General features: G+C 55.9%; 1 protein-coding gene across 4 annotated transcripts; it reads right to left on the bottom strand.

Annotated features, from left to right (window-relative positions):
• Nucleotides 1-35454: 35454 nt before the first annotated feature.
• Nucleotides 35455-240178, bottom strand: CMIP (c-Maf inducing protein). 4 transcript variants are annotated; one of them, XM_060397870.1, is made up of 22 exons: nucleotides 214546-222698; nucleotides 196701-214453; nucleotides 109823-109948; nucleotides 103256-103306; nucleotides 80062-80223; nucleotides 75599-75640; nucleotides 71156-71218; nucleotides 69691-69771; nucleotides 65295-65398; nucleotides 63715-63819; nucleotides 57915-58268; nucleotides 50272-50337; nucleotides 49058-49084; nucleotides 48718-48766; nucleotides 45925-46032; nucleotides 43162-43278; nucleotides 41945-42085; nucleotides 41582-41629; nucleotides 40457-40603; nucleotides 39630-39735; nucleotides 39035-39105; nucleotides 35455-37415 (listed from the first exon to the last, which is right to left on the bottom strand). In XM_060397870.1, the coding sequence occupies exons 2-22, from the start codon at nucleotides 196827-196829 to the stop codon at nucleotides 37362-37364; spliced, it is 2151 nt and encodes a 716-aa protein (XP_060253853.1). In that variant the 5' UTR covers nucleotides 196830-214453; nucleotides 214546-222698; the 3' UTR covers nucleotides 35455-37361. The 4 variants fall into 4 exon arrangements, with proteins under 4 accessions (XP_060253853.1, XP_027833459.1, XP_060253854.1 ...); XM_027977658.2 differs by lacking the exons at nucleotides 196701-214453; nucleotides 214546-222698 and adding an exon at nucleotides 239515-240178; XM_060397871.1 differs by lacking the exons at nucleotides 196701-214453; nucleotides 214546-222698 and adding an exon at nucleotides 228575-239567.
• Between the last annotated feature and the right edge of the window lie 30161 nt (nucleotides 240179-270339).

The raw sequence follows: 270339 nt of genomic DNA, 5'->3' as shown, positions 1-270339 counted from the left end.
GGAAAATAAACAATCATATTTTTAACTTCTTGAGAGAGTCCCTTGGACAGCAAGATTAAACCAGTCAGTCCTAAAGGAAACCAACCCTAAATATTAACTGCAAGGACTGATGCTGATGCTCCAATACTTTGACCACCTGATGCGAAGATCCAACTCACTGGAAAAAATCCTGATGCTGGGAAAGATTGAAGGCAGGAGGAAAAGGGAGTGACAGAGGACGAGATGGTTGGATGGCATCACTGACTCAATGGACATGAGTTTGAGGAAACTCCAGGAGACGGTGAAAGACAGGGCAGCCTGGTGTGCTGCAGTTCCTGGGGTTGCAGAGAATTGGACGCGACTTAGCGACTGAACAACAGCAACAATTATTAATACAGGCCATGTTTGTTTTATCTTTTTTTTTCTGAGCTATCCAAGAGTTAGTATTTCAGTCCTAAATATTTCATCGGGCATCTCCTAAGGAGAAAGATATTCTCCTCCATAACCACATTACGATGATCACATTCAGGAAACACGGTATCGGTACAATGCTGCCATGTGCTATACTGCCTATAATCACACTGCCCCAGGTATCTAATTTAAAAAACCTTTTCAAATACTCAGGTTTCAATGAAGGATTTCCCATTGCATTTATGGTCATCTCGCCAAATCTAGAACAGTCCCAGCTTCTCCAGTCTTTTAGAACACTGACATTTTTAAGTATCCAGGCCAGTTTTGCAAACTATCCCTCAATTTGGATTTCCCCAAATCCTTCAGGACATTTTTCTTTTTTTTTTGCAAAAATAGTACCTGGCTGACATTACACCTCATTATTTTTTATGACAACAGAGTACCCAGTGTATACAATAGCTAGTCCTCTATCCAAAGATGTCTAGATGATTTCCAATAATTTGTTTTATACAAAATGACACAATGAACATTTTTAAAACTGTCATTTTGAAAGTTTCTGAGTATAGAGTAGGTCTATAGGATATACACCTAGAAGATAAAATCACTGTACTTACATATATTTGCATTTGTAATCCTGAACGTTATTGCTAAATAGCCCTTTACTGAGGATCTATTTATTAATACTTCCACTTACACTGTGAGGATGCTTGCCCCTGAAGCTTGTCATACTTTCAAACTTTCTCCCTGTGTCCTGGCTACTAGGCCACGCAGCCTTGCTGAGCCACTGTCTGACAAGATTTCCTTACATTTTCCCCTGTGAGTTTGGGCTACATGCCAAAGAAAATCCCATCTTCCAAAGAAAAAGCCCAAAGAATTCTCCTGGAGCACAATTCTCGATCTTTGTTACAAAACACATCTGTTTGTTAAGTAAGCTGCTATGATTCAAAAAGAGGGGTTTGTTAAGCAATGCCTGATGTATGCCTGTGAAGTGTGCACTCTTAACACGCTCATTTTACAGATATACAAACAGGCTCAGGAGGTCAGGCAGCCTGGCCACTACCGTCTGTGTGCTCAGTTGCTCAGCTGCGTCTGACTCTTTGTGACGCTATGAACTGTGGCCTGTCAGGCCCCTCTGTCCATGGGATTCTCCAGGCAAGAATACTGGAGTGGCTGCCATGCCCTCCGCCAGGGCATCTTCCTGACCCAGGGAGAAAACCTGCATCTATCTAGACTACAGTTTGAGCGAGGATTAACCAACCCAGACCAGTTTGAGCGAGGATTAACCAACCCAGACCAGTTTGACATCCCAGAAGTGAAAATAGCCTCCTTGGATGTTGGGAGAGTTGGACAGATACAAAAAAAACAAAACCCTACAAAGTAACTCCAAATCCAAAAATTGCCAATCTCTGGCCGAAGCTTTCTGCTCAGATGATGTCGTCTTGGTTTTCACCTTCCCGTTCTCAAGCTACCTGAAAACTATCTTCCCCAGAACGCATCACTCTACAGAGTCTCTAGAGGCTCTTTGGACCTCTGTAGACTACACTTCCCAGAATACAGTGCTGCCACATCCGCCGGTAAGCTTCCGCTTCCGGCCTAGGGTTTTCTGGGAGTTGTGGTCTCAAACAGTACTGGGGTTGAAGAGGTAGGAAAGAGTCCTGGTGGTAAGCCCACGTGGCACAAAGACTCGGGGTGGGAATAGATACTGTCCTTATAAACCGGAGGCAGAAAACAGGCCTAAGATCACTTTCCACTTCCCTTTATCCAGCAGACTGGCTCTGTGACCGCACCACTCTGGGAATCTATCGGTTGCGACTACCTCTGACGGACTTCAGGATCAGCAGAGGTTCATTTAGGAGGATCACGGTATTCACTTCACTGCTGAGTCTTCTAAAGGCCCTGAAGTTCGGTCCTTTGGTTCCTATGGCATATTTCCTCAGAAGCGCACCCTGTTTCTTCCTCCCTGAGACACCCGCACCTTCTAAGCCGCGAAGAAAAAAGAAAAAAAGGAAGCCCCTTTTAAAAGTTATCTGGTTCCTTCAGATAGTCAAATAGTTGTATTACAGGCAGGAAGTTCAAGAACAAAGTCTGGCGACTGAAGTCTGCTTCTGACTCAATAGCTGAAAGCAGAGTTCTCAACCTCCTCTTTGTTAAAACCCACATGCCCATGCCAACGGAGATCTGCTGAATCAGTCAGGACTAAGCTGAATCCGTTTGGAGAAAGCTCCTCACAATGAGCTGCAGCCAAGGTCAAAGCCTCAAGTTTACAGGGGAAATACTAGATGCTTATATTCTAGGTTTACCTACGTTTTCTTAAAGAAGCTACCAGACTGGCTGAGGTGAGAGCAATAAATGTACATGCTTTATCACTGCACAACCAGGACCCAGCCCATGCTGTCCTTGGGGTTGATATGCAGCTGGCATTTACCAGATAGTCAGTTGTCTGTGTCCAGTGGCCATTCATACTTCAGTGCTCGAGTCTTCCTGGATATTGAATATTTTGAATACAGTCCCTAAAAGTTATAGTCATTGTTTCAAAAGGGTGTGTGTGTGTGTGTGTGTGCACAAACACACTTCAGGGGGTGTAGGTGGAATTCAAGAAAATTGAAGCTGGGAGAGACAGAGAATAGTCAGAGGCAGAAATATTTGATGGCAACATTCAGAGAATGCCGGAACTCAAGAAAACAAATATCTATGCGGCCACAGGTCATCATGGAAGGCTTCTGGAAACCCTACCTACTTCTGGTAGGTCAGGACCAAGGAGGTGATCAGCTCATGTGACTAAGAGCACATGTGCCATCAGTGGGAAGAGGAGGAGGAATGTCATTTTGGCTTAGACCAGCCAAGATTCAATCTCTGCGGCTGGACACCCTGGCATGGGGTCGCAACAGAAGTAAGGGAACCTCTGACACCAAGTGTAACTGAATACAGCCCCTTCTCTGGGGTTCATTTACAAGTATTTAATGATTCCTATATTCTTCACCGAATGTTTATGGAAGGATGAAAAGTCCTACTGCACAATTCTTTTTAAAATCCACAGTAGTGTTGGGGTTAAGATTAGACCTTTTTGTTCTACAAAAAGCAGAACTTTTTTTATCTCCCCTTCCTTCCCTTTCCAGCTCTCCACATTTCTCTCAAAATTTAAAATTCCTTTTCCCGTCACCATTCAGAGCAATTAAGGTCTTTCGCAGCTCCTTTCTCACACCTGCCTCATCACCCCCACCACTACTACAGGTGACGCTTAAACAATGAGAAGCTTCTGGTGCTGACCCCCTCGAAGTAAAAAATCTGCCTATAACCTCACAGTCAGTTGCACCTCACCCCACAATCCCAGGTTCTGCATCCAGGGATCCAACCGTAAGTTGCGCGGTAAGTACGTATTGACCAAAGTCAAACCCATGTTGTTCGAGGGTCAATTGCAGCACTTATGGGGACTACTGCTGTGCAACTGGAATCTTCTGCTTGCAAGTGAGAGAAAAGTCAACTAAACTGGCTTGAACAAGAAGGGAGGTGATCAGCTCATGTAACTAAGAGCCCAGGCCTGTGGTCACAGCTGGACCCAGGAGGTCAGACGATGTCATAATAAGCAGCCTCTCTCCATCTCATCCTGTCATTTCCCTTGACGGGGACTTTGCCCTCAGGCAGGTTGTCTCCCACAGTAGCCTTGGGAACTCCAAGTTTCCCTTCTCCCAGCTTCCCATCCACAAGGAAGGAGAGCTCCTGACCCACCAGGTCAGCTGAAAGCCCTGAGCCCAAGTTCTCATCAGCTCCCAACGTGGACGAAGTGCCCCTGCCTGAGTCGCCGTCTGAATGGAGATGGAACACAGGGACTAGCTTAGGTGGGAGTGGATGATCACACCTGTGATCATCAGGTCAGGGACAGTCCGCACCATCAACCCACGGACCTGGAGTGTGTGCGAGCTTGTTCCCCTAAGGCAGGCGGGAGACGGACCACAGGCCGGAAGGTGGATGTTGCGTTAGACCGTGCCTGTCTGCTAGGATGCCACTTCACACAGATGAGCCAGTTAATCACCCGTGAACACGACCTCCCTGGTGGTCCACTGGCTAAAATTTTGTGCTCCCAGTGCAGGGGGTGGAGGTTCAATCCCCAGACAGGGGATTAGATTCCACATACCACATCTAAAAGACACCATATGCTCCAATGATGATCGAAGATTCCATGTACCTCAACACACAGCTGGCACAACCAACCAACCAAACAAACAAAAATACTCACCAGAGGGATTATTACCCCATCGAATTGACGAGTAAACTGAGGCTAGTAGGGAGACCATGAGGTTTACACCCAGGCAGTCCTAACTCCAGAGCCAGGTGCATTTGGGTGCTCAGTAAAGGGAAGGGTCTTCTAGTCAACAGGACACCATCCCCCAGCAGGCAGTTGAGTGGTCGCTGCCACTTGAACATAACTTCAGGGGTCCACCTTCCACCCTAAGCAGCTCAAGAAAGTATTTCTAATAAACACACAGGCCCTTTTCACTAGAACAGTTTATTTTGAGGATTGTGGTTAAAGGGGTATATGAATTTGGATGCTATTTCTGATGAAAGTCTGTGTGCCCCTGATATCCTCCACATGCTGATACTTAAAGCTGGGGGTGGGGGTGGGAGATGATTATAGTTAAAGGTCAAGAGGGTAAGACCCTCTATCATGGGATTAGTGCTATGTCGGGACACAGTGATAAAGCAGCTGTTTGACAGCCAGGAAGTGGGTTCTTACCAGGAACTAAATTGGCCAGCATCTTGATCTCAGGCTTCCAGCCTCCAGGGCTATGAGAAATAAATATCTGGCATTGAAGCCATTCAGTTCAATTAGATCAGTCACTCATCCTGTCTGACTCTTTGCGACTCCATGGAGTGCAGCACACCAGGCTTCCCTGTCCATCACTAACTCCCATAGCTTGCTCAAACTCATATCCATCAAGTCAGTGATGCCATCCAACCATCTCATCCTCTGTGGTCCCCTTCTCCCCCTGCCTTCAATCTTTCTCAGCATCAGGGTCTTTTCTGATGAGTCAGTTCTTAGCATCAGGTGGCCAAAATACTGGAGCTTCAGCTTCAGCATCAGTCGTTCCAATGAATATGCAGGACTGATTTCCTTTAGAATTGACTGGTTTGATCTCCTTGCAGTCAAAAGGACTCTCAAGAGTCTTCTCCAAAACTGCAGTTCAAAAGCATCAATTCTTCGGCGCTCAGCTTTCTTCACAGTCCAACTCTCACATCCATACATGACCACTGGGAAAACCACAGCTTTGACTAGACGGACCTTTGTCGGCAATGTAATGTCTCTGCTTTTTTTATATGCTGTCTAGCTTGTTGGTCATAGGTTTTCTTCCAAGGAGCAAGTGTCTTTTAATTTCATAGCTGCAGTCACCATTTGCAGTGATTTTGGAGCCCAAGAAAATAAAGTCTGTCACTGTTTCCATTGTTTCCCCATGTATTTGCCTTGAAGTGATGGGACCAGATGCCATGATCTTTGTGTTCTGAATGCTGAGTTTTAAGCCAGCTTTTTCACTCTCCTCTTTCACTTTCATCAAGAGGCTCTTTAGCTCCTCTTTGCTTTCTGACATAGGGTGCTGTCATCTGCGTATCTGAGGCTATTGATACTGAAGCCACTCAGTCTACGGTATTTTATTATGGCAGCCAGGGCTGACTAATACAGATGTGGGGGAAAATGACACCTTCATGTACGCTGACCTTTAACTGAAATTTCACATTTCCTTCCATGACGACTGTAGGCAAAGGACACAGGAGTATCAGCAAGGCCTGTGACTTCCTCACTCTCAGAAACTGCAGATGTCTTCACATCACACATAGTTGTTGCCGACATCTGAAAATATCATCGATGCTCATCACTTCTTGGAAAGTCTAACATTATTAGACTGCTTGCTAGAGCTGGTTATTAAATATGTCACTAACAAGCATAGGAATTATATCACAAATTTGGATGCTTTTTATCTTAACTGTATTCAATATAACCGGCCTCTTCAAGGCTCCTTGAACTTTATTTTATACACTTAAAAATACTATTTGAAGAGCTTCCCTGATGGTACAGTCGTTAAGACTCTGCCTGCTAATGCAGGCGACATCATGGGTTCAATCCCTGGTCCCGGAAGATCCAACATGCTGCAGGGCAACTAAGCCCATGTGCTTATCCTAACTACTGAGCCCTCATGCCTAAAGCCTGTGCACCGCTAACAGAGAAGTCACTACAACGAACCCCCACTTGCCACAACCAGAGAAGTCCACACCCAGCAATGAAGACCCAGTGCAGCCAAAAATAAATACACAAATAAATTTTAAAAAAATTTTTTTTAATTATTTGCAGGACACAGGTGTGGGCCTAGAAGAAGCCTGGGGAGTAACTGTTCTCTTCCTTGTTATGACATCTCATGGAAAGAACCACTGATGGACTCACAAGGTTCTGCCCAAAGCAGATAAGCCCTGGGGACATCCGGGCCGCCAGCAAATCCCCAGGGATATTTGCAGTTAGGAGCGAGGGCCGAAGATGCGGGTTACAAGAACACAAGCCTGGGGTTCCCACAGGCAGACTGCTCCTCACCACCGGAGAGACCCCACCCTGGAATGGACCTACTCCCACCCCTGCCCCCTCCAGTGAGGTAGGCTCCTCTAATAAGGGAGGCTCACTGTTCCAAGGCAATCCTTTGGAAAATAAATCGGATCATGTCACTTAGTCACTTGACACTTCCGTGGCTCCACAGTGCCCTCGGGATCTCATCAAGGCTCTGTTCCACAGCCCACGAGGGCCGATCCGTGCAGCCTCACCTTGCCCTGTCACCCCGTCACTCCTCCAGTGCCCTCGGCTTTGGAACGTGGCTTGCTCTCTCCAGCCTCACGGCTTCCAGCCCTGCGGGCACCTCTGCCTGCACCATCTTCAGCTCCTTGCCCAGCTGACGCCCTTTCCTCCAGCGTCACCGAGACTCCCTCCAGGACACCGAAAGCACCCTGCTTCTTTGCTCAGAGACACTGTGATGGGATTGCCGGCCAGGGGTTGCGAACCCAAAAGACAACACGGGGACGATGAGGTACTGTGGGCTAACGTGACCCAGGGCGGCCACCATCCCTGGGGCTGGAGGAACACGGGAAGCAGGTGATGATGACAATGTGGAGGCTTAGAGGGGGTCTCAGAGCTGGGCCCAGGCCTCTGAGGAGGGGCCGGCCAGCTTGGGAGCCGCAGCTGGAACATCAGCACCCTGGAGAGGGGCCCTGACGGTGGCGGCGTCCCTGCCCTTGAGGATGCTGTCACAGGCGGTAACCTGGTGTACCCACAAGCTCAGTCTCCCCTCCAGACCCCCAGTGATTCGGCCGTGTTGTGCCAAGTGGCCCCCACCCTGGAAACCTTGCCAACAATCATTCCTCAGGGACAGTGTGTCGGAAGCTCCTTTCCTGGCTGGACTGGGTGTCTGCCAGGTTATCTAAACTCTCCTTGATCTTTTTCGGGGGGGCAGGGGTGCTTGTGGGACTTTAGTGCCCTGACCAGGTATCAAATACCCATGGCCCCTGCAGCAGAAGTGCAGTCTGATGTGGAACCTGGGCTGGGATGACAGTGTCCAAGCTAGACTGCTGGCGCAGGATTTGGGGTGGGGTCACCTTGGGGTGGGGGGCTGTGCAGGGTCAACCCTGAGAAGGAGCATCACCTTAAACTCTTCACCTGAGTCCTCTCATGGCTTTATCTTGAACGCTGGGCCCTGCCTTGGACCCCGCCAGACACCTAGTAGGGGCCCCATAACATGTTACATGAATGAGCCCAGGCCTCCATTCTCCAGGGGCAGCAGCCCACTGGGAGCAGTGAATTCTCTACATCATCTTTTGGTATATCTGCCTTGCAAAATCCCCTCTCTTAGATGGTGAATTTTATATTATACATTTTTTAATGGGAAAAAAATTGCCCCCACCAATAGTAAGCTGCTGGGTGCTGTGAGAAGTACCCCTGCTTTGGAGTCAGACTGCCTGGGTTCAAATGGAAGGGATTCTACTTCCTTACTATGTGGCCACGGGCAAGTCACTGCACCTCTCTGAGTCACAGCCGCCTCAGCTGTAGATACAACAAAAGCCCCAGCACCATATCTAAGGCCTGGTAGGTACTCTACACAAGTCTGTTTCCTTTTGTTGTGAGCCCTGATTGCAGCTCAGACACAGAAGACCTGCCTCTCTGAGTGAGTAAGAGTGATCCAGTGTGGGGCTGGATGAAAACCAAGACTGGGGACCCTAGCCCACGGGAGAAGGGGACTGTCCTGCAGAAACCTTTCACGTCCTATGGAGCAAAGAAGGGATATGGATCAGAACTCTATTCAAACTTGTTTAAACAAAATAAGAGCATTATAGTCTTACATGTTGGGAATCCCAGGGAGTACATGGGCTTCAGGTTAGGCTAGATCCAGGGACTGAACTAGACCTTCATCAGGCTGGTCTTACTCATTAACCCAGCAACTTCCCGGGGCAACAGGGTACAGTGATTGGTCTTGCCTGAGTCAATATACCCCTTAGAGGAGGGTTGTGACTGACAGCCCCACTGAATCAGCTCCCTGAGGGATGGAGGCTTGATATCACAAGAAGGGGTGAAAGTTGATAAATAGTAAATCTTCCTATCTGCCACATACTGTCTTAAGCACTCATAATTGTTAAGCCACTGAATCCTTAGAACAGCCCTACAAAGTGGGTACCATTTTCATCACTCCCATATTACAGATGAAGAAACTGAGGCCCTGGGTGCCTCAGGTCACAGTCAGGGAGAGACAGAGTCAGTCTCCAGCCCCAGACCATCTGGCTCTGAACCCATGTCCATCTCCACTTCCCCAAGTCACTTCTCCCCATCAGACGGTAACAAGAGCTGGTCATCACAGGGACAGCCCCAGAAGGAGGCCCAGGGCTCCCCTGGAGCAGAATGAGGGGGCAGCTGAGGACCGCAGGGGGCCCAGCTTCGGCGTGAAGCCCGTGTTGAGTGCCTCTCGCTGTGTCTGAAGATGCCGGGAGCTCCTAGAGAACTTACCAGGAACCGAGGACACTCCCAGGCTCCACCCGGGGGCAGGAGTCCTGGCCTGAAGGCCTAGACCCTAGCTTGGCACCACCACGACCTGGCTGTGTGACTTGGGGCCACTCACTGCCTCTCTCTGGCCTGGTTCCTTCCTCTTGCAAGTGAGTAAGCTGGGCCTGAACCTCCGTCACTGAGGGCCTGGCTCCCCCTGGGGAGGAGCTGGGGGGTGCGCTGCTCTGATCTGTGGTCGGCCACAAGCTGCCCTGCCCTCAACAGCCCCCAGTGTGGGAAGCAGGGTGGCCCCTCCCAGCCCGGCCCTTAGTGTGTCACTGAGAAGGCCCAACCATGAACCCAGCTTCCGCCTCGACAGGGGCCCCTAGTCCTGGGCTGACCATTGCTGGGTGCGCCCCCAGACGGCACCCATGGTGGTCTCAACCCAGTTCCACCCAGATGCAACCTCCCCATCTGGCATCTGAGCCTCCTAAACAGTTATCAACAGCTCGCCAGGACGGGGGCTCTCAAATGAGTGATTCTGTCCCCAGGTAGGGTTTCCTGACTTAAATAAAAATGCAGTCTTTGCAAAATGATTCCACTAAAAAGTTATGAGCTTTTTATCTGCGATGCAAATGTAACTGGGTAAGTTGTATTTTATCTGGCAGCCTTGTACTCGGGGGACATGTGTCCACATTGGGAGACATTTTTGAGGATCACAATGGAGGGCTTCTATTGGCAGCTGGTGGGCGAAAGCCCAGCTCAACACCCCACCACGCCCAGGGAACGACCCAGCCCCCAGTGCCCGAGGTGGACACACCAGCCCTGGGTCCTTCCGGAGGCTGACACACATACCCACCGGCGATCTTAGGGACTCGTCAGAGGAGTGGTGGTGGTTATCCTCACGTGAAAGCCTGGGAAACCGAGGCACAGTTCAAATGACTTGTTAAGTTCACACAAAGTGGAGTCTTCTGCCTGTCTGTGTCCTCTCCTCTCTAACAACCTCCTCTGTCCCTCTAGACATGGAGCCACGCAAGGCCAGCAAGGAAGTACAGTGGGGGCTCGGGGACAGGTCGAGCTCTGCAGGGTCCCCAGACCCCCAGGCAGGGTGGGCACTGTGGGCTCCCAATGGGTGGGCAAGCGTGTCCTGGAGAGCGGGGCTCCCAGGAATGCTGTCAGTTGTGCCACCAGGGGGCAGCAGAGACTTGGAAATGAGCCCATGTGCCTGCGCCGTCTATCCCTGGAAGGAAGCGGGCCTTCATCCAGACTCCGGGGGTTCACCTTCAGAGGCGGTGCCACTGAGGCAGGTCTGTCTGCACGGGCACCAGCATCGGGCTTGTGGGAGTTTTTCTGTCTGTGCTTTACAGCTCCCAGGTAATTCTAATGGGCAGCCGGGATTGAGAACGAAGGCCTTGGTTTTCATGCCTACTTTCACATCAGAATCGCTTTGGAGCTTTTAAAAAATATCAATACCAATATGGAAACGACCCAGATGCCCATCGACAGAGGAAGGGATAAACAAAATGTGGCATATACAGCGGATATTACTCTCTCATGAGAGGAGTGACATCTGACACCTGCTACCTGCATGGAGCTGGAACACGCTGTGCTTCCCTGTATTAATAGCCGGACACAAAAGGACAGATATATGACCCCATTTATATAAGTTTCCCAGAGCAGTCAAATTCCCAGAGACAGAGAGGAGAACAGAGATTATCAGGGACTGGGTAAAATGCAGCCCACATTATTCACTGCGGCAGCTCACAACAGTCAAGGCAGGGAAGCGGCCTAAATGTCCATCAGCAGAGGAGTGGATAAAGATGCGGGGCGTGTGTCAGAGAGAGCGGTGGCGGTTACCCTCCACCACTGTGTGTGTGTGTGAGCCGAGTCATTGGAAAAGACTGATACCGGGAGAGATGGAAGGCAAAAGACGGGGGTGACAAAGGATGAGATGAGTAGATAGCATCACTGACTCAGTGGACATGAAACTGAGCAAACTCTGGGAGACAGCGAAGGACAGGAAAGCCTGGCATGCTCCAGTCCATGGGCTCGCAGAAGCTGGACACGACTGAGCAACTGAACAATGACAACATAATATATATAATATGGAAGATACATAATATGTAGTATATATAATGCAATGTTACTCAGCCACGAAAAAGAAGGAAGTGGTGTCATTCGCAGCTACGTGGATCAACCTGAAGATTATCATACTAAGTGAAGTCAGTTCAGTTCAGTTCAATCATGTCCGACTCTTTGCAACCCCGTGGACTGCAGCACACCAGGCCTCCCTGTCCATCACCAGCTCTCGGAGTTTACTCAAACTTAAGTCCATTGAGTCGGTGATGCCATCCAACCATCTCATCCTCTGTCGTCCCCTTCTTCTCCCGCCTTCAATCTTTCCCAACACCAGGGTCTTTTCAAATGAGTCAGCCCTTCGCATCAGTGGTCAAAGTATTGGAGTTTCAGCTTCAACATCAGTCTTTCCAATGAATAGTCAGGACTGATTTCCTTTAGGATTGACTGGTTGGATCTCCTTGCTGTCCAAGGGACTCTCAAGAGTCTTCTCCAACATTGTAGTTCAAAAGCATCAACTCTTCAGCACTCAGCTTTCTTTATAATCCAACTCTCACATCCATACATGACTATTGGAAAAACCATAGCTTTGACTAGATGGACCTTTGTTGACAAAGTAATGTCTCTGCTTTTTAATATGCTGTCTAGGTTTGTCACAGCTTTTCCTCCAAGGAGCAAATGTCTTTTAATTTCATGGCTGTAATCACCATCTGCAGTGATTTTGGAGCCCCCCAAAATAAAGTTTCTCACTGTTTCTATTGTTTTCCCATGTATTTGCCATGAAGTGATGGGACTGGATGCCATGATCTTTGTTTTCTGAATGTTGAGTTTTAAGCCAACTTTTTCACTCTCCTCTTTCACTTTCATCAAGAGGTTCTTTAGTTCCTCTTCACTTTCTGCCATAAGGGTGGTATCATCTGCATATCTGAGGTTATTGATATTTCTCTCAGCAATCTTGACTCCAGTTTGTGCTTCCTCCAGCCCAACATTTCTCATGATGTACTCTGCATGTAAGTTAAATAAGCAGGGTGACAATATACAGCCTTGACGTACTCCTTTCCCAATTTGGAACCAGTCTGTTGTTCTATGTCCAGTTCTAACTGTTGCTTCTTGACCTGCATACAGATTTCTCAAGAGGCAGGTCAGGTGGTCTGGTATTCCCATCTATTGAGGAATTTTCCACAGTTTATTGTGATCCACATAGTCAAAGGCCTTGGCATAGTCAATAAAGCAGAAGTAGATGTTTTTCCGGAACTCTCTTGCTTTTTTGATCATACAACGGATCTTGGCAATTTGATCTCTGGTTCTTCTGCCTTTTCTAAATCCAGCTTGAACATCTGAAAGTTCACAGTTCACGTACTGTTGAAGCCTGGCTTGGAGAATTTTGAGCGTTACTTTGCTAGCATGTGAGATGAGTGCAGTTGTGCAGTTTTTAAAGTATTCTTTGGCATTGCCTTTCTTTGGGATTGGAATGAAAACTGTCCTTTTCCAGTCCTGTGACCACTGCTGAGTTTTCCAAATTTGCTGGCATATTGAGTGCAGCACTTTCATAGCATCATCTTTTAGAGTTTGAAATAGCTCAACTGGAATTCCATCCCCTCCACGAGCTTTGTTGGTAGTGATGCTTCCTAAGGCCCACTTGACTTCACATTCCACGACCCCATGGACTATAGCCACCAAGCTCCTCTGTCCATGGGATTCTCCAGGCAAGAATACTGGAGTGGGGGGGGGGGTGCTGTAAAGATGGCGGAGGAATACGACGGGAAGACCACTTTCTCCCTCACAAATTCCTCAAAAGAACGTTTCAACGCTGAGCAAACGCCACAAAACAACTTCTGTAGGCTGGCAGAGGACATCAGGCAACCAGAAAAGCAGACCATTATCTTCAAAAACAGAGAGAAGAAACCCAGCTCCACCCACCAGAACTCCAACACAAGCCTCCCTAACCAGGAAACCTTGACAAGCCACTGATAGAACCCCACCCACAGTGAGGAAGCTCCATAATAAAAGAGAACCCCACAAATTACCAGAATATAAAAAGGCCACCCCAAACGCAGCAATATAACCAAGATGAAGAGACAGAGGAATACTCAGCAGGTAAAGGAACAGGAGAGTTGCCCACCAAACCAAACAAAAGAGGAAGAAGTAGGGAATCTACCTGAGAAGGAATTCCGAATATTGATAGTGAAAATGATCCAAAATCTTGAAATCAAAATGGAATCACAGATAAATAGCCTAGAGACAAGGATTGAGAAGATGCAAGAAAGGTTTAACAAGGACCTAGAAGAAATAAAAAAGAGTCAAAATGTAATGAATAACGCAATAAATGAGATCAGAAACACTCTGGAGGCAACAAATAGTATAATAACGGAGGTGGAAGATAGGATTAGTGAAATAGAAGATAGAATGGTAGAAATAAATGAATCAGAGAGGAAACAAGAAAAACGAATTAAAAGAAATGAGGACAATCTCAGACCTCCAGGACAATATGAAACGCTCCAACATTCGAATTATAGGAGTCCCAGAAGAAGAAGACAAAAAGAAAGACCATGAGAAAATCCTTGAGGAGATAATAGTTGAAAACTTCCCTAAAATGGGGAAGGAAATAATCACCCAAGTCCAAGAAACACAGAGAGTTCCAAATAGGATAAACCCAAGGCGAAACACCCCAAGACACATATTAATCAAATTAACAAATATCAAAAACAAAGAACAAATATTAAAAGCAGCAAGGGAAAAACAACAAATAACACACAAGGGGATTCCCATAAGGATAACAGCTGATCTTTCAATAGAAACTCTTCAGGCCAGGAGGGAATGGCAAGACATACTTAAAGTGATGAAAGAAAATAACCTACAGCCCAGATTACTGTACCCAGCAAGGATCTCATTCAAATATGAAGGAGAAATCAAAAGCTTTACAGACAAGCAAAAGCTGAGAGAATTCAGCACCACCAAACCAGCTCTCCAACAAATTCTAAAGGATATTCTCTAGACAGGAAACACAAAAGGGTGTATAAACCCGAACCCAAAACAATAAAGAAAATGGTAACAGGATCATACTTATCAATAATTACCTTAAACGTAAATGGGTTGAACGCCCCAACCAAAAGGCAAAGACTGGCCGAATGGATACAAAAACAAGACCCCTCTATATGCTGCTTACAAGAGACCCACCTCAAAACAAGGGACACATACAGACTGAAAGTGAAGGGCTGGAAAAAGATATACCACGCAAATAGAGACCAAAAGAAAGCAGGAGTGGCAATACTCATATCTGATAAAATAGACTTTAAAACAAAGGCTGTGAAAAGAGACAAAGAAGGCCACTACATAATGATCAAAGGATCAATCCAAGAAGAAGATATAACAATTATAAATATATATGCACCCAATATAGGAGCACCACAATATGTAAGACAAATGCTAACAAGTATGAAAGGGGAAATCAACAATAACACAATAATAGCGGGAGACTTTAATACCCCACTCACACCTATGGACAGATCAACTAAACAGAAAATTAACAAAGAAACGCAAACTTTAAATGATACATTAGATCAGTTAGACCTAATTGATATCTATAGGACATTTCACCCCAAAACAATGAATTTCACCTTTTTTCAAGTGCTCATGGAACCTTCTCCAGGATAGATCACATCCTGGGCCATAAATCTAAACTTGATAAATTCAAAAATCGAAATCATTCCAAGCATCTTTTCTGACCATAATGCATTAAGATTAGATCTCAATTACAGGAGAAAAACTATTAAAAATTCCAACATATGGAGGTTGAACAACACACTTCTGAATAACCAACAAATCACAGAAGAAATCCAAAAAGAAATCAAAATATGCATAGAAACTAATGAAAATGAAAACACAACAACCCAAAACCTGTGGGACACTATAAAAGCAGTGCTAAGAGGAAAGTTCATAGCAATACAGGCATACCTCAAGAAACAAGAAAAAAGCCAAATAAATAACCTAACTCTACAACTAAAGCAACTAGAAAAGGAAGAGTTGGAGAACCCCAGAGTGAGTAGAAGGAAAGAAATCTTAAAAATTAGGGCAGAAATAAATGCAAAAGAAACAAAAGAGACCATAGCAAAAATCAACAAAGCCAAAAGCTGGTTCTTTGAAAGGATAAATAAAATTGACAAACCATTAGCCAGACTCATCAAGAAGCAAACAGAGAAAAATCAAATCAATAAAATTAGAAATGAAAATGGAGAGATCACAACAGACAACACAGAAATACAAAGGATCATAAGAGACTACTATCAGCAGTTGTATGCCAATAAAATGGACAACGTGGAAGAAATGGACAAATTCTTAGAAAAGTACACTTTTCCAAAACTGAACCGGGAAGAAATAGAAAATCTTAACAGACCCATCACAAGCACGGAAATTGATACTGTAATCAGAAATCTTCCAGCAAACAAAAGCCCAGGTCCAGACGGCTTCACAGCTGAATTCTACCAAAAATTTTGAGAAGAGCTAACACCTATCCTACTCAAACTCTTCCAGAAATTGCAGAGGAAGGTAAACTTCCAAACTCATTCTATGAGGCCACCATCACCCTAATACCAAAACCTGACAAAGATGTCACAAAAAAAGAAAACTACAGGCCAATATCACTGATGAACATAGATGCAAATATCCTCAACAAAATTCTTGCAATCAGAATCCAACAACACATTAAAAAGATCATACACCATGACCAAGTGGGCTTTATCCCAGGGATGCAAGGATTCTTCAATATCCGCAAATCAATCAATGTAATTCACCACATTAACAAATTGAAAAATAAAAACCATATGATTATCTCAATAGATGCAGAGAAGGCCTTTGACAAAATTCAACATCCATTTATGATAAAAACTCTCCAGAAAGCAGGAATAGAAGGAACATACCTCAACATAATAAAAGCTATATATGACAAACCCACAGCAAACATTATCCTCAATGGTGAAAAATTGAAAGCATTTCCCCTAAAGTCAGGAACAAGACAAGGGTGCCCACTTTCACCGCTACTATTCAACATAGTTCTGGAAGTTTTGGCCACAGCAATCAGAGCAGAAAAAGAAATAAAAGGAATCCAAATTGGAAAAGAAGAAGTAAAACTCTCACTGTTTGCAGATGACATGATCCTCTACATAGAAAACCCTAAAGACTCCACCAGAAAATTACTAGAGCTAATCAATGAATATAGTAAAGTTGCAGGATATAAAATCAACACACAGAAATCCCTTGCATTCCTATACACTAATAATGAGAAAGTAGAAAAGAAATTAAGGAAACAATTCCATTCGCCATTGCAATGAAAAGAATAAAATACTTAGGAATATATCTACCTAAAGAAACTAAAGACCTATATATAGAAAACTATAAAACACTGATGAAAGAAATCAAAGAGGACACTAATAGATGGAGAAATATACCATGTTCATGGATCGGAAGAATCAATAGAGTGAAAATGAGTATACTACCCAAAGCAATTTACAAATTCAATGCAATCCCTATAAAGCTACCAGCCATATTTTTCACAGAACTAGAACAAATAATTTCAAGATTTGTATGGAAATACAAAAAACCTCGAATTGCCAAAGCAATCTTGAGAAATAAGAATGGAACTAGAGGAATGAACTTGCCTGACTTCAGGCTCTACTACAAAGCCACAGTCATCAAGACAGTATGGTACTGGCACAAAGACAGACACATAGATCAATGGAACAAAATAGAAAGCCCAGAGATAAATCCACACACATATGGACACCTTATCTTTGACAAAGGAGGCAAGAATATACAATGGAGTAAAGACAATCTCTTTAACAAGTGGTGCTGGGAAAACTGGTCAACCACTTGTAAAAGAATGAAACTAGATCACTTTCTAACACCGCACACAAAAATAAACTCAAAATGGATTAAAGATCTAAATGTAAGACCAGAAACTATAAAACTCCTAGAGGAGAACATAGGCAAAACACTCTCCGACATAAATCACAGCAGGATCCTCTATGATCCACCTCCCAGAATTCTGGAAATAAAAGCAAAAATAAACAAATGGGATCTAATTAAAATTAAAAGCTTCTGCACAACAAAGGAAAATATAAGCAAGGTGAAAAGACAGCCTTCTGAATGGGAGAAAATAATAGCAAATGAAGCAACTGACAAACAACTAATCTCAAAAATATACAAGCAACTTATGCAGCTCAACTCCAGAAAAATAAACGACCCAATCAAAAAATGGGCCAAAGAACTAAATAGACATTTCTCCAAAGAAGACATACAGATGGCTAACAAACACATGAAAGATGCTCAACATCACTCATTATTAGAGAAATGCAAATCAAAACCACAATGAGGTACCACTTCACACCAGTCAGAATGGCTGCGATCCAAAAATCTGCAAGCAATAAATGCTGGAGAGGGTGTGGAGAAAAGGGAACCCTCCTACACTGTTGGTGGGAATGCAAACTAGTACAGCCACTATGGAGAACAGTGTGGAGATTCCTTAAAAAATTGCAAATAGAACTGCCTTATGACCCAGCAATCCCACTTCTGGGCATACACACCGAGGAAACCAGAATTGAAAGAGACACATGTACCCCAATGTTCATCGCAGCACTGTTTATAATAGCCAGGACATGGAAACAACCTAGATGTCCATCAGCAGATGAATGGATAAGAAAGCTGTGGTACATATACACAATGGAGTATTACTCAGCCATTAAAAAGAATTCATTTGAATCAGTTCTGATGAGATGGATGAAACTGGAGCCAATTATACAGAGTGAAGTAAGCCAGAAAGAAAAACACCAATACAGTATACTAACACATATATATGGAATTTAGAAGATGGCAATGACGACCCTGTATGCAAGACAGGAAAAGAGACACAGACGTGTATAACGGACTTTTGGACTCAGAGGGAGAGGGAGAGGGTGGGATGATTTGGGAGAATGGCATTCTAACATGTATACTATCATGTAAGAACAGAATCGCCAGTCTATGTCTGACGCAGGATGCAGCATGCTTGGGGCTGGTGCATGGGGATGACCCAGAGAGATGTTATGGGGAGGGAGGTGGGAGGGGGGTTCATGTTTGGGAACGCATGTAAGAATTAAAGATTTTAAAATTAAAAAAAAAAAAAAAGAATACTGGAGTGGGTTGCCATGCCCTTCTCCAGGGGATCTTCCTGACCCAGGGATCGAGCCTGTGTCTCCTGCATTGCAGGCAGATTCTTTATACCGCTGAGCCACAGGGGAAGACTTGAAGTCAGACAGAGAAAGACAAATATCATATGATATCACTTATATGTGAAACCTAAAAAAAGTGATACAAATGAACTCAATTTACAAGACAGAAACAGACTCACAGGCTTTGAAAACAACTGTATGGCTACCAAAGGGGAAAGGTCAGGGGAGGGAAAAACTAGGAGTCGGGGACTGACATACACACGCTACAACATATAGAACAGATAATCGACAAGGACCTACTGCATAGCACAAGGAACCCTCCTCAGTCCTCGGGAATGGCATCTATGGGAAAGAATCTGAAAGAGAGCTAGTATATGCATATGTGTAACTGAATTACTTTGCTGTAGGCTGGAAACTAACACAGCATCGTAAATCAACGACAATATAAAATAAAAATTAAATTTAAAAATGGTTTCGATGGCAAGTTTTGTGCTGTGTATATTTTACCGCAATAAAAAACCCTACCACAATTAAAGAAAAAAAAACGAACCCCCATGTGGTGGGAACATAAATGCTGGGTTTCATGATTAAAGTTTGCTGTTGTTCAGTCACTCAGTCATGTCCAGCTCTTTGCAACCCCGTGGACTGCAGCACACCAGGCTTTCCTGTCCTTCACTACCTCTCTGAGTTTGCTCAAACTCATGTCTATTGAGTCGGTGATGCCATCCAACCATCTCATCCTCTGTCACCCCATTCTCCTGCACTCAATCTTTCCCAGCATCAGGTTACAAAACAAAACATAAACGTCCACAGGTTTCATCAGACTAATAAGATGGTCTGGGGGTTGAGCCCTGAACACTGATACGTTCTAAGTGTCCCAGATGAATTTAACATACAGTCATGATTCGGGGTGGCGGGGAGGGGGGCGGTCCCTGGTCTAAGATTATTCGAAGACTCCAGCATCCAGGAAGAAGAGTGGGCATGCCAATCCCTCTATCTGTTGGGATGGTTTTACAATCTGTCCCCAAATTCTCTGATGCCCTTCCTTCAAAAGATGGAGCCTAATTCCCCTCCCCGAGTGTGAAGGACTTAGTGACTTGCTTCTAACAAAGAGGAAAAATAAATAGGAGGAGTGATGGTGATGGAGAAATAGGCTGTCCACCAACAACCCCAAGAGGGAGCCCTCACAGAAGCGGAAACTGGGGCCTCCCTGGTGGCCCAGTGGCTAAGAATCCACCTACCAACACAGGGCAAGCAGGCTTGATCCCCGGTCAAAGAAGGCGATGGCACCCCACTCCAGTCCTCCTGCCTGGAAACTCCCATAGACAGAGGAGCCTGGTGGGCTGCAGTCCATGGGGTCGCTGAGAGCTGGACACGACTGAGCAACTTCACTTTCACTTTTCACTTTCACGCATTGGAGAAGGAAATGGCCACCCACTCCAGTGTTCTTGCCTGGAGAATCCCAGGGACGGGGGAGCCTGGTGGGCTGCCGTCTATGGGGTCGCACAGAGTCAGACACAACTGAGCGACTTCACTTTCACTTTCAGGGAACTAAGATCCCACGCGCTGTGGGGGAACTAAGCCCTGTGCTGCAGCTAGAGAGTCCATGCCACAAGTCCTGAGCCTGGGTGCTCCAGAGCTTGTTCACCACAACAAGAGACACCCACGCCCCGCAACGAAGACCCAGCACGGCCAAAAACAGACAAAAGAAAATAAATAAGCGGATGCTGCAGTCCCAGTCAAGTCCCATCTGACACTCTGGTTGCAACCACAGGAGCGATCCTGAGTCAGAACCACGCAGTTAAGTTATTTCCGAATTCCGATCCCACAAAAGTGGTATGACAGTGTCTGTTTTAAGCCAGTAAACTTTGGGATAATTTGTTGCACGACAGATAGTAAACACATGCATTCAGGAGTCACTAAACCACATAAGAGCACTAAACCGTGCTCTTACGCGCAGCTTCCATTTACCGACCCATCCACTCCCCCCGTCCACTCATTTTTGCATCTGTCCATCCGTTGATCTACCAGCTATTCATTCATTTATTCACGTACACACCAACCCACCCACCCACCATCCTGGAGCACAGGCCCTAGCACATAGGAGACTCACGTCCAGTGAATGAATTAACGATTTCTAAATGCGTCCTCTGCGTTAAGGCCTGAGACGGGCCAGAGGACTCACCAAGAAACACGACTCTCAGATCATGCGTGACTAGTACCTGGTCCTGCCGGACAAGCCTGCACCGCCCGGCAACATACGCTGGCTCCCAGAGAGTGGGGAGGGTCCTGCCCGGCTGAGCCCACCAGCCCCATTTCCTGAGAACTACCCCCTCCCTCCCCACAAGAGAAGAGAGCTGGCAAGAGGTGCCAGGACGTAGGAGGTCACCACAACAGGTCAGGGGCGTATGAGCTTCTGAGAGTCCCGCGGGCACCAGGAAGCCAGCAGGGCCCGAGCATCATTCCACAAGGAGACCTCTCTCTGCCCCCAGCCCCGGGAGGGAGTGGAAGGTGGGAGACAGGCCGCAGGAAGAGGGGGCCGCAGGGGAGGAGCCCTGTGGGCTCCCTCACCTCTGCCCACACCCACACACGTCCCCCAGAAGCACACATTTGGGCTACCCCGGTGACAGAAACAGGGTATTTGCCATTTCAGTAAACAGACAATGTGCCTGCCATTCTGAGAGACAGGGAATGTTGCCAGTCATCAGGCCATGAGCCACTGCAGCCAACCAATGGTACACCCCGAGGGGATTCAGGATGGGAAAGCACGGGATACTGGCCCTGGCTAGCTAAGCGCGTGTGAAGTCCATTCGGTGGTGTTTGACTCTGCGACCCTATGGACTGTCGCCCGCCAGGCTCCTCTGTCCATGGGGAGTCTCCAGGCAAGATGGAGTGGGTTGCCACACCCTCCTCCAGCGGATCTTCCCGAGCCAGGGATCGAACCCATGTCCCTCACAGCTCCTGCACTGGCGGGTGGCCTCTTTCCTACTACTGCCATCTGGGGGCCCCAAGACAGCTAAGACGCCTATCAAAGGAATTATTATCAATTATTCCATTGAGCCTAGACTCTCGCACTTTCCCATACATAGAAAGACACGAAAATCATTAACTTGAGATGTTTGCCTAGGTGGTTGGCAATAACCTTCTGTAGCCTTTCTACTTTTCCCAGCTAAAATGCCTGTAAGTCCTGGCTCCGCCCTCATTTCTCTGGATCAGTCCCTCAGAACAACCTGAGAGGCTGCCTGTGTGGGCTCTAGTTGGCAGTAATGTCCTCAAATCAAACTAATTCTCAGCTTTTAGGTGGTGTCTTTTGCTTTTCACTCGACAGCCCTGTGGCCACTCAGAGAAACAGCAATGACCAGACAGGGACAATGGCCCCTCTTCACCTTCCCCCCACCCTGGGGAGGAGGCAGGGACTCAGAAACCAGGAGAGGTGTGAAATGAACACGGAGTTGAATGGGAGGCTGAAGTTCTCAGCTAGCCTGGGCATTTTGCCACTGAAGGTGTCTTTTGGAAACTGCAAAGATTTCAGAGAACAAGGTTTAAAGACAAAGAAAACACCATTTCATAGGTGCGCTTGCCTGTGAGCAGCAGGCCAGCATCCCTCGCTGGGATCAGAGGCGCTCACAGAGCATCTGACACGTGGAGGGCTCAGGAAATGATTGAATGAGGAGGCATCTGAAACACAACAAGGGAGCTGGGAGTGAGGGGGTGGGAGGGGTCAGTAGGGGGAGCACACCCCACTCCCCCTCTTCCTTGGCTGCTACAGTGGGGAAAGGGCACAGCCCGAGCTGTTTCATACCAAGGCATCTCTCAGACTGCAGCAAAGGAGCATGTCAGGGGGCCTGGCAGCCGGCCGGATGAAGAGCTGGAGGGTCCCCTCCAGGACTGGCACCCCTGCCCTCTCCGGGACCCTGCTCAGGGACAGGGCTGCAGGCCTGCAGGGTCCTGCTCTTTTCTGCTTCCCTCCACCCCGCCGAGCCTTCCCTGCCCGGGGGTCTCCTACAGCTGCAACACGTGCTGATGGAAGCAGGGGTCTCCATGGCAACACTGACGTCAAGGGCCTGGAGTCCGGGAACGCTGCCTCCCGCCCCCAGCGCCCGGTTCTGCAGCAGCCCGGGCCCCAGGGGCGTCGGAGCGGCCGCCCTGCCCTCGCTCGTCCTGGCCACCAGAGGCACACGGGTGTGAACTGGGCCGGCCAGGCCTCACCTGCGGCTGCCTGCCCGACCCCCGCTTCCTCGGGCCCCTCCATCCTCAGTCTGCTGCCAGCCGGCTGCTAGCTAAACAGACCTTACTTCCTGTTTCACGAACAGGAAGCCCCCCTCCCTGGGAGAAAGCACATCTTAATACAATGTGGGAGGTGAGGTGCCGGGCCTTCCGGCCTCCACCTCGTCTGGGGCCCTCGGTCCATTGCACAATAAAACCCGGGGATTCTGTCCTCCAAAAGGATCACATACCCCGCTTGCCCCCACTGCCCAGCTGCAGCCCCCAGCACTTCCCACGCAGGAGGACAAAGACCTCAGGGGCCTAGCCAGTCTCTCCTGGCCCCATACTTCCTCCTCCTCAGTCTTTCCTTCCAAGCGCCAGGCGCTGCCTCGGGGCCTCTGCCCTCGCCCTTCCCTCTGTCTGGAAGGCTGTTCCCACCTCCCTATCTCCCCAAAGGGCTGGTCATTTCCAGCTCCTCCGGGTCAGCTCTGTGCTGCCCGGTCCTGGAAGGTGCTCCCTTCAGCTTGCACGTCCATTTAGCTCTATACACTGCCCTTGTGAAAAAGATGTGTGGGATGAGTTGTCTAGTGGCTGGCTCCTCCGTCAGACTGTTATGTGGTGGAGGACTGTGTTAACTTTTATCCACTCCTGAGCCCCTAGTTTACCTGGCACACAGTAGGTACTCTCTCTCTATACATATATATACATACATATATACATACATATATATTTTTTAAGTAGGCTATTGAGATAGAATTCACATACAATACAATCCATCCAAGTAATTTGTACAATTCCATGGTTTTTAGCATATTTACACAGCTGTGCAGACTTTACCAGAGTCAATTTTAGAACATGTTCCTCACAAAAAAAAAAAAAAAAAACCTCTCAGGACTTCGCTGGTGGTCCAGTGGCTCAGACTCCACGCTTCCAATGCAGGGGCCCAAGTTCAATCCCTGGTCAGGAAACGCAATCCCACATGCCACAGACCTGGTACAGCCAAATAAATAAGTAATTTTTTTTTTAAAGAAACCTCTTCCCTTCAGCTCTCACCTTCCTGTCTCCCATCCCGTCCTCCCTACCCCCATCCCTCAGCCCTAAGCAGCCATCAGTCAACTTTCTGCCTCCCTAGATTCCCCTGCACTGGACGCTCAGACGGCTGGACTTTGGCTTTTTTCACTGGGCAGTGCTTCCAGGGTTCAGTGTATATAAATTTTTGCTCAAGGAATGAATGAATGAAAGGCCATGGAGAGCAAAGGTAAGCTGCTCTTCTGGGTGGACTAATGGGCAGTGGGAGGAAGAACCTGGGACTGTCGTGGGAGCCACAGCTAAGGGACAGACTCTGAATGCGCCTGCAGCCTGGCCACCCGCACACACACTCCTCGTCTCAACGTGGAGACTCCAGTCTCGCTGCCCAGCCCCTGAAGTTAGATGTAGGTCTGATGCCCACTGCCCCTCATCGGCACAGGTGCTTTCTGGTCTTCATATTGAAGTTTCTCACTCATTCATTCATTCATGCCACAAAAATGCATAGGAACCGCTGACAAAAACTGCCTGCCCTTGGCAGACAGGATAGTCACCGCTTGTATGAGTTGTCCTACAACAGGAGGTCCTGGTAAGGAATGCGGAACTAACAAGCTACCACCACCCGGAGGAATTCAGGAAAGGTCAAAAGGGGAGAGGAGACACCAGCCCATGTGTCCTGCCAATCTCCCAGAATCCTTGCTGGGTTCCATCTGGGCTGTGTGCCCCACCAGGAAGGACCTTGAGTCAGAATGACTGGCCAGAGACAGCCCGGCACTGACCCCATCACCATAGACCCCAAGACCACGAGCCACAGGCAGGGCGGTTCTGGGCCTTCTTGCCCAGCTGCTCTCCATGGGCAGCTCTTCCCGGCAGAGGCTCTTGCTTTGTGAGCACGTGTGTCTCCTCGGACAACTCATTTCTGAGAGTTAGACAAGAGCCCACTCTGGGGCCCTGGAATGGGGTCCCCCTTCCTTTAAGTTATCATCTATAAATTTTTTTCCTGTAAGTGAATATATTTCTTTTTTAAAAAATCAATTGAAATAGATGCTTGCTTTCCAGGGGGGCTTAAGATCAGACCCACGAACCTGGCAGCTCTGGACATCAGTCTATAGGACTATTCCCACAGGGGCCTTGGAACTGAGTGGGACCCTGTGGGGTCCTCCCCCCTCCTTCTCGAGTGTAGAAAATGGGCTTCATTCAGCCTCCTTGACTTTCCCTGAGACTGAGTTGAGGGCAGGTCCAAACAGTTGCTAATCGGGGAAGGGAGGGGACATAGAAACAAGGGAGGAGCCGTCAAGAAACAATGGCCCAGCCTTGGGGCAGGCTCCTGGTTCCTCCTCAAGAACCGTATAGAACAATACCTTTGAGATCTTCTGCAGAAACTAAGCCCCCACCCAGGTGGAGGATGGTAACTTCAGCTGGGGGCAAGATTCCTGGAGCAAGCCAATCAAATGAAAGTCACATACCCTACAGCTCCCATCTCACATTTAGCCTATAAAAGTTTCTCCCCCCACCCAAACCCCAAACCATCGGGAATTTAGGGTTTCTGAGTGCAAGGCACCCATTCTCCTTGCTGGGCCCCGCAGCAAACATTTCTCTGCTAGTTTCTCCTCACTGTGCATTGGGCACACAGACTTGTGTCCTGTAACAGCTTCTCAACTCACACCACCTCAGTAAAAGCCACTTACGGGTGTGTAAGTGCTGGCTCAAGTCCTGTCTCCCTGCTGCTCTCTCCCCACTTTCCATCAGGGTGCCACTGCCCCACTCCTGGTTTATGGAAATTCTGGAAACATGCTGTCCACACAGGAGCCACTGGCTGCTTATGGCTGCTGCCAGGCACTTGAACATGACTGGACCTGACACACCAGGTTTTGAAGACTTTGTATATTGGGGAAAAGAATGTAAAATATCTCATTAATAATTTTTATATTGATTGTATGTTGAAATGATAATGTTTGAGATCCCCCGGAGAAGGAAATGGCAACCCACTGCAGTATTCTTGCCTGGAAAATTCCATGGACAGAGGAGCCTGGTGGTACTGTCCATGGGGGTCACAAAAAGTTGGACATGACTGAGTGACTGAGCATTGATTGATTTCATTGAGTATGTTAGGGTAAAAAAAAAAAAAAATACGCTATTAAAATGAATGTGGCCTGTTTTCCTTTAACTTTTTAAAATGTGGCTATGAGACCACTCCACCTGTATGGCTTGCAGTCTGTTCTCTAGGACAGCCGTAGTCTTGAAGAGATACCCACCAGGGAAGACAGCCCCTCATCTCATAGTTGTGGTGGGCACCACTAGAACTCTGGGGGCAGTGAGGGGCTTAAGATGCATTGCTGATGTCCACAAAACACTCACCTCCCACCCCAGCAAATCCCCTGCAGCCAGTGGGGGTGGGTCATGGGAGAGCCCCAGGCAAGAGCTGTTAGGACCCAGTGGGACGGATGAACCTTGTGGGACTCCTGGGCAAAGAAGTCTTTCTGGGTGTGTGTGTGTGTGTGTGTGTGTGTGCGTGCGTGTGTGTGCTCAATCACTCAGTCGTGTCCAGCTCTTTGTGACCCCATGAACTGTAGCCACCAGGCTCTTCTGTCCTTGGGATTCTCCAGGCAACAGTACTGGAGAGGGCTGCCATGCCCTCCTCCAGGGGATCTTCCCCACCCAGGGGTCAGACCTGCATCTCCTGCATTGGCAGGCGGGTTCTTTACCACTGAGCCGCCTGGGAAGCCCCAGGTCCAGGGATATGCATCACATTGTTGGGCTAAATCTTTACAGAACTGAAACCCCCAACAAATGGGAGATGTGAGTATTCTTTATTCCAGAGAACCTCAGTTTGATGGCCCGGAGAAACTCATCAAGAAGTCACCTGAGGCCAGATCAAGGGAACCAGAAAAGCCCATCAGGGGACTGGTCACCTGAGACCCTGATCCTCATCAGCAACCCAGCCCTTGAACCACTGCAGTAAAAACCTCCCCACCAAATCCTCCCAAGTTGGACACAGTTTTTCAGGGCACAGACCCGCTGTGGCCCCCTTTGCCTGGCAAAGCAATAAAGCTATTCCTTTCTACTTCGCCCAAAACTCTGTCTCTGAAATCGGATTTTGCACCGGCTTCACAGAGGCTGAATTTCTGGCATCAATGTGAGGGGTAAGGTGTGCCCAGCACAGAGTCCTCTTGGCCGAACCTCCATCCCACTGGATCCCACAGCCCTTTCCCCTCCCTGGCAAATCCTGACAAGTGAGAGATGAGACACAGCCCAGTGCTTTAGGCATGTTTTAGGCTCGTTGTCCCTACAACAGAGAAAAAACAGCCAAGGTGCCCATGGCTAGGAGCTTGGCGGAGCCTGAACGTTTCCTGTCAGTGATTTGCAGCCCCAACAGAGGCAGGTAAGCCTGAGGGAACTTGGGAAGGAAAAGAATACCTGAGATCCAGCAGACAGCAGCCACTCCCTACAGTGAGCCCGGAGGAAACTGTGAAGGCAGGATGCTGGCCCCAGAGAGGTGAGGGGCCTGTCAAAGGAAGGCCTTCCCCGTGGCTCAGCAGTAAAGAACCTGCCTGCAATGTGGGAGCTACAGGAGACACAGGTTTTGTCCCTGGGTCAGGAAGATCCCCTGGAGAAGCACGTGGCAACCCACTCCAGTATTCTTGCCTGGAGAACCCCATGGACAGAGGAGCTTGGCGGGCTTCAGTCCATGGGGTCGTAGAATCAGACAGGACTGAGCGAGTAGAGAAATGGGAACAGTCGGAAGCGACTTAGCACGCACATATCAGAGGAATGACTTCAGTGCGTCCCGAGTTTTCCCACGCACAGAAAAGCACTAACTTCCTTAACTGGGAATATCTGCCTGTTTGGTTTTTTCTTTGATGTTCAGACTACCTGCCCTTTGTTACAAAAATCTATATAACCTGCCTCCTCCCCTCACCTCCTTGGAGCAGGTCTCTCAGTGTTACTGGAGATGCGGTCTTCTTGAAGTCCTAAAAATTCCCACCGAATAAAACAGAACTCTCAGCTTTGAGGCTGTGAATACTTTTAAGTCCACAAGACCTTCTAGCCCATCCTCAACCTCCTGCCTCTGTGATAACCAGAAGTGCCCTGGGGAACGTTTCATTTCTGGAGGTGGTTCTGAAAGGCAGGTTTCAATGTACTGATGAGTGAACTAGGGACCATGTGGATTTCATCTCCCTGACAAACCTGGAAGAGGCTAGCCTAGGCTAGACTTACTGGGCATTAGTGTGGAACAGAGGGAGGTCATCCTTGAGGTGCTCGAGGGCCCATTCACATCTGGATAGAGTACCCTGAGAAACAGCCCAGCCACCTGTCCGCCATGTACAGCTGTGCAGAAGAGCACCACGTTGAGAAGTAGGCACGTTTATTATACAAACTTGTGTGTTTGCTATGACAATTTCCAGCAGATGGCAGTAGAGAGCTTTTTGAGGCAGGGACACAACCAGTCACCAAGAGGCTTCATAAGGATGGACAAGTATGGCTTCAACAGACAATGTCATGGTGGCATTGGTGGCATCCTGCTGCAGCAAAAATACAAAAGAAGTTTCCCCTCTCTTGAGAACAAGGAAAGTAAAAGAAAGAGTGAGCAGGCTAGGGAAGAGACGGGAGTTAATCAGTTAATTGCTCCTAGTTCAGCTGTTACTAATCTACAGCGTCTGTAAACTACAATTGTCCTTCACAAAGGAAACGTATCACCCCCGATACCATGTACAGTACACCCTACATTCTCTTGTAGCAAATCACCCCTTAGAATGGTTTGCGTTTCAGAAAGAAGGTCGCAGGCCAATAACGCAGAGACAAACGGACAAAGCTGCCTGATGCCAGCTGTTACTGCTTTGAAGTAATGTGGGAAGAAGAAAGATGCAAGACGCTCATTACTTGGCACCTTATCATTTACTCTAAGCCTGAAATCCAGGCTACATAAAGTCTCTCGGTTCTCCTAGGGAGGGGGCACAGTCCTCGAGGCGCTGGTCTGCTCTGTCCTCCCCTTGCCCGGCAGAGGACTAAAGCCATCTTTCTATTTCCTCCAAACTCCATCTCCATATTTTTATTTGGCGTCGGTGGACAGGGAGCCAAGTTTTTGGCAATGCACCCCTCACCCTCCCCAGAACAGACACAGCAGAGATGAGCAGCAGCTACCTTTCCATTTAAAAAGTTCTGTTTTGATGCTGCTTTTAAAAAACTGGCACCAACCAAAGTAAAATTCGAGATATCACTTTAACACGGCAATTCGAACACTCACCATGTTCGCCCATCACCACCGCCTATCTAGTTCGCCAAATTTTTCCTCAACGTTGGGCTGCACCCCACAGGCCTAAAAGGTTCTGCAAGGCCCCACACCCCACAGGCCCATAAGACCTGTAAGAACTGCACTTGAACAAAAACAACCCTGCACTTGCCCAGCTTTAAAACAGGACGAAAGAGCCTGGAGTCAGCAACAGAGACGTGAAAATTTAGTGGATGCGGGAGCTTACCTGTCTGAAGTAACGGTCCTGGAGCGACAACCACCAAGTGCAGAGGTTGGAGGGGGGCAAAGAATGGCGGCAGGCTTTGCTTCCGGGGTCAGGGCATGGCCCCTTTGAGAAGCATAATCACCAGCTGGGGCCTGGGGCAAGCATGTAGGAAGGCAAGTTGTGTGTGCGAGCTAACGGTGAAGCAGGCCCAGGTCGGGCAGGGCAGGTAGGGAGAGCGAGAAAGCCGCCCTCTTGGCTGGCCTGACCATATGACTGCCCCCACATAAAACCCCACACCCATTAAGTGGTCACGCCCCTGCTGCTGCTGCTGCTAAGTCGCTTCAGTCATGTCCAACTCTGTGAGACGCCATAGACGGCAGCCCACCAGGCTCCCCCATCCCTGGGATTCTCCAGGCAAGAACCCTGGAGTGGGTTGCCATTTCCTTCTCCAATGCATGAAAGTGAAAAGTGAAAGGGAAGTCGCTCAGTCGTGTCCTACTCAGCGACCCCATGGACTGCAGCCCACCAGGCTCCTCCGTCCATGGGATTTTCCAGGCAAGAGTACTGGAGTGGGGTGCCATTGCCTTCTCTGGTCACACCCCAGGTGCTGGTAAACCCTAATCTGCTTTCTGTCTATATAGACGTTCCTGTTCTGGGTATTTCAGATAAACGAAACCACACAGTAGGTGGTCTTTTGTGTCTGGCTTATTCAACATGCTGAGCTCAAGTTTCCCCCATGTTGGAGCAGGCAGCGGTGCTTTATTCCTTCTTATGCGTGGCTAAGAGTCCACTGTGAGTATGCATCCCGGTTACTTATCTGTTCATCTATGAATGGGCTTGTGGACTATTTCTACCTGCTGCTCCTTTTTCAAAGCTGATGCTGAGGAACTTCCCTCGTAGTCCGGTGGTTAAGACTTCACCTTCCAATGCACCTCATGCCGGTTGGACTCCTGATAGGGGAGCCAAGATCCCACATGCCTCAAGGCCAAAACCCCAAACAGAAAACAGAAATAATGTAAAACAAATTCAATAAAGACTTCAAAAATGGTCCACATCAAAAAAAAAAAAAAATCTTGGAAAAAAAAAAGTTGATGTTGGGATTTGCTAGTGGGCCAGTGGCTAAGATACCATGCTTTCACTGCAGGGGGCATAAGTTTGATCCCTGGTTGAGCAACTAAAATCCCGCTAGTTACACGGCATAGCCAAAAACAAAAAAAAAGCTGACGTGTACATACGCAGTAAACTACACAAGTCTTAAGTGTAGAACTCCATGTGTACAAATATTTGTGTATCAAGATGCAGCGAATTTTCATCACCTGCAGAAGATTCCCTCCTGTCTTCCTGATCAGCGATGATCCCCACCCTTGCAGAGATACCCACTCCTGTGACCTCTATAATTACTGAGGATCTGTGGCTGTTCGTGAACTTTATATAAGTGGAATCACACGCAAACCCTCATTTGTGTCTGCCTCCTTTTGCACAACATAACGCCCACCCAGTGCATTTACCCAATTGTGTGTGTCTGTCGGGTCACTTTTGCTGCAGAACCCCATCATAGGGATGTGCCACGGTGTATTCACTCTCCCTCCCGTCGACAGAGGCATCTGCGTCATCCGCTGTGTATCTGTTCCACGGCTAGCTTATTCATTCTCCTGTGAGCAGACATTAGGGTGTTTCCACTCTGGGCTATTATGAATACTCTGCTATAAACATTCTTGTTTGTGTCTCTGGTGGACACGTGAGCTCGGCCCTCTTGGCTGTCTCCCCAGGAGCAGAGCTCTGGGGTCATGGTGTTGACAGATGTTTAGCTTTAGTATTGATTAGATACACTTCCCAAAGCAGTCAAACTGATTTCTAGTTCCACCAGCAATGTCTGGGAGCTCCCATCAGCTGCCACCCCCACCTCTGAAAATGGGTGCAAGTTGGCTCTGGGGACCCTAGCTGCAGAGCCCTTCTGGCAAAGCTCAGCAGTGCCTGTGTCACCAAGGACGGGGCAGGAATACCGGGTGCCCTGGTCCCCTTGGGAGGGATTTCCCAGTCTGTCATGGAGGCGCTCCCCTCCATCCTGGCCCTCTATCCCCTGGCACGGTCAGGCAATCTTAGTTTGGGGCTTCCTCAGAAGTTGGCTCTAAAACAATGATATCCTCCAGCCCAGGTAAGCTTATGTGGGAAGTGACCCCAGAACCAGAAATGGAACCATGGGAAAGTGAGAGGAGAAGGGTAGGAAGCCTTAAGCTAGAGAACCCTGGGGGCAGCTGGAGATGAACCCCAGGGAAGGACTCCAGGGAAGGACAGGAGCCTTGGAGCTCTCCGCCCCCACCAGGACCAGAGCCAGGGTTCACACACCAGCCCTGCCTGCCACGAGGGCTGCTGCCCGGCAGAGGTAAAATTCTGGAGCTCACAGAGCTTCCGGAAGGAAACAAGGCAAGAAATTGAACTTCTTCCTTCACTTCTCGCTGGCCCTCGCTCATACCAATCCCCACGTTCTGCAGTTTTACTCCTAAGCTTCTCGTTAATTTGTTTCTCCGTGTAGTCCAAGCTCCAGCCTCAGCCCTATCCATTCAGCAACCAGCGGTGGATAGATCTTCCAATAATGCCTGGGTCATAAGCTTGCCTTGGTCCCCTGCTCCCTGCATGACCTTGACTGAAGGATGCCGCATCTCCTGACCTCCATTTCCCCAGTGGTCAAGAGGGATCATGTTAGCACCTGCCTCAAAGGTTTGGCAGGAGGAGTGAATGGGTTCAGAGTTACAAAACTCTGTTGCTGCGCCTGGCATGTAGGAGGGGCTATATACATGCTTTGTCAGAAAATGAGTAACATAATTGCAATGTCCTAACAGTCTCTCAGAGCCCTCGGGGTAAATCCCAGGCTTCTAAATACGACTAAGGAGAGGATGGCTAGTCTCGCCCCCACTGTGAAGCATGTGGAATAATGGCCCCAGAAGGTGCCTTCACCTGGAACCAGTGACTGGGACCTTGTATGGTAAAAGAAAAACTTCTTTGCAGATCAGGTGATGTGTTAAGGCTCTGGCCTTGAGATCACTCTGGATTATCCAGGATGTGACCCTGTGGACTGCAGCCCGCCAGGCTCCTCTGTGCATGGGATTTCTCAGACAAGAATACTGGAATGGGTTGCCATTTCCTACTCCAGGGGATTTTCTCAATCCAGAAATCTCCTGCATTGCAGGCTGATCCTTTACCGTCTGAGCTATGAGGGAAGCCCTGGATTATCCAAGTGGGCGCTGAATCCAACGTCAAACGTCCTTGAAGGAGAAAGGCAGAGGGAGGGGTGCGGTGGAGAAGAGGCAGGGAGGGCCACATGGGGCAGAGGCAGAGATGGACACGACGCTGCAGCCAGCCAGGGGCCGGAAGAGAAGGGAAGGAAAGCCCCTTTCCGACATCTTGAGTTTGGACTTCTGGTCTCCAGAAACAAGAGAATACATCTCTGGGTTTTCAGCCATGGGGTTTGGGGCACTCTGCGTGGTGGCCCAGGGAAATGGATGTACTCTGTCTCAGGGCTGCTGTGAGAAAGCAGCATGGATTAGGGGTGGGGGGGGGCACTTAAAATAACAGAGGCGTGTTCTCTCACAGAACTCCGAACTCAAGGTGGCGGTAGGGTCTGCGAGGCAGGGTCTGCTGCAGGCCTCTCCCCCCAGCTTCTGGGGGCTTGCTGTGGAGAAGGCCTCACTCCCGTCTCTGCCTCATCCTCACATGGCCCTCTCCATGTGCCGGTCTCATCCGGTAGATGTCCCGCTGTGCATGTCTACTTCTGGGTCCAAACTTCCCCTTTCTACAGGGACACCAGTCATATTGGAATACCTTGTTTCCAAATACAGTCCTACTCTTAGGTACTGGGGGCAGGGGTTGGTTAGGACTTCAACATCTCTTTTTTTTTTGTCCCCTTCCCCCTCAATATCTCTTTTTTAAGGGACACAATTCAGCCCCAACACTAACAGTCCCTCCTGTGTCCCCCCTCACTCCGCCACACTCTCCATCTGCAGTTCCCAACACAGATCCCACTCCAGTCTTTGCACACTCCCCTTTCCTCTCTGATGACTTGACATATGTCCTCATTCTTCACTGCCAACAATGCCACCTCCTCCAGGAAGCCCTCCCGGCTTCCAAAGCTTGGGTTAGCTGTCACCTTCTGTGCCTGCCATAGCTTCCTGTCACTGCCATTGCCACACGATATCAACGCAATCTGACTCCTCGCCAGCATGCTCCAGGTCATGGGGCCCCAAAGGGCAAGGGCCACGTTTCTTGCTCCTTCTAGCATGTTGTCTGGAACCTGCTAGCACCTCCTAGAAGCAGGTGCTCAACAAAGAATGGTTGAATGCCTGAGTGAATGAATGAAGCCAGGCCCTTTTCCAAGGCTCTCTGATCCCCTTCCCTGCGGGCCTTCAGAGAAACTTCTAGCACAGCTTAACTTTAAAGCAGTCTGGCAGGCACAAATACCAACCAGGTTCCCACTTGGCACGACTCCAGGGTGTACCATTCACACTGTAGCCTAAGTGACTGGAAGACAGCGCACTCTGGAGCAGTCACTGTGAGCGGGGCATCAAGCTGACCTGTGGACCACAGAGTTCAGCTCCCACTAATCCAACAGCCACTCTTTGGAGTGTTTCTCCCGGTCCCTAATTCAGGATTTGCCCTGAAATCTCCTGATGAACGTCCCTCCCCATCTCAAGGGCCCAGCGCTCCACTGGGCTCTTAGTTGGGGCACTCACATCAGCTGCGGGGGTTGCCTGTGTGTTGGTGGAGGAAAGCAGGGTCTTGGCGTGAAACAGAAGGCCCACTCTGGCGGGCTGTGCGAAGTGTGAGGAAGGGCCAACTCCTGGGGTGGGGGTGCGGGGCAGGGCTACAGTTGGAGACCTGACAAGGGATACTGAGGTCCGGGGACTTGCAGCAGGGGCTGCCTCCACGTGCAGGCCAGCGGGACAAGGGGAAGACACCGTGTAACTCAGTTTCCGCAAGCGGAGGGCCTTCCAGTTCAGGGGGTGTGAGGCATGTGGGTGGGCGGAGTTAAGAGCTGAGAGTCACGTGGGCGGGCGGGGTCCAGCGCTCTCAGGCACGTGGACGGGTGGGGTTGAAGCAAGTGAGGCTCCTGGGACCCCCGCAGATCCTGCCAGGCCAAGGTGGAAGGTGGGGTTTGTGCTGGGAGCTGGAATCAAAGCTCAGGGAAGAGGATGCTCCTGACAGAACAGCAGCGGGGAGGAAACACCCTCTCCCCGGCCCTGCCTCCGCCTGGTAGTCTGCACGCTCCCCGCTCAGCCAGAGGAGCCGAGGTGATAGCAGAGGGCTGAGGCCGGTCGCCGGCAGGGTCCTCCCTTTCGTCTGCCAGGTGATGAGTGCCTGCTGAGCCAGGGCCTCTGCTGGGCGGGAAGGCGGCGGGTTGCGGTGCCTCGCGGCCCTGCGTCCCTGCCTGCAGCTGGCCTTCGTGACAACCGGCCCATCTGGCCTGAGGACCGGAGCTCCCGAAGCCCGCCCGCCGGCCCCACCCGTCCGGGGCTGTCGTGAGCTTCCCGCAGGGCACCCGCTTTCCCTGATCTGCTGGAGGGTGTCCTGCGGGTCAGCTGAGTGGGGTCAGCTGCAGCGGCCTTGGGAAGTGAGAGCAAGTGTGCGGCAAGGCAGTGTCCTCGGGGCTTGGACGATGGTGTAGGGGGTTAGGGGACAGAGGAGGGTGGGTGGAAGCATCCATGTCGCCCAGAGCTCCTCAAAAATGCAGAGCCCGGGGCCCAGCCCAGGCCCTGCATTTTCCCAGGCACCTCGCTGGGCTGGAGCTTCCCCAGGGGTCCTGCGGCACAAGTGGACAGCCAGGCTCTCTGCTGGGGTGACTGTCCCCCAGGGGCGCTAGGCACCCTCTGGAGACATTTTCGGTTGCTGGGGTGGGGGTGGGTGCTCCTAGAATCCATTGGGTAGCGGTTGGGGGTCTGGGTTTGATGCCCAGGGTGGCCCCACTGGCTCCCAAGTGTGCCAGGGTGAGGAGCCCTGGACACAGGGTATAGAGGCTCTGCTGTGAGCCCCCCAACTCTTGGCCTAGGTCTTGGCCCTTCCTGTCCCCACGCCAGGCCCCCTCCAAGCCACACAGAAAGGCCAGATGTCAATGAGTCACTTACAGTTTATTTTTGCCTGAAAGTTTTTCACATCTCTGAACACAGCTACGTGACAGTAGTATTAACCATCAGGAAAAGCAACAGTGCGAAGGGTAAAGGTGGCATGTCTCGGCTCTTCTTCTTTTTTTTTTTCTTTTTAGATTTTTTATTTTTTTGCTTCTGCTTCTTCCTGCACCAGAGTGCTGTAAGTATGGGACCAGAGGGGAGCAAATAAAACCAAACAACAGAAAACAACAACAACAAAAACAAAACACGGAACGGAACACATTCACACGCACGCACGAAATCAAACCTGGCACAGAAAAGGAATTAAGACTGAAACCCAGTTTCTTTTTTTTTTCCTTTTTTAAAAAAATGAGGGCATAGTTGGGGGGGGGGTAATAAAGTCTACCTAGCAAAGTATAAAACGACAAAAGCATGGTTTCCATTGAATAAGATTAAATATATATAAAACAATTACATTGACTGGGGGTTAGGTCTGGAGGTGCTGAGAGAGAGGGGTATTTGTGCTAAACCAACAGAAGATGGGGCTCGGGGGAGAGGGGACCCCAAGTAAACCATGAGGGCTGTTCTGTACAGTGAGGGCTTGCTTATAAAAGAAATGGAGGTGGGTGTGTCTTTGGGGCAGGTCGGGGGACAGAGAAGGGCAGGAGGGAGTCTGCGTTGCAGTGGTCACACTCGTGGGGTGGGGTGGGCAGTCAGGCCGGTGGAGGAGACGTCTCTCTTCTCCCGAGAGACCATGCAGAGAGGCGGGCATGCATGAGGGACCACAGGAGGCACAGGACGGCGGGGAGGCCACGGGTGGCAGAGTCTCAGTCGGGAGGGGGACAGCAGAGGCCACCAGAGACGGGCGTGCTCCAGGGGAGGGGGTGGGGGCAGCTCTCTTATGGGACGACGGGAGAACAGGTTAGCACCCCACCCCTCTAGATGTGTAAAAGGGGGCCAAGAGGAAACTGGGGCCTTAGAGGAGCGAGACGACAATGTGGGGACCCCACTTCTCCTCCCCCAGTCTGACCCCAACCCCGTGAGGAAACTGGAGACTTCTGGAATCGAAATGCACGGTGGCGTGGCAGGCAGAGGGATGGACGGACAAGAGAGCATTAGCGGACAGAATCCATTACAAAAAAAGCAATTAATTTTCCAAGGAGGTTCTTTTTTTTTTTTTTTCTTTTCCGTCTGTTTCCTTTAAAAAAATAACAAGAATACTACCACTACCAGCTGACTGGTTTGTACAGTACTACACGCCAGGGGCGGCCGGCGGGCAGGCGGGCGGGCGGGCGGGTCAAAGACTTCATAAATAACAGGCAGGTCCCAGACCTGCAATTTGTCAACGTTTCTTAAATAGGCGCGTTATTTAAATCTTATGTACAACAAGAATCACTTTGCATAGCAATGGCGAGGACACAGGACGGTGGGGTGACGGGACAGGGTCTTGTCCGATGGCGATGGCGGGGCGAGTTCTCGGCGGGCCTCGGAGGAGGACAGGTCCTTCCTCGGCCTCTGGGCCCAGCGGGGTCACGTGATGTGGGGTCGGACTTGACTGTTCCCACGCGGCATTGAACACAAAGGCAAAGAAAATCCACAGAGGGTCCCCCTTCCCCAAGCCCCCCACCCCCACCCTCTCCCCGACCCACTGCTACTCCTCCGGTTGCTACGAAGTCCGTTTTAGATCAGGTCAAGGTTTCCGATTATGAAGCTAAAAGAATCAGGCGGGGGCTGGGCGTGCTTACGGACCCCCCCCCCCCCCCCCCCCCCTCCGCCCTCTGCCCCCAGAAAGACTCCCCCATCTATCTCACAGCCAGGACGGGGGTGGGACCCCAAGACCCGCTGCTCTACGGCTATTAGTCAGGAGTTGTGAGTTGCGGTTGCAAACTGCTTCCTGCCGACGGGAGCTTCACCAGGCTTCCGTGTAGCGGACGTCCACCTCCTTCAGGTTGGGCAGCTTAGCCTGGGGGAGCAAGAAGGATCCGGTCTGTTCCAGAACCTGGTGGTGCGGAGCTCCACCTGTACCAGTGACTACCGTTCCCACTGAGCTCTCCCCACTTTGCCACTGTTGTGGGCTCTGAAGCCCAGAGCTGGGAGACCTTGGGGAGAACCCAGCGGGGGGGATGTGGCCAGCCCCAGAGAAAGCAGGTGACAGCTGCCGGGGAGTCCACGTCCACACCCCAGAGGGGCTTCAAACCACTAGCTCTGGGGCTGGGAAGCCTGGGGTGTGTGCCCTCCGCTGCCACTTGCAGGCTACGTGCCAGTGGGCAGAGTCTGGGCCTCTAGAGCAGAATTCCTCCTCTGTGGAGGGACTCCAGGTGCAGCTGTGTCCAGGTGGGGTGAGGGACTAAACGCAGCGTGCCCTGTGTGTGGCCATACTGCCTGCTCAGCACACAGACTGTTATCACTTGCCTGTGGACTGTGTGTCCTCAGGGCTGTTGGGAGTTGGGCGGGGAGAATGGAGGCGGGTCCCTAAGTTACAGGCTCCTGGGGGTGGGCAGAGAGCCTTCGCACTCAGGCTCCCCTACGGGATGCGTCCCTGGACTACATAGTCGCGCCTGCAGCTCCTCTGAGCGGCTTCCTGCTCCCCACACCTACCACCCAGACGCGGTCCTGCTCTGCCTTCTTGTATAAACAAACAGCTGACTTTTTTTTTTTTTTTTGCAAGCCTTCGCTGTACAGAGAGGCTGCTGTCTCCTGCCTTTACATCCTGTCTCCCCAGCTTCCCGCACATTGGCCTGCCTGGCAGGCTCACCTCTAACCCCTCCTTTCTGTGTAGGCTCCTTCGGCCCAGTGAACAGAGCAGGTGGGTCCCCTCCCTGCTGGCTCCCGAGCACTGACCTCCCTCAGTTTGCTGTGCGTGTCTGTCCGCTGGGTCTGAGCTCTCTCCTGGATAGAGGTAAACTGGCCGCACCTCCTTGCCCCCGTTCTCAGCATGGGCCTGGCACACAGTGGGTGCTCCAAGGCCATCTGGAGGCTTTGCCAGTGACTGAGCCCTGGGCTGCGGGTCTGACTGAGCTGGGGGGCAGGGGGCCACATTGGAGGTGGGCTTCCGGGATGCCCAGGGGCTGGTGCACTCATGGCACTGTGTCTCCTGGCCCAGCCCTTCCTCCCCAGGGCGCTAGGCCTGGGAGCCTCCAGTCCTGATGAGACATGCTTTCTTTAACAAACAAATGTGTCTGCCTTCTACCACTCAGATTCTGTCTTTCCCCAGCTTTAAGCTGCCAGCCTAGCCCGGCGGGCTGGTCCCAGCTCTCGCCCGTGTGACAGCCCCAGTCCTGCAAACCTTCTCCATGGTGCTACCCTCGCTTGTACTCTCTCTCAGAATCCTCCTTTTCCACTAACAGCCAGAAACAAGCTTTTAGCACAATGCACTGCCCTTCTCGGAGCCTCTGCAAGCTTCCTACTGAACTCAGATGAAATCTAGGGTCCTGCCACAACATGTAAGGGCTGATGCAGTCTGGCCCCAAGCTGTTCTCTCGCTTCTAGTCACGTCTACTGCAGAGCCGGTTCATGCTGACCCTCTCCACCTCAGGACCTTTGCACGTGCAAAGGCAGGAAGAAAGAGCAAGAAGGGATTACCTTCAGGTCTTCATAGGTGTCCGCAGAGAGCTTGGTGCTGTTCATGTTTAAGCTGCAGAGACTCTTCATGGCTATATGGGAATGGACAGAGAGACAGTCGTCAGGTCAGTGAGACCCTGCCAGGGGTAGCTGGAGGTACGGGATGGAAAAGCTGGGGGCTGAGCTGCCGAGGCTTCTGTTTAGGAGATGGAGTTGGGGAGTGGGGATTCAGGGGAGCATCTGGGGGCCGCGAGGTACAGAGGTCTGTTTCAGGCAGGAGCTGATCTGAATCGGGCCCGCATTCCCTCCCAGCTCTTGGGGCCTGCCCTGCTGCCGTCACTGCCGCGGCCCTCCACTGCCTGTGCCCCAGTGTCCACAGAGGTTGCTGCCCACTGTGGACCGGCCCAAAGGGACCCCGCGGTGACCCCGCTCCTCGGGCTGGGACCACGCGAGGGGACGGGCAGGGCCTCGCACACGTTTCCTGTCCTCAACGACATCAGCTCCACGGGGGCAGGGAGAGCCCCCTGCTGTGCTCCTGGCCTGGAGGTGCTCAGCGAGGTGCCCCGTGTGCCATGGGGACAGAGAAGGGCCTGAGGGGATGGGCATATGGACTCACAGCTGAGGGCCAGCAGGCCAGCGTCGGTGACGGGCGTCTCGCACAGGTTCAGCACCTGGAGCATCGTGAGGTGTTCCGACAGGAGCCGCAGGCCGGCGTCTCCGAACTGCGAGAGAGACACCCTCAGAAGGGGGCCTGCCTCAGGTCACTCCCAGGCACCTCGGGCTGGGGCAGCGGTCGAGGAAGCGGCCGGGACCCAGCCCAGGCCTGAGGCTGCTCTCATTCGTTTCGGAGACCCCACCTCCCTGACCTGGGTTCACATCAGGCCGGGTCTGCTGGTGCCGTGGCCCCAACAAAGGCCCCACTCCCCCACCAGAGTCGGTGTTGCTGTCTGTCAAGGGGGGCTGTGAACCCAGCAACTTGTGGCTACCATTGGGATGGGGGAGCCCTGCACCTCACGGGGGCGTGGTGAGCACACGTGCTGGTGAGTAAGTGCTTAAGAGCCGGATTGGTGCAGGCAGGACAGAGCGCGCTGCATGCCGCATGTTCACATCACCCGGAGGAGACCCACGGGCTGCCTGCAGCCCCCCCGGGCAGGGGCCTGAGACCTGCGTCAGCTCTCCCAGGCTCTGCCCGGCACGTCCCTGCTCTGGGCCTCGGCAGCTCCGACTGTGAGATGGGCCACTGGGCTTCACGGGGCCTAGCCCTCCTCTGGCCTGGGACCCTGGGGGGGCATGGGTGCTGGGCTGCAGAGGGGGGTGGGGATCAAGCGGCTGGACCCATGGGTCCTGGGCAGAAGGCTGGCCATGGAGGATGGTGCGGGGCAGGCCTGGGGCAGGGGTGCAGGGCAGGCACGGAGGAGGGCGCAGTGGACAGGCCGTGCGTACCTGAGTGGACCACAGGTTTAGCTGCTTGAGAGAAGGCAGTTTGATGAGGTGCTCAGCGCAGGCACTGGTTACGTTGGTGAAGGCCAAACTGAGGTTCTCCAGGTTTCCGAAGGAGCCAGAGCTCAGCAAACGAGCCAAGTCGGCGTCCTGCAGGTGGGTGAATGGGCAGGCGGGGTCTCACGAAGGGCTCAACTGGGGGGACAGCATGGGCCAGTGGGTGGGGACAAAGTGGGGCGTCCGGGAGCGGGGGACTGCCTCCACATCTCTGTGGGTGGCAGCTGCCTGGCTGGAGAAAGCCTTAGGAGCGCTGAGTCACACCCTGAGTCACCACTGGGGGTTCCGAGGCCATGTCCCTCCCACAGAGTGTGTGTGTGTGTGTGTCTGACCCTCTCTCTTTCCCAGGCTTGTGCCCATTCCCCACCTGCAAACACTGAGGTCCCCTCAACACTAAGGCCTGTGGGAATCAGCGAGTATGTGAGCACTAGATGCTGAGGTTGCTGAGGGTCCCTTCCATCTTTGCGATAGAATCCTTGAGTGCTAGATGCCAACTGGTTGTCCTGAATTAAGGCTCACGTCCTAGCTAGGTGGGGCCATGTGCTAAACCCAGACAATGGTATATAAGCAGGTGTGTCCATTGGAACGTCCAGGAAGGTCCATAAAGGGAAGGGGCGTGTTCTTCTTTGCCTCTTCCTCCTGGCTTGAATGGAGATTAGATGGCTGGAGCTTGAGCAGCTCCTTTGGACTGTGAAGTGGAAGCTATGTGCCAAGGACAGGGGAGCAGCAGGACAGGAAGAACCAAGATCCCTGAAGACCTTGTAAAATGGGGAAGGAAGAGGCACTGACCTGACAGGCTTAGTGTCAAGATAAAATGAACTATTAGTGCAGAATCTGACACATGAGCGCACAACCTATGCGAGCTATCAGCTGTGCTATTATGCATAACTGGTAACATAGTAACAATAATCTTTATCACGTTTGGTTTCCTGCAGCAGTTGTAGCCGCGAAAAGCTGGCTTGTGAAGCACCACTGAGTCCCTGTTCACCTCTACCCATCAAGAGAGGCTGCCTGCTGTGACCCCCTACCCCTTCTTCCCTCCACCCAGCCCCCAGGAGGAGACCAACTCACTGTGGACTTGGAGGGCAGTGTTAGCCTGGTGGGCCCGCCTTTCCTTTGCTGCAAACAGAAGGCAGCTGGTTACAACCCACTTTTCCCTGAGCGTTCACCCTGGACCCCCGCCCCCCTCCCTCCAGCTAACACCTCTCAGGGCAGCAGTGGCTGACAACACGATGGTCTTGATCTCAGGGAGGACCCCGAGGCCAGGCCCGAGTGCAGGCGGTTTATCAGAGGGCTGATTCCAAGAAACACAGGGAACTGAGATGGTGAGAGCCCCTGAAGGAAGAGGGGCGGCCAGCCCAGCCGCCGCTGGGCGCTGGGACATTAGCGGGTCGGCGGCAGAGGCCGCGGCGGGCGGGCCCGGGGCGCGCTCACCAGCTCCTTCAGCTCCCGCTGCCGGTCGCACAGCTGCTCGTACATGCGCTTCCCCGCGCCCGTGCTCTCCAGGGTCGAGATGATCTGCAGCTGCGTGTCGTTGTTGTCGATGATGTTGTACTCCAGCATCAGGCACAGGATCTGCCGAGACCGGGAGGCGCGTCACCGCCGGCCGGGACCCCGGGCAGGGCTGCCCTGCAAAGGCTGCGCGGCCCAACCCTCGCCTGTCCTGAGCGCCGCGAGAGCCTCGCGCACGTGCGCAGGGCCGGGGTAGGGGCGCCCTGCGATCGGAGGTCGTCCTCCCCCCCGCCCTCTGCGTGATGCTGGGGCATCGCCTGCCCCGGCACCCACTCCGTGTCACGGGCGTGCCGGCAGCACCTGGCCAACACGGCATGCACGATGCGGCTGGGCTCAGGGGCTGGGGGAGCCAAGAGACAGACCAGGCTCTCTCCCCTCGGTCTGATTGCTTGATGCCCTCCCGGCCAACAGGTGAAGTCTAACTCCTGTCCTTGCCCCTGGGTCCGGCCTTGCTGACTCCCTTCCAGTGGCTAGAAGGTGACGCCGCCTGACTCTGAGGCGGAGGCCGGAGAGACGTGGCTTCTGCCTGGTCTCCCTGGACAGTAGCTCAGGAGCCCCAGGCTGCTGGGGGCTCTGGGGGACAGAGAGGTGACCGAGGGCCGGGGCTGGTGAGTGGGCAGGTTAAGGCCAGGGCTACGGTGCCGACAGTGGCCTGGGAGCTCTAGCTGCTGTGTCTCTGTGGACTGAGTCCCCTCAGGACGACACTGGGCATGCAGAGGGGACAGTCTCGGGAAGACTCAGCCCGCCCGCCCCCATCCACCGCCACCCCATGAGAGACCACAGTGAGAAGCAGTTGGCGGAGCCCAACTGTCTGAAGACCCAGGAGCAAAACAGATGAGCATCACTGTTTGGAGCCCCTGCTTGGAGGTGGTCTGTTCTGCAGCAAAAGGCAGGACAGAACAGAAACCTGCTCCATCCCTGAGACAGACAGACGGTCACGCGTTAATGAGCATGGGATGAGGAGACAGCTTGATGGAGGCCTCCTGCCCCGCCAAGCTCGGGAGGGCTGCCTCGCCTGCTGCTGTGGCCCAGCTCCTGCAGTAGCTCTGGGCGCCTGGAAGCTCCTGGAAGGTGCTCCGTCAGCAAGGAGGGCCCGGGAGAGTCAACCACCTGGCCAGGGCATGGGGCCGGCTCCTCACCTCCACCATGGTCTGGTTCCCCCTCAGCGCCAGGAGCATGCACGGTCCCAGCTTGTTCTCCGCCAGGGAGAGCAGGAATTTTTTGGTCTTGTAACAGGAGCCCATGAGGATGTGCACCTGTGAGGAGACACAGGCCAGGTGAGGGGCCGTGACCGCCACAGGCTGTGCCCCGCAGTGCCTGCCTGTGGCCCAAAGACTGTGAGGCCGGAAGATAATGACCAGACGCACCCCACATCCTGTCTGGACACCAGACCTGAAACCATCACCAGACCCTCCCCAGGGGCTCAGAGGATCTCTCTCTGACACAGGCTCCCACCGGGATGAACCTTGCGGTCACTGCGCTGCCTGAGGTCAGCCAGTCCCAGAAGGACACACCCTGCAGGGTCCACTCCTAGGAGGGACGCAGAGTCAGACCACAGATGCAGAAGGGAGTGGGCTGGGGGCCAGCGGGGAGTGAGCAATTACAGAGACATCTGGGCCCCTGAGTTCTAGGCAGTCAAGCCTGGCAGGAACTTTTGGAGGCCCGTGCTCAGGGTGCACAGGGCCCGGCTGCACACGTGGGGCAGGGGACAGGTGGAGCCCTGTCTCCTCGTCCCCAGTGCCCTGTGAGGCCCCGAAGGCCCCTGCCCCAGAAATCCAGGAACAGGTAAATTCTGCTCCATCTGGGTTATGTGCGGGACAGCTGTTAAGAAAACTGTGTTTCTTGGATGGACCTAGAGATTGTCATACTGAGTGAAGTAAGTCAGGTGAAGAAAGACAAACATCCTGTGATATCGCGTATATGTAGACTCTAATAAGCAGGAGGGGTACAAATGAACTTACATACGAAACAGGAGTTACCGATGTAGAAAACAAACCGTTACTGGCAGGAAAGGGTCGGGGCGGGGGGTAAACTGGGATATTGGGACTGACACTGCTGTACATGAAACAGCTAACGAGTAAGGACCTGCTGTGTAGCACAGGGAACTCTATGCTCAGTACTCTGTAATGGCCTAGTTGAGAAAAGACTCTTAAGAAGAGTGGATCTGTGTACACGTGTGACTGACTCACTCCGCTGTGTACCTGCAGGTATCATGACGCTGTAAACCCACTGCCCTCCAGCACAGAGATCGGTTTCTGTCCAGTGCACCTGCGGGCGGGGCTCGGGGCCGAGGGTCCCCAGCCACCTGGTTTGCTCATCCCGACTTCACAGGGGAGCAGGTGCCCTTCCACGGCTGGAAGCGGCAGCTGCATCCAGGGGATGGCGTCTGTGCCACGTGTCTCCATGGCAACGCTGCACCGCCATCCAGGGGCCGGCTGCTTCCTTCCCCACACAGACCCTTTTCCGCGCCATCATTAACAATTCTGGCTCACAAATGCGATCTCTCAGGCTGGGGAGCTGCCAGCTCCCGGCTTCTCTCGTTCACAGTCACTGCACTGAGGTGGGGGGTGGCACACCATGAAACGTTGCCATGGTGACACTGTGACATCAGAGGAGCCCAGGAGAAGTGAGAGAGAGGTGGTGCAGGCAAGCAAGGCCGGCAATTTCCAGGATGCACAGGACACTCTGAAGGGGGCCTCCAGGCAGCAGGTGATGGGGAGTGGTGAGTGAGCGCGTAAGAAAAGGAACCTAAAAATAAGCCCCTTTCCAAGCAAGGACCCAGAGGCAGCGCTGGGGTCTGTTGTCACAGCGCAAACACCACCCTAAGTTCACTGCAGAGGGCATGACAAGCTGCTCACCCCGCTGAACCGGCTACCCAGCAGAGACGAGAGGAACCACAGCCGTCACTTGTGCGTGCTGACGGAGCGCCAGGCGCCTTGCATCTAGTGTCACCATAACCACAGTAACCCCAAGACGCCGGGACTACGACCCCCATTTCACAGACGAGGACACTGAAGGCTGGAAAGGGAAGATACTGGTCCAAGGTCATCAGGCTAGCGTGGGGCAGGGCAGTGACCTTAGCCACAGCTGGCCTAGGCTTGTGCCTTCTCACGCTCTGGGACAGGTGTGATGGTGGAACAGAGCTAGCTGTGTCAGGAAGCAGGCTCGGCGAGAGCACCGACTGCCTGGAGGGCGTCTGCCCTGGGGAAGGGGCATCTGAGCTCCCTCCGCTATGGAAGGAGGGCGGCTCCGGACAGCGTGGGCCCAGCGCAGGGAGGGTCATGGAGGCCAGAGGCCTGTGCGACCTCGGCACGCCCCTGCACCTCTCTGTGCTTGTCAGCATAGAAGCAGTTAAGGGAATGGGTTGCCCTGAAGATGAAGAAAGACAGTGCGTGGTCAGGTGAGGTGCTGGCCCCTGTGTGGGGGAAAGGGGAAGCCGCCAAAGGGTGTGCTTGCTGGTTTGGTGGCCTCTAGAGCCGTCATCTCCAAGCTGGGCTGCTCATCTGACCTTGACTTCTCAGTGGAAGGATGAGATGAGCGGGTGGACCTGCTTCTGGGGCCCCTGCACCAGCCAAGTGCTTGGTCCCCTCAACCTACACAGTGCTGGAGTGCAGAGTGAACCCACTAGCTTGAGCAGTTAATGCCTCGACTCTAAAATGGGGAGACAGGAAGTGTCCCTCCTCACGTTTCTGGGGGGGCCTCTGGCTCAGTGCCCACTCGGGTGAGACATGGGAAGGTGACACTCGGGGCTGGTGTCACCATCACCACCTTCATCACCAGCATCCTTTTGGCCTGGAAATTTCAGGGCAGGCCCCAGCGGGCACGGGGCAGCTCTCTCACTGCTTAGAAGGGGTGAACCCAGCGCCCACACAGAGCTCTGGTGCCCTCTGCACCCCACATACCATGCTGGCGAACAGCTCCCCGTCATCGTCGCAGGCCACCCCTCCAGGGCTGTAGAGCTGAAACCAGCCGTCCTTGCCGGCTCGCACGCTCAGCAGGCACGAGTGGACCTGTGGCAGAGGAGACACGCTTGGTCAGTCCTGAGCACCCACGGCAACGGGGGCCCACGATCCACACATGCCAACACCCAAGGCCTGGACGAGCCCCACGCTCATGCTTAAGGAACCTGCTCAACCTGGTTTAGCCCGGACACGCCCAGCCTTCTCCTAAATTCCAGGAAAGGCCTTTAAGGAAAAACTGATGACCACACACAGGGGGAACTCCAGCCATCTGCCACCAGCTCCTAGAGATGGACGGCCAGGCCCAGGCTTGTCTAGTCGCCCAGAATGAAGCCAGTCTTCATTGAATAAAGCCGGACTCGCCCAGTCTGAAGCCCCACTGAAGCTGGGGCAGAGGGGAGAAGGGACCTCCACAGCGTTCTCCTGTGCCTCTGATGGGGAAGCTGCTTTTCCTTCCTGTCTGGGCCTTGGTCCCCCGCCCGTGTCTCCAGGTTCCCCCTCTTGCACTCTGCTCTCCTTTCTCTCGGAACCTCCAGCCCGCCCCTCACTACTGTGGTGTCCGCTCCCCGCATCCCTCACCCTCATTTGTGGGGCATCTGTCCCTCCAACCCTGGGGGTCAGCCTCTCCCCTGCTCCACCCTCATGGGCGCCATCCTCTGGCGTCAGCTCTGCCCCACTGACCCCCCCCCCCCGGGACCCTGACACCCTCTTTTAGGAAACATGGTCTGTGCAGAGCATAGGCAATCTCAATGCCCCCAGCTCTCTCCACGGCTGTCAGCTCCCTTCCCAGAGTGCCGTGTGTCCGCCTGTGGGCGCGTGCGTGTGTGCAAACACGTGTGCGTATGTGGGAGGAACCCCACATCCACCCTGGCCCCAGTGTAACTGCAGAGAGAGAGACAGACAAAGGCCTGTGCTCTTCCTCCTCCTCCCTGTCCTCAGCAGAGAGCGAGGCGACAGCCCCATCACTTCCCTCAGGAGTGAAGGCCGACCTGCTGCCAAGAGCCACTTGCTCACAGACAGTCCACTGATTACAACCCCCGCACAAGTAAACAGCATGCAGGGGCGGCCAGGCTTTGATTTCCCCTCCGAACGTCAACTGAGCTACTTCAAAGAAACGAGAGATCCAGAGTACGGAACTCTGTGCAGCAGATCCAGCCAATGATTTATAAGAAAACAGCCACTGGCTCCATCTGAGATGGAGAAGGTGGGAGGAGAGGGGAGAGAGGGCGAGCACAAGGAGGGCGGAGGGGCGTGGGGGAGAGAGGCGGTGAGGAGGGGAGAGGGGAGGAGAGCCGGGGGAGGCGACAGCAGTGGGAGGTGAGGCGGGGTGGGGGCCTGCTGCAGGCCGTGTCCTCGCGGGGCAACCCCGCCTGGGAGATGCCGCTCCCGGCACTTGGGCCGCGGCTCCGCTCTGGGAAGCAGCTGGCACCACTTTCATTCATCAACATCAAAGTCGGTCTGAAATAAAGCCTCCCTTTCCGGGAGAACTCAGACTCTGCCTCCAGCAGGGAATGGCTCAGGTTTAAGAGCGGTGGACGACATCTCTGGGACCCGGACTCTCAGAAGCTCCATCTATTGCTTTGTGCCTAAGGACTGTTTTTGGAGAAGGCAATGGCAGCCCACTCCAGTATTCTTGCCTGGAGAATCCCATGGACAGAGGAGCCTGGCAGGCTACAGCCCATGGGGTCACACAGAGTCGGACGCGACTGAGAGACTACCACACACAGTGGTGCTTTAGAACTAGATCTTTCCGGATCCTTCCAGAACAAGGCTTTAAAGCGTGGCCTTGGCCCCACTGAGAATAACCCCCTCCTCCTCTGCCTTTCTTACCCTCCGGCTCTGCTGGGGGTGCCTGGGTCCCCCTTTGTCCCTGCCCGGGAGCCAGCCCCTTCATGTCCCCGACTCCACGTGCAGAGAAGGGGCCTGAGCTCCCCGGGGCGGCCCCCTGCAGCCCCTCTCCCCCTCGCCTAGCGTGCGCGACGCAGGGCTGGGTCCTCCGCAGGCTCCGGAGCCCGACTCCCGCGGTGCGGTTCCTGTCCCAGCCAGGGCACCCGTCTTGTGACCCTGGGCAGGCAGCCCCAGTTTTCTCAGCTCTGACAGGAGGGTGATTCTGGTGCAAAATTGCAGTGATAAAAGCACCTACTCGTAGGGCTGCCGTGAGGATTGAACAAGAAAGCGTGTGCGCGACGCAGGGCGAGCCCCTCACGACGGCTGGCTGTTGCCCTTACGCTGGTGTGACGGGAACATGGGCGCCCAGCCCGCTCCGAGTCCCGTTCACACACAGGGGCCCTGGGCTGCAAGGCTTCGCCCCCCTTGAAGGCTACCTGCTGCAGGCAGGGAGCGGCCCCTTGGGGCGGCCCTCAGCCACTGTGCCCGGGAAGATCCCAGCGCAGTGTCGTCCCTGGCCCGCTGATCCTCAGCACGGCAGAGAGGATGTGCTGTGATCTCAGACGCGGTTAGGAGCCCTGGTGCCAGCCTGGCTCTAAAGCGAGGCCTGTACTCCAAGGAGAAACCGCCGCTGGGAAATACCTCTCATGAGCCCGCGTTTACCGTAGAACGCTGGCATCATGGGCCGGGCTCAGACACGCGGGGCAGGGGCTGTGTCTGAGCAGCGGCAGGGGAGGGGGCCCATGTGAACTGTCGGGATGCCTGAGGGGGCCAGGGAGGCGCCAGCAGAGCCACGGGCGCCGTGCTGCAGCTGGGACAGCATGCCTGCCAGGGGTAGAGCGGCCTCACCTCTTGTCGAGGGTCTTCAGCGAACCTCTGAATCACGTACTTCAGTTCCCTGAAAGAGACGGGGTGGGGACAGGGTCGTGCCCGGGGTCCTGGCTGGGGCGGACCGGGACGGGGGCCTGAGGATGGGGTGGGGTGCCAGCTCAGCTGGCAGCACCAGGAGACGCCCGGGCAGGCCTGGAGGGACACGTGTCTCAGGAGAACTTCCAGGGGGCGCCATCCTCGCCTCCCCGGACGCACGTGTGGGGGACTGGCCGCAAGGACAGCTGGTCGCTAGGGGACGCTCGCAGGATAGGGGACGGGCGTCCCGGAAGAGGGTAACGGGTTTTGCCCGGATACTTACTTGGTGAACTTCTCGTGTGCGAGAGCTCTGGAACAGAAACAAAGGGAAGACTGCAGTGAGCGGGGCGATCACGAGGACAGCACGGTGGCCTGCAGGCCTGCCTCTGGGGACGGTAGGCCTGGTCCCAGGCACGGACATCGTGTCCTGACTCAACAGGACGTGGTCACAATGGGAACAGGCTGAGCGCCCGGGGCCCGCCCCAGTGAACAGGAGCAGTGCTCAGCGTGGTGCACGTGAGCGTGTCTGCACGTGGGCACCAGGGACCCAGGTGTGTTTGTTAATCGCTCCACCATCAAGGCACGGCGGCGCTAATTACCGGCTCGCATCACAGCGGCGGCCGGGGACCGCTCCCAGGCAGAGTTGCATCATGGCTCACTGTTGGGTGCGTCCCCTGGGCCGCGGGGCCAGGGCTGCAGCCCATGACGCCACTGCCCTCGGGAGTCGGATTTCTCCGGTCGCACATCCTGGGGGCTCCAGGGACCAGCCAGGCCGACAAATGGGGCGATTATGGAGGGTAATGTCCCCTTGGAGGGCCGCATTTCATAAACAGGGCCTTGTTAATAGGCTCAGCAGAGGGCTCGTGGCGGCCTCCTGGGGCCCGCTGCTTCGCCTCTATCAAAACAGAGGCCTGCAGGCATTTTAGGCCCTGGTTATGGAGACAGAGCCTTCTCCTCAGGCCATTATCCATCAGACAGCTTTCTCCCTCTTCCCCCAGATAAATTCAATATCGGGATGAGTACCATCCAGAGAGACCAAAGGGTCCATTTCTGGCCCAGCTCACTGTGGAGAGAGATCACCGTCTTGGGGATAACAAGGGAGCGTTCAGCATCTGGCTGTACCCCAGACAGGGCGGTCCTACCCGCGTTATCTTCACTCTGGTCCTCAGAGACAGGAGGGGCAGGCGCCCAGCTCCACCTGATGCTCCGTAAGCATCACTAACTTGACAGCCTGAAGGCCAGTGCAGAGAGCTTTGTATTCGTGGCCCAGTGAAGCCATCCAACCATGCAGTGAGGCGGTGTTCCCATTTCTCGGGGTGGGGGTATGAACATTCCCTGGGTCCCACGGCTGAGGACCAACACTTCCGCCTCCCTCTGTCATCTGAGGTGTCCCCAGGTGCATCGCACGACCTGATCAGTTGCCCCCACTAAGGCCAAGGTGGATGCTGGAGGTGGTTCTCTTAGGCCAAAGGTTCCCGGGGTGTGTGGGGGACTCACTCTTTGGGGAATGGAATGGGTTGGAGCAGGCTGGCCAGGGACGGTCTCCAGTCATCGTAGTCTGACCTGGAAAGAGAAGGGGTGACGGTCAGGCCTGGTCTGAACCCGGGGAGGTTAATGGTGTGTGATCACTGAGGGTGGGAGACGGGGTGAGAGTTGGGCAGGGACCACATGGCCCTGACTCTTCTCAGTCACCTCGGCTCCCAGGGACCCTGAGGGACAAGCACACGCTATCTGCAACGTGGCGGCGGGGCCTGTCAAGCCTGTCCAGAGACTTGGCCGCGGCCACCGAAGGGGCTGGCCCCCCAGCTCCCGGACTCCATTCAGCTGTACCCAGCTCCCAGACCACCATTCAGCTGCGGGCTGGAACATGCCCCTGCATTCACACATTGAAGGCCTAACCCCAAGGCCCCGGACGGTAGCTTTACGGAGGTGGGGCCTTCAAAGATGAGAGCAAAGTAAAACTGGGGTCACTGGGGCGGGCCCTGATTCAACCCGACCAATGTCCCCATAAGCAGAGCTCAGGACACATAACACACAGAGGGGAGACCTCCCAGCCGAGCAGAGAGGCCTCAGACAAAACCAACAGCCCCCACACCTTGATTCCAGACTGCCAGCCCCCCCGGAAATGAGAGAAAATGCACTTTCCTTGTTTATCAGCCCCTGGGTCTCTGTGAGAGCCTGGCCTAGGCAGAGGGTGGCCCCAGACCCCAGACCTAATTCTTGGTCCTATGGCCCCAGGACTCCGTTGTGTATAGAATTCAATGGTTTTTTTTTTTTTTTTTTGCTGCACACCACAGCCTGTGGGATCTTACTTCCCCAACCAGGGGTTGAACCTGGGCCTCTGGCAGAGGTAGCGCAGATCCTACCCCTGGGAATTCCCAGAATTCAGTTTCTCAATCCTCTTTCCCGGAGTTGGGCCTTCCTGTTCCCCACCCCAAGGGGCTTTCTCAACATTTCCCCTAACTGTGCTCTCGGCACACAGTTTATCTGTTTATATGCCATGTGCTGCCTGTACTTTATTCCCAAAAAAGGAGGAAGATCTTTCCACCCAGCATGGTTTAGATAACCCCTGGGTCGGGAGTGCTCCCAGCCCTCCTTCCTCCACATAAAGAGGCGATGATGGGGCAGCCTTTGGTGCCCGGCACACACGCTGGAGTATGCCAAGGAGAAACGCAAGCCCCGGATGCACGGGAAAGGATTCCCAAAAAGGCTTGTGGGCCTGAGATAAGTCTTCGGGGTGGGCCCAGCTGAGGCTTACTGAGCCCTTTACCAGGCCATGAGCTTGGCCTGGCTCTCCGAGTCCCCAGGACAGGTTCCTGAGGACAGGAGGATCACACCTGCCCTCCAGGTGAGGAAGTGAGGCCTGGAATGCCTCCTGGCTCGGCCGAGTTCAGGCAGCTGGGAGGCTGGGAGCAAGGACACCCAGCCAGGCCCTCAGACTCCAGTGGCAAGACTGGGTGTCCGCTGCCTGGGATGGGGGGTGCTGGCCTCAGGGAGCCCCCGTCAGGACATGGAAACCCCTCTGACCTCAGACCTGCCGTCGCCGATTTTGGTAGGCGCCTCATCTCCCTCTGAACCCACCCCCCGCCCCCACATGTCTCTGACTCACTCACGGTTTCCAGACAAATTTAAGAATAATCGGTGCAAATGCTGTCGACAGCGCCCGTCACAAGCCAGAGGCTATTCCAGGCACATGTGCGGATCAGACCTGCATTTCTCCAGGGTACCCGGTGAGCTCCCCATCCTACAGCCAAGAAGACTGAGCCTCGGTGAGCACAGGCCCAAGGCCACATGGCTCCTGAGTCTGCGCTCCGGCTGTTTCCATCTGCAGAGGCAGGCCCATTCCCGTTCTTAAAAAGGGGCACGGACTAGTTTTTCTTGTGCTTTGAGAAAGATGATAAAAAATGCTCAGTGTTGAAAGGTTGCTAAATACACAAAATTCTAAGCAATGTTTAAATCCTCCATAATCAGAGTGGACATGGACTTGGGCAAGCTCCAAGAGATAGTGAGGGACAGGGAGGCTGGGCGTGCTGCAGTCCATGGGGTCGCAAAGAGTCGGACACGACGGGGCAGCTGAACAACAACCACAAACCAGAGTGGGTGTCAGAGGCCCAGAACCGGGGTTGGGCCAGGGCCATGGGTGCCTGCCGGGCTCCTGGGTGGGGTCTGCCTGGCCCGGGGCTCACTCCTGAACCGAAGGGGACGTCCACAGCACTGCTCGGTGAACAGCGTGCGTTGCCTGGCACCCAGTGGGCAGCTGGGCTGGGGTCTGGGTGGAAGTGGGTGCCCAGTCCAGCATGGCAGCTCAGGCAGGACCAGGAGGAGAACCAGGGGCGAAGGACAGGGTGGTGGGCAGACAGACTTCCTTCCTGGCCACGGCCCTGCCCAGCTCCGAGTCTGTGGCTGGCTCCTGGACCTGCTCCAAACACCCAGCAGCACCAGTCTGGAGGCTCCAGTGGCAGTGTCGGGCCACGGCCGGGTCGCGGAGCTGGGGTCTGGCCAGGCCCACGGGATGGGTGCTGTCGCCAGCACCCTGAGAGCCGGGCCAGCCGGCCTCAAGGCTGACAGGCCAGGCCGGCCTGCCGGGGGGCAGGGAGAGCTGCCTGCCAGGCTGGGAGGACTGAGCCCAGCCCGGGAAGCACAGGACAGCCAGGCCTCCCCGGGCTCAGGGAGGAGGCGAGGGCAGACCAGGGGCCCTTGGGCATCCTCAAGGCCTCTGGTGCGCCCTGCGGCCAAACAGCACGCATGGACTCCCCTAAGCCCTGCTTACGGAGGCGGGACAGGCCCAGAGAGGCCAGGATGCCTGCTGCAGGTCGCGGAGCTGACGAGGGAGAAGCTGCACTTGAATGAGGCCCTCTGAGCAGGAGACCCGGGCCTCCAGCCCCGCGCTGCTCCACGAGGGGCTCAGCACCGACGTGACCAAGGACTTCCTTTCACGGGCGCGGCGCGGTGGCGGGTGGGTAGCGCCAGGGTCAAGCTGGGCCGGGGAGGCGGGGTTGCAGGACGTGAGGGTGGGGTGCCTCTGAGGGCGCGGGTGATCGCCCTGACCTGGCAGGAGAGATCTGTGGCCCAGCTCACCTGGTGCCGCGAAACTGGGGCTCTGCACCACCCCCGGACGAGGGGCCTGGGGAGACATCCCAGCCAGAGGCGCTGGGGCCACATGAGCCTCTCAGAAGCCGGTCCCCGGCACACAGGTCTGGGTCAGGCAGGCCCAGCCCTGGTGGCAGCCTGTACGCGGCGTCCGACTCAAACCCCGGTCTCTTGAAGCCACACCCTGGAGGGTGGCTCCCTGGGCTGGGGGTGGGGTCCTCACAGGGCCTCTGGGGTGGCGGGGGCAAACGAGGGCAGAGCGAGGCCTGAGGGATCGGCGGGAGATCCAGGGCCTTCCTGGAGGACCGTGAGCAGGGCGCCTGGGGTGAGGCAGGCCAGGGTGCCAGGAGGCTGCATCGAGGGTGCGCCCTGCCCTGCTTCTGCCGTCACCCGCACAACTATCTGCTCCCGCAACAGGCCAGCCGGCTGGACGGGGATTAAACTCCACGGTGAGAAGCAAGCGGCCGCTGTCTCTGCGGCCGGTGGCCTGGCAGAGCCCTGCCCTCGGCCCCATCACCCCTTCCCGGGCTGCGGGCGGATCCACGGCTCTTGAGCGCGGCAGGGAGCGTCTGGACTCTGCCGAGCGGCCAGGAGCCCCAGGGACTTGTATCTGCAAGGTTCCCAACAGATGGGTCCACCTACTCGAACACGTACACTGCGCACACACAGAACCCTCGCCAGAGGCCCACGCACAGAGATGCTGACTGTGGGGACCGGGTACCCGTCCTTGCCACAAGGCTGCAGGTGCCAGGTGCTGTGGCGAACACGAGGCACGCAGGAATTCACTGAATGCTCAAGGCAGCCCTGGGGGCCGGAACGCACTGCCCAGGAGGACCATCCTTAGTTCACAACTGGGAAACCAAGGCCCAGAGAGGCAGACTCACAGCCCTAAAGCATCTCATCAGTTAGATGTGGACTGATGTGCAACCAAGGAGGTGATCCTTCCACCCCCGCCCTCCCAGGGAACCCAGCTCGCAATCCTGAGTCCCACTGGGAGGACAGTGGCTGGTGGAGAGTGAGCTGGTAGTGGTCTCATCTGGGGCACGGGACCCTCATGAAGACAGAGGATGCTGGCTGGGCTCCAGTCCACTGCACCCCAGAGCCTCATCAGACTGGCTTCATCCTGGAGCCTCGCCTGTTACAGCCCCCCTCTCCATCTCTCAGCCTGCCAGAGGCCATTTCAGCCATTCCTATCTGCCAGGGTCTCCAGTCTCCCCGCTTCCTTGCACCAGACCCTTGCTGCTTCCCCTCTGCAGAGCTGTGCCGTCCGACACGTCTGGCCGAGCAAGTCCTTCACCGAGCAGGGCTGCCCTGGGCCGTGTCCCCCACGCCTGCCTTCTACATTCTGATCACTGTTTCTCGGTCACTAGAACCACCCCAAGCCCATCTGCATTTCCCCTAGGGGCCCCAGGGGGTGAGGCATCTTCCAACTGACCCCCAGCCCATTGAGGCCTCTTTCAAAATCCAGGTGTTTGCAAAAGTAACAAGGAGGCAGGCAGATTCGAGCTGATGAGAAAATGGGCAACGTGCCCATCTAGTGCTCGCGACAGAAGCTTTTCTCTTCCTGGACAGAAGGGCATCCCTCGGCCTGCCGTCGCACTTGTGCCTAGAGGTTCCCACGCTCCACCCCACCGGGCGGGGGACGCCGCTGCTTCCAGCACTTGGCACTACTGGGACTCAGAGGCTTCGAGCAAAGGGGCCCTGGCATTTAGCACAGAACCTGGCCCCTCTGGGTGTGCACTCAGTGTTTGATGGAAGAATGCATAGAGATGGACACATAAATGTGTGAACTGCACACACGTGCCCAGCAGCTTAAGAGCTGGACTCCAGATGACTAGAAGCCAAAGCTGGTCTGTCTGACTCCCAAGGGCACGTTCTTCCCATCGTCCCACCCAGCCTGGCCCTCACACCATGATGATTTCAGCGTCAGCCCTGACCTGTGCTGGGCTCCTCCTTTGCACGAGTCTCCAGGGAGCTGATTGTGGCCTATGTTCCTTTCTGAAGGTGTCAGACTCTAACGGTTTGCAGGCCCTCTGGCAGGCAGACCACTAAATAGGACCCTCGCCCATTCTCTCAGGATGGAGAGGTGCCTGCTCCTTGTGGATGTGGTCTGCCAGGCTGACCCCTGGCTCTGGGCAGAGCTTCTCTGGACCCCACAATGTGCTGGAAAGACCCCTCAATTTCACACGAGAGCCTCTGTTCTTTCATTGTCGACACACGACTCTCATCTAGCGAGCCATCCTATTGATCACAGCAGTCCACTCTCACCAAGTCCAAGATTCCTCCCTCTGAGGAAAACACCCACTTTACAGATGAGAAAACCAAGGCTCTGAGAACACATCAGACTAAGTCCTATGGGCGCACTTCCTCAATTCTCAGATGCACGTTTCTTGCAAACTGAGTCTGCACTGAATCCCATAAATTTTTTTCCCCCTCCCAAAGTGATGATGTGTCTCAGTCCCAACAGTACCTTAAAATAGAGGAAATACAGTTGTTGTTGTTACTGAAAGTATAGTAACCCCCACCTGCCCACTATTCACGCCTGGGGGGTACTTGCTCTGTGCTGTACCCGCGCCTTCTCTGCTTGGAGGCAGCTATGACTCAGAGAGGGCGGGTAACCAGCCCACAGTCACAGCCCCTGAGCCCCACCGCTTGGCTCTGAATGAGTGCTTCTCCAATGGATTGTACTTTGGAGTGCTCTGAGCTGCTGGGGTTTTGCGGATTTGACAGACGTGAGGCCCTCTGGTGGGCCAGTGATTCAAGCAGGCAGCAGAGTTAGCGGAGGACAGTGGCCAGGAGAAGTAATCAGGCCCAAACTGTGCTCTGAGCACCCCCATGGTGAAAAGGGCTTCAGGAAGTGTGCACCCTGCTTCGTGGAGAACCCCGAACTCGGCGGGAGGGGCTGCTCCAAGCAGCGGTCAGGAACACCGCCCGGTGGGCCCCCCGACCCCCACCCACGACCTGGCATCTGGGCAGCACGGGCAGGCAGGAGGTCTGGAAGCAGATTAGGAAGAACAGAGTCTTCATTCATGCATGTGTTTACGAAGAAGGGAAAAAAATATGAGTGTCAACTGCATGATGAAACTCAAGCCCTTAGCGCTTAATGAGAAATACGAGTCAGGGCCCAGGCCACCCCAAGGCCCAGGAGCTCTAGGTGTCTGCAGAGAACAGTCGGACTCAGGGGCCCGGGGAGGAGACCAGGGCCCGGCCAGAGGAGAGGACGGGACCGTGGCTGGTCTGTCCCTCAGAAAGCTGACTGCCACCCCGGGAGGACTGGGCAGTTCTTCAGCCTCAAACTGAGATGAGTTCTGAGGGATGCTCTCTGGGCGGAATCTGGGATTTGCTTTGGGTGGGGGCATTGCTAAATGCACGTGCACTCTGGGCTGGCCTTGGCTGCCAGAACCATGAGCCAGGCTGGGCTGAGCCCTGGGAGACCCCGGCCTCCTCTCCGGGGAGAAAGCAAGGACTGAGGAAGAGTCTGAGGGGGCCGCATCCAGTCGCCTCCAAACATGAGAAGCTACTGCTTAACACGCGTGCGTATGTGCATACCCGTGTGCACAGGCGTGTATCTGTGTGCACTGGGGTGTGTGTGTGTGCCTGTGCATACGTGCACGTGCTCACCCTCACAGACACCACAGGCTCCTCAGAGTCCCACAGCTGAGGCGCAGGAAGGGGCATGCACAGGCCCGGAGCGCCCAGCTCAGAAGCACCACCCAGAGCAGACCGTGTCTCCTGGCTCCCGCCCAGAGCTCCTCCCACCAGCCAGGCACGCAGCCCCTCATCTGCACGGCACGCTCCTCCCTGCCCACCGGATGAGGCCACGGGACATAACACCATGTACATACCATGCACACGGGCATGCATAGATCACGCAACATACTCACGTGCCGGTTCATGCGCACCTCTGCACACATACACAGAGAAACACACACACACTCCAGCTCTAGTGCACAAGTGTTCACACCCACACATGAGCACTCAAGAGCTACTCATGCGTAGCAGCAGCCCAAGCACCCAGACACAACCACGCTTGTGTGCATGCACTTGAAACACACATATGGGCTTCTTAGAGGCATCCACACCCATCCCACATCCAGCTCGTGTGTGCAGTCACACACACACGCAGGCAACCACTCACACGCTGCCGTGCCCTCATACATGCAAAGGCACTCACACGCACACAAGGACAATCACAAACTCAGCATGAGCCCACACCTTACACAACACGCCGAGGTGTCCACACACAGACACACTCGGGTACCACGTACTGCAGCACACCCTGGGCAGGTGTGTGCACTCACAGATTCTCAGACTCACGGACACACGTGTGGACATCCCGCTTGTGCCATGCCTGACACACATGTCCAGGTCCTCAGACAAATACGCACACACAGAGCCTGGCCTGCACGCCCAACACCCCCCAAAACCTGTGCCCTCACGCCCTACGTCTGCGTCCTGCGCACCCACAGGCATGCGTGTACACACTCAACTCACACCCCCAGCTGTGAGCCCCTGCCCACCCCGAGGCACCTGGCGGCGGGGTCACTCACAGCAGCTTGAGGATCTCCACGTAGCAGCCGAGCGTGCGGTCGGCCTGCGGGCCCAGCTCGATGCTCATGGTGCTGCAGGCAGGGCTGACCATGAGGCAGTCGATGAGGTTGGGCTCGTTGTCGTCGCCCGCGCTGGCCGTCAGCGTCGGCTTGGCAGTGCTGGCGGGCTCCACCTCCACATGGATCTCACTGGAGGCCACGACCACGGACTTGAGCCGCGCCTCGGACAGTGTGGCTTCCTGAGACACCAGGTCCGGGCTGGGGTGCAGAAGGCGCAGAGGTAAGGTGGGCTTCCGGTCGCAGGGCTGCTGGCAGCCGTTCCGGATCTCCTTCAGGCTGGGGGAGTTGTCACGGCTGCAGGAGAGGCGGGGCGGGGCGGGGGGCGTGAGTGCGGCCCCGGACGTCACAGGCAGGGCTGCACCTGCTCAGTGGCCCCCGCGGCCCTGCATCGGATTGGGGGCCGGCTCCCACCCACCAGCGAGCACACAGGCCTGCTCAAGACCTGTAGACAAGGAGAGGTGGAGGTTCACAGGTAGCATCTGAAATGGGCCGCCTATTGCTAAGGCGCGTGCCAGCATCCCCACACGCAGCAGGTGGTTGACACACGATTGTGAATGAGTGAATGCTGACCTCTCTACTGACCCGTAAGGCCCTTGGTGTCCACCTCCACCAAGGCACCTTCTGGACATACCTTGGAGACCTCCTAGCGATCTGGCTTCCAGTTGCTTCCTGTGGTCTAACTGTCCCTTTTGGCTGAGGCCGTAAGGTTAAGGTCCTCGGGACAAGCCCTAAACCCCGCCTCTGCCGCTCCATCCCTGCTGGCCGAGAAAGCTCAGCGTCTGCTCTCCACCGCGGAAACTCCTTCCAAGGGACCCCAAACCTCAGATTCTGATTCCCTGAAGCCCGCAGGTCACTCCTATCTGCGGCACCCCACCACTCTTGGCTAACTCCCCAGAACAGCCTCTCCACCACCTAGAGAAATGACGTGTGTGCAAAGGGTTAATAGGTGTTAGCTGGGCAAAGGGCGCTGGGGCATCACTGAGGTCACACGTGAGTGGGAAATGCTGGGCCTCTTTATGGCAGGACTTGTCAGGGCATCGTGGCGGTAAAACACCCCCTCGCTGGGTGCTTCCAAATACTGCGAGGTGGTGCTTCAGACCGAAGGGAACTCCAGCAGTGGGCATCCTTCGTTGGTGCCCCTGGGCTGGCACCGTGCTGAGCACTTTCACACAGACGTTCTCAGATATCTCTGAAGAGGAGGAATTACTCTCTCCACATTACAGATGAGAAAAGTTGTTAACAGAGGTCAAATGACTACCCAGATGACACAGCTTGTTAGTGGGGAGGCATGGCTGGGATGTGAAACCAGGTCGCTGCCCCCACTTCTAAGATGCAGGATGAGCCCATGCAGGTCCTCCTCCTCCAAGAAGTCTCCCTGATTTCCTCCACCTGCCATTCTCACCCTTCCTGCCCCTGTACCAGAGCTCTCCACCCCTGGCTGGACACCAGTGTCCCGTGGGGCACTTCTAAGCATCCTGAGGTCCCATTAGGTTGGACTCTCTGGGGTGGAGTCTAGACACCGCTAAGGTTTGGGGCTCCCTGTGTGTGCTGTCAAGGTTGAGCCTGCTGCTCTCAGGGACTCAGAGCACAACGATGTGACCACAAACAGCTGCTTGTCCTGACCCTCCCTAAATGGGCCGCACGCATGCGGCTAAGTGTCCAAAGGGACGTGCACGTGGGCCGGGCGTAGAACTCACACCCACGGCGTTTGGAGGGCCTAAATGGTCTGGCACATGCCATGAGTCAGGTCTGGGCAGAGCCCACCAAGGACGTTCGATAAATACACTCTAAGCTTTGCTGCGGAAAAAAACAAAGCCCTCGAGCTGAAGTCCAAGAATCCTACGGCTCACGGAACACTGTGTGTGGTCCGGTGGGGAGGTGCGCTAGCTGACTCCAGGGGCTCGGAGCCGACTTGCTACCCAAAGGCTCAGCTCTGTCCCCTTCGCCTCTGCTGGGATTTAGGAGTGGATTTTCAAGGCTGTTTGGCTCAGACTGGGTGATTTTCCAGCAAGCTACGCTAACCTGGGTCAGCTTGTCTGTTCTTTGTGTATGAGGACATCGTGTACCCACTGAGAGCACCACAGACCGGCCCAGAGGACGGCGTGGGGCTCTATCTTCCAGGGACTGACCAGCAGGGTGGGGGGACCCGAGCCCAGGAAAGGTCTCGCGGCCCGCGGCGTGACTTCCTGGAGGGTCTCACAGTGGCTCTCAGAACCCAAGCTACTTTGGGCCTCTAAGCGGGGCTGTCTTCAGCGGGGAGTTGGAGCCGCCCGTGTGGGCTGGGGAGGCACCAGGGCCCGCTTCACCCTCCCCAGGCCTTCACCCTGGGCATCGAGTTGCAACCACTGCCTAATGGTATGCTCAAGGTCACGCCTGGCCTCTGCAGCAGTGGCCAGAGGGGATTCTGGAAACGGACATTAAGTCCTTTCTCTGCTTAAAACCCGACTACATTGCCCTTAGGAGAAAACCTCTAAGGCAGGCACAGCCCTGCCACTCAAAGAGTGCTCCCCGACCAGCGGCACCAGTGGTCCTGGGGGTCTGTCAGGCAAGCAGGCCTGGCAGGAGGACCCCAGGAGCAGCTCGGCGTGGGAGGTGGGAGACGCTCAGCAGCGCAGATCCCTTCGTGGCCCGGCCTTCCTTTCCAACTTTGTCTTCCGCCCCTGTCCCTCTCTCTGCTCGGGTCACACCCAGTTTCCCTCACTACCTTCCCTGCAGGGGCCTTTTGCCTGAAGCAGATCACCCGTGGAGCTTGCCAAGAATGCAGATTCCCGGGCCACGGCCAGAGACGCAGCATCCAGGAGCCTGCATTTGAAATAAGCCGTCCAGGGGACTGTGAAGCAGGCGCTTAAGGACCACCAATAGAGGACACGTGACCACTGGCTGGCCCACCTGCTCTGCAAGGCCTGGGCGCCTGCCGGTCCCCTGCCTGGGTCCTCCAGCCCTGCTAAAGGCCAGGACATGTCACTTTAAGTATCATGGCTCTGCAGAACCCCATCCTCTCTTTCCCCTAGACAGGAGTTCTCAGCTCTGGCCACACACGCCATTTGCCTAAGGTGTTAAAAAAAAAACCAAAACACCAAACAGAACCTGATGCCAGGGGCACTCCAATTAAATCAGAGTTGCAGTGGGTGGGGCCCAGGCACCCTTTTTTCCTTTTCTTTTTAAAGATATAACTAGTGGGACATTGGTAAATATCTCACAACCAACTCTGCAGAAAACAGGAGCCCTGAGGGGTAGTGCCTGCCGATTTTCCTGGAGTAAATACTCCCACCATGACAGGATTCAACGGCCAATGTGCCACCCCTGACTGTGGGATCCGAGCGTGCCAGGGCCCCAGCACACCCCTGGCGTGACTTCAGTCCAGGTGAGTCCACGGATCTCAGGTGCAGCGCTTTGTGTCTATCACAAGCTCCCTGGTATAACAGACAGCCACCAGACCTAGGTTCCTCCATGTGGACACGCCTAATACCTGCTCCCAGACAGTTCAGGTAATTCCTGGGAGGGTGGGGGGCTGCCCCATGCACGGCAGTGAGTCCAGCAGCCTCCCTGACCTCTACCCACTCTTTCAGCAGCACCCCTCCTTCTGCAACCCAAGAAGTCTCCAGATGCTGCCAGATACGCCTTGGGGGTCAAAGCTGCCCCCAGCTGAGAACCACTGACGTGGTCAAGACGCGAAACTTTCCTGAGGCCCAGAAACTCCTCTCATGCCTAACTCCCCACCTGCCAGCAGCCACTGTCCTGGCCTCTCTCACCATGGTTTTCCTGTTCTTGCACTTTAAGGAACAAGATTTACACTCTATGGCTTCTTCTGTTCCATACTGTGTTTGGGAGATTAATCCCCGGCTTGCCGGGTGCACTGGTTCCCTCCTTCTCGCTGCCCTGCAGTGTTCCTCCGTGTGAACAGACCACAGCTTATCCACGTGTCTGCCGCAGGACGCTGGGCTCGAGGCAGATCTCAGTTTGGGGCTGTGACTAACAATGCTGCTATAAACCTTCTCGTACCTGTCTTCTGATGGATGTAGCCCAGCGATGAGGGGCTGCGTCCCAGGGTTCACTTTATGCTTAGCTTCATGCAGGCTTCAGTTTGAGGCGCCCTCTCGGGTGACTGAAGTGCCCCCAGGGTTGCAGACCACGTGAGTGCCACCTCTGGCTTCTTTCATCACAGCCCTGACCTCGCCGCTCGCTTTCTTATTCCCCGCCCCCTCCGTCCACTGTTTTACCAGCCACTTGGAGGGCGGGAGACTGGCCGCTTCACTCTTGTGCCCTCAGCACCTGGCACCCCATGGACCCTCACTAAATGAGTGGTGAAGGGCAGGGGACCTCCGTGTGGGAAGAGTGGTTAAGACTCCACACACCCAATGCAGGGGCCCTGGGTCGACCCCCAGTCAGAGAACTAAGACCCTGCGTGCTGGGTGGCACAGCCCAAAGGACCTCCCCACCCCGCCAAAAGAAAAGGATGAGAGAAGGATGAGGGTGGCCACTGCTGCCTGTAGGTCCCTCTCTGTGCAACAGAGTGCGTGGTTTGTAATCCTGGTTCTTTCTCCTGGGGGGATCTGGGAGAGAGAGTCCATTCTGCTTCCTGGTCAGGGAATCCCTGCTCCAGGGCACCCAGGCAGAGCCGTGGAGACTCAGGGAAAACTCTGGGGGTTGCCATCTCCTGCTCCTGCCCCCGAGACCTGAGTCCCAGCTCGGGTGTCCGTGGAGTGAGCCGGGGAGGGAGGGGCTGCGGGAGCAAAGGGAGCCTGAGAGTGCGACACCCCTGGTGCGCCTCCTGCTTCCGGGGTGGCCTGCGGTCAACACGCACGTGCACCAGCTCCAGAGGCGCAGGCTGCGGGGCCAGGGCACGTGGCCACCTGTGTGCACGGGGAAGCCGGGGACAGCTGTATCGGCTGTGCACTACTCTTAACCGCCTCTCTCTCTTTAAAAAACGTAAGCTGCTGTAGAGCGTGAAACAGGCCCTCAGGAATGACCAGCAGGACATCTTCATGTTGCCCAGCTCACTCAGGCTTTCAGTGATGCTCCACTGCCTCTTCTTTAAAGGACTGAAATACATTCCTGTGGCGGCCCTGTCTCTAGTGGTGCCTAGACACGATTTGGCCCTCTCAGAGTTGTGCAGTCCACTGCCTGAACAACTGGACAGGGCTGTTGCTGCAGATGCCAAATGTGCCCTGCACGTCATATCTTCCCTCATGACCCCAGGGATCACCATACGAAGTTTATATGACTAATGGGATCCACATCACTCTGCATCCTAGGAGCCAACCTCGACCCGGGAAGAATGGGAGCTGGTAACTACCCACCCCGGCGTCATCATCCCTCAGGGGGAGGGCTCTGAGAATGCGCTCAGGGGCCTCCCGGGCTCCCTCCCATGGTCTTCAGGGGGTTAGCTCCCTCACAAGCCGACACACCCAAGCCCTGGGGGACCCAGGACAGTGGCTCTGTCACGCCCGCTTCCCGTCACACGGGCCTGAGGCTGAGAAATCTCCAGAATAGACACGTGTCCCTAGAGCCGAGCCAACACGACGGCCGTGCGGCACCGGCACTGATGCTCCGGCGCCGGCTTTTCCGGTCGCATCCTGGGTCTGGGCCCCGGCACCAGCGAGCATGGGGGTTTGCAGGCGCACTGGGGGCAGCTCCCCTGGAAGCCACTCCACTCTCCCGGCCGGCCAGGAGTGCACAGACCCCCATCCCTGGAGAGAGCGTGTCCCACCCAGGCCCTCCTGAGGCCGAGGGCACTGACCTGTTGATGAACTCTTCGTAGCAGGAGTAGATGGCGGCCAGGCACACAGCCACCAGGTTGGGCAGGACCCGGGGATGGGGGCAGTGCCCCGTGGGGCCGTGCATGCTGGAAAAGAGCAGAGGGCCTGTGAGCAGGGGGCTGAGGGGGCGCCACCCAGGGCAGGGAGGCGGGGGCTGGGACAGGGTGGCCCCGGTCCTCTGAGGGGAAGTGGTAACCCTGGGACCTGAGTCCTGGGCCCCGCTGTGCGCAGGCAGGAGGGCCAAGTTCCGGGCCGAGGATCCCTGGCTTCAGGGAGCCTGGGTTCCAGCCCAGCGGAGCACCTTGGCACGCTTTGGAAACTCTCCACTCTTTCCTCAGCTCTGGAATCAGCTCTGGAATGAGGACAACGGCCCCCTCCTCATTTCGGGGCCCAATTCTCTAATTCAGGGGACGGCGTCGCCTACAGGGGCCAGGCGGCCTGGGACCGACGTGTTTATGCCCAGTGGTTCTGTAAATGAGGATTCACAGCACCTCATTTTCCTGTCCACGTGGGCTGTTTTGAAAGAAAAAGTTACTATTGGCATCCTGGCCTGGCACGGGGTCTGGGCACGGTCCTCTGCAAGTGCCAGCCGCTGTCACTTACCACAGCTATCTCTGTGTCTGTTTTCTCATCTGTAAAATGGGTCTCGCACCCCCATCCCCAGTGCTGTTTGGGGCCTGGGGACAGCACCCAAAACATTGCTGGAAAAACGTCACGGCTGCTGGGGCTAAGAGCCTGAAACAGGTTCATAAACCATGACTGGGTGCTGTAAGGGGGCCCTGGAGCCCCAGGGCTCTGGCAGAAGGACAGTCCTCTGGGTCTGGACATGCTTTGTGAGTTCCAGGTAATGAGTAGCTTTTGGAACCGGCTTGGACAGGCTATCGCAATTTTCTTAAAAAAATTGAGAGGAGTTGTGATGATGTTCGCTAACGTTTCTGCCACGCTTAGGCCCCATTCTTGATGTTTACACGTGTGAGTTCACCGAGTTCTCACGGTAACTGGATCACATGGGTACCATAGTCCTTATCTTACAGATGAGGACACCAAGGCACAGAGAAAAGTTTTAAAAAATCAGAGCAAAACAATCCCTCTTCCCCCACCACCCCGAAACCAGAAGTGACTGAGGATCTGACTTCCTCGAGGCCAAGTTTGGGAGATGGCTGCTCAGTTCCCCGTCAAGGACTCTCTGGGGCTACCAGGACAAGGTTCCCCACACCCCCAGCACCCACAGGAATACTCTCATCATTTAGGACTGCTGCCATTTCCCGAGTTCCTAGTGACCATCAGGCACTGTGCTGGGGGCTTCCTCAGATATCATCTGATTAATTGCACAAACAATCCCGGGAGATAACAGAGGAAAGAGGATCAGAGAGGCACAGCAACTGACTTGATGTCACACAGCAAGTGAGTGCCTCAGACGATACATGGTCAAGAGGACCCAGGAGGCCCTTGTGGAAGATGAGGTGCCTGGGGCCTCTCAACGCCAGCAGCGCCTCTCCTGGGTGCAGGGGAAAGCTGGCCTGCCGGCCAGGAGCAGAGGGGCCCCAGACGAGAGACCCACCTCTGAATGAACTTCTTCACCACCTCCATCCCTGCGTTCAGCTCGTTCAAGGCAAGGATGTACTCCTGAGTAAACAGCCTCAGTCGCGGGCACTTCCCAAAGTCCTGCAGGGAGCGCAGAGGGCAGGGGTTGGGAGGAGAGCAGAAGGGGTGGGGGGGTCCCACTCTGCCCCGGGTGTGTGAGCAATGGGGCGCCGCCAGCGATGCCCTCCTCCTAGAAGCACACACGTCTTCCGTGTGAAGGAACGGGCCTGCTCACCCCCGAGCTCACGCCCTTCCATGGCTGCCTGCAGAGCTGGGAGATGACCTGGCACAGGAGGGTCCCAGGCACTGGTCAGCCACCCTGCGATGGGGCAGGGGTCAGCAAGCCACCCAGACATGTTGGGAACACAGCCCAGCTGGCCTCCAGCTGTGACCACAAATGCCCTTTCTGTAGCCCCCAAGGGATTCTGGGCCCCCGGCTTCCTGTGCATGTGGGCGTGAGTGCCTGAGAGCTGCGGCCTGGAAGGCAGGTGTGTGCCCTGGACGGGGAGCGTGTGTAGGGAGGTGGCTGGTTAAGTCCAGGGTCAGCCCAACAGGGGTGGGGCAGGAAGGAGGAATCACATGCCCAGTGTGAAGAGCCGAACAGGTGGTTGGGGGAGGCAAGTGTAAGCTGGGAAAGGACTGTGCCCATTCCCACGCCATGTTAGGGACCTGGCGTCGGGCTTGTGAACCCACGAGCTGGGGTGCCAACAGTCAGGAGGGCCGGTCCGGGTGGTGACAAGGCTGACCAGCACAACCTCAGTGGGGAGCCTGGCGGTCTCCAGGCTCCTTGGCTTCTCCTCCAGCCCTCACTCAGAGGAACCCACTTAACAAAAAGCAACCTGGGCCAAGACTCTAATCTAAATAGAGCCCCTCAGGACTTGCCCTGTGGATCTCACGGATCCCACGGGCCCTGGGGAAAGAGCTCGGAGTAGGATGTGGCCCCCCGCCTCCTCCGGCCAGCTCACAAGGCGGGTTTCCAGACCTGCCTGGTCCTCTGCACCTGCAGGGAGGGGCTGAATTAGGTTCCCCAAGGGGTTGGGGCTCATCTTCTCCCATCCCGCCTGCTAAAGTTACGCCCCGGCATGAGGAGGGCAGCAAAAAGAGAAAGCTCAGAAGGAATCTAAACACGTGCATGTGTGTGCGTGCGCATATGTGCCTACGTGCACACACGCACACTGGGCTCGAAGACGGGGCCCCTGCCTGAAGCCTGACTGTGCTTCACACCGAGGTGGACGCCCGGAGTCCCTGGAAGAAGGGCAGCAGGAACGCCCCTCCCTGGGCCCACTGTCCCGCCCTGCGCGACAAGGGCTGCAAGAACTCATCTCCAGGACCCTTCCACCCATGAGGTTTTATGATTCTATGAAACTATGAAAACTGCTTCCATTAAGCCCTGCTAAAGATAACTGTGCCATTATCATCTCTATTAGATTTCTGCAGAGCCAAGGTCATTTTTAACATTACAGATTGGCCTGGTGGCCTTTGAACGTGTGGGTGAGGGACATCTCACCTCTTTGGCAAAGTCGAACATGCTCCCCTTGGAAAGCAGGAGGTCTGATCAGCCAGGGGTCCACCAGGACCACGGCCACATCTTCCTGCCACTTTGGCTACAAGAACACGCCAGTGAGTGGCACGTGGGCACAGGGCCTGTGATCATTCTTAAGGAGGCAGTGAACACATCGTTTAGAATCTCCAGGGGAACGTACTTAACGACTGCTTCCATATCTAATTTTTATTGCGGCCCAGGCAGCAACACTCTGAGATTCGTACCTTAGGTTCGGCCTGCTCGTCCATGAGATGGGACACAGGATATACTGATAAGAGTTGCACTCGCAGAATAGGAACTGCAGAGTAGGAGCCCTCCAAAGGCACCACGGGGCAGGCGCGTGCGTGCGTGCGTGAGTGCGTGTCCCACCCCATTTCCACAATGTTCTGTGTCCCCTCAACGAGAAACACTGCACACCGGCTGAAGCGACGCCAGGGTTCACACTGTGCTAACAGGTCCGTGGCTGGCGGCCAGCTAGGCACACTCACTGGCCAGTGAGTGACCAGGCGCTCCATGTCAGCTCCCAAATGGTGTCCCGGCTGATCACTGAGCTTTAGGGGGTGTCATGTGGGGGACACCGAAGGCTCGTGGTGCTTCCCACACGGGGCGTGAGCCACAGTCACGTTCGTCTCTCCTGCAGGAGGGCCTCACTCCCGACCCGGTCCTGCCTACAGCTCTCCTCACACAGTTCGGTGTGTCATCAGTGGACTTCAAGAGCAAGTGGGACTGTGAAGCTTTATAGCATCCCTGGACGCCGGGACCACAGGGGGGAAGTTCTATAAACATGAAGAGAAGGTTCTTGCCTGAGGGATCCCGGGCTCTGCCAGACCACAACAGATGCTATAAATTCTGGGTCTGCCCTGTAGCTGTTCTGATTTTCATCCAGAAAATTACATGGTCAACACTCCAGGCCCATAAAACTAACCAGACGTAAGGGAGACGCTGTACAGTCAAGCCTTGGGAGGCTGCCTGAATTTTGACGTTTTCCCCTTGGAAGTCAGACGTCCTAAGAGAACCCTTATTAAGTGTTTCTGTACCTGAGCAGGGTGGACCTTGGCCAGGGACGCCTGGGGGGGTGGCTCCGTCCCTGACAAGTGCGATGAGATGAGGTCCTTTCCCAAAGGAACTCCAGCACCTTTGCTCTGGGCTCCGAGAGAGCGTGACCCTCACCTCACACTACATCCACGGTGACTTTAAAGTTAACAGTCTGGGACCCTTTTCTCCCAGCTGGCCGAAGCCGGAGAGCACCCTTGAAGTGATTAAAGCCCAAACCAGGCAGAACACCTCTCACCCCCCACCCCTCAGCGGAGTTTCTTTCTTAGTCCTGGAGAAGGACTGGATGGAGGGGACCCACCCCCTGTGCTCAGAAAACAAGAAATACATGTTCGTCTCAGGCCACAGAGGAGCGCTCTGAAACAAGCCAGAGTTCAGCGGCGGTGTGAGATCACCAGTCAGGGAATTTGCACAGCACCAGCACGGCTGCCCGATCGTGGCCGCCTGGAGGAAGATTCTGAAGCTACACTGGGCTCCGCGGATGAGTGCTGCGATCGACTAAGGATGTCTGCCCTTGTGCGGGATGCGGGGGCGTGGTGCACGTGTCCTGTGTTTCCACCCCTAACTAGGGAAGGGGGTGGGCTGCATCCTCCTCTTTGGGGGCCTGGTGTCAATGCAGGAAAGCTCCCTCACAGATCAAACTGTGAGCAGGTCACCCTTCCTCAGAGCCGCTTTCACACCTGTCCACGGGGCTCCGGAGTGGCCCACGGGGCTCTCTGGGTCTCCTCGCCCACAGGCCGTCAGGAGAGCCACGGGGGATGATGCAGCGGAGTGTCACTCGGCTCCGAGAGGCGCTCTGTGGCTAGCTGAGAGCAGGCGTCACTTGCTCCGGTTCCCCGCTGCGGTCCTGGGGCCAGTCGGCCACGTTTGCTCAGCCCAGCCTCTCCGCGTGCAATGCAGAGAAAGCAACCTCATCCAGGGCTGCTCCCACTGGACCGAGGTGAGACTGCAGAAGGGCTGGCAGGTTACGGGAGCCTGGACCACTGAGTGTGCAATGAAATGCTGCCTCTGTGCTTTTAAAATGAACTACAGGGCAGACTTGGCGTGGATTTCCTCACGGTCCCCCCATGCCCTTTTCCTGTCCTGGGAGCCCCTCCTGAACACCTGTGACACTGAGTCGTCAGGTCCCTTGGGGCCTCAAGGCTGTGATCACTTCTCGGACTCTCCTTGTGTTTGAGCCCCTGGCCGTTCAGAGGACCGTTGTGTGGAATGTTCCTCAGCTGGGACTGGTCTAAGGCTTTTCTCATGATCAGACAGAGGCGGAGGGTTGGAGAGAGAAGACCCCTGCGGGCCGGGGCCCTCCTGCTCACATCATAAAGGGTGCCTGCCACACTGTGACTTCTCATTGTTGACCCTGACCTCGCCTAGCAGTCTGAGGTCACGACCGTCAGGTTCCTACACCGCACAGCCCTGCTCCCCACTTCCATGGATACTGCCCTCGGCAGCCCCCTCCTACGGTGTGAGGGGTTCACCCCACCTCCTCGAGGGCAAGTTTCCACAGGTATTATCTGAGATGCTATACACACGAGACCTATCTCTTCTGCCCCGACCACGTTATTTTTGTCATTCTTACTGTGCAAAGATTCTTCCTGTTGCCTTTTACCTGCAAAGCATAGAGCCAAGCAGGGCAGGCTGCACGAAGACCCCGACTTGCAGCCCCAAGTCCAGTCCCTCAGTCCTTGGCCGCCAGCCCCATCTCCCGGTTTTTTGGGAGAAGTGAGACTGGAAGCTCATGGCCCTCAGTGGGCTCTATGGTGGGGGGCCCTGGGCAACTCACCATGTTATGCTTCAGGATTCTCTGGACCACGGGGGTGAACACTTCGATGACCACCATGGACCGGGGCCGCTCTCTGCAGTGCTGGGGAGACAGCAGGGCACGGTCAGGGCCAAGCCTGGCAGGGTCCAGCAGGGGCCCCGGGAGACCTGACCACGGGGGGCCCAGCCCTGCTGCCCGGGACCCCCTGCTCCACACTACTGTACGGCTTTCTGCTCCCTCTGGGGAGAGTAAGAAAAGTGGGCAGGGATGGGACCTCCTGCTTGCGCTCTGTTTTGATCTGACAGTCTGCGGTTGTTTCCAGTAGTACAGACAATCCTATTTAACAGGACAGTCTTATCACACAGACCTGTTTAACAGGGTGAGATTCTTGCAGCATGAAGGTCCAATGTGAGAGTCTCTTGAAAATTGGGGGCTAGTGTTTGGATGCCAGAACCTCGGAAATTCCGTGATTCTTCTGTCGAGGGCTTTGAGAGTAAGCTCTCAGCATATTTATCTCACTGGCATGGGATTTTGTTTTTCAAAATGAAATTGAAGGCCCTTGGGTGGAGCAGATGGGACCCGTTGCTCCAACACATTTAAACCTGCCGGGGCCTGAAGGCGCTGTTTCCAGAGGGCCTGGACTTGGGATGTGAGAAACCAGGGCTTTCCTGGACAATCCTTCATAAACAAACCCTCCCCAGAACTTGGGGTCCTGGCTTCCAAGAACTAGTGGGCCCCCAGTGCCCGCCTGGCCACGCCGCACCTGTCTCACTGGGGTACACAGACCACACCCCCACGAGCTTGGGGAAGAGGGCTGGCAGGAGGAAGACCAGAGGAGCTGGACGAGTGGCAAACCCAGGCCCAGAGACTGTCCAAGGACATCAGATCACTGCGCCAAAAATCACCCGGCTAGGGGCCAAGGAGGACGGCCTGCTGGCCCAGCCCCGAGGCTGCCAAGGTACACTCTCGGGCAAGGGGTAACTGGTCCCGACGTGCTCTGGGCGTGTTCTGTGCGAATCCCACCGCGAGGCTGGCGCTGGGTCCCTGGGAGCAGAGATCCTGCTCCGAGGCTCCTCCAAGCTCACCTGCATCCCTACCACCCCATACTTGCCCGGCTCAGGGAAAGCCCCATGGCCAGGCTCCCACTGTGGGCCAGCCGGTGCTCACAGGAGCCCTGGCTAATAAAAGCCCAGCTCTGATGTCAGGAGCCAGAAAACGTGCTGCAAACTTCTCTCAAGACGGCCAGGAAGATACTCCCAGGAAGAGCTCAGTGCCTCCCCCTGACCTGTTGGTCTGGACCCTGGGCCTCACTTATCACCTGTCTGGTGGAGAGGGTTCCTAGCTCGTCTCCAACTCTGTCTGGGGCCCTGATCTGTTTGGGGAGGAGTCTGGGTTTCCAGGAAATTTCGCAAAACCAACCCCCGCAACGCACACACGGAGACAGGCTGCTTCCTGCAAACACAGCCCTGCTTCGGCGATGCCGTACCTTGCAGAAGAATTCACAGAGATCCGGTGGTGGATGGTTGTTTTCCAGCAAAGGAGCAATTGCCTGAAAGAAGAGGAACACACGTCAGTCGGAATCTCTCGGAAGGAATCGTAGGGGGGTGTGTCAACCCACGAGGGCTGATTCACAGTGGAAAACCCGACCTTCTGGTCGCTGTCTAGGCAGGTAAGGCCAGTTATGTGAGCACCTCAGTAGGAGATGAAGCCATGGAAACTGAGGCTCTGTTCATAGCAGCAACAGGCAGGCTGAGCCACAGGCGGAGACAGAGCCCAGGGTTTTACTTGCCTGGGGCTGTGCTGTTCAATATAGTAGCCACTGACCACGTGTGAATCTTACCATTTTAAGTGACATGGGAGAAAACATTTTTTTTTAGCCATGCCATACGGCTTGCAGGATCTTAGTTCCCCAACCAGGGATGGAACCTGCAGCAGGAGCACAGAGTTCTAACCACCACTGGACTGCCAGGGAAGTCCCAAGAAAACAACTTTTCAAGGCAATAAAAGTACAGTTCCTCAGTTATGCTAACCACATTTCAAGCGGTCACCAGTGTCATGAAGCCAGTGGCCAACGCCATGTACAGGGCAGACAGAGGGCATGCCCATCACCACGGGAAGCTCTCCCCCACGGTGTGGGAAGGGGGTGGTGGGCTCCAAGCTGACCGCAAGGCTGAGCCCACCACCCTCGTGCCATCCCCGACCGCCACGTGGACCAATCACTACACTGGTGATAGTTTTAACAGCACACCACGAGCGACACCCCAGAGGCCGTTGCTGTAAGAGGGCACTTGTCTGTGCCGGGCTCTGGGCTGTGTCCCGTGATTCACTCTTCGCTACACGCTGGGAGGCGGGTGTACGTCCTGCCCTTTCCTTAGAGAGGTGATGTCTGCAGCCCAGGGTCACATGATTAGGAGATGCTGGAGCCAGATGTGAACCCTCGAGTGTGACCCAAGAGCCTGAGCTATTTACCAGCCGACTTCTCAGCCGGAGCTCTTCACAGGACCGGGAAAGGGGGCAATGAGAGACCCCAAGTAAGCCAGGCCCATGGTTCGGGCTCCGCACCTCGTTTTCAGAAGCTCAGCGCCTGGCCTGCTGGATGGGGATGCTCCGCTGCCCAGTGTGGGTGACCACCGGAGAGGCCGGGTCGCAGCAGGGGGAGGGGTTGGGGCGAGGGGCTGCCCCAGCCCTCAAGTTACCGCCTGGCCCTCAGCCCCGCTCCCTACACTGATCTCTGGGAGGGGGGACCACGAGGCAGGGTGGAGCTCCTTGGCTCCAGCCCCTTCCATCAAGCTGGGCACCCCCTTCACAGGAATGAGTCAAAGAATGATGGAGTGGGAAGAGATTAAGTGTCCACAGTGGGCGTCAGGCGTGGGTCCCACTCTTCCATGCCTATTATCTCACTTGAGCCTCATGACAACTCTGTGAGGTCAAACGGGAGTGACTGCCACTCGTACAGATGAATAGACAGAGGGCTGGGGAGGCTATTACAAGCCCTGCCCCAGTCACAGAGTATTGATCATTTTAGATCGTAGTATTAAAAAGAAGATTGTATGTTCTTGTGGAATCTTTCCCAGTTAATTACTCCAGCAGCCCTGCAGGAAAGGCTCTGTGGTCACCCCATTTCACAGATGAGAAGACTGAGGCTCAGAGTGTCAAGGCAGCTGAACGGAGTACAGGGTAGACCAGGGGTTTTCCCCGGGGTTGCTTTGTCCCCCTCCCAGAGGGCATTAGCATGTCTGGAGACAGTCTGACCGTCATGACAAGGGGATGCAACCGGCATCCAGGGGGTTGTGGCCAGGGATGCTGTGACGTCCTACAATGGGCGGGACAGCCCCCACCATGAGAAACCGTCCATGCACAAATGTCACTAGTGCCGAGGGCAAGAAACCCCAGGTTAGACGTGCAAGAAAGGGCTTATGAGAATCTCCAAGACATGTCGTTAAGTAAACAAACCAAGCACAGAACAACACAGTCAGCTTCACATCATTAATGTTAAAAGCAAAATATAAATATATAACCCTATCTCTCTGTATGAGTTTATCACCCCCTGAAATGCCCCAGGGCTGGGCTGGGATGAAATCTTTTTCTTTTTGTTTTTAAAAACAGTGAAAATATACTCATGAAATTCTTAAAGATATTCTTTAAGTAAAATTAAAAGCTCTTCATTATTTGCCCAAGGTCTCCGCTGGTATGAGGTTGGCCCAGGGTCTACACTCGCCTCTGAACTTGAACCATACTTGGCTCTAAGCTCACGCTCTTCACCAGCATGTGGGAACCCTGCCAGGGTCTGGACCCCAGGTCCACGCTTGTCCAGTGACAGGCCAGCTCTTACCAGCCAACAATTACCTACAGCACTGATGTCTGACTGATAGCTGAATAAAACCAACTCAAATTACTTGTGAAAGTATTTCTGAAAACTAAGTACATTAAAAAAAAATACCTAATACCAATCCCCATGGGGAGAAGACTAACTGTCAACAGGTCAAATCGGATCATGTGATTGCTGGAATGAAAAGGAGGCGACAGAAGGCTGCGTGGTTATTTTAACAGCACTGGCCACAGAGGACATTGAACACAAGAGGCTGCAAAACGGTGGGCTCAGGGTCAGACCGCGAGATCAAATTCTTTCCCGTTCTCAGGCTTCCCCACTGAGCAGGGAAACAGCCCAGTGCAATTAAGGGGTCAGCCGGCCAAATTAGCTGGATAAACGCAGCCCAGATTTCTCAGATCAAAATTCCTTTCCCAGGCTCCTCCCAAGTCCAAGGCCCTGACCCTGCTTCGGGAGACAAGGTGCAGAGTAGGACCCGGGGTGCTGCCAGCCGAGAGGGGAAGACACCGGCGCCTTGCTCAGTCACCGCCTGGTTCTCCAACAGGCAGAACTTCTTTGCCTTTGCCCATGCTGGGCTCCCCGCCTGGACTGCCTTGCCCTGGGAGCATCCTATCCACTCGTCAGGACTCCAGCTCCCTCACCTCCTCCTTGAAGTCCTCCGTCATCTTCCCCCGAGTCCCCCTGTACTCCCCTAACTCCCTGGATGCAGCTCCAGCCCAGCCCACGTGATTCCCGGACTATCTGCCACGCCCCCCAGCACACAGAAATCCCTCAATGGCGGCGCTGCTGGTGGAAGAGAGACCAGTGTCTGGCACACACTTGTACTCATGGGTCAACAGATGTCTGTTAAATTAAATTATTAATTGACAGCATGCCAGAGAAACGAGGTGGTGGGGAGGCCCAGGTAGATGCTGCCCCTGTTCTAGCAAGAGAAGGCGAGGGGTGGTCAGGGCAGAGCGTGGGGAAAACCTCTACATTCTGAGTGGACACTCAGCGAGCAGCTGCGGTGAGTGACTCTGGGGGGACCTCCACAGAAGCTTCTGCCTTTACGCTCTGTGATTAAAATGCAATTCAGAGGGGCACGGTGTCTGGGATGTTGTCCTTGTATCAAAAACTGTACCCACGGGACCTCCTGGGCAGATGAATATTCCAGACCCTTTCCTAGGCACACAGAGCTCTGCCTCTCACTTCCATCTCAAGTTCTGCCTTCCTGCTTCCTGCTGCCTTAACGTTTTGTGCTCCAGCAAAGCTGATGTGTCCAGAATATCCCATGTTGCTTAAAATCTCTGTTTACACTTTGCTTTCTCTCTGGAAAGACTTTCCTCTGTTTCCCCATCTGGCAAACTCCTATTGATCCTTCAAAGCCCGGCTCAGAACCTCACTGCCTCTGGGAAGCTCTCTGGCTTCTTTCCCAGGTGAGTTCACAACTCCACTCTCCAGGTAACAAGCCTCTATCTCTGTAATGATCTCATTTACCAGATGAAGGACTCCTTGGGAGCAGGGGCTGTTTTCATTACCCATGAATTCAAGCACACAGCACAGGGCCTGGCACCCAGAAGGGGCAACTTCTTTTCTTTCTTCTCTCTGGTGAGAGTCACACTTCGTAGCTTAGAATCACCCAGGAAGGATGTTTCACCTCAAACACGCTTACAGTCATAGTCAAGGCCCAGAGACTATCCCTCACTTTGCACATCAGAGGGAATGAAATCCGGGTTCTATGTGTGGATTAATTAGGAGACAGGTCCTGGGGCAAGAAAGAACAAGTTTACCTTTCAGCTAATAGGGTGACGGCTGAGAATACATTATAGGGTCTCTGCCATCTCCTGCCTCTGACTCTGCATAGCAGACTCAAGAAGAAGGAGGCGATTAAGACACATTTGCTACAGGCCTCAGAGACTGATAATTACCACCCCCTCCCATCAACTGGGGCTCTGACATGTGCAAAGTCAGGAGGGAGGCATGTCTGGCCTAACAGAAGGGATGAAACTGAGCAAGGCCGCCTTGCTGGGAGATGACAGTGGTGCCCGGGGGATCCGCTGAGACCTGGGTAGGGCTGCGGGCGCGGGAGAGGGGCAAGGCAGGCGGCCGCCCAGGACTTACCACGATGATGTTCTCGTGTTCCTGGGTGGTCAAGTTTGTGTTCTGAAGGGCGAGCAGGGAGGCCAGGAGGAAAACAGAACAAGACACATGGTTAGTAAGATGGAACATCGGTATCTCAAAGGGCCACATGGTTCCAAAGCCGCTTTCAGCCTCTTGGACAGAGGACGGTTGCCACTTTTTCTTAATTAAACAGATCAGAAGCTGATCAAAGTCACAGTCGGGAAGCGGGGGGGTGTGGGAGGAAGCACAGCCTTGGGGCAGGGATTAGAGAGCTCCAAGTCCCTGTTTCACCAGGGGAGTGACATGCCCTCGGGGAGTCACTTCTCAGTGAGATGGTTTCTCCGTCCATAGATGGAGTCCACTTTGGGCTTAAGCCTATGCTTGGCCCTTTTCACGGCCACGCACGCTACCTGGAAGCCTGGCAGGTGCATAATAAAGACACAATAAACATGTAGAACGCTCTGTCAGCCAGTCTTTGAGAAGTATTTCAGTGGTTCCCCAGCTACGTTCCCAGGGAACACTAGTGTTCCACGATGTTGGCCCAAGATGGTTTAGCTACGTTAAAATTCTAGCGACTAACCTGCGAAAGGATTAAGTGGAATGGATTAAACTTGCTAAATTCTTGGGGTTTTTTTTTTTTTCCTCTCCTCCCTATCTGGAATTTTTTTACACAACTGGTACCTGTGACCACCATCCTGTGTATAAGAAAGAGGATGTGAATGAGGAAAGGGACAGATATGCAATAAATAAGAGACTGTGGGAAACTTCAAACAGAGTCTCGTCTGTTTCGCTAGCCTCCTGCTGTGTTCTGCTCCGAGTGTCTCCGTGGATGCAGACTTTCACCCATGTCGACTTTCTTTCCAACAGGTGCTCGTAACGCACCTCCTCACTGGGCAGTAAATGGCAAGACCGACACGGTCCCTGAATTCTGGAAGGAGCCCCACGGACTGAACAGGTTTAAGGAGTGTCTGGTATCGAACGCATTTACACCAGCTGAAGCGAAGGAAAAGCGAGGGAGCTATCCTTCTGCTTTGGTCCAGGCAGCTGGCCACCGGGGGAGATGGGGTGAGCACCGGGAGCATCCCGGTTCCCATGGCGACCGCCAGACCCATGTGCCCAGGGTCCAGACCACGCAGGGGGGATGCTGCTTGGACTCTAACACCTTTTCTTTTTGTGGATGTGGGTGGAGTCTGAGCAGCCACGGATGGCAGATTTTCAACCACCGGCCGTTTCTCAGCCAAGGTCAGGTAAAAAGCCTGGCTTTCGCAGCTCTGCTCACCACCCCTCAGGTGCTGTGTTGGGGCTCCGCAACACTCCTTCCACCCGCTTCCTGCGCCTGTGACAGGTTCTACGGCCAGGGGCTCGCCCGGCGGCGGGGATGACGGGGTGGAGTGGGGCTGTGATCCCGTCTGCCCTGTCCCTGAGCTCCTACCTCCCACCAATGAGCTGCAGGGCTCAGGCCACACGAGGACCAGCTCCCCCTTTCGGGTTGCCGTGGGCAGGCCGAAGGGACCACTGGGCCTCACAGCCCCCGCGGACGGTTCCAGCCAGAGCCTCCAGCAGGCACCGGTGTGTCTCTGGTTCCCGTCGCCAGTGACAGCGCTTGCCCTTCTCAGGGAGCCTTCTCTCCACTGAAGCCCTTCCTGACGCTGGGTGGGGAGTGCTCACGAACAGCCACTGTGTTGGAGGGGACAACTGTATGCCACATGGTGTGGCCACTCCACACACTTGACCCAACAAAAGCCCGGGAGGCAGGGGACACCGGCTTTCACAGGCTCATCCTCCTTCTCCCTTCTTGGGATCCTGCCTGCCTTCAGGCTGATTTGGTGATGATGCCCGGAGCCTCTTAGGAGGAGGAGGCTTGGGCAGCAACTTAAGTAAAGAGAACAAAGAATTTAGTCCACATGCTCGAAACAAAAATGGGCAAGGAGTGGGGAGAGCTTGCTTTCCAGCCAGCCCCTCTATGCATCCAGCTGATGGTGCTGACGGTCAAGTTCACAGCCATCTCCCACCATGAGAGAAATGTGTTTTATCAACTGGTCCCTGTATGTTAGGCACAGAGCCAGGCTCTGTGTACACATGAGGACATCTAATCCCTAATTCTAGGAAATGGGTGCTAATCTTAGCCCAACCCACTGAGAGACCTAGCTCCTTGTGTAAGGCCCGTGAGCTCCTGAGGGTAGAACCACGACTCGCTGACTCCGCACACTGCTGCCCTAGGGGCCTGGTCCCTCGCTCACCTAAAAGCCTCCGCCAGTTCAGGTAACATCCCATCAGCCTTGCAGTGGGGCAGACCTGGGCCTGGGTCCTGCCCACCCCTCATCCAAGTGACCCTGGACAACCGACTCAACCCTGCAGAGCCTGCATTTGCGATTCCGTGTGCTTCCTGTGCAGGGTCGCTGCAAGAAATGTAAAGGGGCTGGTGTAAATCCCTGCCACCCTGATTGTCCCAGGGCACGTGCTCAGAGAACCTCGGTGTCACTGGCAGAGGTGTGAATCTCACCGGAGGGGACGCCGCCTGGGCTGCAGCCCCAGCTCTTTCCCTCACCAACGGCTGCTCTCATCAGTATATCGGGGACAGTGTGGGCCCCCTGCCTGACACCCAGCAGGTGCAGAGCAGATACAAGCTTCTTCCACTTTTGTTTCTCTAAATGCCTTTGTCTCTCTACCCTAGTGCTTGGGATCAGCTGACTCTGAGACCCTTGATCTAAAGCCTGCGAAGTGATGTGAAGTACGTGAGACTGTGGCCACGGGAACCACATCTGAGATGAGCAGGAAGTCCCAGCAGAGGCTGGTCATGGGGTCACCTGCCGCCGTCCCCACCGAGTTGACCACGAGCCTGACTTAGAGATGGTGGCTGAGACCAGTGGGGCCGACAAAGTGGTCAGAGCGACTGTGCGGTGGGAGCCAGGCCGCCCTTCGGGGTGGAATTTCCAGCCCCAAGGCCTACTCAGCAGGTCACGTGGTGTCTCTGGGCCTCAGTTTCCCCATCTGTGAGATGGAGGCAGCGAGGCCCATCTCTCGGGGGAATGTGAGTGTTAGATGGAAAGCTGTGTGCACGGCACCTGCCCGAAACACGACAGGTGCATCCTGAGGGTAAGCTGCTCCGCTCTCTCCCGTGAGAAACCAGCCCGGGCCTGACGACCGGCCCCGCCCGCCATGCAGGCAGCCTGGACTCAAATCCCAGACTGTGACCGTGATCTGTTTCAGAGTCGAAGTCTTGACTCTCCTGTGGGATGAGGCTGGTCTCCCACCTGAGGACGGTCACACCCTCTGCCCACAGCCATCTCTGCCATGCACCTTTCACCGCCTGCCCCCACCTCCCCCCAGGGTGGGGGACCCTCTCTCTTCAGCAGACGTGGAAGGCCTAGGCTGGTTTCTTGAACTGATGGGCAGCGACCAGCCTGCGCCCGCGAGAGGGCGGAGGTTCTAGGCAGCAGGGACCTTGTGTGGGGTCTGGGGGGCTGCAGAGGAGCCACCCAGGGAACCAGGGCCACTCCCAGGGAAGAGGGGCAGAGACCACTCTGGTGGCCGTGCATAGCTGAGGCCGGGAGTCATCAACCCCGGGGCCCCCGGGGGCCAGGGAGCAGATGAAAGGGGGCAGCACTGACCTCTGCAAAGCGCTCAGAATAGCACGGGGACAGCGGGAACGGTGGGGCGCTCAGGAGCGCCCCTCGCCCTCCATCAGGCAAGCCCAGCTAAGATCAGGCCTCATGTCCCGCCGTCTTCCCCGGGAGGGAGGCGACCGCCTTTACCCAGGAGCCCGGGGCCGCCCCTGGCACAAGGCACACGCTCACAGCCTGGGGCTGCCTGGTGGACCCTGAGGCTCGGCTGGGTGGCGCTGCGCAGCCGCTGCCAGCTGCTGCTGGGCGTTCTGATCATTTCTAAGGACAACCTGCAAAGTCCTCCTTTGTGGTGAAGCCTCTCAGTTTTTAAAACCCTGTGCGAGCTAAACAGAGTGTGGCTGTGGGCTGTGGGTGCCGAGGAGAGCAGGAAGCCACGTCTGCCGGGAACCCCAGTGCTGGGGGTGGGGGAGACGGAGGCGGCTGGGGGTGGGGGAGACGGAGGCGGCTGGGGGTGGGGGATGGAGGAAGGGCTGTCTGGGGGGGGCTGCACAATGCGCTCCCACCCGGGATGAACGAGAGGATTCTGACAGCGGCCACTAGCCCAGCTCGGGTCCAAGGCCAGCCCCTGCCAGGTCCTGTCCCAAAGCAGGTCCTGGGGCACGGTGGGGTGACAACCACTCTCCCCTCGACCTGACCTCCTTCTCAGCTCCCTCGTGTCACTGGGGGATGGCTCACCTCCTCCCGCGACGACGGGGAGACAACACAAACTCGAATTCATCTGCCGCTTGGTCCGGGGTGGTGCTCAGCAGACCCCGTAAAAGAATTAAACTTCAAAGTGTTGGAGGGGCTGGGGTGGGGGCGGGTGGCACCGAGCGGAATCAGGCCAAGCAGCCTTACCTCTGAGAGCAGTTTCGAGACGATTTCCAGTGGGGCCTGGTTGATGGAGTCGTCTTGCAGAGGGGACGTCAGAGCCATGTCCACCAGCGTCCGGATCTCCTTCAGGACAACCTCCCAACGGCTTGGGTTACTCAGGACTTTCTTGTACTTGTAAATCTTTTTCTGTTTGGGAGAGAGAAAGAGACCCACGCGTGTGATGGACAGGCCAGGGGTGGGCGAAGTATACAACTCGATCGGTGACTCCTCTGCTTCAAGGTGGACGCCTCCCTCCCTCCCCATCAGAATCCCATCCCAGAAGAACAGTGTCTTTCCCCAAGTCGAAGGTTGCGGCTGCAGACAGCTGGGCCTCCTGACCACTAGGAGAGTCATTTCTACTCTGCTTCCAGTGACCTTTTGAAAAGGATGAAGATAGATATCGGTCAGATTGCATCTTGTGCCAAACTCGTTCCCCAAGTATTCTAATGTAATCACAGCAGGAAGGTACTTTCTTTGTGTTGGAGGCAATGTTTCTGCTCACCTACGAGGCCACCTGGAGTGTGAGCAGCTGGGAAACCGGACAGACAGGCTTGGGGCCCGGAATTCAGCTCCAGCCAGGCAGGGACTGAGCCCAGAGTGGCCCTCAGACTGCACGTGGGGAGTAAGACAGTGCCTTCTCGCCTCTGCACCCAGAGCTGGGGAGCGGCTGGGGCAGGGGCCGGGCTGGTTCCGCCCTCTGACATCATGGAAACAGAAGCCCTCTCCGAAGGCTGAGGTCCCAACAGCTGCCTGCCTCGCTGCCGCCCAGCTGGCCTGGGAGCTTCTCTTTCTAACTGGATAAACTCCTTCATTAAGTGTCCCGCTCCCTGGGGAAAACCTAATTTTAAAGTCACAGAGCCAGCAGCCAGCTGGGTGACACGTCACAGCCTCCGAGCCAAAGTCTGAACGAGGGGAGGAGGCGGCGAGGGTCTCACGCTGGCCCCTGAGGCCCAGAGGCAAGCTCGCAGGCCTCCAGGCTCTCCCTGACCACTGGGTTTCCGAGTTAACAAGGATGAAGGGTCTTGGACCCCAGGACCTAGAATGGAACATCTCAGGGACAAAGTCCACACTGGACCGAGCAGCGCACGGTGCTGAGTGAGGCGTCGTGGTGGAAACTCCCAGGCAGACTGTGGAATCAGATAGACCCGGTTCTTCCTATTTCCACCTCCTGAGCCTCAGTTTCCACTTCTGTAAATGATGCGTGAAAACGGCCTGTGGCCTCGTCCACTGAGTAAGCCTTATAAACCCTGGACCCGCGTGGTCCCCTCTCTGGACGGAGTTGTGCTCAGAAGCACAGTCCAAGGAGCACAACCACAGAACAGAGAGGGAACTCAGACGCTCAGCTGGTCTCCTGAGAAACTTGGAAGGGATGAAGCCTACAAGCACGGTGATCCAGACATCACAGCGTCCTAACTGTCTTTCTCCCGTTTTTGGTTTTTTCTCGCACGCCACGGTCTTCTGGAGCCTCTTCCTTGCTAATCACACCCGTCACCACCGCCATCCCCCACTCAGTGAACTCACACCTGGGAGTACTTCCCTGTGTTCATCCCAGCCCTCTCTCATGTACGCAGGCGGTCTGTCTCCTCCCCTCCCTCTCCACACCCCCTCCACCTCCCCCACCTCCCCCACCTCCCTCCACTCTACACCCCCAGCTGCTGCCATGAAGACAGCCCAGTCCTCCTCAAGCGGGGTATGGAAGAGAGTGGAGACATTGACTTGCCAATCATGTTAGATCCTACAAGGGCCGGAAGAAACCATGGCAACTTGTCTGTGTGCGTGTGTGTGGGGGGCGGTGTTTATTGAACAGTACATACACCGTTGATGGGGATGACGGTGACTGGCAGTGTTCACCGAACACCGTTCTCTCGTGAGGAGGTGCACCCAGCTTCCCGAAGCTTCCCTGGGACGGTAACCAGCCTCAGTCCCAGCGACTGTCAGCCAGGAGCACAGCCAGGTCCAAGCAGACACACAGCGCCTGAAATCTCAGGCAGCAGAGATACTTTGCAAGGCAAGAACCTGACCCAGCCCTGAAGGCGAATGCTCCTTTGAGTTCTGGACGTTGCGGGTCGGCTCTGTGACCAGAGAATTGCTTAATTTTTTATTTTATTTTATAATTTTTTTTAAATTTTAACTTTATTTTACTTTACAACACTGTATAGGTTTTGCCATACATTGACATGAATCCAGCACGGGTGTATATGCGTTCCCAAACATGAACCCCCCTCCCACCTCCCTCCCCACAACATCTCTCTGGGTCATAAATGACCATGAGATGGCTGCAGAAACTTGCCGTATATTAAGCCCCAGAGAAAACCACAGGGCGCACAGGCAGGTCTTCCCATGGTATACTCTAGATGGGCCTACGGTCTGGGCTTTAAGCACGCTCTCTTCTAATCAGCTGCAGGTTATTTATTTTGGAAAGAATAATGACTTCATTCTTTTTGTGAAAACAGGGCATGCTCACCGTGAGAAATGTAAACCATGCTGAAACACAGAGGAAAGGCTCAATGAGAAAAGGGCCTCAGAGACCCCGCCATCTAGAAATGGCCGTCGTTAACCTTCGGTGATCACTGTTCAGCTCTCCTTTAGACTTGGCCCGTGGAGGTTGGTGGCCGTGAGCGTGGTCCCTCCGTCTCCGGGTACCCACACCTGGATGTCGCTGAGATTCCAAGATACATGTCCCAGGGGGAGGGCTCTCCGGGAGCCCCCAGCCCCTGCACAGCTTCCCATGAGCCCCCTCCCAGGCACGCCCAGCCTCGGGCTCACAGACACAGTCCCCCTTGAAGGACTGGGGGAATGACAGCTTTCCCACAGGTCCCTGCCCAAGTGGCATCCCCGCTGGAAGTTCCCAGGGGCTGACGAGGACTGACGTTTAATGAGCACATACTGCGACCCGCCGGGCACCATGCAGGGCACTTCCAGGCATCAGCTCATGCCACCCTCCCGGTCACCCCAGGAGCCGGGGACCTGCCAGGGGCCCTGGGAGGTGATGGAGGGCACAGAAGAGCAGGTAGGGAGTGGGGCTGGGGGGAATGGGCAGCAAATTGCAAGGGTGTCGTGGAGCAGTAGGACCGGGCAGCTGGCACCGCCACCCTCATGGGGACGAGACGGTCAGGGCAGATCACACCCTGGAGCCAACCCACCCAAGGGCCAAGGAGGCTGGGCTGCTACCCACCAGCTTCCTGGGTTCCTGGCTGCCCCGTGCCCAGGCCAGGGTGCTCCTGTAGACACGTCCCCGGGTGGATCTCCCGGGCTTACAGGGAGCAGCCTTCAGGGCAAGGTGAAGCCAAGAATTGGGGGACCTGCCGCTTCCACCATGGGCTCTGGTAGCCCCTTTACACACGTGGCTAACTGCAGCCACGAGGTGACATGGCTCACACCAGGTCACAAGGCTAGAAAGGCGGCAGAGTCACAAGTATGAACTGGCTCCGAGGGACCCGAGAGGTGTCTTATCACACAGGTCAGGACCAGCACAGATGGTTCACTAGAGACACGGTCAGGGAGGCAACAGGAATGCTTCGGGGCCTGGGACGAGGGCTCTGGGGGCTGTGGGAGCAGCCGTGGGCAGGGCGGCTGTGACAGCCGTGGTTACAGGGTGTGGGCCAGCAGCAGGCTCCCAGAAGGGGCTCTGAGCCCTGGCAGGGGACGGCCGCAGGGTGGAGGCAGGACCAGGGGCCTGGTCGTTCCACCTTGGGTGACAAAACGGCACGTTTCATCCCAGGAGCCAGTCTGATGAGCTCATGTGGCGATGAATCATGGCGGGGCTGGGCTGGGGCCGCCTCTGGAACCCGGACTCCCAGGCTCCTGGCAGCCTGGCCCTGGGCTCTGCTGTGTGGGACCCTCCACTGAGCCCATTTCCCCAGAGGGGTGGGCGACCTCCTGCCCTGTACCAAGTGCATGGGCCGAGGGATTCCTTTGACAAGAGCCTCAGAGCTGTCTCCCTGCTTATTTTTGTGCAAGGAAGCCAAGAATGGTCTCATTTTTTTGTTGTTAAGGGTTGGAGGAAAAAAAAACCCATAAAAGAATATGCCACAAGCTCGTATGCAGCCTGCAGAGCCCCAAACATCTGCCATCTGGCCCTTTCAAGAAAAAGTTTGCTAACCCGGAGGCAGGAAAGGGTCAAAAGCCCACCCAGCCGAGAAGTCAGAGCATGTGCAGCTCAAGCTGGGAGGCCATCAGGGAGACGCGGGTTCCAACATAGAGATGCTGCTCTGCAACCACCAGACTGGACGGAACCAAGAGGTCCCACCACGTGTTGCGAAGGTGTAGATTCAACGGGACCCTTGTGCATTGCATCAGTACGGCACCACTGGAAAAAGCTTGACAGTGTCTCAAGTCGTTAAAACACAGATTTATCATATGACCTAGCAATTCTGTTCCTAGAAATCTACTCCGGAGAAACAGACTCTTCATAAAGACACACACATGAACAGGCATAGCAGTACTGTTCATAATAGCTCCAAACCGGAAACAACCCAAATGTCTGTTAGCTGATGAATGGAGGAAGCAAGAAGTGGTCTCTCTGCACAATGGTATAGGAGTTGGCAGCAAAAAGGATGGAACCACTCATATGTGCTACAACACAGACGAACCTCGCTAACATGCCAAGTGAAGGAAAACAGACACAGCAGACACACTGGAGGACTCCTTTTACATGAAACGTCTAGAAAAAGGCACATTCACAGCGACAGAAAGTGCCTGGGATGGGGAGTGACAACAGGGACTAGAACTGCAAACAGGTATGAGGACGTCTTGCAGATGATGGAACTATTCTAAACCTGCACCGCGATGGCTGCACAACTATAAACTTACTACAATCACTGAGTCACTCACTTGCAATAGGTGAATTTTTAAATCTGATGCCACGTACATTACACCTCAATTAAGGTATATAAGGAGAAAAATCTCCACCCATGCAGGTAGAGGGTATCAAAGTCAGAGGCAGTATGGCCTCGCGATTAGGAGGGCAGGCTTTGCAATCAGCCGACTTCAGAGCTGAGCTCGGCTTCATCTACCCGCTCACCTGTTCACTCCTCCATTGATCCACCCATCCATCCTCTCCAGCCAAGCGTTATCCATCTTTCCAACCAGCCAGCAATACTGCTGGCACCATCTAGTATGATCTCCCAAGGACTGAGTTAAGCGCTAAGGTTACCCGTGGGGAGCAAGGCAGACAGACCCCAGTGCTCGTGGAGCTTACCGACACCCTGCTGCCCTCGTCTGCAGCGGGGTATGATAGCGACCACTACCAGAGGCTTGCCATGCCCAGCCCGTGAGAGGGTAATATATACAAACACTCAGTCCTGTTCCTGGCTGAACAGCAGCTCTAATTCTTATTGCCCGAGTCCTGAAGGTGAGTGACCCAGAGCAGGCAGGGCTGAGGAAGTCTCCCAGCTCCCCAGACCACGAAGCCCGCAGCTCCACTGCAGTCCTCGCCCTCTGCTTATCAGGGAGGGGGCGTTACCTGGGCAACCTCCGCCATCTCTCCAGCAAGCGCGACGCCGGCTCCTCCAGCCTGGGAGAGCAGAGCCCGCCGGCGCCTTCGCAGGAGACGAACTGTCACCAGGGAGGCGCCCGTCGGCGTGACTCAGAAGGGACTGGGAGCACGCCTCCCAGTGACGGGGCGGCCGCTCCAGCACTTGCCGCAGCCTGCGAGGCTGGGCTCACGCGAGCACGCATGCTCCCCCACCCGTCATCAAAGGGGAGGCAGCCCGGGGCGCTGGGGGGGGGGCAGGGGAGGAGCCAGCTGGAGCTGGGCTGGCTTCTACGACTTCTTTTGTGCCAGGGGACATCCTGAAGCTGTGCTGCCCAGCTCGAAAGCCACCAGCTTTCGAAAGCGTGTGGCTACTCAGGCTGAAACAAATTAAAAGGAAACCCAGCTGATCATTCAGTGTCTCCACGCCCACACAGGGCAGGCGGCTGCCACACTGGGCACTGCAAACAGAGGATGCGTTCAGCGTGGCAGAAAGTTCTACCGGGCAGGCTGTCCTGAAGTCTTAAGTGTCCCCTCGGTCACCCCCGCCCCAGAGGACCAGCCATGGGCTCACTGCCCCTCCCATCCCTCAGGGCTGGTGTGTGAGCAGCACCCAGACCAACCAGCCTGCCCAGGCCCCGCTGGCCTCCCCTCCAAAGCCTACAGGGGCCTCTCCCCGATGTCTTCTGCACTCCCGGGAAGAACGACACGCAGGTAGCCTCCTTGGCTTCCCCGAATCCTAGACAGGCCTCTGGCCTCCGGCCTCCTCGTTTCTCTCAAGCTCACCTTGAGTGTCCATGCTGACCGTGCCAGGCGGCCATGCCCTGCCGAGCCAGCATGCTTCTGGGCTGGGGGTGGGGGTCCCTGACATTGGGGTGGGGCGCACTTCTGACCCTTTCTGGCCCTCCAGAATGGCCTCTGTTAAATCCTTCCTGCATGAAGCACCATCCCTTTGCCTTCAGAATCAACTCAGGTCTGTGACCGGCCTGCGTGTGTCACTTCCTGACTGCCCATCTGGGCCCAAGTCTAGATCGTTACCCTGAGCCCATCATTGAGTCTCAGCACCCCCCGCAGACTCTGCAGAGACTACAGCTTAGCCAATACAGTTACTGTACTGTTACTCCTGGACCGACCAACCAACAGACGGATGAATCAAGTACACCCTCCGGGACTTGGGTTTGTCAGGATGGGAGTCGGGACACCCACTCTGAGTGGGTGGGGCCTTTGGCTCTAGTACGGAGAGGCGGAAAGCGAGACTCGAGCCTAGCCCTGGGGCTCCCTTGCTGGCTGGAGGGGAGGGCTCGGCCTTCTCGCCCAGCAGAGCCGCTGTTTCCAGCAGTACTGGCCACCCCAGTCCAGGGCGCACCGTGTGCCAGGGTAACGGGCTGCAACAAGAGACACAGGAGCACTGGCCGCCATCGCTTCTGGAGGGCTCCCCATAGATCAGGCCCTCTTCTGCAAAGCACCTTCACAATTCTCACAACCACTCACTGGTGTTCACGTTACAACCACTTCACTGACAATTACGTCAATGTGAACGACGTGATTAGCTCCATTTCACAGTTAAGAAGACTGAGGGTGAGAGAGGTTAAGTCACGGAGCTGGTAAGAGCCAGAGCGGGAGCTGGACTCAGGCCCAGCTTTGGATCCAAGTCCCGACCGCCAGGCCACTCTGAGGGGCACGCCCGAGTGCTTTCTCTGCCTTGATCGACGCTGCTGCCTCCCGCTGAAACAAACGAGAAGCCCTTCAAATTGAGGTGCTGAGCCCAGGGGCAGGTGGAGACTGGCTGCAACTGGGCACCTAGCTGACATCTGCCCGGGAAGCCTGGGGAGCTGGGTAATCTGTGTGAAAGAAGGGGGGTGAGATCCTGGCACTCTGCCCCCTGAGTGCCCACCGGAGGCGGTCTCCCTGCAGTCATTACTGCTTCCAAGGAAACAGCAGACACACGGGCACAGTGTCCCGCTTGTCGTCTCCAGAGCATCGGCTGGTTGCCTGGGAAACCAAGCATCTGGCTGGTGGGGTGATGAACTGGTCGTGGTGCCAGGCTGGCAGCTGGGTACCACATCCTACTTAGCTCTTGGGGACTGCTACAACCTTTGCAAAATCCAATCAACCCATGGATCTGACTGACTGCACTGAGAAAATTCCAGGTGGCTGTTCTCCCCTCTCAGCTCTGACCCCAGGGGAAAGGGGCAAGCCTTGTCTGTCTCCTCACTGTTCTGTGTGGCGGTGGAACCGCTGGGGACACGTGGAAGGTGCTCTCAGTATTTGTCAAAGGGAGGAGATTCAGAATCAGAAAGAGAGCTACAAACGGCTTGGTTTTCTCAATTTGCTGGCATACTGAGTGCAGCACTTTAACAGCATCATCTGTTAGGATTTGAAAGAGCTTAGCTGAAATAGCATCACTGCCATGAGCTTGGTTCGTAGTGGTATGTGTTGGCCGTTATCAGCTACCACACCAGACCCTTAATCCTGCCTGCCCACTGAAAACACAGGAACCACCTGCAGGGGGGCTTGTTAAAAGGCAGGTTCTAACTCGGTAGAGCCCATGGGGCCTGGGAGTCTGCACTTGGCAGCAGCTTGCACGTGAGAGCTGCGTGAACCCGGCCCTGGGGCCTGGTCTGCTCCTCCCCAGGGGGCAGGCACACTTGCTCGGTCCCTGTGACACATGGAAGGGGACACAGAGGGGTTAAGGCCTCGCCGGAGGTCACGCAGCTGGCGCTGTGGGTTATGTCCCCCACGTGGTATGTCAGAGTCCGAGCCCCTGGTGTCTGCGGCTGTGACCTTCTTTGGAAATAGGTCTTTTCAGACGCCATCAAGGGAAGATGAGGTCATGCTGGAGCAGGGTGGGTCCTCGTAAAAAGGTCAGGGGAAGACACACACAGGGAGAAGGTCAGGTGAGGACGGGGGCAGGGACGGGAGCAAGGCTCCCACCAGCAGAGGACGCTGAGCGGCACGGCAGTCCCCAGAAGCTGCAAGAAGCCGGGAAGGAACCTGCCCGCACCCTGACGTCCGAGAGATGGCACACTTTTGCTCATTCCGCCCAGTTTGTGGTCCTTTGTCACAGGAAACACACAGCTGGCGAGTGTGAGAGCAAGGCGGGCCCGGGGGGCCTGGCTCCTGGCCTCCCTGCTTCTGCTGTCTCAGCTGGCCCTTCCCATCCTTTTCTCGTGCGGAGGTGGTAGCCGGGGCCCCTGTTCCCAGCAGCCTCTCCCAGCTTACCCTTGGAATCTGCTGAGTTGTCTCTTCTTGAGCTTCCCTGGTAGCTCAGACGGTAAACAATCTGCCTGCAAGGCAGGAGACCCAGGTTCGATCCCTGGGTTGGGAAGATATCCTGGAGGAGGAAATGGCAACCCACTCCAGCATCTTGCCTGGAGTATTCCATGGACAGAGGAATCTGACGGGCTACAGTCCATGGGGTCGCAAAGAGTCAGACACAACTGAGCGACTATCACTTTCACTTTTCACTTTCTCCTCTTGGGAAAGGCCTGACCCCGTCTCTTCCTTGCTCTCTCATTGACGCCCACCCCCAGCTGATGACCTGAGCACAGAACCTCTGGTCCTGTGCTGCATCAAGGAAGGCCGGGCAGGGACGCCTATCCATTACTGCCATTGCAAGGAGCGGGCTGGACACCCAGGCAAGCGGCAGAGGGAAGTCCCGAGAGGACCTCGGCACAGGAGTCCCGGGGCAGGCTCAGCCCCACCCCTGGTTTGGCCCTCAGGTGTGTGCAGAGTGGGGCATCTCTGCATTCAGACTTCCGTTCTGCTGCTTGTGAGCTGTGCAGCCGCAGGCAAACCATACCACCTCCCTGAACCTTAGTTTCCTCATCTGCAAAATGGGGCTAAGAGGTGTGCCTGCCTCTGGCAGCTCTGACGAGATTGAATGTGGTATTTCATGCTGAACCTTCTAGGTGTTTAATAATGCTAGCCATTGGGCCAGTGGGGCATTGATAAAGATAGTTAAGCCTGGAGAGAAAATAAAGGTGACGAGAAACCTCTAAATGCCCATTGACAAGGAAACGCCTGAACTAACCATGGCTTCGTGCAAGATCACACCAGCAGCAGGAAAAAGGAACAAAGCGAGGCCAGCAGCCCTGCCGTGGACTCCAGCCCCACGAGCCACATGTGTCGGAGCACACACGCGGGTGGGCAGGGGAGGACCACGGTGGTGGTGGGTGCAGGGCACCGAGGAAGAGCTTTGGCTTCATGAAGCGTTTCAAACTGCTGCAGGAAGCCAGAGCTGTGCCGAACATTTAACTTCAAAGCAGTGAAGAGAAACACCCCCAAAGATTTCAGAAACTGGGATCATGGAGGTGGTGGGGTCCCTGTCCACAGACTCCTTAAAATTGGGCAGAACCCCACATTCTTAGAAGGAGCAGGAAAGTATCTGAGATCCTGTTCTCCTTGATTTTCCACTGTTCCAGTCGATCACTTTGTTTTTGAAATGATAAAGATGCTGACCGGAAAACCACAATCGGACAGAGCGGTGTTTGGGAGGGGACTGCTACAGAGCACGAGGGCTCATGAAGTGCTCACCGCCGGCACGGTTGTGAGCCGGGGTCCATCGTTCCACGGATTCCCTGAGCACACACCCTCCCCCCCTTAAAAGGGTACATGAATCCAGCCCACATCATACAGGCTGGCTTTTAGCCTCACCTCTGCGCCCCCCCACACCCTACCCCAGCACCCATGCCAAAACCATGACATATGGTTGGCAAACGTTTCCTGGGAAGTGGCCAGGTGATAAATACTGCAGGCTTTTCGGGCCACGCTCTGCTGTTGTAGCGTGACCAGGGGTTGGGGTGGGGTGGCTGGGTCCCCCTGAATCTCTTTTTAAAAAAAAAACCAACAGGTGATGGGCCAGTCTGTCAACCCCCAGGGGTGTCAGTTCCCGTCGTCCTCCCTGGCCACACGCCAACAGATGCAAACGTACAGAGAGCTGGGTTTTGCTCCCAGCCTTCGTTGCTTGGTCCCTCCTTTCGTTTTGCACAAAGGGCATCACGCTGTACACAGGTCTCTGCATCCACACCCTGTGGGTGGAAGCGGCCCCATATCAATTAGAATAGATTTTCCCATGCTGAGTGTTGTCGTAAGCCACCTAAAATGTCACCGGGCAAAGGCAGCGTGTACATTTAGAAAGTGAAACTCAAGCAAACAGAAGTCTTCTCTCCTGACCTCAGCCAGAGCTCTGGGCAACTCCATTGTGTGGCCTGGGCAGTGGTCACTGGGTACTGTGACTGCCACACGTCAGGGACCCGGCAGGGCGGTCCCCTGACCAGACAGCCGGACCCTTTCCAGGCACTCTGTGTCACGGAGCTCTTTTCCAGGGACCACTGCCTGCCCCCAAGGGGGGCCCCCTCGGTCCAAGAGGGTCTTCCACGGTCCCCGGGATCAAAGCCCAGCCAGCCTCCAGGCTCTCACATACCCAGAAATGTGTCTTGCTTCCCCATAACTATAAACTCAACCCAGGATGTGTTCATCACTAACAGGAAAGGCTGTCTTTGAGGAATCACCCCCGGTAGACTCAACAAATAAATTTAAAAATGCAAATACGGTACCGAGGCTGCTCCTCTTCTGCCGGGTGGGAGAGATGTCCAGAGCAAGTTTCGCTCCCCTGAAAGGCAGAGGACAGCACGGGGCTGTTTGCCTTGGGCTTGAGAAAGAGAACTCTCTATCCCAAATAAGGAGTTCCCGGGCTCGGCTTCAGGCGGTAGCATCTCGACAGGGGCCTCCGCTGTTTATTTGACTCAGAACTTTATCTGGGGCTCACAGGACTTCAAAGGCATCCGATCTGCTTGGGCCTCGTGCGGGGAGCCTCGAGGCCTGGCCAGGCTGCCTCCTCTTGGGCTGGAGCCACGGCTCCTGCTGCGAAGGGCCTTAATTTATGAGCGCCCTGGAAAAGGACCCAGCTCCCCAATTAATTCACCTGCAGTGGATCATGAGTGTTCGTGTCCAGGCAGGCAATGAAGGTGCGCTCGAATCAAAGGGGGAGGGTGTCCTCCTGAGTTCCTGAGAAGGGGGTCTTATGGGGAGCAGGAGTCACTAGCTACTTAGGCAGGCCCAGGGCAAGGTCAAGGCAGATCCGGGGTGGGACCTGGAGGGCATTCGCGGCAGTGAAATCCGAGTGGCCCACGTGGTGGAGGAGATGCTGGCAGAGGCCGTCACGAAAGACCTCAATGGTCTAAAGCTGAGAGAGACAAAGAGGAGGCTCGGGCAGGGGTCTGAGTTCTGCCTGAGGTACAGGGGAGAGTTCTTTACTCTGAGAGTCAGTTTTCTGGCCTGCAAAATGGGGACATGAAATTAAAAGACGCTTGCTCCTTAGAAGAAAATCTATGACCAACCTAGACAGAATATTAAAAAGCAGAGACATTACTTTGCCGACTAAGGTCCGTCTAGTCAAAGCTATGGTTTTTCTAGTAGTCATGTATGGATGTGAGAGTTGGACTATAAAGAAGGTTGAATGCTGCAGAATTGATGCTTTTGAACTGTGGTGTTGGAGAAGACTCTTGAGAGTCCCTTGGTCCGCAAGGAGATCCAACCAGTCCATCCTAAAGGAAATCAGTCCTGAATATTCATTGGAAGGACTGATGCTGAAGCTCCAATACTTTGGCCACCTGACAGGAAGAACCGACTCATTGGAAAAGACCCTGATGCTGGGAAAGACTGAAGGCAGGAGGAGAAGGGGAGGACAGAGGATGAGATGGTTGGATGGCCATCACCAACTCAATGGACATGAGTTTGAGCAAGCTCCAAGAGTTGGTGATGGACAGGGAGGCCCGTGTGCTGCAGCCATGGGGTCACAAACAGTCGGACACGACTGAGCCACCGAACTGAACCGAATCCTACCTCCCAGGGCCGCTGTACCGTCTCAACAGGGCAGCAGATGAAGAGGCTGGAAAACAGTAGGCACGCAGTGCGTGTCTGCTGCGCTTTCTCCCTTTCTTCGAGATACTGCAGGGGCTCTCCAACTGCGGTGTGTACCAAAATCACCTGGAAAACACACCTTGCTACATTCTCCTCCCCCACCTTCCAGTTCATGAGACAGGGGTGTGCACTGCTAGTAAGTTTCCCGATCACATAGAGGCTGCTGGTCTGAGAGTCCCACTTTGAGAACCAGTGAGCCATGGTGGATCCACTGTGGTGGAGAGGCCTAGAAGGAAATAAAGACTGCTCTAGACAGAAAGTTCATCGCAGACACTGACAGAGGCTCTGAGAGCCGACAGTCGCCAAGGGTCTGCTGCAGGCCACCACCTCCACTCAGTATCAAGTTGGTCCCGGACCTCCTGGGTGTGCTTTTCAGGTTCCACGGGCTCCTAGACATCTTTTCCAGCCCAGAGGTCAGCCAAAGGATGACCTCAGAATGGCATCCCTTCTGCCAAAGGCTGCTATCCATGCACCCGCCTGGTCCCTGCCACCTCTCCAGCCCCTAGCTGGACACAAACCACTGTGGCCTCCAGCCGCCAATGTCGGCAGGCTCCATCTGAGTGGCTTTAGGACCCTGGACAGGGGCTCTCTGTCCATTCCGGAGTTTTCTGCAAAACTACCCTTGGGGTCTAAGAGGGCAGCAGGGTGCAAACGTGGAGCCTCTGCCTTTGTCTCAGGATCAATCAGCCTCCCTCCCAAACCCCATTCCACCCAGAGAGCAGGCTGCCCCCGGGGTGTTTTCTGGTCCCCCCGTGAGGTAAGGACCTAGTCCCTCTGCGGGGCCTGCTCTTTTTGGAGGCTCTGTTTGGCTTCGTCTCTGAGCAAACAAGCAGGCAGGAGCCTCGGAGGCAAACCCAGAATGGCAGCCCCACCCTCTTGCCGAGAGCTGCCAGCCTCCCCAACTTGGGGGATCGCTGCCCACCCCCCCCCCCAGACAGACTCCAGCAGAACAGAAGGTCTTCCTGGACAAGAGACAGCCTCCCATTTACGTTTTACAGACTTATTTGAAGAAAGAGAAAGGGAGAGAAAAAAATTCTGCCTTAAACGGCAGAAAACAAATTCACCCGCAAAGCGTTTACGTGGAAGGCTTCCTTGTGTGGTGGGGTGAGTCATCAGCCCCGTCAAAGCGTGCGTGGGATGACAAGCTGAGCCCCTGGGCCCCCTCCTCGTCTGGGAGAGAGAAGCAACCCACAAATGCGCTTCTTTCCTGGCTGTGTGGCGAGCCGGCTGTCACTCGCCCCTTCTGAAGCCAGGGGAAGGCTGTCGTGTGGGCGTTGTGGGGTGTCTGATGTCCCCGAGCCCAGAGCTGGGGCAGTGCGGGGCGGGGACAGGCTTGGGGTCCCAGGGATGTGGTGCAAACGCCAATCCCCTGCTTCCTGCCCTGGGGCTCAAGCAGGTGCTTCTTCTGGGCCCCCCAGGGCTCTGCACTCTTGATCTTTTGAGTGTGACGGTCAGAGGGCTCCACAGGGGTGAGGCTATACGAGGTACCCCTCGCTGTCTCTGGTCCACGGACGATGGGCACCAGCATTGCCTGTCCTTTCTCTCAGACACTCAACTTCCCATCTGAACAATGGGGTTTCACTCAAAGATTTAGGTCCTGCCGGGCTTGACCCTTGTCTGAACGAGCTACTACAAAACCGTAAAAAGCAACGAGGTAGGTAGAGCCGAGCGCGCTGTACAAGCTTGTGTGTGAGATCAACCACGGGACGTGACAGAACGCTGAGGGAGCAAGGAACGCCCAGCGTGGGTAATGAAATCCGTGTGGGGCTTTAAAAGGAACTTTGATGACAACCTTCTGAAGGGCTCCACGAAGCTAACAGGACTGCCTCTGGGAAAAGGAACTTGAGGGAGGAGAGATTGTGCATTTCGAACCTTTCAGAATGTCCCCAAGGACTGAGTACATGTTTAGCTGTCACTGGTCTCAGCTGCCATCAGCAGGTACCTGGGGAGCGACAGGTTGAAAGGGAAGATGGCAGGAGGGAGCTGTCCGGGCTGATGGGAACCCAGGCGTCTGAGACTCAAGTGAGGACAGCAGTCAGAACCCACGCGACCCACAGATTTGCGCAATTTGTTATGTCTAAGTTACAGCTCCATTTTTTTTTAACTTAAAAGTGTTTACAGAGGTCTATGGATAGTGGCACATTTCCCCCCCCCCCCATTTTCTCTGTCCTTTTTACTATTCAGAGGAAACCTTAATAAATGCAATTTTAAATGTCCCACCTCAGCACTCCTGCATTCCATTGTCAGGTGTATAAACTGGTTTGGATCACTTTGGATAACTGCTGGGGAAGCGTCCACCAAAAGGGACCCTCTGCCTACCCAACGGCCTGACCTCAAAAGGACGTAAATGTATGTTCACTCAGAGACGTGTTTATAACAGTTCTGTTCGTAATAGCCCCAACCTGGAAATCTCTGTCTGTAACGGAATGAACAAACTAACAGTCTCTTCACTTAACGGAACACTATCGAGTGAAGCAGATCACTACTACACAGGATATTACACGTTGCACAGATAAATCTTAAAAACGTAACTTTGAGTCGAAGAAGCCAGGCATGCAGGAGTTTAGGCTGTGTGACTCCATTTACCTGAAGTTCAGGTCTGTGCCAGACAAATCCATGCTGCGGGAAGGGAGGAGAGTGGGTCCCTTGGTGGGCGGTGGGGTGCACAGGGGCCGGGGGAACTCTGTGGGGAGGGGGGGATCCAGGGAGGCGGTCACATTCTTTGTATCAATCTGGGCAGTTACAAGATCAATTCTATAAGCACCTGCGGCATTTTTAGCCAGTAGTATCGCTTGGTCTGTGTACTTTTCTACATGTATGCCATCCCTTCAATGAAAACACAGACCAAATCGCTCTACGCTGATTCCAAAGAGACCTCTGGTTGAGGAAGGGCCTGATGCTCACTGGGGCTTCTGTGCCTCCGTGGGCTCAGACAGGGGACTAGGCCACCCACCCTCTCCATGCCCAAGGTGGTGCCCCCTTCTGCCAAACGAAGCGGGTTGGAGACCCACCAAACACCCAGGGTTCAAATCTCAGCTCCGCCTAGTTCTGGCTGTGGACGAGCTCCCCGGCCCTCTCCGCTCCCCCTTCCAAATGAACCTGCCTTTGAGAAGACTGGCAGAGAGCGTCCACTGGAGCCCCCAGCACGGCCCCAGGCACTAGCAGGCACCTAGTAACTGTTCTCTGCGGTTACCGTGAGGAAAGCCCACAAGAGCATGAGCTCTCCTCCCCAGGGCACCCTGCCCTCCGCCACTTGTTAGCTTCAATCCCTGAAGCTTCCCACGTTATTACTTTCAGGGCCCCTGATGGCCCACCAGGGGCCAGGAGCTGCGGCTGCGAGTCGCTGGAGACCGTGGCCTCCCGTGGGTTGTGATGAGCGCAGGTGCAGAGGCGGCCTGGCTGGACTCGCCTCGGGAAGGGCCTCTGCTCCCCGGGGTCGGCTCTGCCACTGGGGCACCTCCTGCTGGGCATCCCCTGCAGTCTTGGACGGTGATGGGCCCCCTGCCTCACGGCGGGGGAGCCCCCCTTTCACGGTTCTCTGTGGAATCCCTCTGATCCCTCTTAGGAAGTCACAAAGCCCTCTTTGACCAAGTGCCAGAAACTAATCTGGACGGAATTCTTGCCTCTTGGATCTGGAGGAAGCCGACCTGTGGCTGGGCCTGTGAAAGGACCAAAGAGGCCACTCCCAGCCATTCCCAACCTGCTCCCCACCCTGGCCTCACCTTCCCACTCAAGGGGCAGGACGGCCGGCACTCACGACCCCGCTGGGCAGCTCGGCAAAGGCTCCTGAGAACACACCTCAAAGAGGCACGGGCTGGAGCCGACGGGACTGGACGTGGATTCCCAGTCGCACCGCCGCCACAGGCCCGGGAGGTCACTGAGGCAGGGGTCGGGGGGAGCTTTCGCTCCGTCTGTTAACTCAGGGTGACCCCCAGGGGCTGCGTGGAGAGGGGTCTGCCCGGGGGGGTGCAGTGACTGCTTAGTGCCGCCTGCCTGGGGCTCCCTGGGGGGGTGGCACGCGCGCGGTTTCCACGAGCCTTCTTTCTTCCAGAGCCCGTCTTCTGGAAACTATCTACACGAAGGGAACGAGACCTCGGTCACTAGAAAAGAGTAACTACCCTGACCGTGCGCCTATTCACACGGTGGGTGCCATTTCTAAGTTCTCTGCTGCTGTTAACCCGTGTGACTCTCATAGCAACCTAAGAGGCTTGGTCTTAATGTGACCCCCACTGAGTTCAGGAGGAAAACAAGAGGTCCATGGCGGAAAGGAGCCAGTCCAGGGGTCCCACGGCCCACGGGGGAGGTGGAGCCAGGGTTGGAACCTGGGCAGTCCAGGGCTAGAAATGTTTCCCTTGAGGGTGAATTAGCAATATGTGGAAAGAGTCACACACAAAAATACACCTCTACTGCCTGTCTAGCACCCACTGCTCTGGAAATCTGTCCTGAGAGAGGAGTTCTAAAGAAGTGAAAGCCTGGCTACGATGGAAAGTCATGACTTCACTGTCTGTAATTGAGGAGAATGGGCACTGACCAAGTGCCCAACAGCAGGCCCTGTGGTCAGCTGTGCATGACCTCCTCACAGGTGTGACGGACACGCTGACACGCCTAAGGACCTGGCCACGGCTTTCAGGAGGCTGTGCAAAGGGAGACAGAGCCTGGAAGGGCATCGGGGGGTGAGACCAGGGAGCAGGGGGGCCACTGGTCTCACTGTGGCCATAAGGGTGCCTTCACCATGACTAAAGGGGGGAGCAGGTGGCGGGGCAGGGGGGTAGGCTGCGTGGAAACAGCAGGAGGGGAGCACGGGTCGCCACCTCCCCTCCAGACACGTCGAGCCCAGACACACCCAGGAGCCTGTGGCGCAGGGCCCAGAGCCAGGAGCCAGGTGCAGGCGAGCGTGTAAGCAGCTGGTCCTGAGCATGACCTTCCGGGGCCAGGCCCAGGGGGTCTGCCATGTCCCAGAAAATCAGGTCTTCCGTGAGAAGCAGGGGATTGCCATCAGAGGTTAATTCACGTAATCCTCTTGGTGACGGCTGTGAGGCTCAGAGAAAAATGTAAAGCTCTCATGAAACGCCCCTGGCACACGAGGCGTGAGGGCAGACAGGCAACGGGGACGCTGCGGAGCAAAGCCCGCAGGTTTGAGGGGGGAGCTGCCGGTGCGTGTGCGCATCTGTGTGCACACGCGTGTGCAGTGCGAGCCCCGCTCCCAGTGGCTACACGCCCAGGTGCTGGAGCCACACCTGTGTTTGAGCCCCAGCTCTGCCATCAAGAGCTGCGGGCCCTTGAGCCAGCGTGTTAGCCTCTCGGCCTCGGTCTCTGCATCTGGGAGACGGGGAAACGGGAGGCTGAGGCCCCTTCTTGGGGCTGCGGGGATCCCCCAGGGTGCCGAGCAAGGTGCTAGCACTGGCTGGGCACAGGAGGAGCACCCTGGGCAGGGTGGCGGGGCTGGACTTGGCCTTGGCATGCGTGTCGAGAATGCACGCTCCGGGGTCTGCAGTGAGCACAGCATGGCATCTAAGGGCCAGGCTGGGACTAGAAGTGGCTCCCCACTACCTGGGAGGAAGGTCAGAGTTGGGGGTGAGGGTCCTACCCTTCCTCCCAGGTTCCCGGCAGGGAGAGCATGAGCTCGGGGCCTTCTGTCCCTCTGACCTGGCTCCTGGGGACCCTGCCACCTGCCGGGCCTCTCTCCTTGCATGGGAACAGGGGTGAAGGGCCAGCTTTTCCAAGAGGGTGCCCAGTGGGAGCGGGAACCCAGGCTCTCAGCCCCACATCCAGCAACCCCAGTTCCTCACCTAACCACTGGGGGCCCTCACAGGGGCTCAGCCCGGGGCCTGGTGTGGAAGCTGGATCGTGATACCATGAAGAGCAGCTGTCCTTGGCAATGGGCTTCATCCCCTGCATCCCTTCATCCATGAGACCGGGGAGCTGGGACCATGCAGAACCACTCTAGCAGGCGTTACTGACAGGGGCACTCCCAGCCAGGCAGTGCCCTCCGAGGACAGATTGCCGCCCCCCACCCCGATCTTACAGACACTCCATGGGGGGCCCTGTGAGGGCTAGTGAGTACACACTGGTTGCTCTGACCAGGGCGTGTGTGGTGGCGCTCTCACAGCTCTGGCAGGGCAGCCCGTCTTCACATGGGCCCGTGAGCGAGGTGCCACTTAGTGATCTTCCCATTTCACAGATGAGAAAACTGAGGCCCCAGTAAACACCCCCGGCACCCAATGTACTCAAAACACAGTCTCCCTGCAGCACACATGCACACACAGGCACAGACCCCACCTTCTTCTCGACCCACCTACTCTGTCCAGCAGAGGGGCAGGCCCTGGACAGGGGTAACTGAGCAGCGGTGGCCGCCTCAGGGGCTGGGGAAATTTTGCTCAGGGATGCAGGCGGTGGGCAGCCGGCCGGGGAGGATGGGGACCTGGACTGGGATTTCCCCAGCTTCCCCGGGGGGCGGGGGGGGGGGGGGAGGAAATCACCTTGGTTTTCAAGACTTCTAGGCAGTGGCCCAGGAACCCCACCTCAGGAACGGAAAAGTTGTTTTTCGGAGCTGGAGGCACCAGAAGTGCCAGCTGCACGATGCAGGCGTATCATGCTTCTCAGGGCTCCTTCAGGGCAGCTTAGAGCGCGTCTCCCCCCAGCCCGGTCCTCAGGGCCTGTGGTCCAGGCCCTGGCGCACCTGGACGGGTCTGTCCCACACAGCTCGAGCAGTGGGCCTCTCGCCTCGAACCCAGGGACCAGCCAGTCTCCTCCCAGCTTTGCAAACACACCCCAGACCCGCCCACCTGAAGCACACCCTGGCTCTATCCCATAGACCCGGCCTGGTCCCTCCTGGCCTTGTGAGCAGGACAGGCCTGGCCCCTCAGAGCCTGACGTGCAGGGACAGGCCCGTGTCCACAGGACAGGGCTTCCAAGTGCATCTGAGACAGAAACGAGGCCTCATTAACCCAGGACGACTGTTTATGCTTCCACACCCCCAGGGATAGGCCTCAGGGGCCAAACCCCCCAAACCCAGCAGGGTAGGGCCGGCCTCTCCAGGGAGCCTCAGTGACACTCACTGCTCTGCTCCGGAGCACCCTGGGGGGCTGGCTGCCACCCCAGCCCGCTCCTGTTGGCTCCTGTCCTCCTCCTCCGGGCCCCGGTGCCTCCCCCACACACCCCGCACCTCCCTGACCCGCCCGCCCCAGAGCGGGAGGCCAGGAGGAACAGCAGAGCTGCCTGCAGCCTGGAGGGGGCAGGGAAAGAGGCCCAGAGCCGGGGACGTTGAGGGTCGGCCCGTCTCCTTCTGGGGGCTTTGGAATCTTGGACAAGTGGCTCAGAGTCCCTCACTTGCAAACATCAACAACAGCGGACCATTTGGTAAGCTGAGATGACGCTCAAAGCCCAGTGCCCCTCGGAGGAAACGCTCCCCGTAGGCTGGGACGGTCGGGGTGCGCTGGAGAGCAGCGCTGAGGCCAGAAGAGCAGCGGGACCCCCAGGATGGAGAGAGGCAAGGACGTCACACGGGTGTTGTTCTCGGACTCTGCCTGTTCCACAGCGCACCTGGAGGTCAATTCTCGAGACGTGGTTCTCAAGCTTTTTTTCCCCTTTTTTTCATTACGGTTCCCCTAAGGAGCCTTTTAAGACACTTCCATCCCAGTCCGTCCTGATCCCATTGAGGTTAAATTCTAGAAAACAAGATTCTCTTGAGTAGACTAAACTATATTCTCTACGCACCGCTGGAATAACTAGGCATTTTTAAGCCCCAAACACTGATTCCAGCCCCCTTGGAGGCAGTGCCACACCTGTGGAGAGTGCCCTGGGAGGGCCCCAGTACTGCTGCGTAAAGACTCCATAAAGCTACGGGACACAGCAGGTAAGAGGCAGCACTCTTCACAAGCAGAAGAACTTCCCTATGTCGCCCTGCAGCCACAGCACGCACATGCATGGGGTGTAAGGGGAAACAATAAATACAGCGTTTAGAGAATTAAAAGCTCAAGCTGAGGCTGTGGGATTTCGAATGTCCTTAATTTTGATGTTCTATTGATTTCAAGTTAAAGGCAGAGAAAAGCAAAGGAAAGAAAAATCCCCAACGGCCGGTGGCAAATACGGAGGAGAGAGCGGCGGTATCAGGCAAGAGAACCAGGACACAACCTGAGCGGGGCTGAGCAGCCAAAGCGCAGGATCGGGCGCAGGTGGCTTGGGCCCCGGATCCACGCTGGAGCCTGCTGTGCGACCACGCGCAAGTCGCTGGACCTCTCTGAGCCCTCACGTGTGCTGAATGACAAGGAGCAGGAAGCGCCAAGACATGCCCCATGCGCCGCAGATACTCAGCAGCTGCATCTTACGGGATGAACCTTTGCTGAATCTATGCAAACCACAAGACGGATCAGCTACAGAGCCGGGATTCAGACCCCGGGTCTCTTGGCTCATTTCACCAGCCAGCAGTCCCTCAACACCTGATGTTTCTTTGCCATTTTATAAGGAAGGGGAGAATGCCTCCCTTCAGTCTCTTCAACACTGAGCACTGAGCGCAGAGTCCCCGGGAGCGACATCAGGCTGCAGCCACTGAGACGTCACTGCCCCCTGGCGGCAGCACACCTAAATTACCCGGGGCGGGGGGTCAAAGGGGGCGATCACCAGCACCGCATCTGTGCTGCGCTCCAGGGACTGCAGCCCACCAGGCTCCTCTGCCCACGGGACTCTCTAGGCAAGAATGCGGGAGTGCGCTGCCATGCCCTCCTCCAGGGGATCTTCCCAACCTGGGGATCAAACCCAGGTCTCCTGAATTGCAGGCGGATTCTTTACCATCTGAGCCACCAGGGAAACCCTACACACTCCTAAGCCTATGACAAGAAGTGCTTAAACAGTGAGAACACAGGTCGCCATCCATCACTGGGCAAAAGGACCACTCACTACTGGGCATCTGTTGATTCCTTGACACCCTGACCTCAGTATGCTTGCTTTTGTTTTTTGGGATGAACACGTACATACTGCTGTATTGAAGAGGGATAACCAACAAGGAGCCAGCAAACAAATAAATAAAACAACGCTATAGGAAAATAATAAATAAAATTTAACTGATTTAACAACCATTAACAAACCAACCACCGCCAAAATGGAACAGACATCCAGGTCTTGATGAGAACTGCTAGAAGCCCAGGGCTCCCCATTTCGGTATCTGCTCAACCAACTGTCTGAACCCCACACGTGCCTGAATTCATGCATTTCGAGCTTGTCACCTTTAAATCAACCTCTGGCTGTCAAAGTCTCCCGAAGCGCCACTTTCCACACCTACCATCTTAGTCATCGCTTGTGGCTGCGTAGAATTCACACACGTCACAAGCGCTGCCTTTCAGGAGTTCCCAGAGATTCCGGAAAGCGCTGGAGACAAGTGGACCAGGGCAAGGCGACAAGCAGAGGGGAATCCATTCAAGACCACCTCTTCCTTGACACTGACCTTGGCCACCTGTTCAGAGAGACATTTCCCCAACATGCTGGGCGGGCAGTAAGTCTCCATCCTGAGCTAAGAGAAAGCAAGGTGCTCACTCACTGAGGACTCACGAGGAAAACACGCACGAGAGGAAGAACAGAAGAGGGAAGCTCTGAGCAGGCAGCTGCTGCTGTCCACGGCAACAGGGCAGCCTCTCCTCGCAGGGACATCACACTGCCTGTATTCCTCTCTCCCGCGACTGGTCTGGCGTTCACCTCCCAGGGCCCGCCGGCAGGTCCTGATGTAGGCCCCGCCTGTCCCGGGACACCTGGCTGCAGGATCAGGCCTCAGAGAGGATGTCCCTGCAGACATCAAGGTCTCAGCAGCACCTGCCGTGCCACAAACGGCTGCCTCCCAGGGCCTTCCGCCTGCGTTCAGGAAGCCCCAGGAATGGGTGAGGCTTGGGTCTGAACCCAGCTCCGGGCTTGTACCAGCTGCGGGAGCTGGGCTCAGGTCTGGCCTTGCCTTCCCCACGGAGAAAATGGGAGCAATGATAACGAGCAGCCTGACAAGGGTCAAAGAGGCACAAGGCAGCAGGCGCTCGGTAAACGCCAGTCTCTTCCCTGTACAGCCCCAGCTTGGAGACTCAGGCTCAGCCTCGGAGACAGCCACCCAGGCACAAGCGAGAGGCCCTGCCACTGTCGGGGGGTGGGGGGTGGGGTGGGGGGCCGTCTAGAGGACCTGGAATGTCAGTTTCCAGGGCTGGGTTTCTGTCCTCTGCCCAATTGCGACGAGAGCCCCTCCAAAGGCGTGACAAGAATGCTAAGTGTCCCCTGGTCCTCCCCACACGACACACGGCCTCAAACCCCGCCCAGGGCCAGCCGCTCAGCCCCACTGCACTCCAGCTTACTATAAAGGTTGGGGACCATCCCATGCAGAGCTAGAACCCGAAAATCAGACCAAAGAACCAGAGAGTGGAAAGGAAGGGAAGCCTGCGGAAATACAGCTGGACTTCTACATCTCTGATAAACTGTCCTCTGCTGCTAACTTCAGAAGTTACTTTCAACTCATCACTTGGACTCCCTCAAGTCCTGCCCCCCGATGCTGCTCAGGTGAGCTCCTGTTCTGAGAGCAAGCGGGTCTACGATCCTTCTGGAAGCTGGCATGCCGCGAGGTTCCCAGGCAAAGTCAGGGGCCAACTGGGCAGAGACACAGCTTTGGCACTGCAAGGGGGCAAAGTATCAACCATCCCAGAGGGAGGTAGGGGCTTTCGGACAACAGGGCAAAGCACCCAGGAGGTGGGAGACTCCTGCTCTCCAGCCTCCGGGTGACAGAGTGGCACCTCGAATGAGCAACGAGCCAGGACTCACCTTCCACTGCAGAGAATGGAACCACTGGTCTCGCAGGTAGCTGTTGGCGGCCTGCAACGAGAAGAGGACAGTGGGGGTCAGTCACTGGCCGGCAGCATCTCAGAGCATTTTACAGGCCAGCATGAGGTCCTGCACCAGGCTGTACCCCTCGTGTGTAAAACCAACCCGGAAGCGGTCACCTGGTGGACTTGTCTGAAGTAAGACACTGCCCTCGCCTACCGCTTATTCTGTTGGGCAGATGATGGTGGCTGCAAGAGCTTCAACAGCACACATTATGTCAGCTTCCTCAGGACCAGAGAAGGGGCCGGGATGAGTGGGGAAGAGGCATGGGGTGAGGGGGTGATGGGGATGAGCCGCCTGGGTGCTCCGGGCGCCAGGCATTTGCCATCCATGTAATCTGTCCTCCGAGGTGGGCAACGCTCTGTCTCACAAAGGGAAAAACTGAGACCCTGAACGATCACCGTCAACTGACCGCATTTAAGCCCGCAGCCTGTCTTCCAAGCCTGTGGGTTTAACCACTGCACCCCCTGCCAACTGCAGACAGCCACAGTAAAGACCAGGCAGTCTTGGCCTCAGGCAGAACTAGTGGATGTTACACATCCCCGTTCGGGGAGCTCGGCCTTCCGTGACTGACACCACGCCAGCTGCGAGCCTCCGGGCCACTCGGGGCCAGACAGCTCTCACCCCCGATTCCAGCACGTCTGCTGATGACAAGGGCAGTATTCACGGCGGGTCTGCCAGGTGCTGGACGCTAGCACCTCATCCGGCTAGCGGCCGGACGAGCTCATCTCGTCCTTAAGTCAACCCCGGGGAGCAGGCACTGCGGGCCGTGGTGCACACGAGGAAACTGAGGCTCAGGAGGTTGAACTCATCCCCCAGGGGCTCACAGGCAGCAGCGGTGGGGGGCCAGGGCCTGGACCCAGCGGTCTGACTCACGGTGAAACCACAGTGTGACAGCATCTCAGTCTGCCACTGGCCACACCCAAGGCAGAAACGTAGCGCTGGTCCCCTGACTGAGCCCCAGCCCACTGTTCCGAGCGGCCGACTCTGATGGGCAAGAACTCTGACAAAGGCCAGCGCATCTCTCCAGGCAGGAATGCCTGCCTTCTCTCCCTGAGCCACAGGCACACACATGCACAAATGCACCCCGCGTGTGCATCCTGGGGTCACTTTCATTCAAGGAGACTCAGCACTTACAAATGAGCTCCCCTGATCCCCGGCAAACCACAGATGAAACCCCAGCTGCTCGCTCAGGCCAGTTTGGGAAAGTCTCTGAGCTGCAGCAAATGAACCAGCTCAGTGGCCCGTGGAGCTGGGAATCGGGCTTCCGCGGGCAAGCTCGGGGACACACCTGAAACCCCGAGCGGCTCCACACGAGCACCTGGGGGCAATGTGAGCCTGTGCTCCTGCTCCGAGTGGGGCAGTAGGCTGGGGGACTCCCTGCGTGGGACGCAGGAACCTCTGCAGTAGCTGAGTCTCCAGAAGCCCCGGGTTCAAGGCCCCTGAGGACCCAAAGCCTGTGACACCTGACTGGGGCAGGGCAGGCTGAGGGAGAGTCTGCCACGGGGCCCAGCAGCCCCCTTGGAGGGCCCGTGGGGGTCACCTGCCGGTGCTGTGGTCTCAGGATGGGGCGTGGCGGCAGGGTGACCCTACCACCTGCTCTCTGTACCACTGGGCCCCTGGGAACCAGGCTGGGGAACCCGAAGGCGCCGTGCTGGTGAAGGTAGAGGCTCTGGTCAGGGCAAGGCCCCCACCCTGCAAACAAAAGGGTGGGCCACAAGTTTGCGCCAGGAGAGGGAAAGCGACCTGTGTGACACCCTGGCAGTCGCGACCCCCGTCTCGATGCTAGAGACAGGGAGGCCACAGCAAGAGCAGGCCCTCCTGCTCCTTCCTCCGGCTGGCTGAGTTTCAAGGAAGGACAGAGGCTGCGGGGGGACATCCGGAATCCCAGGGAGGGCAACTCAAGGCGCCATCCGGGGGAAGGCAGCATGGAGGCCCCCAGCCCCACCGCCGGGCACCCAGGGCGCATCTCTGCATCCTGAGGGTCTGTCCGAGGAGCCGGGGCCCAGCCTGGGAAAGAGGCCCTGGAGGCAGGCTCTGGCGGGCGCCGGCCTCTCCTGGCGATAAATCTTTCGAATCATGCAAGGGCCTCGTTCCAGGCAAATTCTGCCTAATTTCCTCTTCGAAAGTTGCCAAGTTCCCTCTCATTGTTGTATTGTCTGGAGAGGTGAGAAAAACAGCCAAGGGTGCGTGGTGGGTGACTGTTCCCAGGTTCGCCCTCCCCGCCCCACTTCTTAGGGGAAAAAACAGCACGTGCTGTGCAGCCGGAAAAGGTCTCTCTCTCTGGCTTCCAGTAAGGAGGGCACCCGCCCTGTCCTGCCCCGGCTGCCAGCGTTTGGGGTAAACAGTGGTCTGGCCTCCCCGGGGGCTTTCAGGAATGTCACTGAGATGAGCCGGTCTTGGAAACAGTTTCAGAACACAGCAGCACTCTCGAGAAAGCGGGGTACGGTGGGGAGGGTCCCCTTGCTCCTGGTCTCGCCTGAAACCTTGTTGTCCGAGCAGTGGGCTTTGTCCACTTCTCATCAGTGACTGGACAGCCACTGGGGAGGCAGAGATCCCTGGGAGATGATCCGGGTCTTCATCTCTGCTCCACGACGCCACGGGCCGGCAAGGAGCGCCCACCTCCCCCCCGCCCGGCACCATTCATGGGCTCACGGAGTTACTCCTCACAATGAAATGCCAGCAGACAGGGCATTAGGGGAAGGAAGAAGATAAACAGGTCCTTTCTGCACCTGGGACTCTAATAACATGCCATTAGGGAGCTCACCCTGAAACACAAAGCATCCACAGACACGCCGGTCGGACCCAGGCTGGAGGGCGGGCGCCTTTGTCTGCTGACTCAACGTGCTGGCGTGTTGCTCGGCGTCTCTGAGCAGGGGAGGACATCTGCCTGAGAGCGCTTGTCCTTTGTTTTTTAATATTCATTTGCTTATTTATCTGGCTGCATCAGGCCTTAGTTGCAGAAGGCGGGATCTTTTTCTTCCTTTTAGCTCCGGCCTGAGGGTCTTCTGTCCGTGGCATGCAGCATCCAGCTCTCTGACCAGGGATGGAAGCCGGCCCCCCTACCTAGGAGGCCTGGAGTCTTAGCCACTGGACCACCAGGGAAGGCCCCTGAGAGCATTCCTGAACCTTCCCTGAACTCAGGTCAGTTCCCAGGGGGTCTCAGTGAGGCACCGGCTCAAATTCTCACAAAGCAGCTACATAAGGATGAGGGGTAGGGAGTGGAGAGGGGAAAAAAAACAGAGAGCGGAAGAGAGACTTAGGTCAGGACACACAGAGAGAAAGGGCTGAGGGGCAGAGAGGCCTGGAGAAAGACCCCAGGGGGGAAAGCAGAGAGTGAGGTACATCAAGGGACAGAGACAGGGGAGGGGAGGGAAGTATCAGAGACAGAGAGCCTGCACAGGAGGTGGGCAGGGACCCCCAGACACCGCCCCGCCACAGAGACGCGCCACAGGACGGACTCCTATGTGGGGAGGCAGGGGAGCTGGGGGCCCGCAGGCCGCCTGCGCTGAGGCTGTTCCCACGGGGGCAGCAGGGGTCGGGATGACAAGTCCTGGGGTCTCAGCCCTGGTGTGTGGATCGGAGCCATTTGCAGAGCCGAGCCACTGGCACCAACCAGCACCACCGGCACCTGGACGTCCTGAGCACCCAGAGCACAGCTGGTGGACAGAGGAGCCGCCCTCCCGATTCATTAACTCGGACCTAAGTGCAGGTGACCCTGTGCGTCTGGCAGCATGCTGTGGCATGGTCTTGATCCCCAGCGCCCCTCACCGCCGTGCTCGGCCCCCACCCCCCACCTCCGCTGGGGCACAGGGACTGCCGCCGCAGCCCTGCTCTGGGCCCGTCCTGTGACTCTGGACAAGCCCCCAGGCAGGGGATCCCGCTGACCAGCAGCAGAGCCTGTGCGGGGCGCCCTGCCCGCCACCTCAGGGGCCGCCCCGTCACCGCATGGGCCCGCAGCCTGCAGCCCAGCCCTGCGGCGCCTCAAGCCCACTTAGACAATCGGGCGGCCTCTTGCCACACGTGAACCACAGGAGGGCGAGGAGGAGGGGACGACACGGGGGAAGCAAGCTCCCCGAGGACGGCGGGGCTGCACCCACCTGGCTACCGCCTCGGCCCGCCCACCCTGGCCAGCCCGGCCCAGGAGCACTGACAGGAGGCCCCCGCGGGATCAAAGGGACACTCGGGTGATGCCCGGCGCCCCGCATCCTCCAAGCGCCCTGCCCCTCTGTCTGCGGGTCCCTCCTCGGGGCACACTGCCCGCTCCAGCCCCAGAGCACTGGAAGATGCCCCTGCCGGGGGCAGGGCAATTACAAGGCTTCCCTTGGGCTTGCCCGCCTGGGGGGCTCACGGCCAGCAGACCGGTCCCTCAACTGTCCCCCCGCCTCTCAGGAGCTCTTGGCAGCTGCCTGCGGCCCTCAGAAGGGCACTGCGGCTACCTTGCTCGGCTGACATGACCTGTGGGGCCTGCAACCCCACAACTCTGGGCACGTGTTTAGGGCCTACACTGCCACGCCCTCCTGTCCACGGCAGGGAACGCCTGCCCCGACACTCCCAGGCTTCGCACCCCCCCTTCCCTCTGCCCACAGTGGGTGTCCCATCCCGGCATACTCCTACTCACCCCTCAACACCCAGCTCTAGCATCACCACCCATGGGGAGCATTCCCTGGGACCTCCAGGGTGACAGCGAGTCCCCCAGCCCTTGGGGACAGACCTCTTATTTCAGCCGCTGCCTCTGGCGGGTCGGTTTGTGGCTCTGTCTCCCCGGGGGCCTGACTCACCTCCTCACCCCCCGCCTGCACAGGCGACAGCAGGCTTGGGGCTCTGATTCCAAGGGGATCTTCTCAGCCCCCTCCTCTCCGCTTTCTATGGACTCCTAGTATTGCCCACCTCGCCCCCAGTCTCCCGCCACTGCTCCCCACCAGCCCAAGGGGGCCAGAGCTGACCACTCCCTTCGCAGAAGGTGCAACATCACAGAGGGGCAGGAAGGACAGAAAGGAAAGTGCTGCTGGCTGGAGGTGAAGAGGGAAAAGGGGAGGGCGGCCAGGAGAAAACCTGCAGGCCGTGAGAGATTTAGGAAGAAGACAGGCAGTGTCCTCTGTGGGATGACGGTAAAGCCTGGAGCCTTCCCGAAGGATCATGAGCCGTTACACTCAGCTTCCGGCGCTCGACATTCCTCAGAGGCCAAACTGTGTGCCCCTTGGCTCCAGAATCATTGAATAATCCGGTGGCCACTTTTGGGGAAACAAGTTTTAGGGAGCATCTCTCTGGGCCCAGGAGAGACAGAGTTAGAAAGAAAATGTTCCTGAAAGAGAGGCGAAGGGAGACCACCCTCCTGGAGGTGAAAGTCCATTCCCTCTGGATGAGCAGTCTTGCCTTGAGTCCCCGTTGGAGACCCAGGGGAGAGCGACAACGGTGGGCCACTGAAAGCAGACAGGAAGGGGCTGAGAACACCCCCTTGAGCACACGGGGGCGGGGACCCCCTGAAACGACAGCGCGTGCCACGTGAATGGACTGCAGCAGCTGCGTCAGGAGCTCTGCTCAGTCCCGTCCTTGGTGGACCCGCCTCTCCCCACCCACGAGGCCCTGGCAGGGCTGTCAGAGTGCACGGCTGCCTGTGCTCAAGGTGGGTGTGGAACCCAGGGCAGGTGTTCCCCCCGGGGTGAACCAGATCTCAGCCCAGGCAATCAGGACCTTCTAGGAGACTTGATAGGAAGATACTGAAGGGAAAGTGGGCTCTCACATGTTTTAAGGATTACAGACTCCCAAGAATGCAGCCTGAGGCTGCCAGACATCCGTCTTTCCCATCACATGGGGAGCCTCTGTCTGACAGCGAAGCCAGCACACAGATGCAAAGCCAGGAGACGCAGAGATTAGACATTCACGATCGCGTTTGACTCCTGGGTCCAGCTGTGCCTGAAGTCCACTCTCAGACTGCCCAGTTAGGTAACGCAGCCACAGCATCAAATTCTCTTCCTGCTTCAGATCATTTGAACAACATCTGCGTCATTTCCAACCAACAGTGCCTGATCAGTGCACACAAAACCTGCCCTCTTTCCCAAGGAGAGGGCTCCTACTTCCATCAAGGCCTCAACAGACCAAGATTAATGAAGAGTGAGACATCCCCTCACTCACAGTACAACAGAAAGTAGTACATCTGTTGCTCACTTGCTTTTCATAGCCTTTTAAAGCCTGTGTCTGTGTGCCTCAGTTTCCTCATCTGTAAAATGGGAGACCAGAAAACTGACGGTTTGGTTTTGTTAGGAGAAACAGAAATACAACGTGGGAAGCTCCTCGGTGGGGAGAGGCGCTCCGCAGGAGCCAGCACACTCCCTCTACCGCACCCCTATGAGCCCCGATCTACACCTTTCTCATACCTGGAGGGGAAAAAACCCACTCCAAGTCAAACAGTCTTTCCTCTTGATAGTTGGCCGTCTCCTAGGGGGAGGAGGAGGGCGCTGAGCGGGGACGGAGCAGAAAGCGCTTGTTCCTGTTGACGAGCCCTACCTGCAGCAGGACGGTTCCCCCAGGAATTGTGAGCTGTAAACAGTACTTCGGGGCGTTCTCCCAGGACAGCAGCTGAACGTCTTCAATTGCGCTGTAGGAGACTGAGTTTTCCATGTACCCAGTTGGCTGCAGCAAAAGGGAAAAAGAAAAGATATACATTGGTTATGAGATCAGGCACAATAGCCGCCTTGGAAAACATTCTCGCTTTAGCACCGAGCACGCGGAGCTGGTACAGACACCTGGCAACTCTGGAGGCAGAAGGAGGTCGTCTTTCCCGGCCGCCGGCGCTCAGCTGGAGGGGAGGGGCCGGGGCGGACACCCACCCACATGTTTCTGGAGGTGTGGAGGCAGGACTAGACTGGGGGCACTTTGGGGGCGAGGCCCGGGCACTGCTCCTCCGGGCATCTGTGGGGCCCAATGTGGCCAGAGCCAGGACCGCTCCACCCCTCACTGTGTCCCAGCCACCACCCTCCCCTGCCCAGGAAGCGGTCACAGCCCCCTGCCCTCCGGACTCCCCTCCTGTTTCCCCCTGCAAACACACGCTCCCCGCGTGGCACACAGGGCCGCGTTCCGAGTCGGCAAACTCGACCCCTCCACACCCCTGCTCGCATCTGCAAGGGGCTCCCGGTGACCCAACCACTAACTCCACCCACGGGCCCCCCCACATCTGGCCTCACGCCTGCTCCAGTCCCACCCCACCTCTCTCTCCCTCTCCATGCACCCTGACACGGGCCTGCAGACAGCACTCGGCCTGCCCTGTGTCCCCGAAAGGCGGGGGTCACCCCCACCCCACCCTGCCATCTCCTCTTCCACTCTCCAGACCCCGAAACCCACCGTGCCATCCCCCTCCCCAGGTCCTGCGTGCTCACTACATCCATCTCAATCCCTGTGACCTGTGCAGGTCGTCTGTCTGCCGTCTGCCTGCCCCAGGCCGTGGCTCCATGAGGTCAGGCCACATCTGTCTGGGTCCCCGCTCTGCCTCCAGGGTCTGGTGCACGGCGAGGGCCCAGTGACTTGCGTTGAAAGGGGGCGACCGGTGAGGGTTATCACCGGTCAGTGCTGGGGTGAGGGTGGGGAGAAGGAAATTCACAGTCGCTCATGGGTGAGTGAGCTCCTCTGAAATGGAGAGGAGGTGCCAGGCACCCAGAGGCCGTGTCCTTGGCACTCAGGGCCCGGGAAGCCAGACTTCAGCAGTGTCGCAGGCCAAGTGTGGCCCAGCTGGGAAGGGGGACAGGTAACACCCCCCGCAATCTGACATAGGCTGAGACACCCTGAGAGGGGGGACAGCCAACACCCCCCTCAACCTGACACAGGCTGAGACGCCCCGAGAAGGGGGACAGCCAACACCCCCCGCAATCTGACGCAGGCCGAGACGCCCCGAGAAGGGGGATAGCCAACACCCCCCTCACTCTGACACAGGCCGAGACGCCCCGAGCGTGCGGCAGGAACTAGCACCTTTGACTCTTATGACCGTGCCCAGAGCAAGTGCCGGGCTGTCCCCGCTGCACGGATGAGGAAAACGAGACTCAGGAGGTCACCTGACTGGCCTAGGGCCACCTGGCTGCTAGCTCAGGGATCTCCAACCTGATCAGTAAGCTCTGACACAAGCAATGTAAAATCTGGGGCCCAGCAAGCGAATTTTCTCCTAAGGACTGAGGACCTCCATGAGGCTTTCTTTTTTTTCTAAATTAAACTTATTTTTCAATTGAAGTATAATTGCTTTACAGTACCGTGTTGGCTTCTGCCCACCAAGTTGCTTATTTTCAATTCCTATCCGCCAAAGCTGAGATACGGTGGTGGCGGCGGCTGAGGAACAGAAAAGGGCTGAAGACTTCAGCTGCCTCAAATTTCCCTGATACGATCAGCTCCCACATTCAGGTAGTCAGAGGGACTGATGGATCAATTCATTCATTCACTCACTCCGTCAGTCACCTAACAGACACGTAACTCAGCACCTGTTACCTTCCAGGCCCCGTGCAGGCTGCTGTGGGATCTAGCAGCGAACACGATGGAAGCCCAGTGGGGCAAACAGACAACAGACAGACAGACAGACACAAACACCCAGCGACGGGAGAGCGGTGAGTGTGGCACAGAAAACCAGGACCGGCTGTGAGCACCGAGGGGCGAGGCCGGGAAAGCGCGAAGTGCTGGGGGCGGCCACAAGCTGGCGGTGCTCGCTTGGGGAGGAGTGAGGCAGGGCAGGTGAGAAGGGCCATGGAGAGGCGGGCAGGCCGCACCCGGAGGCACGGGCAGGCCAGCCAGGGCTCCGGGAATGGGTGCCCACGGGCAGGAGGGGCAGGGCTGCAGGGAGCTCTCCAGCATCACTGGACTGCTGCGTGGACCGAGTGGGCGGAAGCAGGAACAGCCTGGAGCCTCCTCCTCGGGTCCAGATGAGCCAAGAGGCCGCCCAGACCGCGGCGGGGGTGGGGAGCCAAGTTCACCCGGCCCTTCTCTCCAGCCCACGGCCCACCCCTTGGCACCAACCCAGGCAGCCTCGGTGTCCAGCCAAGACGGTTTGCCAATGCATCCCAAAGGCAAACGCGTGGGATCCCCATGGCCCCTCTGCCCTGCTCCACGGCCGTCACGTTCTCAATATTCTGCACAAATGACTCAGCCCCGACCGCACGTCCTGTCCTGAGAAGACCAGCAGCACCAGGGGCCTCGGGGATTCGTGTGAACAGGCTTGTGCTTCCCGCTGACTGTCTCCGTGCTGGTGTTTTCGGCACAATGTGAGTGGGAACTTTCACCTGCCCTGTTTCACGTGCCTGATGTTTAGGAGGTGATGAGTATACCTCCTTGACAAACGAAGGAAGATTTCCCTAAGTGAAAAAATGCCCATCCACGCATAACATACTTGGGAAGAGGCTTTGGTTACCAGTTTTACGTATTAAATTAAAAATAGTAAGTTAAAGAACTCTCCTTTAGAAAGCAATGGTGCCTGCACGCCTGAATGCACTGAAGGTCTTTCTTTCCTTGGCGGCCCACAACCACCTCTCTGCCTTTTCATGGTCTGGCTGGTTCCTAAACCCCAGCCCACGGTCCCCTTGATGCACACAGAAGTCTGAGAACACGGGCTATGACACAGTCGCTTTGGCATCTTGAAAATCACCTGGCCACACCCAGTGACGGGTACAGAAACCCATTAGGAAATCCCACAACGGTACAGAGTGTGAGTACACGGGGTGGATCTGATTATCAAGCAAACGGCCAGTTTGGAGTCACACTTTGGGCATGTGAGCAGAAAGCCTGGATGCTTCCATTTCCCACCACGGCTTCCTGGAGACTGAGACATGGAGGGGCCCTGCACTGCCTGGAGCCCACCCCCACACCAAGCCCGTGGGAACCCGCTCCAGACGGCCACGACAGGTAGGGCTTAGCATGATGGGGGGACAGCTGACCACCGTGCCTGCTTTTTTCGTGACCCGGCTGCAGCTGTCTCAAGGTGGCCTTGATTAGAAGTTTCAGCACAAGCATTTTCGGGAAACACTGGATATAAATAAACACATACTGTTTTTTTTTTTAAAAAAGCAGATGTATTGCTGTTTGAAGTAGTACTGGCAAAAAGCAAAACTTGGAGAATGAATGAGTTCTGTGTTTGAGCCCCTTACTTGTGGGTCTCTGTGTAAGTTACCGTGCCTCTCTCGATACCACTTCCGCCAATGGTAGAATGAGAAGTTACTAGGTAAAACAGAATTGAAAGGGGATCCAACCTGCTAATGGCTCAGCGCAGCATCTGGAACATGGTGGAAAACTCAATAAAAATAAACTATTGTGAGAAACACTGAACTCTTTTATCTCCAGGATCCTCCTCCCCTAAAGCCGTAATTCTAGTCTAACCATGGGAAAAACATCAGACAAACTGCCACCGAGCAACAGCCCTCAAAACACCTGAGCGGTGCTCACCAAACACGTCAAGTCTATGCAGACAAGACGACTAAATGGACTGGAGGCCCGTATGAGATGCTGGGACGGAAAAACGACGTTGGGGGGAAACTACGGAAACCACAGTGTGAACTTCAACAACAGCACATCAGTGTGAGTCCATCAGCTGTGACAAGCGTCTCGTGCTTTTGTAAGAAGTTAGCAACTGGGGGGGTGGGGCGGAGAACTTTCCTGGCAGTCCAGTGGTTGAGACTCGGCACTTCCAAGGCAGGGGGCGCAGGTTCGATCCCCGGTCAGGGAATTGAAACTCTGCATGTTGCCCAGCAAGGCCAACCACCCCCACCCCCGGCCCTGCAAACGGAAAACACAACTGGGGAAAGCGGGTGTGGGGTCTATGGGAGCTCTCTGTATGTCCCTGCAGCTTTCCTTTGCATTTCAAACTGCCCTGACGCAAAAGCCTCACTAAAAAAGCACCCTGCTGCTGCTACCGCCACTGCTGACACCATCATCGGCATCGTGGACAGGCCCTGGACAGGAGCCCCCAAAGTCTCCGAGGGGAATGGGCAGCCCAGGACTGGAAGACCCCCGCCCCTCTCTGGATGCAGGTGTGAGCCTGGGTACTTTCACACTGCCGGGACGATTTTACAGAGGACTGATAATTCCCTGGTAATCTGAACACGATGATCAGGGCTACGGCGGAGGAGATTCCTGCATGGGGCAAAGGCTGAGTTAGACAGAAAGGAGAAATTAAATTCTCTGCTTGAGGGGAGCGAGGAAAACTCACTCTAAGAGCTGTTCTTAAGAGAACATTAAGCAGATGACAAGTTGTCAGTACCGTATGACATCCTGGAATACGGTACCACAGCGAGAGCTACAGCAACGGCTCAGACCAGCAGTGGGGCGAGGGGACAGGTCACCGAGGGGCGCGGGAGTGGGGGCACCTCTGGGGACGACGGAAACAGTCTGTCTCAACGGTGGTGGGCGTTACTTCACCACACACACTCGTCAAAGTCCACAGATGTGCGCACGCAGAGTGGATTTCACCCAATGTAAATTACGACCCAAACCCGACTAAGAAAGGCAACGCACGAACATTCCAGGTAATTCGGGAGATGATGAATAGGACGAAATCCCTCAGACAGAACTGTTATCAAGGCCGCTCACGAGCACCTGGCAGGCCACCTGTGTTACTTTTTAACACCTCGCTTTGGGAGGCCCATATAGTTCTGTGACTCGCCTCTCGCCACGCAATGCTGCAGCTCACGCCCACCCCGTCTTCGGAGCTACCATTTTAGGAGCTGTCCAACATTCGACCCCGCGAGTCTCATCGCCACTCCGGCCCCCTCCCCCAGACAGCGCGGCGGTCCCGCTCAGTGCTAACATACACAGCGCCACAACGGACGTCCCTGTGAAGCACGTTTTTCTGCCCCGTGTTTAGGATTACTTCCTTAGGCCAGATTCCCAGAAATGGAATTACTGGGACAAAGGGTAAGAGCATATTTTATGTTGCTGCCAAACTGCTCTCATTAAGGAGAACTGGGGAGCCCTGGCTAAGACCGGGGACCTTTACCCCGGGGCACCAGCTTGGCTGGGTCCTGTGGGTTGCTGTGGGCCTGCGACGTAACTGCAGGGCAAGGGTGCTGGTATCTCAGAAGGCTGCGGGGGTCCTTCTGCGAGGCAGGGTGGGGTGGGGGGGAGGTCCTTCCACAAGCAGGGTCCTCGCTCCTGGGAAGCTGGGGGACAGGTCGGGCTGCCTCTGTCCTTTTGCTCTCAGAGACTGATGAGGGGCCAGGTGGGGGTCTGGTGTAGACAGGCCAGGAAGAGACCACTTCCTCCCCCTGCCCCGCCGCCCCTCCTCCAGCTTTTGTCTCTGAGATGAGCTTCTTCCCTGATCACTCAGCACCTGGACCTACTGGAGGCAGCAGGGTCTGGAGGGACGCCATCAAGGTTCCCAGGGACCCCCAAAAGCCTTCAAAGCTGACATTCCAAACCCTGGACCTTCTCGGGTTTCCTGTGAGGCAGGGAGCAAGGCGACCACAGGCGCCCCGCCCCCTCACCCCAACAGCCTCTGACCCCGGCCCCTAAGGCTGGCAGAATGTCTCCAGGCTCCGCCTCCCCCTGCCTCTCTGGGGAACCCCTCCCTCCCGCCCAGGGCTGCCTGCCTGCTGGTTTCCATGGGGATTTCTATAGAGGCAAGTGAGAATCATGACGTCCGCAGGCCCCCAAGTTGAGGCTCTGGGCTGATTCAAGACACAAGAAGGAAAAGGGCCTCTTGCACACACATTCTCCAAGGCCCTGCATCACCATGGATCGCTCCAAAAAGGCAGACCAGAGAGGAGCACTCTGGCGGGCAGGGCCTGGCACACAGGAGGCCACTGGCCAGCTCTGGATGACCGACGCTAAGCAGGCCTTCATCGGTTATAGACATTTGGTCTGGGGTCTAGAGGTGCCCCAGGAGCTCCGGGCCGCCTGCCCCGGGCCACTCACCTTGCCCTGTCCCATCAACCACCCCCGCAACAGCCCAGACCTCCCTGGGGGCCAGGAAGGGTCACCCAGGGGACCGTGGGATCGGCAGGACAGAAGGAAGAGCCACCAGCCCCTGGTCCCTGCTGCACAGACCTCGACAGAGCAGAGGCCGGGCCGAGAGGGCAGGCCCGGAGTCCAGGGCCAGCCAGGGCTGCTCTCCACGGACTGCGCTCTGCAAAGACAGTCAGGAGGCCCTTTCGGGCCCATTAATCACAAGTCCAGCCATGGCAGCTGCCCCCTTTTATGGCCAAACAGCTCAAGAAGTTTAATAATAGAGCTGAGGGCTGATAATCCCACGTTCAGACCCTTCCAGCCCCGGCCACCAGCGTGGGCATGGGAAGCCAGATGGAAACCGGGGCCCTAGGGGAGCCGTGCCACCCTGGGGCATCTTTGATCGGAATGGCTGATGGAGGCACCCGAGGGCCAAACGCAAGGGCAGTACACCGCCAACCAGCAGGTCGGCAAATGTCCCAAGGATCACAGACTCCCCAGGCGCCTCCTCACTGACTCTTCACAAGGCCCCTGGGAACCAGGAGCGGCTGGTGCCCCCATCCAGTAGAGGGGGGCCTGGGGCATCACGGCTGCTCAGCACAAAGGCCATATCGCTGACTCAGAGGCCAGGTGTGGTCCACGGTGCCACGTCCCCTGCCTGCTCCGTGAGACGATGGCCCAGGAGCCCCAAGGTGACCAGAGGGTACAGGACGGGGCCTCCTGACTAGGGTGGTGGGGGGAAGGGGTGTGTGTCACGGGTGCAACAACTAATGACAGAACAGGGTGATAAGCACCCCGGCGCCGACGTGAGGAACAAAGGGCAGGCCCAGGGGAAGGAACACGCTGGAACACTGGGGAGGGCTTCCCAGAGGCGACCTTCGACCCGGTGGGCAGGGCAGCGCCAGGCACTCCCGGCAGAGGGAAGGGAGGGTCTCCAGGCCCACGGTGTGCTTACCCCGGTCTCAGGACATGGCTGGAGGACAAGGACTCCCAGGGAGGCCTCGGACAGGACCCTGAGCAGGGCTCAGCCTTGACTGCCCAACCCTCTAATTTCTGACATTCCCCCTCTCTCTCCCTTGTTTTTGTTTTAAACAAAGGCAGACCATATAAACAGCCAAGTGGAAAAAAGCACAAATACTTGACCACATTTACTTTTGCATCAGCCTAGGCCAAGCCTGCCCAGGTCAAGACATGGACCGTCTGCGACTCCCCATGAGGCGGGCCCCCTCGAGCCCATCCTAGGAGGACTGCCTGGCAGTGTCCGCTCTTCTCAATCTGTCACGAGAGCCGGGTCCCTGGGCTGCTGCAGCTGGAAGCGCGCGGCCCATGCGCCTGTGTCCGGCTTCTCCTGCTCGGCATCCTGTCTGTGCAGACGTGTGCCCACAGCTTCTTCCATCGCCCGCCGTCTGCCTCCCTACGCACCCCCGCTGTCTGCGGACCCTTGTCTATTTCCAGTTTGGGGCTGCCGTGTAGGAAGCTGCTGGGAACATTCCTGCACTTATGGGGGGCGGGGGGTACAGGGGAACAAGAGCTCCCACTTGGGGAAATATCTGGGAGTGGGGTTGCTCCTGGGCCACCGAGTAAACTGCTTTAAGTTCAAGAATATCGGTATGTGGGGAGTTCCCGGGAGATCTGCTGTAAACACGAGCTCGTCTAAGGGCCGCTATTCTCACGTACCCACGCCTTAAGGAGAACACAATTCCTGAGTCTCGGGGGTGGGATCAGGTGGGGATGGAGCTCGGTTTTCTCAACAGTCTTTCTCCCGGGCCTCTGAGGACTGCAGGAGGCAGCACCCTCCTCAAAGCTGGACTCAGAGCCGCCGAGGATGTGCCCGGGCCGCCGAGAAACTTTCTCTGTGGCTCACGTGGCAGAAACGGACGTCCCTGTTCCCTTCAGGCCTGGTCTCCTCGCCGAGCTTGCACAGATGCTGCTCCAGGAGGAAAGGGCGTGTCTGCCCAAGGCTGGAGCGGGCGCAGAGTTAAAACTGACACTTTGGGGTTAACATGAGCGTTAGCTTAGCTCCCAGATCACAGACTGCTGTCAGGCAGGCCTTAACCCGCTTGCTGTTTCGGATGGAAGACGTCGGCAGGGACTGGAGGGCACATGGCTACATCCTCGCAGACGTGCCAGCTGACGGTGCGAGTCGGCCAGGGGAAAGCTGCGGCCTCTGACAGCCTGGAAACAGGGCCCCCTGGCTCTGGGGTCCTCTAGGCTGGGCCCCCCACCCCGGTGCCATCCTGTGCTCTGTGCTCCTGAGGACAGGGACCCTGCCACCTCTGCCTGTGTCCGCATAACTGTCCTCATCAAGGGCCGTCTGCGTGCCCGTGCAGGTCGTCTTCCCACTGACTCCTTAGAAGGACCCACAAGATGGGTGTCGCTGTGATCCCACGTTACAGCTAAGAAAACTGAGGCCCAGAAAAGCGAAATAACTCTCTTCCTAAGCCATGCTGCCAGGCTTTCCAGGTGGCGCTAGTGGTAAGAACCTGCCTGCCAATGCAGGAGACATAGGAGACCCAGGTTCAGTCCCTGAACTGGGAAGATCCCCTGAAGGAGGGTATGGCAACCCACTCCAGGATTCTTACCTGGACAGAGGAGCCTGGTGGGCTACAGTCCACGGGGTCGAAAAGAGTAGGACGCGACTGAAGCGACTGGCACACTCGCAGGCCACGCCACCAGTTACTAGTGCAGCCCGGACTGGCACTCCAGCCCTCGGTCTAAACCAGAGGTGGGGAAACACTTTCCGCAAAGGACCGGTCAGTTAATTCTTCAGGCTTTGTGAGTCACGTGGCCTCTGTCCTAACAACTCAACAGTGCTGCTGAGGTGTGAAAGCAGCTGCAGATAGTAGACAAATGGCCGTGCCTGCGTTCCAGTAACACCTTATCAACAAAGACGGGCAGAGGGGGTGCCGGAGTGGCCTTGGCGCTGTTTCTAAGAGAAGTATACACAGGTGACGGACAGGCGCACGGGAGAAAACGAGTGGACCGTTCTCTCTCCTCACTTTGCTTCTAGGGTGATGTCAGCATGTGGAAATCGTCTTTCACTTACGTTTTGTCATAAAAGAGAACGCCAGGCCCGAGTTCACCCCACTCTCAGCCTAAGGGAGGGAAGGAGCTGGGCTCCTTTTTACAAAGCCTGACGACGCAAAGGCCTTTGCAAGCATCAGCGATCAACACACTGAGGTGTGCGGCCCCGTTCCTCCCATTTTACAGATGGGCCTGCGAGGCGCCAGGAGGCAAGGTCAGCTGCCAAGACTGGGGTCTCGACTCGTCTAATCCCCGGATTCGCTGCTCCGCCCTGCGATGCTGGTAACAAAGAAGCCCCTGGAGCAGCCGCCGGCTCGCGGAAAACTGAAGAGGCGGGAAGAGAGGGCAGAGGGGAAGGAAGAGGCTCTTGGGGACGCAGAGCACGAGGTGCCCCTAGGTCTCCTGTTCTGGACACCGGCTCTGACACTACACAGGCCGGCCTGGGGGCCTACTTGGGATCCGCTGAAGTCACCGGAGGTGTGCCCATCAGCACAAGGAACGAGCGGACTAAGGAAAAGCTCTACCTAGACATGCACATGGAGCAAAGAGAAACCGTGTGGCTGCTGCTGGCTCCCAACACATCGCAAGGTCGGAAAGGCGGCCAACGACACCCTCGGGGGCGGGGCTGGGGGTGGCCCATGGGTTCAAGCCTGGCCCAGGCCGGGCACAGGCGGGCCTGGCGCAGAGTTCTTCTCTCTGTCAGTTGTCATTTCCAGAAGGTGCTGCCCTGTGCTAGCTGCAGCAAGGCGGACGTGGCCCTGTTTGGTCACGGCTGCGAGGCTGGCATTTTGCGTGCCCCTCAGGAGTGTGTGTGTGCTTCCGGGGTTCCCAGAAGGGGGGCTGCACTGGGGCTTGGCCGGCAGCTACTCTGGCCCCGGACGTTTCTCAGCTACTGCCATCTCCGACACTCTGTGAGACAGAATCTGGGAGTGTGATCCATCTGTGGACAAGAACTTGCAAAAGGTGAGCAGGTCTTTTCTTGTAAAGAAAGAGAGAGAGACAGGAGACCCTACAGGCTGGGGGTTGTGGGGGTTCCACACGTGTTGGGACAAGTGCGGCTCTGAAGTTTCCACAGCTCAACCCCCCTGGAATCCCGGCATGTGGCTGGCTCTCCCAACAAGGACTGAACGTCGCGAGCGAGTACAGTGCACCTTCTGTGCGCCAGCAGCCTCACCATGGCCGAAGAACACGGACAGTGGCCCAGCACCAGCTGCCACAGCCCAGGGTAGAACAATCCAGACTCTAGGCAGGCACCCGGACAAAGTCACTACGCCTTCATGCTTCTGAAATCAGATTAACACCACCAAAGGATCTCTACACACCTACCAGAACGGCTTAAAGAAAAAAGACACCATCAGCACCTCACACACATCAGTACGGCCACAATCAAACTAAAACCAAAACCCAGAAAATGAACAAGTGTTGGTGAGGATATGAAGAAATTGAAACTCTTGGGCACGGCTGGTAGGAACAGAAAATGTTGCAGCTGCTGTGGAAAACAGTTGGAGGTTTCTCAAAAAATGAAACACAGAACCACCGTACGATTCAGCAGTTCCATTTCTGGTATGTACCCCAAACAACTGGAAAGTAGTTACTGCAACAGGGAACAGATATTTGTACACCAGATTCACAGGGGACTGTATCCAATATCCTGTGATAAACATAATGGAAGAGTATGACAAAGAACACGCGTGTGCGTGTGTGTACATATATGTATATAAAACCGAGTCGCTTTACCGTGCAGCAGAAATTAATACAGCATTGTAAATCAACTGTAATTCAATCAATTAAAAAAAAAACGAATCTAGAAAATTCCAAAAAGCAAACCAAAAAAAGGACGGAAATTTGAACACACGCTACAACATGTATGAACCTTGAGGACATTATGCCAAGTGAAATGAGACGGTCACAAAAAAGACAAATACCGTCTGACTCCACGCACATGAGGAATCTAGAGTAGTCGAATTCGTGGAGACAGAGAGTAGGAAGACCGCCAGTGGCTGGGGCTGGAGGCGGGTGGTGGGAGTTACTGTTGAATCAGTACGGAGTTTCAGTTCTGCAAGATAAAGAGCTCTGGAGAAGGATGGTGGTGATGGGGGCATGATAGCGCGAATGGACGGATGCCACAGAACTATATGGCTAAAACAGTCAATTTTACATCATGCATGTTTTACCACCACAACGAAAAACACTGGGGGGAAATGATAATGGCCAGGGACAGCGGGATGAGGGAACCCAGCACTGCTAGTGAGAGCAGGACCTGGCCCCAGCCCTCTGGAAGCAACTCGCAGCGTTCGCGAAAGCCCTCTCCCCTACCTTCTGCGTTCCGGGACCGGCCCCGCACGTCACCATGTCCCCTGCAGCACAGCAGCGCTTCACAGGCACCCATCGATAGCGAGTAGCAAAATGAAGGTGTGTTCACCCAGCGCAAAGCTACACAGCCGTGAGAACAGAGGACTGCACGCCTATGCAGCAGGGTGATGAGTTTCACCAACAGAAGTCTGTACCGTGAGAGTCCGTTTACACAAGGTCCAGACGCTGGCCCAGGCAGGGCAGCGGTCGCCCTAAGGGAGAGGGGTGGCTGGAAGGGGACCCAGGAGGGTCTCGGGAGTGGCCACCCTCTTGGCCTAAGCCAGGACACAGTGAAAGGACACGGTTGATGTGCAGATCCACTGAGGCACAGGCTTAGGAGCCGTGGGTTTCTCTGTAGGTATTTTACACAACTCAGCAGAAAACGTGTCCTTTGAAAGACAGCATTCCTTTGGACTGACGGTTTCCGATAACGGGCCAAGACCCTGGTGGGGGCTGGCAGGATGACTGTGACACCTCCTCGCCAGGCACGCACGCCACATCATTTGACAGAGAGTGCCCACGTGTGCCAGGCACACACCGGGCTGGGGGGCGGTCACGGCGTGAATCCCACCCCTGCCCATCGGCACAGCCCGCAGACTGAGAAAAAGCTCTGTCTGTGTGCACACTGCTTTTCCAATGTGGGCAGATGCCATTCCTATGAATATAAATTTGCTGAAGAGCAAGACTGAGTTCGGGCATTTTATAAGCAAAATACATAGGGTGTCAAGTGGCTACAAGTTCAAGTGAAACGAAAGCAGGGCGGGAGGGAGGCCGGGCTTTGGCGTGGCCACACAGTTTCGAAAGAAAGCTCGGAATACGGACAGCATCACACGGAGACCCACTGGGACGCGCTGGTTCCCGAGGCGAACCACCCCAGCCTGAAACAAGACCCCCAGATGGTGCCAAAAAGAGACCAGGCTAACCAGCTCCTCCTACTAAGGGTCAGAGTTCATGGAGGCAGCCCTTTCTAGGGGCCCCGTTGATCGACAGTCCCACCTAGAGCCTCTTAAGGAGGTTTAATCCATGAACAGGGAAGGAGAGAGAGAGAGGACGGTGAAGCGGGGGGCGTCTATCCCATGAGAAGGACTTGTGTGCACTTCCTGGTCAGAAAACAAAAGCAATGCAAAGCCATGCTGCCATTTTTCCGCCTGAACAGAGAGCCGGGGCAGCCAGACGGGGCTCGAGCTGACCGGCGTCTCCGGGGATCAAGGGGCCCCTTCTGCGAGATTCTGTGAGCTACCTCGTCTCACACGGCGGGCGTCTGAGCTTCTGAGAAGCCGCCAGCCTCCAGGAGGCAGGCAGGCTTAGACAAATAAGCACAATTGCTCTCAGGGAAGCATGGCTGGCAGCCACCGCCGGCGCCTTGCAAATCAGAAGTGGGGAATCCTTGATTGTTCTGCCTCAGATCCTGCCTGGGGGCTGCAGGCTTCCACCCGAAGGTTCCAGGCCGTGTGACAGGCCAGCGGCTTGCACACAGACCTGCTGACCCTTCTCCAGGGAAGCTGGGCCACAGGGCCAGAACGGTCTTTAAGACGCGTGCAGGCTCTCGCTCACCCACCCAGAGGTGGGATCTCGAGGACCACTGCTTAAAAATCTGCTTCTGAATAACATATATCCACGTGAACACCTACTGGGGTGCTGGGGTGCTTACAGCAGCTTTCTCTGTGACTGCCAAAGCCTGGAAGCAACCCACATGTCTTTCAGCAGGTGAGTGGATATCGTGTGGTACGTCCAGACAGTGGAATACTGGTCAGCACTAGAAAGAAGCGAGCTACCAAGCCATGGAAAGACAAGGAGGAAGCTTACATGCCTGTTACTGAGGGAAGGAAGTCAATCTGAAGAGGCTGCATACCGTTTAATCCCAACAATCTGACCTTCTGGAAAAGGCAGAAATCTAGAGACAGTGACAAGATCAGCTGTTGCCAGGGGTTGCGGGGAGAAGGGGTGAGGAAGGGATGAATTTTTTTAGGGCAGTGAGAAGTGTTTTCTGTGATACTATAGTCGTGGACACACAGCCATTACTATTTGTCCACAGAACGTACAACACCAGGAGGGACCCCCTCGCTGCCTAAGGCAGGCAACGGGCTTTAGGGGATTGGGGTGGCGTGTCAGCGCAGGTCCGTCAACTGTGATGAATGAGCCACCAGGGCGGGGCTGCACAGGCCGGGCACAGGTACATAGGAAATATCTGTACCTTCGCCTTGATTTTGCTGTGAACGTAAAACTGCTCTTAAAAAAAAAAAAAAAAAAAAATGAAGACTGGAAAAAAACAAACAAACCAAAAACCCAGAACCTGCTCCCCTGGAAGAAGAGGGTGGCCACTTCAGGAAGCCAGGTGATCTGGGATGTGGACTCCAGGGGCCTGGATCCCCCTGTTCCGGCTCTGCAGCCCACCGGCGGAGAGGCCTCGGGCGGCCAGCTTGCCTTCTGTCGCTGCTAGGATGGTCACTGGGACCGTGATGGTTATGACGTCTATGTGGACGCTTGGGAAGCCAAGGACTGTCTATGCAGTGGCGCTGGGGGTACAGAGGTCAAGTGGGCCGCCTAGTCTTGGTCCCTGATGTCCAGACGTGACGCAGGGTAACCACCTCATGATCTGACCCTCAGGCATGCTCCCTACCAAACAAAACCTATCTGTGACGTAATAAACAGAAGCGATAGTAAAAATATTTAATAGCCGAGACAGCCTGGGAATGAATGAAGCGGAACAGACACCAGCTGGAAGCAGCTGCTCCTGCGTCCAGGTGCAGCCCATGGGACTCCTGCCCGTGGCGATGGGTCGTACACAACCCTCTTCTCACCCCTCTCTCTCCACCCGGCAGCATTCTGGACCACTGATGATGCCAAATCCAGCAGAACACACTGTACTGAAAACCCCAAACCAACCAACTCTGTAAGTTTGGTCTTGAAGACTGTTCCCTTTTCCCTGGGTCCCAAGGGATGTATGTGAATCCCTAGAATTCAGCCATCGCCCCTCTATGGGTCACCTATCTGCTTGCTTCCTTTACCAACTTAAAGCACCCACACTGAAACCTTCTCATTCACCGTCAAGCAATTGCTCCAAGGGGGGAAAAAAAAAGTCTAGAATTGAGGACCTCGCAGCTGAGTGGGGGAGTCATAGGCCACAGATCATCAGACATCCACGGGTGTGACGCCGGCAGAATGGAAGGCACGGCAGGCCCGGGGAAGGGGAGCTGACCGATGTAGACACAGGGCCGTTCCAGAATCCTTCAGAGGCTGAGCTCTCTGACTCGGGTTTTGCAGGGTGAAGAGGAGTTTATCCGGCAGAGATGGGAGACTGAGGGAGATGAGCTGGAGAAAACTATTACGATCCAGATTACGGAGTTCCTCAGATGCCTGGCTGTAATTCCAAAGGACAGCTGAGGAAGGTGGGATCCGATGCCCCCGTGCAAAAGACAGTGGGGGGACCAACATGCGTGAGCAGGCCTTGTAGAGAGCGACTCATTAGGTTGCCCCCAAAGATGGCTGTTGCTATGTGTCTGCAACTGGGCAACCAGGTGACCCAGGAACAAACTATGTCCTTCTGTTATCAACGCTGCTATCAGAATAGTTACAGGTCGTCACCTCTACAAGGAAGAGCCACACAGCAGTCCCAGCAGGTCTTCCCTCTCAGGCATAAAGGAACACGGGGGGACGTCTTGCCCTGTCCATCAAGAGCGTTTCTAAGCCTGAGTTATCAAAACAGTGGTGTGAAAGTCACCTTCTACTACTCAGCACCCTACTTAACACAGCAGATTCCAAACTCCGACCTCTGAGGGGCCCCCGAAGTCGGGAGGTTAGATGCAGTGACCCCACTCACTACAAGCAGCTGTTTAGACCCAAGCAAACCCCAAATCCCTTCTGGAGAAAGGCAAGCGCACACGTAAGAGACACAGGGACGAACCGCAGGTGCTGGGAAGAGGGGGCAGGGATGGCCGAGGGTCAGAACGCCAGCTGCTCGTTCACCAGGCCCCTCGTTCACGCAGCAGACCGGCAGCGCCCTGAGCCCTGTCCTCCAGCAGCTCACAGACAACGGGGGTCTGGCGAGCTTGGCACGGGGTGAGACCGCAGAGCCGCACGAGGGTGCAGGCTCTGCCGTGGGCGTGAAGGAGAGGACGACCACCGGTTCTGCAAGGCTGACTCTGGGGAAGCGAGTCAGGAGTCTGCTGGGACAAGGGGACGGAAAGGGGCAGCTTCCAGGGAGGTGGGGAGCGGGCGTCACTGCAGGGCGGCTCCACAATGGGGGGCGGCTGTGAGACCAGAGAGCTGGGCTGGGCCGGGAAGGCCCAGCTACAGACTCGGGCGGCGTCCTGGGCCTCTAGGCGGGCGACGGGCAGGCTGGCGACCCGGGCAGAGGAGCCGCCAGGGGCCAGGGAAGAAGCCTGAGCGCTGCTCAGTGAAGGGCATCTGCAAACTCTGTGGTTTGGCATGAACTTCTCTACAGAATGGGCTGAACTCATACTGACGCAGGCGACAACGCAGACGAGCCTGGCAACACCACGCTAAGTGAGAGAAGCCAGACACAAGAGGCCTCAGCGCGTATGGCTCCATTTACATGAGACCTCCAGAATGGGTAAATCCAGACAGACGGAAAGCAGATCTGTGGCTCTCGAGGGCTGGGGAGTGGCTTAACGAGCGCCGGGGCGGGGCAGGCGGGGTGCCTTTGGAGGTGACAAGAGTGCCTTGGAGCCAGATAAACGGGGTGTCTAAGACACCGTGACAGTACAAAAGGCCGCCAAACGGCTAATTGCATGTTATGTGAACTTCACTTCAATTTCTAAAAAGTTCTGAATAAATGTAATGAGTTCCAAGAACTTTCTAGACTGGAGGGCGATGGTGGAGCAGTTGGCCTGAAGCCTCTGCCCCGCTTCAGGTCTCACGTGCGGGTGTCTGGGCCCAGCGGCCGGCAGTGTTCCTGCTCTGGACGGGGCAGGGGGTCTCAGGGGACTCCTTCAGAGGCCATCTCAAGAGCAAAAAACCATCTCTTGGCACTGAATCACATGTTGATAACTCAGATGATGGAGGGCGCCGGGCTGGTCTGTACAGGATGAAGCCACGGTTATTTCCAAGAGCACCGGCCGCCCCAGTAGGACGAAGCGAGCCACTGTGTGCCACTGCAGTGGGTTGATGTCAGAAAGCTCGTAACTCCGGATCAATGGCCTCATCGATTTCCATGGAAAACTCTATGACCACAAGAGGTAGGAACAGGGTCATTCTTCTGGCAGAGAGAAGGATGGTTTGGTATGCGCACACATACACACACACACACACACACACACACAGAGGCATGCACACACACACACACACACACACACACACACACACACACACTGCCTTGTACTCTGCTCAACATAAATAATCCCAAAACTGGATTAAGAGTCTGTTTCCTGAGCTTCAGACTCACAGTTTATTCATTCATCAAATATTTATTGAAGGCTTCCTGTGTGCCACAAAAGTGCTTCCAGAGTGTTCTGGGTGTTTGGGAACAAGGCCCTTTGCTTCAGTGGAGGGCTTACGCTCTGGCGAGGGCCTGAGGGCACCACCCCCTTGATGTCCTCCAGGCTCCCCCAGATCACCACCCAAGCTGCGCCCACCCAGGGGGTCTCCCTGCGGCCTTCCCAAGCCTGCTGTGTGGCAGCACCTCATCTAGGTGGCCTCCTGCGAAGTCTAACGACTGTCTGACTCCCAGCCCTAAGCCCCGATCCCTGCGGCCTTCCCAAGCCTGCTGTGTGGCAGCACCTCATCTAGGTGGCCTCCTGCGAAGTCTAACGACTGTCTGACTCCCAGCCCTAAGCCCCGATCCCTGCGGCCTTCCCAAGCCTGCTGTGTGGCAGCACCTCATCTAGGTGGCCTCCTGCGAAGTCTAACGACTGTCTGACTCCCAGCCCTAAGCCCCGAAGTCAGTTCAGCAGCAGGGCCAGATCCTGCTGCCGCTCATCCCTTCAACCGACCCGCGCCTTCCCAGGCTCGCTCCTCCAGTTCTGCGCCTCTCGTTTCCCTTCCAGGACACGGCAAAGGCTTCCCGGCTGGAGCTCCCGTTCCCAGCTTCCTCTCCCCACCTCTCTGACGGGACGCTGCCACCAGAGGTTTCCTCCCGAAACCCACTGGCTTTCCTTGTCCCTCTGCCCCGTGACTCTGGGTAGCCCTGCTCTGCCAACAGAGAAGACCCCAGCCCTCTGGCCCTGCACCCAGGAGCTACCGTGAGGTGTCTCAGATGCTCTGGTGTCTCCTGGAGTCCAGAGCACCTTTGCAACGTCTAAGAGCATAGAGGAGCTTGGGTCCAAAGAAACTTATTTCCTCAACTGGGGGCAGCGGTGAAAAGAAGGACTCGGAGACAACAGGCCTTTTCTGGGGGCTCACTCCATTGCCCCCCTCCTCCGAACTTCTGACCCGACTGTGGGAAACTCTACTGACGACTTTCATGCAGGGCTGGTCCCTCGCTCTGCCCAGAGACAAATATTCCCCATGATTTATTTTTAAGAAGCAAAATCAGGCGATGATTGAGAAAGAATTCAGATTTAGCCCCGGACAGTTGCTCCACAAGTAACAAGAATAGCCTGGTGGCCGATCGCAGTCAGGGTCAAGGAACAGAGCCTCCTTTGCTGCCGGCTGGGACCGCAGCTGCCGGAGAAGCCCCCAGCCCCTTCAGGGCAGGACTCGTGACACGGGGCGGGGGGGGGGGGGACGTTCACACAGACGAGAGGCTCGGGACTCTCCTGACGCTGCTCGCCATCAGTGGGGAGAAACGGGGACCAGGCGGCCCAGATGTTGGCAGGGTCCTGTTTGCAGCCCCAGGAACAATTCCCTCTTTCACAGCCCAGGCAGGCGGCCAAGGTCAGAGGCAACGCCAGCCAGGGCTTACCCTCCGTGCCAAGGCCCTTTAGAAAAATTTAAATAATTTTAGATAGAAATGTCTCCTCTTTCCTTGCCGTAAACAGAGCATTCAGAAGATCCTCTGCCCTTTTCTGGATGACATTTATTGCCATTCTGAACATCTGTGACCACACACTGCCCCCGTCAGGAGCTCAGGATGCAGCGGTGAGCGGCGAGTAGCAAGCTGGCCCCACACTCAGGGCTCTGACCGCTGTGCATTTCTGCACTCTCATCTCCTTCCCATCAATTGCCGCCCTCCCCCAGCCTCAGCGCTCCAAGCGTTTGTGCTCCGAGGACTGCAAGTCGGTTCGTGAAAAGCCCCCCACATCCCACCTCCCAAAGTCGCTGTTTCCAGTTCGTGGTCTTGGGAACCCAAGCAATACACTTGTTGGGGCAGTGCCCGGGGTGTGAGTGAATGAGACCCGTGAGCTTGCGGTGTAGCGGCCACCGCTTCTCAGGACGCGGGCCTTTGATTTCTGGGTCCCTACTTGTCCAGGCCTGCCTGCCCTTCTCAAGCTTGGTCTGGCGACTGATTTTTTAGAAGTATCACCTTGGCCTCGTCAGGCTCAGAAAGATAGATGGGGGCTGAGCTGTCGAGACAGCACGTAACCAAGCCAGGCAGGAATTCCAGGGTGCTGGCCGAGCACCCGGAACGCCAATGTGGGGGGAGCATTCCCTGGGTCCCCAGGCCCTCCAGGGAGGAGGCAGAGAGCAGGAGCTGAAGGCCCTAAGCTCTGGGAGTCAGCCTCCCTGGGTTCAAATCCCAGCTCTGTCGCTTCAAAGCTGTTGAATGTGAGGCGAGCGGTTCCATCACTCTGCGTCTCTGAAACATCTCCACCTACCTCAGAGTGTTATTGTGAGGAGTAAAGAAGACATGGTTCTTTAAACACGAGGCTGAGAAATCCCCCTCCAAGGTGCGGTAGCCAAAAGAACTGAAAACAGGAACCCAAACAAATACTTACGCATCACTGCACAGCAGCGTATTCACGATAGCCAGAAGGTGGGGCTGACACACAAGTCCGCCAACGGATGGACGGACAAGCCAAAAGGGGTCTGAATACTATTCACCCACAGAAACAGCCCTTTACACAGTGCAACACAGATGAACCTTGAAAACATCAGGCTAAGTAGACGGAGCCAGACAGAAGGCCACGTGTTGCATGATTCTGTGTAGCTGGAGCATCTCGAATACGGAAACCACAGGGGTGACGGCACAGCGCGCAGGGGCGGCAGGGAAAGGTGAGGAGTGACTGTGAGGGAGACAGAGCTTCTGCTGGAGATGGTGAGACGTCCCGGAGTTAGAGGTGGCGGCTGAGCCACAAGAATGTATTAAGTGCCTCTGAACACGCCCCTTTACAATGGGTAATTTCACACAGTGTGATTTTCACCTGAGCTTTAAAGAGCTTCAGCTCAGTGCCCGGCACATAGCCCAGCGCCCAGCACACAGTCAGCGCCCGGCCCACGGCCCAGCACCCAGCACATGGCCCACTGCGTCAAAGGCTCCAGCAGTGGGAGATTCTGCAGCTCCCTTCTTGGAGTCTCAGGTTCCTCACCAGCCCACCAAGTGGGTCTTGCATGGCCGTGACCTCATGGGGCTGCTGAGGTGAAGAAATGAGACAGTGGGGGCAGGTGCTTCGGCCTAGATGGTGGCCGAAACATTCAGCTTGTGATGCTGGGGGTCCTGAGAGGCGGGAGGAGGCGGGGAGGGGATGCAGACCCGGTGCAGGGGCTTTACGTGAGGCACGTTTGAAGGCAGACACACATTCCTTTTTTACAAGGATCCGCGGAGGAGCGAGAATCCTTCCAAATGCAGAGACGCGGGCTCAGTTCTACCAGGAGCGAACACTGGTTCCTCAGCAAGTCGTAGCTAAGTGCTTCGCAAACCTGTCGAATCATTTGGTCTTTTTAAAGCACCAGACCCTTTCTCAGACGCAATCTGTGCCCAGAGTCCCAGTGGGTAAAAGGTAAGGCGGGCACCTCTGGGGAGAAGTGGCGGGGAGGGCCTGGGCGAAGCCCCCAGAACTTGCCCCACCTGGCCCTGGTCCCTCTCCTCACACCCTCCTAGGGACCCATGCAGGGGCTGACCAGCAGGTTCCTGCTGATCCCTTCAAGAAGGAGGCTCAAGGTGAACCCTTTTCAGTACAGGACAGGGGTGCTTTGGAGGTAGACACTGCCTTCTAAAGTCTGGAGGGCTGCTCGTGGGGCCAGGAGAAGCAGCTGCATCTGTGGGTGTCTCAAGAGAACAGAGCGAGGGCCGAAGGGTCTGAGGCAGAGGGGTGGGTGTGAGAGCTGCCCGGGGAGGCGAGCAGCCCCGGGGGGTCACTGCACCTGTCTCGGCCGACCTCAGTGGCCCTCACCCTCAGCTTCCTGCTTGTTGTCGAAAGTGAACGTCGCTTGTGTCCGACTCCTTGCAGCCCCGTGGACTAGCCAGTCCATGGAATTCTCCAGGCCGGAATACTGGAGTGAGTAGCCTGTCCCTTCTCCAGGGGATCTTCCCAACCCAGGTCTCCTGCACTGCAGGCGGATTCTTTACCTGCTGAGCCACCAGGGACGCCCAGGTGGAGGACTATTCACCTGCTCCATCAGGCAGGGGCACCCTCCCCATTTCTGGGCAGGGGAAACAGGGGCACAGAGCAGGCAGCGTGCCTGCTCGAGGTAAACTGGACCTCTTAGCTGAACTCGCAAAGAAAAACAGGGGCTCAGGAGAGGAATGTCACTTTTCTGAGCTGACGGAGCTGAGCAAGACTGGGACACTTGTCTCCTGACTCGTAGCCAAGCGCCCCTTCTACCCTACCGCCCTGGCCTATCCAAAGAGGTAAGAGAGACCTAGCTGGGAAAGTCAGCAGGTGATGCTTGCCAGCCAGGGTGAGAGCACGTGGCTTCGGGGCCGAGGTGGCCTGGGCTCGGCTCTGCCACCACCACTCCCCAAGGACCAGTGTGGAGGCAGCTCTGACTCACCTGCAGCAGCACCTCCCTGCAGCCACCACCGGCAGGGAGCAGGTGTTACTGCTTCCAGGCCACCGTCCCCAGGGACAGCCATGGAGCGTGCTTGCACACAGCTGTCCGTGACGTCTTCCACGTGAAAAACCCCAGGGCGTCCCTATCTAACTGGTCCAGAAAGTTATCTGCCCGTCAGCTGATCCATGAGGATATCACACCTTCAAGGCTGAAGGGACCAGGGGGAAGGGATGGGAAATTCACAGGGATCGCCCTCTCCAACGTGGGTTCCGAGATGAGGCTGGGTTTGGACAGAAGAGAAAGGTAGGAAGGAAGGAGGAAGACAGGAAGGGAGGGAGGGATCTCACAGACAAACACGCGGAGAACTGCCTCCCTGGTATTCTCACTGAGGGTTCCCACTCACGGTGACCTATTAAAGGCACTGGGAAGGCCCATAACCAAACAGCTGTCCATATCGTTCTTACACTGCAGAACCTTGCCGTTGCTGTTACTCTTACTTTCTGCTGGCACACCTATTAACATCGTGGAACAAAACTCACTTTAGGAAACATGAGACTAAGATATGCCTGGCGCCACCAGGAAAGGGGCGGGAGCAATTCGAGTTTCTTCAAAGGAGAGGATCATCGGCCTTCTTAAGGAACTCTGATGCAAAGCTGTCATGCTCAGAAAAAGTCTAAACTCCTCAGGACGGTCTTTGACACCCTCGACGACTGGGTGCCAGTCTCCCCAGTATCACCTCCCCTCCCTTCACCACTGAGGACCTCACTGATCCCGATGTTCCCCACTCAGAATCCGCTGAGCCTCCAGAAAAAGCCCTGCTAACAATCTCGTGGGCTTCCCAGGTGGTGCTAGTGGTAAAGAACCCGCCTGACAATGTGGGGGACCTCAGAAAAGCGGGTTCAATGCCTGGGCTGGGCATGGCAACCCACTTCAGTATTCTTGCCTGGAGAATGCCATGAACAGAGGCGCCTGGCGGGCTGCAGTCCACAGGGTTGAAAAGAATCGGGTAGGACTGAAGTGACTTGGCATGCGCACACAACAATCCGCTGAGCTTACCAGGCAGGGGGAGCTTTTCAGAGGTAAGAAAAAAAAATCACACACGTTTTCCCGCAAGGAAGAGGGAGCATGGTGAGGGACTGTTAGTGAATTCGGTGCTGTGGTACCCATTTTACAGATGAGAAAACAGAGGCTGGAACCCCTTCTCAGTCCTCTCTTGGGGTTTCCTGCTTTTGAGCTGACCCAACGTGGGCGTGCTGGCAAACTGGACGGAAGGATCACACCGAGTCTCCTCTCAGTACTCTAGAAGGACTCCGTCGGGTGGGCTGTTTCTCCTCCTTCCTCCCTGCACCCACCTAACTCCAGAGCACTCTTATTCTCCAAGCTGAATTTTATGGCCCGTTAGTCCCCCAGCTGGGGTTGAGCATTTAACACTGAACCCTGTCCAGACACCCCTCTGCCCTCATCCAGAATGAACACAGCGACTGTATTTCATCCACTCAGACGCACAGCTGAACCTCCCCTCCTCTAAAGCTGATGTGATAATGAAGTTTGGGGTGCACTCTTTTCTCTCTCTGAGAGTGCTTCAGGGAATCCTGTCTTACGAGCTGTGGTCTCTTTTTTGCTGAAAGATGGGGGTCCCCACCCCACAGAGCTGTTCCAGGGACGAGGTGAGAGAGTATCTACTGAGCGCTCAGGATCTACTGCACCAGCCACTCAGCGAGCATTTCCAAGCATCTGCTCTCATTCTGAAACACCGCCCGTCTATAAGACATACTCAAGTGTAGTTAAGTGATGTAATTGCCCCTCCCCTGTGAGACCATCACAGAGTCCTGCCCACACGGGTTGGACCCCACGCTCACAGGGCTAGGAAGGGCCCATGGCAGGACTAGAACTTGGAACTCCTAACTGCCCACACCCAGCTCGGAGAGCTCTGGCTCGGAGCTTCCCAGCTGTCACACTGGCAGAAATTCAGCATCCCCAGGGGGACCAGGGAGGCGGAGGGAGGGAGAGGCCCGTGTCCCAGGCGGTGGCTCAGCCCCGAGGGCCCACAGTCACGGTGCTTGCTTTGCACTAATGGATGAGGTCAGCCTCCACGTGGGACCTGCTTTCCTGGGGCTCAGATCCTTACTCTGCAGACCCACTGGCTGGACTCAGGGGGTAAAGAACTCTGTTCCCCGCAGCCCTGCGTGGGCCCTACTCTGAGTCACCTAGAAAACCTGGGCCGGTGACAGCGTTGGAACCGATCGCAAGCGTGGTGGGTGAGGGCAAGGAATTCAATGCCAGGGTCAACGCAGTCCAAGCTGGCGTCTCGGGAAGGCTCCAAGCCTCGTAAAGCAGCGGAGGAGGCGGAGGGGTTGCCATTCCTCTGCTGCAAGCCGTTAAGTTTTCTGTGCCTCAGTCTCCACCTCTGTATAATGGGAATGATAATAATAGGTCCCTTGTTTGTGTGAAAGTTAAACGAGGTCATCAGGGTAAAGCATTCAGCAGGTACCAATGGCGCTAGTGGTAAAGAAACCGCCTGCCAATGCAAGATATGTGGGGGTTTGATCCCTGGGTCGGGAAGATCCCCCGGATAAGGAAACAGCAACCCACTCCAGTACTCTTGCCTAGAAAATTCCATGGATGGAAGAGCCTGGCGGGCTACAGTCCATGGGGTCGCAAAGAGTCGGACACGACTGAGTGACTTAGCATGCACACACAAGCACATAGTAAGCTCAGTACACCTAAGTTCATCTTCGATACTACGCTATCAGGCAACTCTCCTTGAGAATGTTCCCGAAGTGGCAGGGCATGCCTCTTTGAAGCCCATGAATTGGGAGCAATCAATATCCCCTCTCTAAGGAGGACATGAGAGAGATTTCAGCAGGTGACAACATTATATAGAATATAGAAACGGTCCTACTCCAATAGAAAATAAAAAGTTGAAAAAAAAAAAGAAGTCCCTCCAGCAACCACTTAACGAGCTCCTACTGTGCACAGGGCCCTGGGGACACTCCGGGGACCACACAGTCCCTGTCAGGGTCTGGGACCTGTCAGTGGGGACGGTGACCTGTCCCCAAGGGTCGCCCACGTACCTCCTGGCATGGAGCACAGCATCCAACACCCCAAACCGGACAGACCAGTGAAAGAAAAGAGCAAAGGTCAAGGTCTATTTCAGCTCAAAGTCAAAGCCTCTTTCTTACAGAGAAACACCCCTCACCTTCCCCCCCCCTGTGTTCCAGTGAATTAAAGCTTCCCGACTATCCAGGGCAAAACCTTCCGACGGTTCTCTGCTTTCGCCAGGGCGTCCTCTCCTCCTGGCGGGTCGCACAGACATCGCGGGCCCAGGACAGGGCCTGCCCAGTCTGACTGAGCTGACATGCCAGGTGCCAGGCCTGGCACCCCTCATGCTCCGGACCTGCCAGCAGGACTCCTGGCACCGAGAAGGCTGCCGGGCCAGGCCCCAGGTGGCTGGGATGGGCCAAGAGCTTGCACTCCTGCAGCCTGCGGTCGGACGCTGAGTGCAGGGGAGCGGGAACATGGGCTCCCTGGCAGCGCCAACACCGCCCCAACCCCCAGGATCAGCGCCCCCGCAGCAGCCAGGAGGGGCGACGGGGCACCTAGTGCGACTGCAGAACTGAACTCGCAGGCCGACTCTGCTGTAATTAACGTGGATCCGCGGCTTGTGGCTAGTGGCTGCCATGCTGGGCTGCCCGGGGAGAGCCTCCAGAGGTCCACCCTGGGATCCTGAGGTTAAACTGCACCCCTGGAAATCAGCCGGATGAAGCAAAGCACATCGGGGCCCTGCTCTCAGACACACGGTCTCCTCTCTGCACCAGGGGCCTCAGACAACTGACAGCTTGCGTTTCCAAACCCAGGCACTGCGTGAAGCCCCCCTCGGGCGTGACCACCCGAGGAGGCGAGCGTGGCGACACTGCCCATCTCACAGACGGAGAGGCTGAGGCTTGTGCTGCTGGAGGGACAAAGGATTTGAACTCAGGCCTGAGTATTCCGCCCCCACCCTACAGAACCCCACTCCCCACCCCCAGCCAACCTCAACGCCGTGCCCGCGCCCCCACTCCCGGAGCAGGCCGGCCCTCCTGCAGCAGGGTGTGGCGCACTGCGTTTTCTCCCCATTTTGTCCATCTGGAAAACAGGGACACAGAGCAGCCGTGGGCGCGGAGGGTGGTGAAAGCCTCCAGAGGGTGTCCAGTTCCTCTCAGATGGGCCACCATCCGCAGGAGATGGGAGGCACTGCCGGAACAATACGTAAAGGGACAACTCCGTCGACAACGCTGCCTCCGACTGAAAGTGCGCTTCTGATTCCACGTCTCCCCTCAAACCCCTCCCTCCAGCCCGGGAGAAGAAAGCCCTGGCTCTCAGGGACCGCAGGTTGCAGGTCTCCTCTCGATTTCACAGCACTCACTGACACCCTGATGTGGGGGCACTCCCCTGTCTGGACCTCCCCACCTCCCGGTCCAACCTCTGGGGCGCCCACTCCGCAATTTCCCCCACCCCCCAGCCAACGATCCAATTCCTCACTGCTTCCTCCCGAAGCCTCCAAGGATGAAATGAGCAGGGTGCACACTCCTTTTAAAAAGAAAGTTCTCGCGCCATGGTTTCCTTTAAATCCTGGCTCTTCCTATGGAGGAATTCCTCTATGGTGGCTTTGATGATTAGGGACGGGAGGTCGCTTCACTGCGTTATTTCATTATCTTCTGTGTACACTTCTCTCTGCACCTGAGACTCACTGACACCTGAAGACGCTGGGATGTGAATGACCAACCAACCCACCAACCACAGGGTTTGCCTGGGGTGGAGGAGTTTCCCAGAATGTGGGCCTTCCCACGCTGGGACAGGGAAGGCACCTGCGGGACAATGACCTCCGTCACGAGGGAGTGACTCTTCCTGACCGGTGTTGCTTTCCAGGAGAAGCGTTGGGCTGGTTTCCCAACCACCACCAGGGACCTGGGGCACCTCTGACTAAGGGGCCAGCAGCCCCCAGGCAAGCAGGGGGACCAAGAGAGGAGTCTGGATTTGAAGCCAGACTGATCCCAGCCCCACCCCTGCAAGCTGGCGCCTGGAGCAAGGAGTTTCTCGAAGCCTCAGTTTCCTCATCTATATGATAAGGACGGTGAGACTCCCCTACCAGGGCAGCTGTGGGGAGAACCAAGGAATAAAAGCATAGCAGGGACTCACAGAACACTGGTTCTTGCCCTTTTGTGCTGCTACTATTAAAAGCCCAGAAGAACAACTAACTTCTCCAAATGACTGCAAGGAAGAACTCTCAATATTTGATTTAATTCACATCCCCACACCCCACATCCCATTTTCTGCCACGGGAGGGACTCTTTCCAAGAGAGACCCCAGAGTCCTGTGCTGGAATGGGGGGAGGGGTTCACGTCGTGCACACCGTCCACAGAAAGAGCTGATCGGGTCACATGGTGTTCTGAGCAGGGTCAGGACGCACATGCGGGGGCCAGGCAGGAGGCTGATCTGATAGCAGAGACGGGAACTTGAGTCTGGGGTGACTGCTTGAAATCACCACTCTGGAGATCCAGGAAAGAGATGGCCGCTTGGACAGTGCGCTCAAGGTTTCTGAAGCCTTGGGAAGAACACGCAAGAAAGCCCCGGGCAGAGAAGGAGGGAAGCTGGCCCAAGGACCAGCCAGAACACTACATCAAAGTGTCCTGGGCTGGTGCCCAGGGCTGGGACCAAGGACTTCCCAGCGATGTGTCCAGGAGGGTCTGACAGCGGGGGACTCTCTTCCCAGTGCTCTTCCTCTCCGAGAGGAAGGCTGAGTGAGGAGAGCTGGGTGGGGAGGACCAGGGAAGAGGTCGTTTCAGCACAAGCCCACCTGTTGGTGCAGGAAGAGGCTGGGGTTTTTCCTGGCCATCTCAGGAAGGGCTCCGAGCTGGGAAGCGATGCCAGCTTGGGAGGCACAGTTGGGGCTGCCACGCGCGGCAGCGGCTGCCACGCTCGGCAGGGGAGGGGTGGGACCGGCCAAGGAGATGAATGGGAGGCCTGCCAGCCCATGCTGTGATCTCTAAGTACTTGCAAGCTCAAGATGAGGGGGCTAACTGATTTCTTTCTCAGTCCTTTTTTTTTTTACCTTTAATGGATTTTTTTTTTCAAATCGCTTCAGATCTACAGACAATAGGGAAGGTAAGAAAGCCCCCATGGTCTCCCCTGCTCACACTGGTGCGATGCCTTTGTCACCACAAGCAAAATAATAGTGATGCTTTATTATAACAAATGGCCATGCCTGTTTCTGATTTCCTTAGTTTTTACCTATTTTATTTAACCTAACATTCTTTCTCTGCTCCAGGGTCTCACATCACATCTAGTCATCACGTTGCCTCAGGCTCCTCCTCTAAGTGTGACAGCCTCTTAGATTCTTGTTTTTCATGACCTGGAGCTACAGGGAGTGCTGGTCAGGTGTTCTGGAGAAGGTCCCTTGGTTGGGAGGTCTGATGCCCATTTGGTTACACCTCTGCCCAATTCTGCCCTCCGTGGTCTTGCTTTGTGTACACCGGTGGTATTTACACTGGAAATTGGCAAGCTCTGCAAATCAACGCTTCCCCCCGAGAAAATTCACCACTTCCCAGAAAGCAGATTCTCAGACACATCACTGATTCAAATACAGGGAGTCAGAATTCTTACCCGTGTTCTCTACCACCAGGCCATATCCGTTCTCTGAGCGTGAGTCTATATGTCTATGGGGTGGGGTGTGTGTATGGTGGGGGTGGGGTGAAGCTCTGGCCTTCAGGGCTCCCAGGTTTTGTTAAAAACCCACATTCCCACAATGAGAGTTCAGATACTTATGGGATGACTTGTCTCAATGAGCAAAGGCCCCAAGCCCCATGTGGCAAAGATACGGATGCCCACCTACGGCCAACCGGCCTCCTGGGCAGGACTGCCCTGTCCAGTCAGCCCCTGCAGACCATGGCGGCAGCGGCAAGGCTGAAACACAGACCAGAGACGCCAGGACCACTTGGGCTCCAGCCAGCGTCATCTCCCTCTGAGAAAGGCAGTAGCTAAAAAGTGGTTAGCGGGGAGGCAAAGAGGAGGAGAGCGTGGTCTCTGGGGCTGGTTACCTCTTGGTTCAAACTCTGGCTCCACCACCCACTGTGGGGCCTTCCCCAAGTCACTGCACCATCCTGAGCCTCAGTTTTCTCATCTGTAAAATGGAGCAATAGGCCATCCCACATAGGTTGTCCAGAACAGGACAATAAGGGCAGCAGGCCTGATCCAGAGTCGGTGCTCGTGAGTGGTGGCTAAAAAGTCTCAGCGGACACGGAACACGAGGGCAGAGGGAGCAGGACAAGGCCAGGGGCCACAGCGGTGCTGCAGGCGTCTCTCCTTCCTGGAGGACGCACCATCACGTGCAGATCTCCATGAGCCCCAGGTGAGAACTTCTGTCCCACTCCCTCTCTAGCGCGCCCCTCTGCTTGTCGGGAGGCTGACTCTTCTCACGCGCTTACTGGCCATCCTGTCTCCTGGTCTTTGCACGTTTTCCCCTTGAGGCAGTCATGCCTTCTCACTGATTCACACACACGATTTGCACATTAAGTTTTGGGTTTTTTTTTAATCCTTTATTTGCCAAACATGCTGCAACTGTGCCTTCCTGGTTCATCATTTGCCTTTCAAATGGATTCACAGTGAGGCCGATCCGTTTCTCCGGGCTCGAGGGTCACTTCCTATGCAGCCAAATCTAGCTCTCCCTCCCTTTGTGGTTTCTCGAACAGAAACAGCCAAGGTTCAGGGCTGTTGTTGATCTGAGGTTGATCCCTGCTAATTGGCTTGCACAGTGAGAAACAACTGTAAAAGTTTCCGCTCCCCTCTCTCCTCCCCCAGCAAGCCGAGGGCCGTGCCGGGGCCTCCTCCCGGCCAGGCCTTGGCTCCACGGGGTCACTCCCCTGTTCCCTGGAGCTCCTGCCTGGCCCGGAGAGGGAGTGACTCACCCCGAGGCACGGCGCCTCAGCGGCCCAGCGGTTACAGGGTTTTCATGGAGCAGCCCCTCACCTGAGGGTGGGGGACCCAGTTCCCTTCTGATTCTTGCGCAGGCTGGCTGGACATTCATACATGCACACACCCGTGTGACCACTGCCCCGCTCCCAGGAGGCTCTCTCACGCCTCTTCCCTGGCAACAACCCCCAGAAATAGGCACTCCTGTTATTTCTATCACTACAGGCTAGTTCTGCCTGCCCTTGAACTTCGTTTAAATGGAATCACGCAGTATGTACTCATCTGTGTCCAGCTTATGTTGCTCAGCATAATGCCTGTGAGGCTGAGCAGCAGGATCTGTTATTTTTCGTGGCTGTATAGTACTCCCCTGTGTGATTATGTCATAATGTGCTTACCCATTCTACTACGGGGTCGTTTCCAGTCTCAGGCTATTACTCTGGCTGCTCAGAACTCTCTTGCCCATGTCTCTTGGTGAATATCATGGGAATAGGATTGCCGGGCACCAGGAGAAGGCAGTATAAACACAATGGATCCTTGCCAAGACCTGGTAGGCAGGCAACATGAGCCTCATCATACAGATGAGGAAACAGAGAAGTGGAGTCATTTGCCTGGGGTCACACAGCTGCAATGTAGCAGAGCTGGGCCTCACACTCAGCTAGGCACAGCTCCCCTCTCGCACGGGTGGGTGCCCTGAGTGGTACCTGGCAGATATGCCCTGAGAGATTTCAGAGAGAGAGGACAGGGGAGGACAATGTTCCTTAACTCCCTGAAAGAGCAGCAAGGCCCCACTCTGTCCCCAGGAGGCCGGGAGACCGAGGATGGGGCTGGGAGGGCTGAGCAAACAGAGACGCATGAATGAGGCCTAAGTCCAGCAAACCCCAAGCACATAATTTCATCTGGAAGCAAAGGCGTCCAGCCGCCCGGCGCGCCCTCCTTCTTGGGGAGAGGGTAGCCTCCGATCTGAAGCGCCTTTGTCTCCCCAGGGTGTCCGAGACAGGGTGGCAGAAGCCTCGCTTGTGCAAACAGATGACAGTCAACGGTCCCCCATGTCCCCCAGTGCCCGCCTCCAGCTTCAAAGGACCAACTATTTCTCTGGTCTCTCGAGTTTCCCTGCAGCCTCCCATTGGCAGTGAGCACCCGCTCTGAAACCTGCAGGGGGTGGGGGGTGCCCACCCCACCGGCCCCCTCACAGGGCTGGGAGCCGATGGAGGGCGCCGGCGGGGCCAGAAGGCACTCACGTGTGCAGAGGGGGCTGCACACAACCACAGGCCTGTGAGTGTGGAAGGCTGCTTTCCCACTGACCGGACAGGCGAAGGGCTGCGGGATCAGATAGACCGGCAGGGCCCCTCCCTCCTCTTTCAAAAACTCTAACTTCCCCTCTGAACATTCCTCCTCTCCAGGGGCTGCACGGCCACCACAGTTACACAGGCAGCTCCCTGTGGTGGCTGGGACCCCGCCCAGCAGCCACCGTCAAGGGTCCAAGGGTCAGTGTAGGCCCTGAGCCTGGCCCTGTGGAGTCCCTTCTTGGGAATCTGGAAAGAGGGTGAGAGCAACGGGGAAGCTGCGAAGAGGAAGCTGGGCGCATGGGGGCCGCACACCAGCCCAAGGGGGCCGGGGGAGGAAGCGAAGGGCAGAGGAAGTGAAGGGCAGAGGAAGTGGGGCCGGAGGGGCCGGGCCTTTGGGTCCTGCTGCCCCGTGGCCTCTTGAGCCGAGCCGCCATGACACGCGCCTGGCCCTTGGGAGGTTAACTGGGGACAGCGCATTTCAGCGGGTCCTGAGCATGCACAGGAGTTCGTAGAGACCTGGGAGAAAGGCTCGTCTCCTCTGAGCAAGCCCGCTGGCACCCAAAGGTGCGAGCATCCCTGTGGAAGGTCCGCCACACAGCCAAACGCACCCCCTGCACACCCAGCGGCGGCACGGACTCCGGGCTCAAGTTCACCCGCTGCCCCGACCTTGGTCTAAGTAGGGACGTTCCGCGGACTCCACGGTGACCGTGCCATTGCTGCCTCACTCCCAGAACTGAGCCCGCCGCCAGCCGGAAGTCCTGCGCTCCCTCCCAGATCGGCCAGACCTCACAGGGCCCTCCAGAGTGCTGTCCCTGCGTGCGAGCCAGGTGGGAGGCCACCGCTCCACACTCATCATCCTGGAACGCCGACCTGCACACGTGTATCGGCATGCACGCGCCCCCGCTTTGCTTCAGCACGTTATCAGCCGCAAACTCACGGTCCGCACACTCATCCAACACCGTGCATGAGTCTTACTCCTCCCTCTGGTCCTGCCTCCTTTCATCAGTCACCTATCATGTGCGGATTCTTCCCCCAGTCCCCCATTTCTCAGAGGGGGTGACCCGCAGGGCCACAGCCTCAGGCCCGCCTGGGCCTTCCTGTCAGAAATACAGAGCCGCCGGCACGCCGCCAGCAGCCCCCCGAGCCATGCTCCTGTAACAGGCTCGCTGAGCTCTGCCCCTCCCCACCGACCCTCAAAAATTCCAGGAAGGGGCTGAGAACCCCAGGACGTGGAGAAGAGATTCCTCTCTAATAGCTTTATGGTTTATTTCTGCTCTGAGAGCATTAAATATACAACACGCACCCACCACAAAGATCTATCTCTATTTTTAACCGTGCCTATGTATACATATGCTTTTAAATTGAGTGTCTGGAGAGCTTCGTGAAACATCTTAGGGAAGCTCCCCCGAAGAAAGGTGGCTTCCGTGGGGGTGCGGTGCGGATGGCCCAGGGGCAAGGCCTTTATGTTTTTTTACTTTTTATTTTTTAGGCCATGCTGTGTGGCATGTGGGAATCCCAGTTCCCCGGCCACGGATGGAACCCACGGCCCCTGCAGTGGAAATGCAGGGGGTCTAAGCACTGGGCTCGCAGGGAAGTGCCCCAACCAGCCGCTGAATCCCCTTCCTGCGTGGGGGCCGCATTCTCTTCTCCCTCGGGAGACCCATCTGCCCAACTGAGACCCCGACTCTGCTGTGATGTACCAGCCACCTGCTTCTCTCCTACCCACCAGGAGCTCTCTCAGACCACGTACGTCCATCTGTCCGAAAGCTGCCGGCTCGGGGTGAGGAGGGAGGCCAAGTGGCTGGCCTCCGGGCCCCGGGCTCAGGCTCTGCAGTTCCGGCAGCCGCTGGGTGCCAAGCTCCACTGGCTGGAGACGGCCGGGCCGCAGCAGGGCTGGTCGGCCTCCAGCCTGCGGTCTGCAATGGGAGCCTGGCTCTCCCGGTGAGGTAAACAGCCAGACAGCAGTGAGAGCGGGGCCAAAGGCAGAGACTTTTCTAGGTACTGATCTGTTTTCCAGGGCACCTCATCTCTGCGCCACGAAGTCCGGGAATAACAAGAGCATGACAGAGGCAGTCCGAGGCCACACAGCTCGGACAAAGGCAGAATGTGCCTGCCCCTCGTCCAGCTCACCCCGAGCTGCTAACTCTGAATGCTTACAGGTCACCTGCGTGCCTAGTGAAGACCCCCAGCACCGTGCAGCAGGCTCGAGCAGAGTCTGAGCATGTGCTTTCCCAGCACACTTCCAGGCGAGGCAGAGGCTGCTGTGCGCGGACCATGTGTCAGAGGCAAAGTGATTTCCCACCAGACAGGAGGAGGTTATCACCAGCGTTAACCACAAACGGGGAACAGCAGCTTGTAGAATTCAAGGTCCGCCTGGAGTCACAAAGGTGGGTGACGCAGAGGCGGGATCTGAACCTGGGCTGGGGGCCCTGGGGCCCGAGGGTGTGACTACACCCTGGGGGAGCCTCCCCCCGGGCGCCCTCCAGGCTTTGCTTCCTTCTCACCAGTTCCCCGGGTCCGGGGTGCCAGCCAGGCTGTGGGAACTGGAAAATGAACCCTCCTCTCAGTCAGCACGGGTCATGGCCGGGCGAACTGGGGACGCCTTTGTGCAAAGAACAAGATGCCCTTTAGTCAGGGTGGGTCAGTTCCTTGCCAGGGCACGTGGGGTTCCAGCCCACTCGACCCTTGGCCGTGACGAAGGCCAAAATGAAAAGCTGAAAAGCGCGCCGCCAGCTGAGGGAGGCCCTGCCCCCGGTGTTTCAGGCTGAGGCAGTGAATTCTAGGAAGAGCATGGGCTCTGTGTTCCAATGGTCTGGAGTCCAAATTCCACCTTTACTACTTGGCCGCTGTGTGACCTTGAGCAAGTGGCTGCACCTCTCTGAGCCTCAGTGTCCACATTTGGAAAGGGGGGAAATACCTCCCTCCCTCGTGGAACTATTGTGAAATATGAACTCTGTGCCTCTCGACGCTGGCAGAGTTGACACTGGATAGATGAACGAGCCAGGCAGGTGCTCAGGGGCCCCGCAGGGCAACCCGCCTGTGCTGAGAGAGGGCATCATCGGGGAAATGCGAGGACTGCTCGGCGGCCACTGCCCTGGGGCCCTGCCCAGTGAGACCGCCCTGGCCCCAGAGGCCTGGCTCGCTGTGTCAGCCCTGGAGGGCCTCGCTTGAGGGCAGAGAGGCTGGTGCCTCGCAGGTGGTTTCTGGAATGAGAGAACACCAAAGAGGGGTTCCATGTGTGCAGCTCAAAGCTGAATTCTGACGCTCTGCACTCAGAGCCAGGTGAGCCGGGCAGGCCGTGGCCCTCCGTGGGGCGTCCCCCAGTCTGCCGCGAGGCCTCCAGGAGAGCCAGCCCAGCAGTGAGCTCCGGTCACGTCCATGCCCTCGTCATGGAGGTGCCTCTCTGCCAGCGACCCCCAAGCTGCCCTCAGCTTCCCTCCCTCACACATCTAGACCCCCTCGACACCGGGCAAGTCCTGTCCGCTTTCCTGCCAGCCAGGTCCTGCAGCCAACCCCTGGTCGCAGCCCCCAGCACGGCTGCCAAGCATTGTGTAACTCTGCCCCGGTTATGACAGCAAGCCCCGGTGGGTGCCCAGACACGCTCTCCTCGTCCACACGGCCTGTCTTTGACAGCGGAGACGTCTGTATCTGCACCGGCTACCAGATGTGCGAGGCACGGCCCCGTGGCGCTCTGCACCTTCAACTCCATTTCTTTTCAATTCGCTTAAATTTCGATGGCCACGTGCCGAGTGGTGCTCTGTCGGACTGGAGGCTTAGCCCATCCTCCATCCAACAGCTGAGGCATGGATTTTAAAGGCAAAGTCAGGCTGTGTCCCTCCTCTGCTCAAAAGCCCCCAGAGGCTCCCTTCTCACTGGAAGGAAACGCGGAGCCCTGGCGCTTGCCTGTGAGACCCTCCGTGACCCACCAGCCTCACTCTCTGCAGGCTGAGCACCCACTGCCCTCTTCCTCGCTCACTCTGCTCCACCCCAAAGGCTCACCCCAGCCAATCCCACTCTGCCACAGGGCCTTGGCAAGTGCTGCGCACAGACACACACACACACACACACACACACACACACACCCGCCACCAAACATCATCCCAGCTGGTGCCCTCCACTCAGCGCTCTGTGCCGAGGCCACAAAAGGACATCTGAGTTCCCGGTGCCTCGCCACCCCCGCTCCAGGGCGGCTCCCTGAAACCCCTACGCTCACCTGAGATATGGTATCGCCTGTTCACACATCTATTCTCCCCTTCCTTACCAGAAGGTAAGGTTCACGGACACAAAACCTCTGCCTGTCACGCTCACGGCTGTGTCTCCTGGGCCTGGAGCAGCCCTGGCCAGGCACACAGCGGAGAAAGCTGAGCAGAAGCGTTGTTAAGATACCCGGCGCACAGCACACGCTCTACTGCCCCGGCAACAATAAGCTGTGGTCATCATTCTCGCTCCAACCCTGACTGGCCCACACCAGGGCTGGATGCCACATCACAGGGCCCACCCGGCCGGGCCTGGCGTTCCCTTTAATAAAAACCCACGGGGGGGGCGGCACCCTCTCCTCTGCCCGTGTGCCCTGCCTGTGGGCGCCAAGAAGCTGGAAGCCCCGCAGAGAAGGAGGGAGTGCTGTGCGGGACGGCAGCAGGGGGCACCCGCAGGCCCGGCTGCCATGCAACCACACCCCATCCCTCACGAACCCGGGCGAGCGGGTTCCACCGGGAAGGGCTGCGTGTTTACACGGCTGCCTTATCTGCCCGTGTGGCCGTCGGAGTCTGCGCCTTGCTTTCGAAAGGACAAAGTATCTTGGGGAGCGACGCCGAAGGGGACCAGCGTCACGATCGCAGGGCACGTGTCTGTAGGGGGAGGGGAGGCAGGTTCAGGTTGCTGAGAACCTCCTGTGTGCAGCCCCGTTTCAATGCTCTGGACCCACCATTGCGGTGCCGTGGGTTTAAGTGGCAACACGGGACAAAGGAGCTTCCTGCGGCGCCTGGCATCCAGGGAAGAGCTCAGTGAACACTGACCACTGCTGCGCTTACCAGCTTTATTCCCTGGGACACAGCAGCCTGCCTGGCCGGCGCGCTTCCACCTCCACCGCCTCCCTCGTTCTGACTCCGTGTCTCTGTTCCCCTCGCTCATTCCAACCCAGGGTTTCTCCATCTGGAGACATCTGGGGCCAGATCGCCCTTTGCGGTGGGGGCCTGTCCCGAGCATGGTCTGGTGCTGAGCAGTCGCCCCGGCCTCTGCCCACTGTGGGTGGGAAGTGGAGATGCAGGCTCCTCAGAAAAGGAGAAATCGATTTTCAGGGGCTCCAGCTACCCCTCTTCTGGGCACATGCCCCTGAGAAGTGAAGGCGGGATCCCTAATAGGCACGTGCACACGTGCGCTCCCAGCAGCACTGCTCACAGCAACCAGCAGGCAGAGGCGGCCCAAGTATCCACTGGAGGACGAGCGGGTAAAGGAAATGCGGTCTCCGCTCACAGCGGAACTGCCCAGCCTCGAAGAGGAAGGCGATTCGGGTGCGTGATGAACCCCGAGGACGTCAGGACAGCCATAAAGATACAGACGTCGCATTCCACCTGGATGAGCCACCTAAAGGAGTCACGGTCGCAGAGACAGGGTGTGGGCCTGGGCCACTGGGACCGCGTCCCTCACCAGCCCAGGCCGCCTGCTCTTCCACGCTCCCCCATCCCCCACGCTCCTCCACGCGGGTGGGCCACCCTCACCCCATCACCAGCCCCTGGGTCAGAGGTAACTCGCCCCAGCCTGCACAGTTGAACCCACATGGCCCAGAGCCCCTGAAAGTTCCCTGGGTTTTTAGCATAATGAGGATTATTCAGAAAGAGGACTGGGATCTCCCAGGGATCCAAGGAAAGGTTAAAGATGAAAGAAAAAAAAAAAAAAAGCCTGGAAGAACACACCCACAAATTACTAACCGTGCGACCTCTTGGTTGTGGGAGTCCGAGTAATTTCTATTTACTTTGTCCTAAAGCAAGTGTTTTGTTTGCCTGTTTGTGTGTGTTGCTGTAAAGAGTTGATTTAAGAAAGAAATAAAGGCATTTCACTCAAAGAAAAAAGCTAATACTCAAGGTATTACAATTAACACATTATTGACCAGGGGGTCTCTGCAGAAACACTTAAGGCCTAAGATTTGTTATGGAAGTGAGTAACGTTTGGGTAACAAAAGATATAATACATCTCTCATCAAAAAGTTGTTAGGAACCCAGCGAAATAACGAACAGGGTTTTGGCACTTGCAGGGGAAAACAACCAAGCTCCAGAGACCGAGAATGCTCTCTTGGGTGGAGAAGCACTGAGGCTGCGGAACTCAGCTCCCTGGGGATTCTGACCGTGGGGCTGCACTCTGAGCCCCCCGTGAGAGCTGCTCCTCCTCCCCACACTCTTCCCTCCGTGCTCACCCCAGAAGGCAACGTGGCACGTTAACCGTCTCTCCTCCTGGAAGCCAGGCCCCCCCAGGGCAGACACCTCCCCACTTTTAACAGCTTTTTAAATTTTAAGACCATTTTAGTTAGATGTTAACACCCATGGAGCATTCATCACAGCCAAGAAGCCAGCACTGGGGTGTGACTACTGGCTAACTCGACCTTTCACCTGGACTTGGCTGCCCACCCCCGCCCTGCCCCAAGGCCCCTTTCCTGCCCCGGGACCCCCGCCAGGACCCCAGATTACACGCGTCCTTTCACCCTAGCCGCCTCAGGTCTAGAAGTGTGGCACACGCCTGGCCTCTGAGGTCTCGACAGGCTTGAGGACCACTGCTCAGGTGTTTTACAGAATGTCCTTGAATTCGGGTTTCTCCTGTGGGGCATCCCACATTTCTTTACTGAGGTGAAATATATATAACTAGCGTTTATAATCTTACCCATTTTTAAGTATCATTAACTACAGGCACACCGTTGCGCAACCACCACCATCCACCCGTCTCCAGAACTTTCAGGCACTTTCTCAGTCTTCCCAGCTGGAACTCTGCCCCCATGACACAGTCACTCCTCATTCAGGGCCAGCCACCCCTCCTTGGCCCCTCACCCCTATCCTCATGCCTCGGGGTGCCCATCATTCCACCCCGTCTCTCTGAATGCAAACCAGAACCACCACCAAGATGCCACTTCACACCCATCAGGATGGCCATTATCAAAAACAACAGAAAGTACCAAGTGCTGGGAAGACAGGGGATTGTGTTACAAAACACAGCCGGCAGCGAGGTCACATCAGTGGTTCCTCCAAAAATTAAACATGGAATCAATCACCACACAACCCAGCAATTCCATCCCTAGGGACATGCTCTCAAAAATCCTCAGAAGGGACCTGCATGGGTATTTGGTCATCTGTGTTCATAGCGGCATTATTTATTCATAATACCCAGGAAACAGATGCACTGACTTCCTTTTACCGTGGGCCTCCCCCTGGAATAGCACCGCAGGGCGTCCCCGGCGCCAGCAACGTGGGCACAGGGCGTGGGTTCCCTGAGGGGGCACCGGCGGCCAGGTGAGCCAGCCGGCCAGGGATGTCCCGGCCGAGGCTGCATGCCAGGGCAGGGCTGAGGCACCAGAGCGGACGCCCGGGGCCCCAGACAGCGGCTGCCCCTCCGGAGGAGACGGACTGGGGCTGGCGGCCCTGCTGACACTGCCAGCCAGGGGCTCTTGACGGCAGGAGAGAGGCTCCCCCCGGTCCCCAGCACACCCACCCCTGGGGAGTCACAGAACAGCACCCACCGAGAGCAGCTGCCTGCCGAGAGTCACCCTCAGGGGGCTGAACAAGCACTGGACAGGACAGCCAGCCCCGCCCCAACCCCCGTTTCACCACAGGGAAACTGAGGCGTGCATGCCTGATCAGACTCACCCGAGGTCACACAGATGTCGGCCTGGTCCGTGTGACTCCAGACTCAAGTTCTGATGCCAAGGGGATGTTCCCCACCCACACAACCCCCACCCCAGCTGGAGGATCAGGACCCATCACCACCCATCTCCAGGTCTGCGGTTTTTAGGGGAAAACAGAGGCTAATGCGAGAGGAGGTGATTCTACTGGGTGGGACCATACTCAAGCTGTGAGGAAAGCGAACAGCGGCGACAGTGGAGTTCCTGCTTATTAAGCACCTACTGTCTGCTAAGACTTAACCACCCAGCCATCCTGTTCATGGCCCCCCTCTGGCAGCATTATAACTGACCCACTCTAGAGACAAGGAAACTGAGGCTCAGCAGAAAGAACCACTTGGCAGCAATCCAGCGCCTCGATCAGGGCAGGGGGCAACCAGCCCCACTCCGCACGGAGGAACTGGCCCCGGGGAGTGTCCCTGACTCTTCAGTGTGAGGCTGGATGCATTAAGGCAGGAAGGGGCCTCAGAGCCCCCGAGGACAGAAGCCGAGGGTCTGCGCGTGGGGACAACTTTCCTGAGGCCATGCCTGGGGCTGGAGGGGAGGGCCAAGAGCACAGCCCTTCTGTCAACCCTAACCCACATCAAAACTACCTTCTAGAGCTCACATTTTTTGGCCTCTTGTTTTCAGTTTCTTCTCTGGCACCCGCTTTGTTCCTCAAACTTGGGAAGTTCCAGCATGGTCCAAGGTGTGTTCCAAGGAGGCAACTCAGCCCCACCGCACCTGCACTAGCACCCCTGGGAGCTGTGTGGCCTTGGGCAAGTGGCTTCACAATCTCTGAGGTCAGTCTCAGCCACGCAGGGCGAGCGGGGGACTCGTGTGCAGCACGCGAGCTGCAGGGCTGCGGAGCATCTGGACAGTCGGGCACGCACGGCTCTGCAGCAGGCTGGGCGGAATCAGAATGGGAGGGAACACACGGCTAAGACTGCGTGCTCCCAGCCGGGGCGAGGAAGACGAAACAGGCCTGCCCAGGCGACACGCCTTCCGCTTCACGGTAACAGCCGCGTGGGGCACAGAGGGGCCCTGGCCGGCCGCCTGGGGCCCCCTCCACACCCATGCAGGGCAGCAGGCCCGCCCTTTCTGGCAGCTTGACCTGGGGACTGCTGGTTCTGCCCCCATCTGCCTGGGGCTGCCTCCCTGGGAGGCCCGGCAGTGGCGCTGGAAAGTCTTTTGGGGGTCCCCATCTCCCTGTGTCCGCTGCCAGGGTGTAGAGGTCTGCTTCCCAAAGGTAAGTCAGGAAGGAGAAATCATCTCCATCTCAGCCCAGGGCACCTCGATCTCCCCAGAGGCAAGAGACCACTTCGGAGAAAAGGTCAAGAGGGATGTTTTTCTGAGCTGCTCGGTCGTGTTCCCGTCCCTCAGTGATGCCTGCTGCTTATTATACCTATGACAACATCGGCAATGTTTCTTGTGATTTCCGCAAGTTGGGGGGAATGTCTCTGGCTTTCTTTTCCCCCTGGCTTTGCATTGGGTGCGGCAGGCCAGAGATGAGGTCTTGAGGGGCGCAGCGGTTCCCTGGGCCAGGAAGTGTGAAGGCAGGGGTGTGGCATCCAGGTGAGAGGGTGCCCCCGCCCACCACAGGGGTATGCTGAGGAGGGCTGGCCAGAGACGTGTGATGGGCAGGCCTCCCCGGGTGTGTCAGCCCAGGGCCACCTGCTGCCGGGGCTTCAATCTGCTGAGGATTTAGCGGGGGGAGACAAATGCCTTTTAAAATTGCTCTCATTTCCTGAGTGCCCATTAGATGCTGGCAAGTAAGTACTGTGCCAAGTGCACTAAGCTTTGTTTGGGTCTCAGGGAGTCCTGCCAGACGTTATAATTATTTCCATTCTACAAACAAGGAACTGTGGTCCACGAGAAGGCTAAAGCGGCCTGGACCAGGTTCACACGGTCAGGGAAGTGGCCAGGGGAAGAAAGACACCTATTGAAGTCGATGATTAAAGAAAACAAGAAAGTGCATTGGTCATCCTGAGTCAGGAAGTAAAAATCTGGAGGTAAGGCACAGATGAATTAGATCACATGGAGATGTTTTGTCAGTTTGGATTTTGCAAACATCGCATGCGCCTGGTGGTGACTGCCTGGGAGTGTGTTTGAAGGATCCTGCCGCGGGCATCTGGGCTCAACAGGAGAGCAGTGATTGATTATTGATGTCTGCTCTGGACACGACTGTGGGACGCTGTAGAAGAGATGCCGCGTTTCTCATCACGAATTGACAGCACATCCTCTCCCGATGCTGGAGGACTCCCTGCTCCTTTGCGTCCTCTTGCATTTGGTGAGCTCAGTACAGAATAACAGGCAGAAATGCTTTTGGAGAGGGAGCTACTTTCTCCGAACATTAAAAGACACATTTAGCATTTCAGGGGTAAGATTCAGTTTTTACAAGAAAGGTAGGCTCCACGCAGTGCACACTTACCAGCACCCACTGTGCTCACGCGGTGCACACTTACCAGGCACCCACTGTGCTCACGCGGTGCACTCTTACTAGGCACCCACTGTGTTCCAGGGTGTCTGCCCTTACTACGTTTAAGCAAGGAAGACAAACCATCAACTTAATTAAATGCAGTTGGTCTAAATGCCTCCAGTGGAAAAGTGCAGGGGGCCACATCACGCCTGCCAGTCCTTGCCTCCCTGGCAGGGATTTGATCCTGATGTGGAAAATTACGTTTCTGTCCACAGCCTACTGGGAACACTTGCACGTCGGCTCCGGTGCCTGGGGTTGAAGGCTGAGGAGTGTGGGCACCAGACGGAAAGACCGCTGGACGCTGCAGCACACGAAGCCCAGGGTGGTCCCTCCACTGGCCACGGGTCCATCTCTGCTAATTAGAAGCTCATGTCTCCTCCTTTGATTTTTCCACCCCAGAGAGGAATCTTGGCCACACCGCTAGAGCTTTTGGCAGGGGGTGAGGGCACAGGAGAGCGGGGGGAAAGAAGGTAGGTGTGTGTGAGGCGGTGGAGCGTGTCCAGCTTCTATCTCTAGGCTGTACTTAGAGGTCGCGCTCTCCCCTCAGCCTGAACAGCCTCAGCCGCCGTTGTGGGGGCAGCCGCCACGCGGCACAGTCGCCCCTGTCTACGGCTGGCACCGGGACCGGCAGCGGGGTTTGTTTGGAGTATCTGTTCTTCATCAGAGGAGTGGCAGGCAATCCCCCTTTCTGGCCTGGCGGGGGGAGGAGGAGGAAGGCATCCGAGGGACGGGCGCTTCCCAAGCACAAACAGTGAGCCCAGCCTGTCCGCCCAGCGTCCCACCGGGGCTTCCGCCAACAGGTCCCGGGTCCTAATTCCCACATTCCTGCAGCCAAGTCCAGCGGCCACTCCAGGGCCATGAACCAGCATGAGGAGGAGGAGGTCCGCCCCCTGCCACCTCCCAGAAGAGTGGTGGGCGGAGCGGTGGGTGGTCCTGGAACGGGCAGGCATGGGGATCAGGGCAGACTACAGTGAGGAGCCACCTCCAGAAGCCAAGGGGGCCTGAGCGGCCAGGAAGCGCTCTGCAGAATGTGCTCCCCCAGCTCACGGCCCGGAGCCCTGCTCACTGCTCAGATCGCAGCTGCCCAGGCACTGCCTGCCCCCACCCCAGCCCCAGAAGGTGCCCACCGGAAGGCCTGTTCACACCAGCCGCCCCTGTGGGAGGTGATGCTGGCTCCAGGAAAAGGACCTGGTCGTCCCCAGCTCCCAGCACGGTGGCTGGAGGGAAACCAGAGCAAGGGAAGAACAAAGGTGGAGGGGGTGGGGTGGGGTGGGGACACCTGGTTTCTACCCCCAGGGCTGGCCCGCTGTGGTCAGCAGAGTAATGGTCCCCCAAAGACTCCCATACCCCAACCCCCAGAAGCTGTGAGTGTGTGCTCTAACGTGGCACACGGGTCCCTGCAGGCGGGGTCATGACCCCCGAGGTGGGGAGATGACGCCGGATCATTCAGGTGGCCACACGTCACCGCGCACTCCCTATCAGACGGAGGCAGGGGACCAGAGGCAGGCGTCAGGGTGATGCCACTGCGAGCCAAGAGGAGTGGGCAGGCCGTCGAGATGGCAGGAGGGAGGGACCGGATTCTCCCCTGGAACACCTTGCCGACACCTTGACTTTTTAGCCTGGGGCACCCATGCTGGACTCCTGACCTCCTGAACTACAAGACGATAGACGTAAGTGGGTTTAAGCCACAGTTTACGGGAATTTTGTCACAGCAGCCAAAGGGAACCAGAACAGCAGAGGAGGAAGCTCTTGGGCCCCCGGCAGCGATGACCTGTGGCAGGCAGACGGCACTGACGTCCCCAGAGCCCGGGTCTCCTCCTCCTACACCGGGCACCCGAAAGGCGAAGATTCCTGCCCCCTTGAAGCCAAGCCCCGTGACAGACGGGACACTAAAGCTGGGAAAACGTCCACTGACTGCCTGGAGTCCAGCGGAACGCAGGGAGTGATGCGACGTGAGTCACTTCCGGGGCCAAAGGACCGTGCGGAGGGCCCTCCCTGCCCCAGAAGCCTGGCGCAGCACTGACACGTCGCTGGGTGGGGGAAGCCCTGCGCTGCCCGCATGGGGCATGGTCCCCATGGACACTCCATGGACGAGACTGGGCAGGAGGAAACCACCTTGAGGCCCTAGGGTCGGGGACTCTTCATTACGAAGCACGACCTCCCCTGTCCAACGGGCAACTCGGGACCCCCCCTACGTAGCAGCAGCTGGGCCCCTCTCCCGTGTCTGCTCAAGGTCTCCCGGCCACCTTGGGAATGGGAAGCTTTGCCATTGGCCCTTGCAACGTCCCCGGGGTCCCCTTGACAACTTCCCCCGGGGATGAGGGAAACCCGCCTTAGTCATCAGATGTTCATGATGTGAGTATCACTCCTTCCAGATGGCACGGAGGTGAAGGGCGAGCCAGAGCCTCCCGAGCCTGCCACACATGTCCCGCGTGTCCCTGGGGCGCGTGCCCGCCTGAGTCTGAGGTGCATGCCCGGACGCCCGGCACGACGTGGCCCTGGGCACGTGTCTCCCCGTCTCGCTGCTTCTCGCCCAGGCCCTTGCCATGCCTCTGGCTGGGGCTCCAGGCAGTCAGCGGATGTCTTCCCAGCTTCACTGTCCCATCTATTACGTGCTACTCACTCAGGAGTGACTGATCAGAAAACAGAGAGGCAGAGAAAATGCTCCCGTTCCCTTGCCTCTGGGTTGCCCGTGTTTACTGAGAACGCTCTGGGTTTATCTGATGGAGCTGGGGCAGGGGGGTGTGCAAAATGGGGGTGGGATGTTCTTTGTCCGGGTCTGGGCCAGTGTGGAGAACCCTGGAGGCTGTCACCAGGGGACAGGTGGCAGCTTCACACCTCAGTGACAGTGTTGTGGTCACCAGTGGGCACAGTCAGGGTCTCCAGAGCCCCGGACCTCAGACCTGTAGTGACTTCTCGCCCTGAGCAGAAGAGCTGCAGGAGTGCAAACAGCCCCGCTGATTCTGGCCTCTCCGGGCACTGGCGGCCATGTGACTGGGCCACACGGCATACACAGCCCAGCCCGAGCCGCTGGGGTTCCAGAGCTTCGGGGTGGGGGCTGTGGTGGCAAAGAGAGCTAGAGTCCCTGCCTCCCCAAAGCCGGGGGCACAAGCCTCTACTGGCTGCTCTCAGCCAGGCTTCCAGCCACGGGCACGCCCATCACCCGTGGTTTTCCTCATGTTGCTGGCTTTTATTCTCCCACTTCACAGACTGGAATGCCGAGCCTAGAAAGCATGCATGGCGGGCCTCAGGTCACACAGTAAGCAGCTGGCATGGCCGGGTGTCACCCAGGTCTTTCTGTGTCCACATGCAGCGACGAGGGTAGCAGGTGTCATGTCGCACAGAAGTGTGCGATACGCACACACAGTGACGACACGTGCACGCACAGATTTAAACACACACGGGCACACAGATGCGTGTACAGGCATGCAAGGGCACACAAACGCACACACACGGAGCGGCACATACCACGGTCCCCCAGACGCAGGCGAACGGGCACAGGCACCCCAAGCACCGTGTGCGCACACACATGCTCAACACTCAGGGAGGAGGACACGTGGTCCCCTGTGCCCTGCTGGTCTGGCCGCCAGGTCTAGCAAATGCCAGGCCTTGCCGCCTCTGGCCCTCAGGCGTTTCATCACTGACGGTGATTTCCAAAGACAGTAAATAAACAAGGAGGCCTCAGGCCTAGGTCTCAGGGCCATTTCCTCAACACGTCCCGGAAACACACACACATACACACACCATACATTATACACACACACACACACACATACTTTATAAAACCCGGCCCTGAGAGGCCCCCACGTGGACAGTTTCCAGGGGCCACGCGACAGACTAGAGCTGGCAAGGAAGGAGGGAGGGGTCCACCTGAGATGCCCAGCGGCCCTCCGCCCTGCCTGTGGCCTCATGAGTAACAAGCCGATTAAAGGAGGGCATCTGAAACGGTGGCCCCACGCCTGCAAGGCTGGCACTTTCCAGGCTCAAGTTCTGACTCCTGAATGAGAGACCAGCCCAGCCTAAGAACTTAACCCCCTAAGAATTAACCCCTGGGTTAATCTTTGCCTAAGAACAGGTGGCTCCCTCATCCCTGAAGCTGGTCCCTGGGTGCGACTGCAGATCTGGGGGTCAGGGACCAGCCAGGGGTCCGAGCCTGCCCTCCCACCCTGTGTCTCCAGGTCCGAGGGCCTGCTTTACCAACTGAGCAAGCAAGCGATTGCCCATCCAAAGTGACCATTCACCCACTGCCTGCGACATGCCTGGCCTTGGCTGTGCCTGTGCCATCCAGACGAGCCATAACACAGCATCAACGGCCAATTAACCCAGGCCCGAGCGGATGGACGACCTGGGTTCAAACCCCAGCACGGACACTCAAGTTCTGATGCCAGCCAGTCCCTCGTCTGTCAAACTGGCCACTGTGAGAATACACGGGACAATAAGCCCCCAGTAAATGTCGGCCACTCGATTGTCTCAAACTGGTCCCCAGCAGCCCTGCGGCCTGACACCATCGTCACCAGGCCGCAGAGAGGGGAGCTGGGCTCCCAGGGGCTGAGACTTGCTCTCGCAACAGCAGGAGCAGAGCCACCTGGACCGCCCGGCTCCACCCGCGCCCCTGCCCCCACGGCGCCCGGAGCTGGGCACGGCCCGTCAGTCCACCCTCCTGCCCAGCGTCGCGGGCCAGCCCCTCCGCCGCTCCGTCCTCCTGCAGCTGCACAAGGTGGAGGCGGCCCGTTTCTGCAACTACATCCTCAGGGGCAGGACGGGTGGCCTCCGGGCCTGGACCCGGGCGGGGGCCCAGAGCACACTCCTCCTTGCCTGCCTCCTCCCTCTCCTAGCCTCTCAGCGGCCACTCCAGCTTTTTGCCAAGAGTGCTCCTCTGAGCAAGGTGCCCAGCCCAGGCGTGCAAACCAGACCCTCCTCTCACCGACCCCCCTGCAGAGGGGTCTCTCTCCAGAGGTGACAGAGGGTCCCATGACACAGCCAGCTTGGCCAGGGGTCGGCCCACCTCCCCGCCCACCAGTCTGCACACCCCCCACACCACGGCCATGACAACACACAGGGCCGCACGGAACAAGCCCAGGCCGTGACACCTGTCCCTCCCTCGTCCTGGCACACGGCTCCCCACACCCTCTCCACGCGAGAGGGTTCACTGGAACAGCTCCAGCCTCGGCTCTGGTGCGCTCACCTCTCAGTGCCTACTTCCCTGCATCAGAACGGAATGCCTGCTCGTCTCCATCCAACACCACGCGACCGGCCTGCCAACTCCAAGGGCAGAGCCTTCCCGAGCGGCCCCCTTTCACAGCCCGGCGTCTGCATTCCCTACAAAACGTCCCACAGTGATGGAGACTGTCCGCATGTGCCCCGTCCAATACGGGGGACGGTGCCCACACACAGCTAAGGAGTGTGAGAAACGCGGCCTGGCCACCTGAAGGACTGAATTCTCAGTTTTGCTTAATTTTAATTAAATGTGAATAGCCACACGTGGCTCGCTGGCCACCCCAGAGGAGGTGCAGGCCCAGAACAATGCCTGGGCCGTGGTGAGTACTCGGTGCCCGCTTGTTCAATGGACGAACGAGTGGCATCTATTATCCCACTTCACCAACCCGTGTCGTAACGGCCCCATGGCAGTCTTCTCCTGCCGAGGGCATCCTGAGTGCAGGACAAGCTTCTCGCTCAGCACTGCATCCCCAGCGTCTTATTAACACGTGCTTCTTGTGACCTCAGTAAGTATCCATGGGAAGAATGAACCGTAGCTCAGTCCCTCTCTCCTTTCCCCGTGACACTGAGGGGAAGCCGTCTCGCTGGGCTGGCTTCTGAACGTGTCTCCAGCCCAGTTCCTCCTGCCCGCTGCCGTGCCCGTCTCCACCGCACCCTGGTGGCACCTGCGAGCCTCGGCTGCCAGCGGGCAGCCTCCTTCCTCTGTGCCCCACCCTCCCCACCGACGCCAGGGAAGGAGGAGGGCAGGCCTAGTGCCCCAGACTCAGAGGAAAGGGCCTGGGACCCCTGCCTTCCCTGGGGCTGTGGGTCCCCGCTCAGGCAGCACAGGCCCCCCCCGGAACTTTCAGGGGAAAAGCCCAACTCTGGAGAGTGAGGGTAACACTTGTATGTTCAACAACAGATGCTTTATCTCCGAATGTTGGCCGTGAGCGCTCTGACCCTGCTACACTCCCCCTGATCCGCTGACCCACTTCCCTCCAGCGTAGGTCACAGAGGACGCTCCCCGCCTTCACTAGGTGTGCTGGGGGTGGGCGGGGAGAGGTGCTTGAAGCAAGTTCATGAATGCTCTAAAGGGCACGTAGGAACGCTGTGCTCCCTTGTTCCGCTGACACCCAGACTTCAACCGCAGGGGGAAATCCTGTGCAAAGGTCCTGGGGCACAAGGGAAGGTGGTGCCCGTAGCCAAGGAAGTTGGACGGGTGGGCCTCGAAAACCACCGTCACAAGAAAAAGGATGTCCAGGGAGGCTTAGTGTTCAGAACAAAAGCAGGTCGGCTGAGTGGGGACTGGCCCTACTTCATGGTGACCTGGAACAAACCACTTCTCTCCTCTGGGCCGCACATTCCCATCTGTAAATAGGGGCGGTCACTCCAGAACCCACCCTCAGAGTGGTATGGGCTAAATATGATCACAGAGGTCCAGGGCTTAGAGGGGGGCCCAGAACAGAAGCAGCCCTCAATACACTATGTTACTATCGACATTGATGAGTCCGCCAGCCTCTTTCAGCCACAGGACATGAGTGTCTCATGACAGAACCTAGGCTCCCGTTCCCCAGTTCCAACCAGCACTGAACGTGGACCGCTACTGGGCACTCCTCTAGGCGCCGCGGACACGGAGACGGGTCAGACTCTGCACCAGTGCTCAGGCAGCCGGATGCGTGCTCGGGTGGCAGATTGCAACGGATCACACAGCGCGGCACACGTGACGAGTGGGCCTCATGAGGACAGGAGAGGCAGAGCAGTCCCGCGGAGGAAGGACTGGATCCGGGCAGGCCTGGGAGGTTTCACACCCATGCGAGCTGGCCCCGGGAAGAGGAAAGAAAGGGGATCTCTGGCCGTGGGCCTGGCACCCTCAAAGGTCTCAGAGTGCACAAGATCATGGGCTCTTTGGGCAACGGCAAAAGGTTGCTTGTGGCTGGAGCAGAGGGTGCTTGGTAAGGAACTGGCAGGGGATGAAAATGAAAAGATTGAGTTCGGGCCAAATTTGGCTTCTTCTGCCAGGAAAAAAAGGAGCTGAACTTTGTCCTGTGAATGACAGAAGGGTTTTAAGCACCACTCATAAAGTTGCTCAACCCTGGAGACTGGGAGCACACACACGCACACACACACACTCCTGGCCCCGTGCACACACACACACACCCCCTACACAAACACACACTCTACACACACGCACCCACTCCTGGCCCCGTGCACGCATGCGCGCACACACACACACTCCTGGCCCTGTGCGAGCACACACACACACACACACACACACACACACTCCTGGCCCCGTGCGCATGCGCGCGCGCGCACACACACACACACACACACACACACACACACACACACACTCCTGGCCCTGTGCGCGCACACAAACACACACACACACACACTCCTGGCCCCGTGCGCACGCACACACACACACACACACTCCTGGCCCATGGGCGCACACACATACACACAGAGTCCTAGCCCCATGCACAAACACACACCCTACACACACACATACATACACTCAGAATCCTGACCCTGTGCACACACACACACACACACACACACACACAGTCCTGGCCCTGTGCACTGGACCCAGAGCAGAAATAGGAGCTCCTAAGCACCAAGAGGCTTCCTGGTAGCTCAGATGGTAAAGAAACTGCCTGCAATGTGGGAGACTAGCGTTCGATCCCTGGGTTGGGAAGATCCCCTGCAGAAGGAAATGGCAACCCACTCCAGTACTCTTGCCTGGAGAATCCCATGGCTAGAGGACCCTGGTGGGCTACAGTCCACAGGGTGGCAGAGAGCCCCACGTGCCTGAGCGACCAACACTTTTCCCTTCATTTCAGGCACCAAGATACAGCCAAGAGGACGCGCTGTGAGAACCACATAGAGAACTGGAAGGCCAGCTTCAAGCTGTTCAGAGGAGGAAATATTCGTAAGCAAGAGGTTTCCTGCATGCGCGCACACACGCGCCTTCTGAAGACAGAAGGGCTCTTGCGGGTAAATTCAACGTGATGCCTTTGCAGGTCAGGGCGACCACATGCAGCCCCAGAGACTTTACAATAAAAAGTTTTTCCCTTGCACAACTTTCCAGCCTCATCCTCATTAAAAAACAGAAACCAAAGCTTTCTCCCTTCTCCATCACCCACATTTAAAAGGAGAGTGTGCGTGTGTCTGCAGGAACTCAGAGCTGGGGTACAGGACTGGAGTGGTGGGGGACCCCAGGACGGATGGAATGATGTTGGGGAGGCACTTTACCACAGGGACCCCACACCTGGTCTCTCCTTTCCTCCCTCTCCTGAGCTGATGGAATGCTTTCCGCGGAGAATGGCTACCCCGAGGAGGCTCAATCACAAGGGAGATTTCTTGTGGCAGGTTGGTGCAATGGAAATATGCTCATGCTGCTTAAAACAGCGGCACTGTCCTCCGTAGGACAGACCTTTGCCCCTGCAAGATGGTCCCTACCAGCAATGAGCTCAGTAAACCTTCTTCAGAGAGAAAGCGCCAGTTCAAATGGAAGGGGCCTCACACGGTAGACTGGAGGGAGTCGAATTTTTAAAGATGAATTCAAACTCAATTATTTCCTCGGAAGGAGAGACTGCCTGAGCCAAATAAAGATTTACATTTGCCTCAGAGAATTAAACCATCTCCGCTAGGCTTGACACAGGAGCCAGGCGCTGTTCTAAGATGTGTGTGTGTGTGTGTGCTCGCTCACTCAGTTGTGTTCAGCTCTGTGTGACCCCATGGACTCTAGCCCGCCAGGCTCCTCTGCCCATGGGATTCCCAGGCAAGAGTACTGCAGTGGGTTGTTACTTCCTCCTCCAAGGGATCTTCGTGATGCAGGGATGGAACCGGAGTCTCCTGAGTCTCCCGCCCTGGCGGGCGGGTTCTTCATCTCTGTGCCACCTGGGAAGCCCACGTTCTGAGAGGGCAGCTGGTTGCATCCTCGCCACAGCTCTCAGCGAGGAAGCTGAGCAGGGAAGTGACGTGCCCAACGCCACTGAGCTGAAGCCAGCGTATGCACCCAGGCCACCAGGCTCTGGGGTCAGGCTCTCACCCCACAGCCCGGCCCTTCCGTCCCAGCACCCTGGGCCCTCTCGCTCCGCTGGGACAAGGCCTGGTCGCACACACACCTCGCGGGGCCTATGCAGCCACAGTGGTGTCCCGAGCAGCCCTGAGCTGTGACGTGGGGCTGGCCGGCCAACACAGGCTTAGCAACAGGCAGCAATCTGCGGGGGCGGATGTGATTGTTTCCAAATGTTCTCCTGGGACCAGCGGAGGGGACTCTCTGGCTGTCCTGTGTCCTTGGCTGTGCCTAGGGGTCGGGGGGGGTGCGGGTCATCACGCTCAGGGCACCAGCCACGAGGCCTGGCGCCAGGTGCCACTCTGCGCCTTCCTGGGACCGGACGGCTTTCAGACGCCCCGAACCCGGCCTAGCCCACCTATCGGATGGGTACAGTGAGGCCCAGAGAGGGGAAGCAACTTCTCCAAAGCCACACAGCAAGCGCGAGGCAGGACCCGAAGCGACCCAGAGGTCCCACAACACTTCTGTCCACCCCACCTCACAGATTCCCAGTCGTGACGGGGAGGGAGGCGGTCAGATGGATGCTCTCTGGAAGGCACTCTGAATGTACCTTTCACTAGGCCTTGGACTGAAAATCCACAGCCCCTGCAAAGAGGCAAGAGGCGAGTGAACCTACACATTTTCTGCTCCTTTGTAGCACAATGTTCCTCCTTCGTTCTTCCGTGACGGGGATGGTGCTGAGGACTTAATGTGTTTGTCCACAAATCGCCTACACTGAAGCCCCAACCCCCAGTGTGCTGGTGTTGAGAAGGAGGACCTTCAGGAGGCTATCAGGTGTGGACGAGTCGTGAGGGTGGCCCCCCACGATGGGATCAGCATCCTCACACGGCGAGGAAGAGACCAGAGCGCCTCCGCTCAGCCGTGTGGGGACTGGGCAGAAGGGCGTGGGGCTGGCGGAAAGATGGCTTATGGAACTGCACAGCATAAGGAACCGCATGAGGCAGGGCTACAGCTGGCAGAGCCAGCGGTCGGGTGACGAACTCAAAACAATTAAAGGAGAGAATCACTTTGGGTTGGCTAAAAAGCTTGTTTGCGAGTTTTCCCAGAACGTGTTTTGCGGAAAATCTGAACAAACTTTTTACCAACGCAATAAAATGAAACAGACGTTTTATTTCTACTGAAAATATATGAAACAGGTATTTGTTCTCCATCTTCTGGGGCGGCAACAGGGTCTCGCCCCTGAAGATGCCACTCCTGAAGTGCCTCCAGTTTTTTGTGTTTTGTTTTTGTTTTTTCAGATAAACCCCAAACCATTTGCAATTGGCAATTTGCAGTTCCTGTTTCTGTAAAGACCTCCTCAAGGCCATCTGGTTATTACAGCTTTTTCTCACTCTTTGATGACCATCACAATAGCTATTGTTTCACTGAGACTTTCTTAAGCACTCCCATTTGGCTTTCATAAAAACAACCACTCTCTTTTCATACTCGAATGGAGTAAATTGTGTAATTATGGTAACACCTATAGCCAGCATAATCAGGCCTGGGAACAAACACACCAGCTCCTGGAAACACAACGTGATTTGCCAGGAGAAAAGCTCAGGGGGTTCCCAGAGCATCACCTCCTCAGCGGTGCACCAGCCGCAGAGGAGGGGTCGTCACCCCTGCCAACCTGTTAAGCAAGGCTTCTGACATTTGCACTCAGGAGTCCAGTTAGCACAGTCCACGCGGCTCTACTGAACGAACATGGACACACGCCCACGGTCTCAGGAGGAGGAGAGGCAAGCTGAAGAGGCACGCGTACTATCGGACTCCTCTTAGGTTTATATACTCCCCACAGAAATGCCTGTTCAGGTGTGAACCTACAGAGAAAACACTGGAAGGGTGGGATGCGGGAACGGGACTGCTGGCAGAGGAAGGAGAACGTTACTCTTTTCTGTAAGTGCTGTTTCTCAAAAGGGTTTATGTCTAAAAGACAAGATTGGATTTTTCTTTTTTAATCAACAAGATTTAACAGAAGACTACAGTGCATTAGACAAATAAGCCCAGAGCCTGATATGAAAGCAGGTTAGAAAAAAATTAAAATAACACTCAAAATAAGAAACATTCAACTGGCTTCAAAGAAACAGCTGTCTGCCTCTCAGTCGGGGTGAGAAAGTGAGTGGTGTGGCCAGCGGCATTCCCGGGCCAGAGCTCCTCAATGGGCAGGGCTAGTAACAGTCGGCGGATTCATCAAACCAGAGGGTTCGGACCAGACACAAGGTCACTGGTGGCGTTCAGCTGCCGCAGCGACCAGCATGACCCTTGATTTGTTCCTCTGTTTAGCTGGATATGCTGTACATCTGACAAGTCCACTGAGAAGCAGCGCTCAAAGGGAGCTTTCAAGATGGCAGAGATTATTCTGAGTTGGACCACCACTTTCAGCCTCCTTCACTGCAAACGCGTTTCCATCCTCCACCCCCAGTGATCTGCGTGGGCCCCTCATTCACATGAGGCACTGCGTTTGGAGCTACGGGCCGGCCGCGAACCTGGAGCTTGTGTCTTGGCACACAGGGACCCCAAACCACCAACAGACAAACTATTTCACCAGAACGGTGATCGCGGGATAAAGCCCATGAGGACAACGACCCGGCCTATCCCGGTGGGGGTGGGGAAGGGCATCCTGAAGGGCCCCTGAGGAGGGGCCCCTGAAACTGAGAGCTGGAGGGGAATCAGGGTGGGAACATTCAACTGACTTCAGAGGAGGAGCTGTCCACCTTTCAGTGGGGTGAGAAGGTGAATGGCGTGGTCAGCGGCATTCCTGGACCAGAGACCCGGTGAGAGCTGGGCGGTGGGGGGGAGTGAAGGTCGGGGAGAGAGTCAGTCTTTGCAGAGCGGTCAGAGTGCACCAGGCGGTGAGCAGGCTGGCCTGGCTGAGCAGAGGACCCCTTGGCTGGGGCGGGGAAGTGAACTCCACGGCCTGTGAGCAGCGGGGAGAGATGGGTGTGGATGGCAGCATGCGGAGCCATGAGGCTCAGGTCAGGAACTATGCAGGTTTTCCCAAAACACACTGGGGCACACTGAGCAGGGTTCCTGAGCGAGAGGGTGGCATCTTGCCACGCACGTGCCATCCACGCCCAGCTGAGCACCGATTCTGCAGCCTGTGCCACCAGCACGGCCCTCATTTTCTTCCATCAGTTTCTTCCATCACCGTGGGCCTTGCCATGGTGTGCGTCGGGCCCCCGAGGACAGCGGGACCCTTTGCAGCTGCCCCCACCCGTCGTGGTCAAGGACACCTGGTTAAAGCCTGCTCACGGGGCTGCAGAAACCCTCAGACCACCAGGCTTATGGAAACATTCCCACAGTTTTCCTCTGTGCAGCGGAGACGCCTGCTCAGAAGGTTCCTGCTGCAAAGCAAGCGTTTCTTCCTCGCGGGCGGCTACACCCAACTGTTCTGCTGCAGGGCTTCTGCGTCACGCCGGGGATCTCCCCAGCTAATAGGATGTTCGAGTGAACCAGAGAAATCTGGGCCGCCTGAATTCAGGGCAATCACGTCCCATCTGTGTGTGCTCTTCCTCTGCTCTATCTAATCAAATTTCCTGTGTGCATGAATATAAATACTGTTGTTCTGACCCGTGATGATCTGGTAAACAGACTGATCATATCGACTTTGATAGATTAAGGTTTCCAAAAACAGAGGGATGCCGTTATTTCTATTTTAATTGAAAATGGACACAATTTCCAGTAGATATGGATAAACCTAATGATCTTGAAGGAATCAACTTGCCGTGGGAAAAAAAAAAAACCAGACGACTTGTATCACCATCTGAGATCGTGACAGTCTTACTTGGAGACGTCACACGCTGCCTTGCCTTTTCTCTGTTTTCTCGGAACGAGGCTCGCCCCCCACATTCTTCTGGGCACGCTGAGCTTCAGCGGGACTTGGCTCCACTTGGCAGGGGATAGGTCACCACCCCAAAATTACCGAAACCGAAAGAAATCCACAGGATCAAGACCAGACCAAGAAAATCTTATAAAACGGTAATCAAATCAACTTCCTTCCAAAACCAGGCTCTTCTTAAATTGCAGTTATCAACTTACTCCGTTTATGAAGTAAAAATGTGGAGACGCATGCCAGCCTCAAGCAAATCCTCTGGAAAAAACTCCAGCCAGTCCACTGCACATCTGCTAATGATGCTGAAACTGGTTTTGACCATTCCCACTTGGTCCTGACAACCCCTCGTAGGCATGCAGAGAATATTCTCTCAGTGCTTACCGCGCTCAGGCTCCGGGGAGCAGGAAAGCCCATCACTGGCTCCCTGCGTGTCTTCACTGCATGAGTTCCGTGGGCAGGGCACAGAGCGTGGGGTCGGGGAGGCAGTTCTGAGAACCAGACCGCCCAATCCCGCGCCTGCTCCCTGCAGACACCTGACCAGGGGGTCACCTCCCCCGCTGAGCCTCAGTTTCCTCGTCTGAAAATGGGCACAGCGACAGTTCCCGCCTCCTCGCGAGGATCCGGGAGGCAGGGAAACGCGTCACCTGCTTATCCAGTGCTGGGGCCGGCACAGGGCAGCCCTGACCAAGGCCAGGTATTACCGTTCCTCACGTTCTAATGCTTATTTCCTAACTGACCAGAACAGTTTGTAGTACTGTGTTTATTAAACCAGATCACAGCTATAACACTCATGTTCTCTGTGATATTTTCATGGTAGTGTCTAGGCTGAAGTAACTTCAGAAAAATAGCAGGAACAGCTTTAAGAATGCTGTTTGTTGATCAGTCGCTAAGTTGCATCTGACGCTTTGTGAAACCGTGGATGGCAGCCCGCCAGGCTCCTCTGTCCATGGGATTTCCCAGGCAAGGATACTGGAATACTTAAGAATACTTTCAAATTAAGTGAATAAGAGAAATACTAATGTTGCATGATTATAGATGAAGCCGGTTCAACAGGAAATTAAGACAGTATCGTTACAAAGCAACCACTCTGAATAAATTAACCATCTTTAAAAAGTTATTACTGTTCGATCCAGAACACCTGGTCTCTTCCCGTGACGCACACAACTCCCACACCACCCTGTGCTCCTCTGGGAATCCTCGCTCCCTCTTCTCGTGGACTGTTGCCCAGTGCTCCCTCCGGACAGCTCTCACCACCCCAGGGGTCTCGCTGTCCCCGAGAACACAGGTCGCTTCCCTAATCAGTAAGAGCGGTTTCTGGAACACCTGTGTCCGACGCTGCTGAACATTCATGGAACTCCTGATCTGGCCAAATCTAGGCAACTTTATTCCTTGGGTTCCCCCCACTACCCTAGGCCAACTGGCATTCCTGCGTGCCCCCTGCAAGCTAGGCCAGTGGAGCAGCCTGAGTCTGCAGCCCAGCTCTGTCCCCAAGGGCTCCAGTAAGCTGCCTGCATAAATCACACAAACATCACGTATGCGAAAGCCTCCAGACGAAATGGTACATGCTGGATGCCCCAGGGTGAAGCTCCGGGACAGGCAAGACTAGTGAATGAATGCTAACGAAGGTCAGGAGAGCGGTTACCTTGGGCTTGGGGACACGGGGACAGCCAGCCTGTTTCTTGATTGGAGTGCTGGTCACAGAGCCCTTCAGTTAGCAAAAGTTCACTGAACTATACAGCATGTGTGCACGCTCCTGGCTGTGTGTTTCAGTAACGTTTGCCCCAAAAGAGAAAAGCAGTGAATGACCATCTGTGCCTCGGCTTCCCCTTATGTAAAGTGGGCAGCACTGGGGAGGTAACCAGACCTTCTGGAGAGCCCTCTGCCAATGCAGCTCCTCCATCGCCTGCCTGTCCTAAATTCTACCCACCTCACCTGGAGGCTGGGAACCAGCTGCCCATCCTGAGGTGAGCTCTAGGGCTTCATTTAAGATGAATGATGAAGTTTTGGAGACTGGCTGCAGAGCAATGTAAACATACTCAGCACCATGAAACTACATACTTTAGGACAGTTAAGACTGGTGAGACAAATTTTACACTGCATTTTGCCACAATCGGGGAGGGGCTAGGATGAACTATAAGGGAACACTCTTAATTCCCAAGATCCATTTTCAATGCCCCAGAGGTAAAGACTGGAGGGGAAAGGTACCAGGTTGTACCCTGGGGCTTCTATGTTTCAAAACTCTTGCCTTAAGGCATAGGAAAATGAATTAACAGCCAGAGCTGTCAAAAGGAAAAACAGGGTACACATTTTTATGTCTTTGGAAAAGTACGTTGAAATAGGCAGGGATTTAGACAGAGAGCAAGAAATAGAGTTCCAGACAAACAGCACTTGCTGTTCTGGAGAGCAGAAATTCTGATATTCTATTTTTCGACACTTTGAATATTTTATGTTCATATTTCTTGATTATAAAACTACGTGAAAATAGCTAACCCTTTGCGTGTCAGGGTCTAGCTCCCCCCCGTCATGCAGTGTCTTTCTGGCCCAGTTTTGGTTTTGTTTTCACTCTCTATGGATCCCTGCGTCTCTAAGAGGCCCCACTGCCGCTCTTCTCCACGTGGAAGCAGCTGCAGCCCTTTACCTGCTGAGCTGAACTCCAGGCCCGGAATCCTTCCCAACACAGCGTCTAGGGCAACACAGCATCCAGGGCAATGCCACCCAGGCACACACGCCTGACACCGCTAGTTACACTCACCCTCCCTGAGGCTGTCCTCACTCCGTGATGTGAGCTCAGGACGGGGCGCCGACGCTTACCCTCGTTCCCATGTCTCACTTCTCAGCAGAGGTGACGGGAGACTCCTCAGCCACACCTGTGTGGACCACCTCTTCGGTGACACCACCACTCTCACTCTCAACTCTGTTCCAAATGCAGACCAGGTACCTCTTTTCAAGCCAAGGAACTGCCCAGCATAGGTTCCTCCAGAGCCTGACGCAAGGGGTTTCCGCTGATGGTAGATACTGACATCAGCCCCCATTCCAGAGTCCAGGCACTCCGAGGGGACGCACCTCTGCCCACGTGCAAGACGGCGACTTCAGCAACAAGGATGGGGAGTGCTTCCTAGTGCCTTTGGCTGTCACTCCGCAAAGGGGCTCCAGGAACCAGCCATGTCACAGGACGGGGCCTCTCCTGTGTGCAGCGTGAGAGGAGCTAACATTGTACCTGAGTGCAGACATTCAACACTGCCCTGCAGACCCTGGGGTTAGGCAGGGGTGCTCTGAGTCCCAGCATACAAGCTTATCCTGCACAGGGACCCTGTGGGCCCAGAAGGGCCCGGGATGCTGCAGGCACACGGCCCTGCGTCACTGAGGCTCTCTGTGCCCTCAGGTGGCACGACTCTGGGGGAGACCCGGATGGACCCGGAGTGCCCACAGCTCACAGGAGTGTTCGCGAGTGTGACTTCTTATCGCTGTAAGAGCCTGTCAGCCCCTTCAGAAGGCAGGGCCGCCTCAATAACGTACTGGCTCGTGGAGGGGGAGGTTGACATCAGGTCTAACACTGGCCACTGGGAGTATCCTTTAGCATCAGTGACACGCGACTACAGTGCATTTACTGCGGATTCTGCCCAGAGGTGAAAGGTGTGAGAAGCACCTCACTTCTTAAAGAAGTAAGAATGTACGCCATAGAAAGTCAGTTACACCAATGGGAATAAAAATAACTACTACTATTAATAGATTAAGAGCTTTTGTGTGCCAGGCATGGTGCTATGAAATTCACATCTGCTCTCATTCTTGTTAGTGACTTTACGAGGCAGATTCTTACGGCGAGTTCCCCTTAGGGGAGACAGAACTTACTAAGGCTGCAGGGGGAAAAACAACCCTCAGTGACATACTGTGAGTAACAGTGACGATAATTCAAGAAGCACAAGAAGGCGTCATGAGACAAGGCCGACGAGGAGGTTAAACGTGCTGGAAACAATACACACGTGAGATTCGGAGCCTCCAATTAGCTGGGAGATTTTGGGGAAGTTACTTGACCTCTCCATGCCTCAGTTCCTTCATCTTTAAAAAACAAAGGTGTTTAATTTTACAACACTGTGAATGTACAATAAGCAAAACAGCACAGAGCCGGAGCGAGGACAGTCAAGCAGCAGGAACGAACAGAAGGCCCAAGAGACTCGAGCACACGCGTGAAATTCTCAGTGTATGGTAGAGCGATGTTTTAGAGCAGCGGATAAGGGAACATTATTCAGCGAATAACACTCAACTGTCAGTGAACTATCTGGAACAGCACTATGCCCTGCCTCACACCAAAAGCTAATTCTAGATCAATTTTACAGTTATATGTTAGAAACAAACCAACAAAAAAAATGGGGAGTGTCTGCTCAATCCTGAAATCTGGAAGAACTTTGATAAACCACTAAGACAAGTCATTAACAAGCCGTGAACACAAGGCACTGAGATCCAACCACCAAAAAAATGTGAAACGTCTGTGTATCAATAAATACCTCATATGAAATTCAGAAGCCAGAGGAAACGCAGGAAAAGCTAACAACTGTTACACATTTGATTTGAAAAAAGATTAGTGATTTTTCTATATTAAAAATGAAAACCCTTATAAACAGCTTTTCTTATTTAAAAAAACAAGGCATATCCTCCAATTACGAATAAAATATATAAGCATCTAAACTGCGCAAAAGAAATGCAGATAGCTGATGAACTCACGGAGTGAGGGGAGAGAATGAGGTTCAAGGTGGCCAATCTTCACGGAAGGCGCCGTGTGAGGTTCACGCTCCTTCAAAGAGTTCAGAGTTCACTATAATCAGGCATGTGTGGCCTGGCCTGTGTGGTCAAAAGGGTGCATTCCTGAAAGTCCTGGCCACGAGACACAGCTGACCGCAGGCTGCCCGGGACGTGCCCAGGTGCAGGAACCCTGACAGAGACAGGAGCCCCAGCCCCAGCCCGGTGCGGACACGCAGGCCCACGAAAGGGGGGACGTCAGAGTTGTGAAAAGAGCTTCCATGGGGCCCCTCTTCTGCTCTGCCTGGAATCAGACAGGAGGGCAGGGGGAGAGGGAAATGCCAGTCTCCAGGATGTTCCCCTCCCTCTGGCTCCCAGAGGACGCCCAAGATGCTCACAGTCGGCGGGCAGGGGCAGAATGAAGGGGGTCTTCCTGCCTTCAGACTAGGGCTCCTCTGCTGCCCTGCATGCACGCGGCCCGTGCTCAGCCTCTGCGGAGGCTTCAGCTGCAGCCCCTCAATTTTAAAGGTAAAGCACAGAATGATTACATAAATACTGTCGCTCAGAGAGTGTCTATAGTTTCAGGAACGCCAACCATGTACTTAGTAGGCTGACTTCACTCCAATGGGTAAAATGAGGCTCTGCAAAGTCAAACTGATTGATTCATTCATTCATTCACTCACTTAAAAGGTATTTATCCTGTATCGACAGGCACAGAGCCCTGTTCTAAATGCTGGGAATACAGCAGTAGGGAGGGAGGGAAAGGAGAGGAGATAAAATTCTTGCCTTTCTAGCAGGAGGAGAAAATAAAATAACAAAGGCATAGTCTGTTAGATTACGGTAAGTGCTAAGGAGAAGGAATAAGGTAGAGGACGAGAAATAAAATAAAAGATTGTGGTGGGGGGGTGAGGTGTCAACATTTCAGATGGGTAGCCAAGGAAACTTGCCTAGGCGACTTCTGAGTAAAGATCAAAAGGAAGTGAGGCAGTGGGCGGTTTGGCAAAGACGCAGACTGAAGGCCCAGCTGGGGCAGAGGCCTCAGGGACATCACCGGGCATGTCCCAGGAGGCAGCCCAGGTCGGTCCCAGGGTGAGCGACGAGGTCAGCTCACAGGCCACACTGCCTCTGCTGGCCGCCCGGGAGCCCACGTGGCATGCCCAAGGTTGCACAGCTAATCACTGAGAGACCAGCCAGACGATGATGGCGCTCTGAGAAGAGGGCTCCCCGCCTCCACGGGCTGGTGGCCAGAAGCCCTGGGCCCTGTCGATGTCCCCCCTGCGCACCTCGTGGCATGGGGTCCCAGAGCATCGCCTCCTGCTCGCCCCAGCCACGGGGACACTTCTCCTGACTCAACCACTGGACAAGCCAAGGGGCCTCCATGCACCTGCAGGGCTGAGCAGGACAGACAGCCCCGGTCCCTGGGGAAGCGCAGGGCTACTTGTGGGATTTTTCCCCAAACAAGCTGATGGTCAACGTTCTTGCAGACCGTCGTGTGTCGGCAGTGGCCTCCTGCGGGAGCATGCACACGCACGCGCTCGCGACACTCTTCTCCCAGGGCACATCTCAGCGTGAACGCCCAGTGTTTGTCTTCTCTGCCGTCTGATTATGAAGCTGTCCGCAGTTCACAGGAAGACAGGTGGGGCGGGGCAGACTCTGGAGACTGGAGACTGCAGTTTAGCAGCCAGCTTGCACATGTGTGAGGTGCATGACCTTGGAGTCTAACTTCTTAGCTGTCCTGGCCTCAGTTTCCTCATCTGTGAAGTGGACCTCACTAGGCTACTGTGAAAGCCACAGACACGATAAGGAAAGCCCCCACCGCTGTGCCCGTCAGTGTCGGAGAGCCAGGAAATGGAAGCTATCAAATCACAGTATGGTTCTGGAACTACTTGCCGCACAACCGTTTCCTCGTAGAGGACAAACCAGACCCACGTAAGCAAATTTATGACCCATTTCTAAATACAAATGGCAACAGAGGTGAGATAATCAACAACTAGCCCCAACCAGTAATTTTCTACAGAAATGAATGTTTCTTCGTCAGTAATCTGTTGGCTTTTTTTTTCTTTCCTGGCTGTGGCACGGTTTGAATCAGCTGGTTTGGGAAAAGCCACAGCGTGGTTTGACCTCTTGAAATTAGCTAGCCTGTAAGGAGAGGGAGCAGTTCTTGAACCCAGTGAACTCAGTTCTCCAAGCAAAGGTTGGACAGCGAACCTGAGCCTGACTGGATCGGCAAAGGCCCTGCCTCCAAATAAGGTCATGCTCCCAGGTACCAGAGGCAAGGACTTGAACAGACCTGCCTCAGGGACACAGTTCAGCCCACAGCGGTGACGACGGTATTGGCGTAAGCTGACCTCAGCCAGCGGTGAACATCCCAAGTTCAGCAGTGGAAGGGGTGCCAGCTGTTGGTGGGTAAAGGTGCTGGGTGTCAGGTTCAGCTTTCCCCATTATTAACCCTGAGGTGTCAAGATAAAACACTTACTGCGGGGAGTATACTGCTAACAAGGTGACGGATGGAAAGGCGGGCCAGCACACAGTCCCACCTAGAACTGCCGCCCCCAGCAGTGACAAGAGGAGGCTCCCGGCTCCATCGCCGGCGACGCGGACATCCAGTCGGGGACACAGGCATCTAGGGGGTAGCAGCCACACAGGCCCAGCTCTCCCCGAGCGGTAGGAAGGGAGGCGGGACAGGAGAGGCTCTGCTCTGGTTCCCAGGGAGGGAGGCTTTTGTGAGCAGGAGACGCAAGAGGATGGATTGTCAGGGTGTCAGCGGCAGAGGGTGCAGCTGGGGGAGTCGCTGAGTCAGACGGGCTGCACCCGTCCCACAAGAGAGGAATACTCCCACCCACAGAGATCTGTTTGACTTCAGGAAAGTACAGGTTACAGTGATACTCACTGAACACCCCACCGCCCGCTCAGCAGACGGGAGGATGAGTAACAGGACACCTGGCAAGGCCCCTGGGGGGTTGCCTCTGTCGCTGCGATGTTCCCCCCAGAGCGAGGCCCTGCTCATCTTGTATTTGCCTGGGACGATGTGTTATCAGAATCCCCCTAGAAAGAGGCTCGAAAGGCAGAACACACGGGTCCTGGGCAAGAATATATCAGGAGCAGCGAGGCTCCTTGATCCTAAAGGAGGCGAACTTCCCCTGGACTTGAGTGGAACCACAATCTACCTACCAAGAACACAAGATGGAAGAGGGACTCCCTAAGAGTTTCCAGGTAATGGTGATGACCTCACCATCAAGGTTAGGCCAAAAAGTCCTGCCCACCCCCCCTTAACCCAGACCCTTGTACAAAGGTTTTTGGGTGAGTCCACACTTCACTAGCGTATCAGGTTCCTAAGGATGATGCAATGCATGAGTATACCTCCGTGAGTTAACACAAACGTGTCCTCTGACAGGTCTGGAGGTCAGAAATCCCAAACAGGTCTCACGGGGCCAAAAACCATGGTGTTGGCAGGGCTGCAGTCCTTCCAGAGGCCCAAGCGTAGAGACTGCCTCCTGGCCTTCCCGGCCTCCCGAGGTGCCCAGTCCCCGGTCTTGGGGCCCCTCCATCCACCGTCAAGGCTGGCGGCAGCACCCCCTCGCCTGCGCTCTGTCCCACGGCCTCCTCCTCTGGCCTGTCTCTCCTGCCTCCCCTTCTCCTACGGGACCTCTGTGGCTGCAGGAAGCCCATCTGGGTAGCCCAGGACAATCCCATCGCAAGATCCTTGACTTGGTCACATCTCAGCAGCCCCCACGCCGTGGCAGGTCACACAGTCACAGCTCCGGGGGTCAGGATGCGGATATCCTTGGGCGGGGAGGGCAGTGGTCTGTCCTACCGCCCCAGCATCCCTGGGGACCATCAGGTCCCAACCAATCTGCCTGCGACCCTGTCAGAGCTCTGTGTCCCACCTGACCTCACGAGGGGTGGCCTGAGGTCCACTCCAGGCCCCAGGCTCTGTCCCTCCACCAGGGAAGCCAGATGCCCACTGTCTCCATCACCCTCCCTCCCTGGGCCCATCCCAAGACACCGGGAAGACGAAGCGTCAGCCCATGACCTGCAGGCAGCTCTTGCTGGGGCTGCTTGCCTGGCCTCTACAGCCTGTTTCTTCCCGCTTCCTGACCCACCATGCATGTCACACTCTTCCGACAGGAGTGTACCCTCATGGTACCGGGTGGACCACGGTCCGTTCATCTGCGTCGGACCCGAGGCCTGTCTTGCAAAGGATATCCAGTCAGTGCTGGGTGGCGGCATGGACAGGCAGATGGGATGGGTGGACAGGCAGACAGATGCAAAGACGGAGGGAGGGAGGGAGGGAGGGAGACTGTGGCCACGCCTGGCACAAAAGTACACGCTCAATAAGCACTTGTTGAAAGAAAGCCAGGAGGCAGGGAGAAAGAGAGGAAAAGGACATGAAGCGGGGACACCATCCATGTTGGGAGAACTCAGCTACGTAGCAGCCAACATGAGGAAGAAACTCAAGACACAGGCATCTCCGGTGCCGAGTCCAAGAGCTCCCTAGTGAGCGGACGGGCCTGACACAGTCAGCCGGAACCTGCAAAAGCTCCATCAACTAGTCTAAGCTCCATGCTGACTCATAAGCGCGCCTCTCTGGGAACCAGCGGGAGGTGTCCGGACCTCCTCTGGGCCAGAAACCAGCTCGGGGTCCACCCCCCCGGCCCCGTGCCACCGTAACTCAATGCACGGGCACAGTTCTAAGGTGTCCTCACCTCGCTCGGGCCCCACCCGTCGACATCCAGCTTTACTAAATGCTGCCCAGGACCTGCCAGTGTCTTGTGGGGGCGGGGATGGGGGGTGGGGAGGTGGATCACAGGACTAGGGCAGCCTGGGCCCTGTCCATTCATAATGAAGAACTGCATCTTCACTTCAAGGCCAGGCATGCACCCGTTTCAACCGCTTGCCTTAAAAAGACCATTTTCTCGTGAAGTTGCTGCATGAGTATGAATGGTGTTTTTCCGAGATTTTACTGTGAAGAATTTTCAAACATAAAGAAAAGCTGCATACTGCTCTACACCCGTGAGAAAGGCGAGAATTTTGAAGACTCACAGCAATAACTATGGGCATGGAAACTGCATACACCGCTCCTGGGGGGGTAAGCTGGTGCCACCACCGTGGAAAACAGCTTGGCATCACCTACAAAGGCTGACCATGCATACCCTGTGACTCCAGCTCGTTCCCAACTCTAAGCCAACAGAACTTCCCGCACAAACCCCCAAGCTGCACGTGCAAACGTTCCTGAGGATGGACACAACCCAAATGCCCACCACTAGTAGAATGTACAGTCATAAGAGGAAACACAATCTGGCAACAAAAACGAACAACTCACAAGGGAACCCGATCGTACTGAAATACGGCTGTCAAGATACTCCTTAAAACCTGCGGCAGCGCCACAGGAAAAGACCACTTCTTTACTGCATTAAACAATGAGCTCTAGCCAAGGGTCTGATAACTACCGTGACTCTGGAGTAGTGACAAAGGTAACACTATTCCAAGATGGTCTGCAATGGCGGGAACGGGCCCGGAAAGCCTCCGGGCTGTCCGCTAGGGGCCGGGTCCCGGTTGGCTAACAGCCCCGCCAGCGGCATCCCTGACAGCGCGCATCCCCGCCGGCGCGCATCCCTGACGGAAATGCTGTGTGTCAGTCACAGGCCAGTGGCGGCAGAGCTGCCACGGTTTTTCCTGCCCAGGGTCACAGACGCCCTGAATTCTATCCATGGGCCTGAGGATAAGAACTGGAAACTGGGGCTTTTCTTTCCGCCCCTTTTATTCTATTCCTGGTGATAAAATGCTCCCTGAACCTACATGTATACGTGGACAAAGTGGCGGCTGAAAGGAGGGTCTCAGATACGTGCACACGAGCATGCAGCGGAGCTACCTCCCTTAGCAGAAAGGTGCAAACAACCCACAAGTCCACTGACGGGTGAACACACTGTGGCGTGCACACACGTGGACATTATCCAGCCTTAGAAAGGAAATTCTGACATGTAACAACATGAGTGTTACATGCTAAGTGACGCCGACAGACACAAAAACACAAATACTGCTTGATTCCACTCACGCGAGGGGCCTAGGGTACAGAGATTCATAGAGGCGGAAAGGAAAACCCCGGGGGCAGGGAGAACGTGAAGTCAGGGTATACTGGAGACAGAGCTTCTGTACCGGAAGACGCAAGTCAGGCTCCGGAGACGGATGGTAGCAATGGTTACACAAGGTGAAGGTACTCAGCACCACTGAACTGCATACTTACAAACAGCTAAAATGGTAAGCTTTGTGTCATGTATATTTGACCATGATCATTTGTAGCTCAGCTGGTAAAGAATCCACCTGCAATGCAGGAGACCTGGGTTCGATCCTGGGTTGGAAAGATCCCCTGAAGAAGGGAACAGCTACCCACTCCAGTATTCTGGCCTGGAGAATCCCATGGACTGTATACTCCACGGGGTCACAAAGAGTGGGACACGACTGAAAGACTTTCACTTTCACAAATAAGTAAATAAACTCCCTGCAGAACATGGAAGGCACTGGCTTTCCGAGGGCAGGAACCGCCTCCCCGTGGCTGGGGGCCAGCTGCCACACACGCCTGGGCTTGAGAGCTGCTGGGCCACCGTGGGCAGGTTGCTTCACCTCTCTGGTCTCAGCTGCCACCTCCGCAGCAGGGCTGCAGTCACAAACGCAGGAGCTGTGGCGCATCAGGCACGGGTGCCATGCCGGCAGGGCGGCGGACCTGCTGTCATGCGGAGACTTCTATGACCCCGCGGGGTCATGAGCACCGTGCCTGCCCTGACAGGGGACTTAGCTAACTTGCCAGAGGTTGCTGGCAAGGCCGGGCTGACAGAGGAGCCCAGGTCCGGCCTGTGGTCATCTGCCCGCTGCTTGTTTATCGTCTCTCCCACTGGGCAGTAGGCTCCACGCGACAGACCCCGTGTCTGTTCCGTTGGCCACACGGTCCCCAGGGCCGCACAAAGGAGGCTCAGTAAAGACCTGCCCAGCGACTACAAGAATCCAGTTCTGTCTGGCCCCTGTGAAGCGCGGCACGGTGGCGGCCACAGGGCCACGGCGCCCTGGTCTCTGCAGAGCCGCGATCGCTGCTGTTCAGTCGCCCAGTCGCGTCTGACTCTTTGCGACCCCCCGGACTGCAACACACCCTTCACTACCTCCCGGAACTCGCTCAAACTCACATCCATCGAGTCAGTGATGCCATCCAGCCATCTCATCCTCTGTCGGCCCCTTCTCCTCCTGCCTCCAATCCCTCCCAGCTGCAGAGTCTTTTCCAATGAGTCAACTCTTCGCATGAGGTGGCCAAAGTACTGGAGTTTCAGCTTCAGCATCATTCCTTCCAAAGAAATCCCAGGGCTGATCTTCTTCAGAATGGACTGGTTGGATCTCCTTGCAGTCCAAGGCACTCTCAAGAGTCTTCTCCAACACCACGGTTCAAAAGCATCAATTCTTCAGCACTCAGCCTTCTTCACAATCCAACTCTCACATCCATATGTGACCACTGGAAAAACCATAGCCTTGACTAGATGGACCTTTGTTGGCAAAGTGATGTCTCTGCTTTTTAATATGCTGGGATACCCTCCAGCAGAGGTGGGGCTGGAGGCGGCCGCAGTGAGAGGGACAGAAAAGAAAAAAAAAAAATATGTGTGTGTACCTTCCGGGGCCGCATCTGGCCACATACTGCGGCACAGCCCAAGGGCACCTGGTGAGGACATCGGAGACCCAGGCCAGGGCCCTCGCGCAGCTGCCAGCACGTGCGGGGACACTGACGGTCCAAGGGGCCCTGGCGCTGAGAGAGCAGGGGCACGAGCCCAGCCCCATGGCCACGCTCCCTGCATGAGGAGGCTGCGCCCGAGCAAGAAGGTCAGGGTTCCCTGACAGTGACTCGGCACAGGAGGCAGCTCGGGGCGCCCAGCGGCCCAGGGACCCCAGGTGCCTCTGCCACCTCGATGCCGAGAGCATCCGACTAATGACGAGGGTGGTCAGGGAGGCGGGTGCTGGGCCCCCACCACTGAGAGCACGTCAGCGGGTTTCCTGTGCAGACGGCGTTCTGGGCCACAGGGCTCTGTGGGGTAGCGGAGGGGGTGGCAGTGCCCTAAATTAGGCCAGGGCAGCTGGGCTGGGTGACTCGGGGACCTGGGCTCCTCACCGCTAGGCCGGGCGCCAGGCAGGCATGAGGTGTGAGAGGGATGCCCTGCCTTCAGAGTCCCACCTAGATGGGCGCTATTCAGGGGGTTATGCAGCCCACTTTGTAGCCAGGTGACCGTGGGCAAAAACAGATAAGACGGGGTGAATCTGCACAAAAGGGCAAGCGCAAGACCCCTGCACAGCAGGGAAAATGAAGAACTAAGCAGGAACCAACAGCTGCAGACCCCAAACCCAGGAGCAGATGGCGCAGAGGGGAGAAGGCAAGCTGCAGGCACATTCCAAGAGCACACGCGAAGCAACGTTACATGTTGTTTACGGTTCCTTACGGTTACGCAAGTGTGTGAGAGTGCTTAAAATCTTACGGAAAGATCTACACCAGATTTATGACAAAGGGGACCTGGAGGCAGGCGCTAAGCCAGAGGTCAAGGTAATTAATCACCACTTTTCCAGGGATGTCTTATTCCTTTTACTTGTATCAACGAGGATTTATAACATACGCAGGGCTCAGTCTGGGTGATAGGAATGTGGTTCTTACTGTCAGTCCTCGACGCTCTGTTTGATTGCTGGCTAATCTGAAAGTATCCAGGTGTCAGTATATGGTCAAATAATGAATCTTCTTGATTGCATGTGTCCTAAATTGTATTTTTCTTTTTAATTCTCAAAACTCAGAAAGAAAAGGTCTCCCAGAGCACAGAGTGCTCCTTAAAAGTGCTCACTAGACTGTAGTCCTCCCAGTAAGAACCCAGAGTTGGGGCGGACGGCACGCCTCTGACCTCTGGAGGAGCTTGGGGTGTCCAGCGGCGGAGGCAGCCTCACTGAGCCCCCCAGCCCTCTGCCTGTGGTCCAGGGGTGCCCGCCCGGACGGCGCCTCTGCTGGCCGGGTCCCCTCCACCAATCACACTCCAGCAGACCGGGTGACGGCACCGGCCACCAATCGGAGCGCTGGCCGGCGTGAGCAACGCGTGTTGCCACACCAGGCTGACAGGCTGTCAGCTGGAGGCAGAGATGCTTCCTTCCTCTCGGGGAGCCTTCATCAAGGTTCATGTGCAATTTATGGACGCACTGCCCGGCACCGAAACTGGCGGCCCCCATGCCTGCCCACGCTGAGCTCCCAAATTTCAGATTTCCTCTTGTATCGTAACGGTGCCCCTTGAGTCCTGCTTACTCACTCTGCCCCCCCTCATCTCCAGATAAAAAAGAGGTGACATTCTGCGAGCTATGTCCATGTCATCCATTCACCCTTCTACGGAGAAATCCTAGCTGCGAGATTCAGATGCCAGAGGGGGAGAGGAATACTCAGGGTACTGTCTTCCTTTCCCTGGGGCTTGACAACCCAAGTGACCCCCACAATGTGGCCGTGCTGAAATCTGGATGCAAGGTGCCGAGTTTCCCAAACCGTCTAGTTTCTCCTGAAAACCAAGGCAAACTCGAATGGGAAATAATTCACTGCAGGGAGCCACCAGGAGGGGCTTATGAGCTCCCCCACAGGCCCCACCTGCTACGCTCGGGGTGAGCATAAAGCCCCCTCCCCAGCGGAAGGGCCCCAGACACTCAGCACCCACTCCTTCTGGAAGCAGAAACACCCCAGCACGACCCTGTCTTTCCAAGAAGCGGCAGTGGCGTTTCGGGGAGGCGGTGACCTCAACAGTAACCATTCCGCAGAGCAGAGCGGCAGTGGGGGCAGGTCGTGCTGCGCTGCTCAGGGGGGCGGCAAACACGGAGCCACCGGATAACTAAAACCTCTGCTGTCTTCCTGCCACGGCCGACCATCACCATAGGAACCACATCCTGCTGCTACCATGGCAACCGCACAGTACCATCCACTCAGCAAGCAGCGATGCAGAGGCCACTCAGGAAGGCTTGCTTGCAAAAGGCCTTGGGGCTGACAGGGTCCTGCGGTCCCCAGTCACGGGGACCGGGAAGTGGCAGAAGCCTTCTGAAATGACTAGCTTGGGAGTTAAAAGCCCTCCTCCTGCTCCTCAGGAACTAATGTACCCCCCAAATTAAATCCTTTCTAAAGTACCTTCCTGTCCCTGAGCTGCAGAAATTTCCAGAGCAAAACACCCAAGATAGGAACTTTACAGGTGCCTCTCTCCACATTTGGCCACGGCTCAAATGGAGACAACAGCAAGCCGTGACACCAAGGGGCTTCCACGGTAAGACCACAAGCTCCCTGTGGCAGCCTCTACAGCAGACCAGGCGCTGGCAGAGGCCCTTCCAAAAGCAGCGTCTGATTTCCTCCTCACAACCCTGCTCATCAACTGAACGCCCCATTTCCTACCCACGTTTCACAGAGGAATGAGGCTCAGAGAAGTTCAGAGACCTGCCGATGTCACACAGCACACTGGGCGGGGCTGTCTGGATCTGACTCTCCGGCCCTGAGAGAGTCTGCTCACCTGTATCATCCCCAATGCTGTGCTCAATGAATCGGGCCCTACTTAGGAACAGCAGCTAGTGGATGAATTTCAGTAAGTGTTATCTTCAATAAGCATTCACACAGCGACTGCTTACTGTGTGCGAGGCCTTGTGCGAGGTAGTTTGCACGGGGCAGTTAAGAGTCCATGAGGCAGAGCCGCCGCAGAAGAGGAAGGTGAGCGCAGAGAGGTGGGGGCACGTCTGAGGGCCGCAGACAGCAAGCAAGAGGGAGGCCTGGGGTTCAAACTCGGCCGGCTCAACTTCAGAGCCTGGGCCCTCAGCCAGCCGCTTCCCAACTATGCCAGCAGGTGACACACGAGCGTGGATCCAGCCACCCAACCACCCTCCCAAGGTCCCCACGCTCCGGCCTGCACCTGTCACCCCACGGCACGCGTGAGAAGACCCTGCCTGGCCTCACAGGAGCATGTGGGTCACAGCCCATGGCTGGGTCCCTGGCGCCCCTCCACGCATCCTAATGACAGCCCACTCCAGGGAGTCACGGCTTCAACGCTCCCTCTTCATCCCAAGGCAACAATTTCAGAAGCCACCTCCTGTTCACTGCAGTCCAGGCAGGCAGAGCCCCCAAGGCCAAGAACATGAAGGGAGGAAATGAGAGTCTAGTCGGTCCCTGCAGCTCACAAAGGTTATTTCCATGCTGCATAGATTCGGCACAGCCGTATGAAACTGTGTTATGATAAGGTAAAAGTAGCTGAATGCTGGCAATTTCATAAGGTTTGTCTCAGTACCTGAGCCTCACCACACACCCACTTCACAGATGAGGAAACCCACCTGTGAGGTTACTTGACCTGTCTTAAGAAGTCACAGACGGCGAGCAGGGGCTCCAGAACTGGAGCCAGGTCTGTCTGGTCTCAAAGTCCTTCCCCTCCACCAAGCCCTGCTGTCTCCTCCAAGAGCTCCAGGGGCTGGGAAGCCAGGCGACGGGGGGACTGAGTGGGGAAACAGGCCAGAGGAACCACCTGCTCTGCTGCATGAGGTCTGACGTGGGGGCCAGGGCCGGGGGCCTTCTCCAGGGACCCAGCTCGCTCTCAAACAGACACAGCGGATACCGCGATTGCAGGGGTTTCATCTCACGTTTTGAACCAGTACCAACAGACACAGGACACAGGGAAAGACCCTGATGCTGAGAAAGAGTGAGGGCAGGAGGGGCAGGGGCAACAGAGGACGAGATGGCTGGATGGCATCACCGGCTCAGTGCACACGAGTTTGAGCAAGCTCCGGGAGACAGTGAAGGACAAGGAAGCCTGGCGTGCTGTAGTCCGTGGGGTCACAAAGAGTCACACACAACTGAGCAACGGAACCGCAACACAGGAAGCAGGCAGGCAGTTACTTAGTCGCCAAGAGCCCAGCTGGCCAGTGAGTAAGGGAGGGCGCTAACGCCCACTGCACACACTGGCTGAGAACTCAGCGTCATCCTGGGAGCCGCGAGCCCAGCACCGCGCCTGGGACGCGGGCGGGGCTCCAGACCCGTACTTCTCCTATGCATGGCTGGCCTCTGGACCGCTCGCCAAGCCGGACGGGTGTGGCCCAGCCTGCTCCCCTGGGGGACTCTGGGAGAAAGCCTGTCCCAAGCCTGCACCCTCCTCTTTCCCTGAAAGGCCCAGGCATTTCCTGTATTCCATCCACCATGAGAAAGCCCCTGTTTTCATTCACAACTCTGACACCTCTCTCCACTTCCCCAAGTCCATGGTGTCAAAGGTCCAGAGGACACACAGTGGGCCAGAGCAACGGAGTCCTTCGCAGATGGACAGTCACACTTTCAAAAATGACCCCAAATCTCTCTGAGCTCAGTGACCTTCTGACCAAAGAGAGAGCCAGACAGGAAATGGAGGGGTGAGAAGATCCACCGGCTTTAGCCACAGGAGCTTCCAAGGTGGCGCGGGAGACAGCATCCCGTCCACTGCAGCCTTCCAGAGGGTGGTGCGTCCTCCGAAGCATCCCGTCCACTGCAGCCTTCCAGAGGGTCGTGCGTCCTCCGAGAGCGGCATCACCCGTTCTGCCTCCACTGCCACAGCGTGTGAGTGTGTGCACACGCAGACACAGAAACACACACAGAGAGACACAGACAGACAGACATGCAGAGACACACATGCACACACACAGACACAAAGAGACACAGAGACACACACACACACACACACACACACACACACACACACTCAGAGCTAACCACAGTGCAGTGAGGGGAGAGGACACTCGAAGCCAACGCTTTTCGTTTACTTTGCCGGCAAAGAATTTCCACAGACCCACTGGCACCCATTTTCCCAGAAAGTACAACAATTACAAGAGGTTCCCATTGTTGTGGTGGGAGGTCAAGGTTGAAAATGTGTGTTTTAAGCCAACTTTGTACCATGGCTGCACCTTCCAAGTCTCCAGGGAAGATCTAACTAACTCCAAAATGGCATTCCCATAGGATGGGACTGTTTCCGACATATTCACAACAGAATCAAGGCTGTTCCATGCTTCTTCTGGAGAAAATGTTCCCAGGCTCCCTCTGTTGTCTGTGGGGATACTCCAAGGATAAGATACACTAGCTTAAATGTGGGGCTGTCTTTTCCTTGACAGACCATTACTCATTTTACAGTTACGCAGCTGACAAGTGAATATGATGTCATCATAAAAACTCAAACAACCCAGAAATATGAAAAGCGAGAAACAACAAAGACAACTTTAGCTGGATTCAATCCCACTGGCTTCCCCAGAGAGGATCCCCTTGGTCAGGCTGAGGTGCTTCCTTGGAGTCTTTTTCTAGGCATTTATATGCATGTAAAAATCAAACCTTTTTCTTATGCTTTGAAGTCTCATGCAACGGCGCGGTCTCACGCAACAGCGCGTGTTGGGCATCCTTCCATGGCCAGGCATTTCAGACGGCCCTCACGGCTCTTCACCGTGCATCACACGCCGCAGAACCAGCGGACTGGCGGCTACTGAGCCCTGCACGCGGCCTCCAGCTTTCACTCTGCTCCCTCACACGTCCCCGGGCGCGTCTCTAGACACGTGAGGGAGCACTTCTTTGGAACAGACACCTAGATGGTCTGGTACCTGTCGCAGGCCCCTGGACTCCGCAGTGCACAGCCAGATCCGGGCCCAGCGTGAGCACGGGGTGCCCGCCATCCCCGGGACACCCAGCCTGGGGAGGCAGGGCCAGCTTGCTCTAGGGAGGACTAGTGCGGGGTCCTGGTGAAGCGAGCCGAGACAGAGGGGCAGAGCGCTGAGGGCTCTTCCAGGGACCACCTGGGTGGCCATGGGTCACTCTGGCCTCGCACTGCAGCTCTGGGAAACAGGGAGGGCAGGATCTCCCTCCAGGGATGTTGGGAAATTCACTGAGATGGTGCCTGGTTCTCAGTGACCTTTGGGTGACCCATCTGCTGCGCTTCCTGTTACTGAAGTAAAGGGCCCTGTTCTGGAACCATGGCAGCCACCTTGGACAGAAGGACCGGAGATATTTAAATGATTAAATGCTTTTGGGTAGAAGTTGTTATTAGAAAGAGATGGTGGGGGGGGACGTATTTTTGTTGAGTTAGAGTAGAAATGTAAACTTCTGATGAGAAAAATTAAGTTCTTTCCTTCTTTATCAGCCAGAGTAACAATGCCGGCACTGACCCAGCACAGACACGTGCCAGGTGTTACCCTAGGACTTCGCGTCTATTAAGGCACTCAATCTTCACAAGCCGGGGAGACAGGAAATACAATCATGCCTGTTTTACAGATGAGAAGACTGAGGCATTGTTGGAAACGTGCCAAATGAAATGAACCCACGAGTTCACCATTTATAAGCAGAGGTGCCAGAACTCGTCTGTAGGCACCCGAGCCCATATGAATAAGCACCATGCTGGCACTGACCGTTACAGGTGCCCGCGATGTGCCAAGAACGACCAGAAGGGCTCCCCACTTTGTGGACGAAGAAGCGGAGGCTCGGGGAGGTGAAGCCGCTGTCCGGGGTCACAGGCTCACAAGTGGCCACGCAGCTTGCGGCCCACACAGTCTCATTCCAGAGCTACTCCCTGGGCCTGAGGGCTCAGCCTTGCTGCCAAGTTCGGGCTGGGCTGCCCCTTCCGCTCTCCGCACACCACTTCCAGAGACTTCTCTCAGCCTCATCCACTGGGGATGGTCACACGCACCCCCCTCCCCAGAGGGGAAGCTCTCTTGGTCCTCCTCGCTGCCCGCCCTCCCTGGATTTAGCTGCATGGGCTGGAACACCTGCCTTCCAATGCAAATCCACCCTCAAATAGACCAGGAGTGTCACCGGATTCTAGCCTCCCATCTAGTAAATACATGAAGTCATTCTCCATAAACAAACATTATTTCGGTATCTCTGGACATCAACAAAGCTGGCAGCAGCATTTTCCCTTTTTTGTTTTCTTTTGTTTTTTAAACGAGCAGCAGCAACCAGGGCAGAAGCCCCGAGGTCCACCAGGGGCTCCAGTCACAGGGCCTTCCTGGTGCCCACAACAGCGCTGGGCGCTCAGGACAAGCCTGGCCTGGGCGAGGGGAGCAGACGCTGACAGTGCTGCCCGAGTGCCCGAGGCTGCAAGGCGGGGTGGCGAGGCCAAACCCAGAGAGGCTCCGGGAGGTGGGGCAGCAGAAACCCACGCGGGAAGGAGCCCTGCCGCGGGGCAGGAACTGGCTCCAGCTCAGCCTGGCCCCCGCACGGCCGGGTCTCGGAAGTGTCCAGGGCCAGCCCTCGCCTCCTCTCGGGGCGGCAGGGCAGGTGGCCCCCACGCCAGCAGCCTCGGTGTGACCCTGGAAGTTTCGCCCCTGCTTCCCGCGCGCCTGGCTCCGAGGTGTCCTGAGGCCGCAGGGAAGCGGGGGCCAGCTCTATTTTCGCGCTGGCCTCCCGGGAGGATCCCCAGGTGGAGAGGAGCCCAGCCCAGCCGGGTGGCGTGACGGATCAGCTTTCGGGCCCTTCATCCACCCGGCAGCCGCTTCCGGAATACCTACTACGCGTGGGGCCCGAGCCAGCGGGGCTGGCCTGGCTCGGCCACTCTGCCACCTGCCACAGCCTTGGCAGCGGGAACAGCAGGAAGGTGGCACCTCTGAATAGCCCGCTGGCAAAGAGCCCCCACCTCCTGGCCTGGGGCGCAGCGGAGAACGCGGGCAGGCCCTGCTCCACAGAAGACTCTTTCTGGAAGCCAGGAACTCTCTGTCCCGATGAAAAGAGGATAGAACTTAGGAGATCTGTTCACAAAAGGTCTAACTGAGGAACTCACCGGCCACAGGTGGGGGACGATCTGGGCATGAGAAAGAAGAGTAAACAACTACCCTGGATTCAAACACACCAAGTAAAAATTTAGATCCCTGAACTCATACTGACGGTAAAAAAATTTTTTTTTAAATAAGCCTTGGGAACAGTGCTACAAAATCAGCTCATTGCTCTAAGACTTAGCAATAAAGGGGAAGACTAAAGCTTTTTTCACTGCCGCCTCCTCCTCGGTGCAAATAAGCAGTTGATGAAGTCCCCTTTAGAATAATCCCATCTAATAAATGAAGAAGGAAAGGTAGACTCCAGATAGCTTCGCTTTGCAACCCTGATACTACTGGACCCAGGCATGGTTGTCGATGACAGCTAGAAACTGAGCAGGCCAGTGGTGGCTGCTGCATTAGAAGCGCGGGCGCAGGGCGAACCAGAAAGTCGTGGTGAGCGTGAAACTTTCAGGGACCACAGGGCACTGGGGAGCGGGTTCCCTGACACCACAAGGACGCAGTCAGCAGGGCTGGGAATACGGAAAATTCCACAAGCCACATGCCCTGATTCCAAAAGAGGTTTTAAAAACCCTTAAGAGACATACCAAGCAGACATGATGTACTAACCCATGTTTGGATTCTTACTGAACAAATCACGACCAAAATCATTTATGAGACAATTGGGAAAATGTGACTGAGCATTTGATATCAAGGAATTATTGTCAGTTTCTTAGGCATGAGAATGGTATTACATTTATATGTGTCTTTTTTTAAGATACCTTATTTTTTTGGAGATACCTGTTTCGGTAATTTCTAATGACGTGATGAGATGTCACGGGATTTTTTCCAGATAATTTCATGGTTGGAGAGGAGGGAAGTGGCAGCGGGGAGAGGTTACTAGACAAGACCAGCCCAGGGTTGGTGAAGCCAGTGATGGGTACACAGGGGGTCACTGTACTCTTCTCTGTTGTCAGTGTATGTTTTTAAGTTTCCCCCAAATATTGGTTCTCTTCTATTTCTTTTCTAATTAGAGGAAGAAAAAAAAAATCCACGGGTCTCAGGCTGATCTGGGGCAGCAGCAGAGAAGGGTGGCGTTGGCATGCCGAGAGCCAGCCTGGGAATCACGTCTCCAGGACCGAAAGCCTGGCCCTGGAGCGGGCTGGTCACGGTCACGGCTGTGTCCCTTCAGCCAAGCCTCAGTTTACGCCCCTGTTAAGTGGGCTGATCACCACAGTGCTTCCTCGGGAGACTGCTATGAGGACTGAATACAACCACCCAAACAAAGGGCTTTCTGAGGGGCCACAGCGACGCTAAGCAGCCACACCCCCAGCTTTCCCTATGTCGTAGTCACCTAGAGGGAGAATGTCAAAGATGAGCTGCCTACGTGAGCACACGTCCACCCTGAGCTCGCAGGGCCTCGCCCTGGGAGATGGAGGCCCAGGCGGCCGTGAGGAGCAAGCGTCTGCTGGTCCCCAGACAGCCTGAGAACCAGGAGGCTGGCAGGACGCTGACGGCATCACCTAAGACCCACCGGGCGGGCACCTGCCGAAGGGCCCATCAGAGACGCAGGAGCATCCTCCCTGAGTGTGACGCCAACTGATCAGAGCACGCTGCGTGTGCCCGCCAGACCCGGCCGAGAAGACCTTCCTCCGGGACAAGACTTTCAGGTGGAGCCCCAGGCAGGCGGCCTCGCTGCAGAGAGGCAGGGAGGCCCTGAACCCTGTGCTCCCAACACACTTGTGCGGTGCAGCCCGTCTGGTCAGAGGAGATGGGGGACCCCGGTCTGGGGCCCGGGAAAGACCTGTCCACAGAGACAGGAACACCCCAAGAGCAGGCTGGTCAGGCTGTGCCCTTGGGGGGCCCAGGTAAGGTTTGGGAGCTACCCCGAAACGTGTCCCCACCCCACTCACGGGAAAAGCTCTGTGTTGGGGGCCACACTGGCCCAACCTGCTCAGGATGACCAGAGGGAGATGGACAAATGGGAGGGCGGGAAAGATAGCCGGTCCGTGACTCCCTGGGTGCCCCTATCATGACAGCCATTCCCGTTGAGTGCTGACGAGGCTCAAGTTCAGAGAAGCTGGAGGTGACGCAGGCAGGAAGCAGAGGAGCCTCTACTTCAAACCCAGTGACTATCTCCAAAGCCACACTCCATCTGCTGCAGGCTGCCGGACCTGGGGGGCGGGCGGGGATGGAACCCCAAGAGCACGCGTGACCCTCATAGACTTGCAGAGCCCGCTCTTCACTGGGGCCCGGGGGCTCTTCTCCCTGAAGGTGACCTTTCTTTGAAAAACAATAAGTCAATGAATTCCTTTCGCATCGTGAAAGCTGCCACTCTGTGGATGAAGTGAAAAGAATCTGAGGTTTGTGAAAAGCTCATTGGGGGTGTGAGGCGGGGGCTTCACTCCCAAAAAGAAGAGGGCTCTACCTCCCAAATATCCAAATTCCACTTCTTTGGAATGCACGTATCATGCACTCAATTTTGCAAGCCACTGGCTGCAGGACCAGGGAGGCTGGCTCTGGACCAGGGCACGTGTTCTCCTAAGCATTTCCCAGCCCATGCGGCAGGGCTGATGGAGCGCATGTCAGGCCCTGGCGCACGGGTCCCGGCCCACCCATCCCGGCGCCTGCCTCTTCCACGGGCCATCCCAGGCCTCCACCGCGGTCCTGACACTTTCCTCGGGGGCACCCTCTCCCGGCAGCAGCAATTTGGAAATTTCTATCAATATTCCAAAGGCACACAATCTCTGACCCAGCGACTCCACCTCTAGGAAATGATCCCAGAGATGAGCTTGCGTGTCTCAAAGATGCGTGTATATGGCTGATTGCCACAGCAGCACGTGAAAGAGCAAGAGGCTGGAAACAAACCCATCCTGAGGGAAGGGTTCCGTGAACCTGAACGGGAATCCTCTGCACAGTGAGAACAAGGAAGCTATACTGATTGGGAGCAATCCCTTGCCACTGCTCAGTGGGAAAAAAACAACGCGGGATTCCATCATCTGCTTAACAAAAAAGAAAATAAAAATATGCGTTCATTTGCTTATGTGTACTAGGCTACCTCTGGAGAAAGGATTGCTCTGTCCTTCAGAGACCCTCAAGGCTGGCCTTGTGTCCTGGGCAGCAAGAGGACCCCCAGGCACGCTCCCAGCACTGCTGGCGCTGTGGTTAGAAACCCTCCCCAGAACCTAAGCCTCCTGATTCTCCAAGAACCCCACATACAATGGGAAACACTCAGTAACCCACATCCATTCTGTCAGGAAATCTCACGCAAGCCTTCGCTTCTAAGAAGACATGTGAATTTCGCGTTGCACCCCACAACTGTGACTTCCTGGGTGACTCAGTGGTAAAGAGTCCCCCGGCCAAGGCAGGAGACACAGGAGACGTGGGTCAGGAAGATGCCCTGGAGGAGGGCAGGGCAGCCCACTCCAGAGCTCTTGCCTGGAGAATCCCCATGGACAGAGAGCCCAGCGGGCTACAGTCCACGGGGTCAGAGTCAGACACAATTGGGCGTGCACGCCATACCCGCACCTGCTCTGACAGTATACTAATATTTTAAATGACTCCCTGCTTGAACTTTTCCCCTGCTCGTTTAGTCTGCTACTAAAATGGATGCTTCCAGAAAGAGGTGCCATGTTAGAAATTACACACTGGTGAAATCATGTAACCTTTCCCCCCTTCAAGTAAAATGCTTATTCCAAGAGGATCGGTCACGTTTTCAATTACAGATCAGCTAAGAGACTTAAGCTCTTCCCTCTGAATTGACAAGTCAAGCAGGTATGTGGGGAAGACACACCAAGTTAGTCTATGGATTCTGGAACTCCTGATTCCTGGTGGGCTACACGCATGCTGTCTGAGAGGAGTAGCTGGGGGCCCATCTTTAAAATCCGCCGAGCGCAGGCACCCGAGAACCCCAAGAGCCAGGCCACAGAGCTGAGCCTCAGGGCACCCCAGAGCAAAGGCTGAGCCCACTGCAAGGTCAGAGACCCGCTCTATTCTCCGCCTGCTTAATCATCTTCACATTTGGGAAACCTCCCCTGCCCCCAACTAGTGCTCTTAAGCCATCACTAACTTATTTTCCTTGTATTTCCAATTTTCTAATGTTGCTTCCATTACACAAAGACAGTAAGAAAAAACAATAGTAAATGTCAATGAAAGGATCAGGGTTCTCTACGGAGAAAAAGTGGCTGAACTGAACCTAGGATCCAGGTCTCAAGAACGAACGTCAAGACTGCACTACACTTTCTCTCTGAAGAGCTGAAGAGTTCTCTGCAGAGCCCGCCTCTTTCCTACCTTCTGAGACCCCCTCTCAGTCACTAGGACACCACTGAAACACTCAGAGCGCAAGGCCGTCACAGCGGCTGGGGTCCAACCCCAGTGCAGCCAGCCGTGAGACCCGGAGGACGTGCCTTAACCTCTCCTAGCCTCGATCACCTCATCCCAAATGAGTCTGGACGGTCCCCTCTGTTACGGGTCGCCAGAGGATGGACTGTGGAGAAGGCAATGGCACCCCACTCCAGTACTCTTGCCTGGAAAGTCCCCTGGACGAAGGAGCCTGGCAGGCTGCAGTCCATGGGGTCACTAAGGGTCAGACACAACTGAGCGACTTCACTTTCACTTTTCACTTTCATGCATTGGAGAAGGAAATGGCAACCCACTCCAGTGTTCTTGCCTGGAGAATCCCAGGGACGGGGGAGCCTGGTGGGCTGCCGTCTATGGGGTCGCACAGAGTCGGACACGACTGAAGCGACTCAGCAGCAGCAGAGGATGAACTGAGACAATGTGTGCAACTGCTCAGCCTGCTGACTGGCACAGAGGAAGCCTCAACAAAGGGTAATCCGTATTATTCCCAATCCACACCGCCCCCGTCTCAGCAAGGACAGCCCTGAGGTCTGGGGAGGGAAATTATCTCGGCCAGCAGGTCAGAGCAGCTTCCTGACGCCGCTCACCATCTCTTCCCTCACACGGGGTTGGCGGAAGTAGACAAGACTTTCAGTTCCCAAACCAAGAAAGCACTAAAGCTCCCCTGCAACAACACTCCCAGAACCCAAGAGGGCCCCGCGGATGCCCTGAGCTCACAAACCCCGCTGCTTGAGGACCAGAGGGAGCAGAGTCTGGCGGACAGAACCCGCAGCCCCGGGGCTGTGTGAGCCTGGCCGGCCCAGAGGACTGGGCACCCCGCACGGGAGCGGGAAGCAGGGTGGTCCCCAGACACGCAGGGCCCCTCCTTCACCTGGGCACAGAGTAGGCCTCCACCCCCGCCACCCCTCCTCAAACTGTAGGGTGGCTGTGTGACTTGCTCCAGCCGGTGCGACGGGAACAGGGACGTGCGTCATTTCAGGCCCGTGTGCAAGCTGCCACATCTCGTACCCTGCCTCTCCTGATGGTGGAGACGCACATTTAGATGGGGTCTCCGCCAGCCTGAGGCCCGAGTATTCTAGAGATAAAGCAAGGCACATGCTGAAGTGCCCTGATGTTTAGCACAAAGGGGAAATAAACTTCAGTTGCATAAAGCTACTGGCGGGTAGGGCTGTTTGTTACTCGGGCATAACCTAGCCTAACTGGCTGATACAAGGAGTCAAAGAGCACATTCTGCAGCGGTGCTTCTCAACACAGCTGGGACAAGAAACCAGCCTTCAGCCTTCACTTCAAATCTGCTGCAGACCGATACTTTTGGAAACACAATAGAAACATCATTCCAATGTTAAGTTAGAAAAGTGTCTAGCTCTTACTCTCTGTACTCGCCTCCTCCTCGCAGAGCAGCACAGACCCTGAGCCACCCTGCCTGTGGATCAAAAGGAAAGCGGCCCCGGCTCCCCCTTTTTCTGATGATGGGGACACAGTTTAACCTTTCCAAGTCTCAGGTCTCCGTTTGCAAGGTAAGAATTTTCACGTGAGGATTTAAGGACGAAGCACGCAGACCACAATACCAGGTGTGAAGGGCTCAGCATGCACCACCTCCTCACGCATATCCGGCCCTGTCCCCAGGTGACACTCACATCACACGCAGGCCCAAGGACGGATTCAGGGGTCTGGGCAGGGCCGCAGGCTGCAAGCAGCCTCCCAGGACAAGGCAGGGGGCTGAGAGGCAGAATTCACTTGCAGACACCCTCCCTGAGATAAGGTGGTGAGACTGGCATCTAAAGGGGGACTGGGGAGGCCTCCTGGGGGGTCTGCTAAGACCAGAGGATAAAAACTGCCACCTCAGTTGGGCTGCCCAGGTGGTTGAGTGGTAAAGAACCCACCTGCCAATGCAGGAGACACGGGTTCGATCCCTGATCCGGGAAGATCCCACATGCACGGAGCAACTAAGCCCGTGCACCACAACCACTGAGGCTGCGCTCTAGAGCCCGGGGGACGCAGCCACTGAGGCCCACCTGCCCAGAGTCCACGCTTTGCAACGAGAGGAGCCCGCGCACTGACGTTAAGAGCAGCCCCAGCTCTCTGCAACTCGAGAAAAACCCACCCAGCAATGAAGACTCAGTACGCCCAAAAATAAACAAAGAAATACAAAGCGACTGCCTCAGCACCATCAGGATAACCAGTACAGAGCCACACATCACTGTGACACCTCGCAGTGACCCCATGAGACAGGCACCGACAAGCCTCTCTTGCTGGGGAGGAAACTGAGGCTCAGTGTGGTTGAGCCATGCACCTGCCCACACACAGCAGAGCCGGGTGTGGGCGCTCACGGCGGGCTCCACTCCAGAGGAGGGTGCCGACTGCTGGCTGTTCCTGGGATTTGGGGAGTTCCAGTTTTAAAAGGGGGCTGCTGCTGCTGCTAAGTCGCTTCAGTCGTGTCCGACTCTGTGCGACCCCATAGACGGCAGCCCACCGGGCTCCCCCATCCCTGGGATTCTCTAGGCAAGAATACTGGAGTGGGTTGCCATTTCCTTCTCCATAAAAGGGGGCTAGCTGCGGGCAAACATGGGTGAGCTGGTCAGCAGGCCCCAGAGCCCGTGTTCTTGAGCCACAATATTTAGCACGTGCAGCGCTGCAACATGACTTTAATAAAACACCTACCGGGAAAGCCACATCCCATGACATCCCGCCAGCACTTCTGAGAACAGGGAGATGGGCGGGGTGGGCACACACTGAGGCATCTCAGGGCCAGGGTGGCTCCACATGGCCTGGGGACCAGCCCTGCCCTGAGGCCTGCTCAGGAATGGAAACTTCTAAATACTGATCACATAACCAGAAGCAATTCTGGCCAGCTTCTTTAAAAAAAAAAAAATTCAAACAATAGGTAATCAGAATGTGCTGGGTCAGTGACACGCTGTCACAATTTGCCAAACAAAGCAAGGGGCGTATGATCCCAACGGTAATGCTTTGCATTTCTTACAAGGGCGAGTCCTGGGCGTGACTTCTTTTTCCAGAGCTGCTGGCTGGGCCCTCTGTCTGCCTCCAGCCTCATCACCCCCTCCCCAGCAGGATACCCGAGTGCCTGGCGTGTGACAGATTCCCAGCACGGTCGCTGGATGAAGCAATGTGGGACGACATCCCTGTTCTGTGCTGACCCAGCCACCGCCCCAGGCGCCCCCAACTGGGGGTGGTGGCTGGGTCACCTTCCCCGCCGCCTTCCGGACTATCCTGCGTGCTCCACGCATAAGCCGACCACATCATCCCTCCTACAAACAGGACACTCTGCAGAATGACGTGAAATGAGGCACAGCTCAGTTCAGTTCAGTCGCTCAGTCATGTCTGACACCGCAATCCCATGGACTGCAGCATGCGAGGCTTCCCTGTCCATCACCAACCCCCGGAATTTACTCAAACTAATGTCCACCGAGTTGGGGATACCATGAGGCACAGGCAGTGGTTATACCCGGACTGCAAGTGCAACCCCAGGCTTGTCCTAAGCGAAACGGGACAGGGGTCACCCTGCTGAAGGTCAGCACCTCACCTGAGCCTGACCCTGGGGCCAGCCCCTCAGCCTCAGGCCCAGCCCTGCCACCTACAGCTGTGTGGCTTCCTTAACCTCTCATCTGCACACAGGAGCTGGGTACCAGCAGTCGCCCAGAGGGCCACTGTCAATATCAGCGAGGCCCTGATGCAGAGCCCAGCGCATGGCAGGCGCGTTATCTGGGTGTTTGCGGAATCAGAGTTCTACCACCCACAAGGGACGAACCCGAATCATCACTGACAAAGAAGATGACTAGAGCACAGAGCGGTTACGCTGCCTGCTAGCTAGTGTCAGTCTTAGGAGCCGAACCTTAGACTCAGGTCATGTCTTAGTCCTACCCCGCTCCACCACTGTGGAGCACAGCACTTCCTCTCCCTGTTTGGGAATTCAGGACACAGGTCAAGCAAGACATCCAGGGAGGCCTGAACCCACACACGGCACGTGGTGCTGCTGGAGCTCACCCGGGCCTGGTGGCTGACTCGGAGGAGGGGGCCTGGGTCCTCCGAGGCTGGGTGGCCATTTGCAAAGCCGAGCGGCCTTCGTCCTGTAGGACGTTCCGGCAGAAAGGGCACTGTGCCTCAGTCACAAGCCAGAGTTCCCCTTTCCCCTCCACTAGCCAAATTACTCGAGTTCAGAAATTCCTCTGCAAGACAAGACTGAAATGCAATCTCCAACCCCATCGGGCCCAGTGGAATTTCACCAACACAAATCGCCGAGTTCTCCAGGAAAACGCAGGAAGCTTGCCTGAAGTTTCAGATTCCTGGTAGGTCTTCGAAAGCTCAGGCGCTCGGGCGGCCGGGCTCCTGGAAGCGGCAGGAAGTGGTTTGCCTTTGCTTATTTTCCAAAGGATAACCACCAGATTTGCTCATAAAAACTTTTTAACCAATTGGCAAAGGGCACCTGCACAATCGAGTGATTTCCCAGCTCCTTGGGGTTTTCTTTCTGTTGTTCAGCTTGTGGGCCTTCAGGGAGGCAATGCCGGGGCTAGACATAGCACTGGGCAAGTGGAAAGAAAAGGGAAGGGACGGGGGAGGGAGAGGGGAAGGATGGGCATCTGGACGAAGAACTAAAATCCACCAAGAGGACAGTTACGAGCTCGGTGAGAGCCCTCGGCTCCAGGCCCAGCGGCGTCCAGCACTGACCACCAGCCCTGACAGTCAGGGGCTGAGGACAGCTGAGTGCAGCGGGGGCACCTGGCCCCTCCTTCTAGGCTGGGGGTGTTGTGCAGCAGGAAAGAGATGCGCCATGGCAGGGGGCAGGGGCGTGGGAGCAGCCCAGCCAGGTGCAGCGACAGGTGACCGTGCCGGGGAGCCCAGCGGCTCAGGGCCCAGAGGGCTGGATGCTTCTGATGAGGACAAAACAGGAGAGACCCACCTTGGCTAACAAGCCCAGACTTGAACCTAAGAACAACGGGCAACAACGGCAGGCCCTGGGCAGGGCCGGGAGCCACAGCGGTCAGATCAGATTCGAAAGCCCTGTGGGGTGGGGTGGAGATGAGAGGCGGGGGGAGCTGCAGGAAGTGAAAGCCTGGAAGCAGGAGGCCTGAGTTTCCCCTGGACCCGTCACTCCTGCTCCCTGGGATGTAGTCCCATCCACCGCCCAGTGCAGCGTGGACATTCCCAGATTCCTGCGTCAGCTGAGAGAATGGACGTGCGGGGGGCCATGGGGGGTCCTGGGAGAAGGAAGGGCCGCAGGGTGCTCGGGGAGCTGCCAGGACAGGGTCGCCTCCTGTACAGAGGCCACAGGACCGGGAGGTGGGGGGCACAGGTGGACTGTGCTGGGTGAGTCAAGACCTGCAGGATCACTCCCCTCTCCATCAGGGTGCGTGGGAGGAGCAGAGAACAATCCAGAAGGTGGGAAAGGGAGCTGGAGACGGGGGCAAAGCTTGGGACCCGGGCGCAGGATACGTGTGTGTGTGTGTGTGAGGGTGTGAGGGTGTGAGTGGTGTGTGTGGGGACACAAGCGTGTTCTCCAGCGCAAGCCCTTCCATGCACGCAGGAGGGGTATGCACCCGTGACCTTGGGGGGGGGGGGCCGCCATCGTGAGGGTGCACGTCGCGCCTGCACACACACACGTGGGGAGGCAGCGCTCGCCCCACACTTCCAGAGAACAGCGTCCTCGCGGGTTTGGAGCCCTGGGCGGAGCCGGGCTGGCAGCGCGTCTTGGCCTGCCGTGCCCCGGCGCGTGACCTGGCTTCCCCACCTCCCAGGCCTGCTTCCTCATCTAGGGACGGGGCTCCTGGCGGTCCCCAGCTCAGAGCGCCGGGAGCAGAGCTGAGTGAACTCCCAGCTGTAAAGCGCTGAGACAGGGCCTGAATAAAGGCGACCTAGGTGGGAGTTAAGAAAACACACGGGTGCTGGCACAGCTGGGCACGGACACCTGTGCACACAGAGAGGGGTGCAGAGCACAGAATCGACTGGGGCGCCCACACACCCGGGGCAGGGACACACGGGCTGCGGGTGCCTGGGGACGCAACGGTGGAGTGTGTCTGGCCATTCTCATGCACGTGTGTCCCGTGTCCCCACAGTGCCTGAGGAAGTGTGTGTGACTGCCCGAGATGCGCTGCTCCTGGGCCCGTGCACGTGGGGCGTGCAGGCGTGCTTGCAGAGCGCACGTGTGTGCGAGGTGGACACGCTCGGCGGGAGCGGCAGTGGGCGAAGGCCTGATGATGCTGGTGAGGACGGCAGCTCTGGGCGGCCTGGGCCAGGAGCAGCCAGAGGCACCCGTCGGCCGACTGTAAGCGGGAAAAGGTGGGACCCACTCCAGTAAGGTTGACGGGGCCCTGCGCCTCACGCGAGCAGGGGAGGGACAGACACCCACGACGGGACACGGACCGGCCGCTGCACGCACTCTCACCAGAACCCCCTACCCTCCAGACAGCCCCAGGAGGAGCACCACACCCGCCGGGTTGAGCGGCTTGCCCCCAGACGCCCCGCTCGGAGCAGGAGCGCTGAGCCGGCTCTGTGACTCTGGGCCTGCCCTCTCAGCCCCTGCGCTGCTCTGAGCAGAGAATGAATGAGTGAGCATGAATGAACTGGTGCGCCCGCACAGGCAGGAATGAAGGAACAAACAAAGGACGACGGGGAGGAGCCCGAAACCGAGCCCAGGGCACTGGCACGAGGGAAGGGCTGGCATCGCGGGGCACGTCGCATTCAAGGAGCCGCGAGGGCACAGGGCCACTCCCGGCTGTGGTTCTGACGGGGGCCTCGAGGCAGAGGAGGCAGCCTGTGCCGGGTGGAGGCTCCCGGGCCGACCTCCACCAGCCCAGAGCCCATGAGGGCCTGGCAACTGCACGCTCAAACTGGCATCCCGTTCACCAGGGCTCCCCTGGATTTCAGACTAGCCGGGTTCCAGCTGCCAAGGCCTGGCCACCCTGCCGGGGCTGGGACATCACGGCGGGGACGAGTGAGCGCCATGACCGCTCCACGCTGGCTAGGTCACAAGGCCCCGAAGGGTTTGAACCCACAGTGGTGACTCACAGTGGTGACTCGCAGCGTCTCCAAGCCCCCCGCCTTCCGTCGCTGGCTCTCTTGCCCGGCCCCCATCCATGCTTGAACAGGACCCTGCTTCCCACGACCCTCCCCTTTCCACCACTGTCCCTGGGCCTGTAAGTCTCAGCGCAGGATGGACGAGGTGAGCGCGGGCAACAATCCCACAAACGTGCACAGTCCTGAGGTGAGGAGACGTGCAACTGGGAGCATCCTCTCTAGGTGGGGAATGACGTGGAAAGGAAAGAAGTGAAGTTGCTGAGTGGGGCTAACCCCACTCCAAGAACGAGTGCCCACCACCGAGCATCAGAGAGGGCTTCCAGGAGGCAATGGGCCTCAAGACGGGCAGGCTGGAGCGGAGTGTCCTCCAGCTGGGAGGGCCGCATGCCGTGGCCTGAGAACAGCAGAGGCTGACAGCTCTGGGGTCTCGCCCGCTCTGCCCACACACACACAGAAGGAAGAGAACTGAACTGAACGGAAAGTTGCTCCTCAGTCGTGTCTGACTCTTTGAGACCCCATGGACTGCAGCCCGCCAGGCTCCTCTGTCCATGGGGCTCTCCAGGCAAGAATACTGGAGTGTGTTGCCATGCCCTCCTCCAGGGGATCTTCCCAACCCAGGGATTCAACCCAGGTCTCCCGTACTGCAGGCAGATTCTTTACTGTCTGAGACACCAGGAGGAAAGCCCCCCAAAAGGAAGGGGGTCCAGGATATGTGAGAGTAGGGGTGAAGCCGACTCACCCTCCGGAAGCAAGTCTGTGACTCCCGCTGGGCTGTGGGCAGGCCCTGACTCAGCCCGAGGGTGGGGCAGAGCTCGGCTGGCTTCCCACGTCCTCCCCGTGCACACCGCGCCCCCGCAGCGGGTCCCATCCTTCCCTGGACGCCAGGGCGGAAACCCGTAACTTCCCTCCTCGCGGGAAGCGGGGCAGCGCCCAGGCTGGCCCAATCTGCTGCTCTGCCGGAGGCCCCTCCGCCGCCCGCCTGCGCCAGGCCCCCCAGAAGCCTCGCTCCCTTGGGTCTGCCTGGCTCCTACCACCACTGCGCCCAGCCTGCCCGGAACAGCCCTGGGGGCTCCTCTGCTCCCTGCCCAGGCCAGGGAGACCCACTCTGATCATCAGCGTGGATTCCTCGGGAGACCCTGTGCGATGGTGCCAGGCGCTGCTCACGTGTTAGTTCACAGAATCCAGAACTGAGCCACAGCGGGCAGGGTTAGGTCCATGTATAGAGGAGGAAACTGAGGTTCAGAGAGGTCACCTGACTGGCCCAGAGCCTTGGAGTGCCCGGGGATAGGATTTTAGTCATCAGAGAAGGGGGAGGTCCCGTCCCTCCATCTCCACACCAGCTCGGTGATGGATGGCTAGTGATGCAATCCAGGCATCATGGTGGATAAAGGGGCCCGTGTCAGGGACAGCTTTGGCGGACAAGTAAGAGACTGCAGAAAAGGGCCAGGATCTACAGGCTCTGGATAAGCGGCAGCTGTCATTATTAACAAGAACACTCAAGACTCAGAAGTCAATTCTGTGTTGTTCGGGGACAAGAGGACCCAGTACCGAGAGGCACCTGGGCAGCAACAGGGAGTCAGAGCAGCCCAAGTTGACAAGCTGGAATCCGGTCTCAGCGCTCCTCACCGCGGGGCCCCGGGCACCATGAGCAAGGTGAGGGGGCCGCTCGGGTCACACTGCAGCCCCAGGAACCCTGCAGAGAAACACCGAGAGGGCCTGGCACCAGGGGCCACCCTGAACTCTTGGCCTGGGCGGACACCAGCCAGCGCCCCTCTCCCACTCTTGACGCTGGCTTCCTGCAGGAAGTGTGTCCTGCTCGTTTCCTCCCCGGGGTGAAAGGAGGGCCAAACGGCCTTCCCCCGGAAAGCTCCCAAGGGGGCAGCCCTGCCTGCAGCCCCACTCCTCTCCTGCCCTCTGCATGCATGGAGCTTGGCCCTGGCCCTCCCCCTGCACGTGCCCTGTTCTCAGCACACGGCAGCAAACACCCCCAGACAACCAGACCTGCTGCGGGTGCCCCAGTGCAGGGACAGGGAGGCAGAGGACCACATTTCGAGGGGGGCCAGGCCGAGGTCGGGGCCAGAGATGGGCTGGAGACCCAGGAAGAGGCAGCCCCAACAGCCTGGTGCCAACCTAACCTGATCTTGCTTCCCCAGGCGACTGAGGACGGCACCTGGACACAAGCTTCTGGAACATTCCTCACCCAAGCAGCACGGCTGCAGCCTTTGGGTTGGGAACCCTGGCTTCCACCCTCAGGTCCCACGTGGAATCACAGCTCCACAGACTCACAGACCTTTTTTTAAAAATTAAGAGATGCAACATGGCTAGTAAGGAAGCCATCTCTCCTAAGCTTTCCTGAAAAGCTCCAGCTCACCGGCTCTGAGCCTGGGGACAAAACCAGAGCCCGGAAGGCTGGGTCCCCCCTGCCCAGCTGGGTCCCAGCCCCGGGCGGCCGTGGGACCGGAGCAGCCCAGGCTCCTCCTGGAGCTTCAGTCTGCTCGTGGGTCAGTCCCACGGTTTGCAGGACCACAAACGGCATGGGCGCCGTGCGATGGGGGCCCATGACCGCAGCATGCTGAGTGCCCAGCCACCCCGGCCACAGGGCCCGCGCCCACGCACCGCCTCCCCACATCGGCCTGGCCTCTGATGCTGGCGGGGTGTCTGGGAGCACCTGGAGGGGGGCACTGTCACTCTGAAGCAGGCGTGCCTGTGTGCCGGCTGCTCACCGGCCCTGTCACCCTGCGGGACGGTGCCATCACCGGAGACGGGAATGGCATCACATTCCTGGGCAGGGGTAGCCTGGGGCAGAAAATAGGTCCCAGAGACAAGTCATGGCGCGGAGCTCCCCATCCAGTGCCAAGGGGACGACACAGGGGTCCCAGCCCCCGTCCCCCTGCCCCCTCACCCTGATCCCACCCGGCTCGTAGGTCACCACCCGCCCCCGCAAAGAAAGCGACCACCTCCTAAGAAACAGGGGTTTCTATCTCCCCAGCAGCCACCTCTCCCTGCATTTCAGCCCTTCTCACGCTCTGTTTCTCTCTTTTCCCTCCTGGCCCCTGCTCCTCCCCTGGAACCACACCCCCACCGTCCCGCACCCTGCCTCCCCCCGCGCCTCTCCACGGTCCTTGCTGCTGCTCGGGGCTCGACTCCTGATGCCCTGTGCTCCCCTCCTCGGGTCTCTCCGGGGCCCTCCCTGCCTGGCACAACCTCCCCAGGAGCCACCAAGCCTAGACCCTCTCCCACGATCCCATGGGAGGCCCTCTCTGCTCCTCTCGCCCCCTGCTCTGCAGGTGGAAGGGAGGGGGCCCGGGTCACAGCCACCTTTCAGCGGCGGTGCTGGCGGCCGAGCATCGAGGGGCGGGAGGAAAGCGAGCTGGACGAAAGCTGAAGGCACGCGAGGAGGTGTCTCAGAGCTGACGGCTGGCTGATGACACTCAGCGCCACATCGCTTCCCACCCATGAAGTCAATTTAAGACGAAAAAGAAGAAAGAAAAAATGACACCTGGAGATGACTCAGTTGTGGGAAAACGAGGCCGCATCGCCGTCGATGGCGTCACAAATGGGTTCAGCTCTTTGGAAAGCGACAGAGCCTCGTCGCTATCAAAAGCCATCAGAACGCTCATATTCCTTTGACCAACTAATCTCCCTCCTGGGAATTTTTCCAAACAATTATTCATCATCACAAGGAAAGGGGGGAAAGAACTAGGAGTGTGCAGATATGCACGGTGACATACCCCAGTGAAGAAGAAAGGCTGGAAGCTGCCTTAACGTCTAACCACAGAGAGGGTTTCATAGAGGCACGGCGCAAAGACTGCCGCGGAGCCACTGAAAACAACGGCTGTGGAGACTGCGAGAAGCGTCGTCTGTGTCAGGGGCAGGGGAGGAAAAAATGAGAAGGAAGCTGCGCGCTCGCCCAGCAAAGACATCGAAACACATGCATATATGTACAGAAACCGAGAGGAATAATTAGAAAATCGATACGAGAAATTCCCGACGGCCAAATCCATTCGCTCCAGATCAGACAGGAAAGGATACCAGAGACGGCCAAATCCATTTGCTCCAGGTCAGATGGGAGAGGGTACCAGATAAAGGAAACCCGTGAGGCTCTGAGCGGGGGATAGGAACGGGTGCAAAGTTCGCTAAATACAGAATTTATGAGAAAACACATCCCAGGCTGTGCAGCTGGGGCGTGTTTGGGCAGGACAGGATATTCGTGGCTGTGTTGAGGTGGTAGAACTGTGAGTAAAGGAGTCTTCTTTTCCTTTTAAACTCTTTTTAATGTTGCTTTGATACCATTTTTGCTATTAAATAAAGGAAACCATCAGAATTTTCACACGCCATCTTGAGGGCTGACAAAGAGCTTCCTCGTCTATACTCTCTCTTGGTCCTCTGGAAGGGGAGGCAGGGCAGGGAAGTTGCTGACCCTGGTTTGCATGGAGATGAGAGCGAGGGCTCAGAAACAGAGTGACTTCCCCAGCATCACACGGCCATGAGTGGCAAAGACAGGGCTCCAACCAGGGCCACCAGGAGGGAGGCGCCAAGCCCCACACCAGGCCCCGGGCCCGTCCTCAGACACCAGAGTTCCAGCCCCTGGACGTCTCTGGCCGTGACCCCGCTCTGAGCCAGACTCCCCCAAAAGAGGTAGCCCCCTGGCCTGCAGCTGACCGTACACACGGGGGAACCTCCACCACACGTCCCTCACCTCAGCCCTGCAGCCGGATGGGCAGGACGGTGTAAATGCGGAGCTGAGGCTGTGAGTTCGACTCCTCCGCTTGCTGAGCCGCCCTGAGCCTCAGCGTGACCGTGAGCAACGTGGTCAGGACCCCAGGGGTCGCTGATGAAAGGGGCCCGCCCGGCCACAGTGCGCACTCCTCCGCGCCTGAGGGCCTTCGCACGTGCTCCCTCTGTCTGGAACGGTATCTGCGTGACTGCCCTCTTCGTGGCTCAAGGGTTCCCCTGGCACGGAGAGCCTACCCCTCACCTGCCTCAGTCTCCTTCGTGGCCCTCATCCACAGCTGACACGCAGCGTGTTCACAGGTTAGGCTCAGGCTCCGCCCACCATGAGAACAGAGGTTGTTTCCGCTCTTTGTGATGTATCTTTCAGGCACGTAGTAGGAACTCAACAACGGCTGAACTAAGGATTAAATAAGCATGGATGGTGATAACTTTGCCAGAGAAACAGGAACCTTCACTCACACTTAACTGAGGGCTGACACGGCCTTTACAGCCCCCAAGGGACACCAGACTCCCTGGACGCTGCGGGCCTCTGGCCAGGCCACCCCAGTGCCCACGGGCCTGAGCCTTCTCTGCTTCCCTGCCCCCTCCCTAGGGACCGAAAGGGCCTCAGACCAGAGGCTGCCACTGAGAAGATGTCATGAGTCCCGCTGGCCAAAAACACGAGAGACTGCCTCACTGCAGCAAGAACAACGGATTTCAAGCGCTGCACTCGGGAGCCCCGGAGAGGCCGAGGCCGGGCTCCTGGTGCTGGATGGCCAGGGCGCTGCACTCGGGAGCCCCGGAGAGGCCAAGGCCGGGCTCCTGGTGCTGGATGGCCGGGGCGCTGCACTCGGGAGCCCCAGAGAGGCCGAGGCCGGGCTCCTGGTGCTGGATGGCTGGGGGCTGCACTCTGGAGCCCCCGGAGAGGCCAAGGCTGGGCTCCTGGTGCTGGATGGCCGGAGCGCTGCACTCGGGAGCCCCGGAGAGGCCGAGGCCGGGCTCCTGGTGCTGGATGGCCGGGGCGCTGCACTCGGGAGCCCCAGAGAGGCCGAGGCCGGGCTCCTGGTGCTGGATGGCCGGGGAGCTGCACTCGGGAGCCCCAGAGAGGCCGAGGCCGGGCTCCTGGTGCTGGATGGCTGGGGCGCTGCACTCGGGAGCCCCGGAGAGGCCGAGGCCGGGCTCCTGGTGCTGGATGGCCGGGGGCTGCACTCGGGAACCCCTGGAGAGGCCGAGGCCGGGCTCCTGGTGCTGGATGGCTGGGGCGCTGCACTCCAGAGCCCTGGAGAGGCCGAGGCCGGGGTCCTGGTGCTGGATGGCCAGGGCGCTGCACTCGGGAGCCCCGGAGAGGCCAAGGCCAGGCTCCTGGTGCTGGATGGCTACGGCAGTTCCCCAGGGCTGGCGCCCCCAACATGCCTGCTGCTGGGGGAAGGGGCACCGGGCCAGGACCCGGGCTGTGGGGCGCTGCCATTTGCAGAAGCCTCCCCCGTGCAGGCACTTCACAGTCGTCCCAGCTCTGCCCCTCCACGGCAGCGTGGACAGGCGTGGAGCAGGCCTGACAGAGCCATGTCACAGAGCACAGGGCTCCAGCCCAGAGGGAAGGACCACCAAGGCCGCCCCAGGGGCTGCGTCCTGGGAGAAGGGCGCTGTGGGGCCTGCTGGTGACACAGCTGTCCCAGAGGGCCGCCAGACCTCTGGGGACAGTGGCATCTTGGGGATGAGGGACCCACTAGCCAGATCTCACTTGCAGGCCGAGCACCTCAGCCCCTGGGCCCAATGGCGGTGCCTCTCGTGACGGGGGGAATAGAGAGCACAGCCCCCCCTGCAGCTCTGGAAGCCCATGCTCGGCCTCAGGAACCCTGAGGCTCTGCAGTAAGGTCCATTCTACACGGAACGAGTGCCACCTCCCTTCCTCACCTGGCTACCTCCAGCTCCACCCCCGGGGGTCCACTGAGATGCTGCCTCCTCCAGGAAGCCTCCCCTCATCCCTCAAGTCGGCCTCTGAGGATCCCCGCAGCCCCTGTGTGGGCCCTGGCCGCATCTCCGACACCTGAGCGTGAGGCCAGGACACAGCACACACTCAGAAAGGCAGTGAGTGAGTGAGGACGAAAGAACAGCGAAGAGAGTGAATGAGCAAAAAGGGTGGGAACAGAGCGAAAAAACCCCACGGACGAATGAAGCATGAATGAGACTCAGGAGCCACAGAGGGGCCGCCTCCCCGCCAGCGGCCGCCCAGAGTCAGGAGCCAACACTGAGTCTCACGACGGCGGCGCCGACCTGGACTGGACAGTCCCCTCCTCCTCGTCCCCTGGAGATCACTCTGGGTCACAAGGATGGAGTCAGGCCCAGGGCAGAGTTCCCAGAGTGGGGTCTGGGGCTCCGGGGCCCACCTGAGGTGCTTCTGGGCATCCCAGCAGCCATGCCAGGGCTGAGGTCAGGTGGGGGTGGGGGGGAAAGAGCCCACCGAGAGGGGACGGGGGCGAGACTGGCCCCAGGTCACCCAGCTAGGAAGCAGACGAAGAGAAATTTAAAACCCACGCAGGCTGGCTGTGGAACCTGAGCTCGTAACCGCTACGGTCGACGTCTCTCAGCTTTAGGGTGCTTTGGTCATGGAGGTGATGGTCGTGATAATCTAATAACACGCTGAGCGTTAGTGTGCAAAGGCCACATGGCCAACAACAGTCATAATTAAAACAGTGCAACAAAGGCTCCTCCAGAACATATACGAAGAGGGGCTGCAGGCAGCAAGTCAGTGAGACGAGGGCTATCACGAGACTATCTAAGAGCGGTCTGCAGAACTAGCACCTTTTTTTGTCTGGATTGCACCTCAGCTAGGGTGTGGCTTGTGCCTCCTCCCACTAACTACTGTTTGATACTGTAACTTTGGAGCCAGTCACTTCACTGTAGATTTTCTCCTTTGAAGGTGCAGCAAATTAAAGCAAGCTGAGGCTCAGAGAGATCAAGGGACTTGCCCAGGGTCACACAGGTAGGAAGAGACCTCGGAACTGAGGCTCTGTGACCCCTTCACCTGGCCCCTGGCCCCTGGGCTCCGGTCTCCTTCAGTACAGAGGGGAGGAGCTGCTGGAAGCCAAGAGGGACAAGCCCGGTATGCCCCTTCACGCCCAATCAGCCCCTCAGCTACCACGGGACCCAGACCCTGTCACTTCAAAGTGATTCACCCTTGAGGGCTGTGGTCAGGTCTGGGCCAAGGGCAGAGAGTGGAGCAATCGGAGCCGTGCTCACCCCGACCACCCAAGCTTGAACTAGGTTCCCCAGGACCTCAGGAATCCAGGTGCAGCCCGCGCGGCCGCCCAGTGGGAGCAGCAGGACACCGCCGTGGCTCAGGAAGTCGGGCTGGGGCTCCCATGCAGATGCTTGGGGTGTGGACGGGAGCCCCCAGGCACCCCCACACCCGGCCGCTCAGGTGGTCTCGCCTCTGCTCCAGCGGAGAGGGCCTGGCCCCTCCCTGGACTCCCCCCAGGCCTCCCCTCACCTTCTCCCGCTGCCCCCACCCCGGGTCCCACGCTCCCTCCAGGCACGCCCCTCTCACCGCCCCTGACGGGGTCACCCCTGCCTTGTGCCCCAGCCCCCAGGAGGCCGGGGGAGGCTGGAATGTGTGATGCCTGAGGTCACAGCCCGAGTCTGATCTGAGCTGGGCCGAGATGAGGGGAAAACGGCCAAGAACAACTCGCTCACTTACTGCATTTCCAGACTTGGCGGCTGCCGGGGCCGGGCTTCCAAACCAAGCTGGCTTTGGCCAGGACATGTGCAGCAGCGCCGGCCACAAGGAGCATCTGGATCCGCTTAGGGAGTTAAGAGCCATAAAGTTCTCTTAAGAAATTAGTTCCTGGGAAGCCTGGGTCTCTCCAGGGGTTGGGTGAGGGGCCCGCTGGGCTAAGGCACCCGGAAACTGCCTCCGTGGAGAGCGTGGACCTCTAGGCGTGCGCTCACGGGCACAGCGGCTTGAGAGGGCACCAGGCCCAGCCTGGGCACTGCCTGCTGTGTGCCCCTGGGCACCTCTCCTGCCCTCTCTGGGCTGTGGGGCAAATCATCTCACCTCTCACGATGGAGAATGAACCCCAGAAAGGACCCAAAAGGCCATTTCCTAAGTGGCCCCTGTGTGCTGGGGTCCAGAGAGGGGAGTGAGTGGAGGAACCTGGGAATGAGCACCCAGGCCTCGGTTTCCTCGTTTGTCCAGTGGACACGATCCTCTCTACCCCCAGGCTGTCCTGAGGGCAGACGGGGAAACAGACGCAAGGCCCTGGCAGAGCATGTCAGCACGCTCGCCCCTGCATTTCTCAGTCCGCCCACTCCAGACCTCATGGCCTGAGTCCTGGGCTCCTGAACGCCCCCGAGAAAGCCTCACCTACACAACAGCCCCCGTACCCACTCACATGAGGTCTGACACACGTGTTCGCTCTGACCAGGCAGGTAACGAGAATGCACACCCAATAGGCAGAGAACACAGGGTGACAACCTTGACCATGACCTTGGCTGAGCGCCCCCAAGCCCGCCAGGCACGGAGCCAGACTCACACCCAACGCCTCGCCTCTCGGCAGCAGGCCTGGGAGCTCTGAGCCCCATGACGCAGCTCAGAGCAGTGGGGTGACCCGGTGGAAGGAGGGGCGGGTGCAGACAGACCCCAGGGCCCCGCCTCTGTGCAGCGGCCGAACACCGAGAGCGCCTCCAGCCAGGCCTCCTGCTTCGACGTCCCCACCTACACCGGGGGTCACGGGAGCACGTGTCTCACCAGGTCACTTCTTACCTGCGTAAGACGACACCCACGTAACTAGACAACACCCCGGATGCTCAAAAACGTCTGGGGTAGTTTCAGTGCATAGCAAACGAGAACTCTTACTATTATGCCCACTGTTTGTCAAAACCTACAGCAAAACAAATTAGCCATCGGTTCCCATCAGGGCCAGAGGATGACAAGAGTCTGTGGCTGGAGATGACCTGGAACCTTCTAAGCTGGAGAGAGCCGCTCTGGATGCACAATAAAGTCACCTGGGGCATGTTTTCAAACGATGGTGTCCAGCAGTAACCAGCTGCGTTCTGTGGGCACGCTCAGTCGGCACTTCTATGAACAAGAATCATTTACATGTATCATCAGCTTTCTACAATAGAGTTGTAAAATAGCTCGAAGACAATGAAAGGCAGAAAATAGCTCAGGTGAGTGAGCCAGACAAGACACCCAGGAATCTTCTCCCCACCCATTTCAAAGTCATTTACAGTGTTTCTTGACAGACATGATCTCAGAAAAAGATAGATGTAAAACGTACTATAGTTGGAAATCTCAGGAACAACTGAAGTGTCTGTCAAAGGAAACAATGCTGGGACATACGTGCAAGAGACGACTCTGCAGCTGTTGAATGAGATGATGTCACCATAAAGACCGGTGCCTGGGACCCACCAAACATCGCAGGAATCCCAGTCCCCGGGGGTGGGGCCAGGCATCGGCAGTCTCCTAAACCCCCAGACGTTCTGAGGGGCAGCCCAGGGTGAAAGCTGCCGCCTTGGACAGGAAAGGGAGGCTGTCAGGGGCCGCCAGCAGGCAGGAGGGGAGGGAAGAGGGTGTCCTGAGCAGAGGCCACTACCAGGAGGGGACAGAGGAAGAAGGAAGCTGGGAGTCAACTGAAGGCCCGGGGACCGGGGAGCAGGAGAAGGGGGTGAAGTCCCACACGTTCTAGAAGCCACCTGGCATCTTCAACGGCACCCAGAGCCTCAGAGGATGGGGTCTGCCCAGTATCTCCATCACTTACAGGTTCTGATCTGTGGTGTTGGAGAAGACTCTTGAGAGTCCCTTGGACTGCAAGGAGATCCAACCAGTCCATCCTAAAGGAGATCAGTCCTGAATATTCATTGGAAGGACTGATGCTGAAGCTGAAACTCCAATACTTTGGCCATCTGATGTGAAGAGCTGACTCATTTGAAAAGACCCTGATGCTGGGAAAGATTGAAAGCGGGAGAAGGGGACGACAGAGGATGAGATGGATGGATGGCGTCACTGACTTGATGGACATGAGTTTGACTAAATTCCTGGAGTCGGTGATGGACAGGGAGGCCTGGCAGGCCGCAACCCATGGGGTCGCAAAGAGTCGGGCACGACTGAGCGACTGAGCTGAAATGTCTGCAAAAGTGATCAATGGCCCTTAACTAGCTGGTCTGTGTACACGCCTCACCTCCAGCTCCACTCAGACCAAGGGGGAGGGAGATGGTTTTTACCATGAGGGTTTCTAGAAGCGAGTAATCCTTCTCACTACAGTCAAGGAGGACCTGCACCCTCTCCGGGACCTCGGGGAGGCAGGGAGCCATGCCAGCTGCATCCTCAAGACCTTGGCCCAGGAGGAGGCCTGCTGAGTGCTGCCGGCAGTTTCTGATCCTGCACCCACAGAAGGTGCCCCAGGCTGGCAAGTGCAACCGCCGGCCAGAAGGAACAGGGGCCAGCAGGGCCCAGGAGGGGAGGATGGCTTCCGCCAGAAGGACCTCCAAGCTGACCCGGGGTGATGACGTCAAAACAAGACAAATAAGTATTTTGACTTGTTTGCTCACTTCCTATAAAGCCACGCAGAAAAAGAGAAGGGACCCTTCCGTCCACTGTCAAATCTCACCTCTACCAGAAAACTGCGCGGAGGGTAGATGCTCAACCAATGTTAACCAGTCCAGTAACCCTGAGATGATCACATACAGACTTGAGCTAAACCACACGCTCCCTTACACGAGTCCAGTGCAAGTCCAACGAATAAGGGAAAACGTAGTGGGTGGGAAGCATGGATGCAGACAATCTTTCTGTGGTCGTTGACTTGGAGAAAGCTCGCCGTTATGCACCTGGAGAGGGAAGGTACTGGAGGGGAGACTGTGACGTTCTAGAAGCAGAGCTTGTAAACCACGTGCTGTCTAAACAGCAAAAGCCGTGTCAGTCGGGTGGGAGGCTGGCTGGAGGAGGGGACAGCTGAGTGAGGTCCCCAAGCCGGAGAGTGAGTGAGGCTCAGCTCGGCGGAGCAAGGCCTTGACGGGCCAGCCCTTCTCGCACAGCAGGGTGGGCGGTGGAGGAGGGGACGTGGAGGGGCAGGGAGGGCAGGAGGCAGGTGTTCAGGCCTTGCGAGCATCCAGGCTCTCGGATGTCTGCTCCCGCACGGCTCTCTTCTCCCCGCAGCGCCCTAGGCCGTCTGGCCCCTCACACCCACCACCCTCCTCAAGCTGAGGGGCTCCATCTCCGCCACACTGACCTCCAGACCCCACCAGGATACGCCAAGCTCCCACCCCAAGGCCTTGACACCTGCTGAGATGGCTGCGCGGCTCACTCCCTTACTCCCTTCCCGTCTCTGCTCAGGTGTCGCCTGACCCCCGTCTCCCCCGGCCACCTCATCTAAAGTGCCACGACATGCAGACCCCGCCCCACTCAAGCCAGCACTCCCGTGCCCCTTATCCTGCTGTGTTTTCCAGGAGCTCACAGGGCTCTCTGTTCCCTCCTCCTTCCCACCATGGCCGGGCGGCTCCATGGGGCCCCGGGCCCCGTGTGCTCTGCACCTCTGCTGTCCCGAGATGCGCCTCGTCTGGCACCTGCTCACAGGTGACCCTGGGAGATAGCCACCACCGCACCCCCGTTTTACACAAGAATGGGCTCGAATTAGAATGCGGCGGATCCCGCATCCAGCCAGCTCTGTGCTCCAAAGCCCGGGCGTGTCGAAGCGGATGACGTACATAGCACGTGGGGCCTGCCCGCCCCCATGGAGTCAGACGTCGTCCTGCCTCAGAGACCACGGGCACCTGGGGACACTGACACCCCAGCTCTCCACTCTGTGGGCCAGACACCACTGGGTGGAGGCCCCCCTCCCCCCCGGGGCCCAGGCCAGCCTGTGGAAGGCACAGCAGTGAGGTCCCTGCCCTGGGAACGTGCGACAGTCGGTGGTAACTGGGACTCTGCAGATGCCGCTAAGCCAGGGATCCTGCCCTGGATCACGTGGCTGGCCCCAGCGTCATCACGAGGGTCCATTCGAGAGGGAGGCAGGAGGATCGTGGACAGAGAAGTGGCAACGGAAGCAGGGGCTGGACTAAAGGCGCTGGGAACCAGGAAGCGCCAGCAGCCTCCAGAGACTGGAAAAGGCAGGAAACAAATTCTGCGCTACAGCTGCTAGGAGGAGAGCAAACACCTTCTGCAGCCCGCATGAGAACCATTTTTGGACTTTCAACCTCCGTAAGCGTATGAAGATAAACGGGTTCTGTTTTAAGTCACTGAGTTTGTGGTCCTTTGTTACAGTAGCCATAGGAAAGCAACACACCCCCCCACCCTGTGGTCTGAGCCCACACAGGCGCTCTGGGGACTTCCTCTTTCACAATGATCCATCAGCGGTGGGGAGCCTGAACCAGGAGGCCAGGCAGCCCGATCAACTTCAGCCTCTACCTCTCGAAAGCCGCGCAACTTTGCAAACGGTTTCCCAACTCCTCTGCCACCTCCTCATCTCCCACAAGGAGCCACCCCAAGCGTGTGTCCCCTACAACGGCCGTGAGAACCCACGCAGAGACGGTCCCAGCTCGCAGACCCGGCGAGGGGCTCCACGACCATCTGTGCTCCGGGAAGAAGTCCAGACTGCGGAGAATGGAGACTGTGCCCAGCCTGCCCACCATGCATCCAGAGCCCCCTGCAGCACCAGGCTGTTGGGCCTCAGCACTATTTGGTGAATGACTGAGGCCCACGGCATCAAAAGGGCTAAGGCACAAGCCACGTGACCTGAAGGAAGCCAAGCCAGGCCCTTGAGGTCACGCTGATTTCTCCTGGGCTGATGCCAGTGGCCCCCAAATATTTCCAAGTGGGCAGAGGGAAAATCGACCACCAAAGCCCTCCTGTGAAAACGCCGTCCCCAGCTTCAGGACCGAGCTCAGACTGCCCTCCCACGGTGACAGCTGCGTGACAGCTGGCGGGGTCCCACCTGGCTCTCCAGGAGTGTCTCAGCAAATCATGTGCCCTTTAGCTCCAGCTCCTGGGAAACGTGTCCCTATGATGTCTCTTCAGCCCAGGGCTCTCGCAGGGGTGAAACCAGGGAAACTGACTAAAGCACGTAGGGTCTAGCATACAGTTGGTGCTCCAAACATGCTAGTGAGGGAGTTTTCAGCTCTTTTAGCCCACAGTACACATTTCGGTAGCTACAGGACCCCCTTTCAAAATCGCCTACGATAGGGTTCATCAGGGGAGGGAGGGGCAGCAGAGAGGCTCGGGTCAGAGCTCTGGACTCAAAGACTGGAATCTGTGTGAGCCTAGGTAAGTTGCTTAACCTCCCTGAACCTGTTTCCTTTTCTATAAAATGGAGAGATTGTACGCAGCCCCAAAGGAGGGCCAGAGCACAATGACATGTTGCATTATTGGTCATTCTCACATTGGAAAACTTCAGGAGTGGTCTGAAAAAGGCTAGTGCCCAGGCCTCCCCTGGACCAACGCACTCGGCATCTCCAGGTGATGAAGACCGCCTGGGCGGTTCCACAGCATAACCAGGGCAGAGAAACACCAGTGCCTGCATGGACAGTGCTCAGGAGAGTCAAGCTTCCTCACTACTTCATCACCTGGCAAGGTTTTCCTTCATTCATTCAACATACGTCTTGTATGTAGGGTGCCAAGCACACGCCTAGGAGATGCAAACTCGGCTTTAGAACCGTCTGCTGGTTGCCAAGGGCCAGGGGCAGGGGGTAGGGCAGCGACTGTGAGCGGGCAGAAGGTTTCCTCTGGAGGTGATGGAACAGTGTGGAACTAGACAGAGGTGCTGGTCGCACAAGACCATGACCGCACTGCACGCCCCAGAGCTCTGCGCTTCAGCACAGCTGGACTTCGTCAGTCTCACCTCACCAGAAAACAAAAACCATAATCCAGACACACAAGCGCCAACACAGTGCAATATACGATTCCACCTTTACGAGGCACCTGACGTGGTCAAACTCAGAGACGGAAGCAGAAGGGTGCCTGCTGGGAGGGCGGGTGCTGGGGTGGAGAGCTCTGGAGACGGGTGATGGTGATGGGTGCAGGACCGCACACATGCACAGATGGCTGGAAGGGCAAAACTGCGTGCCCTGTGTCGTTACCCACAGTGCCAGAAGTCACAGCTGACCATCCAAGACGTGGACGCACACAGCTCACTTCTGTCCGGGGACACCGTCCCAGCTTCTCCAGGCCCGAACGCCCTCTCTACAAACAGGATGGAGACTGTGCGTTTGTTTTCTCTCCGGGGCAAGGCCAGATTAAGTAAAGAAAACAGCGCCTCCCTCCCCTCCCCCCAGGAAAGGCTCTGCCGGGTCAGTAGCAGAACTAGAAGGGCTGGCGTACACTTTCACTTCCCACTCGCCTGGCGCCCCGCGTCCGGGTGTCCAGCCCAGCCTCGGCGTGGGGGCAGGTGTGGCCTTCCAGCCGGCCCCACGGGACGGGGCTGCACTGGGCCCCGGCAAACACAACCCAGCCACGCCAGCCCCTGGAGGCAGTGTTTGCAGGCCCGGGTTTCACTGAGGAGGCACACAGCGGGGCTGATGGGGGCCTGAATCTGGGCGTGCTGGCCTGCACTGCGCACCGCCGGGCACATCACGGCCCTGTCTCACCCTTCTCGTCCTCAGCTGGCAGACTGGACTCCTGCAAGAAAGGCGACTGAGCCGAGGCCAGCAACAGGGGGCTCCGGGAGGGGTCTCAGGTAGCCCATGGCTCGGTGGGGCCCCGGGGAACCAGTGATGACCACCACAGGCGGGATGGGGAGGGAGGTACACACACACACGGTCTAGTCCTGGATGAGATCCCCTGGACAGCGATTCTTTCATGAGGTCCCATGAACCTTCCTTCCAGATCTGGCACACTCGGCGGCCTCCCTGACTGACACACGTCCATTCAACTTCCACTTCCATACTTCCTCTCTCGGGGGAGCTTACTACCTCACCTGGTAACCTACTGCTCCACATACAGGAAGCCAAAACCTCTGCCTCCAACCCTTTCTCAGGGATCTCAGCTCTAATCTCTTATTCCACAAAAAATAAGACAGCTCTCTGGACTACTTTACTTCTCTGATCCGCTACCCTTGATGAAGAAAGCTTACTGCTCATCCTGGGACCCCGGGATAAGACTTCCTTCCTTCCACTGTTCCACGTGTGAGCAGGCTTCCCAAGGATGGCCTGAAACATATGGCTGCGTCTCTGCCCTGCTCGCCATTTGCCTTCCTGACTCTATTTCCCAGACTCCCTCGCAGCTAGGAATTGCTGTGTGACTCCTTATGACCAATAACATGACAGGAGAAGTCTCCTTAAAAGAAAAGTCCTTTTCCACTCTCCCCGCCCCCACTCCCTGCTATTACAAACTGGAATGCAGACGTGATGGCAGGAGCTTGAGCAGCTACTTGGACCATGAGACAAGGTGTGAACAGTGAAACAGCAAGATAAAAGCAGCAGAGTCCGTGAAGAGCAAAGACCAACCACGCTGGCTCTAACGTGACAGCCTGTCTTACTATGATAGCCTATACTCTAGACTTTTGTACGAGAGGAAAAAAAAACAAAGTTTCAGTTTATTTAAGCTGCTGGGAGTTCTTTCTGTGAACCCTGAATCCCAGTGCAGGATAAACCAAGTCTAACTGCAGATGACGAAAGAGTCTGGCTGCCTTCATGCAAGACAAGCACCCTGCCATCTTCACAGGAAGGGAGGCAGCCCCAGTCATTAGGCCCTTGTGATTTCGACATACAGCCCCCACCGTGCCCTGATATCTTCCCCTTGGGAATTCAGGGCCAGCGTTTCCAAGGTTGACATGTTTCTGCCAAGTCAGTGGATGGACTGGTTTTACCAGTGAAGGGTAATACAACTAGCCACCATTTAGCAAGCACCTACTGTATGCCCCTGGTGCTCTGCTCAACTGTGCAAGAATTATCTTAGCCCCACAAGATGGAAACAGCCCTGTTACAGGTGAAGTCCAAAGACATCCAGCACTTTGGGGCAAAAACCAAAGACCCAGCCGTCTGGCCTGGAGTTCTTTCCATTACTCTTCACCGTACCCTGAGGATTTCCAAGAGGCCCAACGGGCCAAACTTGGCTGCCACTGGGATGTGAGGACGTGAGGAAGGGAGGCGTGGGGAGAGCAAGAGAGGACGGGTCAGCAGGGGAAACGCCTCGCTCTGTGAAGGGGGATATTTACAAGAATTCAGGACCTGGAGAAAGGCCAAGGAGGGAAGGCAGAGAGGGGCTGTTCCCAAACACAGGAACAGCGGGAGTGGAAGCTGGGAGGGTTTATTCCTTATGCTGGGGGGGCTACAGTCACAGACTACTTTACTCACTGCTTCGAACCGCTGAAGCTGTTGAGCATCTTAAAAGGAGAGGGACACTGTGCAGTTTATTGTATGCCAATTAAACTGCAATAAAGAGGCTTTTTTTAAATAATGTACCCAGAGACGGAGAGCGCGGGACCGGGGGTGGGGGCGGTGACGGATAGGAAGGAGGGAGGGAGGGAGGGAGGGAAGAGTTAAGGCCTCCAAACACAGCGGCTTCTCATCGCAACACACGCTCCTCTCTGCCCCGGGGGAGGCTAGCCACGCTGACCACAGCAGCTCCATCCACGAAGCCACAGGCTCTCTGTGAAAAAGGCCACTTCACCTCCATGTTGCTGAAGCCTCCTTAGGTGCAATGCCATCTCAAAGCTTCCAGGATGAGTCAGCTCAAGCCTGGCCACCCCAGAACCACGTTCCGCCCACCGACAGTTTCGACAAACAGTGGTGGTCCCCCACTGCCAGCCCCAAGCAGCAGGACAGGACGGCCAGGCTGGCGGGGCCTGGGCACAGACACTGCCCTGGGCTTGCTCCCTGGCACCGAGGCGGTGGAGGAGGCAGGGGCACCCCACAAGGAGGCGCCCCCCCCACCCCCCAGCACAGCCCCCATGCAGCTCTTTCCACAGGTGAGCCACGGATTCTCGGCCACCCTCCCAGCTTCCTCTCTAGGAAGGCTCGGTCCCCTGCCCCTGGGACCTGACTCCGGTTCACCCGGGAGATCCTCACAGGGCACCTCCTCTGGGGTGGGGGACAGGCAGTGGTGTGCGATCGGCCGGCCCAGGTGGCCTGGCTGACTTGCCAGCTCATGGGCGGGAGGGATGGGCTAGTGACGAGTGACTCAGTGCCGAGATGAGCAGCGTTCCTCCCCGCACCCATCCTGACCTCTCCACACTCAAGACGGTCCAAGTCCAATGAACCCCAAGCCTGGGCCCGGGCAGGGGAGGAACCCGCATACAGAGAGCGGGCGAGGCTGAGGTGAGTGGAGGGCGCGTGCCCAGGCCACCTCCAGCCCGGGCCCATGGCTGCCAGGCGGGCACACACACCACCAGGAGCAGCCTGGGCCACCGCCTCGGCTGCCCCAGCTGCAGAAGGTGGCTAACAGCAAGACGGACGCCTGCAGCACAGAACCGTCCCAGCACAGAGCTCTCCCAGTCAGGGGGGGCAGAGAGACGCGAGCCGTTTGGAAGGGCACCACACGCAGTAAGCGACACAGAAATGTTTGCTTTTGTTATTATTATTAGAAAATGGAAATCCGATTTTTGGGGGGGAACTCTCCTGAGTTTTAAATGTGGACAACTTACTGGAGATTTTTTTTTTTTTTTTCCAAAATACTGTGTGAGCCAAACAAAACAGATCGGCAGACTGGACTCGGCCCTCGGATCCTCGCCTGTAACCTCCGTGCGGCAGGCTCCCCGCTTCCCGCCCAGGCGGGCCGGTCAGCGGGCATCGCAGACCACCAGCCAGGCCTCGGGATTGCCCCACTTCCAGCACCAGCTTCCAGCCCGTGAACTGCTTAATGGGAAATAAATGTTTAAATCAGCACTCCCCCCGGCCCCCCGCCTCCCACACCAAAAGGACAGAAACTACTAATTCCTACCCACCACATCCAAGTCGCCAGCCTTTTTTTCATGGCAGGGGGGTGGGGGAAGGCCTCTTAAAACAAGAAGAAGAAAGAAAAAAGGAAACCAACAAAGGCAGACCGGGGGACACACTGCTGTTGACTCGGGCGACAGCCGCCCCATCAGAGCAGAGCAGCTCGGCGCGGGCCCGTCCCAGACACGGAAATTACAGAGCGGTGGTGCAGACACGCCCCTGCCCTGTGTGCCACTCACGCAGCAGGAATGCACCGCGACGCCCTCCCCCGGGACGGACGGGACGGAGCTGACCTCGGGAGAGGACGCGGGGGCAGGGCCCCGGGCAGAGGGGTGCTGGGCTGAAGACGCCCACGTCCGGCTCACTCCACAGGTCAGGACGCCGAGGACACAGGCCTGGCCCGTCAGACACCCAGGGACCGTCTGTGCGCAAGCCCTCCAGATGAGGGCTCCGCTGGCCTGGGGCAGCCGCCGGGCAGCCGCCGTGCGGCCAGGTCCAGGCAGGCCCAAAGGGGCAGCAGGAGAACAGGACACACGGGCCGCCCTCAAGCCCTGTCCCACCAGCCTGAGAGAAAAGCTGACCTCACCACGCCCCTGCTCCCTAAGACACTGGGAACAAAATCCCAGCTCCTTGATGAGGTCACCGTGCTTGCCCCACAAGCCTTCCACCTCAGGGCCTTTGCCACCCGCTGTTCCCAACCCGGAAACATTCCTCCCCAGACCCCACAGGACTGGCTCACCATCAGCGTCGCCACCTCATGGAGGCCCTCCCTGACTACACCGTCTACGGTGTGGCTGCCCTCCCGCCCCGCTTCTGCCCCAGCGCTCGGCACCTCTGAAGGGACCGTGGTGACTGCTGACTAGTTCGGTGGCTGTCATCACAGCCCCACCATGAATGCTAAGCTTCCTGAGAGCAGAGGCCGTGCATGGCCCTGGGACAGAGCCGGGCACGGAGCGGCCGTTTGGCGGTGCTGAGTGGGTGGCAGAGTCACTGCGTGCAACCAGGAGAACCACAGCCCAGATGGGCCAAATCCTCCAGCCGTGGGCAGGCCGAGGGCCGTGGGAACAGCAGAGAGGGGCAGCCAGGCAGACGCAGGAAGAACGAGGAACACGATAGCTCGTCTGCACTGAGCCGCTTCCAGGCCCTGGGCCTTGTCGCGAGCTTGCTGCACGAGTGCTTTCTCTGCATCCTGACCACAATCCCAGGCCACCAAGAGTACCGCCGATCTCCTCACAGAGACGAGGACTCATCAACAGCACCGCCCATCTCCTCACAGGGCTGAGGACTTGGGGCAGAGGTTGGACGACTTGCCCCAAGTCAAGCAGTGAACACAGGAGTGAAACATCAGACAGTCTTTGAAGACGTGTGCATAGGTGCATGTATGCACATGTCCATTTGTGTGTACGCCCGTGTGTGTCTATATGCATATGTACAGGCTTGTGTACACGCATAAGAACATCAACTGTCACGTTCCCCTTTCCTCCCCAAGAAAGGGCCTCCTCCTGTTACTGATCTTAGGAATCTCGGGGCCACAGCCAAGAAATAACACCAGAAAGTCAGGAATTGAGTTGACTTGCAAAGTTGTAGTTTGAACTTTGTGAAACCAATATTCAATCATTTCTGCCACCAAATCAGTTCCCTGAAGTCTCCCAGGCTCCCGAGAGTACCCCGTGTGTGCAGTCTTAGCAGGCGGCCAGGGGCCGAGGGGACAAGACCCAGGCCAGAATCCCAGGGGGCCGGCCAGTCACTGCAGGGTGGCCCAGCTTATCTTCAGCACTTTCTCCAAACACTGAGAGGGGAAAAGAAAGCTACTTTGAGGTCAAACTTCTGAAACATCATCTCCGCGACCTGATGTCTGTGTGTAGATACACCAGAGCACGCAGGACGAGGAACCCGGGGAAGAGGCCTGCAGCCCTGGCCTCTCAGCCAGCAGCCGGCACGCAGAAGGCTCCCAACTCGGACAGCCCCTCGAACCCGAGGGCATCGCCGCAGCCTCCCACAGACCCGCAGATGGGCGCCCTGTCCAAAGGTGGGGTTCAGGGAGCAGAGGCTGGAGGCCGCTGTGTTTATCTAATGCTTCTCAACATCGTTGCTTGCTTCGTGGTTTTTTTTTTCCAATTCTCTTCAAACTGAAACTGTCAAAAGTTGAGCCTGATAAATCTGAAGGCTGTAGAGGAAGTGGTTTGTCCTTCCTCCGGCTCATGACTTCTGCAAAAGATAACACACAGCCCTGGGTGAAATGCCACGAGGCCAGCGCTCCCACCAGGGCTGAGCCTTGGCTTCCCTGCCCTCAACCGTCTGCGGGGGGTTTTCAGGAGACAGGGGGAGCTGCGGAAAGCCCTGCTCAACGCCATCCCCTCAGACGCCACCCCCTCAGACGCGGTTGACTGAATCCTCCACCTGGAGGCTCTCACCCCCACCGCGGCCTGGGAGTAAAGGGTTGTCATCCCATTTTCCAAGCCAGGCAACTAAGGGGTGAGGATGAGGCTGTAAATAACATGCACAATTTTAGCTCAGGGACTTGCCCAGGGTCACACACAGGGCAGAGCCTGTCTCCAAAGCGCCAAGCTACCTGCCCTGGAAAGCCGTCTCTGGCCCCTCCCTCCCAGGCCCAGGAGTCAGACCCCTCCTCTTGTTCTTGGGGAGGGGAGCGCGAAGATTCCCTCTTTGTCTCGGGCACCGTTTACGTGCCGGGCACAGCTCTAACTGGACGTGCACTGTTCTCAGCAAGTCCTCTCTGGTGCCCAGAGGACTGGTACCAAGAGCCACCCCACTGTACCAACGAGAAATGAAAGCTCAGAAAGGTTAGGACACTTGCCCAAGGTCACACAGCTGGAGCCCGGAGGAGAACTCCCGACCTGCTGCTCTGGTCACTGGCCCCAGGGTTCCCTTCGCCCTGGAAAACTGATCCTAGCCTTTCAAATACCAGGCAGTTCTCTCCACCGTCTTGGGCCTAGAAGCTTGTGGCCTGGGGAGATCTCAAGGGCTGGCCCTGTGAGTCTCCCCACCAACACCAAAGGTTCAGGGGGAAAGGCCACTTCCTCACTGGCAATACATCGAGCCCCGCCCCGGTCACCAGCTGGCCTTCCTCAAGTTCTCAGGCCTAAGGATGACCGAGCAGGGGCAAAGAGCGAGGTGCCTGCAAGGCTGAGTATGAAGGAGCAAGATGCGCAGGGACATTCCAGAGCTTGGGCTTGCATGTCCGAGCCCAAAGTCCTGAGCCTGGCACACGGACAGCTTGCCTGGGCCCACCCCGCTCACCACAGTCCTGGCACAAGGAGCATCTCCCTCTCCAGCTGGGCCGGCCCTGCCACGCCTCCAGGCCTGGAATGCTGCCCCTCGCCTCTTCCAACCGGCCAGAGTCAACTCCTTCTCTGATCAGCAGCTGTCTCCTCGGGGGACCCCAGTGCTCCCCCTGAACCCCCAGCACACAGGACGTTAGCTCCAACTGTCCTCAGCTCTCTTTCTCTCGAGCTCTCTGTATTCCTGACCCTTGCCACCACACCTGGTATCCAGCAGGCGCTCCGTAAGTGCGTACTTCGGGCACGGACACCTAAGTGCCGAGCAAGAGCCCCCAGCACACAGGCAGGAGGGTCTTCTCACATGGTTGCCACCCTCGCTCATGCAGAAGGCTCCATCCCGTGAGGAAAGGTGGTGCAGGGCTGGGGCTGGAAGCGGGCAGGAGGGGAGGGGGTGAGCCCAGCAGAGCATCTTTCAGAGCCGACCTGGGGAGGAGGGAGCAGCTCCCCACACACCCCTCGTCCACCTCCTCGCCCTAACGTCGTCTCGGACTCAAGAGCCACCATGCGGCGCCAGCATGGACATCACGGTCTTGTGGGACAGGCCCAGGCCCGGGACCCCTCGGATTCAAAGAGGAGCAAAACAAGGAGGCCCAGAAAGCAAAGCCCCCTGTGTCCGTCCTTTCCGGACCTGAACCGGGGTACAAGTGGCACTCCCAAGGGGACCACATCCACATGGCAGGCCTCTGGGGCGCTCCTGTTGGGGCCGCTCTGTCACCCACCCCATGCCGCGCCTCCTGCGCAGGCGAACCTGAGGCTGGACTCTCAGAAACACCGAAGGGCTCACCCAGGGCCCACAGTGAGGGGCCATGAGGGTTCAGGACCGATGGCCACACTGGCTGGGCCCACGTGGGCCAGGGGGCACCCTGCGATCTCGCCAAGCACTGTGCCTGACGACCTGGAAACTGGCTCAATTTGGAAACCTCTCTGAACCCAGGGAGGCCCCTGTCCACGCCCTGTGAGGATGGGGGTGTGTCCAAGGGCATTCTGGGGGCTTCTGCTTATTCTCCTGTATGCTCTGAGCATCCCAACCATCTAACCAGAGGGCCCTGGCCCCATCTGAGGCAAAGGGAAAGGGCCGGGCCCTGACGCAGAACTGCCGGCGCCGGCTTCCCCAGCCTGGAAGGCCCAGGGCCCGGCACTCTGGACCCCTCTGTCCCTGCTCCCAGGGAGAAGGGCGGGCTGGACAAACGTGATTCAGCCTTCCAATCAGGGAAGCGAAGCTGTGCCGAGTGCCCACACTCAGTGCTCCTCTGGCTCCTCTGCTCCGGATGGGCTGGTTTCGTCGTTTTAAAACCACAGAGCTGGCAGCTTCATTCTGGGATCACAGGTTCATGGCGAGAGGAGCTGCACACGAGACACTCACTTGCACGGTGCGCTGTGGGCCCCGTCGCCCCGGAGCCGCGCCACAGCCCAGGGAGCAGACACACCTCTATCTTTCCTACACAGACGGGAAGACGGAGGCTTGCCAAGTGTAAGGGCGTTGCCAAGGGCACTGCCAGCAAGAGGAGCTGGGATTCGAACCCAGTAAAGTGCACACAACCCTGGCCTCAAGCAAGCAAGAAACTGCTGGATTGGATTTCTTTTTTTTTTTTTTAAGATACAGAGAAACAAAAGGGGAGGGGGAGAAAAAAAGAAAAAGATGTTTTTCTTCTTCACACTTGATGACTATCTGAAGTCACCGTGTTCTTTTGCACAGATGTCCCCTACTGTGGAATGTAAGGTCCTTGAAGGGGCCCTGTTGTTGGTCACCCCACACCCAGCCACTTGATACACAGGAGACCCCTGGCAAGCACGTGTGCAGGGAGGGGACACGCACAGGGGGAGTAAACGGGCCGTGTGAAGGCAGCTTTTGGGGAGAGCATCCACAGCAGGGGGACCCAGAAGAGGACAACTCGGCGTGAAGTGTGCTGGGTGCAGGGTGCCGGCGGAAGGGCCCCCCCGAAAATCCCCTCCTTTATCTCCGTGAGTCTCAAGTCAGCAGGCTTATCAGTTTCACCCACCCATTCATTCAGCCCCTTCTCTATGGAACAGGAAGCACCACCAGACGCGGGGCTGGGTGGACTGGCCAGGGGGCAGGTGACAGGAGGGGAACAGGTGAAGGAGGCCCAGCAGTCTCAGGCAGGAACGGGTCCCCGAGAGGGGCTTCCCGGAGGGAGCGCATGTTCAGCTGGTGTCAGAGGCCAGCCGGCACCTCCTCCCTGCTCCCGGAGCCTCACGCCGCTGAGGCCTTCCCATCCCTGCACGAAGACCTATTCACAGCACCAAAGACTGCAGATACAGAGTGATCCTGTGTGGACGGAAAGAACGGCCCACGCCAGTGACCGGCCTACCAAAAAACACAAATTATCATTCCTGGATGCTCTCGTTCTGGCTAAATTTTACTTTCTTCTCTTGTTTGACAGTATCAACTAAGTATTCTACAGTGCACCTGAGTTCCCCTTGAAACGGGAGAGGTGGAGATGACTGTCCTTCAATAATAAACGTCTACAACGAGGTATACAGACAAAAGAACTGCAATCAACCGCGCTTTCCATCTGGGGTGAGTGCTCAGAGGCCCAAGGACCCCTCCATGGTCTGGCCTGGGCCTCCAACCTGCATCCCTTTGCTGGGGAGGAGGAGAAGGTCTGGTTTGTCCTGCGTGGGGAAGGGGAAAGAAACATGAGTCCCTCGGGAGGTCAAGGCTACCCACCCACCCCAGAAGAGAACCGTATCTCTGATAAAGGTTTTGAAGTGAATAACATTAAAAAAAAAACCTGTAATCAACAGCCCTAACCAGCATTTGACCCCATGTTCACAGCATCATCAATCATAGAACGAAAAGTTCATGGAAACAACCCAAGTGTCCATCAACAGATGAATGGATAAACAAAATGTGGCCCACCCATCAACAGAGTACTTTTCAGCCATGAAAAGGTATGAAGTTTTGATATATGTTACAGTGTGGGCAGGGGCTTCCCTGATGGCTCAGCTGGTAAAGAACCCACCTGCCAATGCAGGAGACGCAAGAGACTTGGGATCAATCCTTGGGTCGGGAAGATCCCCTGGAGAAAGAAATGGCTACCCACTCCAGTATTCTTGCTGGGAAAATTCAGTGGACAGAGGAGCCTGGCAGACTACAGCCCGTGGGGTAAAGAGTCGGACATGACTGAGCACACGCACACACACCATGGGGAGACTTTGAAACATTAAGCCTAGTGACACGAGGCAGACACAGGAGGACAAGTACCGCGTGATTCCACTTACATGAGGTGCTAGGAGAGGCAAACCCACAAAGACAGCAAGTGGGATAGCGGTCGCCAGGAGCTGGGGGGAGGGGAAGGGGGAGCAATAGTTTAACAGGGGCAGGGTTTATGCTGAGGGTGATGAAGATCGGGGCACAGGTGGTGGTGATGGCACCATTACCCCAACAAGCAGCTAGAATGATAAACGGTGTGCACACACACAGAACTCAGATGCCTAAGTAAGACTGCGGCAGCACACTGTAACTAAAGAGAGAAAACCAGAAGCTGTGCCGGGCACGGAAGAGCGACTCCGTTTGCCCAACTGCAAAATGGAAGCACCAGCCCAGATGATCCCACCAGACCAGACGTGGGCTGAGTGACCACACAGACCCGTTCCTTCCTGCAGTGACTCAGAGCTGATTCGAGGAAGATGCTGGCAGGTACCTGCCTCCAGGTCCTGACACCAACCCCCAAGAGGCATCTGCTCCAGGTAAAGGGGCGGTGCACACCTACCAGGAACAACTCAGGCTCCGCCTGGACTCCCATCGGTCTGTCTGAGTGGCCACATGCAAGCCACGCCCCCGGAGCCCAGACCTCACCTGTGAAACAGGGAAACTGATGGGAAAGCTACCTCCTCTGCCCTCTTCTTTACACACCAGCCCCAGCTGCCAGGGAAGGTCACAGAGGTGAGGCAGATGGAGCCCGAACTTCACCCCAGAGCTAGTTACTTGGCGAGGGCAGGCCTGGCCAGTGGCTGGATGGCAGAGACAATCTCAGCCATACCTGAGCTCGGCGGGGAGACGGCTGAGCTGGAGAAACAGAACTCTCTAGACCTTGCCTTGCTGTCCAACCGATGCCTACTCATTTTTCCTCCAGTGGAATCTTACCAGGGTGGAGACAGAAGGAACACTCAGAAAGTCCCTCGAGGTCACAGGAGAAGCGTGGGACTCAGGGAAAAGCCCACGGACTCAGGCCAGCCGGACCAGGGTGTGACTCCCAGCCTACAGCTGTGAGAGCCCAGAGGCCAGGGGCTGTCCACAGCCCTGTAACATGGGGACACTACCCACCCAGGGGTGGGGGTGCTGCAAGGGTGCAATCAGGTGCCCAAGCGCCTGGCACAGAGCAGGTGCTCAAGAAACAGCAGATTCCATTGTCATGCCCAGCTGGACAGTTGGTTTGGAACTCCCTACGAAATCTTCAAGGATGCAAGAGGCCTCCAGGCGCACAGCACACTTCTAAAATCGAATCTGAGAGTCATAAAAAAAAAAACACAACCACATCCCACCCAAACTGCCAAATGTGGTGGGAGTAATGAAGCAAACAAGAGGGAAAGTTCAACTCTTCTCTCTGGCTTAAGAACACGCAAGTGCAAAACCGTGGCAAAGGAATCAGCCCGGCAAAGTTCCAGGTCTACATGTGAAATGCTCCCCCGGAACCTTCTCTCTCTAGTCACCTAAATCATGCTTCTCCAGGGCTTGGCTACAGAGGGTACCCGGGTTGGGGGAGGCGGCATCGAAGAGGCAAGACAATGAGGAAACCCATTCCTGGGGTTCTCCTGCAAGCTGCCAACCAAGGAAGACCCTGGCCTTCTCCTCACTCTGCAGGTCAGCCTGCCCCAAGTCCCCACATCCAGGGGAGGAGGCGTTAGACCCGTACCCACCTGCACCTAACGGAGGAGCTCAGTCCCTCTCAGCTGGATCTGCCAGGCCACACAAAACACCAACCCTTCACAGCGCCAAGGATCCACATTCCAAAAGCAAGTGAATGCGAAGTCCACTGCAGCCCAAGTGGACGTCCTCCAGGCCTAGACTGTCAGGCTTATTCTTCTTTAGTTCTTGACCTCCAGGGGTTGGGGGTCATTCTGTCCCCAGCTCCGCAGGTCAGAGAGGTGAGGGGGCCCAAGGTCACTGTGTGCGCTGGGCGAGCTGAGTGCTGGGCCACCACCTGCGGTGCCGGCGCAATCGGCCTGGGCTTGACCACAGCGAGTCTGCAGGGATGATGTCTGCAGGGATGGTGTCTGCCTTATCAGAGAGTAAGGAACTGTACTAAACCTTAAAATAAACACTTTAGGGGCAAGAAGTACCAACCTTGAAACTCCAGACTAGGATAAAAGAAAAAATGTTTTACCATAACCAAGAAGACTAAACACAGCTTAACAAGCATACAAAGTGCTACGTGGACAAACCCACGGGCCCAGCCAGAAGAGCGGAACTCCAAAGAAAGACCTTGACCTTTCACAACGAAAGGTCCTTCTTCTGCCATTTACATGTTTATTTCTGGGCAGAGGTCCATTTCCTGTTGGTGCAGTCTCACAGGCCCCCTGGACTGGTTTATAACCTGAGGGGGGTCCATGATCCTAAAAATGCCTATACTCTAGATGCCAAACTTGATGAACCTGTCTTCTTACCATTTTGCCTGAGGAAGGGTCCACAGCTCTCATCAGATTTCTAAGAGGAGGGTGTCCCTCTAAACAGTCTAAAAGACCCAGGATCCTGGCACATCCATTTGGTCTCCCTGACCCAACCCGCCTTGATACAAAGACAAAAACGAAACTGGGGAGGAAAGAAAAAAATAAATTCCCTGTGATGCATAAACAGGCCAAATGTAAGTGGATGTGATGGAAGAGTTGTTAAAAAAAAAAAATAACCATACCAGTACAATATCACAGGCTTCCAAGAAGCAGAGAGAGAAACCCAGCGTTACTTGAGTCAGGCCGTGTCTTTGAGGTCACGGAGGGCGGGGCCTCGTCCACGGGGCTGACACCACATGCCAGGACCAGAGCAGTCCCCGTGCCACCGGGCCCTCAATCGGCATCTGCAGGAGGCTGAGTGAACCCTCTGTGGCATTCACCCCGCACAGCCCCACGACGCCGGCCCTGTATTTTCCAGTTTCAGAGACCCGGGCTCACAGAAGCCACGTGGCCTGCCTCAAGTTGCAACCAGAAGCAGAAGTGGGATTTAAACCCAGATCCACGCACTGCTATGCAAAACCCAGGTCCTTCCCCCACGCTGGCAGGCTTTCAACCCCAAGTCATCTCCCAGCGGGTCCCCTGAAGAGGGAGCTCCACAGCCCCAGCGGCTCCCACGAGGGCCTCGGGTTCCGAATGCGTGCAGAGGGACACACGCTGCGTGCCAGCGACGACTGACCGGCACTGACCATCTCCAGGTGTGAAGGGAAGGGGTGGCTCTGCCAGCGTCGATTAGCGATGTCTACCAGGGGCCAGAGAGCAGGGGCTGCACGTGTCACATACATTTGCCATCCCAGAACTAGATGACCTGCAGGCTTGCTTTCAATTCTGGCCGCCTCTGATTTTAATTACAAAAATTTTCAAAGTGGGGAGGGATGGAAAAGGAAAGAACAGACTAACATTTTCCAACATTGGCCATAGCTAAATTCAGCAAAGCCAAAACCGGCCGCCCAGCCAGTCCTGCGTGCTCCATGCACACAAGCCCCGCCACATGAGAGGAAGTGGAAAACATCAGATCTGCTGCCTGCACACCCAGCGAGACAGCCCGTCCAAGCCAGGAGGAGCGCAACTGTGGGCTCGCCTGTGTCGGCCTGGGCTGTGGAACACCTCATCTGTGAGCACAGGAACCTCGCAGGGAGGGCCTCTAGGGTTCAGGCCCTGGCCCGACCTCAGGCCCATCCTGAGCTCCAGCGAATTACTTCATCTCACTCAGCCTCAGTTTTCTCATCCTGGAAAAGCCACTGAGGGTTGTCATGATGATTAAACACATCAGTGCATTGGGGTTCTTAACACAACAACAAACTCGTGGTGAGTGGGCAAAGAGCCACTGCTTCCTCCACCACCACCACCATCATCACCATGTGTCTTTGAAGGGGCATATTTTCAGGAAAAAAAGGTCTAAGTGCAGTAGAGTAATTTCTTTCCCCAAGTTCAGCAGTACAGCCCCTTTGGTTACTCCGAACTATAAGGGGAGAGAGGCTCTGCAAACAGCTCCATCCTCCTGGAGCTGCTGGGGCATCAGCCGGGGCCCCGGAAAGAAACAGATGGCAGACACAAACTGGTATCATCTGAAGAAACTGCGACAAAAGGCCAACACACCAAGGTGTGGGCAGGGCACGGGGAAAGCACGAGGGGCGCTTCTCCCTGGGGTGACCCACTGTCTTGACCGCTTGGGGCTGGGGCTTTCCCGGAACACAGGAGCGAGTGGAAACGCGTGGGACAGTTCCAGTCGCCTGATTTCTGCCCTGCAGCCAGAAGGGACATGGAGAAGCCCCAGCTGCAGAAGCCGGGACGGAGGCGAAGGGACGGGGCTGTGGCTGAGGGACACTGCCTTCCCGCGGCAGCCCGAGGGAGAAGCTGCAGGGCTCATCTCCCTCCAGGGTCCCTACCGATGGGCCAGACCGACCTGGAGCCCGAGGGCATGGAAGCCCAGGGGGTGGGCACGATGAGGGAGCGTCAGCCCTGGGGCGGCCGGGGCCACGCCTCCCCTCTTAGAAGGCTCCACGGAGGCCCAGCGGGGACACAGAGCTCCCAGGCCTCGACCGACAGGAGAGCACCCAGTTCCCGCTCCAAGATGGGCACGCTGGAAGTGAAGAACCAGGGGCAAGCCCCGTGAAGCCACTCAGCAAGGGGCTCGGTTCTCAGCAGGGGTCCAAGGGAGGTGCCCCCTCCCCTGGCGGCAGGGTTACCAACGCTGTCAGCGAGGCTGAGACCACACAGTGAGCTATCTCCAGAGACGAGGGCCTCCCTGGGCCCTGTCTAAACCGCGCGCTGTTGCACTGCAGACCCAAGTGGGGGGATTACAGGCGGGAAGCCGGGGTGCGGGGGTAATGATGTGCACACAGGCGCGCCTCGCAGAAGCACCATGCGTGGCCTCCCCACTGACAGGCTCAGCCTCAACGCCAACATTTAGGCCCTGTGCGTGTGTCAGGGGCAATCTCGTTGAGAAAATAAAAGCAACTTTCATTTCTGTTTTTAAATCATATTTTCCAAGATCAAAATCTTATTTCCCAAGCACTGCTGCTGAAAGCTGAGGTGAAAACCACCAATAATAGCTTAATCCTCCCAACTGCCGGTTTCCATCTTGCCCGAGTCGGTGACGCGGTGGCTGGGGTCGAGTCCAGGGCTGAGGTCCATTCCAGGTCCCAGGGTCCGAGGTCACAGGCACACCCTGGAGGTTCTCCTGACAGCTCTGGGGTCACCAGGCAGGGCTGGGGTTTCCCACAAAACCCGAGACCCATTCCGTCCCTTCTCGGCCTGCGATGCCCGGGGCCTCTACACGTCAGGCGACTGGATCCCGCCAGAAGCCGGTGCTGACATCGTTGGGTGCTGCTGGATGAGACCCCTGCCTTCAAGAAGTTCCCAGTCGAGCAGAAGCAGGAGCGCTGCAGGCAGAGCGGGACAGGCTCGAGCTGGCGGTGACGACGCAGAGGTGTCTGCTGAGCGCTGCTCCCTGCGTAACACGACTGGGCACTTTCCACGCATGCACCATGTCCCTTCATTCTTTAGAGAACCCCAGGGGCAGCCCCCCTTAGCACCAGCTTACAGACAAGAAAACTGAGGGCTGCATCACGCCACTGCTCCTGCGGCCTAATTAAGAAGTATCTGGATCCAGATTCACTGGGCAGCAGTTGTAGACAATGAGCATCCCCATCAGGGAAGGCTGGACCCGGGAGGCAGGGTCATGAGCTACCTCTTCCCCGGGGTGTCGCTCTGCCTTGGGCGCCCCTTCAATCAGGACCCGCTGTGAATGCCGAGCGGGTCGTGCCTGACACAGGACCACCCGGCCAGGCGCTGAGATCCACCAGCGCTTGGCTGTCCCAGCCCAGAGGGCGCCCAGCTCACCATGGGGGCATCAGAGGGCCCCAGACCACTGCCCTCCACAACAGTCTCTGGCCAGAGACCCTCACCCCGGCACTGCACGTGCCAGCAGGACCCGCAAGACTCCAGAAGCTTCCTCTGGGTATCCTTGCTGGTGGTGTGGTCACGCAGCTCCAAAGAGCAGGGGAACCCAAAGCACAGCCACGGTGGGGCTTGACTCAAGCACAGGAGGCCTTTACAGGAGAGTCACGGAGCCGGCCGCCCACTGCACCCACCCCCTCCTCTCTGCGCCCCATCCCCCTAAAACACAACTTAGACAGGATTCAAGAGGCGAGTCTCAAAGTCGTTTTCCCCACACCAAAACTTTCTCATGCTAATTTTCTCTTCTTTTTTTATTGGCATGATGCAATTCCCCTTCCAACAACCCAGATCTCTGAAGTCCTGAGTCATCAGGCTAAGGCAGGGACAGTGGGGGGTGCCCCGCAGCAGGGATCAAAGGTGTGGGGAGCTCGGGGTTTCCTCCCGGGGGCCCTCGGCTCTCGGCCTTGCACCACAGACGTCGGGGTCAGGGCTCCTGGAGACCCGCACAGCTAGCTCTTGCTTCGCACCATGTGCCAGGTTCCAGAGGGGCAAGGTGACTGCAGACGGGAGTGCAGGCTTCCCGCTCCGCCAGGGGCCAGCCCGAAGCCAGGGCCGCTCCTCACGTAGGACCTCTGGGGGCAGACGAGGCCCCCGCCGGGTCACTACGGCGTTCTCAATCCGCCCTGTGCCCCCCAGAGGACTCCCGGCAGCACCTGCGGGCGTCAGGGGCCGTTCCAACTGTGGGGAGCAGAGCGCTGGCATCTCACGGCCCAGGGCCAAGTGCGCAGCTCACCATCCACAAAGCCCAGGACAGTCCCCACCAGCAAGCAGGGCCTGGGCCCCGAGGCCCACGGGGCCAGGGCGCACACACGCTCTGAGACCGTGCACAAGAGTGGCTCAGCACCCGTGACTGAGAAGGCCTGGCCCGGCTCGCTGTGCACACGACCGCGTGTGTCACACAGACTCATCCAGGGGAGAGCAGAGATGCCTCTACCCCAAAGCGTCCGCCGGGGTAGTTTCTGGGTGGCGGGGTTATGGGAGAATCGTTTCCTTCTGTATTTTGTAAGATCATCATCGTCCCCGTGGGATTATTTTTATTTTATTTTACAAGTGTGGAGGCGAACAGCTGACAGAGAAGATAGGTGGGCACAGATGCCATGGTCCCCCAGCTGGGTAAGCACTGGGCCAAGTTTCCCCTCACCCACCAGCAGTCAGGGAAGGCTCTGAGGGGCCGAGCCAGAGCCCCAAGGACTGGGGGAGCCCAGCCATGCTCCACGGTGGGCTCTGGATGCCAGGCTTGCCACCACTGAGCCATCAAAGTCAGCACTAGGGGACAGGCCATCTCAGGTGAGCAAACAGGCTCTGAGAGGTTGAGTTCATGATCCCAACACCTTACCGGGGCAGGTGAGAAGCAAACCTCCACAGAAGCTGAGCCACCCAGGGAGAGGCACTCACGGGTCCCCACCCTCCCGCACTCCCACAGACACCACCCCCTCACACAGCCTTGACCACCCTGGTCCTCTCTCAGCCTCTGCTCCTGAGCCCTGCTCACCAGCGCACGCAGTTATTCTCTGGAGCCAAATCCCAACTCCACCACCACCCGCTGGGTGGACAGCGGCCTCATCTCTCTAGGACCCAGTCTGACCTTCTGCAGAATGGACACAACGAAGGCGGCACCTCACAGGGGCATCGGGAAGTTTAAACAAGCTCTTCTACATCTGACCCAGCAGTTTCACTCCTGGGAACACACCTAGGAAAAAAAGGGCAACTCTAATTTGAAAAGATACATGCACCTCCATGCTCACAGCAGCACTGTTTACAACAGCCACCGCACAGAGGCAACCCAGGTGTCCCTCAACAAACAGATAATGAAAACGGGACACATACGCATGATGGAATATTACTCAGCCGTAACAAAGAATGAGATTCTGGCATCTGCAGCAACAGGACGGAACCTAGAGAACATCATGCTTAGTGGAGTAAATCAGACAGAGAAAGATGAATACCGCATGTCACTTATGTGTGGAATCTGAAAAACAGCACATGTGAATGCATACAGCCAAACGGATATAGACTCAGACGTGAAAACATACCAGTGGTCACCAGCAGGGAAAGGGCAGGGGTGGGGGGCAAGATAGGGGCACAAGCTACTGTGTATACCATGGGTAAGCAACAAGAACATGCCGTACCGCACAGGGGATTGTAGCCGTTACCTTATAACGTCTAGCTGAGCAAAAGCGGTGGCAACATTGGAGCACGATGCCTGGCACTCCTGACACTAACTCAGTGCTGGAAACTGACTACACTGCGATAAAAACGCAAGAGAGAAGCATCCGTGTACGTGAACGACACAGCACAGAGGCGGGGTGGGCGCCAGCTGCGGTTCTCGCCGCCCTGCGGGCACCGTGCTGTGGAGGAAGGGGCCTGCAGCTGTGGAGCCAGGCCGTCTGGGTCCCGGTGTCGCTGAGGCTCTCGGGGCCTCGGTTTCCCCACGTGTAAACAGGCGCCTCGGGGGCTGGTCTGAACGCACAGACACACCAAGGCTCAGCGCCACTGCTGGCCTGCAGCCCCCTCCGCCCAGGGAACCCTGGGCCAGCTGACTCCAGAGGCCCCCCTGCTGGGACCCCCAAGTGCAGGAGTCACCAGATGGCCGGGACGGGTCAAGCTCTCCTGTTTTCCCAGCCCCAAGGCAGGTCTCCAGGTCAGGAAACGCAAACCCACCGGAACAGCAGACAGATGCCAGAGAGGGGCCGCTCCTCCTCCAGCGAGCGGCCCTGCCCCCACCACTGCCCAGCCCGCCGGCCCGAGGGCCCACGATGGCCCCTGGGTGCCAGCACGGCTGCCCGGCCTCGGCTCCATGTGACCCCCTTCCCAAGCACCCCAGGGCCGAGCTGGGCCTCCCCGCCAGGCCTCCGGGAAGGAAGCTTCCAGAAGGGGAGCACTGGGAGCCACAGTGCCCCGCAGAGGGCCCAGGGTCTGGAAAGCACCCGAGGGCCCTGGGGGCTGCGGGCCAGGCAGCACAGGCCTGTCCAGCCCTTTGTGGGGAACCGCAGGGCATGCGCTGCCCTTCACTGGAGGCAACGGAAGGGCAGGGACTCGGACAGTGGAGGTCTTCCGCACCCCACCCACACGAGGGCCCACCCGACCAGACGCTCGCCCCTTCCTTCACTCGGCCATCCACACACTCAGCCAAAGAGCAGCTGCTGAGAGGCCTGGCCCTGGGGCCCCCTCTGTGAAAAGGAGGGGTGACAGCAGCGTGGGGGTGCTTGGGGGTCACGGCAGTGTCCACCCAGCCCAGCTCCTGAAAGTGAACCCCAGGCAGTGACTGCGGTCCGGCGGTTGCTGCTGGGGCTGAAGCCTGGCCTGGTGATGCAGACCCCCACTCTCCTGAAGCTCCCGCTCAGGGGCACCCCGGGCTCTCAGCTGGGCCCCCCACCCCCGCGTCATGATACAAGCCCTCCCAGCCCACCCGTGCCCTGGTGAGCCCCCCGACGCTGGGGAGCACCTCTGCCTGTCCTCATCCCCACATGCTCTCACGCTGCCCACCGCCTGCGAAGGATGGCACAGTGTCCCCAGCGTGCCCCCACGGCCCTGGCCCCTACCCCCTTCTTTGCCAGTCCCCAATCCCACTTCTATCCATCGAGATGAGTCTCTCCAACGAAGTCCTTCATGAAACCCCCTGTCCTCCAGCAGCAGCACCTCTTCCTGCCTCCAAACAGCAGGACGAGGCACACATCTCTCTGAGGAGGCATGCTCCTATAGTACCCCTCATTTGAAGTGCACCCCAATCTGAGTGTGAGTCTTTAGGGGGGCAAAGGGTGTATCTGACTTTGTACGTGCAGTGCCAGCGAACACGCACCTTGCCCGCCCAGCGCCTGGGGGTGGGGGGGCCTGCTCCCAAGGGCAGGACCTGGAAACCCCTCTGCACACACAGTAGCTGGTGCGCCATCCAAAAACCTAGTACCTGGCGCTTGCTCTGTGCAAATACTTGGCATTCACATTCCAACACCAGTTCCCTGAACTCACTTGACAAATTCGCCAAGGGACGTCTGCCAAACACGAAACTGATAAGCGCATTGGTTCCCAACTGAGAAGCTTCTGCAAGAAGCTTAAGTCATTCTGGACCTCCAGCAGACAGACGCGCGGACATTCACACACAAGCACCCTCAGGTGTGGCGTAGACCCGCCTTTGCCTCGCCACTCCGCCTCTCCCCAGTTCTCGCCGTCTGAGTCTCCAGCGCAGCGTCTGTAAAACGGGAAGGCTGACACCTGCCCCGCAGGGTTGTTCGGAAACTTCACTGAGCATGGTGCCTGGTCTTCAGCGCATGGACGGTGAGCCTCACAGTGATCATGAGCACGCTGCTCAGCCGATGCAAGAGGTTTGCATTCTCTGTTTTATTCCCCACCAGACAGCAAGACTGCAAACTTTCCTGATTGGCCCCCTCACTCAAACCCAGGAGCCAGATGAGACCAGGCCATGTGGATTTCCTTCCAGGGCAGCAGCTCCGCTCCAGGTACCCTGGAGACCCCCGGACCGCTGTCGCGTCTCAGAGGCCCCGGGGCAGGAGTCACCATTGATCCAGGGGCTCCTGTCTCCCGCGTGAGACGCACTCTGCTCCCCAGCCTCCCCCGCCCTCGGGGGTCACCCTGTGACTGAGCTGTGGCCCAGAGCGGCCAGACTCACAGACCAAACCTCCGCGTGGCACTCGCGCCCTCTCCCCAGCCCCTACTCCATGAGGCCCTGGACGGGGCAGAAACCCCCACTGGCCCAGGACAGGAGCCAGAAGGGACCCGTGCTGCGGGAAGCACAGGCTGGCTCTCCCCCACCCCTACAGCACCCCGACCCACGCGTGGGGAGGCCCCAGCGCTCGCTGAGCCTCATGTGGGCACGCAGAGGAGACCAGACGCACCTGGGCCGGACAGTGAGCCGAGAGGCAGCAGATAGGCCGGGAGGCGGTCTGGGCTCTCCCCAGGCTGTGCGCTCCTACCTGCGACTCTCCCAGACCTCTGAGAGCTGGGGGCCAGCCCAGGACCCCAGGACGTGCCAGGGCCCTCTCCTCTCCCCTGACGACCCTAGCCCCAGGAGCCTCTGCTGCCCTGCCCCACGGAGTCCCGCCGGCGACGGGAGAATCTGGCCCTTCTCCTTCCCATCGAAAGGAGTCTGCTCAGCCTCGTCTGTGCACGCTCTCCCAGTCACATCATTTCCGACAGCAGCCTGAGAGCAGGAGAACCAACAGAAAAGGCAGGCAGGAGCAGCCTAGGGTGCTGGGGATGGGAGGCCCGGGGTGAGTGCCTGCCCAGCTGCTGGGTCAAGGGCAAGGGTCTTTGGGCAACACGCTGGCCCTCAGCGCTTACTCAACAGAAAAAAAGCCTGAGGCGAATTCAATGATTAGTAGGTTCTAGGTCTGAGAACCTCTAATGCAGTATGGACAAAGGGCGCTGGTTTTGAAGAGTTTGGCTGGGAATTGTACTGAATAATTTAAGAGTCTCTTAGAGCACTGCCATTCTCCACTAAGGGAGGGAGCAGGTTAAATAAAACACACACACCCCAGAAGTGCTAGAAAGGAAGGAAAGCGCTCCACGGGGCAAGGAGCTGCCGGTGTGCCCCGCACCAAGCATGTACAGGCGCTTACAGATATTTTTTAATAGGTGACAAGAGCTCCTGGAAGGCAGGGGTGACGACAACTGGAGCGCGTTTACTGAGATGCGGGCACTTCGCTGCGTGATCACTAAGCCAGGCCAGCCAGCCTCAGGGCCTTTGCACCTGCAGTCCTCTCGGTCAGGAACACTCTCCCACCAGACATCGCCTCCTGCCCTGAATGCGGCATGCAAATCAGCGAGGCCGAGCCCCACGCAGCTCGCCCACCTGTTGCTGCTGCTTTCTCAGGGGCTGGACAGACTTTATATTCCTTACTCAGTGGTTTCTTGTCTGCCCCCACCCCACCGACACATGTTCCAGGAGGGCAGGGACTGGCTTTCCTCAAAGTGCCTACAGACAGTGATATTTATCTGCTAAATGAACTGCCAAGCCTTAATTCACCTAACCCTGACATCATGCTAAAAGGAAGTCCCCATAATGTGAACTTCACAGATAACGAGAGAGGGGAGGTGGCCTGCCCGAGGTCACCCACCATCCAGGGCGCTGCGGGAGCTGGACTCAAGCCTGCCCGTCTGACCCCTCTGCTGGGTCTGGCTGCTCCCCTCCACCCACCCCACCGACACCGCAGACAGCGGGATGTGGCAGGTATAAAAGCTACTGGACATTCACTTTCAGCACAACAACCCATTCCCGCACCAAAAAATATGTTCTCCGTGATCCCCTTAGTCTCAACAGACATGAAAACCACCCGCATGCACACGCACACACGCGCGTGCACACGCACACGCGCACACACGCGCGTGCGCACCCTTCGTAGGGCCCTGCTGGTATCAGCCCAGCTTCAGCCTCACACGGCCTCCCTCAGCGCCCCACTGCACACACTGGGTGCCTTGTCACTAGCGCCAGGAGCCGGGAAGAGACACTGTCACTTCCTCCTTTTCTAACCGCGGGGCCGGGCAGCCTGGCCTCCATCCTGGGGAAGCAGGAAGCCAGGGACAGCAGCGATGCTCTCAGGTGGGGCAGGAAACGGCCGGCCTGGCCACACAGACCCTTGTCCTCAGGGCGGAGGTCAACGGCTCCGGCTGGGGCCGGGCGGCCGGGCCCTCAGGAGGCTCGCTGGCCCCTGACAGTGAGCCCGACCCAGGCATGACTCAAGACAGCAGTGACCCCAGGCTGCATGGCCCGTCCCCGCCGTGGGAGGGCCAGCACACCCTCCCGAAGCACTGTGGGCCTGAATATTTTAACACTCGCCAGAAAAGCAGGCGAAGAGCATTCAAATGGTAAAGACAGAGCGACTCCACTCCATAAAAACGGCAGCTGTCTGTCTGGAGACAGCAGAAGCCTGGAGCTAAGCTAAGTGTCCGGTGGCAGGGGATGGTCTACCGACGCCGCTGTGGCGGCCCCTGAAACGCGCAGAGAGGAGCAGCTCGGCTGGGACGGGTCTGCACAGGACGACTGACAGAGAGCACATGGCCCGGCCGGGACCGGCAGCACAGGACCCTGTGACGGCGCCCCGAACACTCAGCAAGGACGCAGGGCCAGCCTGCAAGCAGAGCCGGGGACTGTAGGGACGCGCCACCTTCCCCATGTGCCTGCCGTACCATCTGAAGGTACTCGACATGCCTGTTAGTGTTTCAGTTTTCAGGAAAAAAAGAAAAAGAAAAAGATGGTGGGGGGAATTCTGTATTAAAAAAAAAAAAGAAAAAACTAGACTGTTCCCCTTGAGGAATTGTTCACAAACTGCTTCCAACAATTTCTCTTCCTTCATACATCCCAGATCCACTGAACAGCCCTAAGTCTCCCAAACACACCATTCGTCCCTGGAGACTTTCCTCTGGACTTGGCCCATTTCTAAAGAGCGGTCGCCCCCTGCATCCATCCAGGGTTTCACGACGCTCTCTCAGGCTAAAGTGGAGAACCTCAAGGGGATCATGGGCCCCTGTCACACCCCTGTTGCGTGCTGGCACCTGCCAGGTGCCAACGTGAGCGATCTCTGGTATTCACAGGAGCCCTGGACGTGAGGCAGGCTCATCCCCTCTTCTAGGGGAAAAGCAAAGCCCAGCAAGGGAAAGCAATGTTCCCAAAGTCACACAGCCAGGAAGTTTACAATCCAGACCCTGAGCAAACCCTTCTGTGCTGCTCCACAGTGGAGACGCCTGAACTGCGAGGCTGCCTTGCTGAATCTCATTTAAGCCTCTCATCTAAGGCGTAGCTTGACCACATCTGGAGGTCCATTCCACCAAACTACCAAGTGGGTACCACGCTTGCGGGCCAAGCTGAAGCCAGCAATGAGGTACCCTTGGGGAGCTTCAGTTTTTCAGGGTGACCTGGCTGCCAGGGTCCCCCTAAGCCTGGCTGAATGCGGTGCCCCACGAATGCCCTCTCCCACTGCCAGGTGAGTCAGCAGGCACCCCAGTTGGCACCGAAGAGTGGGCACGCCGGGCATGGCCACCTGTGGGCACGGAGCCCACGCTGGCTCAATAGCAGAGCCCAGTCATGAGCTGCAGGCTTGACACCTTCAACCTGGACCGGTGCGATTTTGCCTGTGGCCAGAAAGGGCACCTCAGATTGCACCAGGCCAGCAGCAGCATCAAAACTACTCCCTCCTGAAAACGCACTTATTTATTACAGCCTGGGGGAACAGACCACCTGTGCTGTTTACAGAGAATTCAGACTTTCTCCTCCTCTCTGTCTCTGCCCCTCCCCTCCACCCCTCCAATCAGACAAGTTACCTGGGAAACAAATTTGATATACTCCAAAATCTTATGACAAATGGCACTGAAAGAGGAAAAAAGAATTCTCTGTGTTTAGTCACGCCACGAAAAGCATCACACAAATCAAAGGCCGGGACGGGCCCAGGAGGAGTTGCAAGTGACAGGAGTGGAGAAACGAACACACGTGTGCGTGCACAGCAGGCAAGTTCCCACGGGACCTGGGACTCACTCAGGAGGACACGGATTTCAACTCCCAAGAGAAACCACCATCCGGACGAACCTGGCACTTGACACCCAGTAGGTGCTTAGGAAGCATGAGTCCAAGCTCAGAAGGTCGGGCCCCGAAGAAAACATCAGGCCAAAGAGACCAGCAAAAACTGAAGGGGCTCCTCTTTTCCCTTTCACAGCAAAAAGCCCAGAGACATTTCAGTCGAAGCAGCACAATGGCTGAGAATTTAAAAACAAGTCTCATCAATGAATCAAGCCTTAAGAATAAAGAAGGCCACTGTTAACCCATGCTCTGATCCCTCTTTGGTCAGAAGAGACCACCTCCCCCAGTTCTGAGATGCCACATGCTAAATGTGTTTTTTTTGGTAAAGGTAGAATAAAAGGTTAGCAGCTGATCCACACTTCTCTGGTGCAGAGGAGACAAAGCACAGGGACAAAGCCCTCTTCCCGCGGACAAACATGCCCAGCAGGTGATCAAATTCAGCTCAGGCAAGACAACAGCAAAATGGATTCTGGTCCCTCAGACCCGAATCCTGCCTGCTTCTGCAGGACTCCAAGCCTTTGGCTACCACCAACGCCATGGGCAGCAGCCACGAGAGGCCCAGGGAGGCGGGGGACTGGGAAGTCCGGACATGAAACGGCAAGGAGGCGCCGTGTGCAGGCCACAGCCCGGGCAGATGGGCCCTTCCCCCGCAAGGTGCGGCCATGTGTACCCCAGGGAGGGGCAGGCGCCGCGCAAGCACCCCCACCCAGCCCCTCGGCAGCCAGCCGGGTCGCCGTCGCCTTTGTGCTTCCCTCTTTGTTTATGAGTCTTCCGGATCCAAAGTCTCCTGCACACAGTGCATCAGGCCTGGCGCTGTCACCGGCCATGTCAGGCACACTGTTGACTCTGCAAGGATTTAATCAGTAACCGGCCCAGCAGATAGGCACGGGGGCAAGCTCCAACCTGACCCCACTGAAGGCAAAGTTTACAGCCGGGCCAGGGGAGGAGGCTGCCACCGTCCAGCCCATCCTCCGCCGCCCCCTGGGCCCCCCCACTCCCCGGGCTGAGCCCACCTCCCCAGCAGGGAATGGAGGGCCGTCCACCTGGGGGGTGGGGGGCACCCGGCAGGAGCTGCCGCCAGGTGGGACTGAGAGCCTGGACGCCATCCCCCACCCGCCTGAGACAGCTGTGGTCCTGGACGCCTGGTCTGTATCTCTGACCACCATCCAGCTAATTGGATCGTGTAGACAGACTACAAAGAGGGTTTGGGCAAAGAGTGTATTTGGTTTGTTTATTGGTTTGAATCCAGATCAATCACTCTGAGTCTTGTGCCTGAAGCCCACACAGTTAACCAGATAATTACCAGATGGTTCCGAGAGGAGCTGTGTAGACGGCTTAATGAAAGGACAGTGCACATTTTATGGAAGGCTGTGACCGGTATGAAACACCGCCCCACCGGCAGCTTGAGGCTGGGCCGCACGGGGCTTTCCGCCGCCACCGTGAACTACACTCAAGTTCACCTTTGTTTCATTTGGGCTAACGTTTCTCAATCAAGGGCTTGGGCCGCGCTCTAAAACGCAGACAGATTACATAATGCCCAGGCCTCAGAAAAACCCCTTGGGCTGCTTTCCTTCCCCCGGGCCTGGACACCAGCACCAGCCAGGTGTCTGGTGATGGGATAAGGTGCCCATCAACCCCACCTCTGCCCTGGAGGCCGCCACCATGGCCGGGCCTGCCTCAGCAGCCCCAGTCCGTGCCCACGGGCCCTGGCACACAGAGACCCGTGCATCCCCCTGGAACCCACCATGGGCAAAGTTAGGGACAACCCTTCCCCTGCCAGCGGGCCCTGGGGGCAGCCCATGGCACACCGGCCCGGAGATCCCCCCTACGTGTTTCCCAATGCCAGGACAAGGCTCTGCTGAGACACATCTGGCCACCAGCCCCCAGGCCCAGAAAATCACGGCTCTTCTCCAGAGGTGCCTGGGCAGGGGAAGGTGTCACCCAGCCCAGTTGGGGAAGGTGGTGCGGGGCGGGGGGGAGGCGGGGGGAGGCGGCTGCTTGAGAAGCCCAGGGCAAGTGGCTTCACCCTCGTCTCCTCCTCTCTCTCTCTCCAAAACACACCTCTTGAGCAATCAGAGGTAAACTGGGGGAGGGCAGTGAGGGGGAGGGGCACCCTGCACCTCCCAAGCTGGCTCCCCCCAACCGCGGGCAGCACAGCACAGTGCCCAGCTTCCCCCAGCGGGGGGACAGGAGCTGGGCCCGTCCTTCCCATGGAGGGCCGCTGTGCCTCCCAGCCGCTTTCTCCTCCCCAGCTCCCCTTCATGTTAAGGGGTGGCAGAAAGAAAGACAAAAGTCCACCATTCTGACCCCCCACCCCCCGCCAGCCAGGGGGAAATTCTGAAGCCAGATTCGGAGGCTGCGGCTCCCAGGCAGGGGACCACTGAGGGCTGAATCTAAAACTCTGTGTGCTGGCGGGTTTTCCGAGGCTCCCCCTCCGTCAAATGAAAAGCCAAATGCCGCGGCCTGGGGCTCGGGACAGGGTTTGAGAACATGCGCGAGCCTGAAACTGGGGCTGGAAGGCTTCACAGCAACCCAGGATCCTCCCCGAGAAGGCGGTCATTGCAGACTGCACCAGCGTGCCCACAGGAAAGAAAAAATAGGTGTTCTGAGCACGTCGGACCCAAAATTCAGAATAAGAGTCCTCATGTGTTTCAATGCTCTCGGGAGGTGGGGGGGAGGGGGAGCTGTTTCAAGGAGTATGGTTTCTTCTGCTAACTTTTCCCCCCTCCCCATTCCTTGGAGCATGTGTCATGGCCTGTGACACACTGCCAAGGGAACATGGACGCTGGGGGGATGTCTGCACACGCTACACGTTTGTGACATGTCGTGTAAGTGACACCCTGCTTCCTGGCTGGGTTTTCTTGGCACAGGTGTGGGCAGGCATTGGATTCAGCACACCCCCACTGCCCCACAGGCTTAGTAAACAGGATCAGGGCTGCCCCAGGGAAGACTGCATTCTGGGGAAGACCTGCCACCTCTCCAGAGAGGATGGGACACCCCCCACCACATACCACCCTGCACCCATCAAGACTCGGGCCCAAGCAGAGCTGGTGCTTTAAACTGTCCTTGTTTCAAAACACAAAGCATCCTGTTCACCTCCTGCCTGCTACCCTCCCCCGCAGCGACCCCACCACAGCCCTCTCTCTCCACCTTGCAGATCTGATTTCAGAAACCAATCCTCGACTTCTCTCCCTCTCATCAGGGTGACCCAGTCCCAACCATACATTTTAAAACAATAACATAAATACAACCTCCAGCAACAAAACACACGTACAAAATACTACACAGACAATGCAACACCAGAGCCCCACAAGCCAGCTTCCGCACTGGAACTTGACCGCCCTCGGTGGGGAGGAGATAACCCAGGACCCCCGCCCCCTCCCCCTCCACTTCCACCCTCCCTGTGTTGCCAACGAGGTGGTTTTGTGCTTGGTTTTGTTTTTTTGTTGTTTTTTTTTTTTTTTTTTTTCAGAAAGGGAAGCACCCAGTTTTGCCTGCCAGCCCGGGCAGGAAAAAGACGGGTAGAGCAAAGAAAGGAACTGGCTTCTGGAAATTTTTTGGGTTTTGGGGTTTTGAGGTTGTTGGGGCTTTTTTTCCTTTTTTAAAAAAAACTGTTTTGTTTTCCCTTCCGGCGCAGATCCAGATGTGCCTTCAGAAAGGGAACCCTCACCACCAACGGGGCCCAGCCTCGGGTCTATCCCAAGGTCCCAGCCGTAAGGAACACAAGCGCTGGGCCCGGAGGTGCCCGAATGCTCAGTCTGGGGACAAGGCCAGATCCTCTCCAGAATTCCAGGGTCTCCCCGGGCCCGCCGGAATCCACAATGCAGCCGGGAGCCCAGCCGGGGAAAGGGGTGCCCGGTTCTCCCGGTGCCCCCACCACCACCCCCCGGGCGCCGGGCAGGCCCCGAGCTCCAGGTGCAGCGGCCGGTGGGAGGGGGCGCCTCCCCGGCCCCGAGGGGAGGCGCGGGGGTGCGGGCGCGCCGACGCGCAGAGCGACTCACCGTGGCGGACGCCAGGCTGTTGTCGGCCAGCGTTAGGTGGTGCGGCTCCCAGCGCCTCAGGAATTTCGAGGTGAGGATCTTGCTGAGAAAGGTCCGCGGGTGCCGGATGACACAGACCTGGATGTCGCCCTCCTGCAGCAGCTTGTACCTCATCCCGTTGCACAGCAGCAGGGCCCGGCGGCAGGGCACGGCGCCCATCTTCGTGCCCTCGGGGGCCGGCACGTCGCCCCCCAGCAGCGGCTTGGTCTCCTCGATCTGCCGAGGGTCGCCGCCGCCCGAGCTGCTGGTCAGATCCATGGCCGGGCCGGAGGGAAGCGGGGAAAGGGGCTGGCCCGGGCTGCCGGGGCGGCGGGGCCCCCCGGGCGGCGGCCCGCACCCCCCCAGCCCCCGGGAAGGCGGCGGGCGCGGGGCTGGGGGCGCCCCGCAGGGGCGGGGCCCGGGCGGCGGGCGGCGCGGGGCTTCCTGCGGGCTCCGGCTTCCTCCTAGCTCGTCGGGTGCATGCTCGCGGCGGCCGGACCGGCTCGGCGGGCGGCGGGCGGGGGCGCGGGCGAGCGGGGGGCGGCGGCGGCGTGGGCGGGCGGCCGCGCGGGCGGGCGTGTCTCGGGCCCGCCGCCCGCTCGTGTGCACGGTGCGTGTGTCCGGGCGGCCGTCCGCGAGCGAGTGTGCGGCGGGGCCGCGGGGGCCGGCGCGGCGGGGAGCTCGCGGAGCCGCGCGGCGCGCGCGCGATTGGTCCCCGGGGGTCATGTGCCCGCCCTCTGACGTCAATGGCGGCAACGCCGGCCGCCGCCGCGGCTTCGGCCTCGCGCGGGCGGGGTCCGCCGGCGGGGGGGCGAGGGGCGGGCGCGGCCCGGCAGAAGCGGCGGCCCCGGGGAGAGGGGCGGGGGCGGCCTGGCCCGCGGGACCCCGGCGCCCCGCCCGGAACCGGGGGACGGGGGCGGGGCGCCTGACGTCACGCCGGGCCGCGCCCCCCCGCCGCCGGTGCCCAGGCGGCCCGGGCCCGAGAGCGGTCCGCGCGGGTGGCGGAGGGCCGGCCGGGTGCCAGACCGAGGGCCCGGGGCCGGGGCCGGGGAGGGCTGGGCCGGAGGTGCTGGGGTAGGGCCGCCCGACCTGGGACCCCCTCCCAGCTCTGGCCGCCCACCTGGATGGCCAGGTGACCCTCCACCCCCGCTCAGCTCTGGCCGCCCACCTAGATGGCCAGGTGAGCCTCCACCCCCGCCCAGCTCTGGCGGTCCACCTAGATGGCCAGGTGACCCCCCACCCCACCCCCGCTCAGCTCTGGCCGCCCACCTGGATGGCCAGGAGGCATAGATATTCCCTGGAATTGCAAATGTCCCATCAGGTATCCAAATAATGAGCCACACACACCCTGGCTCAGCCGGTGGGACTCTACGGGCCTTCTGGTCATTTACAGATGTCTGTCTGCCCTTGGGGTCCTCAAGCTTCTGCAGGGAGGAGACAGGCTCCCCAGCCACCATCCCCCCTTGCTTTCCTTCTCCTCCTGGAGTCTGATCAGTTCCTAACAGGAACCTAGACACAGAATGCCTCTCCAGTGTTATGTTCGCCCCCTCTGCCTGCACCCCAGCGGCCCAGACCTTTTTTCCTCTCCCCTTCAGGCCGGGTCATTTCTGTCTGCGTTCCCAGGCCCTGCAGGGCTGTGAGAGAACCATATTGGAAGCACCCTCAGGGAAAGAACTGCCATGTCACGGGGGCACTCCAGCTGTGCAACAAGAAATGGTCCCTGTGTGCCATCGGAAAATGTACCCAGAGCTACCTAGCCAGTGCTCAGCTCTGGGGTTGGGTTCCTCACATCCACCTGTCAATAGCATTAAAACCCCCAGATCTGTGCCTTTTTGTTTAGTGAAGGTGCCTCTGTAAGTGGACACACGGGTGTGTGAGCATGCATTGAATTGCATCATAAATGCCAAAGTCTGTCCATGGCAGCCCTTCAGTGGGGATTGTCCCTTTCCCCTGCTCCAGAACACACGAGGTTAGGGCTTCCCAAAAGATAATCACCCAAGCCGGGCCAGGGCTGGCACCTGGGTGGAAGTCAGGGCCCGATGTGTGTCCCTCCGCAGAGAAGAAACATGCAGGCTGCCCGGGAGATAGATGTGCAGAGCTGTTCTCTCATGAGCCATGGGGAGGCAAATGAGGTGGGGAAATGGGGAATTCACTGACTCCCTACAACCTGCTGGCAATTTCTCTTCTTCAAGTTCTGAACTTCAACAGCCTTGAGAAAACCATCAAACAAGAAGGAGTGAAGCCGGAGTCCCTAACTGATGACGCAGCTCCAAGCCATACCTTTAAGAGGGTTTGTGCCTGCTCAGTCGCTTCAGTCGTGTCTGACTCTTTGCGACCCCATGGACTGTAGCCCGCCAGGCTTCTCTGTCCCTGGGATTCTCCAGGCCAGAATACTGGAGGGGGTTGCCATGCCCTCCTCCAGGAGATCTTCCTGACCCAGGGATCGAACCCATGTCTCTTACATCTCCTGCACTGGCAGGCAGGTTCCTTACCACCTGGGAAGCCCATTTAAGGGGGTTAGATCTGTTGTTCAGACCTTTATAGAGCTGCTATTTGCCAATTGCAGGAATAATTCCTAGCATCCTAAGCACACATACAACTTTTCCTCTCACAGCAACACTATGACACAGGATTGACCCATCACCATCCCCTCCCGCAGGTAAGGATACAGAGAGGCTGCCAGCCTCATGTGGCTAATCAGGACCCGGCCCAGGTGCGAAGCTCAGCATCTAAGGCCACGTAAAGACAATTACCATACTCCTCATGGCGGGGAGTGGGGGTGGGGAGAGGTTTGCGGGTGTGTGCTGTGGCACTGTGGACATGTCCTGACTCCACGTGGTCATTAGGAATCAGGGAAGACCCTCAGTCCATGCAGGAAACGGCAGGCGTTTTGCCACAGCATAGAAAGAGCCCGGAGGGTGCAGGGCAAAGGCCCTAGAGGTGAGCAGGGGCAGAGCAAGCAGTGCCCTGAAGTGCAAGCCCAGGGACCAGACTCTCCCCTGAGAGCAGTGGGAAGCCACCACACAGGCCATCCAGGGGAGTGACTTGTAGATGTCACCTTCATCCAGGTCACTGGCCACAGCACATGGACAAGGTTTGCAAAGCAGCAGCCTGGAGGCAGGGAGGCTGGTGGAGAGGCTGTCGAGGGTACCCAGGAAGGAGGTGATGGGGTGCAACAGGAAATCATGAGCGGGGAGGCTCGATGGCAGACAAAGCAGCCGCCGTCCACTTGAGGGACATCTGTGGACCCTCCTCTCCCCATTCAGGGGGCAGAACTTCAGCAGAACGAGATTTACCAGGATGCAGTTTCAGATGTCATCCAGACCTCCTCAGCACTGCTTGGTATGGTACTTGATGAATAGGAGCAGCGTGATAAAGTGCCAGGTACTATGCTAGCGGAGTTATAAATTTGTTCTCTTTTCTTCCTCTCAACCAACCCAGAAGACGGAAATTACCATCTCCATCTTAAGGATGAGGAAGTTGAGGTTTAGACAAACATGAGGATCTTAGCCAAGATTTTGACCCCAAATTCTGTCTGACCATGTCTTTCCCACTCCTTCTGTAATGTTTTCCTGAGCAGAGGCTCAGGAAGAAAAGTGCTGAATTTGATCAATACATCTTTCAATAATAGTTCTTGGTTTGAGTTTGAGGTCAGTGACATGGAGCCCACGAGGTACTATAAGAAGTTCCCTGGAAACTGAAAGCAGGAGTTCCTGGTCAACAGTAGCCCTCGTGCTTGCAAGCAAATACACAGTGACCTATGGTCAGGCTCACCTGTCCCCTGTTGCTTAGGCAGTAGATTGAGGTCAGTGAGCGAGGCTGCGAGGAGATGGAATGCGCTTATACTCAGTGATACGCAGAGTCCCTCACCTCCCAATGGCCCAGGTTCTTGACCTAAAAATGAGTAAGTCCAGCTGTCAGATTCCATCAGAAGCCCCCTCCCTGCAGCTCCCCAGCCTCTGGAGGAGACACAAGCCCACTGAGTTTCCACCAATGCCTCGGGTACCACAGGAGTCCAGATTCTGCCAGCAATAGTACAGGTCCCTTAGAGGTCACCCTCCTGGCATCAAACTTGAGAGGGTCATGGAGCAGTAGGACCGACAGGCAAGGTCACGAACCCATCACTCTCCCGGGGCTCATGGGCCAGTTGACTCACAAAGATCACCAGACAAAGCTTCCATGTTCTCCAATCTTTGCTGGCAGCCCCTCGTTTGAGCCCGTCCCAAAGACCAACGTTCTGCTCTCACCGGCTCACTGCAAGTTCCTCTTCCACTTGGATCAACAATGTACCACGGATTCACTCGGGGCCATGTTGGTGAAGATGCTACTCCATGCTAGAAGCTGGGGGCATGTAGTGAGGGAGCGGGAAAGAGCTCGCAGCTCAACCCTGAGGTCCCTCAGGTCACTCCCTGGAGCCAACTCAGAGGGGAAAGACAGACCTGCTGCCCTGGCAGCCTACAAAGGGACGTGAGGAAGTCGCAAAGTCCCCGGTGGGGAGGAGAGCGTGAGAGCCGATGACTGGCCCTGAGAGAGGGCCGCCTAGGCGTCTGCTTCTACCTAACACACGCCCAGAGGTCCTTTGCCCAGTTCCCTCCTCCCCTCTCCACAAAATGCTCCACAAACCCAACACACTGTATCCTCCAAGGGGGCAGGATCTGTTCCAGTTCTGCCCATCGCTGTGTCCAGCAGTGTGCTGGTGGATGTTTAAGCATCAGCTTGTGGGGGGTGGGGGGTTGCTGATTTATAGCATTCGACAATCTCCCTGGTGGAAATATTCCCACCACGGCCATCTTCAGGTTATCAGCAGGCCTCACTGAACATGGAGAATTGGGAAGAGACGTACCCGATTGCAGTGTTTCCACCCTACAGATACAACATTCCGGGGGACATGAAACAGGGGCAGAGGGGTCTCAGCTCAGGGCTTGCAAAGCCTAAAATATTTCTATCTAGCCCTTTTACAGAAGAAGTTTGGCGACCCCTGAAATAGGCATAAATAACCTTCAGGACAGAAATGCTAGTAAAATAATTAGGAAGTGGGGAGTTGGTGATGGACAGGGAGGCCTGGCGTGCTGTGGTTCATGGGGTCGCAAAGAGTCGGACATGACTGAGCAACTGAACTGGACTGAACTGATGAGTTTTATTACCTTTTTAAAGATACAATTTATTTAAATATAATTTGATATTAATTCCATCCTGTTTAATGGCTCTGACAACCAGCTTGCAAAATTCCTGAAAAACAGTCAGCTCTCATGGGTGAGCATAGGTCAGCTCCAACAGGTCCCTGCCTGTCCTGGACTATAGAAGCTGCATGATGGTTATCTGTTGGAAATCAAACTGCAACGCCAACATTCTAATCATTAGGCAATACTGCCCTGCTTCCTGCCTGCCTTCATTCAATTCCATTAAACCCGTGTCAGCACCTACTGAGGGCCAAGGACTTTGCTGGGGACTATAGGTCCAGCTCACACAAGGTGCTGCCCTCGTGAGGCTCATAGTTGAGTGAGGGGAATCAGACACCCCTCCTCCCCCTTCACCCCCCAAAAAAAAGTGTGCTGAGAAGAAAACAAACTCCTTGCCCTTCCATTTACCAGATGTGTGTATCTTTGGTTGATTTGCTGTAAAATGGGATTATAACAGCACCTTTTCCCAGAATCATAGGAATTAAATGAGCTCACAGCCCAGCACTGGGTGAGCACGTAGAATAAGCATTGTATTTTCATGTCACCACTGTCATCTTCGAACCCGTGTTCCCAAGGCCCTGATTACAGCCCTTCTCAAGCTCACGTTGCCCAACAACTGGAGCACAGACACTCAGTACAGCGTCTGTGCAGGGGTTTCAACTTTGGCCGCTACGGACATTTAAGGGCTGGATCATTCCTGGCAGCAGACAGCTGCCCAGGGCACTGGAGGGTGTTCAGCAGCATCCTTGGCCCTAACCCATAGATGCCAGGAGCAGCCACGATTTGCGACAAACAGAATGTCTCCAGACGTTACCGCATGTCACCTGGGAGGCAGAATCAGCCCTGATCGAGAACCCCTGGTTTGAAGGAAAATGTTTTTCCCACCTTCTCAGCCAGTACAGGATGCTCCCCAGGCATCCTGTGGTTCTCAGTCTGGGGGAGATTATATTGTCCACACTCATGCAACGGCACGTCCTTCCTCAGATGCCACTTCCCAGGGGCCGGAGGAAACTCACAGTCAGCTTTATCAGGCTGTCAAGGAACACAGGAAGTCACAGGATGAAATGAGATGCAACCTGTTTGGAGTCATGTTTCTGGAGCCCCTTAATGGCATGAAGCTATGCCTGTAATCATATGCCAGGTGCTAGAAGCAGGATTATTTGTTCTTAATTTCATAGCTGCCCCCATGGAACTGCTGCTTTGGGGGAACATTCCCAAAGCTCCGACTGAAAACTCCGTCTCAAAATTACATCATCCAGGAGAGTATTCCTGAGCCTCATTTTTAACAGGCATGAGACACCAGCATAATGGAACACACACTCTGTACTGATGGCATTTAATGTACTGATCAAATAATGTGCTTATTCTCCTGGTATAAGGAGAGGAGTCATGTTTTCATCCTGAAGTCAGGGAACATCCCCCTCCCGCTTCTGAGCTGATGTGAAGTCAGCCCATTTTCTAGGCTCATGGGTGGGGAGGGGCGGAGGGGGCTTAGGAGCCCCATTTCCTACTTAGCAGCCTGTGTACTGGGTACCACACCCCCTACTTCTCTAGTTTGGGAGATTTGGAGGCGCAATATTGCTGCTGTTTTTTTATCTTCTGGGTCTCTTGGCCCCAAGGTATACGAGGGCCCCAACCAGGAATCAAACCTGTACCTGATTCATTGGAAGGTGAAGTCTTAACCACTGGACTGCTAGGGAAGTCCCTGAGGTTAATTAAAAAAAAAAAAAAATGTATTACAGAGGATTGAACATTTATCTAAAACTAATCTTTGTTACTCAATATGCCAGCAAATTTGGAAAACTCAGCAGTGGCCACAGGACTGGAAAAGGTCAGTTTTCATTCCAATCCTTAAGAAAGGCAATGCCAAAGAGTACTCAAACTACCGCACAATTGCACTCATCTCACACGCTAGTAAAGTAATGCTCAAAATTCTCCAAGCCAGGCTTCAGCAGTACGTGAACCGTGAACTTCCAGATGTTCAAGCTGGGTATGGAAAAGGCAGAGGAACCAGAGATCAAATTACCAACATCTGCTGGATCATCGAAAAAGCAAGAGAGTTCCAGAAAACATCTATTTCTGCTTTATTGACTATGCCAAAGCCTTTGACTGTGTGGATCACAATAAACTGTGGAAAATTCTGAAAGAGATGGGAATACCAGACCGCTTGACCTGCTTCTTGAGAAACCTATATGCAGGTCAGGAAGCAACAGTTAGAACTGGACATGGAACAACAGACTGGTTCCAAATAGGAAAAGGAGTACGTCAAGGCTGTATATTGTCACTTTGCTTATTTAACTTCTATGCAGAGTACATCATGAGAAAAGCTGGAATCAAGATTGCCGGGAGAAATATCAATAACCTCAGATATGCAGATGACATTACCCTTATGACAGAAAGTGAAGAGGAACTAAAAAGCCTCTTGATGAAAGTGAAAGAGGAGAGTGAAAAAGTTGGCTTAAAGCTCAACATTCAGAAAACGAAGATCATGGCATCTGGTCCTATCACTTCATGGCAAATAGATGGGGAAACAGTGGAAACAGTGGCTGACTTTATTTTGGGGGGCTCCAAAATCACTGCAGATGGTGATTGCAGCCATGAAATTAAAAGACGCTTACTCCTTGGAAGGAAAGTTATGACCAACTTAGATAGCATATTCAAAAGCAGAGACATTACTTTGCCAGCAAAGGTCTGTCTAGTCAAGGCTATGGTTTTTCCTGTGGTCATGTGTGAATGTGAGAGTTGGACTGTGAAGAAAGCTGAGTGCCGAAGAATTGATGCTTTTGAACTGTGGTGTTGGAGAAGACTCTTGAGAGTCCCTTGGACTGCAAGGAGATCCAACCAGTCCATCCTAAAGGAAATCAGTCCTGGGTGTTCATTGGAAGGAGTGATGCTGAAGCTGAAACTCCAATACTTTGGCCACCTCATGCGAAGAGTTGACTCACTGGAAAAGACTCTGATGCTGGGAGGGATTGGGGGCAGGAGGAGAAGGGGACGACAGAGGATGAGATGGCTGGATGGCATCACGGACTCGATGGACATGAGTTTGAGTGAACTCTGGGAGTTGGTGATGGACAGGGAGGCCTGGCGTGCTGCGATTCATGGGTCGCAAAGAGTTGGATACGACTGAGCGACTGAACTGAACTGAACTGAATCTTTGTTACACACAATCAGTTAATTGATTTACATACACACACCAAAACCTTAATAGCAGTTATCTCTGCAGTGGCTGGGATTATAAGTCATTCTTTTGCCTTTTGAAATCAACATTATCAAAATACAATTTACATGAAATAAAAGTCACCTGTTTAAAAGAACAGGTTGATAAGTGTTGATGAAGGTCTACACCGAGGTAACCACCACCCGAATCAAGACACCAATACAGAACATTCTCACAACCCAAACAAAGCTTCTTCTGCTCCTCTGCTGTTGATCCCAGCCACCCACTTGCTGGCCTAGACATCCCCCCATCTGCCTTCTGTCACTATAGATAGTTTCACCCCTTCGTGAAGTTCATATAAATAGAGTCAGAAGATACATCCTCCTTTGGGTCTGACCTCTGACGCATCATAACACTTTTGGCGATCCATCCGTGTTGGTGCACGTATTGTGGTCTGTTCCTTTCGTGGCTGACTAATCTATCCATTACACAGCTGCAAGACTTATGGGTAAATAACTGTTGTCCTCTTTCTGCTCTCTTCCCACCCCCCAAGCCCAAATTTTTCACAAGGAACATGTATTGATTTGTTTTACTTTTGAAAAAAGACAAATGCCATTCATTTTTTTAAAAAATTCACAGGGACTTTATGAAATGCCAGGCTGCTGCTGACGCGTGGAAATGGATGCCTGGCACAGCCGCACAGAGGTTTGAAGGCCACGGATCATATTTTTAAAAATAAAAACCACTGTGTTTTTCAGATTAATTGCATCTCTCTCCCACACCAGCCTTTGCGGTGAGCTGCTCAAATTGACCAATTTAAATGTGACCTCACTTCTTTCCCCTCCATCCGCTCTGAGTCAGTTGCTAAGAAGCAAGGAAAGGAAGTATGGCGGGGGGCAGGGAGGGGGGGGGCGGCGTGTTAACATGTGTGGAGTATGTGTGGCTCTTCCAAAACCTAGCCACATCCCCTTTCATGAGCCGAGACATGATCAAGGGTCTGTCCAGGATCCCAGAGCAGGGAAACAGGAGGATGGAATCCAGGGGCTCCAGGAGGGCTGGGAAGGAGGCTGAAAGCACAAACTTTGGATCTGGATCCCAGCTGTCCTCCTGAGTTAGCTGGGTGACACTACCCGAACCTCTTAACTTCTCAGAAGCCTCAGTCTCTTCATCTGTGAAACAGAGATCCAATCTGAGAGCCACAATCAAGCAAATGAGACAATGCATGTGAAGTGCTCAGAGCGAGGTTTAGGAAGAAGTGCCCAGTGCATGGTAGGGAAGCCAGGTTGCTCAACTCCTGGTTCCTTCTTTCTTCAGCCACGAAGCTGAACTTCATGGCAGCCATGGAACCGAAACTGCAGTCTGCCTGGGCTGAAGGGAGAGGAGTGGACGTTTCCTCGCAGCTCTGGTGAGCAGACCCTCACAGATTCAGAGAAAGGAGCGAGGGCAGGCTGCAGCAGCAGGGTGCTCGCCGAGACCCCTGCTGCAACAGAAACCAACCAGGGTAGCTTCAGATAGAGTGGAAATGGCTTAGAAGGAATCAAGGGTGTCTCACAGGACCCCTAAGAACATAAAGGTAGGCAGGTCTCAGAAACGGCCAGAAACCAGGGCCCTTCTCTCGGTTCTGTGTGCCTGCTTCTCTCTGCGTCTTCTTACCCTGCATCCAGACTTCCTCCGCTGTGTCACTTCAGCCTGACAGAAGGGGACCCCTCGAGAGATCCGCTGAGATCAACAATCGACGAGCTCTATCTATCTTTTAAATTATGAAAATATGATAACGCATTTATAGGAGACTTGAAAAATTACATATACAATGTTATATATAGTTACTGGGAGTTCTTTCTTTGGTCCAGTTCTAAGGGAAGAATTTAGTTGCTCAAATGGCCCAGATGCCCACCCCAGCCAGTGTCTGAGCTAAGCTGTCCGAATATGGATGCTGGCCCCCACTCCTTAGAGGTGTAGATGGTCAGGTGGGTCATTGTGAGCTGGACAGTCCCCAAGAAACGTCTTATCCCAAATAATAACCACTTATTTTCATTGTGTTCCCCAACCTTGTGCATTTATTTTATTAACAATAGCAAATACCTACATATGTCTTACTATGTGCCAGCCACTAGTATAAACACTTTGCCTGTGTTGATTCCTTTAAATTAATCCTCATGAAATTGCAGTGGGGTTTATTGTCTCCATTGTATGAATGAGGAAGTTGACGAGTAGGGAGGTTCATTAACTTGCCCAAGGTCACACTTGAACCTGGTCAGTTTAGTACTAGCCTCCCTCTCTTAGCCACCCTGCCACGTTGCCTATTTTATTTGTTTTAAATATTTATTTACTTACTCATCTGTCTGCGTCGGCTCTGAGTTGTGGCACTCAAATCTTCGCTGTAGAGTGCAGAATCTTACAGGACGCAGGATATTTCGTTGCAGCCTGTGAATTCTTAGTTGCAGCCTGTGGGATGGGATCTAGTTCCCTGACCAGGGATCAAGCCCAGGCCCTTGGCACTGAGAGCCTGGAGCCTGTCTCTGGACCTCCAGGGAAGTCCCTGCTTATTTTATTTTTCTGGGTCATGCTTCATGGTATGCAAGATCGTAGTTGCTCGACCCGGGCCCTTGGCAGTAAGAGCCTGGACTTCTAACCACTGGACTGCCAGGGAGTTCCCAGCGCTGCCTGTTTTAGCCCGAGTTATGCTTTTCATAATTTTGCTGTTAGCTCACATTTCTCAAAAAGAGAAAAAAGATAAGGAAGGGGATGAATGCTGTCTCTGACGTCTCACAAAACCTCTTCTAGTCGACAGTGGGAAACACTGGAGCCCTGCCGGCCGGCCTGTCCCATTCTGAACTGGGCGGGGGCGGGGGGCAGGACGGCATTGCCACTGCCTCCCCACGCCGCCCTGTGGCACCGCCCTGGCCTGGACCACCTAGGGCAGGACTTACAGCTTCTTTACCTGCACGCAGCAGGTGTTCAATAAGGTGGCTGTTGCCGAGAAAACGTGTTCCCCACTTTACAAGTTTCAAAGCACTTCCAAAGACAGGCAAAGAGATCAGCTGGCCTACTGTTCTGTGACACCTTGAGGAAGGAGAGTCTTCAGAAAGGACATACACGTCAGAACCCAGCCGGCACGGAACAACCAGGCCCCGGGAGGAACAGGAGCCGGGCAGGGTCTGCACAAAGCCTCCTCTCTCCTCCGTCTTCTGTCCTGATCTCTCTGGAATTCTGTTTCAGTGCCTCATGGGATTCCGGCTGCCTCTGCTGTGTGTCTGGCACTGGGCCCAAAATGGGCAACTCAGTCCAGTCTCCAGAGCTCAGTGGGCACCGCTTCCAGTTTCCCACCACCTCCAGATGTCCAGGTAACGCATCCGGGGGACCTGGCTGGGCTTTATCCAGACGGGCCCCCTGAGTCTCGGGTTCTAGGCCCCAGACTCAAAGAAGGAAGGTAACCTGCCCCAGGGCTCCCAGAGAGGAGGCCACCAACCCAAGATCCTGGCCCGTCGCCACCTAAACCCCTGTCCGAGGGTGCTGTCACAGAGCACCGTGAACTGGGCGGGTTGCACAGCAGAGACATCCTCTCTCACAGCTCTGGAGGCTCAGCAGGGTTGCTGTCATCCGAGGACCAAGGAGAGAGTCTGCTCTGCGCCTGTCTCACTCCCGAGGGTTTGCTGGCCACCTCTGGCTTGTACTCAGGGGCATCTTCCCAAGCTCCGCCTTCAAGGCCAGGGCATCCTCCCTACGTGTGCCTGTGCCCCAGCTTCCCCTTTTTATTTGTAAGGACACAGTCCTACCGGATAAGGGGCCCACTCGACTCCAGCTTGACCACATTCCAACTCACTACATCTGCAACAACCCTATTTCCAAATACAGTGACAGTCTTTATTTGGAGGGACTGGGGGCTAGGACTTGGACATGTGTTTTTTCCTTTCTTTCTTCTTTTCTTTGGCCATGAGCGTGGCACGTGGCATCTTAGTTCCCCAGTCAGGGATCGAAGCCGGGCCCCTGGCAGTGGAAGTACAGAGTCCTAACCACTGGACCATCAGGGAATCCCTCCTTGGCCATTTCTGGAGGGGCACAATTTGACCCATTACAAAGCCCAAAGCGGGCCGCGTTGAGTGCTACCCCGTTCTGCCCTAACCAGCTCTGGCCACGCCGCCTCACTCCCGGCTTCTGCAGCCCCAGAGGGCATTGCTCATCCTGTTTTCCCAGGAATGAGCATGAACACAAGTCTGCCCTCCTGTCCTCAAGCTCACATGGAGCAGTTCCCAAGGAGCTGCCGTGATTCGGGAGGACCCACTGGGGCACCTTGGGTGGGGCGTGACTCAACTCTGGGCGAGGCACTTAGGGAGCCTGGATTCAGGCTCTGTGGTCTGAGCTTCTCCACCACGCGCCAGTGTCATCAGGCAACTTCAGAGGCCCTAGACCTGAATAGCACCGGACCTAGCTCACAATCGGCTAATGAATTTCATTAGCGTGGATGACAGTGACCCACACATGCAAGTTGGCTGGCGTGACCTCTGGCCTTGTGGTTTCACAATGGTGGTGGTTGACAGGTGGCTGGATTGTGGGCCAGGGATTCAGGCAAGCGGTTTATTTCTATATTTATTCACTTTTCTGTTTGGTTTGGCTAAAAATATTCAGCAGGTTTTCCTTGGAGGTGAATTAGCCAAATCTACTTCAAGCATTAACTGCTTTTCAGAAGTCTGGGATCTGGGTTCAGGAAAAGCCGGCTGGGCCCGTTTCTTTAGCCTTGACGGGCATCACCAGTCCTTTGTGTAACGCTACCTCAGATCACAGGCCAGGAAGGGCAGAGTGAGGAATGGAATCCAGGATGCTGTACGCTACAGCCTGAGCTCACTTCGTACTTTGACTTGGTGACTCGCGGTTTTGAGCCTGGACTTGGTGTTTCAGTTCAGTTCAGTTCAGTCACTCAGTCGTATCCCACTCTCTGTGACCACATGAATCGCACCACACCAGGCCTCCCTGTCCATCACCAACTCCCGGAGTCCACCCAAACACATGTCCATTGAGTCGGTGATGCCATCCAACCATCTCATCCTCTCATCTTGAGGCACTCTCAAGAGTCTTCTCCAACACCAGGAGAACTGATGCTTTGGCACTCAGCTTTCTTTATAGTCCAACTCTCACATCCACACATGACCACTGGAAAAGTCATAGCCTTGACTAGATGGACCTTTGTTGGCAAAGTAATGTCTCTGCTTTTGAATATGCTATCTAGGTTGCTCATAACTTTCCTTCCAAGGAGTAAGCGTTTTTTAATTTCATGGCTGCAATCACCATCTGCAGTGATTTTGGAGCCCCCCAAAATAAAGTCAGCCACTGTTTCCACTGTTTCCCCATCTATTTCCCATGAAGTGATGGGACCAGATGCCATGATCTTCGTTTTCTGAATGTTGAGCTTTAAGCCAACTTTTTCACTCTCCATTTTCACTTTCATCAAGAGGCTTTTTAGTTCCTCTTCACTTTCTGCCATGAGGGTGGTGTCATCTGTATATCTGAGGTTGTTGATATTTCTCTTGGCAATCTTGATTCCAGCTTGTGCTTCCTCCAGCCCAGCGTTTCTCATGATGTACTCTGCATATAAGTTAAATAAGCAGGGTGACGTACTCCTTTTCCTATTTGGAACCAGTCTGTTGTTCCCTGTCCAGTTCTAACTGTTCCTTCTTGACCTGCATACAGATTTCTCAAGAGGCAGGTCAGGTGGTCTGGAATTCCCATCTCTTTAAGAATTTTCCACAGTTTGTTGTGATCCACACAGTGGACTCGGTGTTTACCTTCTTGAAAGAAAAAGTGCCAAAGGAGTCACCAACACATCCAGATCCCAGCAGTGATCCCCTCCTTCACCCCCAGGAAGCAGTCAGTGAGATGGGATACTGGCCTTGCCTGAGCAAAAGAAAGCCCTAGGGGGCTTTTGGTTCATCCCTATTTTGCAGGTGGGGAAAGCTGAGGTTCAGGGAAGGGAGGGAGCCTTACCCAGGACTGCTCAGGTGATGGGGGAGAATCCCGGGTCGGAGCCCCTGAGCCCTCCTCCCAGAGCTCCCTACCGCCAGTCTCCTGCTTTTCCTCAGCTGTTCATGGAGGATGCCAGCTCCTGTGTATTTCTCATCTGCCTGCCTGGTGTCCGTCCACATTTGTGGAGTCAGATCCCTGGAGAGGCTCATCTTCCTCTTTCCCATCTGCCCCAGCCCCTCGAAACCAAGCTGTGTGCTTCCTCTCCGCCCTAATGATGTGTGCTGTTGCTTCCACGCTCTCCTGAGATTTCTGCAGCTTTTCACCCTCTGCAGCGTTTCTTCTGGCCTCCCTCCTGGTGTCACTGCCCTCACCCCAGGGGAAGGGGCGATGCAGGTTGCTGGACCCCAGACTCCCCCCTCCATGGCCTTTCCTTTGAGCCCCTCTGGCTCCATTTCCCACCTCCACATTCCCTCATTCTGCCATCTTCCACTGCCCAGCGCTGGTGGTCCTTCCTGAGGGCCTAGGGGGTGGAGCAAGCCCAGCAAACCAAGTGAAGACAGACCCCCCTGTGGCTACAAACCAACGTAGCTTTGAAAAGTCTAGCAGCCCAGGGACGTTTTTAAAACTCTCTCTCTCTTTTTTTTTTTAACAAAAAGGATATATTTTCATTGGGAAAAACCAGAAGATACAGATAAAGAACAAAACAATGAGTAATGAATATTAAGCCATGAAATTAGAAGACACTTACTCCTTGGAAGAAAAGTTATGACCAACCTAGACAGTATATTCAAAAGCAGAGACATTACTTTGCCGACTAAGGTCCGTCTAGTCAAGGCTATGGTTTTCCAGTGGTCATATATGGATGTGAGAGTTGGACTGTGAAGAAGGCTGAGCCCCAAAGAATTGATGCTTTTGAACTGTGGTGTTGGAGAAGACTCTTTTTCTTTTTTTAATTTTATTTTTACTTTATTTTACTTTACAATACTGTATTGGTTTTGCCATACATTGACATGAATCCACCACGGGTGTATACGAGCCCCCAATCCTGAATCCCCCTCCCACCTCCCACCCCATATCATCTCTCTGGATCATCCCCGTGCACCAGCCCCAAGCATCCTGTATCCTGTATCGAACATAGACTGGCGCTTCGTTTCTTACATGATAGTATACATGGTTCAATGAAGACTCTTGAGAGTCCCTTGGACTGCAAGGAGATCCAACCAGTCCCTCTGAAGGAGATCAGCCCTGGGATTTCTTTGGAAGGAATGATGCTAAAGCTGAAACTCCAGTACTTTGGCCACCTCATGCGAAGAGTTGACTCATTGGAAAAGACTCTGATGCTGGGAGGGATTGGGGACAGGAGGAGAAGGGGACGACAGAGGATGAGATGGCTGGATGGCATCACTGACTCGATGGACGGGAGTCTGAGTGAACTCCGGGAGTTGGTGATGGGCAGGGAGGCCTGGCGTGCTGCAATTCATGGGGTCACAAAGAGTCGGACACGACTGAGCGACTGAACTGAACTGAACTACATTTTAAGTACTACGCACATAGTGCATCTAATCTTCAAATGAGAAATTCTACAGGACAAATGGTATGATTTCTTCAACAGATAAATGGCAAGGAAAAAACATGAGAGCAAGGATAGTGTTTAGGTCAAAAGACTTAAAAGTACTACTGACTACAGAGAGACAGGGAGATGGGTGAGCACGGGACAGTAACACGTCAGTGGCTGAATCTGGGGGCCATGCACACACTCACTGTAAAATCCTTTTGCCTCCACTGGACATTTCAGAACTGTTCAATTAAAACTCTGGGGAAATGGATATACCAAGCAAGTGTAATGTGTGGGTCTTGTGGATCCTGATTCAAGCAAATCAAATTAAAAAAGCATTCACAGGACAATCAAGGATGATTATACACTGATTAGATATTAGATAATTTTTTTTTAATTTTCTTATTTTTTTTTTTTAAATTTTGGCCGCACCAAGCAGCATGTGGGATCTCAGGTTCCTGACCACGGATGGAATTTGTGCCCCCTGCAGTGGAAGCATGGAGCCCTAACCTGAACCACCAAAGTCCCTACGCCTAAAATTTTTTTAAAAATCAATTTTTTTAATTACCTAGGGACTTCCCTGGCGGTCCAGTGGTTAAGACTCTGAGCTTCTGCTGTAGGGAGCGTGGCTTCCAGTCTTGGTTGGGGAACTAAGGTCTTGCATTCTGTGTGGTGTGACCAAAAAATTAAGCAAAAAAAAAAGGTGTGATAATGCTTATTTAACTTTTATGCAGAGTACATCATGAGAAACGCTGGACTGGAAGAAATACAAGCTGGAATCAAGATTGCCGGGAGAAATATCAATAATCTCAGATATGCAGATGACACCACCCTGATGGCAGAAAGTGAAGAGGAACTAAAAAGCCTCTTGATGAAAGTGAAAGTGGAGAGTGAAAAAGTTGGCTTAAAGCTCAACATTCAGAAAATGAAGATCATGGCATCCGGTCCCATCACTTCATGGGAAATAGATGGGAAACAGTGGAAACAGTGTCAGACTTTATTTTGGGGGCTCCCAAATCACTGCAGATGGTGACTGCAGCCATGAAATTAAAAGACGCTTTCTCCTTGGAAGAAAAGTTATGACCAACCTAGATAGCATATTGAAAAGCAGAGACATTACTTTGCCGACTAAGGTCCATCTAGTCAAGGCTATGGTTTTTCCAGTGGTCATGTATGGATGTGAGAGTTGGACTGTGAAGAAGGCTGAGCCCGAAGAGTTGATGCTTTTGAACTGTGGTGTTGGAGAAGACTCTTGAGAGTCCCTTGGACTGCAAGGAGATCCAACCAGTCCATTCTGAAGAAGATCAGCCCTGGGATTTCTTTTGGAAGGAATGATGCTCAAGCTGAAACTCCAGTACTTTGGCCACCTCATGAGAAGAGTTGACTCATTGGAAAAGACTCTGATGCTAGGAGGGATTGGGGGCAGGAGGAGAAGGGGACAACAGAGGATGAGATGGCTGGATGGCATCACGGACTCGATGGACCTGAGTCTTAGTGAACTCCAGGAGATGGTGATGGACAGGGAGGCCTGGCGTGCTGCGATTCATGGGGTCCCAAAGAGTCGGACAGGACTGAGGGACTGAACTGAACGGAAAGGTATTGTGATGATTTTTTTTAAAGAGTTTCTTTTTTTGGGATTTGCTTTAAAATAACCAGCAGGAGAAGAGGTAGGGAGGCAGAGATGAAACAAAATTGGCAATGTATTGCTATCTCTTGATTCTTGGGTAGTGGCTGCTACTGCTGCTAAGTCTCTTCAGTCGTGTCCGACTTTGTGCAACCCCATAGACGGCAGCCCACTAGGCTCCTCTGTCCCTGGGATTCTCCAGGCAAGAACACTGGAGTGGGTTGCCATTTCCTTCTGCAATGCATGAAGTGAAAAGGAAAGTGAAGTCGCTCAGTCGTGCCTGACTCTTAGCGACCCCGTGGACTGCAGCCTACCAGGCTCCTCTGTCCATGGGATTTTCCAAGCAAGAGTACTGGAGTGGGGTACCATTGCCTTCTCCGTTGGGTAGTGGAGTTCATGACTATTTCTTCCTCTTTGGTGAAGGCTTGAACATTCCCACAATAAAGCATTAAAAAGAAAAAAACATTCTTATTTTGCATCTGAGAAAACCAAACTGAGGTTTAGAGGTGTCAGGATATTTGCTCAAGATCTCCCTGAACTGAGATTAAGGAAAAAAATTCCTAGCTGCCATCCTATCACCTGTTGTTCATACCTTGGTGAATATCCTGCCAGAACTTCTGGGCATATAAAAGGATAGTACGTGACTTAAAATACCTGGATATATACTGCCTGAGTCCATCCTGGGCAACACGAATCATGTCAGCACTGTCCACAGGCATCTCTTTCTGACGTGGAGCTCCGGAAAAGGAACTCACCCCTGCGGAGGGCCTGCTCAGCTAAGCACTCCTGCCTGGGCCATTCAGAGGACACTCATGCTTTATCATCAGTCATGTGACTGTCCCTGTTCCTACCGACAAGGAAACAGGCTCAGAAAAGAGAGGCAGCTTGTGCAAGGTCACAGACCTCATAACAGAGGAAATCCATGCCCGTATTTGATGATGTGACTTGGTGAAGGCCTGCCGCCCGCCCCTGCTGCCCGGAGCCTCCCACAGAGCAGAGGACCCTCACTACCACACAGCGTCTGAGCAGGAGCAATAAAGCCAGAGGGACAAAAGAATGCACAGAGAGGCGTGGCTGGGATTTGAACACCCCCTCCCCCCAGCCAGTCAGCTACTATACTAGGCATCCTTTCCCTAAGAAAATTGTGGTGAAATACACATAGTGTACTCCATCTTAACCACCTGTTACGTGCACAAAGCTCTGCAGTGTTGTGTTTGTCCTCGTGACACAACCATCACCACCATCCATGTACAGAACTGTGTAACTTCCCAAATTAAACACGAACTCCCCTCCCCTTCCCACCAGCCCCAGCGACCACATTCTGCTTTCTGTTTCTATGAATAATCTGACTGCTCCAGGTCCCTCATATCAGGGGATTATATAGTATTTGTCATTTGCATTTGGCTTACTTCATTTAGAAGTAATGATCGAGGTTCATCCACGATGTACCATGTGTCAGAATTTCCTACCTCTTTAAGGCTGAATAATATTACGCTGCATGGATAGACCACACTTGGTTCATCCATTTATTTGGGGATAATGGACGTTTGGGTTCTTTCCACCTTTTGACTACTGGGAACAATGCTGCTATGAACACAGATGGACACACATCTCTCTGAATCTCTGTTTTTCCTTATAGGTAGATGCCCAGAAGTAGGATTTCTGGGTCATAGGGCAATTCTACTTTTCTAGGCACTTCTCTGACTCAATTTTATGCTGTACTTTTCACCTAATCAGGCACCCTTCTGTGTTGCCATGTTTTTGTGGTTTTGGTGGCCGGTCATGGATCCCAGCAAAGTAAGGAGGTTCCTGCAGACTTTGTCAGGCTGCCCTCCTCCCAAAGCCTCCTTCCTGGCTCAGCCTGGTCCACCAGAGAAAACATATCCCTCATGGCTTAGTCTCATGGATTCATACCAGCTTATCACACCCAAGACTTCCCTGGGAGTCCACTTCCTTACTGACATCATGTGACCCTCCAGGCCATCACAAGTGGAACATCCCCCTCACCAGGGAGGCGGCAACGGTCCCCTCTTATCCTGCTCCGTCCTCGCCCCAGCTGCTTCTAAGTCTCTCAGTCAGTCTGGGTGAGGAACAAGTGTTATTGAAGTAATTATTGAAGTAATTAAGTAATTACCTCCTCTCCTAGGGGTTACGTCCAACTTTTCAGTGTTATCAACAAGGCAACAACAAGAAGATCTTTTTTCTCATGCTGTTGAGTCAGTTCCTTAAGACACATTTCCAGAAGTGGGATAACTCATCACTGGACTGGGGAGTCAGGGAGGAACAAAAGAAAAACTGCAGACTGGGCTCCCAGATCACCCAGCAAAGGAGCCAGAAGGCAGTGCATGTCAGTGAGAGAAAGCGACTGCTGAAGGAGGGTCACTGTTGCTGCCCCAGTGAGTAGAAACTCACCTTCCCACTGCAGATAAGACCTAGAGTGGGCTGGATAGTGGCCCCCAAAAGCCATGTCCACTTAGAACTTGTGGATATGACCTGACTTTCAAAAAGGTTTTGGCAAACGTAATACAGGATCTCAGGTGACATCCTTGCAGATTAGGGTGGGCCCTAAATCCACTGACAATGCTTAGAAGGGAAGGGGAAACTGACGCAGACATGGAGGAGGAGACCACGTGAGAGGAAGCAGAAACTGGACTGGCCCATCCATAGGCCGATGACTGCCAAGAACCACCAAAGGCCACGAGAAGCTCAGAGAGCGGCCCGGGACAGATTCTCTCTTGCAGCTTACAGAAGGAATCAACACTTCTGATGCCATGACTACAGACTCCTGGCCTCCAGAGCTATGAGAGGAAAACCTGTCTGTCGTTTCAAGGCACTGAGTTTGCAGTCATTTATTATGGCCACCCCAGGAAACTAGAATCCATCTCTGCAGCCCCTTCCAGCAGGGCACAGCCACTGCTGCAGGCTCCAGCTCAACTCCTCCTAGGAGCAGGCACAGACGGCCCCGCTCTGAGCACTGAGCCCTTCAGAGGAAAATCCCGGTGTGCCACGGATGTGGACATCAGGGGTCAGGATGCTGGGGCCTCGGCACACCAGGGAAACCGGGGATGAGTCCAGCCATTGGCAATCCAACAGGGAAAACAAAATTAGATTTTTTTTTCATCCATTGCAAATAAAGCCCAGATTGACCAAGGCCAGAATGTGAGAAACAAAGCCTGAAATTATTTAGTAGAAAATATAAAACAGCATTTCCATGACGGTGACATAGGGGGAGATGCGACAATGTTTGGAGATCGTTCTTTAAAAAGGTAAATATGTTAAAACGAGGTCCCTCATCCAATAGGAATAGTATCCTTATAAAAGGGGGGAAATTTGGACACAGAGACAGAAAAGCACAGAAAGTGGCAGGAAGACTCATGGAGAATGCCATGTGCAAGGCCAGGGGCGCCCAAGACCACCAGGAGCTGGGGGAAAGGGCCTGGAGTGGATGCGCTCCCCAACCCTCAGGAGGAGCCAACCTTGCCGATGCCTTCACCTGAGACTTCTGGCCTCCAGAGCTGTGACAGAATCCATCTCTGTTGTTTAAGCCACCCAACCTGTGATATTTCATTACGGTAGCCCTGGAAAACCCATACAGTTCAGTTCAGTTCAGTCGCTCAGTCGTGTCCGAGTCTTTGCGACTCCATGGACTGCAGCACACCAGGCCTCCCTGTCCATCACCAACTCCCGGAGCTTGCTCAAATCCATGTCCATCGAGTCAGTGATGCCATCCAACCATCTCATCCTGTAGTCCCCTTCTCCTGCTTTCAGTCTTTCCCGGCATCAGGGTCTCTTCCAATTAGTCAGTTCTTTGCATCAGGTGGCCAAAGTATTGGAGTTTCAGCTTCAGCATCAGTTCTTCCAATGAATATTCAGGACTGATTTCCTTTAGGATGGACTGGTTTGATATCCTTTCAGTCCAATAGACTCTCAAGAGTCTTCTCCAAAATCACAATTTGAAAACATCAATTCTTCGGCACTCAGTCTTCTTCATGGTCCAGCTCTCACATCTGTACATGACTACTGGGAAAACCATAGCTTTGACTCTACAGACCTTTGTCAGCAAAATAATGTCTTTGCTTTTTAATATGTTGTCTAGGTTGGTCATAGCCTTTCTTCTAAAGAGCAAGCATCTTTTAATTTCATGGCTACAATCACCATCTGCAGTGATTTTGGAGCCCCCCAAAATAAAGTCTCTCACTGTTTCCATTGTTTCCTCATCTATTTGCCATGAAGGGATGGGACCAGATGCCATGATCTTAGTTTTCTGAATGCTGAGTTTTAAGCCAGCTTTTTCACTCTCCTCTTTCACTTTTATCAAGAAGCTCTTTAGTTCTTCTTCACTTTCTGCCATAAGGGTGGTATCATCTGCATATCTAAGGTTATTGATACTTCTCCTGGCAATCTTGATGCCAGCTTGTGCTTCATCAACCCCGGTGTTGCACATGATGTACTCTGCATATAAGTAAAATAAGCAGGGTGACAATATACAGCCTTGACATAATCCTTTCCCAATTTGGAACCTGTCCGTTGTTCCATGTCCGGTTCTAACTGTTGCTTCTTGACCTGCATACAGATTTCTCAGGAGGCAGGTAAGGTGGTCTGGTATTCCCATCTCTTGAAGAATTTTCCAGTTTGTTGTGATCCACACAGTCAAAGGTTTTGATGTAGTCAATGAAGCAGAAGTAGATGTTTTTCCAGAACTCTCTTGCTTTTTTGATGATCCAGTGGATGTTGGTAATTTGATCTCTGGTTCCTCTGCCTTTTCTAAATCCAGCTTGAACATCTGGAAGTTCTCAGTTCACATACTGTTGAAGCCTGGCTTGGAGAATTTTGAGCGTTACTTTGCTAGTGTGTGAGATGAGTGCAATTGTGCGGTAGTTTGAACATTCTTTGGCATTGCCTTTCTTAGGGATTGGAATGAAAACTGACCTTTTCCAGTCCAGTAGCCACTGCTGAGTTTTCCAAATTTGCTGGCATATTGCCACCAACCCGAAAAATGGGTCATTAATTGTGGGACACCCACCCAATGAAATCCTATATGAAATGAAAAGTAGTCAGCACCAACTAGCTGCAGAGTGAAGCGGAAGGCATCACACCATTTACATACAGTTGGGAAATATGCAAAACGCTAGATCTAGTTTTTGCAAGCATAAATAAACATCAACAGTATGAAAACAGGCATAGGAAGAGAAACTACAGAGAGTGGGGATACATCTCCGGGAGGGAAGAGGAAACCTGGATACAAAAGGGCTTCCTGAAGACAGGAGCTTCAGTCACATCTGGAGGATTTCTTACAAGGATCAAGAGAAATCAGGTAAGAGTCAAGCATTCAGTGAACGCTGAGTGCCCACTAGGTGAGGGGCAGGGGAGGGACCCATGCAAAGCTACACCCAGGAGTCTAGGGAAATGCTTCCTGATTCACACCCTTCTCTGGCATCCACCCCCACCTTCTCCCCAGCAGACAGCACACAGCACACAAGGTGAGCTTCAGACGGCAGCTTCTTACCCACATCTGTGAGCGTGCATGCACGCAAACACAGGCTTCAAAAGGAACAAAACAACATAGCAGTTTATCCATAAAGAAACAGAAAAATTCAGATCCATCTTTCACAGGATGATAAGAGGAAAAAAAAGAACAAAAATGCACCAAGAAAAAAGCTACCAGCACGACAAACCCCCTTCAACAGCAGGGGCGGGGGGCGGGGGGGGGGTGGGGAGGTATGCAAATCCCAAAGCCGTAAACCCACAAAGGCCCAGGAGGAAATTCAAACAGGAAACAAATGTATGGAAAATGGTTAACCTCAGGAGCAGCTGGAATCCCCACTCCCACCCTCCACCCCTGCACACATGGGGGAGGGGGTTGAGGGGACTCCTGGGGGCTGAGGCGGGTTTGGGGGTTCCTACCCACTAGCTTCACAAATGACAGGGAGCAAAGGACCTTCAGAGAGGCCAGGTGTCTAGAGTGAGAGATGGGGAGCAGGCCCAAGAAGGTGGGGGACACTGGGCCATGTAGGGAAGGCCGGGGGCTCCCCAGAGACTGTCTCAAGCACAGATGACTTGTGGGTGTCTCAGCCACAGCGGAGTAACTGTCAGAGAAACAATGAAAGCACCACTTTATTCTATTTCCAGTTTTTAAAACGCCCAGTCCTGGGAATATGGGGACTGGGAAAAGCAGAGCTCCTGGGCACACAGGATCTGAACCATCCGGGAATCTCACACACAGAGTGTGCCCGTCAGCTCTGGGGACCTGTGGGGCCCGTGCGTTCAGTCGACTGGTTTCCTACTTACAGCAAGTCTCTGCAGGGCCCTGGCAAGATCCGACTATCACTGGACTGACCAGCCCGTCTGGGTTTGCCTGGGACATGCCTGACTCCAGCACTGAAAGTCTCACATCCTGGGAAAACTGGGACAGCTGCGTCGCCCTACGCTTTCCAGGTGAGGAAATCCGACCAGAGAGGTGAAGTGGTCAGATCCAGGCCCGACTGCCAAGACAGGGTTCAAAGAAGCCGCAGCAGCACAGCGAGATCGAGGGCAGCCAGACCAGAGCAAATCTGAGGCTCCACAATACGCTTTTTGGGACAAGAGTGGCTAAGGCTCAACACTGGCTCAGGGCTGGTGAGGCAGGCAGACCCAGCTGCCACCCGAGTCGGCGTCTAGAGGACTGTCTCCTTGGGAAGCAATTTGGCAACTAGCAGTTTGTGCTGTGACACTGTTCCTAGCCTTTGACTGAATGATACTATGCTGGGAAATCCATTCTAAGGAAATTATCCCTCTTGTTATTATTATTAAAAAGCTACTGGAAAGAAAATGTTCTCTGCAATATTATCTAGAAGAGAAAATAAACCTGAACAGTCCATAGAGGGTAATGGCTTCGTACATCATGATCCATTTGCCCAGGGGCACTGTCGCAGAACCACAGAGCTGTAACATTGAGGGCTGTGCAGTAACACGGAAAACTCGAACAACGCTCGCTGTGTTTTATGAGACAGAATAAAGATGTGTCTACAACTTGGCAAAAGGTTTGATTAAGGATCAGGCTGGAAGGGAATATGCAAAGTGATGGGTGTGGTGGGGATAAGGGAAGATTTTTAAAAATTAAAGCTAGTTTTTAATCCCTTGTATCATCTTTTCAAAAGCAAGCAAGACGCAGTTTTCCACATGGATAGGCGCATATTACTGCTTAGAAACATCACTGAGGTGGTCTTTATGGCACTGGTGGAACTAGCAAAATGGTAGGAGACAACCTGACTATCCATCAAGAGGGCAACAGCTAAATAAAAACTCGCACAGCCATACAGTGGGGTTCAAATAGCTGTCTAAAAGAATGAGGTAGCTGTAGCTACGAGACCATCATTCAGATGCACTGTGTAAGAAAGGCCAGATGAAGACATGTGTAGAGAACGTGACTATTTGTGTCGAAAGGACACACACACACATACAGATACATCTATATTCCTGCATCCACAGAGACTGTTTCAGGAAGGAACTCGGGGGGCTATGGGGCCTGGATGACAAGGGTGGGAGGGCGCTCCCCTCCCCTCCACACAGTTGGTGTGGGGAGTGGGTTAAATGCTGTCCCGCCCCCAGGCACTCACAGCACCATTCTTCATCCTTCTCACAGCCCCAGATTACAACCTAAACTTCCGTCAAGAGCAGAGTAGAAAAAGTCAACTGTAGTGCATCAACACAATAAAACATACGCAGGAATACAAACAAACTAGTGGTCCATCCAAATGGGCGAGTCTCACAAACAGTATGATTGTTTGCGCCAAGCCGGACACACATAAGACGCCCAGTGTAGTAATTCCATTTACCTGGAGCTCAAGAACAGGCAAAAATGACCTGCGGAGGTACAGGCAAGAAGAGCAATTACCTTGGAGGGTGATGACTTGCAGGGGGGCTGGGGGGGGGCTTCGGGTAGAGTTCTACATGTTGATCTCAAGGGTAGTTTCTCAGAGCGAACACGTGTAAAGAGTTATGGAGCTGTACCCTTAAGAGGTGTTCGTTTTATAGAACATAAATTAAACTTTCACTTTAAAAAAATTAAAAGCAAAGATTAAAAATTATGGGGGAACAAGAGATCCCATATAAGGAGCTAGACACCTCATTTTAAAGTGCTTTGATGAGGAGTAACCAAAAAGGTCTGTGTACAGCACAAAAAGTCGGTACAACAAACTCCCAGGAACTTTCTAGAAGCACATGGGGTTCTGGCAGTGACATGCCCACCTTCTACAGCAGGTCACTCACCAGGAGCTGGTGGCCAGCTGGCCTGTGTGCCTCCCAGCTGGGGGCCTGTGTCATCCATGCCTGCCATGGGTCCTTGGTACTGGGGCTGACCTTAAATTGTCTTGCCTCCACGGCAGTGAGAAGGACAGCAACCTCTCTGTGGGCACAGGAGCCCCGCGGGAGTAGCCAGCCAGGTGGACAGAGCAGGTGCCACCTGGTCAGTCACAGGGCCGTGGTGCAGGAGTGGGTGGGGTCCAGGACACTGCACGGTGGTCAGAGTTAAGGTCTGAAGGAAGAACAGGGATGTGCCAGGCATGAAAGGATTAGGGGAGGGTTTTCCCAGGCAAAGGGGGCCACATGTGCAAAGGCACGGAGTATGGAAAAAACAAGGGAGATGCAGACGCCCAAAGCGATCCACAGACTCAGTACAATCCTTATCAAACTGCCAAGAGCATTTTCCACAGAATTAGAACAAACACAGTTTTTAAATTTGTTGTTGTTGTTCGGTCGCTCAGACATGTCTAACTCTTTGCAACCCGATGGACTATAGCACGTCAGACCTCTCTGTCCCTCATCATCTCCAGAAGTCTGCCCAAGTTCATGTCCATTGCATCGATGGAAACACAAAAGACCCAGAAGAGCCAAACCAAATCCTGAGAGAGAAAAATGGAGCTGGAGGAATCAGGCTCCCTAACTTCAGATTATACTACGAAGCTAGTCATCAAGACAGCATAGTACTGTTCGGGTCCACCTCCTAGAGTAATAAAAATAAAAACGAAAATAAACAAATGGGACCTAGTTAAACTTAGAAAGTATTTGCACAGCAAAGGTAACCATAAATAAAAGACAACCTATAGAATGGGAGAAAATATTCGCAGACGAAAGAACCAACAGGGATTAACGTCCAAAATACACAAGAGCTCAGGCAGCTCGAGATCAAGAAAACAAACAATGCAATCAAATTATGGGCAGAAGATCTGAACAGACATTTCTCCAAAGGAGACACACAGACGGTCAAAAAGCACATGAAGAGATGCTCAACGTCACTCATTATCAGAGAAATGCAAATCAAAATTATAATGAGGTATCACCTTACCTAGGTCAGAATGTACATCATCAAAAAATCTACAAATAATAATTACTGGAGAGGGTGTGGAGAAAAGGAAACCCTCCTACACTGTTGGTGGGAATGTAAATTGGTACAACCATTGAGGAGAACAGTATGGAGGTTTCTTCCTAAAAACAGAACTACCATATGACCTTGCAATCCTACTCCTGGGTATGTATTCGGAGAAAGCCTTACCCCTATGTTCAGAGCAGCACTGTTCACAATAGCCAAGACATGGAAACAACCTCGATGTCCATCCACAGAGGAACGGATAAAGACGTGGTACCTATGTACAATGGAACCCTACTCAGCCATAATAAAGAGTGAAGCAACCTCATCTGCAGCAACATGGATGGACTTAGAGATTATCACACTGAGCGAAGTGAGGTCAGCTAGAGAAAGACATCCTATGATATCACTTATGTGCGGAATCTAAAGGAAAAAATGATACAAAGAACTCATCCAAAAAACAGATACAGACTCACAGACTTCAAAAACAAACTTACACTTACCAAAGGGGAAATGTGAGCAGGGGCATAAATTAGGAGTTTCAGATTAACCTACACACACTATTATAAACAAAATAGATAACGAACAAGGACTTACTGCACAGCACAGGGAACTCTACTCAATATTCTCTAATAACTTATAAGGAAAAGGAATCTGAAAAAGAATAGATATATGCATATGTATAACTGAATAATTTAGCTGTACACCTGAAAATAACACACATCGTAAATTAACTATACGCTAATATAAAATAAAAATTAAATAAAAATAATATAAAATCATTAATACAAAATATATTTATATTTTACAAAATTTATTTATATTTTGTAAAATAAAAATTAAATTTAAAAAGATACAGAATATCCAGGGAGCTGTTGCCGCGGCTGGGTGAATGGGATGGTTGTGGGAGTTATCAAGGTTCTCGAAGTCTGATGGGTGGTACCTTAGGGCAGGAAAGGGTACTGCCCCAGGCTGGTGGCATCAAGGTGAGCTTCCTGGAGGAAGAGTAGATGTTCCCTCCATGAGAAGGAAGGAGGGAAAAACAACATAAGCCAAGACCTGGGAGGGGATGGCTTAACCCCCTAGCCCATCGTGCTCCTGGGGGCAGACTTGCCCCTGCCTCTGTTGGACATGCGTCCTCAGAAAGTGCGTGGGGAGCCACTGGCACTTGGCGGCGGCAGTGGGTGGGGAGGCTAGATGTCCTGCAATGTCCTGCAGCCTCCACGACAGAGATGAGCCCACGCACCCCATGACAGTCCAAAGTCTCATCGGGCACTCATGTAGGCGAAGACCTGGCTTGAAATTATCTGCATCTAGAATCTAACTTCACCTAACATGTTAATGCAAATTTTCTTTTCCTCTCCCATTTTAATAGTCACTGAATTTTCCAGGAGTGCAACCACTGTGTCAATCGAGGGAAGGCTGTTCTTTGTTTCATTTGGACGGTAACCAAGAGCTGGTCACCATTTCGGAAAACCGCGTCACCAACGGCCTCACCCACAGGGCACACCTGTGGACTGTCTGCACTTGTGGCTGTTCCCTTCCTGGTGATCCTGGTATAGGACAAGATTCTGATTCCCTTCATGTGATTTTACGACAAGTTACCTTCCTTTTAATTCTCCTCCTTTGTATTATAATGAGGGAATTGTATTGCTGTTTTGGAAATCACAGGTACAGATGAATTACATACCTGTGAATTCAACTTCGGGAAATAGAGCCACATTACAAGATAAAAAGTTTTACAAAAGAAGCATCCGGTCTGAATGTTTGCGAGGCCCTGAGTCAGGAGGAGACAGACGGGGAACTGGTTTTGTGATGGTGTCATCCAGGCTGAGTGGAGGGACCAGCCCGCCTGGGGCACCCACCAAGGAGCATGCAGACCTCAGGAATGAGTCAGCGATGTGGGAATGAGTCAGGATGGGGGCTCAGAACCTCGTACCATCCTCTCCAAACAGTGCCCTCAGGTGGAGGTTTCAAAAGGACCTCTGCCTGGTGCTGACCCATCTGCGTTCTCATATGACCTAGGTAAGGACTGTGGTTCTGAGCCCTGCCCCAGTTTGGAGAGGCAAGGCAGAGGCTCCCTATGGCAAACAAGACTTCGAGACTAAATCCACCTGAGGTACAATCAGCCTTTAAGGAGGGTGAATGACACACCAATGAGGGCAGGAAATATCAAATGAGACATCTCCAGATCAGCTGGCAGGTCACTTCAGAGGACAGCATCTCAAGCCTCTGGGTTCACCAGGAGAGAGAGGGAAGGCCTTTAATATTCATTAAAAACGCAGTTTCCTTTTGGGAAAGTGTGCAAATATTTAAAACCTATCAAGTGTCAAATTTCCAACCTGCCTTGGACCCCCATGGATGGACCCTGGCTGTCCCTTACAGGGATGAGGCTGGAGCCCAAACGCCTCATAAATCATGTCAACGAGTTGAAACTTAATCCCAAATTTAATGGGCAGCCTTTGGTGGGTATTGAGCAGGGAGCAACATGGCTAGATTCACATTTTAGGAAAGTCAGTTTGGCCACAGGGTAGGTGGTGGGTGGGAGGGTTCAAGACTAGGTTGGGAGTCTGGCAGGGGGAGATTGTTTGGGGGGCAGGAGACGACAGTGAGGGCCATGTAGACAGGAGATGAGGTGGATTAAGTACTCTGGAGAGTGTGGGGTAGAAAGGTGGCCTGAATTGTTCAGGAGGGAGCTGACAGCGGCAGTGGGCACGTGCAGCCCTTGAGCCAGGTATTGCTCACCCATCCTCCCAGCACACCTCTATGGCAGGTCCATTAGAGTTATCTCTGTCAGTTTTACAGACAAGGGAACTGATATACAGACAGCTTAAGCCCTTGTGGTGGTCACCTGTGTGGGATCCCCCCTCAGTGACCCTACTCTCAGATTCCAGGACTCTTTCGGAGGCAGCAAGGCCAGGTCTCATGACTGACTTGTGCTAAGGACGGCTGAGGTCTGCTTGGGTGGACTGATCAGGGCGGGGTGGGGGTGGGGTGGGGAGGTGGTGGAGAGGGCGCTGCCCAATCTCATTCAGGAACAAAGAATGCAGGATATTCTGTCCAGCCCGCAGCCCCTAACTCAAACCTGCTCACACTGGGAAGGCCACCCTGCAGAGCTGCCTCCTTGAGAAGTGGGTGGAAGCGTGTTCTTGGAGGGCAGCTGAGCTGGGAGGGTGCAGCCAAGAGCTTCTTGTCTGTAGACACAGCTCCCCAACACAGAGGAAGGACCAAACCCTCCTCCCACCACCCCCAAGGTCATGGGCAGCTCTGATCGGGGCCAGAGAGGGTGCAGAACTCCCCTGGCTTCCTGCTTCTCCATCGTCACCAGCGAGTCACCTTAGCTTCGTCCACAGTCCGGAGGTCCTTCTGCAGAAGACCTGCCACACCCAGTTCGAGGCCAAAACCCAGAACCTCCCCTCCCACCACGCCTTCCTGGGCAACCCGCAAGAGCAGAGCCGTCGGCCCTGCGGGTTTGGGGCGCCCTCTGCTGGTCGTTTCCTATCGTCCGCCGTGTGAGGCCCGACCCGCCTCTGTATTGGGTATTGGGGTGTTTGTGGCAGCGCGGATGCCACGCCGGTGGAGAGAGGATCTCCTTTCTTCTCAAGTCGGGAAGGGGAGCCAGTCACAGCGGGGAGATGGCTGATCCCCAGCCGACCAGGGCACAAGGGCCTGCTTTTCATTTCAATTTTTGTGTCCCAATCAATAGCGGTCTGCCAGGCTGGGACCCTCCCCGACTCCACCCTTCTCACAGGAAGTCTTTGATCACATCTCTCCTTTCGGATTCACAGTAGCCCACGATAATCACGGTGTTAAAATTACTTTAACGAGGGTCTTCCCTGGTGGCTCAGTGGTAAAGAATCCACCTGCCAATGCAGGAGGCACAGGTTCGATCGCCGGCCCAGGAAAATCCCACACGCCTTGGAGCAACTAAGCCCATGCGCCGCAACTACTGAGCCTGTGCGCGAGAGCCCAGGCTCCACAGGGTGT

This window comes from Ovis aries, chromosome 14 (assembly GCF_016772045.2).
Source record: "Ovis aries strain OAR_USU_Benz2616 breed Rambouillet chromosome 14, ARS-UI_Ramb_v3.0, whole genome shotgun sequence".
Classification (NCBI taxonomy): domain Eukaryota; kingdom Metazoa; phylum Chordata; class Mammalia; order Artiodactyla; family Bovidae; genus Ovis; species Ovis aries.
Note: the sequence above shows the minus strand (reverse complement) of the source record. Positions and strands in the feature narration are given on the sequence as shown.

Bases quoted from the DNA above. Each gene is read 5' to 3' on its own strand.
- CMIP (XM_027977658.2), bottom strand. From the start codon at position 239,811: ATGGATCTGACCAGCAGCTCGGGCGGCGGCGACCCTCGGCAGATCGAG. The intron at 75,641-80,061 runs GTAAGGCTGCTT...CTCGCCCTTCAG, and splicing joins TCTCGAAACTGCTCTCAGAG to AACACAAACTTGACCACCCA. The intron at 58,269-63,714 runs GTCAGTGCCCTC...CCTCTCCTGCAG, and splicing joins TACGAAGAGTTCATCAACAG to CCGTGACAACTCCCCCAGCC.